Source organism: Salvia splendens, chromosome 9, assembly GCF_004379255.2.
Source record: "Salvia splendens isolate huo1 chromosome 9, SspV2, whole genome shotgun sequence".
Classification (NCBI taxonomy): domain Eukaryota; kingdom Viridiplantae; phylum Streptophyta; class Magnoliopsida; order Lamiales; family Lamiaceae; genus Salvia; species Salvia splendens.
The window spans coordinates 1,607,776-1,882,946 of record NC_056040.1 but is presented as its reverse complement, the minus strand read 5'-3'; the positions used below and the strand labels follow the sequence as shown (position 1 = coordinate 1,882,946).

The 275,171-nt window shown below is 37.8% G+C and overlaps 34 protein-coding genes, 5 non-coding genes and 1 pseudogene across 58 annotated transcripts; 19 read left to right on the top strand and 21 right to left on the bottom strand.

Annotated features, from left to right (window-relative positions):
- Positions 1-24,256: 24,256 nt before the first annotated feature.
- On the top strand, positions 24,257-33,475 carry LOC121748920 (actin-related protein 4-like). Of its 3 annotated transcripts, XM_042143496.1 has the most exons (21): positions 24,257-24,336; positions 24,418-24,481; positions 24,601-24,692; positions 25,544-25,690; positions 25,768-25,841; positions 26,030-26,110; positions 26,488-26,548; positions 26,641-26,690; positions 27,360-27,414; positions 28,232-28,309; positions 28,420-28,473; positions 29,180-29,233; positions 29,299-29,359; positions 30,178-30,229; positions 30,498-30,564; positions 30,845-30,907; positions 30,981-31,043; positions 31,660-31,722; positions 32,244-32,308; positions 33,017-33,085; positions 33,184-33,475. In XM_042143496.1, exons 2-21 carry the CDS (start codon positions 24,469-24,471, stop codon positions 33,227-33,229), a joined length of 1,308 nt encoding a protein of 435 aa, XP_041999430.1. In that variant the 5' UTR covers positions 24,257-24,336; positions 24,418-24,468; the 3' UTR covers positions 33,230-33,475. The 3 variants fall into 3 exon arrangements, 2 of the variants coding, with proteins under 2 accessions (XP_041999430.1, XP_041999429.1); XM_042143495.1 differs by lacking the exons at positions 24,257-24,336; positions 24,418-24,481 and having other exon boundaries at positions 24,585-24,692; XR_006039549.1 differs by lacking the exons at positions 24,257-24,336; positions 24,418-24,481; positions 31,660-31,722; ... (1 more) ...; positions 33,017-33,085; positions 33,184-33,475 and having other exon boundaries at positions 24,585-24,692; positions 30,498-30,759.
- A 10,610-nt stretch (positions 33,476-44,085) lies between these two features.
- LOC121748992 (telomeric repeat-binding factor 2-like) lies at positions 44,086-49,309 on the top strand. Of its 3 annotated transcripts, XM_042143595.1 has the most exons (8): positions 44,086-44,246; positions 44,740-44,911; positions 45,637-45,689; positions 46,713-46,800; positions 46,937-47,697; positions 48,244-48,783; positions 48,853-48,909; positions 48,989-49,309. In XM_042143595.1, the coding sequence occupies exons 2-8, from the start codon at positions 44,743-44,745 to the stop codon at positions 49,175-49,177; spliced, it is 1,857 nt and encodes a 618-aa protein (XP_041999529.1). In that variant the 5' UTR covers positions 44,086-44,246; positions 44,740-44,742; the 3' UTR covers positions 49,178-49,309. The 3 variants fall into 3 exon arrangements, with proteins under 3 accessions (XP_041999529.1, XP_041999531.1, XP_041999530.1); XM_042143597.1 differs by lacking the exon at positions 44,086-44,246 and having other exon boundaries at positions 44,815-44,911; positions 45,637-45,724; XM_042143596.1 differs by lacking the exons at positions 44,086-44,246; positions 44,740-44,911; positions 45,637-45,689 and adding an exon at positions 45,744-46,193.
- Positions 49,310-49,562: 253 nt separating this feature from the next.
- On the top strand, positions 49,563-49,634 carry TRNAH-GUG. The gene has a single exon. It is a non-coding gene; the product is annotated as a tRNA-His (tRNA).
- A 1,196-nt stretch (positions 49,635-50,830) lies between these two features.
- LOC121748833 lies at positions 50,831-52,722 on the bottom strand. Its single transcript, XM_042143369.1, has one exon. The coding sequence runs from the start codon at positions 52,607-52,609 to the stop codon at positions 51,230-51,232; it is 1,380 nt and encodes a 459-aa protein (XP_041999303.1). The 5' UTR covers positions 52,610-52,722; the 3' UTR covers positions 50,831-51,229.
- A 1,560-nt stretch (positions 52,723-54,282) lies between these two features.
- Positions 54,283-57,428, bottom strand: LOC121748469 (adenosine kinase 2-like). Its single transcript, XM_042142848.1, has 12 exons — positions 57,256-57,428; positions 56,915-56,968; positions 56,298-56,344; positions 56,172-56,203; positions 55,984-56,085; positions 55,597-55,661; positions 55,435-55,511; positions 55,259-55,356; positions 55,115-55,185; positions 54,961-55,027; positions 54,698-54,881; positions 54,283-54,603 (listed from the first exon to the last, which is right to left on the bottom strand). Exons 1-12 carry the CDS (start codon positions 57,336-57,338, stop codon positions 54,461-54,463), a joined length of 1,023 nt encoding a protein of 340 aa, XP_041998782.1. The 5' UTR covers positions 57,339-57,428; the 3' UTR covers positions 54,283-54,460.
- Positions 57,429-58,348: 920 nt separating this feature from the next.
- Positions 58,349-62,209, bottom strand: LOC121747099 (3-isopropylmalate dehydrogenase, chloroplastic). The gene is made up of 7 exons (XM_042141081.1): positions 61,863-62,209; positions 60,508-60,828; positions 60,262-60,423; positions 60,108-60,182; positions 59,270-59,379; positions 59,123-59,195; positions 58,349-58,826 (listed from the first exon to the last, which is right to left on the bottom strand). The coding sequence occupies exons 1-7, from the start codon at positions 62,043-62,045 to the stop codon at positions 58,635-58,637; spliced, it is 1,116 nt and encodes a 371-aa protein (XP_041997015.1). The 5' UTR covers positions 62,046-62,209; the 3' UTR covers positions 58,349-58,634.
- A 3,142-nt stretch (positions 62,210-65,351) lies between these two features.
- LOC121748231 (phenylalanine ammonia-lyase-like) lies at positions 65,352-68,169 on the bottom strand. Its single transcript, XM_042142461.1, has 2 exons — positions 67,700-68,169; positions 65,352-67,306 (listed from the first exon to the last, which is right to left on the bottom strand). The coding sequence occupies exons 1-2, from the start codon at positions 68,065-68,067 to the stop codon at positions 65,557-65,559; spliced, it is 2,118 nt and encodes a 705-aa protein (XP_041998395.1). The 5' UTR covers positions 68,068-68,169; the 3' UTR covers positions 65,352-65,556.
- A 14,672-nt stretch (positions 68,170-82,841) lies between these two features.
- LOC121747575 (valine--tRNA ligase, mitochondrial 1-like) lies at positions 82,842-89,193 on the top strand. Of its 4 annotated transcripts, none has more exons than XM_042141648.1 (20): positions 82,842-82,971; positions 83,338-83,400; positions 83,498-83,655; positions 83,725-83,797; positions 83,898-83,963; positions 84,044-84,127; positions 84,217-84,294; positions 84,402-84,485; positions 84,561-84,640; positions 85,052-85,300; positions 85,373-85,412; positions 85,499-85,669; positions 85,761-85,960; positions 86,120-86,522; positions 86,926-87,189; positions 87,273-87,773; positions 87,940-88,037; positions 88,418-88,517; positions 88,603-88,742; positions 88,826-89,193. In XM_042141648.1, the coding sequence occupies exons 1-20, from the start codon at positions 82,858-82,860 to the stop codon at positions 88,833-88,835; spliced, it is 2,976 nt and encodes a 991-aa protein (XP_041997582.1). In that variant the 5' UTR covers positions 82,842-82,857; the 3' UTR covers positions 88,836-89,193. The 4 variants fall into 4 exon arrangements, with proteins under 4 accessions (XP_041997582.1, XP_041997580.1, XP_041997579.1 ...); XM_042141646.1 differs by having other exon boundaries at positions 85,052-85,412; positions 86,120-86,188; positions 86,258-86,522; XM_042141645.1 differs by having other exon boundaries at positions 85,052-85,412.
- A 930-nt stretch (positions 89,194-90,123) lies between these two features.
- On the bottom strand, positions 90,124-92,576 carry LOC121748775 (probable E3 ubiquitin-protein ligase LOG2). Its single transcript, XM_042143285.1, has 3 exons — positions 91,955-92,576; positions 90,637-91,123; positions 90,124-90,531 (listed from the first exon to the last, which is right to left on the bottom strand). Exons 1-3 carry the CDS (start codon positions 92,437-92,439, stop codon positions 90,415-90,417), a joined length of 1,089 nt encoding a protein of 362 aa, XP_041999219.1. The 5' UTR covers positions 92,440-92,576; the 3' UTR covers positions 90,124-90,414.
- Positions 92,577-101,966: 9,390 nt separating this feature from the next.
- Positions 101,967-108,518, top strand: LOC121748402 (valine--tRNA ligase, mitochondrial 1-like). Its single transcript, XM_042142731.1, has 20 exons — positions 101,967-102,118; positions 102,707-102,769; positions 102,879-103,045; positions 103,124-103,196; positions 103,326-103,391; positions 103,472-103,555; positions 103,652-103,729; positions 103,837-103,920; positions 104,006-104,085; positions 104,446-104,503; positions 104,590-104,892; positions 104,982-105,152; positions 105,418-105,617; positions 105,768-106,170; positions 106,429-106,680; positions 106,758-107,258; positions 107,394-107,500; positions 107,743-107,842; positions 107,933-108,075; positions 108,158-108,518. Exons 1-20 carry the CDS (start codon positions 102,059-102,061, stop codon positions 108,312-108,314), a joined length of 3,150 nt encoding a protein of 1,049 aa, XP_041998665.1. The 5' UTR covers positions 101,967-102,058; the 3' UTR covers positions 108,315-108,518.
- Positions 108,519-114,541: 6,023 nt separating this feature from the next.
- Positions 114,542-117,910, bottom strand: LOC121747916 (valine--tRNA ligase, mitochondrial 1-like). 5 transcript variants are annotated; one of them, XM_042142073.1, is made up of 11 exons: positions 117,368-117,910; positions 117,208-117,270; positions 116,933-117,098; positions 116,732-116,852; positions 116,580-116,645; positions 116,416-116,499; positions 116,242-116,319; positions 116,051-116,134; positions 115,886-115,965; positions 115,461-115,518; positions 115,059-115,374 (listed from the first exon to the last, which is right to left on the bottom strand). In XM_042142073.1, exons 3-11 carry the CDS (start codon positions 116,968-116,970, stop codon positions 115,081-115,083), a joined length of 903 nt encoding a protein of 300 aa, XP_041998007.1. In that variant the 5' UTR covers positions 116,971-117,098; positions 117,208-117,270; positions 117,368-117,910; the 3' UTR covers positions 115,059-115,080. The 5 variants fall into 5 exon arrangements, with proteins under 5 accessions (XP_041998010.1, XP_041998007.1, XP_041998006.1 ...); XM_042142076.1 differs by having other exon boundaries at positions 114,542-115,271; positions 117,208-117,910; XM_042142072.1 differs by having other exon boundaries at positions 117,208-117,910.
- Positions 117,911-119,534: 1,624 nt separating this feature from the next.
- LOC121748038 (probable E3 ubiquitin-protein ligase RHG1A) lies at positions 119,535-125,717 on the top strand. Of its 8 annotated transcripts, none has more exons than XM_042142254.1 (10): positions 119,535-119,701; positions 121,111-121,305; positions 121,631-121,807; positions 121,933-122,369; positions 123,074-123,206; positions 123,689-124,447; positions 124,538-124,932; positions 125,088-125,186; positions 125,260-125,397; positions 125,466-125,717. In XM_042142254.1, exons 5-10 carry the CDS (start codon positions 123,122-123,124, stop codon positions 125,610-125,612), a joined length of 1,623 nt encoding a protein of 540 aa, XP_041998188.1. In that variant the 5' UTR covers positions 119,535-119,701; positions 121,111-121,305; positions 121,631-121,807; positions 121,933-122,369; positions 123,074-123,121; the 3' UTR covers positions 125,613-125,717. The 8 variants fall into 8 exon arrangements, with proteins under 8 accessions (XP_041998188.1, XP_041998187.1, XP_041998190.1 ...); XM_042142253.1 differs by adding an exon at positions 120,320-120,365 and having other exon boundaries at positions 121,631-122,369; XM_042142256.1 differs by lacking the exon at positions 121,933-122,369.
- A 2,437-nt stretch (positions 125,718-128,154) lies between these two features.
- LOC121748074 (ubiquitin-like) lies at positions 128,155-128,772 on the top strand. The gene is made up of 2 exons (XM_042142288.1): positions 128,155-128,166; positions 128,341-128,772. Exons 1-2 carry the CDS (start codon positions 128,155-128,157, stop codon positions 128,770-128,772), a joined length of 444 nt encoding a protein of 147 aa, XP_041998222.1.
- A 364-nt stretch (positions 128,773-129,136) lies between these two features.
- Positions 129,137-132,467, bottom strand: LOC121749831 (MLO-like protein 6). The gene is made up of 15 exons (XM_042144485.1): positions 132,175-132,467; positions 132,047-132,104; positions 131,728-131,969; positions 131,482-131,598; positions 131,350-131,410; positions 131,166-131,254; positions 130,911-130,985; positions 130,752-130,846; positions 130,630-130,679; positions 130,506-130,546; positions 130,252-130,425; positions 130,104-130,139; positions 129,966-130,033; positions 129,827-129,887; positions 129,137-129,745 (listed from the first exon to the last, which is right to left on the bottom strand). The coding sequence occupies exons 1-15, from the start codon at positions 132,289-132,291 to the stop codon at positions 129,242-129,244; spliced, it is 1,788 nt and encodes a 595-aa protein (XP_042000419.1). The 5' UTR covers positions 132,292-132,467; the 3' UTR covers positions 129,137-129,241.
- Positions 132,468-134,737: 2,270 nt separating this feature from the next.
- Positions 134,738-134,809, bottom strand: TRNAP-AGG. Its single transcript has one exon. It is a non-coding gene; the product is annotated as a tRNA-Pro (tRNA).
- Positions 134,810-135,667: 858 nt separating this feature from the next.
- LOC121747253 lies at positions 135,668-137,244 on the top strand. Its single transcript, XM_042141256.1, has 2 exons — positions 135,668-135,998; positions 136,522-137,244. The coding sequence occupies exons 1-2, from the start codon at positions 135,831-135,833 to the stop codon at positions 136,954-136,956; spliced, it is 603 nt and encodes a 200-aa protein (XP_041997190.1). The 5' UTR covers positions 135,668-135,830; the 3' UTR covers positions 136,957-137,244.
- A 4,152-nt stretch (positions 137,245-141,396) lies between these two features.
- Positions 141,397-143,912, top strand: LOC121746848 (L-type lectin-domain containing receptor kinase VIII.1-like). The gene has a single exon (XM_042140790.1). The coding sequence runs from the start codon at positions 141,587-141,589 to the stop codon at positions 143,714-143,716; it is 2,130 nt and encodes a 709-aa protein (XP_041996724.1). The 5' UTR covers positions 141,397-141,586; the 3' UTR covers positions 143,717-143,912.
- A 5,123-nt stretch (positions 143,913-149,035) lies between these two features.
- On the top strand, positions 149,036-150,927 carry LOC121746666 (DNA-binding protein S1FA-like). Its single transcript, XM_042140579.1, has 2 exons — positions 149,036-149,173; positions 150,521-150,927. The coding sequence occupies exons 1-2, from the start codon at positions 149,129-149,131 to the stop codon at positions 150,734-150,736; spliced, it is 261 nt and encodes an 86-aa protein (XP_041996513.1). The 5' UTR covers positions 149,036-149,128; the 3' UTR covers positions 150,737-150,927.
- A 20-nt stretch (positions 150,928-150,947) lies between these two features.
- Positions 150,948-151,961, bottom strand: LOC121746665 (cell number regulator 8-like). Its single transcript, XM_042140578.1, has 3 exons — positions 151,593-151,961; positions 151,282-151,490; positions 150,948-151,204 (listed from the first exon to the last, which is right to left on the bottom strand). Exons 1-3 carry the CDS (start codon positions 151,873-151,875, stop codon positions 150,971-150,973), a joined length of 726 nt encoding a protein of 241 aa, XP_041996512.1. The 5' UTR covers positions 151,876-151,961; the 3' UTR covers positions 150,948-150,970.
- A 1,632-nt stretch (positions 151,962-153,593) lies between these two features.
- On the top strand, positions 153,594-159,076 carry LOC121748073 (uncharacterized transmembrane protein DDB_G0289901-like). The gene is made up of 3 exons (XM_042142287.1): positions 153,594-153,840; positions 153,934-154,209; positions 159,072-159,076. Exons 1-3 carry the CDS (start codon positions 153,594-153,596, stop codon positions 159,074-159,076), a joined length of 528 nt encoding a protein of 175 aa, XP_041998221.1.
- A 2,268-nt stretch (positions 159,077-161,344) lies between these two features.
- Positions 161,345-162,919, top strand: LOC121749626 (protein OSB3, chloroplastic/mitochondrial-like). Its single transcript, XM_042144209.1, has one exon. The coding sequence runs from the start codon at positions 161,407-161,409 to the stop codon at positions 162,556-162,558; it is 1,152 nt and encodes a 383-aa protein (XP_042000143.1). The 5' UTR covers positions 161,345-161,406; the 3' UTR covers positions 162,559-162,919.
- A 1,357-nt stretch (positions 162,920-164,276) lies between these two features.
- LOC121749907 lies at positions 164,277-164,380 on the top strand. Its single transcript, XR_006039714.1, has one exon. It is a non-coding gene; the product is annotated as a U6 spliceosomal RNA (small nuclear RNA).
- A 2,518-nt stretch (positions 164,381-166,898) lies between these two features.
- On the top strand, positions 166,899-168,591 carry LOC121746655 (40S ribosomal protein S23). The gene is made up of 4 exons (XM_042140567.1): positions 166,899-166,956; positions 167,767-167,922; positions 168,023-168,149; positions 168,235-168,591. Exons 1-4 carry the CDS (start codon positions 166,952-166,954, stop codon positions 168,373-168,375), a joined length of 429 nt encoding a protein of 142 aa, XP_041996501.1. The 5' UTR covers positions 166,899-166,951; the 3' UTR covers positions 168,376-168,591.
- A 259-nt stretch (positions 168,592-168,850) lies between these two features.
- Positions 168,851-174,833, bottom strand: LOC121747309. Its single transcript, XM_042141325.1, has 8 exons — positions 174,476-174,833; positions 173,892-174,053; positions 173,543-173,812; positions 173,337-173,374; positions 173,127-173,252; positions 172,369-172,519; positions 171,621-172,288; positions 168,851-171,426 (listed from the first exon to the last, which is right to left on the bottom strand). The coding sequence occupies exons 1-8, from the start codon at positions 174,549-174,551 to the stop codon at positions 169,087-169,089; spliced, it is 3,831 nt and encodes a 1,276-aa protein (XP_041997259.1). The 5' UTR covers positions 174,552-174,833; the 3' UTR covers positions 168,851-169,086.
- Positions 174,834-177,713: 2,880 nt separating this feature from the next.
- LOC121747399 (AP2-like ethylene-responsive transcription factor TOE3) lies at positions 177,714-180,782 on the bottom strand. Of its 2 annotated transcripts, none has more exons than XM_042141432.1 (10): positions 179,973-180,782; positions 179,610-179,635; positions 179,502-179,532; positions 179,319-179,406; positions 179,092-179,237; positions 178,929-178,973; positions 178,744-178,847; positions 178,513-178,652; positions 178,288-178,398; positions 177,714-178,138 (listed from the first exon to the last, which is right to left on the bottom strand). In XM_042141432.1, the coding sequence occupies exons 1-10, from the start codon at positions 180,437-180,439 to the stop codon at positions 177,944-177,946; spliced, it is 1,353 nt and encodes a 450-aa protein (XP_041997366.1). In that variant the 5' UTR covers positions 180,440-180,782; the 3' UTR covers positions 177,714-177,943. The 2 variants fall into 2 exon arrangements, with proteins under 2 accessions (XP_041997366.1, XP_041997367.1); XM_042141433.1 differs by having other exon boundaries at positions 178,513-178,649.
- Positions 180,783-186,617: 5,835 nt separating this feature from the next.
- Positions 186,618-189,201, bottom strand: LOC121749533 (60S ribosomal protein L4-like). The gene is made up of 2 exons (XM_042144099.1): positions 188,050-189,201; positions 186,618-186,944 (listed from the first exon to the last, which is right to left on the bottom strand). Exons 1-2 carry the CDS (start codon positions 189,151-189,153, stop codon positions 186,831-186,833), a joined length of 1,218 nt encoding a protein of 405 aa, XP_042000033.1. The 5' UTR covers positions 189,154-189,201; the 3' UTR covers positions 186,618-186,830.
- Positions 189,202-189,754: 553 nt separating this feature from the next.
- On the bottom strand, positions 189,755-194,153 carry LOC121748800 (zinc finger CCCH domain-containing protein 11-like). Its single transcript, XM_042143325.1, has 8 exons — positions 193,816-194,153; positions 193,616-193,700; positions 193,287-193,427; positions 193,105-193,202; positions 192,548-192,736; positions 192,289-192,419; positions 191,120-191,219; positions 189,755-190,194 (listed from the first exon to the last, which is right to left on the bottom strand). The coding sequence occupies exons 1-8, from the start codon at positions 193,984-193,986 to the stop codon at positions 190,003-190,005; spliced, it is 1,107 nt and encodes a 368-aa protein (XP_041999259.1). The 5' UTR covers positions 193,987-194,153; the 3' UTR covers positions 189,755-190,002.
- Positions 191,546-191,619, top strand: TRNAH-GUG. The gene has a single exon. It is a non-coding gene; the product is annotated as a tRNA-His (tRNA).
- On the bottom strand, positions 191,906-191,979 carry TRNAH-GUG. Its single transcript has one exon. It is a non-coding gene; the product is annotated as a tRNA-His (tRNA).
- Positions 194,154-196,762: 2,609 nt separating the features above from the next.
- Positions 196,763-198,285, bottom strand: LOC121746803 (DNA topoisomerase 6 subunit A-like). Its single transcript, XM_042140732.1, has one exon. The coding sequence runs from the start codon at positions 198,238-198,240 to the stop codon at positions 196,975-196,977; it is 1,266 nt and encodes a 421-aa protein (XP_041996666.1). The 5' UTR covers positions 198,241-198,285; the 3' UTR covers positions 196,763-196,974.
- A 10,250-nt stretch (positions 198,286-208,535) lies between these two features.
- Positions 208,536-211,935, bottom strand: LOC121749708 (thioredoxin-like protein AAED1, chloroplastic). Its single transcript, XM_042144304.1, has 9 exons — positions 211,653-211,935; positions 211,182-211,323; positions 211,049-211,094; positions 210,699-210,758; positions 210,398-210,434; positions 209,728-209,807; positions 209,516-209,607; positions 208,971-209,031; positions 208,536-208,802 (listed from the first exon to the last, which is right to left on the bottom strand). Exons 1-9 carry the CDS (start codon positions 211,858-211,860, stop codon positions 208,734-208,736), a joined length of 795 nt encoding a protein of 264 aa, XP_042000238.1. The 5' UTR covers positions 211,861-211,935; the 3' UTR covers positions 208,536-208,733.
- Positions 211,936-214,176: 2,241 nt separating this feature from the next.
- LOC121746717 lies at positions 214,177-217,438 on the top strand (annotated as a pseudogene).
- A 414-nt stretch (positions 217,439-217,852) lies between these two features.
- On the bottom strand, positions 217,853-223,394 carry LOC121748070 (GTPase-activating protein gyp3-like; the record flags this gene model as incomplete). The annotated part of the gene is made up of 17 exons (XM_042142279.1): positions 217,853-218,036; positions 218,113-218,161; positions 218,297-218,418; positions 218,779-218,859; positions 218,965-219,045; positions 219,203-219,272; positions 219,625-219,686; positions 219,824-220,248; positions 220,318-220,401; positions 220,496-220,588; positions 220,677-220,728; positions 220,804-220,870; positions 221,052-221,110; positions 221,716-221,829; positions 222,099-222,266; positions 222,362-223,096; positions 223,314-223,394. Coding segments are annotated over 16 exons (2,325 nt in total), but the record flags the coding sequence as incomplete, so codon positions are not given.
- Positions 223,395-224,466: 1,072 nt separating this feature from the next.
- LOC121748069 (kinesin-like protein KIN-5D) lies at positions 224,467-230,234 on the bottom strand. Its single transcript, XM_042142278.1, has 22 exons — positions 229,321-230,234; positions 229,096-229,225; positions 228,522-228,687; positions 227,978-228,426; positions 227,802-227,899; positions 227,567-227,723; positions 227,422-227,491; positions 227,269-227,345; positions 227,116-227,196; positions 226,936-227,047; positions 226,781-226,867; positions 226,557-226,716; positions 226,497-226,509; positions 226,295-226,456; positions 226,105-226,212; positions 225,879-226,037; positions 225,723-225,806; positions 225,451-225,656; positions 225,267-225,368; positions 225,088-225,197; positions 224,866-225,017; positions 224,467-224,777 (listed from the first exon to the last, which is right to left on the bottom strand). Exons 1-22 carry the CDS (start codon positions 229,473-229,475, stop codon positions 224,664-224,666), a joined length of 2,952 nt encoding a protein of 983 aa, XP_041998212.1. The 5' UTR covers positions 229,476-230,234; the 3' UTR covers positions 224,467-224,663.
- Positions 230,235-230,758: 524 nt separating this feature from the next.
- Positions 230,759-232,849, bottom strand: LOC121746435. Its single transcript, XM_042140264.1, has 6 exons — positions 232,614-232,849; positions 232,026-232,161; positions 231,504-231,588; positions 231,372-231,419; positions 231,168-231,268; positions 230,759-231,062 (listed from the first exon to the last, which is right to left on the bottom strand). Exons 1-6 carry the CDS (start codon positions 232,771-232,773, stop codon positions 230,930-230,932), a joined length of 663 nt encoding a protein of 220 aa, XP_041996198.1. The 5' UTR covers positions 232,774-232,849; the 3' UTR covers positions 230,759-230,929.
- A 1,117-nt stretch (positions 232,850-233,966) lies between these two features.
- On the top strand, positions 233,967-236,498 carry LOC121749810. Its single transcript, XM_042144456.1, has 4 exons — positions 233,967-234,230; positions 234,757-234,932; positions 235,359-235,557; positions 235,894-236,498. The coding sequence occupies exons 1-4, from the start codon at positions 234,152-234,154 to the stop codon at positions 236,166-236,168; spliced, it is 729 nt and encodes a 242-aa protein (XP_042000390.1). The 5' UTR covers positions 233,967-234,151; the 3' UTR covers positions 236,169-236,498.
- Positions 236,499-243,181: 6,683 nt separating this feature from the next.
- Positions 243,182-245,313, top strand: LOC121748068 (50S ribosomal protein L15-like). Its single transcript, XM_042142277.1, has 4 exons — positions 243,182-243,376; positions 244,563-244,646; positions 244,749-244,838; positions 244,923-245,313. The coding sequence occupies exons 1-4, from the start codon at positions 243,182-243,184 to the stop codon at positions 245,181-245,183; spliced, it is 630 nt and encodes a 209-aa protein (XP_041998211.1). The 3' UTR covers positions 245,184-245,313.
- Positions 245,314-246,184: 871 nt separating this feature from the next.
- Positions 246,185-250,968, top strand: LOC121748475 (phosphatidate phosphatase PAH1-like). Its single transcript, XM_042142861.1, has 10 exons — positions 246,185-246,368; positions 246,692-248,247; positions 248,348-249,014; positions 249,212-249,296; positions 249,453-249,539; positions 249,779-249,851; positions 250,150-250,193; positions 250,273-250,401; positions 250,492-250,590; positions 250,658-250,968. Exons 2-10 carry the CDS (start codon positions 246,816-246,818, stop codon positions 250,715-250,717), a joined length of 2,676 nt encoding a protein of 891 aa, XP_041998795.1. The 5' UTR covers positions 246,185-246,368; positions 246,692-246,815; the 3' UTR covers positions 250,718-250,968.
- A 253-nt stretch (positions 250,969-251,221) lies between these two features.
- LOC121748067 (ankyrin repeat-containing protein ITN1-like) lies at positions 251,222-254,107 on the bottom strand. Its single transcript, XM_042142276.1, has 4 exons — positions 253,833-254,107; positions 253,423-253,700; positions 251,354-251,416; positions 251,222-251,254 (listed from the first exon to the last, which is right to left on the bottom strand). Exons 1-4 carry the CDS (start codon positions 253,873-253,875, stop codon positions 251,222-251,224), a joined length of 417 nt encoding a protein of 138 aa, XP_041998210.1. The 5' UTR covers positions 253,876-254,107.
- Positions 254,108-256,454: 2,347 nt separating this feature from the next.
- On the bottom strand, positions 256,455-258,761 carry LOC121749846 (exocyst complex component EXO70H1-like). Its single transcript, XM_042144498.1, has one exon. The coding sequence runs from the start codon at positions 258,565-258,567 to the stop codon at positions 256,690-256,692; it is 1,878 nt and encodes a 625-aa protein (XP_042000432.1). The 5' UTR covers positions 258,568-258,761; the 3' UTR covers positions 256,455-256,689.
- Positions 258,762-275,171: the final 16,410 nt, after the last annotated feature.

Genomic DNA, 275,171 nt, shown 5'->3' with positions numbered 1-275,171 from the left:
TTCCGAACGGAACCGGAACCGTGAGATTTAAATCAAACGGGTCACTTTTAGCACCGTGGTTCGATTCAGGTTCCAAAATTCCGGAACCAAAACCGTGCCGGAACCGCGAAAAACTGCCGGAAATCCGTGAAACCGAGTCGAAACCTCCAAAAACCGCCGGAAACCGGCGGTTCAGAACCGTGAAAAACTTAAAAAAAACAAAAACTGCCGGAAAACCGGCGGTTCCGAACCGTAACCGCCGGTTTTGGAATCGGAACCATAACCGCGAAACACCCTCGCGGTTCAGTTCCGGTTCAACAATTTCTAAAACTGGAACCGCCGGTTCCGGAACCGAGGGCATCTCTAATAGTGTATAATTTTAATTTTTTGGTGTAAAGGGCGAAGCTTCGGGTATAACTAATTAACGAACCTGAAATGTGTCAAATAAACTGGGACGGAGTAAAGATCGACAAACGACAGGGGTGTAGTAAGGAGTGGAAACATAGGTTCGAGTCATAAACATGATGAGATAATGCATCATTAACAAAGTTATCGTCTTGATGTGTGTCTCTTAGGAGATACTCTCAAAATTAAGTACTACTATGAGATTTCATATTTGAGTTATACTAAGGATGACACAACTAATTGATTGAGTAGCGATCATGTGAGTCAACCACAAGCATGTTAGTGTTCGGTTTACAAGATTGTATCCGAGATTAAATTTGAAGTGTGTTCGGTTTATGAGATTCAACCTCACAACTCAATCCTAGATGAATAATCACGGGATAATTAGTCATATCTAACCCCTATGACTAAAATAATCTCACAACTCAATCCTAGATTGTATCTTGGTATTATTTTATCTTAAAAACCGAACACCACCTAAGGGTGTGTCCACCTTTCTGGATAGAGCAAGATTTAGAGTGTCCACTATGGGCTGGACGCGGCGATAGCCGCGTGTGGGGCGGTGGGCGGGCGGGTTATAGTGGGAAAGTTGTCCGCCCCCGGGGTGGACGCGGATTGGGGGGCGAGGGACGACGGATAGGCGGGCTTGGGGCGAGGACGCGGCGGGGAGGAATTAGCTGCGCCTATAGGCGCGGCGACCATAGTGGCGGACATCCGCCGCGACGCTGCTGATTTTCGAAAAAAAAAATTTCCTCTATAAATACCACTCCCTACCACCTATTTTTCACCATTTTCACAAAATCCATCCACTCATTATCTACATAACCACTCTGTAAAAATACACCAAGGAGACGACGAATCATCCGACTCTCAGGAATCGGGCTATGGCAGCAATCCATCACATCCGTCGGGCTATCCTTCGTAGCCATCGGGATTTGGCTCCTATGCTTCTCAGCCGTCGGGCTTTGGCGTGACTCCGTCCCAGCATTGGAGTTGGAATCAATCTCCCCCACCATGGGCATCGAGTCCACCCCTTCCTCCATCTCAGTCGTGGAGGTCTTCTCCAACGCCCCCACCTTTACAGCGGAATATGAGTCGCACCGCATTTGGAGATTATAGACCCAACCTACACGCGCTTCACCAGTCGCGTCCGGGTTCCCCTTTCCAAGCCAGCCAATCTCCTTTAACCGAAGCAGATCAAGACGCATTTGATACTATGATGGGTCTGCTCAGTTCTGGCATCCCAGATACGCCGGCAGCACGGGTGGAAACGCCCGTTCCGACCCGAGGAGGTAGCGGCAGTCGGGGCGCGGGTGGCGGTAGGGGCGGAGGAGGAAGTCGTGGCACCGGCAACCACGGTGGACGCTCGGGCAGCGGCGCCGGCTTGCGGGTGGCGAGGGCAGTGGCGCTGGCGGTAGCGGTGGCTCTGGTTCGGGGTCCAACCGGGGCAAGCCATACACCAAAGAGGAGAGCATTGCCGTGGCGAGGGCGTGGGATGCTATCACTTCGGACCCCGTGGTGGGCACCGATCAGGCCGAGGGGAGCTTTTGGAGGCGCGTCATGTTTGCATACGAGGAGTTCAAACCCGACGGCGCCGAGAGGCGCGACCCAGAACAGCTTCAAAAAAAGTGGGATAGGATTCTCCGGGCTACCAAGCGGTTCGCCTCCATATACGAGAACAACCTTCGCCACGCTGAGAGTGGCCGAAGCGCAGCAGATGTGAAGAACCTGTCGGAGGGCCAATACCACACGGAGGGCTGGCCGAAGTTCACCTTGTGGGAGGAGTATCTTGTCCTCGCGGATTGTCTGAAATTCAGGTCCATCGTGGCGCAAGAGGTGGGCAGCTCCTCGGCCGAAGCGCACAAGGCACAACCTTGCCGGGGAATACAGCAGTGGAAGTGGCTCGCACGAGTTCGAGCAGTCCGACGAGCAAGTCGAAGAGCCAGCCGCTACTCACATTAGGCGACGACGGCCCCCGGGACAACATGCCTCTATCCGCAGCGCCAGAGGGGGTAGAAGTGCCTTCCGCCTATCGGCGGCCGCGTCCGGATCGTGCATCCCCCCGCCCGCCCCAATCTCACAGCACACGGTGCAACCCCACGAGGTTTTGTTCAATACCATAGACGTGCAGACGTGCAGTTGATGCAACAACTGCAAGACGTATGCAGCAAATACGCAGGGGAAACTGACCCGTACGTCAAGAACGTCTACAAGAGGCTCATCACTCAGATTGAGAGTCGACTGGGGTTGGTTGATAATGCTCCTGGGGAGACCGCGGCCGGCAGCATCGAGAGAGGAGGAGGAGAAGAAGAAGAAGACGAGGAAGCCGACTCCGACACCGAGTAGACGGTGGCGGAGTTTTTAGTTGTATTGTATTTTAGTTATTCGTTGTATAATTTTACCCGTTTGCAATACAACGAATATTCGGCCCTAATTACCTCGTTTTCTATGTATTTATACTGCGATTATTTTAATTATACCTGATTGAAACTAAAAATATTTTAAAATACAAATTGATTATAAAATTTGGGGGCTATTGCAAGTGTCCACCATAGTGGCGGACATAGAATTTTGGGGCTGTGGACAACAAAACTGGGGCGGGACTATTGGGGGTGTTCGCCTTATTGTGGACACCCTTAGGTTCAATTCTGAACATTAATGAGTGTTCAGTGTGTTTGATACAAATCTTGTTGGCCCTACAAATAGCCACGGCTCGCACTGTAACCTTAAGAAATCTCTATTTTTTATTTCTTCTGTAAAGGGTGATAATTGTAACAATATTGAAATTCGCATCAGAAAATTGAGAATGAAATACCATTTGGTTTAATTATATCCCATGTCACAATTCTAACTAGCTTTCATTCTAATAAAACCATCACTTTTATTCTAATTCTATATGATCAAGTACAAAGTTCTAACGACTAAGCATATTTTAGGCCATGTGATACATATAAGATCAAACAAATGCCAATACTGATCTACAGCTACAAGAATACAATAATGTGATTTAGATCAATTCATTACCATTTAGATCAAATTAAAATTAACACATGGGAAACAGAATTTCACCTTAATTAGCCAACCTATGTCAAATACTCCATATTAGTTTAGGTGTGACCAAATATCTAATTAATAGTGCAACACTTCAAATCAAATCACATGTTATTGTACATTAGGTCATCCCTTAACTATTATTTGACCACTATTTGAGGGCCCCACTGTCCTTTTTTCCTCCATCCCTTAACTAAGGGACGGAACCTGCAACGCTCCGTCTCTTAATCGTCCCTTCTTCCGTCTCTTAATTACTATTCATTCAATTTCATTTTTTTTTCCAACCTAATTTCATGCGCCCAGTGGTGTCTCCGATGTGGAGGTATTCGTCGAATATGTCGGCCGTTTGTCCAGCTGACAGATGGCTGCAGTACATTTCTGCAGCGTCGTGTGGCTGGGACGGCCGACCGCGTCGAACCCTTCTCGGAAGAACTCTTCCCGGGCCGCCATAGTATTCGCTATGTGGAGAAACAGCGGTTTACTCATGCGGAAACGGCGACGGAAGTAGGTATCTTCCCAAATCGGGTTATCGCAGAAGTAGTCGCGTACTAACCGTGCGGCGGCTTCCTCCCGATTCCGATTGATGTACTTCCGGGAGCGTCGTGGGGGTGGCGCGGCTTCCTCCACCTCTCGTCGTCGATCTTCTTCAAGTGATTGTTCCATTAATTGACGCATTTGCTCAAAAGGATCCATTTGTTTGAGTTGATTTAAGATGGAAATTGGAGTGATATAGAGGATTTGAGAGGAATAGATGTGTGTTTGTGTTTGAAATGAGTATGAAACATGATTATTTATAGAGTAAAAAAAATTTAAAAAAAGAAAATAAAAAATTAACGGTAATATTACCGTTTGAAAATTATTTTTTTTAAAATTAAAATTCTTTAAAAAAGCGAATTATTGCGTCATCCGTGACGACGCCCACTCGCGGGCCAGCGAGTGGGCGTCACGCAAGCATCGGGCGCGCGACACGTCTCCCGGGCGCGTGGCGGGACGGCGCGTCCCGTGTCTCGCGTCTACGGGCTACGGGACGAGACGGGTGCGGGCTCGGGACGGGATGATCGTTGCAACGGGTCCCGCGGAGGACCCGTCCCTCCGGGACGAAACGCGAGCCCGGCGCGGGACGCGTAGTGGATGGTCTTAGGGTGATCAGTGGTGTTTAGTTTATTATACTCTGTAATTGTATTACAGTATATTAGATTGAATCTTATAAATATTGATCAATTGGTTACATATAGCTTCATAACACATCATTGAAAAATATGGAATATGTCAGTATCAAATTTGTAGTTGGATCAAATAAATAAAAAATTACAATTGACCATTTTAAGCAATGCTAAGGTTCTTTTTTGCTAATTCAAAATTTATCATTTGAACTAGATCACATAAACAAAATTCAATATCATTCTAAAAAAATATAAATAGTTAATGCTTTGGAGTATTATACAGTAGTATATGATTGGAGGCCCCCCATTTTTAGAATAAAGTATCATGATGAATTGTGACAGAAATAAGATGCAAAATAATACTCCTTATTTATATGACTCGTACATAGTTAGGCAAGCTTTGAACATATAGCACAGGCTTGTCTTGGTAAAGAATTGGAGTTTGTCACCACCGACATTGAAATGAGATGACATTATCAAATATAATCAAATTTATCTTAAATTATTGCTCCCATCTTCGTAAATTTGTTATTTATGAACTTTAATGTACTTATAAAGTCGTATTTAATATTTCATAATGTAAAATGATTCGATTTAAACTGTTAGATTTAGAATAATTCATGTGGATATGTAGTTATACATAATTTAAACTACTTTACATAACTATAGAGCCACATTATTTAAAATAATTAAGTTATATATTATCCTACCTATATCTAATCTTCATAATTCTAAAAGAAACACAAAATGAAAATCATAGCATAGTTGAATAAATCATCGAGCCCCGTGACTCTTTTTTGTGCAATTATTATGAATGAATGGAAACACATTTCGATTTAATTTATATGGTTCCAAAACTTAGGGCATTAGCAATGGGGCGCCCTAAGGCGCGCCCTATGGCGCGCCACGTCAGCAGTTTTATCCTCCTACCTCCTCACCTGCAGTGGGGCGCCCTAAGACGCGCCCTAAGGCGCGCCCTATGGCGCGCCACATCATCATTTTTTTAATATTTATTACAAAACTCATACGAATTTAACAAAATTAATACATTAAAATACGAATTTCAAAAACTTCATTTCATTGAATAAAAATTAATACATTACAATGCGAATTAAAAAAACGCGAACTCAACAACGGCGGTTGCGAGCCCACACTTCTTCGATCATGTCGTTCATGAGCTGCGCATGATCCTGTTGGTTGCGCATTGAGGCCTGTCTAGATAGAACCTCGTTGAAGCCTAACGGTAACCCTCTATCGGGTGGCTCGGTCGACGCGCCGGCCAAACTAGATGCACGATCATCTTCATTCCAATCGGTGATGCTTCCGCCTTCATTCTCGACTATCATGTTGTGCATGATTATGCACGCATATATGACATCGGCGATGACATCCTTGAACCAGAAACGAGCCGGCCCTTTCACAATTGCCCACCGTGATTGGAGCACGCCGAATGTCCGCTCGACATCCTTCCTCGCCGACTCCTGCTTTTGCGCAAATAAAACCCTCTTCTCACCAATTGGGCAGCTAACCGTCTTCACAAAAACAGGCCACCGTGGATAGATGCCATCGGCCAAGTAGTACCCCATATGGTATTGGCGTCTGTTGGCAGTGAACTCGATGGCCGGGCCGTTGCCATTACATTGATCGGTGAAGAGGGTGGACGAGTTGAGGACGTTAATGTCGTTGTTCGACCCGGCTACGCCGAAGTAAGCATGCCAGATCCATAGCCGATGGTCAGCGACGGCTTCGAGGACCATCGTCGGGTGGCTGCCCTTGTATCCACTTGTGAACTGGCCTCTCCACGCCGTCGGACAATTCTTCCACTGCCAGTGCATACAGTCGATGCTCCCGAGCATCCCAGGAAACCCGTGCGCCGTCTCGTGCATCTGCATCAGACCCTGGCAATCAGTGGCAGTCGGCTTGCGCAAATATGTGTCGCCATAAGCCTCTACTATCCCCCGGCAAAAGCGCTTCAGACAATCGCGGCCTGTAGAATCCCCGCAGTGGAGGTACTCGTCGAAAAGGTCCGCCGTGGTGCCATAGGCCAACTGACGGAGTGCAACCGTGCACTTTTGCAATGGTGTAAGGCCGGGTTTGCCGATGCCGTCCTCCCGAAACGTGAAGAATTCATCACGTGAAGACAATGTCCGAACAATGCTGAGAAACAGGTACCGCGACATTCTAAATCGGCGCCGAAAAACAGCCGGGCCCCATCGCGGTTGATCGGCAAAGTAGTCTTCAACCAGACGTGTGTGAGCTTCCGCGTGGTCGCGTCGGATATACGACCTATGTCGAATAGGTCTATGGACTTGCTCAGAGGCCGCTGCCGCTGCCGCCTGGCGCTGCATCAACGCATAGCAATGCGTCATCGCCGTTTCAACGACTGCATTTAATGCTATATCTATGCTATTACTGGACTCATCAGAGGAACTAGAACTATTGGTGTCGTCGCCGGGATTCATATTGGTTGGATTTGTGAGAGAGAATATGTAGAGGTATGCACAAATGAATGACAAACGCTCTTTAAATAGAAAACCAAACCGCGTGCCATCGTCCGCGACCTATCGTCCGTGTACGCCACAATGGGGAGGACGATGGCGCGGACGATGCCTATCGTCCGCGGCCATCGTCCGTGTACGCCACAATGGGGAGGACGATGGCGCGGACGATAGGCATCGGGCGCGCCATCCTCCGCGCCCTTAGTATCGGCCGCGACGATCGTCCGCGACCTATCGTCCGTATCCGCAATGGGCGCGGACGATCGATGGCGCGGACGATGCGCGCCATCGGGCGTGCCATCGTCCGCCCATTGCGGATGGCCTTAGATCCAACTATTTTCTTGTAGAAAATAGGAGTAATTAATTGGGATTGGGAATGGGTGTGGCGCCCCCACACGTGTGGAAAGCATCAAATTTTCAAAGGGATTAGACACCACCTACACAATTCTATGACTACCAAACATTTGTTTCAACTATTGTCAGAATTGCACGTGTTACTATATATTTCATGCTTCACCTTAAATTACTCAAGTCTCAATGTCTTTGATCTATTTTGCCGATTTAAAATATTTACTATTTTCTCCGTCCATAGTAGTAATATAGTCATTTTTCCATTTTAAGCGTGTTTCATAGTAATAAAGTCATTTTTTAAATAAAAAGTAACATATTTTTCATTTTTACGTTTCGTCTCTTTTATTTTATTATCTCTATTTTTTTCCTCTCCAACTTTATTCTCTTTTTACACAAAATTTAAGAATATGTAGTTTAGTAAGTCAAGTGACAAGTAAATAGTGATAATGTACAAAATAAATTAAGAGACAGAATAGAGTAAAAAAGTTAAAAGAGAATTGTCTTGGTGTATCAGTGTTATGAATTTCCTTTCTCACTAGATTATGTTATCGGCAAACTACGTGAAGTTAGGAATTGGTTAGAAAAGCGGCCGATGCAGCGGGTAGGATCAGAGGAAGAAATTGTTGAAGTTGTACATGTTTTGTGGCTCTTGATTTCTTTGTGATCCTTTTGTGAGGATAGGATTTAGTTTTGGCTGCATTTGGTTAGTTTGTCTTCTTCGATGTGATAGGTTCGTAGGTAGTTGTCTTTGGTCTGATTTATTTTGCTTGTTTTTTGTGACTGTTTTGATGTTGTACATGTTCTTCTCTTTTGCACAACTCGCTCTTTTATTGCTTGAGTACTGTTTTATTTTATAAATAAAGGGATTGATTTGTGTATATCCTGAAAATGAATACAATTCAATTAATTTGGACATGTTAAATGACAAAGAAATAATGTGTTTGGGGATGAAAATGAAATGTGAAAATTGACAAAACATAATTAGAAAGGTTGTTGGAGCAAAAAGGGCAGAGGTTAGAAAAATGGTATTGTTTGGCAAATAGTAATAACAAACCTTTGACAAAACACAATTGCAATTTGCAATTTCGAATTGAACATGGACTGGCCTTCTTTAATAATAATACATGAGAAATTGCATAAGAATTTAGAGTATTTTTCTCAATTATGTCACAGTCTTTTTTTCTTTTACTGTGAATAACAAAAGTTAAGCAATCAATTTGAACACAAAACATCACGTGAAATTAGTCTGGATTTTCATTATTATGGCATCTAATCTATATGCTCGATTTGTATAATTGAATGTAAATTTCCGTTACACGTCCCATCTTAACCAGAATGTAGGGCCTACGTGGCTGAGTTCCTTTTTGGGATAGTAAATTTAAAAGAAAGTACTATAAGGCCATCCACAATATGAATAGCCCAGCAATAGCTCAGCCACTGCCACATCAGCAGCACTAAAAATCCTCCTGCCACATCATCAAAACAAGCAAATAGCCCAGCCATAGCCTAGCCACTAATATCCACATCACTATTAACAAATATATACAAAATGAAATAATTAACAATCACACAATATGCGAAATTTAATTTACGAGACATATACGGGAAAAGTTTAATAATACTATTAAAAATTAAAAAAGTACAATAATTTAAAAAGTACATTAATTAAAAAAAATACAATAATAAAAAAAAGTACATAAATTTTTAAAAAATACAATAATAAAAAGGAGTGACAATTCACTCCTCGTCTCCGTCGTCGCCGCCTCCGTCGCTGTCGCCTCCGTCGCCACCATCGCCGTCGCCACCACCGCCGCCGCTGCCGCCGTCCTCCCTCCGTATCGCCTCCAACTCATCCTGCAGGCTCATGAGCAAGGTTTGAAGCACGCTCTTCTCCACGGGATCCGTCGCCACCCGCCATTCGGCCACCGTCTTGATCAACTGAGCGCGCGTTTGGGCGCGAGCGAAGAATTTGAGTTCCCGGGTGGAGTGGCCAAGGGGGGATGCCGACTGGACCTCCTGGGAAGCCCCGGCGTTCCCCCTCGCCGCCTGCTGAGCGCGCTTGCGCCCAATCGGTCGAGGTCGGCCACCGACCGACCGCGACGTGGAGAACTCCTGCGTCGTCTCGGGGATGTCGTGGGAACCACCGCTGCTGCCGCTGTAATCGCCGGTGTAGTTCAGTCGTTGCTTCTTCGGCCAGCCAACGTCGATACCTACTCGAAACTTCTCGGACTCGCTCAGTACAATATAACAGTTCCAGTAGGTGAAGTCCTTGTATAGCCCCTTCACTGGGAAGGCTTTCTCCGCTATTCTCCTGCAGTCATCCTCCGTTTGGCCACTGCTCATCATGCGGAGTGCGTTGGTGTACAAACCCGAAAATCGGGAGACCGCCGCCCTGATTCGGTTCCAGCCCTTCCGGCAATCCTCCCCGTTGCGGGTCCTCCCCTCCGGGCAAAATCTCTTGTAGGCTGCTGCTATCTTGCCCCACATGTTGACGATCCTCTGCTCATTCGAAACAAGAGGATCATCGCAAACACTCACCCACGCCTTGCTGAGGGTGACGTTCTCGTCGTCCGTCCACCTCCTCCGTACCTCCTCCTCACCCGGCTGCGACGACTCGTCGACCTTCTTCTTGCCCTTCTTCTTTGGGGCGCCACGCCCCGGCCCTGCCCCCCCTTGACCTACAGTCACCGGAGCTCCGAGAGTATCAAACCCCAAGTCATCTAAGGAGAAACTTTCAAACCCCAAGGGCGTTTGGGTCGATGTGTGCGAAGACCCAGTCGAAAAATCAAAACTGGGGCGATAGACATCCCCCGCCGTCGCTGGGGACCCCCCAGGAGTCCACTGTGTAGCCGGTACGACCCCCGGAGTCCACTGTGTCGCCGGTGGCCCCCCGGGCATCATCTGCATCCCCGGTGCCCATCCCGTTGGGGTCGGAATACTTGGTGCCCAGCCCGGTATCGGCGGAAACCCCCCCGGCGGACTCCCCCCCGTTGGGGCCCTGGGCATCATCTGCTGCCACGGGTACATGTTGTAGTACCTGGGCACCTGTCCCCATCCACTTCCCACAGGGATCGCCGGAGTTTGTGACCCGCTACTTCCGGAACTAGGCTCGTTGTTGAGATCCATTTACCGTTGTTGATCTTGAACAGAAATTAAGATAGAGAGAATACTCGTTAAAACAAGTGGTGCGAATGAAAATGACCAACAAAGCGCGTATATATAGTGTTTCGAAAAAAAAATTTTATTTTTTCGCGCTAGGCGGTGCGCTGGGCGATCCGGGCGCTGCAATAGCGCCGAACGGACCGCCCAGCGCTGCGCGGTTTCTCTCTCCAATCGCCCGCTGGGCGGCTGCAATAGATCGCCCAGCGAACCGCCCAGCGCCGGCGCTCGGCTGGGCGGTCCCTGGGCGCCTATTGTGGATGGCCTTTAAACATATAGCATGATATATTTATATCAAGTTTGTCTATTAGAAATTAGTCTCATAAAAATGAAAAGAAAGTAACGTAGTTTAATTTATAAATAATGTATTGAAATTGAGTTCGTCTAATAGTATCGCAGAAATTTTTTAGTAAGGGCTATATATTGTGAATGTTGTGTTTAAAATTTGAATACAATAATTTTTGTATATTTCATTGTAAATTTGTAATGACAGAGTTTTTCCACAATGATCCATAACTTAATCAATCCTCGGAGGAATAAAAACAAAATAAATTAGATATATAGATCTCTCATCTTTTACATTGTTATAGTCTTATAGGTTAAATTATTCCCTTGATCTTTTACAAAATAACAATCATACTATCAATATTTCCAATAATTGGTGTTTTCAATCAACCGTCACCAAAAATCCAATGATTTGATTGCCTTGTTTGCTTGGTGACGACTGAATTCACTGTTGTTGCATTTGTATTGTTATTTAACGAGCTTAATCATGGACAAATTATATGTTTTTTTCATGTGTTATTGATTATTGATTGTTGATTAGAGGTCAATACAATTTTTTATTAAAGGTACAATAAATTTTTTATTTTACCATGATTATAAATCATTATAAAAATAAATTTTCCACATTAAATTTATTTATTGGTACTCTTATAAGTAAAATAGGTCAAGTCAAAGAAAAAAGTACAGAGTTGTGGGGGGCAAGGGCCCGAGAGTAAGAGCATCCGCAACGCGGTGCCGTCGCCGTTCCTATGCCGTTCCGGAGGAACGGTTTCGCGGCGGCACGCGTTGCAGCGTGCGTTCCGTCGCCATTCCGTGCCGCCACCGTTCCCATGCCGTGCCGCGTTTCGTTCCTCCGGAACGCGGAACGAAACGTTCCGCCACGCGCCGAGGCGACGTGGCGGACTCCCATTCGACGCGTGAAGCCCACTCGCTGCCCCGCGAGTGGGCTTCGTCCCGATGACGCAATAATTCATTTTTTTTTAAAAAAATTCGAATTTAATAAAAAAAAAATAAAATTTTTTTTTATTAACGGTAATGAGACCGTTAATTTTATAGCCGTTTTTTTTTTTTTTTTTTATTTACTCTATAAATACTCCTATTTCATACTCATTTCAATCACAAACACACATCTATTTCTCTCTATTTCCACCCCAATTTTCATCTCAAATCAACTCTATTTTCCTTCTCCCAAATTTAATCAAACTAATGGATCCTTATGAACAAATGCGTCAAATATTGGAACAATCACTTGAAGAAGATCGACGACGGGAGGCGGAAGAAGCCGCTCCGCCCCAACGTCGCTCCCGTACGTACATCCATCGTAACCGGGAGGAAGCCGCCGCAAGGTTAGTACGCGACTACTTCTGCGATAACCCGGTTTGGGGAGATACGTACTTCCGTCGCCGTTTCCGCATGGGGAAACCGTTATTTCTCCACATCGTGAATACTTTGGCAGCCCGGGAAGAGTTCTTCCAGGAAGGGTTCGACGCGGTCGGACGTCCCAGCCACACGACGCTGCAGAAATGTACTGCAGCAATCCGCCAGCTTGCGACTGGACAAACGGCCGACATGTTCGACGAATACCTCCACATCGGAGATAGCACTGGGCGAATGTGCTTGCTCAAATTCTGCAAAGGCATCCGGGCAGCCTTCACCGACGAATTTCTCCGGAGGCCAAGCACGGCCGATTGTCAGTTCCTTCTCGACCTTCACGAAACAGTGCACGGATTCCCAGGGATGCTCGGCAGCGTCGATTGCATGCACTGGCAATGGAAGAATTGCCCGGTGGCGTGGAAGGGGTCCTACACGAGCGGCCACAAAGGTACCCACCCAACCGTTATACTCGAGGCTGTTGCCGACTACCGCCTTTGGATCTGGCACGCGTACTTCGGGGTCCCCGGGTCGAACAACGACGTAAACGTGCTCAACCAGTCCGACCTCTTGACCGAAGTTTTGGATGGTAAAGCGCCGGCCATCAACTTCGTCGCCAACAATCGGCTTTATAAAATGGGGTACTATCTCGCCGATGGCATCTACCCGAAGTGGCCTACCTTCGTGAAGACGTGCAGTGGGTCTGCGAACCCAAAGCAGGCTCTTTTTGCGCAGAAGCAGGAGGCTGCTCGCAAGGATGTGGAGAGGGCGTTCGGGGTTCTCCAAGCGCGCTTCAACATCATCAAAGCCCCGGCTCGTACGTGGTTCATGGAGAACATGGTCGACATCATGTATACGTGCATAATCTTGCACAACATGATTGTCCAAGACGAAGGACCCGAGGCGGGAAATTGGTTCGACCCCGAATCCCCCGGAAGCTCAACCGCAAGTAGTCCGCCTCGAAGTGGAGCGCATCCGTCTATACAAGAACGGTTATCCATTCGTGCAAGGACACGCGACTCTAGCGCCCACACCCAACTCCAACATGATCTAATTGAGCACATTTGGGCAAACTTTGGCGGATGAAATTATTAAAATTGTGTACTTTTATTTTTTTATGATTTTAATTGTGTGCTTTTTATTTTTTTAAGTTTAAGTTGTAACTTTGTTTTAATGTTGTGTGTTTTTTAATAAAATGTGTTTGTTTTTTTAATTGAATTGAGTTGAAATTAAAAAAAAATGAAATTGAATGAATAGTAATTTAAGGAACGGTTAAGGAACGGTTAAGGAACGAGGGTTGCAGGTTCCGTTCCTTAGTTAAGGAATGGAGTAAAAAAGTACAGTGGGGCCCTCAAATAGTGGTTTAAGGAACGGTTTAGGAACGGTATAGGAACAGCGTTGTGGATGGCCTAATAACCGGGCCATGGGCCCGCACGTGTGCTGAAGTCAAGAATAGAACAGAAAATGCTTGAACGACCCCTGTTTTTTTACCACTATTTGTCAATCATTTGTGTAATAAAGTATCTTTTAATTGAAAAACATAATTAAATCCAATGATATAATTATGTAATCTTAATCATGATACATTCAGAATATTTAATACTCCATCCGTCCTATAATAGATGACATACTTGGAGAACGACACGTGATTTTAGGAGATGTTATTTTGTGTGTCATGTGGAAAGAGAAAATAATATATTTATATTAATGTGAGAGAGAACTTTTTCTAAAAAAGGAAATGTGACGTCTTTTGTGAGACAAACTAAAAAGGAAAGTGTGACATCTATTATTAGACGGAGGGAGTACTTAATTCGAAATTCGAAACTAAGAAGCCACAGAATGATTGCAAGTCATATATAATTACAGCTTGATCATCTAATAATTGTGTACAAAAAAAGAAAATCACTCTTTTGGCTGAAGTTAATAAATTCGTATTTCTTTTTGAGACGTTTTATGTTAAATACGTCATTTCTTTTTTTAACAAAAGTCAGTCATTTCAATATCTCTTTCATTTCATTATTTTGAGATAATCTATGTTTAGAATATGGAACATATTATATGAAACCTAACGATTTTATGATCACTCGAACAATAATTTCAAATTACAATTTATATGTTCAAAATTCATCAAATAATATAATCCATATACAAATTAATCGAAATTAGAGAAAGAAATAGACATAAATAATAGAGCACTTATTATTTATTAATCCTCACAAAAACAATCTCCACCAATTAATAACTTAAATTAATTTGCTTAACAAAAATATTACGTAAAAAAATGAAGCTCCTCCACTTACCCGTTTTGGAAGGGTTTAATTACCGACGGTGAACTTCCATTCTCCGCCGAGGCATCAGTTCTCGTCTTTGGCGTCGTTTTTCTCGCACCAGCAGACGAGGATGGCAATGCAGCGGCGGAGGATGTAGAATTTGGCGCGCTGCTTCTTTGCCAAATCGCTGCATTTCTCTCCGAATGACGATCTGCTTCTGCTTGCCGCAGACGAATATTCCCTCTCCATCGATATAGTATTATTTATTGCTAAATAAATATTTTTATTACCATATGTGTGTATAGTTTCCTTTTTAAATGGGGAAAATGTAGAGATGAATGATTGAGAGTGGAGCATTGCACTGGAGAAAAAGTGGTTGCTTTTTTTTGGTAACTTTTTTTCTTATGGTAAAAGAAAATAATTGAAAGCAGTGAGTCAAGTGTTTTTAACTCTATATATATATATTATTGGGTTTATAAATTGATGATTCGCGGACCTATACATGGCGAATACAATGGATAATGGATTGTCATGATTCGCGGACCAATCATCTTTGAGCAAAGTGTCAGCCATTCAAATATTAATTTTAAAAAATAATTATAGGTACAAAGAGTAAATTACCATAAAATTATCGAACCTTATCTCAGTTAATCACACTTCATCACACAATACAAAAACACAAATGAAAATTGTGAAAAAAAATAAATTAAAATGACACAAAAAAGATAAAAGAAAAGTGCTGAAACAATGAAATTATGGTATTTAAGAATTATAATTCCAAATACAAAAATGTGAAATTAGGGGAGGAATAAGCATAGAGAGAGTTGTCATAAAATGAAAAAATAAATCAACTATGTGTCTCAGAACCGTAATGAAAAAACAACTCAGCTATGATGTCGCTGAGGGAGTATAAACTTAAGGACTTAACATTAGAGTGTCCACAATGGTGGCCCTTGAAGGCCACCAAAGTTGGCCCGGCCACGAAATGTGGCTCTCCATGGCCCTCTGCAATGATAAATAAACAAAAACAACAAGGGTCACGAAATGTGGCCCTCTCCAAAAAAAAATTTAATTTGTTTACTTTTTTTAATTATATTTTTTAATTTAACTACAACAAATTTAATTAGCCTAATAATTTGAAAAATAAACATAATTTAATAAAAAAGCGAATTAAAGATAAATTTTCGTCGTATTATAGATAGAGGAAAATTATACAACAAATTTTTTTAAAAAAGACTACACAAAAAGACGCCACCCTTCCTACTGGGTGGCGTCATCGGAATCCGGCACATCTTCATCACCACCTTCGTTGCCGCCGCCACCGCCCCCACTGCCGGTAGCTCCGCCCGTCTCCGACCCATCGGCCCACCCCAACTTCTACCTCGATCTAAGAATGAGGTCGTAGCACATCTTCTTGGTGAGAGGGTCTGTCGACTTCTCATCAAGGACAAGTTATCCCCAAGTTGCTTCATCATCTGCACCTCCAGTGTTTGAGCCAACGCCGCGGTCGGTGATGGGCGCGGTGCTGACGCGCTCGCAGCAGAGACTTGGGATGCGGTTCTAGCTTCCCGGATGGCGGCTTGTTGGCCCTGCGGGCGTTGGCACCTCGACATTGTCGAGGGGGCTCCTCCAGCACATCGTCATTCAGGTCGAATGCACGTGAGTCGCTACCACTGCTGTAGGTGCCGTCGGCACAGAGTTTTGTCCGCTTCCCAGTAGGACCGATCTCATCATCGCAGATCGCCTTGAATTGAGGGGAGTCTTGGAGAAGCATATATTCATTCCAGTAGGTGAACTTGGGCCAGTCTTCAGTATTAAACAACTGATACGATAACGCCCGTACGTCGGCTTCGCTGCGGCTGCTTTCGGCATTCTGGAGTTGTCTCTCGTAAATGCTACTGAACCTCTTCACAGCTCTACTGATCCGGCCAAACTTCTTCCAGATCTGGCCTTCATCACGCTCGGCACTGTCTGCTGGTTTGAAGACGTGGTACACCGTCAGGATGCGCCTCCAGAAGCAAACGTCGGTCTGATCCGTACCGATGACCGGATTCGTTGTGACCGCCTCTCAGGCACGCGCAACAGCAAGGGATTCATCGTCGTTGCACGGGAGCACCACCGCTCCGCCCGCCGCCTCGGCTCCCACCGCCGCCGCTTCCACCGGGCCCTTGTTCCCTACCTCCGCCGCGGTCGCCGCCGGGCCCCTGCTCTCCGTCTCCGCCATTTCGCCGCCCAAGACCGCCGCCGCCGCCTCGCCTCCCACCGCCGCTGCCATTTCGGCCTCGGCCACCGCCTCGCCCCCCACCACCGCCGGTTCGGCCACCCCCGGTGGGGGCCTCCACCTCCACAGTACCGGATGTTGGGGTCTCCGGTGTACCCATCAACTGTTCCCATGTGAATCTATCAGATACGGACAGAGGAGACTGGGTGTATTGGAATTGGGAGGATTGGAAGTGCCGAGACGGGTTGTTGATCGCGTCCATATTCGGTCGGTAGTCACTGAACCCCGATTGTTGGCGAACCACGTTCCTCTGCTGATGGGAGGAGGACTGAACCCGGTATTGCGGCGATTGAGGACTCCACATCTGATTTGGAAAGTTGTCGTATCCCGAGTCTCCATACCCCGGGGAATCACCATCTCCACCTTGCATCTTTGGTAGGATTTTAATTAGGGTTTTGAAGTGGTGTAAAATGGAGTGGAAAAAATGGAAATGGAAATGGTAGGATTTATAAAAGAATTTTCGAAAATTAAAAAAAATTTAAAATTTCGCGGCCCAGCCGCCGTTTCGTGGCTACCTGCAGTGGTGGGCTGCGGCTCACACGGCTCAGCCGCGTGAAGGCAGCGGCCGCGGCTCTCTCGTGGCTCTCGGCCCTCAGCCGCGATTCGTGGCTCTTTGCAGTGGGGGCCGCGCACCCGAGCCCCGGGCCGCGGCTCCCCCACCGTGGACACTCTTATGAATCCTCATAGTTTTCGGAGTATACGACGTGGCAAAGGTGCCCCTTCTATGAGATTGGGCCATGATTCACAGACGCACTTGCACCTCGTAATGTTTTTAATCCGAAGTCTTCCTAGGATCTCTATCGTCATTTCTTGGGGTAGTTTTGTCAAAAAAATCCATCTTCGATAGTCTTTCCCTTAAATCTTTCTCCATCACTCTTTTGCTTCTTCTGAGTTCAGTCATCTTCATCAATAAAATATCAGATTAGATGAAAATTTCTTCTGATTTTATTTATAATGGTAAAAATGAAGGTGTAAATCTTGTTGATAAATATGCGGTTTTGGGATTAAATATTATAATAAGATTTGAAACGATTATACAACAAATAAATCTTATTAAACGTTGCAACTGTCCCTCAAAAATCTCTTCTCAGCTAATTAAAATAATGAAAATAATCATCAACCAAACCTAAATTGAGTTTTGGCCCAATATAAATAATAATAATAGTCCAGTATGTGACCCAAGCACCAGAAGAAAGTTTACACTATTAATTTAGTAAAAATGTCGGTTTGAATATATCGTTTTCATTTTTTATGTATTACGCAAATTAAATTTCTTCTACTAATCTGATAATTATTTTTATTCTATTTCTTGATTTGAACAGATATGAAAAGTTATATCTATGACTATCTATCGATTATCGATACATAACGTTAATATAATTACAGAGTCAAATGATCATCTATACTTACCAGATAGAAATTAAAAACACTTGACTCACACTCACTGCTTATTTTCTTTTACCATAAGAAAAAATTACCACGAAAACAAGAAGAAAAAAAAAGCAACCACTTTTTCTCCAGTGCAATGCTCCACTCTCAATCATTCATCTCTACATTCACTACATTTTTATCATTTAAAAGGGAACTACACACACATAAACTCAATATTTGGATCCAATTCGAAATTTGCTTCATGATTGAAATTCAAAAAGATGTATGCGATTATATCGATCCGATTTTTGCATATCACTAATAACTATGGCCATTATGGATTAATTAGGATTTCAATTAAGTTTAAACTGATAACTGATAATTGCAATTAACAATTTAATAGCATTATTAATTAATATATTATTACTCTATCTATTTTCTAAAAATAGGAACTTTTGGAATGTCATAAGTTTTAATGCAAAATTGGTAGAAATATAGAAAGAAAAAATGTGTTAGTGGAAAATGAGTCGAGAAATAACTTACCTAAAATGGAGTGTTTCTATTTTTAAGAAATAACTAAAAAAGGAAAGAATTTCTATTTTTAGGAAATTGAAGAAGTATTAAAATTTTAATTAACCTTTAATGAATCAGATATGTAGAGCAATCTTTACTCTATAATTACATACTCGGCCAAATTTCAGGATGATGAATATTAGAGAATTAGTATTATATGCGGAGAATATCATTAATACCTATACGTACAATATTTGATTTTCTATAAATTATACTAATCAAGAGGATACTGGGCCAAATAAAAACCTAAATCCGACTAAATATTTTGAGAAATCCATCAAAGATGGATAATGCTTCATTATATCACTACTGTCGTATTTGCATTAAAACTTAAAATAAAAGAAATTAATTTATTGTGTCTCCACTAACTTTGAGTCTTTGACACTTTCGTATTTGGTGCACTAAATTTGCGGTTTACAACACTAATTAATTAATTATTTAATAATTAATTTAATACAGCAAGTTTCAATGTTTTTAAACCGAGTACAATTTTGTCGGAAAATTAAACTTAATTAGGACCGTAGTTTGCTTATTCAGTAGCCCAATTAATTGTTTGGTTAATTATATATAGTTTTTTACTCGTTTACTAACATACCTCTATTTAACTTTTTAATTAACTATTTATCATAATTAATTTAATCATCAAATAAATATGGGTATTAAAAACTACTTGTAGGAGTATTGTCCTTCCAATGACTTTCATGTGAAAATTTAAATTAGCCTATATACAATTAATTAGAACTAACAGAGTACTGGAGGATATAGTATAATATAGTATAGTATAGTATAGTATAGTATAGTATAGTATAGTATAGTATAGTATAGTATAGTATAGTATAGTATAGTATAGTATAGTATAGTATAGTATTTTATTACTTCGTATATTTTCCATTTCATTTCAAACCTTAAAATTTAACAATGTTACTTGAAATAAAACAATTCCAAGTTGAAAGTCAAGGTGTGAAATCAAAGATTCTGCTTGAATACACAATTCATAGAATCCGAAATATGTCTAAAAAAGTTTGTGAAATTATGGTTTGTGGCATGTGATTATGTCTAGCTTAGCTGCAAAGAAATGCATTAGACTCTAATTAATGAAGCAAATCATGTGAGATTAAGTCTCATGTATTATAATTTTGTTGTCTTTACATGCACATGGATGTCATCTGGTCATTTTCCTAAGTTTATTTGTAATAATTTAGTTTGTTTTGAATCTTCCAAGAGATTAGTGCAGATAATTAAGTTATTAATTATGTAATTAAGATGAATATGTGTACATGTTATCAAGTTGCTTGTGATACTGTTGCTACGAACAATGGAACATATCTTTATGTTTAAACCAATGAGCCGATTGAATGCTTTTTATTCTGGTCGGGCATTCCTCTTAGTAGAGTCAATATAAAGGTTTGGATATCTTTGTTTTGTTTCGCCTTGTGGTCTATTTGGAATATTCAGAATAAAATGGTGTTTTAAGGATTAGAACCAAAATAGGTATTGAGAAGAAATTATAAGCGATAATGGATGAGATGGGTCAAGCAATGGCAAGTGGAGTTTCTAAGACAAAATTTGATGGGCTCGTCACTCTTCTCTCCGCCACAAGCCACCCATCGAGACGGGCCAGCTGCAACGCTGGCTCACCCTTGGCTCATCCCGCCGGGACTAGACCGAGACAGAGACAAGCAAGAGCCATGTTGCGGCTGCCCTAAAAAATTAAACCTCAATATATGGTTTAACTTTGGTGTAAGAGTTAATTGTGAGAAAATTCACAAGAGACATGTACGTTTTTTAATTATAAAAAAGGAATGTAATTTAATTAACTGAACCCTAATCAAAGTCCAACCATGTGCAAATTTTTGTGGAATGATTTAATAACACACAGAAGGTTATAAAGCAATCATTATCTTTTTTATATTTAGTTAAATAAAAGTGACCAATTATTGAATACGACTAGTATAATTTCATTGGTACAACTTTAGTTGTTAGTTAATACTCCCTACTTTATACTATTGTTGTTTTTGTTTCACTTAGCATATAACGTTTACATAAGAGATAAGACAAACTTCAATAAATTATACAATTTTTATTTCCAATTAGTTATTCTTTGATTCCTTTAAAACTAGGGAAAAAATATAATAACCAAGTATATATTTGCAATTCCACGACCGTAACAATCGATATGAAACAGTAATCGGACAGAAAGTCAGTGTTAGATTTTAAAATTCGCTATTCAGTATAGACATATCACGTTCACATAATTAAATTATCGAAGCTGTAAAAACATATCACGTTCAGATAATTAAATTATCGAAGCTACAAAGACTATTACGCGTGTATACCACTTAGCTTATCATATACGAATTTGAATTAACAAAATGAGTATTATGTCAATACTCTTTTTGTATCAAGTGGGATGCCAAAACCACCCAATGCAAACCATAAACCTAGTACTATAAAGTAAGATTGGGCATCTATCCATACCTTCACCTCTCTCTCTCTCTCACTCAACACACACACACACACACATCTCTCTCAACATAGTTTCTGTAGATTCATATCAATTCTATTTGATCTCGTTTATCGATTATGATTTGGAGTCACCTTCTGTCATGTTTGTGGGAAGAGAGAGAAAAGAGAGTTGGAACACAAATATGTGAAATTAGGGTTTGTTCAAGATTGGAAACAGCAAATAGTCGTTAATTTTGCAAATGCAGCGCCAACAGGATTCTCAATTTACACATTAATTGTGTATATATGTGAATCCTGATGATGCTGCATCAGCAATTATCGACTTTCTCTCTCTAGATCTATCCCTTCTCTTCTGATCGGGTATACTTTCTCATTTTTATGAATTTATGCACAGTAGATGAGTTTCTGCATTATATGCCACTATTTTCTTTATCTTTTTTTTTAATTATCTTTTTTTTTTCATTTTTTTGTAGTTTTATATTGTAGCAACAGGCCTTCTATTTTCCCCAATTAATTATGGATTAATCGAGATAGAATTTGTTGTTTTTATGATATTCTTATGGTATGTGTATTCTGATAGAAATCTGTGGGTTCCATCCTAAAACCAATTGGTGATAGGAGGAGGGGCCCATGAGACTTATATACTAGTTTCAGTTTTATCGTGACACCGATGTGAGACAGTTATATGTTATATTTTTAGTTTCAATTGCCAACACTCTCCCTCAAACCCTTCAAGGTGAACCTTGGAGGGGTTGGACTTTTTTCTAATCGATTGGACAATCGGCCTAATTTTTTTGTTCGATCGGTTGGACCACTTAGCCCAAATTTTTAAGTCCAGATATACTACTGGGTCAGTCATTTTTTCGGTTTCGGCCCAGATATATTGCTGGATCAGTTAAATTTGACCCACAGTCGGCGACCCGCTCTGATACTATGATATAAATCTGTGGGTTCCATCCTAAAACCAATTGGTGATAGGAGGAGGGGCCCATGAGACTTATATACTAGTTTCAGTTTTATCGTGACACCGACGTGAGACAGTTATATTTTTAGTTTCAATTGCCAACATATTCTTGTACTATATATAATCAATTCTAAAGTTAATCTATAAAAATCTTTTTATGGTACTTAATTTACCGAAATATAGGCAAATATGATTGGAATGTATGAGAAATATATAAACTCAATGGTATGGATTTGACAGAAGAAAGCTGGATCGAAATTTTTTAAGTGTATAATTAAGTTTCAAATAAATTTATGTTAATTATTTGAAACTTACATTTAAAGTTTAAAAATAAACAGACAAACAAACTTAAAATTAGTTCTGGTTAACTCTAAACTCAATCGTTTAATTTCCACAAAATAGCCTTTTCAAAATTGGATCAAACAAGAAACAAAACAAGTAAGGAGTAGTTGATTCTATTAGGTTTATTTCTCTATTTATTGTTGAAATTGGTTGATAACTTTTTAACATAACCTATACTACTTATTATAATGTTTATGAGTATAAAGTTGGTTAAATAGTATTGCACATCTAGCAACTAAATATATTGCTAACTTTAGCATAAATCGAGGAGGCAGTGGCAGACAACCTAGTACCAGACATTAAACGAGGATGCGCTGTAATTGTTTGGTACAAATATTAATAATTATATAAACAACCTTTTTTTAGAAAAGAAAAGAAAAAAGTTTGAACTTTCAGAAAGTATGATTAATGATATCCCACATTTAATGATTTATTAATTTTATTTAAAATATTTAAAATTAATTTTTCGTATTCATATCAATTTTATTGTGGGATTTTCATTTTTCCAAGTAATCTCAATCATTTCAACTATATTAATTTAATTAATCATTTTCAGATAATTATTTAAAAATCAAAATAATAAAATATTAATATTCTCATGTACAACTTATTTGGCAGAAAATGGATATCGTGTGGATAGAAAGAGAGAAAATAGTAGCAGTAATACAAAATAAAAATTAGATTAATATTGATGGACAAACTAAAATAAAAAAATAAGACTGTTTTTTTATAAGTTGAGGAAGGATATTATGTTGGGATAATGGTGTGTGATCAATGATGGCGCAAGAAAATTTAAAGTAGATGGTTACTTTTTTGTATTAGAAATAAAATTAGATGGTTGGAATTATAATTTAATATTTTAATTTTGGAAACCGATTTTAATATTTTTAAAGATAATCGGTTTTTCATCTAATTCTGTGACGATTTGAACCCTCGACCTATTAGATGGAGGAGATAATGAAGTTGTAGTTCATCATCAACTGATTTTAATATTTTTGATGTAAATTCAATTTCACTATTCAAATTACAAAGATTACGCTCACTCCTACTTGCCTGGTTGAAACGGGTATTCGCACCCTATTTTCTAGAAATTCGACGTTCAACTCAACGCAATTTGCACTTACACCCGATAGTTGATGAAGATACTAAGTTTCACAATTTCACATTCTCATATTCACATATCTACTCCAAACCGAAGTAAAAATATCAATACCTCTTGCTAGATAGTCCCAGCTGAGGATTGGACATGTAGGTTGGGCGTTATCGAGTAGTGTACATCAATAGAAGCAAAGGCAATTGGGCGAGGAGAGTTGTGACTAGGCAAAATGGTGGAACAAAGGTTGATGGTCTGGAACTAGTCAGCGGTGCCATATGCTTCGCCACATCAGCATTTCATCCTCATACCCTTCCACCTGCAGTGGGATGCCCTATAGTCCGCCCTAAGCATTTTATTTATTTAAAACACTACAAAATTGAAAAAAAAACTTCATTTCATTAGAATGGAAGAGAAATGAGGGTTTAAATAGATAAAAATTTCGAAAAAAAAGGAAAACGCGTTGCATCGTCCGCGTGACCCCCAGTGGGGCGGACGATACCATGGACGATGCGTGTTCCTACGCCATTTTCTGCGGGCGATGTATAGGGCGCGGACAATGCATCGGGCATCGTCCGCATTGTTACAGGCATCCAATATTTATTTTATTTAAAAGATTTAAATAAAAAAGAAACAAAACCCCTGAGCCCAAACTCCACTCTCTTCACTGGTCTTTCCTTCTCCCGCGCGAGGTGAAGTCGTTCAAAGGGAACGGTAATCCTCTTCATAAACCCTAATTTGCGCGCTAAATCATCAATAATTGTAACTGAGGAGGCTTTTTGTACCAAATTTCAGCTCCATACTCTCGAAATCGAACGTTGCTTTCCAAGCCCTCGTCGAATCATCATGTATGGAGGAGGTGCGTATACTATACTTGATAATTCTCTCAATTTAGTTTGGTAAATTGAATTGCGTATGTTCTGCTCCGGTTCACGCGTTTAATTGAGGACATTTGCTGCTTTATGTTATTTGATTCAGATGAAGTATCGGCAATAGTCGTCGACTTGGGTTCCCATACCTGCAAAGCTGGTTACGCTGGCGAAGATGCGCCGAAAGCTGTTTTCCCATCTGTGAGAGCTAACTCAACCTTTTAGCTAGCTGTCTCTTTATGAAGCATCTTCTGATTTGTTATCTTTTAGAGTTTTGTTTAGTTTAAATACAATGTGACTCTAGTTAGTAGCTAGAGAGTGAGTGTTGCTATTTGTGGTTCCAAATTTAGAAGTTCTGATGCATTTCCAGCAACTGCCAGTGTAAAAGGTTGAAATGGTTGCTTGAAGATTACGGGTTCTATGCACAGTTGACGTGATGCTTATAGTTAAATTAGTTAATTTGTAGAGGTTTGAAGCAAAATGAGAATTTTGGAGGCAGCAGATTACAGTAAGCATACAAGATGAGTATGAGTAGCTTGTTTACCTTGACAATCGGTTAATCATGGATAGTTCAAAAATATTTAAAGCATCTTTTAAGTACGTGGTCTGCATTGATATTTCATTTGCTATTTGATGTAGGGTTGATATGCTCATAGACCAAACTTTTTGTGAGGCTATGGCCACATAGCAATATGTATAAATTTCTGTTTAGCCTTTGTAATTTCACTTGCTATCTTTTCAATATTCATTCATTTCGATCAACTTAATAGTTTAATCATTATGGCATACTTACAAAGAGTTGATTACAATGTCCTTGACTCCTTTCTGACAGGGAAGCCAAAAGTTTAAATATAAGACGATGAATTATGGTGTGTTCTTTTTCTTGTGTATAAATCCTACAGTAGGAAGAAAGTCACCTTTTGTTCTTTGGAAATTTCAAGTTGGAAGCCTTCACTTCCTCAGTTATTATCATAATATTGTCATTGTATCTATTCCTCTCCTTGCGGAATTAACTGTATTCTGAAAGTAACACACAAAATGTGTCTACTCAGGTTGTCGGGTCAATTGATGGAATGGAAATTGATGATGCTGATAATGCAAACATGAACTCAGAATCCACCCGAGACTCTAAATCAAAGGGCAGGAGCAAATTTTATGTAGGATCACAAGACTTGGGCTATCGCAGGGATCATATGGAGGTGCAAATTTTCCATGCATTATTTTAAGCTACGTCTCCTCAATAATTTTGTTGACTGTAGCGGGAAATCAATTTCAGGTACTATCACCTATGAAGGATGGAGTAGTCGTTGACTGGGATATGGTTGAAAACATATGGGACCATGCTCTGAGGTAGCTAACTTGTTAACTTTATACTTTACACCTCAATGTCGTTAGGCCTTCTTGTAAACAAGAATCGTTTACTTTTTCTAGCAGACATTTTTTTCCTTATTTCATTATATTTTTTTATATTTCTATGTCTTATACATTCTTATTACTGCACATTAGAATTTTCACAATCTACATGATGTTTGTCACAGGAAATGCCTGTTGATTGATCCAAAGGAACATCCAATGCTCTTTGCTGAGTCATGTTCTAATTCTCAACAACAGAGGGAAAAGTGAGTTGAATGTCTATGTTTTTTAGCTGATGGTACATATATACATTTTCGGTGGCAACAATGCAGGCATTTTAATATACAATTTTGTCAAATGAGAAGAAGTTAATTATAAATTAGTTAGAGCATAATGGTGAAGATAGGTTTCTGAATTAGCGTCTGCAACTAATAATTATTTTAAATTGGCTAGCGTTTCTAGATTTAGTTGCAATTGACTTCCAAGTGTAGTTTCCACAAATAAGCAGCAAACCATGTTAACTGATAGGTCTTGATGTACTATATCTTCTTTGCTCTAGGGTAACATAGATTGTGATTGCTGTAGTGAGGCTTGTGGAGATTTATGGTTGGTTTTAAGCTGATTGAGTTTACTTGTCTAACAGGACTGCTGAGATTATGTTTGAAAAATATCAAGTTCCTGCATTATTTTTGGCCAAAAATGCTGTGAGCTCCTATTTCTGATTGCCTGGTTTGTTCTTTATTTCAGGGCCTTTTGTTCTGCCACTTGCTAACTGTAGGCTGTTTATACATTCCAGGTTCTTACTTCTTTTGCATCAGGACGTGCCACCTCTTTAGTTGTTGACTGGTAAGAGCTTATGTACTTTGTCATCAATATTTATTGTCCTTTGAACTTAAGTTGTACATGAATTTTAACTTTCATGACACTCAACATCCAAACTCGAACCTTTTCTTTTTAGTACTTCAAGCTCTTTCACTTGCCTTCACATGTATTGGGAATGAAAAAGTTCCCTTGTTATGGTGTAAGGCAATTGTTCTTCCTTCTCATATGAAATCATTTTGTCCAACAAACAGTCACTGTTATTTTTGGCAAATTTGTGAATTGGTCAATGCTACTGACTGAACAAGTCTTGTTAGTACTAGTATGTGATGTACTTCAGGTTACTGGTTTTGACTGAATTCTGCCTTTATATAGTAAAAACATCTATTTACGTAGTTGCACATCCCTCAAAATGATAAATTGCATAATGCAACAATTCATTGCTAAAATTATGGAAAATTTGCAATTTCTATAGAATTTCCTGAAATAGTAAATTGTGCAAAGGTTGAATTTGTTTTGCCATTAAACATTTGCCGTATGAATTTTTAAAGTTCTGTAAGATACTAAGCTAACACAAATACACAGTTAGTAACTTTAGCAGCTTGTAATACTTTCCTTTGCACTTGCTTTATGCTTATCTGATTGTTGAGAATGCATACTGTGAAGCTAAATTAGCTCATTGGCTCCTTGATTCAGTGGTGGAGGATCTACTACTGTGGCTCCAGTACAGGATGGTTATGTTCTTCAGAAGGTACTCTTGGTTTATTGTGGAAATTTGTTCTAGGATATTTTCAGTTCATCCACATGTATAGATGTATTATAATCGTATTTACTTCCACTTAAGTGCATGCACTTCTTTCTCTTTGCAAGATATCCTATCAAGTTTTTACAGTACTTTGTATATTTCTTTTACTATATGGTTACTTTTCTTCACATGCTAGATACTCTAGTGCATGTTGGTGTTTTAGTTCAGCCTTTCTTTGTGGTGTCTTTCTGTCCTTGTTACCATTCTGCTTCTTCGAAAATTGAGTCTTACCGAAAAAACAAAAAGAAAGTAAATGTAGGACACCGTTATCCTTGATTTTTACCTGTTTAAATAATGTTTGGAAACATTGTTCCTGGAATCTAGGATGACACTTTATACAGTAAGGCTTATAAGTATGCTGAATGGGCATCTACTAGGCCTGATTTTCAGGAATGGGATCTTAGATATAATATTGATTTTGGTTTGAAAAATCAAATTACATGGACGCTCTTTAGGTCTTTCCTGCCAAACACTATAAATAAATAATAATTGCAGAATGATCATCTTTAAATTTTAAGTAGACCTACCTATGCAACCTGTCATTGTTTGATATGTGGATTATGATTGTTCTCTTCCAGAATAAGAGATTTTTCTGAAAACCTATTATATATCTCTTTTTATGATGCAAATGTTAACGGTTGGCCAATGTCACGCCCTGTTACATTCATGCCATTGTCAAAGTCATGATTTCAATAGTAAATTATATAACCTATTATTTCGATTTGCTATCTTAATTGCAATTCAATTATCTCTGTGATTGTAGGCTGTATCAACATCTCCCATTGGAGGAGATTTCCTTAGTGATTGCTTGTTAAAAAGCCTGGAAAGCAAAGGACTTCCTGTGAGTTCATAATCTTCCTCAAGAATTTGCTTTCAGCAAAGTTCGAACTTGTATTCTGCATAAAGTTATAATATGGTTTCTTTCATTCTCATTTATATTCACAATTGCAGATAAAACCTCGTTATGCATTCAAAAGAAAGGAAGTTCATCCGGGAGAATTCCAGGTCATCAATCATTCATTTGATGTTTACTAACCAAGTATTTCCTCTATTGTGTAGAAAACGTGGCATGCTATTTGAGTTTTAGTGTATACTTGATACTTGATTAATACTCCCTCCGTCCCACAAGAATATGCACTATTTCCTTTTTAGTCCGTCCCACAAGAATATGCACTTTCTAATTTTGGAAACTCTTTTCTCTCTAGTAAGGTAGACCCATTATGCACTAACAATAATTTAGTTATTTTTTCTCTCTACCTCTCTCTTACTTTACCAATTTTGCATTAAAACCCGCACCGAACCCAAAGTGTATATTCTTTTGGACAGAGGGAGTAGTACTTTATGATGTATGAGTTATAGGAGAACCAATGGGAATCAGTAAAAAGTATAGTCTGCACTATCATTATGTTGCAATATGATTATATGAGGATGGTGTGGAACCTGTATTCGCTGTTTTGCAAATATAATCTTACTCCCATCGGTGAAATCAAATTCTTTGTTGCGTGGCTGGATGAACACATCGCACTTTCTTCTCAGGATGGCGCACATGAAATCATTTTTTAACTCAATGCTACATATGTACATACAATATTGACTTCTTTTGGCTGCTACTTCCTGATTTGTTTCTTAGCAAATTTAAGGTCTATATCTTGGTTCAAATTTGTGGTTTCTTTTCCTGATAATATCATAACTTTGATCTTGGTTCCAACAGATTGTGGATCTTGACCTCTCCAATACTACAGAAAGTTACAAACTTTATTCGCAGGTCATTCATCTTTTCATTTGTTGTTGGCTCCTATTCTGTTGCTAAGACCTCATTCTTTCTTGCAGCGGGTGATTGTTAGTGATATTAAAGAATGCGTGTGTCGAGCACCGGACACTCCATATGATGGTTTGCACACTTTATATACAACTTAAAGATGCCTTCATGATTATTTGACTAATTCTATGACTTTAATATAAAATATTAGATTGTTAAGTGTCGTCCTGGCTTTTGATGGTATACATGAAGTTAACTAAAGTGACTTACAAGGTTTCTCCCCACCCTATAAAGCCACTACTTACATAGTTACATGACTATTTCATGCAGATCTGAAGGCTTCTTTAAAGTTTGCTATCAGCATTGACCGATATTCCTGTATACTAGATTAAACTAAGTTGTTCACATGTTTGTTCTTGGTGATTAAATATGGAAGTATGAGTCAAAATAGGAGTGATAGACTGATAGGTATTTCTGGGACATCAAATATGATAAGAATGGGCCAGCCAATTGAATTTGATATGCCATAAGCTCAGAGGCATGAATAAATATTGCAATCTTTTTTGGTTTCAACAATAATACCTTTTATGTTTGTTAAGTTTGTGTTCTAATTCTAGATTATGTGCCAGTCGCTAAGTGTCTGCCATCAACTAAGTTATCTTGATTTACTAGATCAGTGAACTTTGTAGGATTGTTAGTCTATTTCCTCGAGTAACTTAGTAATTTTATTCAATCTATGGCTATGCTAAGATCTCTCTCTTTATTGTTTGCTTGTCTAGTGGAAGATAGAGATATGGCAAGGATTGGTTCCACTTACTTTTTTTTAACTGGGTGTCTTGCATGCTAGTTTTTTGTACTTCTATTGAAAAATGCTGTTTATTAATTTTATTGCCCAAATTGCTTGGGCTAATGCTATGGACCCATATGCTAACATTGTTTCCTCTGGTTAGATACATCGTACTCCAATATCCCAATGACACCTTATGAGCTTCCTGACGGACAGTAAGTTTATTGTTTAGCGTTCCTTTTCTTTCATCAATATTTTTAAAACTATCTTTTGGTACATCAAAAGTTTGTTCAACTTATGTGTCCCACGTGTTTGCCTCAGTATTTAACCTTTTTGAAGATGTACCTAATTGAATGTTACACAAGTAAACTCTAATTCATGTGTATATATTCTATGCTGGACGCTGTTTTTCATTGACCGTTGATTGAATTTATACCAAATGTGAGCTTTCTAATTGATTTCTTTTTCTAATGCACTGAGCAGAACAATTGAGATTGGTGCTGACAGATTCAAGATTCCTGATATATTGTTTAATCCATCTTTAGCTCTGGTGTGTGTAATTTCTGATCAATTTCAGTACTTTTCTTCTTTGATGCATCATATGCTATTCTGTAATGCTATATATTCTTGCTTGCTACTTCAGTTGTTAATTTTCAGCAGTCCGAGGTCTTCATTGCTATGTTTAGAGTGTATTTATAAACTCTAACATCGATAATGAAATAAAATTATGCACATTATTGATGTTGTAAGTGATATATACTGACTCTATGGTTAGTCCTAGATTTATTTGGACATTTGTCTCTAGCTGATTTAAACCACTTTCTGCGCAGACTATACCTGGTATGGAAAATTCTATAGAGACAACTTCATCTGCCCATGGTCTACCACATATGGTGAGTAGGTTACATTCAAATATGGCTCTGTGCTTAGCTGATTCTTTGGTTACACTTTGTTCAACCTCTCCAGGTTATTGAGAGCATAAGCAAGTGTGATGTTGACATCCGCAGAGAACTTTATAGCAGCATATTGGTAAGATGATTACTCCATCATCTTATATAACTTTACCAAATAAACATGCTTTCTCTCATAAGCACACTCTGCCATTGGTCTTATTCACCCCAGCCATGGGATTCATGGGATGTTATCCTGTCTATATTTTAAAAACTACATGGTCGTTCCAGGAGGTTGTGCAGTCAGTAATTGAACTAATTAACTTAGTTATTAGGTAATTTTGGGTTCCATCAATCATTTCAATGGTCTGATAAGGATTTGGTTTTGCTATCCCTTTTGCTTTTGTGTAGGTTTTTACCTCCCTTTTTTAGCAATTTTTTTCAAATAAAGCCAAGCCACCATAGTTCTTTCAGGTTTGAATAAGTTTATGGCACATTAACCATGTCATCCATTTGGTAATTTCTACGTAAACTTGTTTATTCTAGAAACATATTGTTTAGTGTTGTCATGGTGTCACCATATTTATAAAATTCACGTCCTTTCTAACGGTTGTGTCCTCTGAAATGTCCATATAAATTGAATATGAATAAGTATATGTATCAAGTATCAAATCCTATTCTTCTGTGTTTAAATAATTACATTTCATGGTACTTAAAGTTTTACAGTTCTCATACCATGATTGTCTATTTTTCAGCTTTCTGGTGGAACAGCATCAATGCAACAGCTGAAAGAACGTCTTGAGAAAGATTTACTGGAGGTTGTCTTTATGCTATATGCTTGTTGGCATGAAAAATATCATATTCATGTTATGTTGTCTTGCTCTAGTAGAATATGTTTGAACCCCCTGCCTTGTCAAAAACAGAACCGGGAAAAGAGAGGGAAATATAGCAAAAATTTTGGGAGATGTCCATTCCATCGTGGCTGAGATTACTTTCTTTCGCTGAGCAAGTTTAAGTAGTTTAGTCAACTGCACTTTTGTTTTCTCAGGCACATGCATCCACAGTTTTTAGTGTTATTGTAAAGAATTCAACACATCACTTGTATCAGCTCTTGTCCTTATCCTATCTGCCTGTGTCTGCTTACCTTGCTATTCTCGAACCATTTCTATATTCCTGTTAGATATTTGGTGAATTTTCCAGATTAGAGACGTTTTATTACTTTTCTACATTCCCGATTGATATTGCATGCCTGTTACAGTCATAACAATGATCATTTAAGTGAATTTGCTTATAGCTATTGATGAGCAATATCCTGACAATGACTGATATTGTTCTTTAGGAATCTCCTCAAGCGGCTAGGGTGAAAGTTCTAGCAAGTGGAAATGCAACAGAAAGGAGATTCAGGTTGGATTTTTTTACTTATTTCTACTTCAAATTGGTTTTGAATGTATGTGTAACTTCCCACATTTATTGATTTGTGCATATCCTAGAGTTCTACTTTCTGACCATCATATTTGGTGACAAGAAACGGCTATTTTTGGTTGTTTTCAATTTATAAATATTATTGAGTTTTTATCCCTCTAAATATGGATTTCAGACTACCTATCCGGATTTTTTATTACGTCAAAGCAAACGAGTTATAAGATGGTAAATGAAGTTTATCCCTTCTTATATCTCAAAGCAAACACACCCTAATGTGTTGCCTTTTATCCCTCTACATTGAACGATGATATAATGAGGTGGAGTATAAATTTATCACTTAAAATGGGGATTACATCTTTGATATGAAGCAGATAATTAAGTTCTTTAACTTGGTAAATTTTGTATCTGTGCCAATAGCATGGTCTTCAATGTTTCATGTGAGCATTATAGTTTTCCTGCTTTTATCATATTATCGTTCATACGCCTATAGGCCATAAATCTGTTATATATTTGACTGCTCCGATTTACGAAGGCCAGATGTTACCTTTTCTAGTGCTGAACTATTGGCCTGCCATGTAACATAAGCCATGATTTCTAGGCAATTGCTACTTTACTTGAATGACTATGTATAGAAACAAAACCCGTGCTAGCCAACGGCCCGGCATCATTTACTGACTATAGTCATTACAGTGTTTGGATAGGCGGCAGTATATTGGCATCACTTGGTTCCTTTCAGCAGATGTGGTTCTCCAAGTCCGAGTAAGCTCTCATTCTTCTCTGACGCACCAAACCTCGTGCGTCGTATTATTTCTATTATTGCTCTCATGTCAACTGCATCACCTCCTCTCTTTCAACAGGTTCGAAGAGCACGGAGCTTCATATATTCTGCGGAAATGCCCTTGAAATGCATTGCTTCTTAATCAATTAGCCTTTAGACAATTTGACTGGTAGCTTGGACCCTATCTCTGCATCATTTGCTAGTACTTTGTGCTTCAAGAATAGTACCCTGCTTAACCCAGAGATTTGTATGCATTTATTCTAGTTTCTGCATCATTCAGTTAGTTGTAGAGATGTGTACCTAACATCCCTAGTTGAACTTGCAATTCATGTTGATATTGGTATGGACTAATATTATACACTTGTTACGAACTCGAAGATCAATATCCTCGGGGTTGATACCGTGACCGAGCTAGAATTTTGATGCGTGGGGCTGCGAGAGAAAGATGGGTAATGAGACTATGAGAGGGAGGATGCGATGCGTGAAAGAAATTAGATGCTCTTGTTCTTATCTTAGTCATTTAATTCATATTAATTACTAAATTTTATACTCGCAAATTGCATATTATAGTAATTATTTGAAAAATGCATGGCATCTAATTTTATCTTTGAATTAAATGTGACTTACGCGAACAAGGGATTAATTTTGTTGATGACATCAGTTGACATTAATCATGATTAACATACCATCTTTCCTTAATAAATGTTACAGAGTGTTTAACTATTGTGTACACTAAGGTAAATTAATCATATATCCTAATTGGATTAATGAGTTTTACTTACTATCTTAACTTGAGCAATATAAATTGGAATTGAAGAAAAATATACAAATATTAGTAGCAAAATACTATGGACACAGAAAAATGGAATAGAAGATCCACCCATGTGAAAAATACTCTATTTTGTATCATCTTAGTTTTGTACGTGACTTTTAATTTCCAAAATGAATTATCCCAAGAAGAACTGAAATTTTGATTTCTTGAAATTTGAGAATTTCACACTGATTTATGAGTATCTGTCACTTTTCGTAACTGAAAAACAACATTGGAAAAAACAAAGGAGCTGGTGGCAAATACTGCAACATCTTTATCATCCATTTTCAGGTTGAATTGACGTTGTTGGTGAACTTAAAAAATGCAAAAAAAAATTGATTAGAGATAATGAATTCCTATCTGTATTAAATATTCCACCATCTGTCCTTTATCTAGAGTTAGAGACCCGTGAATATAATTAATGGAAAAAGTTTGTAGTATATGTCTTTCTTTTTATTATGGAATATGAATACAATGATTTAGTAGAGTGTATAGTCTATCTATCAAAATGAAAAAATAAATAAATGAGACTTGGGATGACCAATTAGAGACCCGTTGATATAATTAATGGAAAAAGTTTGGAGTATATGTCTCGCTTTTTATTATGGGATATGAATGTAATGATTTAGTGAAGTGTATAGTCTATCTATTAAAATGGAAAAATAAATAAATGAGACTTTGGATGACCAATTAGAGACCCGTGGATGTAATTAATGGAAAAAGTTTGGAGCATATGTCTCACTTTTTATTATGAGATATGAATGTAATGATTTAGTGGAGTGTATAGTCTATCTATCAAAATGGAAAAATAAATAAATAAGACTTTGGATGACCGTTGAAGTTCTGAAATGACAAAATGAGTCATTATTATGTGGACGGATGAAATAATTATTTCTTAACCGCTAATTTAGTTTCATAGGTGTACATCCCATTGCACATCAACCAATCACGACGCACCAACCTTCTTCAGTAAACGACAATGTTACATGGATGCATCTTATCCCATGACAGTCTGTTTCTTTTTGCATTCATGGCATGATCAGCAAGGGATAATGACTCGTCGCATATTTAAAGCTATAGTAATTCGTACTACACTTTAGTACGTTACAGTTCTGATCTTGATATTGTATAAACCGACCCACGTGGAGTAGTCTTTTTCATCATAAATACATTAATATATTAATCCCAGTATGGAGCATCATTGAAAGTCAACTATTACTCCATCTGTCCCATAGAAATAGGTCATATTTCCTTCTTCGCCAGTCCCATAGAAATAGTCCATATCCATTTATGACAACTTTTTTCTTCCTCTCTTTTACTTTTTTATTTATGGGCCCTACCATCCACTACACAATTTCAACTAATTTTCTCCTTCTCTCTTACTTTACCAATTCTACATTAAAACCAGTGTCAACTCTAAATGGCCTATTTCTATGGGACGGAGGGAGTACCAGTTAAGACTTACTCCCTCCGTCCCACAATAAGAGTCACACTTCACTTTTACCGTAAATGGTAAGTAGGTATCACATTCCACTAACTCATTTCACTCACATTTCTTTTATAAAATCAATATAAAAAAGTGAATCTCATATTCCACTAACTTTTACAACCCACTATTCTTTATATTTCTTCAGACTCGTGCCCACACTAAATTGACTCCTACTATGGGACGGAGGAAGTATAAAAAATTGAAGAAACTTTTGTAGACATTCCGAAATTACAAAATGAGATACTATTATTTTGTGGACGAATGAAATATTTGTTTCTTGACCGTTAATTTAGTTTCATAGGTGTACATGCCACCGCACCTCAACCAATCATGATGAGCCAACCTTCTTCAGCAAATGACAGGGTTACACGGATGAATCTTACCCCATGACAGTTTGTTTCTTTCAAATGTCACAACACGATCAACAAGGGATAACGACTCGCCGCGTATTTAAAGCTATAGTCGTTCGTAATACACTTTAACACGCCATAAACACCGTTCTGAATCTGATACTATATGGCCATGTTTGGTTGGCGGGAAAGTAAAGTTGGCAAGGAAAATGATTCCTGGGAAAATGAATCTCGGGAATATGATTCCTAATAACTTTACTTTCCCGTGTTTGGAAAATATCAAGACTTTAAAGTTTATATTTGATTTAAACACTAAACTAAAAATATACTTATCATTTTTATTTATAAAAAATAATAATACATATTATTTAATAAATTATTAATTACAAATGATAATAATTATATTATTATATTTATTATTACGATGGATAGTTTAAATATGGATTATACATCATAATATATAATAATATAATAATAAATAAGATTATTATTATTATATTTACTAAATTTTTAATTGAATAAATTTTTTAATTTAAAATTTTACTATAATTTTATTGTTAATTACTAATTTTATTATTATATAATTATAATCATTTTTAATTATTTAATAAATTTTTATTATTAAGATAATAAAAATTAAATATAAATATTAATAATATAGTTATAATTATGATAATTTGAATTATAGTTATTTATTATCCTGAAATTAGGTATGGTTTATACTTTTAAATTATTTTTAAAACATTGTAATAATAATAATAATAATAAAACTATACTATATTGCATTAAATATGTAAGAATCCTAAAACTGGGAAAAAGAATACCTAAGAAAAGTTAGGATTTAGAATCCAAGAAAGTTGTACTAAATTTCTTTGTTTCAGGATTTTGATTACTTTCTCAATTTGATTAAAAACCGAAACAACACATGAATTTAAAATTTAAGGAATCAGATTACTTTCTCAGACAGAATCCTAACAACCAAACATGACCTATATGTATACCGATCCACGGGAATAGTCTTTTTCATCATAATAAACACATTACTCATTTGATCTCAATATGAAAGAAAGGAAGTAGACATGACACTCCATTCATTCCCTTTTCTTCTTTATTTATTAAATATAGTTTGCTATAATAGTTTTTCGTGGAACCGTTAGAGACAAAGATCCTCACTGGCCCACTTAATGCCAGAATTTGCCCAAACACCTGTAAATCCGGCCCGAAAGCCCGCTCACACACCCCTCAAGGCCCGGCCCGTTTTCCCATTATAAAAATGTGGGGTCAGGTCAGTTCCCTTCCACTCAGTCCCAGTTCTCCTCCGCCGCGAGCCACCGCCCGCCACCGCCTTAAAAAACCTGATTATCAAATGTCCTCCTCCGACATGATCCTCGCCAAATTCACCGGCGGAGACGACGCCTCCGACCTCGCTCGGCCGCCGCCGCGGAAATTCCGGCGCTCAGCGCGGCGCGGATCTTCCAGCTGACGTGCGAGCTTGGGCTCCGTTCCGACGGCGAGACGATCAAGTGGCTCCTCCACCAAGCCGATCCGTCGACCGTCGCCACCACCGGCTCCGGCACCGTTCCAGCGGAGTCCGTCGTCTCGAGCTATCTATGATACTTGTTCCACGTGGCAGGCTAAGATTGAATTTGGTTCTCATTAGTGTACATTGTCATTTTAAAAATTGGTTCTCATTAGTGTACATTGTCATTTTAAAAATTGTTCTCATCTTAATACAATCCCATGAATATATAAGCAATATATATAAAAACAAATGACATTAGAAAATGGGAAATATATAAATTCTGACATATTACAAATTTTAAATGAAAATTAACTCTTTATTTATTTAACACGATTCAATGATTGAGGTCTCAATACTAGAGTTGGACCTGCTCAGTTGAAAATTGATCAAAGTTTAATCTTACATAAGTCAAAGTCAGCAATGGCTCTGATCAAAATGCTAGTAATAAAAAAAATAATACACCAAATACTGATTTTACTTTAAAAAGAGTATATAAATATGACGATTTTACACGACGGCATTTGATTAGCAAGTATTGACTCATTGGCTTCTTTTTGGACAATTCCTTTTAAACAAATATCTCTCTATGATGACCATAACGAACACCTCGTGTCTCAAGACAATGCTCCTCTTTAATGACAAATAATCAGAACTACATTTTTGTTCATAGAATTCTATCACTAGATGAGTTATCTATCCTATTAAACACGCGCTAAGTTTTCTCTCTTACTTTATTATTTCGTCACTTTAACTATTTATTACTATCATTTTTATAAAATAAGTGCACAAAAACAAATGTGACTCCTAATACGGGACGAAGATAGTAATTTTCAATAGTAAGTATATTTAGATTTGATGTTGATATTTACATTTCCATTTCAAGTAAGGTATATGATGCATGCATCTTTCTTTGAACAAAGATTTGTGTGAAAGTACCAAATTTATTGATTCTTGATTTGGTTAATTTATCATAAGTTCACTCAATAGAACGAATATAAGTGCATAGGAATAAATATAAATCAAATTTATACAATAATACGTGCATGCCAATTTCAAACCTCACGAATTTAAATAAATAAATTTATTTATAAAATAATACTCGAAACATTTCTCATTTTAAACAAGGGAAGCTCACAAAATAGCTGCTTCTCGAAAGGGATATTTTGTCACGAGGGAAAAACTGAAAAAATTAAAGTTGCTTTCTAACGTGATAATGAATGGATAATTAAAATTAGTTTTGTGTTATAATATTTGTAAGTTTGATATTTATATTGCGGCAGAGATTTGGAAATCATGGTCAGAATATTGAAATGTGGTTTAACGAATGTTGGAATAACACACGTGAACACACTGTATAATGTATATAATACCCCTATTTTGCAATAATTTTTATTTTAAATTTTATTTTTCTTTGAATATTGATCAGTGGCTGATCTAAAGGGAGGGGTGGACCGCCCCCTCCACACGACTAATTTTTCTTTATCCGGAAGTAAAATTTCCATATTCGTTCCCTCCGTTTGCCTCCGATGTCATCCCGAAGACCAAAAAAACAGTCATGTCCGCCCCTTCCATTTCCGAACCCTGGAGCCGCCACTGATATTGATTGTGAATTAATGATGTGCTTACTGTTATACTGAACTCGTGGGATCAGACACAATGAAGAAGGTTGTTGACAATGGAGGATAATCGAATGACAAAGATTCATTATCAACACTATGAAGTGGGTGACAACTCCATTTAATGAAGTTTTTCGATTATTATGAACTGATGTTGAAGTATGTATATATTATATATATTTTGATATTTAAAAGGGATAAAAATTAACTCCAACCACACTCCAAAAGTAAATTCAAGAACAAAGAGAAGGTTGATAAGTCATAAATATACTTATCCACGGTTAGAATAGTAGTTTTCCCCATTATATTGCTGAGAAAAATATTGCTAGCACTTAATTTTAGAAACAAATTATAAAAAATATTGCAAAAAGAAGGTAATGAGGTAGTCATATTTGAACGAATTTCAAGAGAGTGACGAAGTCCAAAACAACGTAAAGAAGTTACTATTGATTAGTAAATTCATCTCACGATATGAAAGGTCTATACTCAATTTGTAATCTCATTTTGACCTCTAATACAAGTACTTAATTTATAATCTAATTTTGGCTTTTAAAACAATTAATAATATCAACTTGTAATTGGAAATCTGAAAGAAATAATCATCAACTATAAATCCTAATATTCCCGCGTTTGTGACAAAAACTGACATAACTAATTCACTCCAAAGGAATTCATATCTAAAATATCTTGAAAAGTCCATCAAAATTTAATTTATGGTTGAGACTTATGTAGAGAAGACCTACATTTAAATATCTTAAAAAGACCTAAATAATTGCCTCATTTAACTTACCATCACCTAGAGACATTTTCATAATTTTTACCTAAATAATTTTTGCTTCTACATATGTTTCCATTTGTGGACAAGGACGGTGTGGCTAGAAATAAATATTTTTCTTCTCCTAATTATATGTATGTATGTTTCCTCATAAACATTGTTTTTTACAAAAGAAATATGTATACGGTTTAAAAACTAGGATCCATTTTCGAATCATAAAAGAAGCTCTATTTTTATATAGTCAGCCCATTTATAGTTTTGTGGTTTGGACATTTGATTTATTATTTTAATTAGGCCAATAGCCTATTTTTTCATAATATAATTAAACTTTGAAATAAAAGAGAGACATTAATTAAGAGAAATAATCAAAGAGAAGTGAAAAGTATGAAAATATAGAAAAATTTCATATGTCCAAATACTTTTTAAAAAATTTTGAGTGCAAGATTACCTAATTTCATATAGTCAGTCAAATAAAATCACATTTACTATAATTTATTAAAATATTAATTAAAATTACCTAAAAATTCTCTATTTTTCAATCGATCAAAGATTAATTTAAATACTATTTAAATGTAAAATTAATTGAAATCCTAATTAAATGAATCGAACTAATCTTACAAATCATATTGACCCAAGCCCAATAGTTAATTATGTTCATTTTCACTTATTTCAATATTAAAAAACATACTAAGAAATTTTATTGGTTTTACTTTTAAGTGAAATGTAAATTGTACAATTGAAAGTAGGCTAAATTCAGCTGAAATTCTCTATAATTCATTAAACTACGTTACACTATTCTTGTGACTTATTTAGTTCATAATAAAAAAATAAAAAACAAAAAGTGAAATTGACAATAGTTCATTGCCTCAGTTTTCACTAGGCACTTTGATTTAAAGATTTTTTTTTTTTTGGTTTATGAGCACAACTATAAGAGTATCATGAAAATTCGATTAAAAGAAATCAAAGTTCTTCATTAATTAAAAGGGGCAACATAACCGGATACATAAATTCACAAACCCTAACATGAAAGATAGGAAATTAAAAACACACACACAATCCTATTTTACATTCTTTATTTAATAGCACTAAGATTAAACTTAACCGGGTTGGAGGGTGAATCGAGCTTCTTCAGTCGGATGATCACATGCCATTTGGTGTTTCCGACCATGCTTAAGATGAACCACCCTCATGCAGTTGATGGTTTTAAGGGGAGATGGTTTTAGTTCATGATTGTGCGGATATTGGGTCGACCTGATACTGTTCCAACTCGTTAATGCCAAATCCGAACCAATTTTGTTAATGAAATGTTCGATATGAACACTAATCTGGCATGCTATATTCAAACTCGAGCCCAACCAATATGGCGTATGAATATGCTAGTGAAACGATCTTCTTTTGTATCAGTTGTATCTGTTCTTGCTTTCATGCATTGGTTAGAAACCAAGAGTCTTCTTTTGCATGGAGAAACTTGGGTGTATGTTCCTGTTACCTTGTGATTTTTAAACTAAAAGATAGGACTCAAAACTTTATTGAATGAGTATGATGTACTTTTCACATGCAACATTTGCCCCCTGTCTTTTTTTCCAAATTCAATCTTAGTGGTATCCATTTGGAGAGAATATGGGAGGAGTAGTGCTTTTTTATAAGTTACTTGAAGTGGTTTTGGATAATCAAGCAACATTAGCTTAACAATTTTTAGATGATTGTGGTTTGACATTGATGCTACCTTCACTTAGACTATTCATTCTAGATTGATTTTTTTTTTTCAGTTTTCCCACTTCACAACATCCAAATATATGTTCATCTCCATATGATAGACGAGGACTATACGGTAGAGGAGGAAATTGTGAAGAAAGCCAGTCTTTCTTACTAAAAACTCTCTCTTCATGTTCATTTGTCTCATTATGAGATTTTTGGTGAAGTTAGTGATCATGCATCACTTTTAATAACTGAAGTGGCAGTGAATTTTTTTGATTTTGCTGCTAAATTTCAGTCAGTCTTTAAGGTGGCATTATATTTGAGTCTATCTTCCATTAGCAACAAAATTGAGCTTATTTAATAACTTAAGCCTTTTCATGTGAAGATATGATATTCTTTAGGCCTAAAATATTTGTTGTTTTAAGTGTTGATATTCTTAGGACTTTCATGTATCTTTGTTTGGTCTGGAATTAATCAATCACCAATTCACTAACAAATGGAAATGAAAATAATGCAGGTTGATTACAAATTTGTTCTCGTATTAAGGTAGTTACTGTGGAAGTGCTCAAGATCATCAACTTGAATTGGTGATATTTACTCTTCTAAAAGACTATAACAATTAGTGATATATTTGTTTCTGCAATTGCTTAGTGATATTTTTAACTTTGCTTCAACACTTGAACTTGGCTTCTGTATATTTGAATCTTATATGTATTTCACAACTTTGTAAAGCTATCCCTTCCCTATTTCTGGGCTCAAGTTTATGTCTATATGACTATATATTGTAAGGCTTGTGGAATGGAATTGATAAAAACCCACGTGTTCAATTCCTATGTAAATTTAATTGAATTAAAAAATATAGTGAATTTAATTTGCATAATTTATTAAAATACAAAATAAGATGGCTAAAAATATGGAGATGAAAGTACTTAATAAATAATGGAAGGACGCGAGTCGTCACTGAAAATAGAGATACCAATCCATCACTCAGATTAGATATAATAGGCATTACTATATATTTTTGTTTTAGTTTGACTGCATTGATCCCATATCCATGATGTTTTTGGACTTGTTTAATATTTATGTGTACTCATTTTACTACACTACCTCGTTACCCGACACTAACTCTGTTGCTACCATTGGAATCAACGACCAAGAACTTAAGCATAAATACGAGTGATACAAAACCCACGTGTTCCATCCTAAAACCAATTGGTGATAGGAGAGGGGTCCATGAGACTTATATACTGGATTAAGCCCTTTGCGTACACCGATGTGAGATATTATTATATTCATTTTTATATTTTCAATTGCCAACAATGAGGAACACAAACTTCTAAGGGGAAGAAGTGGTTCATTCATACCAACTTATTTACTTTTCATGCCATGTTGTACATCGAGTTGTAGCCTTTTAAGCTTGCTAGATCATATACCAAATAGTAGTAACTTAGGCCACGAAACCGAGACTCGACTATATAGTTCAAGTGCCACAATAACTCGGACAAAAAATATAATCCATGTAATGAACTATATCTATAAGTTATTTATCCCAAAATAGTGAAAATGTAAAGAATTCAATATTTCTCGAGCGTCGGTCCATGTGACATTCCAGAATGATCAATTTCATGTTGTCTTGATCACTTTGTAGTCTGTGCAGACGACTCAATCCGCTGCTCGCTATCCCCCAATGGACGATCCTAGGGTTGGAACGGTACAATATACCGTGCTGAAATTGCCATACCGCATACCGTACCGAAAAGTGCGGTATGACCAAAAACCTTACCTTTACCGTACCGCTTTTGTCGGTATACCGCATACCGGTATACCGAAAAGTCGGTATACGAAAATTTAGATATCGTTACCTTACCGACATTTCGGTATACCGTACCGTGATTTCGGTATATCGCAATAAAATTATACTATAATAATATATTTTATAAATAATAAATATGTTAAATATGGTATATCTGCGGTATATACCGCCAATTACGGTATATACCGCCAATTACGGTATATACCGTATTTGCGGTGTACCGTGTTATACCAGTATATACCGTAAATTTACGGTATATACCGCAATTGCGGTATGACGCGGTATACCGCGGTATATACAAAATGCATACCTTTACCGTACCTAAAACTGTCGGTACGGTATACCGTACCGAAAAGTATGATATACCAAAAATTCGGTATTTTCGATATTTTTTCGGTGCGGTAAGTGCGGTATTTCGGTATATTTTCCCCGTCCTAGACGATCCACGCATCATGCCCAACCAAATGTTGTGAACGATTTTGAGTGGGCTTTACGGTCAATTTCATTAAAAAGTCATGGAATGAACTATCAAAAAGTCATCAAAAAATTAGTAAAGGAAAAAAAATCGAGAATTCAATATTTTGAAATGGTCGATATCATATGATGCTCCCAAATTGGCCGATTTCATGTGCAAACGGCTCAATCCGCAGTTCGCAGATTGCCTCGCTATCATGCAATGGACGATCCACACCCACAACTGAAGTCCAACCAAATAGGGTTAACTCAACTCCATTTAAAAAAACATTCTAGTCTTTATAAATAGAATCGCGACATATATACTCGGAATAAAGACGAAACACGACTTTAGCAATCAATCATTAATTAATGAAAAAACAGTTAAGCGAGAAAGTGCTAAACATCACTCTCTTTCTCTCTCAACAACAAATTCAATAACTGCGGACCCCAAACCCCACATTCCAATACAACTTTGAAGCACTGCTTTCGATTCCGTCAAATATATTGCGTCACTGTACTTACTCTTCACTCACTTTTCCCCATCTCTCTCTCTCCCTCTCTCATCTCCACCCGCTCCGAGGAGGAATCGCTCTGTGATTCAGGCGTTTCTCGGTCAGTCCTCTCTCCTTTTTTGGTTTATTTTTGGCGTTGATAGCATGTAATGCGGTTTCCGTCTGCTTCAATTCCTGCATTTTGTGTGTTTTTGCTGTTGCAATGTCTGGATCAACGATTTGTCGATGTGAATCGATTTTGATTCCAATTGCTGCGAGTGGATAAATTTAGGTTGAATTTTGTGTGTGCGCGCTCAAATTTGATCGATTCTCATTGCAATTATATGGTTTGGTGTTTATGATCCGGTAGAGAGGTAAAACTAATTCATAAAAGTTAGCTAGGGATTTGTTTTCATGGCTTGAAACGAATAATTGAAGCCACTTGATTATGTGATTGTGAATTTGTGGAATGTTTTGTATGAAGCAGCATTCATTACGAGATAAGGTGCGATTGCATTTGGGACTGCTTGCTGTTTTTATTCCCAATTTATCAGCTTTCTTGCATGCTGATCCGTGAGTATTACTTATTTTCTCATTATCGATGGTATTATCAGGCCATGGAGAATGGAGATCCGTCTCTGGGGCTGGAAGATGGGACAATTGATGTTGAGGATCTGCTTGTAGAACCCCCACAAGACGGGCATCTGTCGATGGATAATGTCATATGTTTCGATGAGAAGATCGCAAAGAATGCAATGGCCATAGTACCTGTTTCCTGCAGTTCTGGTACAGTTTAAGAACTAGCAGTGTGAAACTCCTCTTTGCTCATTCTATCGCTGATTAGTTAATTATTAAGTAATTAAATGCCATCCTTGTACTGATTTAAGATAACAGGACTGAATTGAAAAGACTGTTGTGAGGCATTTTAAGCTCGTTGAAATTGGGGAAGGGAGATGCTAAACAACCTTTTTTTAGGATACTGGTTTGATTTAGCAGTTAAATCAGAACTTGATTTATTAAGTAAGAAAACTATGTTTGTGTATGTTTAGAGGTATCCTCATGATGGTTTACTTGTATCGGATTCTTCTAAAAGTTGTCCTTCTGTCCTAATATTTTAAAAGTCATATGTATAGCAGCATAGGATACACTTACCCAAGTCTTAGCGACATGGCATGTACTAAAAATTGTAATGAGATGTTTTCCGTACTTTCTGATGTCAAGTAATTCTGTTTATGAAGTTTTATCATTAGTAATCACTAATGTAGTCGATTGCCATGCTTGCCTAGGATAAGATTATATGGCCCCAATTAATTCTTTCTGAGTAGATTCATTAATGAGCTATCTTGTATCCATCAGCAGTTAGAAGATAACCCTCTCTGTTTCCATAATAAAATATTGAAGCTATTTCTTCTGTTGTCTTCTAGATATTTATCTATTTGTCTTCTTACTGATTGCATGAGTATTCACTGGATGTCACATGCCATTGCATGTAACTGTGTGGCTTTATGCAGGTGGGTCGGATACTGGTATTGCTCGGGAAGGGGAAGATATTCTAAATGGAGAAGTATGTCATAATTGGTTATTCGTCCTTAACTAATGGTTGACCCAGATCCTTTAAAGAGTGCTATAATCTATTCATGACTTCTTGCTTGGTTTTTATAGATCCATGTATGATAATATGTGAAGCTAATGCTTGCTTTAGATAATTAAATTACATGTTTCTTAGTTATTTCCCATAACTTTGTTTATGTGTCTGACTCATCTTATGACATTGTCTTTAGCATAAGTTTTCCCCATGTCTTATTATATGGTTTAGGACCCTAGAGTGTCTTGCTCATGCTCATTGAATATCACACTTAAATGCGTTACGCGTATTTGGTTGATGGACAGTGCATGCATTATGTAGATGGGTTACAGGCCATGTATCATGAATTCGTGATTCATATCTTGAAAGAGCTCATCCTATCATCCAATTAGATGGAAGTCCCCGATGCGCAGCCATAAACTTTGGGTTGGAGTGACTGGGAAGCAAATTCAAGTTCTAAACGAATTAGTCTATAGAAGCCAAGTAAGAAAAAATAAATATTGCTACTTGAACAGCAAACGACGGAAGATTCTCACGTATAACATGCATAAATGGAAACTGAAACTAAGATATTCCACTACTGTACTTATTTAAGTTAGGTATAGTGAATGTTGGAGTACACCCATGGACAAAACAACTACACATTTGAGACCCTAACGTAATGAAATGGAGATAATTACAAATCAAATGAATAACAAACAAACCACAAAAAAATCCATTTGATAAGTTTATTGGATGTTATGCATATATATGTTCTTGCAGATAACTTATCAATGAAGATCAAATGATCAGTAAATATATAGCTCTAGTGGAAAGTTGAAAGAGAGAGGGTTGGTTGTCCAATTCTTGCCCATATGTCCCCTCTATCCGAGAGTATGATTTTAGCGAGTTTGTTGACCAACTAAGATATCTGAGTTTTGAAGTTGGAGAATAAATTGATTGTCTTCTAATGTATCTGCTTGTGTATAAATTTATTTGTTAATATATATGGTTCACATGTAGGTACTCAATGCAATGCCTATTGAAGCTGAAGATGGATACTTCCGACTAGAGAATGATTTTTGTAACATGGGTGATGAGTACCTTCTAGGTACACTCTCTTGTTTCTGTTCACTATTCTTACTTGATTGACCACAAGTGTTGTGTGATGTCCCTTTCTTGCAAGTTGCACCCCCATTTCAATTCTTAGCTATGCAGAATAATTAGAACTGTGTTACTGGATTCAGGTGTTGAGTTTGCAGAAAGTATTACAAATTTGGATTATGGTTCAAGTGAAGGTTTGCAGGCTTTTGCCTCAGACTGTCAAATTCAAGTGTCTACTGATGGTTCTGACACTGGCTGTAGATCGGATCTATATAGAACAGGTGATTTGCGGAAGTGCCAGACTACCCAGAAGGCTGAGAGCTCCAAATTTGGATGTACTCTTATTCGCCGTGGATGTGAAACATTGGATGAGGGCAACCCTACGGTTTCACCCAGATCATGTAGTTTGCAAAATTCTGGAAAGTCTCGGAACAGTTCAAGCTCTTCTTTTCTAGAAGTTCTGTCTGATGAGAATGACGGAACATTCTCCCTAGCTGATAAGATGTTTTACAGCTCAAAGACTATAAGAAATGATGAAATTGAGCTGACGGGCCAAAATGATGCTACTAATGCAATTGAGGGGCAGCAGATAGTAGCAACATCGTCAGTTCAAGAAAGTAGCAGTAATGTCCTTGCACAAAAAAGATCACGCAAGCCCACACAAAGGTACATTGATGGATTAGCTGACCCCATTCCAACATATTCTAAAAGAAAACGAGAGGCTTCTTCTTCTACCATCAAGGACAAATCTCTTGGAGGTAAAGAACGTAGGAAGTGTCATGTGGGACCTAAACCAATTAAAGTACCTCCTGAGGATCCAGAGGAGTTCTCTGTCATAGCAATTCAAGTTCCCTTTGGTTCTTTAGCTAACCAAGAACGTTCAGAGAGTCAATCATTTGATACGGTAAGTTCTTGAACCTACTAAACTTTGTTACATGTATGTTATGGTCACAAGACTCGGAACTGTTTTACTCCCTACAACTATACATGTGTTCTTTGTCAGGGTTCGAGTTACTTAAATTTTCTTTTTTCAATCTCTTTAAATTTTTTATTATCTGTTCTGTCCATGTACTTGTTCGTTCGTGGTTTTAATGACATATCCTGATCAAAAGTTTTTTCCTTTCGGAGTTGATGTTTGTAGGGATTCATTGCGAGTGTGGTTATTGAATAACTTTTAGTAGATTACCTATTACTATCAGTGAAATACATTAATGTTTTGGCACTCAATGTTAGACTTATGAGAGCTTCGTAGTTGGGTGAAAATTAATCACTCTTATGTTTATTCCCCGATAAAACGGGAAATCAAAATACTTTGCACATTCCTATTATCAGTTGCTTTTACCTAGTTTCATGTATTATTTTTATCTCAAAACCATCAAAACAACCACCTCCTGAGATTTAAATACTTATGTAGCTGACTAGCTGTTGAATTCTAATATTATGTGAGCAGGTGCAGCATGTGGATTGTAGAAATTCAGTGACCAAGTCGAAAGGGAAGTATGCTACCCCAAACAATAAATCCGACAACTGTGTCCCGGCACTTGAATATAAGAAAAGAGGTGATTGTGCAGAAGCTCCATCAAGAAAAAGAGGTGATTGTGGCATGGGTCAGAAAAAAACCGATGCTTTTGTTACAGAATCTCCATCAAAGAAAAAGAATGCCCGTGCAGCAGCCACAAATCAGAAGAAAAGAAACGACTTAGCCCTTGCTGTAATTCGGAAAAAAAGGGATGACTGTTTTACAACAGAGAGTCCAAAGAAGAGGGACGACCGCCGCCTAGCTGTGGTGCATCACAAGAAAAGAGACGAGACTTTAACAGATGAGAGCTCTGAGGAAGCTAGTGGCCGTAGGAAGCATCATAGGCTATGGACTATTTCTGAGGTCAGAAAATTAATCGAGGGTGTTTCCCAATACGGAGTTGGTAGATGGAGCCGAATAAAGAAGCTCTTCTTTGCAGCATCCGCTCATCGCACGTCCGTAGATCTCAAGGTCAGATTCCTCTCTCTTCCATCCCCTTATATGTCGTACGATACTATCGTTGCTTGTCAATTTGCGCAGGACAAATGGCGGAATCTGTTGAAAGCCAGCGGAATGCAGGAACAAGGGAGTCAGCAGGTTATGCATATTTCTATTTATCACATCTTCAACCGTTTATAACATTGCGTATTGAAACAAAATCGGGGTGTTTTAACAGGGAGAGAAGAAACGGAATGTGGCGTGGCGGCCTCTGCCAAAGCCCATCCTGCGCCGCGTCTGTGAACTGGCGACAATGCATCCGTATCCGAAAGGCGAGAGGGGGGCAACGAAGGCTGCTGCGCGCGATTCGACGGATATAACGCTGAGTGACTACAGAAGAATCCTTAGTAGTGTTAATGGGAATTGAGCCTTGCAATGAGAAAGGCATATGTTGTACATCCTTTACCTAACCAAGGATGATGTTTTATTGATTTTCAACTGTTTCGGAGTTTTTTGAATTGATTTTTAAACAATGTTGCAATGCTTGCTTCTTACCTAATATCTCTGTTATTTTCTACTCTCAGTTTTTGTTTTTTGTTATTATTATTATTATTATTATTATCCAACTAATAGATTGGAGGTTCAAATGACTGCATAAATAAAGATCCATTATTGATCCTTCCTGAGAAAATAGTCCAACTACGAAATGATCAAAAGTGGGAATATAATACATTATTGTCTATTTTATTTTCCATTTAGACTTAAAAGATATACGTTAAATAAGTTGTTATCACAAAATTACACAACAAGATGTGGCTGTAGTTTAGTGGTAAGAATTCCACGTTGTGGCCGTGGAGACCTGGGCTCGAATCCCAGCAGCCACAGATGTTATTATTTTTAGATTTTTTGCCTATTGAAATGTTATATTTATTCAATGAATAACGTAAGATTAAAACCTCAAAATAAACACCTATTGAAATGTTATATTTATTCAATGAATAACGTAAGATTAAAACCTCAAAATAAACACAAAATTTTATTTATTCAATGAATAACGTAAGATTAAAACCTCAAAATAAACACAAAATTTTGACTTGGAAGAAGGCGAGAGATGGAAATTGATCCCTATATAAAAAAATTCTAGTAAATCATATAGTAGTAACTACTTTCCCAATTCAGGAAAAATAGTCTTATTTTTCCATTTTAGGATGTCCACAAAAAATAATTTCAGTTCTAAAAATGGAAAGTGTATTTCTTATACTTTATCCAAATTTTCTCCATATCTCTCTTAATTTGCCTAATTTTTCTCCTTCCATTTTACTTACCAATTTCTCATTGGAACTGGTGTCATCCACAAATGAAACTATTTTTTTGTACGAAGGGAGTACTATGTAACACTTAATTGATGATTATATTTGATTTAACTACTAATTCATTAATAGGATAGCTAATGCATTATTCTCTGTTCATGGTGTCATTTAACTTGATTTCTTGCCTTTATAACATGAAGTTCATGGCTTATGATTTTGTCTACTTTATCATTGTATTTGTATCCGTGATTTGTTTGCTGTCTGAAACAGAGGTTTGAGAATATGCAAATGTCATTCCCAATTAAAAGATCAATTCAAATACTTGAGTCTATTCATGTGGTTTGTATGTATGGAACTTAATGGTGATTTCAATGAATCCAAGTATCCAACATTAGTATAGCCAAGCTCATATTCATTCAAGAATCAACACTATCCCTATGCACACTCTAGCTCTTCCCACAAAATTTATATCCTTCGTCCTTTAAAAATATAAACTATTTCCTTTTTAATTCATCCCTTAAAATTACGAACTTTCTAATTTAGATAACTTTTTCTCTATAATAAGGTGAGATTCATATTAAATTTTTTAGTTCATATTATTTTTTGGAACAAAGTGAGTCAACACTTTTAACATTCTATCTACAACTAACTAACTAACTACACCACTTTCTGAAAAAAAATCTCACTTAACCTTAACAAGGGAAAAGGGAAAGGCATCATTAACCGCAGAGAAGAAAACTCAGTAGAAGCAAAGAATGTAATCAATGAAAAAAGAAGAAATGAAATCCAAATTCCCTTTAAAGTTTTATACTAACATTCACAACTATATAGACCATGCTAAAGAAACAAAAAATTCTTCAAGACAAAAAGAACAAAGCCAGAGGCTGCAAAGGTGTATATACATGATGGAATTTATGTGAGAAGACTTACAACATATGACCTCATATATCATCGTACATACAAAAAGCATAATCACCAAAACCAATGGCAGTGCTCATTCAAATTTATCTTTTTCTGTTGCAAATTCAACAGCAAAAGCACCAAAGATTTCTTACCTCTATTTCAGCATATTGCAACTGAGCATGTTACAACTACTTTTTTTTCGCACGAGACACAGAATTTAACCCCTTTTTCTACCAAATTATCATCTGATCAGTATCAAATATCAATCACCTAGCAACCTCAAGAAAACCTTCCAATTCGCGCCGCCCGAACGTTCTCCCGAGTGAAGTATCATCCTTGTGTCTTGCTGCAAGGTAGAACACTAACCAAGCCACCATGAAATACACCTCCATGGATGATTGGAAAACGAGTGCCACGAAATCCCCAAACACTCGCCTCAACGCCCACTTCCCGACTGATCCACAAACAATGACTTCCATCCACCTCATCTCAAATGCAGGGTAGAATAAAGCAACCAGCATGTGACACCCTTCTCTCACTATCTCCCTCCCGCCCCTCCTCGAGTCGACAATGGCCACCCAAGAACCCACAGCAAACAGCAAGCCAAGCAACACGTCGCTCAAGAACCAAACCGCCATGAACCCTGCGCTCTCCCACTCGTGCCCGATCACCCACGGCGCTACATTGGCAAACGGCATAAACTTCATCCTCAAGAACACTTTGAAGAAAACATACTGATCCTCAATCTCCCCAAAGAAGAATATGCCCATTAGCTGAGCTAGAGCATCCCTCACAGCCCATTTCATCAGCACAAACCCTGAGAGCCGCTTCAATCCGATGTTCGATCCGTCCCAAACTGTTCGAAAAAAGGATCTCTGATTCCCCACCAAATGATCCACCACTTTGAGGAAGATGATCCCATTCCCCCATGTGTATGTAACAATGAAAGCAAGCACAACATAAGCATAAGCCGCCGACAACACACCAGCTAAGAAGAAAAGCGACGACACATCGCGATTCCCCAATTCGAAACCCTTGATCAGGAAATCCAAATCCAACACTGCCTTACCATCATCCAATCTGCTCTCCACGAATTTGGAATCATCCTCCTCCAATAGAGTGGCATTCTTCCTAAATTCAGGCTTAAAGCTAAAAACCCCAGGTTTAATCAATTTGGGGAAAGAAATACCGTTATCCGTGACCGAATCAGAGAATCCGTAGTTCGGATTGAAATCGGAGAGGACGACGGAGGTGGAATTGGCGACGTGCTTCCTCGCGGAAGGGTGGAATAACGAGCGATCGAAATCGGAATCGCCGGAGAAGAAGTCATCGTCGAGGGTTCCAACGCGGGAGAGGTGGAGGAAGGCGCGGCGGCGGCGGCGGAGCTGGGGGTGGTGGCGGTGGTGGAGATGGGAGGAGGCGGAGAAATCGAGGCGGGAGAGGAGGGATTTCAAGGAGGGGTCGCTGTCGATGAGGGAGGAGAGGTAATAGGAGGCGCTCTGGACATTGGAGCGGAAGGTGAGGAGGAGAGAAGAGAGGAAGACGAAGGTGAGGAGGTGGGAATAGAACAATGATGAGGTGTGGCGGAGGATTTGCGCGGTGGTGGTGTGGCGGAGGAGCGGCGGCGGATCGCGGTGGCCGTCCATGGCGGAGGAGGGTTTCTGGATTTGGGGATTTGGGGTTTGTGAATTTTTCGATCTTCAATTTGGGGATTTTGAAATTAAAAGAAAAAACAAAAGAAAATAGGAAGCTCACTTTCTCTCTCTCTATTCAAAAAGCTTGATTTGCTTTAATAGGAATTTTATACTCTTAATAAATGCTGATATAGTATTTTTCTTTTCTTTTTAGAAATAATATTACTATTAAATGTGACAATAATATGGTAGCTTATTTTTAATAATTTTATCTGTTGGTAGTTAATGGATTGACATTTGGGAATGTTGAGGTCTTAGTTTAGCTAAAAATATTAAAATAAGAATATTTGTAGGGTTTTTGACTGATAATTATTGTAGTAGAAGTATAAAATAATGACTCAATTTGTGTGAGAGGGCAAAGGCTTTGCTGGCAAATTTCGATACAGCAAGACAACAAATTCAAATTCAAGTCATTATTAACATCTAAATTCACGATTTTCATATTCAATGTACATAGGGAGGTATTTCAATAAGAATTTGTGTTAAATATTATAGTACTAGTAAGTGATTTGTATTATGGGACGTTTCAAATAAATGATATACGTTACCTATTTTGCTAAAATCAATTATTTAATCGTTTTTATTTTATTCTATGTTCATCTTTATTTCATGTTCTATTTTATTCATTTTTAACTTATATTGTGAAATACTTAAAGGAAGATGTGATACCTGATAAATAATGCTAGGCGTGAGTTCTAGTAATGTCAAGTTTATATAATGAGATTACCTTTTGATAAATATCATTTTGAGCTTAAAATATCTCAATTTTTTTTCCTATAAAAGGTATTCACTATTTTTAGATTCTTGTGACAGTAGTTCACTGTTTTTAATGTTCTGTTTTTTCTCTATTAATAACAATATTCAATATTCGACTTACTATCACAATATTCTAAAGTTTGTACACACTATATTACAGTAAAAAAATTACCTATGATATCATACGCCGTTACATTTGGAGGTATGTGTAATATAATTTGTATACTATTTGTTCCTTTCATTTCTTCAGTAAAATAATTGAAAAAAATGGAATACTTGGTGATAAAATAGCCTAATAGTTGAAAAACAAAACCCATCGTGTGAGACTATTTAGCAATCCTTTAGAAAATTACCAATTTAGCTATGACCATGATATGTTTGATTGAATGATAGACCAATCAAGGTCAAGTTAGGTGGCAGACACATCTATATGGTAGTGGTAGTGGTAGTATATTATAACTAAAATTCTGAATTTTAGATTTTTTTGGGAACTTTTTGGCATTTTCAATTTTTTATTTGGTTTGAATAAGATCGATTTTATGTTGGATTAGGTAAATATTTGATCTGAAATTCGAATGATCACCCTCTAATTGCATGTGCTAATTCTCACTCAATATCATCAAATCAACCAGTTTTGTATATCGTTGACTTAAGTCATGGTGAAATTTAGCCAAAATACAAACAATAGCAGTATTATCCAACAAATCAAACAATCTGTATGCAGATGCACTTGACCTAATTTATTTAACAGTACTAGCAATTGATAAATTTTAATTATACTGTATTTAAATTAAAATAGATGCTGTAATCCCAGATTTCACAAGAAAGATGAGTATTTAGCAATAGACATAAGCAATACAACAAAACACTTATTCAAAGATGGCAACATTTGATTTAGATAAAATATGATAATAAAGCAACAATACTCTTAATTGTCTCAAACAATAGGTTTCCCCATAAACAACTCAGATAGAATAAGAGTATAAGTTTGTCATCATTTCAAAATTCAATTAGGATTTAGGAAGAAGGAATAGAAATTAAGGAGACTTATTTAAAATCTGGCTTCTCTGGGTACGTGCAACCCGACCTCTGAATAATCACGTTAGCTGCGTAGCAACCCGCTCGTACGCACTCTTCAATCGGCTTCTCAAGAACCAATTGTGACAGAAATCCCCCAACAAACGCATCGCCTACAAGAATGCAAATGTCGAGGGGTTTCAAACGATGTAGCTCTTTACAATTTTTAAAATTTTCTAACCACATCAAAAGTAAGAAGTAACGCACCTGCACCATTGGTATCGATGAGTTTCTCTTTTGGCAACGGAATGACCGGGATCAGCGTCACCTTTCCATCCTCTGCGACCACAACAGGGTCCGCACCCTGTGTGATGACCGTAATTCTTTTGTGTGTTCCAGATGCCTTTGGCAATTGGGAGATCTTCAAGGCTATTTCTTGAATGTTTTCAGTCTGCGTAAAGAAAATATATAGTCATACACGAGGTCCATGTACTCTCATTTTACTGAATCAGGTGTAATGAAATCATTACCTCGTAGCCATGAACTCGGGAGAAAGTTAATGCTTCTGTTTCATTTCCAAAAACAAAGTCCGTGTACCTGAAATCCAAATAATAGCACGTCCTTAATCAATATCCACTTTTCAATTATCAACGTAACCAGAAAATGTGGAAAAATCATCCTTACGGTAATACTTTCTCTTGCGCATCCTTGAAGAACTCGCAGATGAATGGAGCAGACAGGTTTGTTGCAAAAATCTACATGTTCGTGAAGGTTTAGGAGAAAGCACAACAATGAAGTAGACAACAAACTGACAGTTACAAGTCTGACCTTGTTGTTAGCAGCTGCATGCTCAGCGACAAGCAAGATAGATTCTGGGGAAACGGTGAGGAAAAAACCAGCCATATAGTAGTATTTAGCCTTCTCCACTGTCAAAAGATTAAACGAGTTAGTTCTGGAGAATTATGTGATCTTTTGACAAAATAGTGCTATTATGAGAAATATACCCAAAGCCCAGTTTTCCGGTTTCTTCAAATGATCGGGTTTGTAGCAATTGGCAGCTGACAAGTTGGCAATTAGTGACCTGCAATATATTTTTCAATTAAATAAATTGTTTTTTTCAGAAAATAAAAGGTAAAAACATAGATAATTTCTAAACGTACACTTACCTTTCACCACCAAGCACGCATACAGCACAAGTGCCAGTAGGCAATTCATCTTCATAGTAATGAACCTGTTTGACCAAGTGACAATAAGATATTAAGATAGCAGTTATTTGTGCGCTAATCAGGAATCTCAATTATCTGGAAAAAATGTACAATAATAGTAACAATGATAAATTTCATGAGGAATATAAATGAATTTAAATTTTAGAACATATATGATGACAGGATTACAAAATTTAACAATTATTATGTGGAGGGAAGCTGATTACAAAAACATGATTTTTAACTTGACCGGCAGAAATCATAGATAGTACTAATAGCAATGCAAATTATGATCAAGAAGAGGATGATCATAATAGTTTAAGAGATTGAACTATTTAATATACTTACATTAACGCCAGCTTCCTTTGCATTTTTCTTCATTTCCTCCCCAAATTTGTCCTTTCCGATGGAACCCATGTAGCTGGTTGCACCAGGAATTTGAAGCATCCACTGTAGATGACAACTTGAAAGTTTAGATACTCGGAAACTAATAGAGTTAAAAAGCAATTATGAAGCCATAACAAATTATTATATACCTGGGCAACTCGGATTGAGTTCTGAGTAGCCCCTGCATCCCAACAGCCATTCAAGTCACATGTAAAAATTGATAATAATTTGAAAATAAATTAACAGAGAACCAAATGTTGCTCGTGCTATACTACCTCCAGCAATGAAGTCCACTTTGTACTTGGATGCCATTTCTTCGTACCTGAGAACCCATAAATGAATAGTTACACCCTGACCTGATGACATGAACCATTTTGAGAGGAAAAATTACTCATGTTACAATCAAATTCCTAATTCTTTCCCTTATCAATTGAATCGCTCCCAGGCATCAAACGAAGTACCAACTACCAAGTGAAGTCCCATTACCCAGTAGCTTTATATGCTTAGCATATAGAATTAGACAAGGTAATCATATTCGGATTCACGAAGCAAAATTGCAGGAACTTACTGAACCGACATAGTGTAGCTTAACATTTGATGTTCTCCTATGGTTTCAGATGAAGTTCATTCAAATTCAAATGACTTGGCTTATTAATAGGTATAATGCCTGATACGATAATCAGAAAAGTCTTTATTATTGTATACCGCTATATCAAATTCAGATTTTACTTTCTCGTAATCTCACAAGTCCTGAAAGTGCTCAAATACTAGTAAATCAACAAAAGACATCCAGATCAAAAACGTATGCAACAAATTCAATAACTCAACTGCATGTTTGCAATACCATACACAAAAATAACAAAAACAGAAAAACAAATAACGAACCACTCACATCGGCAAGTGCTTGTCCTCAGCCAGAATCGCATTGTTCAATTTCACATCGTACCTGTCGACCAAATGAAGCGGATTAGCTTCTTCATAAATCCAATTAATTATTCAAACCACTCCAACACCGATTCATACATCTACACATTCCAAATCCGAGATCTACTAAACCGAGCTGACAACACAACAAATTAACAAGCTAAACACCGAGAACTACTCAGATCTGTAAAAACAAACAACAAAATTAACAAAACACCAGATCTCAAGCTGAAAAAAGCACAAAAAGTTGAAACAACAAAGCAATGTGATATCAATATAACTAAGTGGAATAAGATCTGGGGAAATTACTTGTCTAAAAAATCTTGATCGACGACTGCGGAGATATCCAAGAGCGGATTCCCCATTCCGAGCAAAATTCCTTCCGACGCCATCGTAGCTCGCGAATTCGGATCAAAGATGCGCGTGGAGAAAATCTGGAGATTTGAGAGTGGAATGAATGAGCTTGAGTGTGAAGTGGGTGCGTAGGGTGAAGATATATATAGCTGTTAAATATAAAATATAAATTGGGGGAAAAGAGGGGGTTGGTGAAATACTACTACTATTTACTATTTATTTAATTTTATTGGGTGGAAAGTCGAGATTTTGTTGGTGGAAGTTTTTTGTTTTTTTACATTACTAAAAAGACTAAAATTATTAGGAGACTGAAGTGATTTATACCAAATCGAAAAATTATAGTTAAATTTATGTCGTCATATCGGCTAATAAATAAGTATTGCAAATAAAGAATAAACAAAATATCATTTTATTTTAGTATTAGATCTAATGTGACAAGTAATTTATCACGGCAAACATTTTAAATACTACTACTAGCAATTACAGTTTTTTTCCTTTTTTTTCATAAAAAATGGTAGATCCAGTTAGTTGGTTGGGTTGTACTTGTATCTAATGTCCACATAATCTACCTAATTTGCTGAGTTTTGCACTAAAATATTAGTGGAAATTCACTCAAACATAACCTTCTATAAACAAAATTAGTAGTCCAATTTAATGGTTGGAGTTAAGATGTACGTAAAATAGAGGAAGGGCAGACCACAAATTCGGGTCAAACAAATATCAATTCACCAAATTAAATTAACTGATTCACTATATAGATACCCGAGTAAATTCATAATAATTTCTACATCAACTCATAATTACCCTATTTTATAATCATAATGATTTCTACATTAACTCATAGTTCAATCTAATGGTTTGAGTTAACATATAAATAGAGGCAAGGCTTCATATTTTTTATAGATGCATATAGATAGAGGTAATGCTTCATATTAGTATTTGTTTATAGATACCTTATTTTATTATAATCATAATGAATTACTATAAACTAACTCATAGTTACAAATCCAAAATCATAATATCGTCTCGGCATTTCATTCACAAAAAGTAGGCATAATAAAGTTTAAGAGGTAGAATTATTTCTGCGTAAAAAACTTAAAACCCTCTGCAATGCTTACAATGTTGGGAGAAAACACACGATTAAGGTTAATATTTATCCCAGAAATTCACTTGAAGAGGGAAGGGGCATTGGTTTTATTTGCTTCTTACTAGCAAATTCAATGTGTTACGACTACTATATCTAAAATTGCTGAAACAAAACATATGTCAACAGGCTCATGTTGAACTGCTGCAGAAAAGAATAATCAAAATGTGCAGGCGCTGCCGGGGCTGGTTCAGAGGTGGTCGCAGATTGCGTTGGTGAACTCAGTTGTCGTTGATTTGCCACCGAGATCGCCAGTTCTGTACTTCCCTTCTGCTATTGTCTTCAGCACAGCATCCTGAATCCTATCAGCTTTGTCATGGAGCTCCAAATGCCGCAGCATAGACACGGAACTAAGGAGCAACGCTGTCGGATTTGCCAGATTCTGCATCAATAACAAGGCGTTAGGTAAGTGTTCAATAATAAGCTGCTTGATTCTAGCTGGTCCAAACATGAAAAAACAAGTATGAATATACATTTTTTATGTTTTCATGTGATATAGCTATACCTATTATAGTTGTAAAAATTATAGCTCAAATTAATTTTGTTACCTACAGATGGAATTATTTCGTGTTTATATAAGGAAGACCGAAAAGAGGACTTCTGCATGCTCAAAGAAGTAATTTTAACAAAATATGTGGATTAAATGAGCAGAAGAAAATGTGTTTAGTAGTTTCATACCTTTCCAGCGATATCAGGTGCAGAACCATGTACTGCTTCAGCGAGCGCAATGCCTCCCTCGCCAATATTACAGCTGTAAACAATAGCAGATAATGTGATTATGTGAGTAGGTTTACATATATAAGAAATGAGATAAAAAGGAAATACCTTGGAGTTAAGCCTAAACCTCCAATCAAGCCAGCACAGAGGTCACTGATAATGTCACCATAAAGATTAGGCATCACCAGCACATCGAAGAGAGCCGGATTCTTCACAAGCTGAGCATGGAAAAAAATGAAACTGTAAAGGGGACTGATGCAAAGGCTTCTCAAAAGTTTCCTAATAGCAGCTCCCATATGATGCTCAAACACTTCAAATGAAACTTATGTGCCCTTCAGATATAGGCATGGGTGAGGGCAGAGAAAATGCACCGAGAAATCCAGATATGTGTCCATTTTTTTCAAAGAGAAAAAGGGTTTCGGAGAGACAGATAAAGCAGCTTCTCTACAGGAAGTTCAGAAAGACAAATAGAAGCAGCTAGAATTCATGGTAGTGACAGATTGCTAGCAATTTCCATGTATTATATAGAGTATTGTCCATGGCCATGGTTTGGAAATTAGGATCTATAATGGTGAAGAATAATAATTTAATATTAATATATTTGCAAATTTCATTGATTTTCTGATTACACACATTCAATAGAAAATACTAGTAGTACTTATAACATGTCAGTGCAATGATTTGTCAAGACTTTCATTTCATTTCCAATTTATAACTTAAATTATAAAACTTTAGCATTGTCCAATGTTACATAAGTACTCATATTATTACATATAATTATACTTTTATACTGTACATACAGCTATATCCCAGTACTTGCATCCTCATTATGGATCCTTTTTCAGCTGCATCCACATTTATTAAATTTTGAAAACGAAAGGTCAAATTCCTGAGTGTGTACCACAGTCCACAGTTACGTATATGTACAGAAGGAAAAATCTCATACCATCATGCAGCAATTGTCAATGACAACTTCTTCATATGTGATCTCCGGGTACTTTTCGGCTACCTCTCGACAACACTGCAGTGCAAAAGATTAAACTGAACAGCTGAAGCAGCTAAAAAAACATTAATCCTCTAGTATATTAATGATGGAAGACCTTGAGGAAAAGGCCATCAGTTTTCTGCATGATGTTGGCCTTATGTATAGCAGATACTCTTTGTCGACCATGGGCCTTAGCATAGTGGAAAGCATACTCAGCAACTCTCAAACTTGCTTGACGGGTGATGATCTTTAGACTTTCAACAACACCCCTCACCACCTACATAGAATGAAAAGGGGACAAAATCAATTGACTAAATAAGAGTAGCTTTACAATACAGGTACATCCCATATGATAACATACCTGATGTTCAAGTCCACTATATTCTCCTTCTGTGTTTTCACGAATAGTAATGAGATCAACATCATCATATTTAGTCTTGTATCCAGGTAGGCTGTAACAAGGTCTCACGTTTGCATAGAGATTGAGCTCTTTCCTCAAGGTAAGGTTAAGAGACCGATGGCCTTTCCCAATTGGTGTGGCCATAGGGCCTTTCAGACCAACTTTGTTTCTTCTCAGTGATTCGAGACTTTCCCATGTTAGGAAGCTCTGGGTTCTAGGATCAACCTCTGTCCCCACAAAGTGTTCTTCCCACTCAATTGGACAATCAGCAACTTTGAATATCTGAGTTTCACCAAACATTGCATTTGATTTACATTAGCTCTTTTAAACAGGAAGACTCATTTTTTTATGAAATCCTTAGTACACAAAGATGGTATGACATACAACACAGCATCATGCCACAAATGCCATGGAAAAATCTAAAAGTAAGATGGCCTAACATATCATAGTTTATAAGTTCTCATGTGTTCCATAAACTGGTCGTATGTTCCACATGAAGATATAAATAGCAGACACCCTTGAAACTGAGGATTCTAAAACTGAGTTGAAATGATCTTATCAGTTATTATTAGCTGTTTCAAAACTAAGCACATACCATATAGCATCCCGAAGCTGTAGGACAATGACCCAAATCAACATACTTTAATGCTACCACATCACATGCCAATTGAAAAAAAACTAAAATAAAAAAACGGTAAACCATACAGCATGAGCATGGTCTATAATAATGCACCCCGACATTGAAAGAGACTGACGGATATTTCAACCAGTTGTAAGAGGTACAGTTGGTTTCACCATATCTGGGACCAATTTTAATAATTCACATGGGGCTGACACAGTATGCATGGAACTTGCAGAATCACAAATATTTTTCGATACAGTAGCATATGAGGAAATCAATAGGAGCAATTCATAACACATGGATAGCCTAATTAAGATATCATAAACTTCGTAATTAGGGAGACTTTTGCAAATCTCCTATTTCCTAGATTCTTCGCGTTTTGCCCGCCCTATTTTCTCTATGCCTATATCATGTCACCTTAAAACACAGCATCAACAATAACAGAAACAAAAATTCAAGGAGATAGGTTAAAAGTCATGATCATTTGCCTTCATCATCCTAAATAGCCATCAGATTCTAGCTAGAGACAAATTAAAACAACTTAATTTCCATCACTAAACCAATCAATAGCCAACGAATATAAAATCGCGCATAAACCATCGTATTTCCGCACAATTACACCAACACAACTCAATCACCACCAATCTAGCATTTCATACCAACACAAACACGCAGATAAAAATCGGCTGCGCACCTGTCTGACCGAATCGGCGATTTCCGGTCCGATTCCATCTCCAGGGAAAAGAGTGGCGCGGATCAGGCCGGATTCAGATCCCTCCGTCGAGGAAAAACTCCGATCCAAAAAAGTAGGTCTCGCGGAGGAGAAAATTCCAGAGGCTCGGCTCCGAGCAAGCCGTCTCACGATCTGCAACGCCATTGATTGCTAGGGATTTCTGGTTATCGAACTCGAATTTCCGAGCTGCTTCAATTAGCCAATTTCGATTTATTTCAGTGTTGTCGAATTTATATGATGAAATTATAGGAGCTTGAAAAAAAGAGGCGTCTTTTTGAACGAATGAGAGGTCGAGTCAGCGGCTGTAAAGCGCTTATAAACATAGCTATTAATTTGTTGGTTGAAATATCTTTTTGTAATATCCAATTGCTAAGAGCACCCACAACCATGCTCTTGCCAGCGAGCATGGTTGTGAGTTCGACCCCATTTTTTCTATCTGCTATCTGATAAGAGCACAACACCCACAGATGTGCTCTTCCGCAAGGACGAGCACAATTCAATTTAAAATTCAATTAAACAAAAACATTTCCATAATATTAAAATTCATTAAAAAACCACAATAAATATTATAAATTACAAATAAAATAAAAAAGACATAATTAAAATCCTAAAAATTAAAAATTACATAATTAAAATACTAAAAATTAAAAATTACATAATTAAACTCCTAAAAATATAAAACTACATAATTAAAAGCTAAAAATACCCCGTGGAAGGAAGACTACGAATCTGGCGGCACTATCCCCAATTGTTTTTGGAGGCTCAATATCATGGCCTCGTGCGATCGAAGTTGCGAGGGGATCATAGTGGACCTATCGGCCATATTGAGTTGGGCCAAAAGCTTCCACAACGAGTTGGTGGGGGTGGAGGTGGCGCATATGGAACGAGAACGGGAGCGGGAACTGGAGCATCGGCGGTTGCAGCCGCGGCTCGACGGCGGTTGGCCGCCGCCTTCTTCCTTCCTTGCGGTCGGCGTTAGGAACCGTTCGGGCCGGCGTAGGGGCTATCCAAGTTAGCTCCGGCGAGTTGGCTAGCCACTTCTTCGGAGCCGGCGTCGGATAGAGATACCGACCTTGACCGTTTGGAGGAGCCGCTAGAGGAGGATGTTACGCCTCACATATACTTCGGGTGCGTCCGCGTCTCCTGCCAAACGTTGAGGTACTTGAACGGCTTGAAGTTCATTGATTGGTAGGTGCTCATCGCGGCAGTGATGATGTCGACCTCGCTCCGGCCGCTCCCCGCATTTCGCTCTTCCTGGAGGAAATAGCCATTGAACTTGGCAATTTCATCGTTGGCTCGGAAGATGGCGTTGCGCACCATACTCTCGTTGCGCTCGATTGTTCCCGACGGCCGATTTTCATTGTATCGGCGAGCGATGCGCCACCAAAAGTAATCGCCGGATTGGTTCGTGCCAACCACCGGATCTTCGGAGATTTCCAAGTACGCCCTGAACAATTTATCCATCTCCGGCGGATTGTACGGTGTGCAGACACCGCAAGTAGGAGGAGTCGGAGTTTGGGAGGGAGCGGTCAGCCTAGGCTCCGGTGTCCACCCATATCGCCCTTCGGGGGCACCTTGGTCGTCGATTGGGTATGGCCGGTAGCCACCCGGAATGCACGAACTTTGGGTTTGAGGAGGGGCCGAATATTCCATTTCCGGACTAGGAAACGGTTGTGAACCGAACCATTCGGGGTTCCAACCATGGGAGGGGGGTCATCGCTTTGTCCGGACATTGTTATGATGTAGGAGCAGAAGAAAGATTGAGAATGGATTTGAGAGACTGGAGAATGAAATGAGAATGAGAATGAGAATGATTAGAGAGTGTAGATGAGAATTGTGTAGTGTGGGGTGAATTTTTTGGTGTGAAAGTGGGGTATTTATAGATGAAAATTTGTATTTTGGGGGGAAAAAAAATAATGGAAAACGGTAAAAAACGGATATATTTTTTTGGGAATTGGAAAATTTTTTATTTTAATCGGTTTTTAAATTAAAAACTGATTTTTTTATAAAAAATTATAATAATTCAAAGGCAACGGTCGCGTGCCGCCACATCAGCTGCTCGATGGCACGGACGTGCTCGATGCATCGTGCAACGCCGTGTCAGCGGCGGCGGAGCTCGTCCTTGCCAACGGCACGGACGGAAAAAATTAAAAAATGATGGAAAACGGTAAAAAACGGATATATTTTTTTGGGAAGTGGAATTTTTTTTATTTTAAATTTAATTAAAAACAGATTTTTTTAAAAATAATAATAATAATTCAAAGGCAACGGCTATGCCGTTGCCCAATCGCGTGCCGCCACGTCAGCTGCTCGCTGGCACGGACGTGCTCGATGCATCAAGCACGTGAGGGCAGCGGCGGCGGAGCTCGTCCTTGCCAGCGGCACGGATGGAAGGACGGCGTCCCTCCACCGTTGCAGATGCTCTAACGATTAGATTAGTTCAAGATTATTTTAAATTAATTTCGTTACATATAAATGTTAAAAATTGTAAACCAAAACTAACTATATGTGTAAACTGTCTAAAATTGAATAAAGGATTTATCTACCAAATTGAATCGACGATATTGCCTTAAGTTATCTAATCCACTAATGTGAAAAGAATAAATAGTACTACAGTAAATTATAGTGCTATAATTTTTTTGAGTCTGAGGATAGGATAATAGCGAATAATAATTTCTTTATTTATATAGAAAATAATGCTATTCTATTAATTTGGACCATAAAATTTATGAGAATCATTGTGGGAATGTACTAAAATTGGACTGAAAAATAAAGGCTTAGAAGGGTACTCATTGCATTTTAAGTGATTTCTACTAATAGAAAAAATATGTTTTGAAATTCAAACTATGAATAAAAATTTAGATAAATTTATAAAAACGAAAGCTCCAACTCAACTTGGTCCAATTTCGAATCTCAGCTCAATATGTTTGCTACAAAATAGTTGTAGTGCTTTTGTGGATGTTCGATTATTCGAGATTGAATTAATTCGAAATTCTTCTAGTTTGAATTATGTCGTTAGGGAAACCCAAAACTCTTAACTCATGACTAATTTTACACGACGTTGATCAAGATCATTTATTCGATTGAACCTACCCGATCACGTACTTCAATCTTATCTAGCATATTAAGTCGTGAACATGTGTTTTATAGTACTTCAAAATTAAAGCATATGCAACATTACAATTCTAGTGATATCAAATTTCCCACTATAATATTATTGTGTAGTATCTATCAACTGTGATTAATTTTTTTAAAAAAAAATTAACTCCTTTATAAGGGAGGAGTTCGAACTCGGCACCCCATGTAATAATGTCTAAACTCCTTGCCGCTAAGCTCTAACCTATCAATTGTGATTAATTGTTACTCCTATATAACTTAAAATATGGTTTCAACGTATGCGGTTAAATGTTGTAATAATTGTGAACAACCAAACCTAAAAAATAAGACAAGTAGGATCAATAACCGGAGTTAATTATTTCACCGATTCATACAATCGAGTGAACATACACTTAGATTGTAATACTAATACATTCTAAATACAATAGGAGCCCAGAAATTCCCAGAGCTTCTTACAAAATTACAATACAACAAATAATACATAGAAAAAAAAATACAAATAAAACAACACCTCAAAAAAAGACCTTCAACACCACACCTAGCAAATGGGCAAGGGCTCACCATTCCACGCCTCTAGGCATTTCAACAACGGATCCACAATCAAACCATTGCTCAACGCCGTGAACACCTTCTCCCCTTCCTCCCCGGGTGACACGGCCTTCTCTCCGGTCAGGAACACCGCCCCGAGCTCCTCCCTCACGAACTTGTACAACGGGTAAGACCGGCACTCCTTGATCTTGTTCGCAATGGTCGGGTTCCCTGCCTCGAGGGCGCTCCTGGCGCCCTCGACCTCCTTGGGGAGGAGGAGCTCCAGCTCAGCCTCGAACGCCTGGATCTTCTGGAAGATCGAGGTGTTGAGGTTCTTCTCCCCCTCCCCGTTCTTGAGGGCGTGGTCGACCAACACCTGCCTCAGCTTCTGCATCAGAGGGTAGGTGGCGAGGCAGGGGTCGTCCACGTAGGCGAAGACGTACTCGCGGTCGACCACCCGGAGGAGGTCCTTCTCGCAGAACCTCGACGGGTGGAGCTCCCCGTTGACGCCCATCGTCAGGGTCCGCTTCGCCACCTGGCTCACGGTGTTCTTCACCGCGAGGCGGAGATTCTCCTCCAGGTGGCGGAGGTCGATGGCCTGGCAGAGCGCCACGAGGAACGTGGACGACATGAGCTTGAGAATGTCGAGCGCCTCGACAGTCTTTCGTGACGAGATAAGGCCGAGCGAGTTCACGTCTTGGTTGTGCTGCTCGGCGCTCTGGACGTGGTTCGTGACCGGGTTGGCTAGGAACTGAAGCTCCGAGCAGTACGAGGCCATGGCGATCTCGGCGCCTTTGAAGCCGTAGTCCAAGCTAGGGTTACGGCCACCAGACAGGTTGGAGGGCAATCCATTGTTGTAGAAGTCATTCACGAGTTCCGAGAATTGAGCAAACATCAGTTTCCCAATTGATGCAATAGCCAACCTGGAATTGTCCATGGACACTCCAATCGGCGTGCCCTGGAAATTCCCGCCGTGCAGGGCTTTGTTTCTAGAAACATCGATCAACGGGTTATCGTTGACCGAGTTGATCTCGCGCTCGATCATCTTGGTTGCAGTGCGGATCACCTCGACCTGCGGGCCGAGCCACTGGGGCGAGGTCCGCAGGGCGTAGCGGTCCTGCTTTGGCTTCTGGAGCGGGTCCGTCTCATGCAGCTTCTCGGCCGCCTTGACGTACGCGCTCCCGTCGAGGATGTGCTCCATGATCGCAGCGGCCTCGATCTGGCCGGGGTGATGCTTGAGCCGGTGCGTCAGGTGGTCGGTGAACTCGGGCTTCCCGTTCATCACCTCGGCGAACACGGCCGACATCACCTCGGCCAAGAGGGCCAAAATGTTGGCCTCGTATAGGGCGATCGAGGCGAGGCCGGACCCCACTGCGGTGCCGTTTACGAGGGCGAGGCCCTCCTTCGGCTGGAGCTCGAAGAAGCCCCCGGCCACGCCGGCGAGCTTGAAGGCCTCCTCGGCGGAGAGAGGCTCGCTGGCGGGGCCGACGGCCTTGGAGTTGGGGCGGCCGGTGAGGAGGCCCGCGATGTAGGAGAGAGGGACGAGGTCGCCGGAGGCGGTGATGGTGCCGCGGAGGGGGAGGCAAGGGGTGACGTTGTGGTTGAGGAATTTGGCGAGGGCTTCCAAGATTTCGAATCTTATGCCGGAATATCCTTGCAAGAGAGTGTTGATTCTCACTAGCATCGCTGCTCTGGTTGCTGAGTGTGGGAGAGTGTGGTTAGATTCCGTTCCGTTGCCGAAGATTCCAGCATTCAGAAATCTGTTACAAAATCAAATCAAGCTCTGTTAAATCTTATTTGTATTAGTACTTAAGATAACTTAAAATCCCGTTTAATCTTCGGGAATTGTAATATGTATATAGGACTAAAAAAGGTTAATTGTACTTAAAATTACAAAATTTGAGTAAATTCTGTATGTTTCGCATCTTTCAAAATTCGACGTGAAATTGAATTCGATGTCATAGACATTTCAATGTGCCACATATGATTAAATTTAGGTGAAATTGAATTTTATGAGAAATTTACATATTTAAAGTTTGTGTTAAAAATCTAAATAGGCCATTTTTGGCTACTAGTCTTCTTCACAAAAATCCTATTTAGTTAGTTAGAATAATTGAGTAATTGAAGAAATCCAAAATGCATCACGGCCTCACCTAATGAGCTCCTTCTGCAGCGCGCCGCCCTGCTTGGTGCGGCGGTGCGAGGTGGCGCCGAAGCCGGTGGTGACGCCGTAGCTGTCCGTCCCCTTGTTCATGCTCTCCATCACCCAGTCGCTGCTGGCCATCACCCCGGCCCGCGCCGACTCCGCCAGCTCCACCGACACCGCATTGTCCCGCGCCGCGATCGCCGCCACCTGCGCGATCGTCAGCGTCTCCCCGCCGAGCCTCACCGCCCCCTTCCGGAACTCCTCCACCATCGCCTTCACCGCCTCCACGTGGCTCCCGCTCAGCCCCTCCGCCGCCGCCGCCCAGTTCAGCGGGTCGCTGCCCTGCTTCACGCAAAACCCGTTCTCCGCCGCCATTTGCTAAAAGTAGTAAAAGTGAAACGTGATCGGGGAAATTAGGGATTTTTTTCCCTAAATTTTATTTTAATTTAGGTGTTGTGTGCTTGTTTACTTGAAATGGTTGTGGGGAGAGTGGGGTTTAAATAGGGAGGGAAGAGTTGGTGTGGGGATAGATACATGGGAAAGTGTAAGTATATATTTTTTGGTAGGTTTGTATGAGTGGAGGGAGTGTTGGAGTTGGTTGAGGATTGATCTGGGCCGTTGGTTGTGATTGATCCGACGGCGGAGATTGGCGGATGTGGTTGATTTTTCTTTTTATTTTTTTGGTGAGAGGGGTTGGTGGGAATTGCTATTAAGATTGGCTGAAATGTTGAATGATGCATGTCATTTTTTTATATATTTTTTATTTATAAATTATTGTGTGCAACTGAATTGAAATCTATCTTTATGCAGCGTTGATAAGTCAAAGATCGAACCTTTTTCTGATAATTAGGCTATCCACAATGGCGCCTAGCGCACCGCCTAGCCGAGCGCCGGCGCTAGGCGAACCATTGCAGCTTCCGAAAACCGCCGAGCGGTTTTTCGGAATTAAAAATCGCCTAGCGCTAGGCGGTCGACGGGCGTTGGGCGATGCGCTGGGCGATCCGCTCGGCGCCATTGCAGCGTCGGGATCGCCCAGCACATCGCCCAACGGTTTTTTTGTTGTTTTTTTTAAATTTTCGAGACACTATATATACGCGATTTGCACTTCATTTTCATTCGCACCACTTGTATTAACGAGTACTCTCTCTATCTTAATTTCTATACAAGATCTTAATTTTTAAAATTTTAGTACTTTTTTAAATTTATTGTACTTTTTTAATTTATTGTACTTTTTTTAAAATTAAAATAGTATTATTAATGTTTCTCGTATATGTCTCGTAAATTAAATTATGTATATTGTGTTATTAGTGATGTGGCTATTGATGTGGCTGGGCTATTTATGATATGGCTAGGCTATGACTGGGCTATTTCTGATGTGGCAGGAGGATTTTTAGTATTGATGATGTGGCAGGAGGAGTTTATGGCTGGGCTATGGCTGGGCTATTGGTGGGCTATCACCACTGTGGATACCCTTATGGAAGAGGAAGAATTCTTGGATCTTGGAGTACATAATTTATAGGGAGTTATTACCTCTTCCCATGTAGTACTATATAGAATAAATGCTTGTAAGTAATGAATTAGTAATGATCAATAAATATATTCTTAATGCAGTGATAGAATCACATAAATGATCAGAGGTGAGGAATGGAGGAGTAGGCGGCGTCGGGGAGGAGGAGGAGAGCATCGGAAAATGATGGCGTGCACATTTGAGTTTTAATTTGTCTTTCTTAAAATCATAAACTTTGACGTGCAATTGAGAATTTAGTGAAAAGTTAAATTAGCTCATTAGATTCTTATCTAGAATATTCTTAATAAATTTATAACAAACTCATTTGTTATAGCAAACATATTTAACAAGAATATTTTTATGAAAAGAATCTGGCAAACTGATTCATCATACATTAATTGGGAAATTCTTTGTAAAATTCAAATTATTAAAAGTGAATGAAAATTCATGTCATTTTTCAAGAGTGATCTATGTTCCATGGGTGTTTTTTTAACAAACTATGCAATTTCACGTGTTTTACATATTTTTTAAAGAGTGCTCTATAATTCTTGGTTTTTTAATATACTATGCAAATTCATGTGTTTTATAGGAGTATTTTTTAAATAGTGGTCTATAATTCATGATTTTTTCATATACGAGTATGCAAATTCATGTGTTTTATATGTATACTATGCAAATATGTATGCTTATGATTGTAATTTTGTAGGGCTTTCGCAATCTTCTATTTATTTTTTATTTGAGGAGAAGGTAAGTGGTATTATAAAATATTCAACTAATATTATATTGGGTAGATGGATTAGTGCGAGTGACATGGTCTATATAGTTGTTATGTGTGTTAGGTGTGACTAAATTGAATATTTGATAGTTGTTTTTGACTGAATCCTTCGTTAATTCACAAATATGAAATGTATTGATCAAAACCATCTCAAACGCGGAACTTCAATTAATATTTTACTCAAATAGTATAACGCAACTCATTCATTCATTTTAATATTATAATAATATATTATTACTTCAAGAGTTAGGAACAGAAAAATTTACTTGGTATTCGATTAGATAATACTCCCTCCGTCTCATGTTAGATGTCACACTTTCCTTTTTAGTTTGTCCTACAAAAGATATCACATTTCCTCTTTTGAAAAAAATTTCCTCTCACATTAATTATAAAATTATATTTTCTCTCACCACTTAATACACAAAACAACATATCCTAAAATCCCGTGTCATCTCCCAAGTGTGACGTAGGGAGTAACTTAAATTAGGCAATTCGGTGGCCGGCCACATTTGGGGCACTGGGCACATCATTACTGTCGTTTTAAGTTAAACGGTGTCGTATTAATAAGTTCATGCCACTTAGACTATTTAGTGTGCCAAGTCAGTTTCAACTTTCAAATTCCTCAAATTTGGATGGATATAATAATTGCATATTTTTGAAACATTAATTGTGATTTATTATTTAAATTTTAATGTGCCAAGTCAGTCAAATTCCTCAAATTTGGATGGAATAATTGCATAATTTTTAAACTTTAATTGCGATTTATTATTTAAATTTTAATGATGCCAAGTCAGTTTCAAATTCCTCAAATTTGGATGGATATAATAATTGAATATTATTAAACTTTAATTGTGATTTATTATTTAAAATTTAAAAATTGATGAGTACCTTAAGTGCATATAATCATGATTTTAGTGGTCATTTTAATTTCTAATAATATATGACATTAAAACATTCTTTTCAATAATATGCAATATTAATACCAGCACTTTAATTATTTATACGACGTTGCATGCCACGTACGGCGCGCCAAGGCAGCTTAAATTTCCCTTAAATTTAGATGAATGGGACAATTGCAACTTTTTAAAACATTAATTGTGATTTACTATTTAAATTTTAAAAGATGGTGGATGTCCATGTATTGAACTAATTTTATGATTTTAGCTACCTCTTTTATTTTAATACTATACCACCTAAAAAAATTGCACTTTCTAGTAATATGCAGTATTAATATCAGTTCAATAATTATTAAATGTACTATAAAGTTTTGTACTATTAACTAGATAGATATATGTGGGGGTTCCTTTCATGAGCATCTGAAATATTTATACCACTTTTTCCATTGAGGGAAAACGTAATTCATAACTTTTGATTCAAAATTTATTTTGTAAAGTGATTTTTTTAAATACTAGTACTTCTGTTAGGTAAGAAAATCACATCGGCATTTGATTTATTTGTTTTTACGTCGATATTCGAAGCCCACATGAACCTGCATAAATTAATGAAATCACATGAAATTTATTAATTCCGACGCATTTGATTGAAATATTGTGTAACTTACGTCTGTCGTGAAAAAATAATGTACTTTATATAATAAATAAATCTCAAAATTGTTTTAAAAATTAATTAAATACGTTTGACCCCAGCTACATGCCAACCATATGATTGTTTGGGTTGGAAATTGGATCCAATCTGAAAAAGTAGATCTCCAGTCAGTATAGTAATTATATTAAATAAATGTTATTATTCAATATTATTATGAATAAAGCTATGCCGCCATATTATGACCAGTCATAAATTAATTAAATAACAAAAAAAATTGATTTTTTTTCAAATTTTTAATTTAATACTACTTGATTTTACTTTTATATCATCTTCATTATATGTTGCTCAACATGTTAGTGTTACTCTTTCGTAGTTTTTGCTCAACTTATTACTACTGTCATTTCTTGATTGTTGCTCAACGTATACAATAATTCGTGATATTAATGTGTTTTACGTAATGGAATTCAAAGATAAGTATCAACTCACAAATCCATTCACACACATATAAGTTTATATCGGTAATTCTAATTTTTTATACATGTAAATGAACTAAATTAACTCTTTATGGCCGGCCACATTATGACCATTTAGCATCACTCTATTATTATTATGGTAAGTATGTGATTCATATGTAGGATGATAAAATAATGTGAATCATAATCTAGATTTCATACACAAAGCAACCTATTGGATGTCACTCACGCGCAAATCACGTGTAGGAGTACCTTTTTAAGATCAAGGAAAATAAAATTAGGTAAAACATAAAAGCAAGTATAATTAGAAGACGCCTAGGTATATGAGATAGTTTCACAGTACACAAAATGTTTTACATTTGATTTATGTTGATACAAAGTGTTTAAAGTTTGCATAGATTATAAGAGTACTACGAAAAGTTCTATTCATATTTTAAATTAATGCATTTCATTATAGGGATGTAATCAAATGCAAACTTTAAATATCGTACAAACTCCAAACTATGATCTGGGCCGTTAGAAAATGTCAACAGATGACAAAATAACAACAACAAAAAATATCAATACAGTGGCAACGGTTGAGACCGTGTTGACATTGTATTGACATTGCGTTGTCATCAAAATCTTGAAATTTTACACTGTGTTGAAATGGAAACACAGTCCCAACTAAGATGACTCATTACTAAAAATGGAAAAAAAAATTATCTCTATTTTATTCCCTATCTCTTACTATGCTCTTTCCACTTAACAAACAAAATAAAATTGTATAAAGTCTCGTGTTGCTCAAAGAATGAGTCATCTTCCTTAGACCGCAGGGAGTCCTATAAAACAACATATAGTATAAGCAATTAAGCATTAAAGAAAAATGAAACATAGCAAAAGTATCTAAAACAAAATATGAAACCTCATTAAATAAAATCACTGAAACACAGAGATATTTGAACTTCCAATCTTGCATATGGAACTACCACCTCGAATTTTCAAATAATCAACTATGACAGTCGCATAAAAAGTGATGAATCGGGACAAATATTAAATAAACTTATTTAATTTTCACAAATAAGGTTGTCACAAAATCAAGCTCGACTTAATTAAAGTTCCTCTTAAAGTAGTACATTAAAAATTTAAAATTATGGGGTGTCAAGATACACCAAATATTGATTGACGGTCCTCAATTTATAATTATATATATTTTCCAATTTGATTTTATTAAAATGCATATTAATAACAAGAAATTTAGGAAAATGTCACCGTTATCATTAATAAATAATGGCCGCAAATGTTTCAGACCACTCGTCCCTAAAAAATGTCATTTTCACAACGAAATAGAATGTAGTGACAAATAACATCTCAAAATATATACTGGTACAATAGTATTTAGTATAATTTATGTAACACGTTTATATTAAATTTTGCACAGCTATATCTCTGACAATATTATACTACTACATCTCTTTATTATTTCCACTATTACTAGAACAAAAAGCAGCCATATATTTGAATTTTGAAGTCACACTTATTAATGATGTGTATGTAATGAAGTCCACTCATTTGTTATGCCTCAAATTATATGTATAAATACATTCTCCTAGGAGTATATTTCACACTTTCCAAATTTCAAATGCATAACAATATTGCAGAGTTTCGTATTTTCTTATCGTATATAGTCAAAATCGAAATTGGTATAACATGATAAAAAGTGATAATCAAATGGAACGACATTGTTTTGATTAGTCATTAAATAAAAGTAAATTCTCTAAATGAAACACGGTCCATTGCGTAGCTTTAAAAACCAATCGGAAAAATCACGAGGTTTGAATTTCTTTGCAACTATCCCACAACGGAAAAAATTCCGGTCGCCCGAGTAACATACTAGTAATACTTTTTAACCAAACAACGTCGTTTATTATATGAATATACAATATTGTTTAACTCATCGTGGTGACATCCACTTTACATCTGATTTCTGATTTGCCATATTAGTTGTAATTTCACCCAAAATTTTGGTGGTGAGATGATCGTGAATAGATACAAATTTTATAATTTTTAATTCTAGCTAGCTGAATTATAAGACGGACTATAGTTTGATTTATGCAATTTGCTCTATAAATTTATGATACTAGCATCAAATATGAGTAATTACCTTATCATGAATATATAATCATGAATTAAGTGAAATGAAACAATACAAAATAAGTTTAGCAATTAGCATATAATATACACCACTAACTTTTCATGGCAACTTCGCCTCATAGATATTAAAAATGAATGAGTGGCCAACATATATGGGCTGCTTTGACCCAAACGAGTGAAGACTTTCCACTTATTTTCTTCATGGACTTGACTCTATTTTCCTAATAATTTCCATTTCTTTTTCTTTGTAATTTCTTGAATCTTGAATTTGATAACTTTATTAATTAGTGAGAAATTGCTTCTTAAGTTCCCACCAAAAGCAGGAGAGAGCAATTGTTTTTTTATTCAATTATAATATTTTTTATTCTTATTTTAATGGTTCAATCACCCGTGTAAACTCAATCTCTACCTACCAAAAAACCACAAAGAAACTAGTGTTCACACATGGCTAATTAATAACTTTAGTTAATGGTCACTAAAAATTATCAACCTACTTAATCCCGCAATTATATAATGGCCAACTATATTAAGACATGTCTCTAACAATTACTCCCTCCGTCCGCCATTAAGAGTCCCATTTATGGGCGGCACGAGCTTTAAGAATTGTTAAGAAAAGTGGATGGAAAAAAGTTAGTGGGATAAGAGTCTCACTTGTATATATTAGTTTTAAATTAAATGTGAGTGGAATGAGTTAGTGGAAGTTGAGACCTTATTACCATTTATGGTAAAAGTGAACCGGGACTCCTATTCGCGAACGGACTAAAATGGAAAAATGAGACTCCTATTCGCAGACAGGAAGAGTAATTGATAATAGTAGTAGTAATAAATATCATAAAATATGCCCTCTGGGACTACAAAATACAAATCAGCAAATAGATTAGTCATTAGAAGTTGGAACCATTGGTTGATGCACATATCTTGAAATAAAAAATCTTAAATAATCTAAGACGAGCTTATTTCTATATAGTTTACCTAGATATTTTTATTAGTAGTATGTGGCACAAAATCAAATCATATTGAATTAGATTATTTCATATCAACATGTTGGTCACACTTATAAGACTTATGTGGTTTTTGTCCCTTTTTAAATTGATATAGACTATAGTCTGCATTGGAGGGTGAAGACTGAAGACTGAAGACTGAAGACTGAAGTCAATCAACTAGCCACGTGCGCACATGCTTTATTTCAATGACCTAATTTTTAAAGAAAATTACAAGAAATTGTTACGATTTTGCATGGCAATCGGCTAATAATTTCCTAACAACTTATTGTATAATTTTAGTTGGAAAATTGGTTGCCTGATTTTAGTTATTGATCGTTGTGCCAACTAAATTGTGGTTTATAAATATAACGACACGACATAAATTATCTTTATATCAACAATTTATTGCCTCGTACTAACCGTAATCTTTTGTCGCTGAACTTGTCTTAATTCTCTCATTTTTTTATGGTGCTCCAATTTTTCAGTATTTGTCCCAGCAAGAAGGGGAAATGTGGGTCCCAACCTTTAATTCATGTGTCAAGGAGCCAAAATATACGCCTCATTTCAAACTGATCAAAATTGGGTTGAAATCCTTGAAACTGATTAATTACATAAGAGATTGTGTGAAACTGCATAGAGTTTCAAATTTGGACAGCCTTTCTTGATTCTTGAATCTGGACAGCCTTTTGTGGTTGGTGATATTTATTTTGTAGTCTGATATGAACATTCTCCCCACATTCATATGACCAAGGTAAACACATGATGATAAGGAATACGTTTATTGTTTTATTATAAGATTTATAGATTATTTTTTATTGTAATTCATTTAATCTAACATAATAATGATAAATTATAGTACTTTTTTATAATTAAAATACTTCGTAGTATAAATCCGTGCATTGCACGGGTGGACAACCAGTTGGTTTTAATTTGTACTAACCCCATTCTACTGTTTTTATAATTGAAAATATTAAATGTTAAGAATAGCACCAAAGAACAACTCCAAAAAGATTAGGCGAGGCTCAGACCAAGCTTAATAACCAGCCCCAAAAAATAGTTCAACGACCACCACCCATTGGCAAGATCCAAAACAACTCAACGATCACCCAAAGACCAACTGCCAAGATCCAAGTTCAAGGCACATAGATGTGCGACTCGGCGAGTCGGCGCGTGCGTGTGGTCTCTATCGCACATCTTAGTCCATAATAATTATTACACGTAATAATTCATTATTAAATACCTCTTCAATGAGGTTATCATCCCCTATGTGAGATAATTAACATTTAATTAATTAATCTCTTAGCTTTTCTCATAGCTACTTCTAGTTTTATTGTGACAAAATTTAATCCATCAATTTTCATTTGTTGGGAATCGGATTTGAGAAAATGAATATAATAATGTTATCTACTCCGAACGTAGATTGACGTTACAATATTTAATTTCATAAATTAAATATCTCGTCACATTTATTATTGGTCAAAGTCTTTTTACCAACCACAATTCCAACGAAAACAATTCCTATAACTTTATAAATTATCACATATTGTATCTACCACTATTTTTATTAATCGAACCAAATAAACCTCTTATAAATTCTTGATTAGTGATTGACTTTGTAATTAATTTTAATTAGTTGGCTCAATTATTCAATTAAATATTTTAGACTATTAGTAATTGATATAAAAAAATTATAAATAAATTTATTTAAGATTAATTTATTTGTTTAATTTACTAAATAATGCTATTTAATTATATTATCTTATTATTGTATGGACCAATGGATATTAACTGGCCTAACTTATATTAATTGCATAATATATTATGAAATTTAATAAAATGTTAATTATAGTTATATTAATACTAAAAATATACATAAATTAAAAGATTAGACAATCACAAGCCAACTAATATGTTTAATGTATTTTAATTTGCAAACTGTGCAATTTATTGAATAAATTATATATTTTATATATGAATATATTAATAAGAATTTTATTATGTTATTTATTTATAAATTAATGATAAAGTGTTGTGAGGTTAATGTGATTGAAAAAAATATAGCACTTTAAACTAAGTGGATGTCGAATATTATTTTATCATTTCATTTAATTGTTTCAAAGAAAATAAATTGAAAATTGAACATTGATTAAGTTATATGGATACACCATCCATTATGTCCAGTTTATTTTCTCATTTAACACATTTCCTTAAATGGAAATATCATCTTCTCTAATTTATCTTCTTTTTACTTTATTGTTCATCACTCAGTTCATAAAATATATAAAATCTCGTGTTCAAAATAACAATAATATTCAGTGTTTTGATTTATAATTAGTTATTTTTATTCTTTTAGTTTTTTGGAGTTTTTGTGCACGTTTTATTAATTATATATCTGTACAATATGTCTATTGCAGAAAAAAAAATTATGTAATGTATATAGTTGTTATTACTATAATTTAGCTTATATAAAAAACATTAACTAATGTCAAATTTGAAAATTAGAGTTTATTGTTATAATAATAAATTAATCAAATCTAATGTGGGAGAGAAAGTGTAGGGAGAATAGATATTTAATGTAAGAGATATTTAAAAAAAAAAAGAGAGAGTGTCTTGGTTTTGTGTCGGCGGCGGCGATTTGGTGTAGTGTGGATGCATCGGTAGGGTTTCATGGAACGGCGCCAACAAGTGTGTTGGGAGAGAATAACTTTAATATGGTTGTATAAATTATGGTTTTAATCCCTAAGTGTATTAATTTAATTAGTTATAGTCTAATTAATTGAATTAATTTCGTACTAATCTAATGTAATATAATTGGGCTCATTATTTGTGCCTTTTTAATGTAGATGGGCCAATTTAATAAATCAGATTATTCTTATTGTTTTTTTGGGTATGTGTTTCTTAAATTTTATTTTTGTTTAATTCAATAACACTCATTCTTTATAATCATAATACTGCTCTATATATACGCATTGGGGCATAAGATATGGTGCCGCGTAGGATAATAATTAAAAATAAATATCATATATACAGAAGAAATACTTTAGATGAAATGCCATATTATTTAATTGCGTTATAAATAATTTACTAAGTATATTATGATTCAATGAAATACATTTTTTAAAATTGTTTATTTTGGTGACAAGATTTTGATATTCACATGTGGCATGCAAAATTGTTGAACTACTTATTTATTCAAATTATATGATGTTTTCCTCTTTACGTGTATATTAAAAAAACAATTTTAAAATCTGATCTTCAAGATTCAATGGATTTTCCTTCATATATTTTTAATTTGACGAATTTTGGGTAAAAAACATGGATTAACAATTTCTTAATTTTCCACTAGGTCTAATTTTAGTGAAACTATACTACATTCATCAAATTCTAGTTTTTTAAATTAGTTTTAAAATCTGTTTATAGATTATCAAACTAGATTTGTTTTGATTTTTCCATCAATCATGAATTTGGCTCTAATATGACTTAATATAAATCATACATAAACAACTGAAATTATTTAATTTAGTAGTGTAATAAAATGTTGTTTTGTTGTCCAAAATGTAAAGTTGTTTAGATTGATGTTCGATACTGTCACATAAGTAAGTCATTTAGTTATGTTCACGTTGAAATCTTTATTAGTTGCAAAATTAAAACAAATCAATAGTTTGATTGTAAAATCAACAAAAAAATAAAATAAAAACAATTTATAGATTTTAAAGCTGCTATACAAATTCAAAATTTAGCGAAAATATAGAAATTTATAGGCAAATTACTTATTTGTAGAAACAAGAGTATCCACCGAAAGGTTTTGCATAGCGAAAATGAATGAGGAATACTTTAAAATGTTATTCACAAAGCGAATATACTTTGAATATTTTAGAAAATTTGAGTGGATGTCATGATTAGGAATTCTTTAAAATGTTATTCACAAACCCTAAACCCTAAACTAAATGGAAAATCGATTGCTCGAATTTGACTAGGACTCGTAAAAAAACCGTTGATAAAATTATCTAAGGCCAGGGGACTCAATCGATCTTTTGTACTAGTATTAAATCGATGTTTTTATCGAAATCTCACTTAATTGAGAAATTTCTTTTGTAAATTTTTGTGTGGTAAAAACATTCAAACTAAAAATACGGTGAGTAACATGCATAGCACCAGTGGTAATCTTTTTTATATCTTTTGTAGCACTAGTGATAACACTAGTATGATAAAATGGGGAGTACTATTTTTCGTGAACGGAGCGAGTATTAAAACAGTAAGGTGGGACAATTTGTAGGCCGTCTCCTTATAAACTTTGATTGTCCGCTTAAAACATCGACATTATATATGTTGTTAAAACACAATATTGTGACAAAATAAAATAATTGTGTAATCGAGACAAATATAAGACAATTGTGTAATCGAAACAATTGTGTAATTCTTCAAGCTGTAGCTGACTACCGGCTGTGGATATGGCATGCGTATTTTGGAGTATCCGGGTCGAACAACGACATCAATGTCCTCCAGTCGTCGCCGCTGTTCAACGATCAGTGCAATGGCGTTGGTCCCGCCATCAGTTTCGTCGCCAACGACAACCAACACAATATGAGATACTATTTGGTGGATGGGATATACCCAAACTGGTCAGTCTTTGTGAAGGCGATCATATGCCCATCAGAAGATAAGCATATCTACTTTGCGGGTCGTCAGGAGGCAGCGCGCAAGGACGTGGAGCGGGCATTTGGTGTGCTCCAGAGTCGATGGGCGGCAGTGAAGGGTCCTTCACGGATGTGGTATATTGACAGCATCGCCGATGTCATGTACGCATGTATTATTATGCACAACATGATTGTCGAAAGTGAAGGTCCTAAACTGACTCAGTGGACCAATGAAGATGTTATGGGTGCCGGTCCAAGCCACGGCGTGGCCACCACGAATGTACGTATGAGGATACCCCATGGAGAGGCCGATCGGATCCGTGCATTTGCCGACATGCGTCAAACACAAGCCTATATACAACTTCAGAACGATATCGTTGAAGAGCTTTGCAATTTTCTTTTGTTTGCATCGTAATTTTTTTATATAATTATGTATGTTTTTTTAATGAAGTTGTTGCATTTTCCCCGTCCGTATTCGTGTCAAAAATTTAATTCTGTAACGTAAATTGCATATTTGTGAATTTGTGAATTTTTTTTTATTGCAAGAAGTCCGTGCGGGAAGTCCTTGGGGATGTCCGTTATTGTGCAGTGGGAAGTCCTTATGACGTGGCAGGAAGTGTTTTTGAGAAGTCCGTCGGGAAGGGCAATGGAAAGTCCGCAGCATTGCGATGCTCTAAGAGAGATTAACACAAACACTCAAGAAATGAAAATGTAGGAGGATATATAATTCGACTTGAGAATCATGTGGAGAAAGAAAAGTTTGAGAATGACGAAGAAAAAGAAAAGAGAAAATCGTTGAAGAAGAAAAAAAACGGTAGCTCTAATTCTAGGGAAAAAGAATACCTAGGTTATTGAGAGGAAAAAGAATCCGGGATTTTTAGTTAAATTTTCTTGATATTAGGAATCTGATTACTTTTTCTATTTGTTTAAAAATCAAATCAAACATAGAAATTTAAAAATTAGGAATCATTAACAATTAGGAATCAAATTTCTTTCCCATTGCACAATCCGTGCCAAACAAACACGACCTTGTTAACATGGTAGGAGGGAATGCTATATAAATTAATTCGCTCTTACTCAGCCTCGTGAAAGGCCTAGAGGCAGCTGCTATCTCACAACAATGGATCCGCGACATGATCTCTCTGATTCGGCGGTGGTTGAGCTCGAGAGGAAGTTGAAGACTTTTATATATTATAATAGAAAAGACTTTTATATATTACTCCCTCCATCCCACAAAAGATGTCACACTTGTGGGACGACACGGGATTTTATGAGCTTTTGTTTTGAGTGTTAGGTGGAAAGAGAAAATATAATATTTATATTATTGTGAGAGAGAACTTTTCCAAAAATGGAAATGTGACATCTTTAGTGGGACAAACTTAAAAGGAAAGTGTGACATCTTTTATGGGACGAAGGGAGAATGATTTAATTATATTTGAACTAGTAATATTTATTTCTTTTTTTATGAAATAGAAAAATATTTTATATGCTAATTAAGACACTCTTTTATCTCTCGAACATTCTCAACTTCTCAACTTATACAGAATAGTATATTTCTCCTATATTTGTAGGCATCCACTCATATTCTAGAATTTTCTACTTAAATAATATCTATGGAATTCTACACAATATCTAGATAAAACCATTACAAAAATCAAGTCTATATTTTAATGTTCCAACAGAATCTACCGTATAATCAAACTGAAAAACAATTCAAATCTTATATTAGGCAAATTATATTGGGTAAATTTGTTGTAGCCAATTATATTAGGCAAGTTTGTTTCCAATAATCTCGTATATTTGGCTGCTTCTTCTCTCTCTTCGATTTGCTGCGGCATGCATGTACAATTATATTAGGTAAATTAGTGTTATGTGATTGACTTAAGAGAAAATAATACGATGCAATTGAGTTATTTTATTCATTAAGTTTAATTATTTTCACGGAAGGCATCGAAGAGTAAAAGTTGTACGATTATATACAGGGTAGTGATAAATGTACATAAATTGTATAATTAACTTTTTTCGAGATTTTACATTTAGAATCAAGGTTTTATGTTGAAATACACCCCCTGTGACATGTAGTAATTCTTTCCATGCCTTAGCAAATTTAGTGTAAATTCTTGATAAATTGCATTTTTTTTTATAAGAAGTGTTGGTTCAAAAGTGTGTGTAAATTGGTCAAGCGGTAGAATGATAATGTGTTCTCTAAATATCTTAGATTCGAGTTCATCGTGGTGCAATCTTTAAATTTAAATTTATTTACCTATATATAAAAAGAGACCAATCTAAAACAGCCCTAATCACGACACACAATCTTAATTCGAAGTTAAATCGTAGATTAGCTTACTCACACTTATCATGCCCATGTTTGTACACCTAATGCAAATTAATTTGCATAATTCACAATAGATTAATATTCAACACCCGTTTTCAAACTACCATTACATAAAATCACAAAATTAGCAAAATAAACAATTGCCATGTCAAATTAAAATCCCCTAATGTCATGACCATACCAACTCCGATGCAAGTAAAACTTAATTTAAGGTAACTTTTAAAGTCACATCCTCAGCATTCTATATACTCCATTCGTCCATAAAAATAGTCTTATTTATAGATGCCTCAAATTTTAATGAGAAGTTAGTAAAGTAAGAGAGAAAAAAGAAAAAAATAGGTAAAATATGAGACTGAAATTTCCAACTTTTATAAATTGAATTATTTTTATTGGATACCCCAATATGATAAAATGGGGAGTACTATTTTTCATGGACGGAGTAAGTATCAAAATAGTAAGGTGAGACAATTTGCAGGGCGTCTCCTTATAAAACTTCGATCGTCCGCTTAGAACATCGACATTATGGAGTATATTGTTATTAAAACACAATGTTGTGATAAAATAGAACGAACTGTGTGATCGAGACATTCTAAAATGTCAAATGTGATTTATTTTTATGGAAATAAGGAAATATTATTATTTTTATTGTATAAATTAAAAAGAAAAATATATAATAGGTAAACAAAGAAATACTATAATATAATAAGGAAAGTTTTAGCTATTTATGTTAACATGGTAGGAGGGAGTGATATATAATTTGATTCGCTCTCATTCTGCATGCTAAAGCCCCAGCAGCACTGTCGCAGCGGCTATCTCACAACCATGGATCCGCGAGATCTCTCTGATCCGACGGTGGTTGAGCTCGACAGGAAGTTGAAGAAACTAGGGAAGGTTAGAGCATCGCTTGTTTTACTACTAATTGCAATATTATGTCGATTTTAGAATCGTTGTAGACTAGTGCAGCCTAGCCTCATAATTTCGAACTTAATTTGCTAGTTCTGACCTATGTATCTTCCTGGTTTTGTTTCGGTGCGATTGATTGTGAAATCTGAGCTGAAAATAGGAACGATTGCATTTTTGATTGAATTCTTAATTTCGATATGTCGAATTCATGAATCATAGGCTCAGAATTTCAAAAGCTCTGACCTATGTATATGTATCTTCCTGGTTCTGCTTTTTTGTTGAAAATAGGCATGATTGTATTTTTGTTTTTAGTTTAACTAATTATGAATGGCAACTTACTTTTTGTGAGTGTAGGCTAGAGAGAAGGAGTTGAAGAAACTTAAAGCTGCTCAAAAAGCAGCTGCGTCGAAGCATCAGGTGCTAATTCACTTCATTCTGCCCCAAACCAGTATAGCTATGTTACTTGATCATATACGTTTGTTAGAGATACTCATGCTTTGCGTGTTTGATATAGAAACAACAACCTTCAAAGTCAAAGATGGAGAAAAATGCAAAAAAAGAAGCAGAGAAGGTTAATCCCCTGGAAGTTGACCCAGAGACACCTCTGGGTGAAAAGAAAAAACTTTCTCACCAGATGCCACAGAATTACCATTCAAGCACCGTTGAAAAATCGTAAGCTATAGATTATTGTTACTAAATATGAGAGTCTTCCTTCTCATCATTGCCAAAATTTCTTACTAGGTGGTATGAATGGTGGGATAAGTCAAAATTCTTTCAGGCAGACTCCAAAAGCTCCAAACCACCTTTTGTCATCGTAAGTTTCACTGGATTTTAGCATGTTAGGCAGTAACATATTTTCAAAATTCAAATAGTACTTCAACTGTTCTTTTAATACACATTTTATCCTAATGCAGGTGCTCCCACCTCCTAATGTTACTGGGGCCCTTCACATTGGCCACGCTCTTACTGCTTCTCTGCAGGTTTTCAAGTGGCAATTGATTAATTACCATGTTATTAATTTATTTGAAATATTTGATTTCTAATCACATTTTTCCTCTAGGACGCCATTATTCGCTGGAAGCGGATGGCTGGTTTCAATGCATTGTGGGTGCCTGGTATGGATCATGCTGGAATAGCTACTCAGGTTATTCATTGGGATATATTTCAGCTTTTAATATATCCGTGGTCTACTTTGTCATAAACTTGCTGAGCCAATCACCGATTTCAATGCAGGTTGTTGTGGAAAAGAAACTTAAGGCGGAACAGGAATTGGAAAGGCATGATCTTGGTCGTGAAAGATTTGTAGATGAAGTAAGTTCTTTAATATATTCTCATTTTATGCAATTTTGGTAATTTGCAGCATCCTCTAACCAGGGATATCTCATTTATGCTCTTTTACTTGTTAAATGTGGTAATAGGTCTGGAAATGGAAGAATGAGTATGGGGGCACAATTTTAAAGCAACTCCGCCGCTTGGGTGCATCTCTTGATTGGTCACGTGAGGTGATAATTTGGATCATCATTGCATATTTGATTAGGCAGAGATTTAAAGTGGAACTAATATCTTGTTCTGTACAGTGTTTTACTCTTGACGAGAAGAGATCAAGGGCGGTCACGGAGTCTTTTATAAGACTTCACAAGGAAGGTCTCATATATAGGTATACTCATACTTAAATGCAATGTTTCAATGTTCTTGTGATCTGAGATAGTTTCTTTCCCTGTGTTCTTGGAAGCCTAATTTTGTGAAGACCAATATCCTCATATTTGAGATTTTTATTTATAATGGATGACTCATTCTTGATCAGCTAAATCATGCATTTGCATTTGATAACTGTGCAATGTGATGGATAATTGATTTTTGCTGTTATAGCATGAGGTTGGTTGACACTTTTATGGACAAGACACCCCATGATTAGTCGAATTTGTTGCATTTCGTCCTCCAACTACCACCTATTCGTCAATACTTTTATATCGTTCTTTTGTGTTTCTGTGTTGTTACTCAATTGTCTGGTATATGGTGGTTTGTTTGTTCCCCGTTCTTAAAGTTTCTCATCCAATTTTCTTTTTAGGGATAAACGTCTGGTAGCTTGGGACTGTCGTATGCAAACAACAATATCCAAGGTTGAGTTAAAAGACGAATATATCAAAGAGAGAACACTACGGCCGGTTCATGGGTATGAAACTGAAGTCGAATTTGGGGTTCTGACCTCATTTGCTTATCCTCTGGAAGGGGATTTGGGCGAGATTGTTGTGGCAACTACTCGAGTGGAAACAATGCTCGGAGATACGGCTGTGGCAATACATCCACATGATCCAAGGTACAAGCATCTTCATGGGAAATTCGCTGTTCATCCTTTCAATGGGAGGAAGCTAAAAATAATTTGTGATAGTTTCCTTGTCGATATGAAGTTCGGGACTGGTGCGGTTAAGGTGAGCAGAACATTTTCTGCTAATAATACTTCCTTTTCTATTTTCAGTTCATATTCTGAGAAGTACTTGGACATGATATTTTGCAGATAACTCCAGCCCATGATCCTGATGATTATGAAGTTGGCAAGCGCCATGATCTCGACTGCATCACTATCTTCACTGATGATGGGAAAATAAATAGTAATGGTGGTGAAGAATTTGAAGGAATGCCACGTTTCAAGGCACGTGTGGCTGTGATCCAAGCTTTAAAAGAAAAGGTACTCCTACACTTCACTTTTTATTAAGCATTACTTGATGTAGTTTCCCTTATTTTAATCATGCTGATTGTTAGCTCTATTTGCAATCAAGGGACTTCATAGAGGCGATAAAGATAATGAGATGTGCCTTAAAATTTGTTCAACAAGCAACGAAGTAGTGGAATACCTTGTAAAGCCCCAGTGGTTTGTGAGCTGCAAAGGCATGGCAGAGGATGGTCTGAACGCTGTCATTGGTTGTACAAATCCAAAGTTAGGGATCTTACCGAAACAATATGTTGCTGAATGGCAGAGGTAATTTTGAGAATTGATAATAGTCTTTGAAGCCTTAAGTTTTCTCACCGTTCCTTTATAGTTGATGTATTTCCTCCCTGCTTTGTGCTGCGCTAAAACTTTTGATTGACTAACATTTATGCAAAATTAACTTCTAATGATATATCCTGTATTCCATAGATGGCTTGAACACATCCGTGATTGGTGCATTTCAAGGCAGATTTGGTGGGGCCATCGTATCCCAGCGTGGTATGTGGAGTTGGAAGATGATCAGCTCAAGGGGCTTGGTGCATACGATGATCGGTGGGTTGTTTGCAGGACAGAGGAAGAAGCTCAGGAGGAGGCTAGCCGATTGTTTGCTGGGAAGAAGTTCCAGCTTATCCAAGATCCAGACGTGTTAGATACCTGGTTTTCTTCTGCTTTATTTCCATTATCTGCATTTGGGTGGCCAGATGAAACTGAAGATCTCAAAGCTTTTTATCCAACAAGCTTGCTTGAAACTGGTCATGATATTCTCTTTTTCTGGGTGGCACGTATGGTGATGATGTGTATGAAGCTAGGAGGTGATCTACCATTTACAAAGGTTTGTAGCATTCTTATTTTCCTGCATGTTTGAACTTTAAATTTTAAAATCATAATTCTGTATACGTTGCTAAGGCTGGTTCTTTTTGTGCCAGCCTAAACCTATTTTTTCAGCCTAGAAGGATTATGGTGCGATTTTGTTCATTTCATAATTATGAGTTTTGTATGTGATTAGTGTAGATACTGAAAGAGAAGAATTTATGTGTCGTAGTTGAATGTTCTATTAACCTGCTGGTCGTCTGATCTATGTACCAGTTTTATTGGCACTTTTGCTTTTGAGTTACTAAACGATATAATTATGTTGCAATCTGTGCTGTGTTGTGGCATTTTAGTTTATAGTATGTAAAACAAGTTGACCTCATTGCTAAAATGCAAATTCTTGAACATTCTTTACTTGCATTCAGGTTTACTTGCACCCAATGGTCCGTGACTCGCATGGATACAAGATGTCAAAAACCCTAGGAAATGGTATCGATCCACTAGACATTATTAATGGTGCAACTCTCGAAGAACTTCATGAAAAGCTGGATATAAGATTTAAACAAGGAAACTTGACAGAGGATGAAGTCAAAACTGCAAAAGAGCGTCAAAACAAAGATTTCCCTGATGGCATTAAAGAATGTGGCACTGATGCTCTGCGCTTCGCTCTTATTTCTTATACAGCTCAGGTGAATTCTTAAGTTTTACTTTATCTAAACTTGTTTTTTCTTCTTGTTCTTCAAAGTCTTATCTTCGCGTTCCTTTCTTTCAGTCGGACAAAATAAATCTGGACATTCAGAGGGTTGAGGGATATCGGGAGTGGTGCAATAAGCTGTGGAATGCAACTAGGTTTGCTATGACTAAACTTGGAGATGACTATACCCCTCCAATAGAGATTGATCCAGCTTCCATACCTTTTAGTTGCAAGTGGATACTGTCTGTATTGAACAAAGCTATATCAAAAACAGTTGCTTCGCTGGAGTCCTTTGAGTTTTCTGATGCTGCCACGGCTGTGTACTCGTGGTGGAAGTATCAGTTGTGTGATATTTTCGTTGAAGTAATTAAGCCGTATTTTGCTGGCAACGATCCTGCATTTGCATCAGCGAGAAGATCTGCACAAGATACCTTATGGCTGTGTCTAGATTATGGCCTACGGCTGCTCCATCCGTTCATGCCTTTTATCACAGAAGACCTTTGGCAGCGTCTTCCTTCTAGGATAGATTCTGTCAGAAAAGAATCCATTGTGATATCGGAATATCCATCCGTTGTTAAGGTAACATCCATAAACTCTTTTACTCGGGATTTATTTGATGTTAAGGAAGAAACACATCACTTCATCCAAGTATAGTTTTTAGCACTTTGCTTATTCTTGTCAATCTTTATGAAATAACTCATTTCTCAATTGCCATTCCCTTGAAATGTCATATCCCCTTTTGCAGAGTTGGACTAATGACGACGTGGAGTCGGAGATGGATATGATCAATTCTGTGATTAAATCACTAAGGTCTCTTAAATCACAGTTGCCACCAAAAGTGAGGTAAGTTTGAATTTGACTCTTAACTGTTTCAAACGACAGGAAGTGTAATTTACAAAGGGAAGGTATATTGCATTACCACCAACAAGGTAACATAATCTGCAATTTTGCGCTTCCATTTTTGGGGCACACTGCTGCATCCACCCAAATCAAATTTAGCCCGTGATTAATAAACCCCCATGGGATGGATGCACTGTACATCCGGACGACCCAACTTTTATATAATACGTCCTGCTAGCTTGTTATATGATGATATATTTTGCAAGGAAATTTTAACGTCGAATGCTTCGTTGAAGTCTTGTTTGTTGAGCCTTTCCAGTTTTGCCTTGCGGGGCTGTTCTGTCTAAACTTCATGTATCACTAACAACAACTTACCTTTTCAGGCCAGCAGCCATTGTTCATTGCCACACAAATTATGCACATGGTATCATCAAGGGACATGATATGGAGATTGTTACTCTTGCCAAATTATCATCTCTCACTGTATGCAATATTATTCTTTCTTACCACATTTTATCTATCTTTTTATTACCTTTTACTTTACCTAAGTTTACTATGCTAATTTTAGGTGTTGAGTGAGGATGATGATGTTCCAGTTGGTTACTTGGTGGAACTAGTCAATGAATCTCTCTCAGTCTTCCTCGAACAAGGAAGCATTAAATTCGAAGCTGAACTTGGAAAGCTGAAGAAAATGGAGGAGATGCATAAGTAAGAAGCCTCCCCAAACCCATATGCTTTCTTCTGGTTTGATATGTTTAAACCCGGAGATAATGAAATTGGATCTGTTGCAGGCAAAGATGACGATGTCCGCGAGAGGGATAGGGAAAAACTTGAATGCTTCCTTCAAGAAATCATATTGATCAAAGAAACAAGCGTGCTTCTGGAACAGGAACTATATGGTTCAAGACTTCAAGTATTGGACTAGATCATCATTTATATTATCATGTCATTATTAAGTTTTAAATTTACTGTGTAACATTGTGTAACTATATTGCTGGGGTAACATCATTTATGTCATTGTTATAATTTTAGGTTTTCTTTTTATATATTTATTGTGTATTGTTTTTTTATGGAGTACTTTATTTTATTCGTACTGTATTTGTTTAAATAAACCGTTTGTAATTTTCTCCCAAAAATTAAAGAACAGTATTCTTGGTAATTTCATCTATAGATATAAATATGTTAAATGGAAAGAGAAAATTATTTAATTAACACATACTTACAAAGCCAAATACTTCTAACCTGATCCGGAAACTTAATTTTGTTTAGTATATCCAATATGTAGTATTTGTTTAGTTGTTTAATTTTGGCTAATAACATAATTTTGTTTATACCAATCAATGCGTAAAATATTAGAAGAAATGTTAATTTTATTTATGATTCACTAAATATTACAGGAATATACACTTTTTAATTTTGAAAACTCTTTTATCTCTAATGTGGTGGGACACATTTTCCACTAACAATGCTTTAATTACTTTTTACTTTGAACTCTCTCTTACTTTACCAATTGTGCATTAAAATCCGGACTCAACCCACAGTTCATATTCTTTTGAGACGGAATGAGTATATTCCTTATACTTTCAAGATAGGGATACTTGCAAGAAGTAACTATAGTGAATAACAAAGAGATAATACTCCATCTGTTCCACTCTAAGTCAAACATTTCTTATTTGGCACGAGATTTTTTGTAGGGTTGTGTTTATGAGTTAGCTGGAGATAATAAAGTAAAAAAAAGAAAAAAGTAGATAGATTGGTGTTTCTATTTTAATAATTGTGTCATTTAGAGTGAGACATCCAAAAAAAAATATGTCACTTAGAGTGAAACAGGAAATACTACTTAAATTAATATATTATAAAATAATTACTTTGTCCTTGAAAAATAAAAACTTTCGAAGCGACACGAGCTTTAAACCACAATGTGTAAAGTAAGAAAAAAGAATTGATAAAGTATGAGAGAGGAAAATAAAAATTGGTAAAATAAGAGAGAAAACATCGTAAGACGACCATATAAAGCACACATCCGAACGCAAAGGAGGGCTCACCTTAAACGTCGTAAGATGGCCATATAAAGACATAATTTATTCAATTTCCAGAAAATAGCACAGCATTGAGCATTAAGCTAATCTTGATTGACATTATATACATTCTGAAAATGATTCTTGATAGAAAGGAATGTATATAGAATATCGATTTGCCTAGCTATGAGACAGCAATCTGATAAGTCTACAACTGCAGGGCATTGAGGGTGTCATGAGAAAAAGAAGACGAAGCGAAACAAACAAACAAGGGGAGAATATAGACGATAATTTTTTTATGATCAAACAAAAACTTTACAGAACCAGCAGAGGCATCACCTATTTTTCGATTCTTCTTTTAGTTATTCATCCGCTCCGTTGTTGACCTTGATCTCTAAAAGGCGCTCCACTGGCTGTCTGCATATCGGGCACCTGTTTGTTTGGAACCTAAGAACTTTCGCACACTCACTGCACATACACTGTCGCGGCCAAAAATGTAGGTTAGTTACGAAAAAGGATTAATCTTGATAGATTAGTCGGGTCACGAATTTCTGAATATGCTTAAACAGAGAGAGTCAATGTACCATGTGGCGGCAAGGGAGGACAGTTGTGTCTCGAGGTTCAGAGAGGCATATAACGCATTCCTTCCCAGGATCGTTCGCATCAACTTCACCCTCGACAGAATTTCCAATCCCGTATATCTCTTGTAACTCATACCTCATGCCGTTCACCCACAGTATCTGCTTCACAACTCTGACATGATATTCACCTTTATCCTTCTCAAACACCGCCTGAGTTATCTGGGAGTTTGAGGACCCGTTGTCAGAGTTTCCGTTTTGACCATCTGTCGATGCCTCTGCCTTGACTGCCAGTGGATAAATGTCCACGTCCCCATCTTTCAACAATTCTCCCTCCTCAAACATTGAGAGGTCTATCCCGGTTCCAGAGGGTTGCTTAAATTTCTGGGCTAAACCTTGTTCAAAATCCACCTTGATCGGCGGATGCAAGCTTTCATTGGTTGGAGTCAAGCAACAGTCTTCACACTCCTTCGCAAAGAAAACTATTGTGATGCTGCATATACAAGAAGCAATCACAATTCAGATTCATCGATAAAACATCAAGCTAATCCTCAAAAAATTGTAGTATTGAGATATCCACCATCTCCACATTCTAAATGAATCAGATAGAAACTCCATTTAGGCACCATATACTCGAAAATTATATAGTGAAATTCCCATCGCCTCCAGATGTACAGGGTAAACAACCCACCTGTTTTTTTCGTTTATGTCCGTGATTATCTATGCTATGCTTATTTCCCACTTTCCACAAGCTCTACCCCATTTTGCACTATTACACAAACTCTTGAAAGTTGGCAAATAATTATATAATTTACACATATTTCTTGCAATTGGAAATACATGATCTATAACACAAATTGGGGTATAGTTAGCGATTCAACACCAAAGACACAAACTTTAGCCAAATTCAACACAAATCCATCACTCTTTTAACCACTTAATTCAACTATCATCTAACAACCACTTCGGTTCCCACTATCGCTCAATGTTTATTCTCATCTCTTGTTCGATCTCCCTTTTTTTCAAGAACATAAGCCCGTCCAGTCACAGTATCTCATGATTATCCACCCCACCCCACCTCGATGACTAATTTAATCCTAGACGAAGCCTATTTTCGCATATCTCATATTGCATCTCAGTATTATCTCAAGTATCTATTGTAGTGCTACCAAACAAGCACAAAATTACTCAAATCAAAATCTCATAAATTACTACACAAAACCACAAAAAACCAACTCATTTCAAACAATTCAACATGATTCATCAATCATCAAACTAAAAATTCACAACAAAAGAAGAAAAAAATCAAAAACCGTTTCGATACCTTCCCGCCACCGTGGCGTCGTAGGTGAACGAAACAAGGTATTTCCCGGGATTCTCCTCGTCGGGATCGATCCTCAGCGTCTCCTTCTTCAAATTCACATCGTTCCGGATCGTCACCGCCTTCTGGTGCTCCACGTACGGCGGCGCCGCCGCCGCATGCATCATCGGCCCGTAGGGGTACCGCCCGTTCACCCAATTCGGGTGCAGGTGGTGGTGGTCGTACGGCGCCGGAAGCGGCATCGGCATCGCCGCCGCCCCCGGCGGCGGATAGTAGCCGGGATACTGATAATACGGCGGCGGCGGCGCGTTCGGATTGCTCCGATAGTGCGGCGGCGGGGGGAATGGCGTCGCCGCCGCGAAAACGTAGCGATTGGCGGTGATCTCCGCCTGCTGCTGCTGCGGCGGCGGCGGCGGCGGAGGGTGGGAGCGGCGGGAGGAGTTGCTCCTTCGCCGGCCGTGGACGCCGCTGCTGCTGATGTTGCCCATGGTTTGGGTTTATCTCGAATTGGGGAAGAGAGAAACCCAATTTGGGGGAAAGGTGGGATTGAATTGGGAAAGGGGGAAAGGTGATAGATACAAAAGGGGAATGTATGTATAGGTGGTGGGGGAAAAGAAAGAGTGTTAGTGGGAATCTAATGATGGGGATCACAATTGGGGTGGCGCCACCACCTCCAATGTCGATCGGGTCGATTTATTGTATTTTCGATCAATCTTTTATTCGATTAGGATCACTCAGGTGCGAGTTAATCGAGTTTAGGGTTGGAACGGTACGGTATACCGTGCCGAAATGGCCATACCGTACCGTACCGTACCGTGCGGTATGACAAAAAACCATACATTTACCGTACCGCTTTTGTCGGTATACCGTACCGTAATTTCGATATACCGCAATACGCAGTATACTGTGGTATACCGTGATTTCCGGTATATATCACAATTGCGGTATACCTTAAATTTGCGGTATGATGTAGTATAACGCGTTATACCGCGGTATATACAAAATGCATATCTTTACCGTACTTAAAACTGTCGGTACGGTATGATACTGTACCGAAAAGTACGGTATACCAAAAAAATCGGTATTTTTGGTACGGTAAGTGCGGTATTTCGGTATATTTTCCCAACCCTAATCGAGTTGGCATTTAACTAGTGCGGACTAATAAGACATAATGTGAGGCATGATTATAATCGTATTTATGATGTTGATTGATATTTCAATTTATTGGATTTCAGGTTAGGCTTGTTTGAATTGTTGAACATTCGGGTGGCTAGGGATGTCGATCGGGTTGATTTATTGTATTTTTGATCAATCTTTTACACGATTAGAATCACTCAGAGTGCGAGTTATCGATTTAACATTTAACCAGTGCAGACTAATAAGACATCATTATAATTGTGTTTAATCATGGTTATCCTTATAAGAAGTACTATTTAATTTAGGGATGTCGATTGAGACAAATTATTGTAGTTTTGATCAATTCTATTTAGATCGTGGATCATTTAGATGTGAATTAAACTACGTAAGTTGAAATATATCGGAACTAATAAGTTATGTTGTGGATTATGATTATTCTCGTATTAAGGATGTTAATAGTGACAGATTATTGGATTGATAGAGGAGAAATTTTTGTTGTCTGATCTAAAATTGCAATACTTATAAAAGAATCGAGATTAATTAGGAATTATATTTCTGTATTTGTTTTATTACAACTTTAGAAAAGTTCACATGATTCTTTTGGGGCAAAATTCCACACAATTGACGGCACTAAATATGATATATTATTAATATCAATCTCATTTTGTTACCCTTTTCATACAATAGTAAAATTTTGGGATATAAGGGATCGGTTTCAAAAATGGCATAACTAATAAAATATTTTCGATAAAATATTAAAGATTCTGATTTCTGGAGTATAATAATATTAATACTTTTTAGAATAATAAAAAAACGCGACCCTTCGTTAAATTATGAGAAGAAGTTATATATTAGTAATATATTTATATGGAAAATATATTAAATATTAATTAGGTGTAAAACAACCAAATCACCAATGAAATCATCAAAATTCGAACCAATCCATTCATAAACTACCACTAACATAATTGTAATAGCGACCAGTGGATAAGCATAAATTCAACACTTGCAAAAAAGAATAGCATCTTCCATAAAAAAGATCACATTTGTAATACAGGTGGGAGTGACATTATCTTCCTAAAAAAACGCCCTAGAAAAATATGTACAAAGTCTATCACAACATTTTTGTACTACTACTATAATTTATAAGATGCAAAGCTTAAAACCAAAGCTAATATGGAATACCTTTAGATATTCTAAAATAAAGCACCATATTTTGGGAGATAGTCATGATCTTAATATAGTACTTAAAATAAAAACTCATTATTAAATTTTTCGGCGAATCAAGAAAACTATGATTGGATACAATGAAAAATGTCATTGTTGGTGTCAGTAAGGAGAGACAATGTGGCAACTCCCGCTAACAATGATTGACAGCTGAAGACAAAAAAATGAACCACAACACTTAATTTAATGGAGTTTTCCGACCCTTGAAGTTAGCGCGCGGTGGGTTCGATAGACCCTAGTTGTCCCCTTTTTTAGATGAAACAGAAACGTTTTAGCGATTATTTGCAACAAGCACAAATCACACACTAAATAACAAGTGAACAATTTGAAACAGTGAGTAAAAAAATCACATAAAGACTATTTCTGAAAAAGAGCCATTACTACAAAGGTACATGGAGGCATACATATCCATCCAAACACCAAAGTTGAGAAGATAATAAGCAAAAGAGTAAAGAAGCAACGAAAAACATGTTCTTAGCCTTTAATTCATCCTTTGATGTCATTCAAATTTTTGAAAAATTAGTGCAACAACTTCTAATAAGATCCTTCTATTGCAAATACCAAATCAAAATTCGTGATAACATAAAACACTACTTTTATATACTTCATAAATATAATAAGAAATGACGACCTAAATATTTTCAAGTGTGCAGTAATTAAGTGGATAGTGGGGGGCCTTTCACTAGCAATGGCTATCCTTTAGCTAAATTCCACTAACTAACTTTAATCCTTCCCCAGCTATGCTCATTTATTAATCTTCTTCAATTAATTGAGGAGAAAACACTCTTTTATAAGAGTAACATTTTTTTGATAACAACTCCACTTTTTTGCAAGTTTATATATATACATATACTACTAATTTTATTAGTAATTTTACCATATCATTGGATTTTTTGATGGTTCAAAATGTTTCGTAATTTGTTTTCGTCGCACTCCATTGTTACAAAGTAATTTTCCCAAGTCTTTGCTCTAACCTTACTTCCTCCTTAACTTTATTTAAAATCATTGATCCCAATAATTATTAAAGAAAATGAGGTGTTCCCCACTCACTAAAAGGGTTTTCATTTTCTTATATATATAAAATTATTTAATTTTATTTAAACCAATGAATCCTTTTGGGCTTATGTACTATTATAAAATTCAATACTGATATTTCACGTACAACATATATAAATAAACGGTAAACCATTATTTTTTAAGATTTATTTTCTGACATAATTTGCAGTACAAAATAAAAATTGTTAGTTTTCAAATATCATAACAATAAGGTATTGGCAAATGGAATATTAATCCAAATTTTTAAAAATAGAAAAGTGGATCTTAGTTAACAAAACAATATCCTTTGTAAAACTAATTAAACTTTATTTTAATCGAAAATTAATAATCTGTAGAATCATGGAGTGATTGCATGTATATGCATTTACATTTCAACAACTAGAATAATTATAGTACTCCATCTTATCATTTATTTTATCAAGTAAACATGAAACAATCTATATTGCATTTTATCATAGAATAATACTAGTACTACTAAATATTTGCAATCTATCTCATCGCAGTCTGACTTCAACCATAAATCATGTGGAGAGCAGCTGTTGTTAGAGAAGGCAGCAAATTAGATATGTGTCAAATCATTCAATAACTTTTCCATCAAATAAATCAAGAATTATATGAACAAATCAATTTTGCATTTTAATGCATGGCAATGGGAGCTTTACAATGCCAAGAACCTTGTGATGCTGGCGTGGATGTTGACACGTACGAATCGGCCCGATAATAATCGAGTCGCTCTACTCGAGAAGACACAATAGAATTTGAACCGAACCCGATAGGCCCTAATCCTTCATTCGGCTTGGCCGGGCCGAAAACACCCATTTCAAATCGGAGGCCAGGTTCATTATCTTTTCATAAACCACCAAAATTTGAGCCTGGCCCGATCCGACCCAACCCAACATTTAATTTGACAAGCTGAACTAAACTTAATTTTAGGCTAAAACATAAGATCACATTATTGATCAATATATCACCACACGAATCTTTGCTTAATTCATTGCAATTTAAACATCTTGAAATGCATACAAGTTTATGTAATGAAAAATGTAAATCATTTACCTTACATTATGTAAATCATTTACCAACATAAATGCTTCTAATTAACAATTTGTCACTAATCAACCACCATATCACTTTCCCTCATTCTTGAAATTCAAATCAACACCTTCAAAGAACCTTATTACACACTTCTCCAACAAATTAACATAATGCACAGATACATACATATTGATCATAGAAAATGACAAATATAGTTCATGACTTTGTCACTATATATTCACAAAATAAAATCAAGACATGAGAGAAAAGCATGCATGGCTCCACGCACGCCATCCCCGACGGCCTTCCCCCACAGAGGGATGCCGCGAATGGCATACAAGGAGCCAGACACGCACTAAACAACATACATCGGAAAAAACCCACGAACAAACAAACGATCGCCCCACAACCCAACTTTTGCTAAAATAAATGAACCAACTCAAATTTCAAAAAGCATCACACTCACTCCAACCCATTTATAGAGAATCAAGAAATGGCATCTCAACCCCACCCCATGAGAAAGAAATAGGGTTTGTAGATGAAAAATGCACAATGTGTAAAATCAAAAACTAGTAAATAGAGCTTCATCTCACCTGAAAACGAAACATCATTTCGCTGTGTTTTTCTTCATTTCTTTAATATTCCCTTTTCCCTTTGTCAGAACATAGGGTTTGGAGAAGAATGAAGGTGATGATGCCAGGCATGAAGGGGGCCATATTCCTCTACACAATAAAGCAAAAATAAAAAATTGTGCTTTTTTATCTTTTTCTATTTGGAACTTGTTGAATGTGAGGGGATGCCCAGCTGCTATTTAAGCTCACACAACACGTACTATCTAGTTCATAATTGTGGGTTTTTAAAGGTGAGGGGAGATCAAATGTCATTAGGGTTTTGTGGAGTAGTAATGGAATAACCCTAGGGTTATTAATGTTCATAACTATTGGGAGTGATTAAGAGAGTACCAACCATTGACCATGGTTAGTTAACGTATGAATCGACGATAACGACAACAACAACATAATTCTAATATTAAGGATTAATTGGTTGTAAATCCATACGCTCTTGGTTTTTTTATTATCGAATATTACGAAGTTGGTGACAAAATACATAAACTATGATCATTTTCAAGATTTTCCAAAGGTTAAATTTGCTCCAACCGAAGCAATCTGATAGCCGGTTGCTAAACAAGTCACCGTGAAATAAGTCCGAAGAGAAGAATAAAAAAAGTGTTAATAGATTATCAACCTGGCTCAACCACTACAGTAAACTCATCTTATAAGGACATAAAATTGAAGACTGCATTACTTGTGTTGGAAAATTCTGAAAATGACTAAAATTTAGTGTGCAAAGAAAAACGTCCTTAAATTGAGGACAAATTTGTAACTACATCTTAATATTTTATTTTTCGAAAACACTTCCATTTGGGTCCTTTAATTAGTTGGAACACTAAGAATTGAGAAGTTTTTTGAAGGGTAGATGTACTTAGAAACACAAATTAGTGTCTATAATTGAATTAAAAAATTGTCCTTAAATCATTTTTTTATTTAAGAGTAGCTATTATGACTTGTGAGCATCATGTCTTTAATTTTCGAGCAACTATTTTGCGATATACTATAATTTTACGTTAGCATCCGAATATTTATATACATGAGAAAGATTCTATTAGAAAGCTAGATATAATTAGTGAGTTATTAGTTAGGGTTTTGGACAAATTAGCACCATCTATTACTAGTATGTAATTAAAGCAACCGTCTAATTTGAATCTTGTATTTTGAGATGAAAGCTATTACTTTTAGGTAGATCAGACTGAAATTTGTAGGTATAGGAGCCATGTACATTTATAGTGGCAGCTGCATTGGCCCCTCTAATTTATAGGTAACTATCATTCTATATATAAAATTTATAGGTAACTATCATATTTTAGTTATTAAGTACTATCTTTTTCTTTCAAGAATTTAGTGATCGAATATTGAATATTTAAGGCCGTGGGTGATATTAGAAATTTGAGATATTGGAAGTTTCACTTAAATTTTATGTGGTAATTTAAATAAGTGATGGATACTATTATTGCTAGTAAAGATTGTGAATTGCAGAAAATTATGTGTTGAATATGAATGCATATACAACTATAATTGTACATTTGTACCTTGTTTTTTACTATTTATTAATATTCGTAGTGTTGGTTATCACGTATTTTATTAGTATTCATTTTGTTGGTCATCATTTATCACAAATATTATGTGTGATATTTCCTCCATTTTATAAAAATAGCTTAATGCACAATTTGTAAAGTAAAAAAGAAATAGAACGAAAAACGATTGAAGTATTATTAATAGAAAATGAGCCCATGAAAGAAAAAGTTATCAAAAATAAAAATGTCTATTTTTATAGGATAAATCAAAATGACAAAAGTAGTCTATTTTTATGGGATGGAAGGACTAGTATATATGTGAGTTTATTTCAAATTGATATACACAAACAATAACAATATCGTATATTTAAGATCTATAAATGAATTGTCGCAAGGTCTTGTACTCTTTTGTTATGTCATCTCCTCAATAATTGATGGGATTTAATAGCATGTCAATAAGTTAAAATTAATACAATACAATATAGTCCTTTTTTGTATACGCTGTAATTATTTGCAAATGCTATACTTTAAGAAAAGGAAAGCTAAGTTTTGACCTATCAAATTAAAATAAACTATCTAGTTCTATTTTCAGAGTAAGTATCAATGAATTCAAATTTGTAAACCCTAAGTTTTCTAATACCGAAAAATAAAACTCCCATATTTATAACAAGTATTGGGCTTTTCAAATGGATAATTTTAGACAGGCCTAAAAAGGCCCAACTTAAAGCAACAGTCGGGCCTTTCTAGCTAAATGTAGCTGAGTTGCCAAATGTGAATTCAATCCTAATTTGAAAATTGAAATCTTTCACCTCAATTTCGTTTTATTTAAACAACAAATATTCAATATACAATTAACAATATACTTATTATACAAACATACGTTCTTCACAAAATTCACACCTTAGTTTGAGGATACCGCATTTACATTACGACAACATTATCACTTCGATACTCATGGCATCGAAGTGAAGAAATAAAAGAGGCCCGAAACCGAGCAAAAGGAAAAGAAAAGAGAAAGCACCATTCGAGCCAAAACACGGCCCATTTGCCAACACAACACTAATAAGCATTTAATTTACACTTGCTTCTTGAAGGATATAATCTTTATTCAAACTCCAAAAAAAATGAATTTCAATAAGAACTCTTGAAAGATCCAAAAGCGGCTCCGGCCAGAAGAACGAACTGATGATAGATTGCAGCGATGGCTGCTCCGACGAAGGGCCCGACCCAGAATATCCACTGCAAGAATTGATTGAAAATAATATATGATCAGTTTTTGTGTTCAATTAATTATTCAATTAATACAAATTAATATGGATAGATATACATACTTGATCATCCCAAGCTTTGTCTTTGCAGTAGATGACCGCGGCTCCGAAACTTCGGGCCGGGTTGATGCCAGTGCCCGTGATTGGGATGGTGGCTAAGTGAACCATGAACACCGCAGATCCAATTGGAAGTGGCGCCAAAACCTACAATCAAGATTCAAATAAGACCTTTGTTTTATTAAAAAAGTATTATTTATTTATACAGAGTAGTACATTTCCTTTATTTTGTGAAATAGTCGAATAGTATTAATTTGAACATCACCAAAAGACATGATTTCGTACAATCATTAAAAAAATAAGTTATAATTGGGGAGCCTATGTTATGGTCAACCTTTTCTCTTTAAATTTGTCACACATTATTATACTACTACTATTATTTAATTTAAACTTTATAGTAAAATGAATAGAAAATAATGAAGTTGTAAAAACTCTCACCGGAACATGGGAGTCTCTAGCGTTCCTCTTGGATCGGTGGCGGCGAAGACGGTGTAGACGAGAACAAAGGTGCCGATGATCTCGGCCGCGACTCCTGTGCCCGTGTTGTAGCCGTCTGCCAGCTCATTCGTGCCGCCCCCGTATCTCACGTAGTATGCCTTCTGGAACGCCTTCACAAGCCCGCACCCGCACACCGCGCCTAGGCACTGTGCCACCATGTACAGCACGGCACGAACCAACGACACCTTTCGGGCCAGAAAAAGCCCGAACGTCACCGCCAGATTAATGTGACCGGCCTACATACATATATTCATCCTCGTTAAGTCGCCCAAAAATAGTTCGTATTGGAACTTTAATAAAAATACTATACTAAATATAATTAATTTTTTTTTAAAAAATTATCGTCCCCCTTGAATCCGCACTACTGTGAAATGTACACACTATCTTAACAAGACAAGCAAATTAAACGAGTAGATACAACTTCATCCATTAATAAATAATACTATGTCCGTGTTTTTAAAAATAACAACTATTTCCATTTTGGGTCGTTATTTAAAAATAGAAACTTTAGAATCCTTCTATTTTAGGACATGAACCCCACTATTCACTAACTTTATTTTCACTACTTTTTCTCTTCCTATTTCTTACTTTACTCATTTTTTTTCTCTTACTTTACCAATTCTTCTCACTTACTTTACCAATTGTGCATTAAAACTCGTGTCATTTCAAATATATCTATTTTTTGAATACGAATGGAGTAATAGTAGTCTCCGAATTTTTGTCATGAATTTAAAAAAATATAATTAGAAAAAATAAGCGGAATTTAGTCTCATTTGATATACTCCCTCCTAGGGGTGGGAATACGGGTATCCGTGGATACCCGACCCAAAAAAACTGGGTATCCAAACCCGAAAATCATTGAAAAGTCTATCCAAAATCCGCTCCAATATATTTTCGGGTAGTCCAATACCCGCCCCGGGTATCCATACCCGACGTATCGGGTACCCAAATACCTTACTCTTTACATGTGTTAATAACTAATAAAAAAATCAAAGCTAGGTATTTAATAAACTATAAAAGCAACCAATAATATAATTCAAAAGTCAAAATAATTAACTAAAATATAAAACCACATGATTTGGCAATGCAATACGGAAAAGTCATTAAACAACTAAGCAAAATATAGAAGCAGTCATTGCTAAAACTAAAATGCAGAAAATCGCCATTCATGCCATTCAAAGATTCATCAGTTTCTTGGGGGTGACAAGCTATGATTTATTTACATGAGTTTTGAGAAAGTTAACCTAGTAAATTGTAATTAGTAAATAAATTAGCCCAGCTCTTGAAGCCCAAAATGGCTAAACCTAATTTACAATATGCTTTAAATAATAAATTGGATATTCGGGTAATATCCGATACCCATTCGGGTTATCCATTACACAATTTATCTTATATTTTAATACCCAATCCCATATCCAATCCCATAAAATAGGGAATTATGCCAAATTTATTGGCCATTCCCTATATATATTTATAACCTTCAAATATATAATTTGGATTGTTTTTCTTTTTCTTTATATAAATAAATACTAAAGTATGATCTTGTTGTCACTCAACAGTAAAAAACCAATTTATAGAAGTAAAATTTAAAACCGTTGACGTCATTTCCACTCACTCAAAACCCTACGCTCATTTCATTCTTTCTGCCACCTGCTGCATCACCTCACGCCGCCGAGAGCTTCAATATTCTCTCTGGCCATGGAGTCGCGGGAGCTGACGCCGGAGGAACTGGAGAAAAAGATGAAGAAAGAGGAGAAGGTGAGAGCATCGCGTGTTTTCCGATTGATTGAGAAACTTCAGATGGAATTAGGAATGCTTGTGCCTGCAATTGAATTAGTGGTTTTGATATGTCGATTTCTGAATTGCTGAAATGCTTTTAAAATATGAAACTAGTTTTGTCTAGGCTGACAATTTCAAATATAATTTGCGAGCTCTGACCAATCCGATTGATTACAAATTTGAGATGGAATTAGGAATGCTTGTATTTGCATTTGAATTGGTGATTTCGATATGTCGATTTTTTGAATTGCTGAAGTGCAGGAGCTCGCTGCTTTTGCCATTTGAAACTAGTTCAATTTGCGAGCTCTGATCAATGTAGCTTCCTGGTTTTGTTTTGGTGCATGTTTTCTGATTGATTTCAAATTTGAGATGGAAACAGGAATGCTTGTATTTGAATGTTTTGGCTGTACGAGTCTTATCTGATTTCGTTACCTATTCTTTTCCTATACTCCATGACATCAGTTTAGAATGTAGGTGCTTCTGTTTGCCTATTGTTCTCAGACTACCTCCTCTTTTTGTTTCTAGTTTAACTAATTGTTAATGGCAATTGACGCATTGTGAGTGTAGGCTAGAGATAAGGAGCTGAAGAAACTTAAAGCTGCTCAAAAAGCAGCTGCGGCGAAGCTTCAGGTGCTAATTCACCTCATTCTGCCCCAAACAAGTATAATTATGTTACTTGATCAGATACGTTTGTTAGATATATTCATGGTTTGAGTGTTTGGTTTCTGGGCAAATTTAGGCACAACAACCTGCTGCTGCTTCCAAGTCAGAGATGAAGAAAAATGCAAAAAAAGAAGCACAGAAGGTAAATCTCCTGGAAGTTGATCCAGAGACACCTCTTGGCGAAAAGAAAAAGCTCGCTACCGAAATGGCACAAAATTTCAACCCCAACACCGTAGAAAAATCGTATGCTATTGATTATTGATCTAGTGTTGTTACTAAAAGTGAGTCTTCCTTCTCATCATTGCTAAAATTTCTTACTAGGTGGTATGAATGGTGGGAGAAGTCAAACTTCTTTCAGGCAGACCCCAAAAGCTCCAAACCACCTTTTGTCATCGTAAGTTTCTGCACATCCTTATATCACCGGTTTTTAGCATGTTGGGTGGTAACATATTTTCAAAATTCAAATAAACTGTTCATGGTGTACTTCAACTGTTCTATTAATACACATTTATTCCTAATGCAGGTGCTCCCACCTCCTAACGTTACTGGGGCCCTTCACATCGGCCACGCCCTTACTACTGCTATTGAGGTTTTCAAGTGGCAATTGATTAATTATCATTTTATTAATTTATTTGAAATGTTTGATTTCTAATCACATTATTCCTCTAGGACACTATTATTCGCTGGAAGAGGATGTCTGGTTACAATACGTTATGGGTGCCGGGTATGGATCATGCTGGAATAGCTACTCAGGTTGTTCATTTGGATATATTTTAACTTTTAATATGTCCGTGGCCTTCTTTGTCATAACTATAAACTTGCTTAGCCAATCACCGATTTCTATGTCAGGTTGTTGTGGAAAAGAAAATTATGAGGGAACAGAAATTGACAAGGCATCAAGTTGGTCGTGAGAGATTTGTGGATGAAGTAAGCTCTTTAATATATTCTCATCTTATGCAGTTTTGGTAATTTGCAGCATCCTCTAACCAGAGCTATCTCATTTATTCTCTTTTACTTGTTAAATGTGGTAATAGGTCTGGAAATGGAAGAATGAGTATGGAGGCACGATTTTAAAGCAACTCCGGCGCTTGGGTGCATCTCTTGATTGGTCACGTGAGGTGATAATTTGGATCATCATTGCATATTTGATTAGGTAGAGATTTAAAGTGGAACTATTATCAGTCTTGTGCTTGTTATGGATAGTGCTTTACCATGGACGAGAAGAGATCAAGGGCTGTGACTGAGGCTTTTGTAAGACTTCACAAGCAAGGTCTTATATATCGGTATGCTCATGCTTAAAGGCACTGCTTCAATTTCTTGTGATATGAGCTAAGTACTTGGCCTTTGTTCTCAGGAAGCCTAATTTTAGGTGCTATGTAAGCATCTATATCCTCATTTTGAGACTTCAGTAGTATTGTTTATAACGGATGACTCATTCTCAATCTTTTAAATCATGCACTTGCATTTGATAACTTTGTAATCAGTAATTAGTCAAATTTGCTGCATTTCATTATTGAACTACTATATATTCATCAAGAGTTTTATATTGTTCTTTGGTGTTTATGTGTTGTTGCTCATTTGTCTGGTATATGATGGTTTGTTGGTTCCTTTTTTAAAGGTTTCTCATCTAATTCTCTTTTTAGGGATATTCGTCTGGTGAATTGGGACTGCGTCTTGAGAACAGCAATATCCGATATTGAGGTCATTCAGAGTTCCTACACTTCATCATTTGTTATGTACAGACAAAATTGTGTTGTTATTTTACACAAGTTCTTTGGTACTCTTAGGTAGACTATATAGATATCAAAGAAAGAACACCATTGCGTGTTCCTGGGTATGAAACTCCTGTCGAGTTTGGGGTGCTGACATCATTTGCTTATCCTCTGGAAGGGGATTTGGGCGAGATCGTTGTTGCAACGACTCGAGTGGAAACAATGCTCGGTGATACTGCAATTGCTATACACCCAGATGATCCCAGATACAAGCATCTTCATAGGAAATTTGCTATTCATCCTTTCAATGGAAGGAAGCTAAAAATAGTTTGTGATAGTGTGTTAGTTGATATGAAATTTGGGACTGGTGCTGTTAAGGTAAGCAGAACATTTGCTGCTCATAATACTTTTTTTCTACTATTTTTCAGTTCATAATCAGAGAAGTACTTGGACATGATATTTTGCAGATAACTCCAGCCCATGATCCTAATGATTTTGATGTTGGCAAGCGACATGATCTCAATTTCATCAATATCTTCACAGATGATGGAAAAATAAATACCAACGGTGGTGAACAATTTGCAGGAATGCCACGTTTTAAGGCACGCGAGGCTGTGACCCAAGCTTTAAAAGAAAAGGTACTTTTACACATTACTTTTATTAAGCATTACTTGATGTAGTTGCCCTAATTGAAGTGCAGTTACCTACAAATTGTGATTTGGGGGAAAGGTGTTCACTATATCCATAATAAGCCAGTTTTAGGACCATTTATGAACTCTGTTACTGGCAAAGTTAATGTAGTTCTTTTAGGCATGACTATGCTGATTGTTGGCTCTATTTCTAGTATGCTGATTGTTGGCTCTATTTCTAGTATGCTGATTGTTAGCTCTATTTACAATTAAGGGACTTTATAGAGGTGATAAAAATAATGAGATGCGCCTTGGCATTTGTTCAAGAAGCAACGATGTAGTGGAACCCCTCATAAAGCCCCAGTGGTATGTGAACTGCAAAGGCATGGCAGAAGATGGTTTGAATGCTGTCATTGATGATAAAAATCCAAAGTTGGGAATCGACCCAAAACAATATGTTGCTGAATGGCAGAGGTATTTTTGAGAAATGATATTAGTTTTTGTAGCCTGAAGTTTCTCATCTATCATTTACATTTGATATATTTCCTCCCTGCTTTGTGCTGCACTTTTGATTAACTAACATTTGTGCAAAATTAGGTTCTAATGATATCCTGTATTCTACAGATGGCTTGAAAACATCCGTGATTGGTGTATTTCAAGGCAGCTTTGGTGGGGCCATCGTATCCCCGCCTGGTATGTGGTGTTGGAAGTTGATCAGTTCAGGGAGCTTGGTGCTTACGATAATCGGTGGGTTGTCGGCAGGACCGAGGAAGAAGCTCTGGAGGAGGCTAGCAGATTGTTTGCTGGGAAGAAGTTCCAGCTTCTCCAAGATCCAGACGTCTTGGATACCTGGTTTTCTTCTGGTTTATTTCCACTATCTGTATTTGGGTGGCCAGATGATACTGATGATCTCAAAGCTTTTTATCCAACAAGCGTGCTTGAAACCGGGCATGATATTCTTTTCTTCTGGGTGGCACGTATGGTGATGATGGGTATGAAGCTAGGAGGTGATGTACCATTTTCAAAGGTTTGTAGCATTCTTATTTTCCTGCATATTTGAATTTAAAAATTAATATTTTGCATACCTTGCTAAGGTTGGTTGTTTGCGCCAGTTTAAACCTCTAGGAGGTGATGTACCGATTAAAAAGAATTTTACTAGTATTCCTGCTTCTGAGTTACTTTGCTATAAAATTATGTTTCAATCTGTGTTGTATACTTTATAATGTGAAAGAGGTTGATCTCATTGCTAAAATGCAAATTATTCAAATTCTTTACCTGTATTCAGGTTTACTTGCACCCAATGGTTCGCGATGCGCATGGTCGCAAGATGTCCAAGTCACTGGGAAATGTTATCGATCCCCTGGAAGTCATTCAAGGCGTGACCCTTGAAAATCTTCATAAAAGGCTAGAAGAAGGAAACTTGGATCCCAATGAACTCAAAACCGCAAAAGAGGGGCAGAAGAAAGATTTTCCGGATGGAATTAAAGAGTGTGGTGCTGATGCTTTGCGCTTTGCTCTTGTTTCTTATACGGCTCAGGTGAATACTTATCTTTTACTTTATCGGAACTTGCTTTTCTTTCTTCAAAGTCTTATCTTCACGTTCTGTTCTTTCAGTCGGACAAAATAAATCTGGACATTCAGAGGGTTGTTGGATATCGGGAGTGGTGCAATAAGCTGTGGAATGCTATTAGGTTTGCTATGACTAAACTTGGAGATGACTATACCCCTCCAATTGAGATTGATCCAGCTTCCATGCCTTTTAGCTGCAAATGGATACTGTCTGTGTTGAACAAAGCTATTTCTAAAACAGTTGCGTCGTTGGAATCTTATGAGTTTTCTGATGCCGCCACGGCTGTGTACTCGTGGTGGAAGTATCAGTTGTGCGATGTGTTTATTGAAGTAATTAAGCCATATTTTGCTGGCAACGATCCTGTATTTGCATCAGCGAGAAGATCTGCGCAGGATACCTTATGGCTGTGTCTAGATTATGGGTTACGATTACTTCATCCGTTCATGCCATTTGTCACAGAAGAACTGTGGCAGCGTCTTCCTTCTAAGATGGATTCTGTTAGGAAAGAGTCCATTGTGATTTCTGAATATCCATCTGTCGTAAAGGTAACATCCATACACTCTTCACGAGACTGTTTTTTTAGCTCTTAGGATGAGCTAAATGCTTATTCTTGTCAATATTTATGAATTAGTAACACATCTCAATAGTGAAGCCCTTGAAATGTCATCTCTTTTTTGCAGAGTTGGACTAATGATGATGTAGAGGCGGAGATGGATATGATCGAGTCTGTGGTTAAATCACTAAGGTCTCTTAAATCACAGTTGCCATCAAATGAGAGGCTTCAGCGGTAAGTTGGAATTTATCTCTATCTATGTAAAACATAACAGAAGGCATAATAAATTACCACCGTACATCTGGATGTACTGAAGTTTTTGTATAGTTTTCAACATACCGTTGTTGGAAATTTTGACGAAGAATGCACCTTGAAGTCGAGTTCATTGAACTTCACTTTTCAGTTTGCCCTGCTGGGCTGCTCTAACTAATAAATATATCTAATTATGTATCCTTAACAACGGCATACTTTTTCAGGCGAGCAGCTATTGTTCGTTGCCGCACAAATGATGCATGTGATATCATCAAGGGACATGATCTGGAGATCGCTACGCTTGCCCAACTATCATCTCTGACTGTACGCAAATTATTCGGTCTTACCACGTTTTAGCTATCATCCTATTACCTTTTACTTTGCCTAAGTTTGGACGAACTGTACTAATTTTAGGTCTTGAGTGAGAACGCCGATGTTCCAGTGGGCTGCTTGGTGGACATTGTCAATGAATCTCTCTCAGTCTTCCTCAATCAAGGAAGCGTCAATGTCGAAGCAGAACTTGGAAAGCTGAAGAAGAAAATGGAGGAGACGCAAAAGTAAGAAGCCTTCCAAACCCATACGCTTTCTTCTTCTTTGATCAAGTTAAAACCGGAGCTAATGTAATTGGATCTCTTGCAGGCAATACGACACCTTGAAGAAGAAGACGAGCGCTTCTGGCTACCAAGAGAAGGTCCCTGTCCGTATCCGCGAGGATAATGAGGAGAAACTGGCAAAGTTGCTGCAAGAAATCCTGTCGCTCAAGGAAACGAGCGATCATCTGGAACGGGAATCCTAAGAGTATTTCGATCTTTAGGTTTTCAGCTCTTAGCAAAAATATTGATGAACACAAGTTCTACCTTGCACTAGATCATCATCTTCTTTATTATGTCATGGTTGATTTTCACACTTTACTGTGTAACAATATTGCTGTGTTTTCGCCACATACTACTTGAAAACATAGCCTTTTTCAATATTGTATTTCTAAAGCCAATTTTGATTATTTTTTGTTTCATTTTGATTATAATTCTTGTACATTATTATGCTGGGGCTTTTTTTTCTGGAAAGATATAAAAGAAATAGGACAAAAGTAATTGAAAATATTTTCCTTCTCTTAAAACTAATTGTTACTCCTACTATGTTTTTACATATTGGTTGTCCATATCATCATTATTTAATTTCTAGTTTATCTAATTAGGTAGATATTATTCTCTATTACTAATATTTTAATTTTGCATTAGAAAATAAGAAATTACGGCTCAAATTTTTTTATACCTTTTCATTTATATAATTTTCTCAATATACTATGATTAAAGAGTGATCTATTTAAATATTGAATAATAGTAGTATTTATTTTTCTGAAGATACTATAATTAAAGTGTGATGGATGTTATAGTATAAAAAGTTGAATTAAATTGACGATTCTAGCTCAAGAACAAAGTCAACTAGATACAATATTTATAGAATAGTCTATAATGAAAAGGTGCAGTAAAATCACAAAGTTTGATTAATGTTGTTTGAATGATAAACCACAGAATCTCTAAAAATATTTAATTCTTATAACTTATTTTAGGTAAATTTGATGATAGATTAATGCACCCGTATTAATGTGGCGCCATTGATGATTAAATTTATATTACATATTTAAAAATAGTGTACGTATGTTATATGGAATCCTAATTACTAATTCTATTTAAAAAGTAGTACTACCTTCGTACTTAAATAAAAACATTAGAAGTGGCATGAGTGTTTATACACAATTGACAAAGTAATGACAAAAAAATTAGTAAAGTAAGGAGGATGAGAAAAATAAATAAAGTAAAAGAGAGGAAGAGAAAAAACTAGTGAAAATAGTGTTAGTGAATTGTGGGGTTCATGTCCTTAAATTAGAAATTTTGAAAGTTTATATTTATAAGGGCCGATCCAAAATGGAAATAGTTTCTATTTTTAAGAGATGGGTAGTAAAAATTAAACAAATTATACACCATAATTCTGGTATAATCAATTATAATGAGGAATTCAACACCTTATGAAATGCATGAATTCTATCTCTTCTATCTCTATATTAAAAATAAAATAAAATATTTATTTATTTATAAAAATTTCAAGTTCATATCAAGTCCCTATCTATGGTGGGAGGAGAGGTGGGTAAAGCTTTGTTCATTGCCTCAGTAGGCAATTAAGTGGAGTAACTCTTTTTCTTCTCTTAAAACTATAATTTCTATTTTTGTTTTCCAGCTTTCATTTCATTGCCTCACTTGGAGATGAACTCTTTTTCTTCTTTTAAACCCATTGTTTCTATACATGTTAATTTGCCAGCTTGTTCATTACCTCATTTGGCCATTCACTCTTTTAATTCTGCATCTTAAAAAACCACCCCTCAAAGTGTATATTATCAAATTATTTTGATATAAATGTGCATTTTCACAAATATAGAAATAAGGTTTTAAGAGATGAAAAAGAGTTGATTGCCTACTGAGGCAATGAAATGAAAGCTTTTCATCCCTGCATAGATAGGGCTTTTCATTTGCTTATAACCAAACCAACCAACCAACGCAATGGTCTCTCTCTCATCCCTTCTTCTCTTCATCTTTTTATTTATCAATGTTTTAATTTTTTTTCAGGACTCTTCTTCTTCATCTGCTGGTGACACTCTATAATAGAGTCTCTAAGCTTTCAATTGTGATATTATCAGACCATGAAAGATAGGACTCACTGAATTTCGTGTCCGAATGTCCTTGTTTGCTTGAAATCTTTTGCAGAACGTTGAACTCGGCGTGGTCTACAAGAATTGATTTTCCCGGTTGGAGTTTCTTTGTTCTATTCCAGATAACTGGACCATTTACCAAAGAAACTCCAACCGGGAAAATCAATTCTTGTAGACCACGCCGAGTTCAACGTTCTGCAAAAGATTTCAAGCAAGCAAGGACATTCGGACACGAAATTCAGTGAGTGTCATCTTTCATGGTCTGATAATATCAGAATTGAAAGCCAATGATACTTACGTAGCCGAAGTTGTGAGTGAGAAGAAAAAAGTTTGGAACAAAAAGCAGAGTTGCACAGATTGTTTAGTATTTCCCACCATTTTCAAGATGGAACACCTTGCGGCGGGTGGAAGCAGTACTAAGTTACGATGCGGAAAAGAAAGTGGTCGTTTAATTATGTTTAATATTAGTGTATTAAATAATTATTGTAAAAGTGTGCTTTTAATTTTCTTGTCTTTGATTCTGTCGGCCGTGTGTGTTTGTTAATTAAGTTTATGCACTAAGTTTATTTCACCATCAGTAATATCTACCGCCACTAATATTTCCCTTTTTTTACATTAGTTTTGAGACTATTTCTGTCATCCTTCAACTATATTACCACAACACATTTTTGTCTAATTCGAGAAACTTCAAATCAGGTTAATGAGTTGGGCAATTACCTCGTGTGTATTTGCTGCCATTGTTGCATAAAATAATTACATTATGTCCTTGTTTGTTTACCGGTAAGTGGTGATTAGATGTTGTTTAGACTTCTGGCTTTTGGGTTTTTTATGTTGGATTTTAATTCTTTGAATGCTGTCGTCTTCTGTTGTGAACTTATCACAATGTTTTGTCTTGATCTGCGCTAATCTATGATTCTAGAATTCCTATTATATTCTGATTCATGCAGTCCAGTTTTTGGAGGGATAATCATATTGCTGATTTGGAGAAATGTAATGTTTTGTACGGTCTTAATAATCTTAATGCAGTTTTTAAGGTTCTTTTTTTTCCAGTTATTTTATAGTTTGGTATAATACTATTATTTTTAGGATTGTATTCAATGTGGAACTAATTTTAAAGACCGAACCAAATCTTGTCCACCTATTTTGATAATCTTATGGTCATAATTAATTCAAGCAAATAATATCAAATAAACCTAAATCTGTTAAAATATTTCAAAAATAGTGGCTTGAGGATTGTTCTCATGTAATTTTATAATGCAGCGTTATTAAGTTTTCCATGATTCAAGCCACGTAAATAAGGCAAAGATTTCTTTTCGATCAAAATGCAATCTCTGTAATCTCTACTTCTCAATTAAATCTCCAAGACCATTCCATCGTTCAATGGAAGATTCAAGCAGCCCTACACCTAGAACAGATTTTACTGGTACATCAATGGACGCCTCGAGCAATCATTCTCCCAAAACTGATTTTACACATGAATCAGTGAACGTACGTGGAACTGCTTCTTCCGAAATTAATCAAGAAAATCAGGGTACAACTTTCGATGAGTTATAATCTCTAGTTGGCAGCTTGGTTGTTAATTCTGACATAATTCAAGTCAGTTATATCGAATTTTATTGTTTATGTTATGCTATCCGATACAGTTATATCGAATTTAGATTAATTTTTATTATCTACTTACTTTGATGAATATTAATATATTTGATAAATCCAATATGGTTTTGGTTGTGTTATGAATGTCAAATAATAATAGTAGCACTATGCTTTTAGGATGCTTGCTTTGAATATCGAATGATAACAGTATTATGTGCTTTGTTTCTGTAATGAAACTGATTTTTAGTTACGGTGAACAAATTTTCATTCTTAATGAACTGTTGTATTGTTATTTTTTTAAGAATTTTTAAGTATCGTGCTTAGTGCAACGACTCTATTTTGTGAATAATGTTATTATTCTTTTTGTGTTTTAATCTATTGACATCAATGGAACACTTTTTTTAATGAATCTTTTAGTGTATGGTGTATTGATGTATTCTATCCTTTATCGAAGAAATGAACTTTTGTTCATTCAGAATGCACTTTTATATTGTTGTAATGATCTATTTCCAATTTCTGATTTTTATTCTTTTTAGTGATTAGTGTTATATCTAATGTTTTTCCTTTCTTTTTATCTTAGTGTGATACATCCCTGATTGTCTGTCCCAGATGAAGCCATATATAGGCCCGACATTTTGAAGCCTTGATTCAGATTCAGAATCATCTCAAGAAGACGACATCCACCATTTTGTAGGTTAACAATTACTCCCTCCGTCCCCTAATAGGAGTCGTTGTTTGACCGGGCACGGGTTTTAAGAAATGTAAAGAAGAGTTGGTTGAAAAAGTTAGTGGAATGTTGGACCCACTTTTTTATATTAATTTTATAATAAAATGTGAGTGGAGTGAGTTAGTGGAATGTGGGACCTACTACCATTTATGGTAAAAATGAAGAGTGACTCTTAATGGGGGACGACCCAAAAAGGAAATTAGCGACTCTTATTCGGGGACGGAGGGAGTATATGTCATGTAAGCCATATCTCAATACTTTAATGATTTCGATAATGAAATCTAATTCTAGATTTGAATTAATTCAATCACAATATTTATACTATAAGTGGAGATAAAATCAACAACCTTCATCCATGATTTCTTCATCTGATGTAGAGGTTGAAATCCACCAATTGATGTTAGTCCTTTCGTTGACTGGATCCTTCATATTGATGTTACCCCCTCTTTAACCTCAATACTTTAATGATTCTTTCGAATACTTTAATGATTCTTTCGATGGACAAAGAATCAAGATCATTTATATATATATGGGTGTGTTAAGGTCCTTTGCAGCTTTTCAGTCCAATGTTCTTTTTAATCACAGCCCTTGGATCCTTGAATTGGATGGTTGTGATGCTCTGCATTATTTGATGAAAAATGTGCATTATTAGTCGGTGTGCATTATTCAACTGAAAATCTGCATTATTACACTATAATGGTGTATTATTAGTCGGTGTGCATTATTCAACTGAAAATCTGCATTATTAAATGACACGTGACATCAATCTAACCGTCGGATGAAAAAATCGTGGGGCTGAGATTAAAAAGAACAATAGAACAAAAGATACAAAAAGGAAATGAATACATCCCTATATATACCCTAGGAATGTGATCAAATGCAAACTCTAAATATTGTACAAACTTCAAACTATGATCTGAACCGTTAGAAAATATCAACAGATGATAAAATAATAGCAACAAGAAATGTCAGCACAATGTCAACGGTTGATGCTCTATTGAAATTGTGTTGACGTTGTATTGACATTGTGTTGACATCAAAATCTTAAAATTTTACACTGTGTTGTCATAGGGTGTGATCAATTGCTAACTTTTTAAAATTGCTAACTTGTCAACTCATCAATGCAGTGCATTAAAAATGTCAACACATAATTTTGTTGAACTTCAATATAATGTGTTGATATTATGTGTTGACATTTTGATGTCATTGTGTTGACATTTTTAATACACTTTATTGATGAGTTAGCAGAGTTAGCAACTTAACGCACCCCGTGTTGACATTGTATTGATACTGTGTTGAAAAGTTTGGAGTTTGTACAATATATGAGTTTGCATTTTATCACTACCCATATATATATATATATATATATATATATATATATATATAGGGGTGCGTTAAAATGACAACATATCTTAAAGTGACACTGTGACACCATGCTAGACTGCAATAGTATAAACGCTACACTGCAATCTATAGATTGCAGTCTAGCGTATTAGATATTGCAGACAGGAAAATTGCAGTCTGGCGTATTGGATATTGCAGGCCTTGAAAATTTACCATTGAGAATTTTTTATGATTGCCACATGGAACACATAATTTTTTGCCTTGTTTTTTTGGGAATTTTAATGTTCACGGTTATAATGTTTTATTCATTCAGTTCCAACCGATGGAAAAAGGGAAGAACGTGGTCAAAAGAGGGCGACCCTTCAAGACCAATGCAAACGCCGAAGATGGTAAACTTTGTCTCTCTGATAAGGATTTTGATCTTGAACTCTGAATAATGTAACATATTAAGGCTTTTGGTGGCGTTTTTGGCATGTTCTCTGTTACATTGTTTACAAATGACTGATACATTATGCAATAGGACAATCGAGTATAATGTATAGCAGATTTGTTAACATTGTTGACTTTTCGTACGAGGTTTGGATTGCAAAGTGTTTGCGCTATACGTTCCATTATAAAGCCCAAACAGTATGTTAAAATAGTTCGTAGACAGTAATGTATGATAACAAATACAGTAATGTAAACAAATGTGTCTTCAGTTTGCTGTGTATATACATCATGCAGTTGGTGTTGTTACATTATGCAGGGTCCAAGAGGTAGGTGATGCTACTGATGATTCTTGGGAAGATTTTATTCCCATAACATCAGCTAGACAATACCGAAAGGAAATGGAAGAGGAAGCGAAGATTGAGGAAGACGATGCAGGGGACAGCGTAAAACCAAAAAAGAGGGATGATATACTGTATTTCCAGAGAACATCAAAGGAATTCGTGGACATGTACCAAAGCTAAATCCCTGACAGGTTGAAGCTCTCCATGAGATCGGGTTTGGAGGTATTTTAGACTACAAAATACCCGAGATACCTGGAGAAATGGCCCTTTGGATACTTTCTGTATACAAAAGGGAGCGGCTTAGGTTACAATTTTCAGAAGATGAATTTCTTCGGGTCAAAGAGGATGATGTGCATCTTACGTTCGGCTTTCCAAAGGGCGATGGCTTTATGAACCAAAGAATTAAACAGACAGATTTGTCATTTCAGATAGAAATAGCGAGGCGGCTAAAAAGGATAAGTTTAAGTGTACACAAAATGAGATTGTGGCTGAGATGAATAGCAAATTTCCTATGAAGATGCTTGTATCTGGGATCATCTGGGTGTATAGCAATTGCAGTATCACCGAGCATTGTTTCCACTCGAGTCGTTGCAACAACGATCTCACCCAAATCCCATTCCAGAGGATAAGCAAATGATGTCAGCACCCCAAACTCGACAGGAGTTTCATACCCAAGAACACGCAATGGTGTTCTCCCTTTGATATCTATATAGTCTACCTAAGAGTACCAAAGAACTTGTGTAAAATTACAACACAATTTTGTCTGTACATAACAAATGATGAAGTGTAGGAACTCTGTATGACCTCAATATCGGATATTGCTGTTCTCAAGACGCAGTCCCAATTCACCAGACGAATATCCCTAAAAAGAGAATTAGATGAGAAACCTTAAAAAAGGAACCAACAAACCACCATATACCAGACAAATGAGCAACAACACATAAACACCAAAGAACAATATAAAACTCATGATGAATATATAGTAGTTCAAGGATGAAAACATGAAATGTAGCAAATTTGACTAATTACTGATTGCAGAGTTATCAAATGCAAATGCATGATTTAAAAGATTGAGAATGAGTCATCCGTTATAAACAATAATATTGAAGCCTCAAAATGAGGATATAGATGCTTACATAGCACCTCAAATTAGGCTTCCTGAGAACAAAGGCCAAGTACTTAGCTCATATCACAAGAAATTGAAGCAGTGCCTTTAAGCATGAGTATACCTATATATAAGACCTTGCTTGTGAAGTCTTACAAAAGCCTCAGTCACAGCCCTTGATCTCTTCTCATCCATGGTAAAGCACTATCCAGAACAAGCACAGGACTGATATTAGTTCCACTTTAAATCTCTGCCTAATCAAGTATGCAATGATGATCCATATTATCACCTCACGTGACCAATCAAGAGATGCACCCAAGCGCCGGAGTTGCTTTAAAATTGTGCCTCCATACTCATTCTTCCATTTCCAGACCTATTACCACATTTAACAAGTAAAAGAGCACAAATGAGATAGCACTTGTTAGAAGATGCTGCAAATTACCAAAACTGCATAAGATGAGAATATATTAAAGAGCTTACTTCATCCACAAATCTGTCACGACCAACTTGATGCCTTGTCAATTTCTGTTCCCTCATAATTTTCTTTTCCACAACAACCTGACATAGAAATCGGTGATTGGCTAAGCAAGTTTACAGTTATGACAAAGAAGGCCACGGACATATTAAAAGTTAAAATATATCCAAATGAACAACCTGAGTAGCTATTCCAGCATGATCCATACCCGGCACCCATAACGTATTGTAACCAGACATCCTCTTCCAGCGAATAATAGTGTCCTAGAGGAATAATGTGATTAGAAATCAAACATTTCAAATAAATTAATAAAATGATAATTAATCAATTGCCACTTGAAAACCTCAATAGCAGTAGTAAGGGCGTGGCCGATGTGAAGGGCCTCAGTAACGTTAGGAGGTGGGAGCACCTGCATTAGGAATAAATGTGTATTAATAGAACAGTTGAAGTACTATCCACCATGAACAGTTTATTTGAATTTTGAAAATATGTTACCACCCAACATGCTAAAACCCGGTGATATAAGGATGTGCAGAAACTTGCGATGACAAAAGGTGGTTTGGAGCTTTTGGGGTCTGCCTGAAAGAAGTTTGACTTCTCCCACCATTCATACCACCTAGTAAGAAATTTTAGCAGTGATGAGAAGGAAGACTCTCACTTTTAGTAACAACACTAGATCAATAATCAATAGCATACGATTTTTCTACGGTGTTGGGGTTGTAATTTTGTGCCATTTCGGTAGCGAGCTTTTTCTTTTCGCCAAGAGGTGTCTCTGGATCAACTTCCAGGGGATTTACCTTCTGTGCTTCTTTTTTGCATTTTTCTTCATCTCTGACTTGGAAGCAGCAGCAGGTTGTTGTGCCTAAATTTGCCCAGAAACCAAACACTCAAACCATGAATATATCTAACAAACGTATCTGATCAAGTAACATAATTATACTGGTTTGGGGCAGAATGAGGTGAATTAGCACCTGAAGCTTCGCCGCAGCTGCTTTTTGAGCAGCTTTAAGTTTCTTCAGCTCGTTATCTCCAGTCTACACTCACAATGCGTCAATTGCCATTAACAATTAGTTAAACTAAAAATAAAAAGAGGAGGTAGTCTGAGAACAACAGGCAAACAGAAGCACCTACATTCTAAACTGATGTCATGGAGTGTAGGGAAAGAATAGGCAACGAAATCAGATAAGACTCGTACAGCCAAAACATTCAAATACAAGCATTCCTGTTTCCATCTCAAATTTGAAATCAATCGGAAAACATGCACCAAAACAAAACCAGGAAGCTACATTGATCAGAGCTCGCAAATTAAATTTGAAATTATCAGCCTATACAAAACTAGTTTCGAATGGCAAAAGCAGCGAGCGCCTGCACTTCAGCAATTCAAAAAATAGACATATCGAAATCACCAATTCAATTGCAAATACAAGCATTCCTTATTCCATCTCAAATTTGTAATCAATCGGATTGGTCAGAGCTCGCAAATTATATTTGAAATCATCAGCCTAGACAGAACTAGTTTCATATTTCAAAAGCATCTGCACTTCAGCAATTCAGAAATGGGCATATCAAAACCACCAATTCAATTGCAGATACAAGCATTCCTAATTCCATCTAAAATTTCCCAATCAATCAGAAAACACGCGATGTTCATATATTGCCTTTTGAAATATTTTAAATTTAGGTGACCAAATATTCTTGTAGTTTAATTTTCGAATTTAGTCAAATTCTGATCAGTTCTGCAATTTTTATAAATAATCTATTGTATTATAATTTTGATATTTTTGTCAATTGTCCTACCAGAGATGTATGAGTCGTGCATGCGTCTTCTATATAGTTGGCATAGCCCATGCTAAACTGACAAGAGAATGATGGAAGATTGACTTGAATGGCGCGCGATCATGCGTTGGTGCCTGGTTATGCTTTACGTACGTACCTTTTTATAATTCTTTTGGAGTCCACCTCGACCTCATTCTGACTATGTTTTATAATTCTTTTGGAGTCCACCTCGACCTCATTCTGACTATGTTTTCATGCCCTAAGATGAGTTATAAAACCTTTGTGAGCCTTTCAAACACAAAAATTAAAATAAAATCAATGAGGAAAGTAATAGATATTCTATTTGTTCGACAAACCGTGAAGGGAGTTAAGTTAGTGGATCGAGAAATATATAAACGTCTTGCGGGTCAAACTAATCTATTTTTTTGACATCGTATGACTCCATCGGTAAGGCATTAGAGCCCCAGTCAAGTTTGACACGGGTTTTAAAAAACTATGAAGAAAAAACTTTTCTAAAATATTGTGTTTATATTTTTAATAACAACCCAAAAAAGAAAGAATTTCTATTTGTAGGAAATGAAATGATTATTAGTTATATAATAAGATGTGAGTGAAATGAAATAGTGAAATGTGAACCGAGACTCCTAATCGCTGTGATTGGAATATTTCTTGTATTATTGGAGTTGTAAGTCCATTCACGCATTAACTCCCGATTGGTAATCTCTGAGTTGCATTGAGAATAACTGACATATGAAGAAGACACACAACAGCAGAACAATATTTCAGGAGTGGACATATTGGGATCTGGGATACATGAATATATTGATGCAAACACGCAACATATTTTAAGGGCGCTTTGGTCCTGTCCAAAACACAGAGGTTATTTTAAGATCGTTTTAGTTCATTTCAAGTAAATCGTAAGTGACTATTACTGAAAAGATCATAAAGCGATATTGTGTCTTTAAAATCCGATTTTTATAAAAGAACTAAAAATGACATTTGTGTTTTAAAAATGTCAATTTTCTAAAATAAACTAAAGTATGAAACCTTCTTAAAATAACCATGCGTTTTCAAAATACGAAAATTCTAATACTGAATCATAAATTTTTAAACTCAGTCTCCTCCTTTCATTTTTTAATCTAATAGTAGTATATTATAATTTGCAACTATGCAAACTCTATAACACTACCCTACCATATATAATTCTAGTACTATTTTTTTTCGCTCATTCACGATTAATTGATACCCTTATTTTTTCGTAATTTTAGTAATGGATCTTATATGCAATATGCCAATAATTTTTTTAATCTACTTTCTCTTAAAACCCGAGCCAAGTCAAATCAATTCAATTAATTATATTTCAATCTGTATTTGTTTTCACCCTGTAAACAAGGGTACAATTATTATAGTATTGGTTATCATCAATAAATATCACCAAAATCCTCTCCTTTTACAAAAAGGTACTACAATTATAGAATTGGTTATAATTTGATAATCAGCAAATATAATAAAAAACCTTTCCACAAATTACAATATCAAGTTTTGCAGGTAATGCGTAAACGCAGAGAAACGTGAATATTTTATACACACCGTTTCTCTCCAATTCGTCTTATTCATCTCTCTCCTTTACCATACACGCAATCCGCCGCCGATCATTCATTGGAAGCGTCCGATCACCGAACAACACAGGTTCGTATTCTCTATTTCCCTTTTCCGGCAATCGAATTCAATCATCACCTTACTTTTTTTCCGTTTTTGATTATTTTGCTTCGTATTAATGTATAACTGTTGCTTGATGATTCGTTAACTGAAAAAATGATCTCACGAGCTTTTTTTCCGTTTCCTTTTTAATTCATGATGTTGTTTTGATGATCGCGGTCTGAATTCGGTGGGATTCCGTTCTTTGCGTGCTAGCATCTAAGTCCTTTTTTGCGTCATAGTTGGCTTTGTTTTAATTTTTCTGGCTTCTCAACTTGTTCATTTATACTTTTGATTTTGTTGTGTGGTGGTAATTTGATCACTAATTTTCCAGTAATAATTGCGGTAACTCTTTCGTTAAATTTGATCGAGTTAAGGTATGGATTATTTGGATTGTGTATAGTTTTTGAACAGTTGGGTTTTAGATTTTGTTCTGTGTGATTTGGAATCAGGATGTTGTTATTTTGCTTTTTTTTTTGTGTTTTAATATATCTGAGGATTTTGATTGATTTTAAAGGGAAGGATCCTAGTTGTTTGGAGAAAAAACATAGCCTGTTTTTCATTCTGCAGCTCTCTGTTTAGTTTCTAACTAAGTTCAGTTCCTTCTAGGCAGAATATGTTTTCCGGAACGAGGTTTCGTGATCAATATCCTTAGGTAATGCATATTTTTCGGTCAGATAATTGGGGCTTAAAAGGGCATTTCATTTTTATGTGGTTTCTCATAGTAAATAGTTTCATCTTTACGCAAACCGCGGTGAGTCTTGATTGAGAAATTTCTTTTGGTTTACTCCGGAAGTGAATAAAAAATTCCTAAACTTATGCGTAAATGAAAATATCTCTCCCAGTAGCTTATCTATAACATAATACTGGAAATCTGGAAAATGGTTATTTCTTACAAGTTATAGTAACAGAGGTATAAGAAGGGTTAACAAAGTGGTTATTGTGCAAACTTAATTATATAATGACCAAAATATTTCAGACTGTTAGGTGGTTACCTCACACTTGACGCCGAGCAAACATATGTCATCCAATGTGTAATGTACATAGAGGTTGTTGGTTTAAATTTATCGTGTCAGTAATACTACAATTGTTTGTTAAATTTCTTGTTGAATGGCACAGATTAACTGCAGTAATTTGAAGATGTTTATTTGATTTAATGTGAATCATATTTCTGTGTATGAAAAATTATACTATTACTTTTTTGTTTTTTGTTATCACATTATTATAAGTAATTCAATGTATGGGTCATTCATATTGATATTTCATGTCGTCTTCTGAGATGGTATCGTGATTTTGCAAATGTTTTTTGATGATTAATTTGTTTAAAACTTCAAAATGATTTCTCCTTCTATTTTGGATAATCTCCATAGCAAATAGTTTTAGATGTTTTCAAAATGCAGGGGCGGTTGCTGTCTGCATAAGTTAATCGAAGATCTTTGTAAGAATCTGTATATGAAGCCTAATAGTTCAAACTTAGGGCACTCCTGTTGCTTCTGCCTGTTTCGGGCGACGACTCACCATATTAAACTTGCTCATCTTCTTTTCTAAAAATTAACTTGAATGGGCACGGCTTATGAAGAGAGAACTATATACAGGTTACATGACTCTCCATCACTCTCTCTATCTCTAGTGTACAGAATCATACACCCACACACACATATTTCTTTGATAACTAACTTTCTCATCTTGCATCAGTTTGCTCTACACTTGGCTATGCGACAAGGCTTTATCCATATGTGGACAATGTAATTAGATTGTTAGTTTTTTCCATCTTATGCAGCAAAATCATCCATAAAATGTTAAAAGAGATAAAATAATAATAGCACATATTTCCTAGGTACATATATCACACACTAGTGGGTAGCTGCTTAGTGCTTAGCCTCTTTAACATAGAAATCTGAACTATGAATGCTATTGCAGGCACTTTTATGGTCCATTTGGATCATTGGTGAACAGATGTCATTTTGATTTATGGTGTTCCCTCCAAAGATTATTAGATTGACCTGCTGCAGTGGCAGTATTTAATGCATCAGCCTATGAATTGGGCAAGAAACACTCGAAAGTCGAATGTAGGGACATTATTACCTGGTTTTGAGAGTGAGGCTCCATTGCTCACCCACTGAGTTATATTGTATACTTCCAATAATCATTGAATATTACTAGTTGGCGTTTTGGGTGCTATATTTTTGGATGACAACCAGTATTATTTTCATTTCTTGAAGGCACAAAATATCATAAATGTCCCACTGGAATGCTAGATGTTCTAAATCTCGTTTATGGCATTTAGAATGTATAGCAATCTCCTACCTTTAGTGATGAGGAGTAGCTGGAATTGTCGTACATACTAAGTTGGGTTGCAGTTTTGGATGTGCTGATCATATCCTTGGTCAAGAAAGAGTTAGGATTCAGTGTCATCTTCTCTTACATTGACGTCAAGACTTATAGTGATTGGATACTTGCTATTCAATGACGTCCCTATATTGCTGCTTGTCTCACAGCAGGCATGACTTCCTTGAATTTCAGATGCTTACCGACAATTATATTTGTGATGTTTCTGTATGATCTACTGATGCTTAAGCCAATTTGGAAGTTATTTGTTATGATCTTATCATCTTACTCATGTGGTGGCTGAAAATTAGATAAGGTGGGTTGAACAAGGGTAAGTTCGAGGACTATGCCTATTAACCATGTTCAGTTCGTGGGATTTATCCTGTAGCACATCAGTATCACTGCTTTAGTTCTTAGATAGAGAGCTGGTCATGTACATCAGTAGCACAACTGCTGATTATCCCTGTTTTGCTTTAGCTCACTACGACTTGATAGTGAAAGACAAATCTCGCAGTCTCATGTATCGAGAAATCCTTAGTTTCTCTTTGAAAATTTGGAATTAGTTTCTTATTAACTTATTACACATGGTCCTTGATTAGATGACATTCATGTAATCTATCTTGGATGCATGAACCGAAAAATTACATTTTCGTTCTTTACTTTCTACTGTTTTGTTTGTAAAGCTTTCTCAAACACAATTTGGATGTACTTACCCATAATTTACCTTCTTTTGAGTGGATGGAAACAGATACTGTTACCGAGGTCTGTTTGGGATGTTTTCATTGTACTTTGCTAATAATTTTCAAATGCTTCCCTTTCTGTACCCTATTTAGTTCCCGTGCTCAACGTGATATTTTTGATATATGCCAGTTTTTCTTAAGATACAAGCACTTTTAAGTAGTTGTCAAAAGCTTTCTTGTTGCTGTATAATTATTAGCCCATATAACTGCACATGATTCTGTTCTGCTTAACCTCTTTTTTTTTTGGTCAGTGGGAAGAAGATCTTGTTAATGATGAAAATTCGTGCTTGTGCAGGTTTTCATCTGCTGCAAAAAAGTATATTTATCGACAGGTCCATAAGCTATGGGGCACAGAAACATGTTCCAAATTCTCGATACTGAGGGTCATCAGGGGCAGGATCTCACTGAGCAACCATTCTTGCTTATGGGTAAAAGATTCTAATATTTCACTTTCATGGGCTTTTCTCGTTTTCATTACTTCCTTTGTAACGGAAATGGCTACGGTGATTTCTTTTGGTGACTGATTTTCCTCATAATAGGAACTGTTTCACACTTAAAATAATATCCTTTTGGCTGCAGAAGATCCTTGCTTATAACTACAACAGTCAGCGTTATGCAAAATAAAATCATTGCATATCTAGAGGTCCATAGGCATCAATGAGATTTTGTATTGCAGCCCATTCTGTTTTACAATGAAATACTAGTATTTCCTTAAGCAGGAACATGAAGGGTAGAGAAGTCAAAGCCATATACTATGATGGATTTTATAGGTGGAAAAAAACTGATAAAATTAGTGACGAGATGTTAGATCTCTGTATAAGCAAGAATAAACTGATGATACCCGATAATAGTTTCCAACAGTTTTTTTAATTTCATATATCGCCTTGCTCACTTCTTGTTACGATTGTAGGAAGGGCCGTTGCTTCTGATAGCAATTCTCTTGTTGATCCAACTCATCCTGGGCGGAACTTAAGTATCAATGGCGGAACCTTTCCTCCCCAGTGGACTCCTGCTGCTCCTAGGGCACGAATAAACTCATCATCGATTTCCCCTGCTGAATTTCCAGGCCTTCAACAACAGGCTCCTGGTCCATCTCGTGATCCTTTTCTGCTCCAGCCTGCTGGTGGAAATTTCCACATGGTGCTGAATAATTATTCTCGCCCTCCACCTTCTTTGAGTCTCAGTGGGCAGACTGTCCCTGGAGTACACGGTGGTTTTGTTAATCCAGCAACAATGGGCAGCAGCAGAGGACCACATAAGCGGAAAAGTCCAAGCACCCCTCAGCTGCATGACAGAGGTTCTACTAGCAGATATTACGATGCTGGAAGCTCATCAAATTTGCTCTTACCTGCTGATCCATGGCAGGAAAAGCAGAACACAGGACCGTATCATATGCCTCGGGAGTATCATCCGGGCTACAGAGTTAACGGCCTCTCTATTGGTGGTGAAGGTACACATCAGAATGTGAGAAGTAGAACTGTAGTCGACCAGGAACCTGACCTGGCCCGAACACATATGCCAAGCAATTCTATGCATCGTTCCTTCTCTAACCGACCCGCTGACCGATCTACTACACTGGATTATTCGAGGCAGAGTTCAAACGTCTCCATAACGGATTGGAATCATTGTCTCGTATCGCCTTCTGGCCACGGGGGGGCACGTGGTGTAGGTTAGTTTTTCATGAATTTATACAATATCATATGCAGAAATCAGAAATGTAAATTATTATACTAAGATAATCTTCGAGCTGATATTGCAGATTCAAGTTCCTTTGGTCGCGGTCTGAACACCCTCAATGCACTAAACAGTCATGCTAATGGCTCGGTGGACAGCGGTGGTTACAACAATAATGCTCCTATCTCTCAAAATAGTTATGGTTATTTGAATCAACCTCGCGTAGAGGTCCAAACCAGTTACGACCAAAGTTCTACCCACACATATTGGGCTTCTTCATCAGGCAACTTTTACCAAAGGCAGGTTGCTGTTTCTGGCGAAGGGCCGGCAATGGCAGCAGACAGTTCCCCTCCTAGACATTCGCAGGCCTTTTCTACCCCAGGGTTTCATTATAGTGAAAGGAATGGTAGAACAAGTGACGGATATATACCCGTTTCTGGTGAGTCAAGTGCACCCAATCTAGCTGCACATGAGCATGAGGTATGGATCTAAGCCACTGCTTCGCATCCAAATTATGCGGATTCTCGTTTCCCCTTTTCAAACCTACATTTTGCTGCAACTTGCTGTATCTTAAACCAATTCTGGTTAAATGTGTATATCCATATGTTCCGTACTCTCATGGGGATGAATTTCAGGCTATTATGGCGGCGAGCTACTCTACGTATTATGGCTCGAGGGCCCCTTACGACCAGCACAGGGAGATGAGGCTTGACACAGACAACATGAGCTACGAGGTCACTTTAAATTAACACTTGTGTAACTCTGAATCTCAATTACTGAAACACGAGCAAATCGATATATGATCAGGAGCTGCTTGCACTGGGAGAGAGGATCGGAAGTGTCAGCACAGGTTTGTCTGACGGCTCGGTGTCAAAGTGTCTGACTCAATCCATCTATCGCTCGTCGAACCAATCTCAAGACGGCGCGACGTGTGTCATCTGTCTGGTGAGTCTCTCTCATTCATTCATCTTTCAAAAGTTTCAAGTGTGATTAAAAACCTGTGGTGGTGGCAGGAGGAATACATGGATATGGATGAAGTTGGGAGCTTGAAATGTGGGCATGATTTTCATGTGGGATGCATCAAGAAATGGCTGTCAATGAAGAACTTATGCCCAATCTGCAAGCAATCTGCAGTTGATGACAACAAACTATCTTCATGAATTTGTTACTATTTCAGGAAATGTAATTGGAAATTATTCCCCGCAATGAGGGAAATGGATTACTTTTGAAACTACAATGTGATTAATGTAATTATTGAACTAACATTTCTCTCTCGGTATAGCTTACTTTATTTTGAAAAGGTACGTTTATTAAGTTAAATAAAGAAGTACTATGATTCATAAGAGGAAAATTGAAAAAAGTATTAATTATTGTTTTCCCAAAAAGGAAAATGAGTGAATTTTTTCAACGTTCGGAAATATAAAATAGAGGAAACGTTTTTTAAAATTGCGAAAGTAAGCAACTTTTACCATGATTTATTAAATTTGTCATTTATTTGCAGATATTTATCTCCTAATAGAATAGACTGATCATTAAATTACAAATATATTCTCTTTAGTTTATAACCATAATGAAGACCAACAATAATGAGAATATTTTTATAATTCAATGCATAAAACAATGTAGTAATGCTAGAGAAAAGTATTTATGATCAGTATAATTTAAAATATTAAAAAAATAACATTTAATCACAAGTAAACACGGCAATAGACTCCTCTGTTTGCAAAATCTATTCATCTCAGCATTTTGCAATCTATCACAAATCACAATTTCCCCCAAATCTCATCGACGCATAATTAAAGAAGATGCAGATATTCGTGAAAACCTTAACCGGAAAGACCATCACTCTTGATGTCGAGAGCGATGATTCGATCGAAAACATCAAGGAGAAAATTCAAGACAAGGAAGGGATTCCACCGGATTAGCAAAGACTATACATTCTACTACTACTAGTCTACAATAGTAATATGCTGTCTATTGTTGCATGAATATATGAGATTGATTCATTGAGATTAATCAAAGACTTATTTTCTTTACATTGGTATTTTGCTTGACATAATTAGTATACGTATGAGATTGCTTCTTTTGGAAGACATTATTAGTTAGGGTTCTTTTGGCTTAAAACTTAAATTCTTATGCTGCCTTCATCTTAAAATAATTTGTTGGGCACATGAATTTTTAAAAATACTACTGTATAACTATTTTGTACTCCTATGTTAAATAAGTAGTACCAGAAAGACTATTGTATAAGAGAAAGAATAAAGTAAAAGAAAAAAAATATAATAAATAGAGTAAAGTATGAGAAAATCAATATAAAAATAAATGGAGTAGTACTATCAAGAGTTAAGCATCATTCCAAGTTAATTGATCTATATTCAGTTTGGAATGTCCTTTAAGCACGTCATTTATTTTTTCAGTAAAAATCAAACCTTTTAATTTCTCTTATTTCATTTTGTATCCATTCATCTAATTTACTTAAATTTTGTGTTGAATATATCAGTTAACTCTTTCGCCGCTTTTTTTACTTTATTTTCTCTCACGATATCAGAAAAAACACACCGTTTACTTTTGAGCGAGAAAGTATCATTAATCAACATTCAATAGAAGTACCATTCATTATTCGACTATCTTCGATCTTTGCATTCCCTATTCCTGCAATTTCTATGTAGATATCTCATGTCCAAAATATACATTAAGTGAACATTTCAAGACCAAATGAAGTGCTTACATTACACCTATCTTAACAAGAGATGAAGCTAAAAAGTTCAAAAATGCATAACATGTCATGATGTATTCGTGATGTTGGGCTCAAGAATTACTCAAAAGGATTATTGAAGATAATGGTTTAACTAGCTCAAAGTTCCAATAATTTAATTGTATGCATGGACCAAAATTTCTAAAGAAGATGCTATTTGATAAAAAATTTAAGCCCAAAAAAATTACAGCATCTTGAAAAACATAAATAATCTTATTGCTAACTTCCTCTCAAGTTTTATTCATATTTACTCCCTCCGTCCACCAATAAACTTTCTATTTATTATTTTTCATTATTTCTGGTAATGAACTCCACAATTTCATTACATTTATCTTACTCACATTTTATTATAAAACTAATACTTCACTATATAAAATAGGATCCACATTCCATTAACTTTTTTCAACTCATTTTCTGAGTACTATATTTTTAAAACCTGTGGCAGTCAAATGTGCCCTTGTATTGACGGACGGAGGGAGTAGTTTATTTCTTTCTAGTTTTATTTTTTTTTGTGTTTTAGGATTTCTTTGCCTATATAAACAACTTATGTTGGTCGAAAAAGTGGAACAAATTAAACCAATGTATATTTTTGTGAGTTTAGCTCTTTTTGAGTTTTCTCATAAAATTTTCAATTTAACGAGATTTTTACCTGACTTATTAAACAAACTTTCAAAATCGTTTGTAGTGTCAATCATTCAATCTATGACCTATTGAACTGTTCGTTCGTTTGTGGCGTTTTAACTAATTTTAATAATAGTATTGTTATACCAAATTATAAGTACTCCATATTGAAATCCAGCACAAATATTTCCACACACATTGCAAATCGAAATTAAGCAATTTTGACCATAAACTTTTTAATTTATCATTTATTTGCAAATATTTATCTTATAGAGTATAATAGACATTCATTAAATTATAAATATATCATAATAGGACCAGCAATAATGAGAATATATGTATAATTAATGAATTACACGTTATACTTAGATTTGTAGTAACGATAAATGTCTAAAAGGAAATTATATTTGAAATAGAAAAATATTTTGTGACGAGCATAATTAAATTCGAACTTTCCGAACGCGCCAATCTCCAATCTCCCGCGGCATATAAATAGACTCCTCCGTTTGCAGAGTCTATTCATCTCAGCATTTTGCAATCTCTCACAAATCACAATTTCCCCCAAATTGAAGAAGCAGATCTTCGTGAAAACCCTAACCGGGACGATCACTCTCGTCGTCGAGAGCTCCGATACAATCGACAGCGTCAAGGAGAAACTTCAGGATAAGGAAGGAGTTCCGCCGGATCAGCAGCGGTTGATCTTCGCCGGAAAGCAGCTCGAGGACGAAAAAACCCTAGCTGATTACAGCATTCAGAAGGAATCCACTCTGCACCTGGTGCTGAGGCTTCGGGGAGGTATGCAGATCTTCGTCAAAACACTGACGGGAAAGACGATCACTCTAGAGGTGGAGAGCGATTATATGATTGATAATGTGAAGGAGAAAATTCAGGATAAGGAGGGGATTCCGCCGGATCAGCAGAGGCTGATCTTCGCCGGCAAGTAGCTCGAATATGGGAAGACACTGTCGGATTACAATATGCAGAAGGAGTCGACTTTGCACCTTGTCCTTCGCCTCCGTGGTGGTGATGCTGTTTGAACTTTTAATTGATTGATGATCTGTTCAAACTTTAATGTGCATATAGATATATATGACTTTGATTTTTGTCTTACTATTATATATACTACTCACTTTAGTAATTTAGTTTCTTACTATGTCAGTTTTAATAGATATTTGCTGATGTATGAGATTGCTTCATTGAGCTTAATCAAAGAGTTATTTTCTTTATATTGCTGTTTTTCTAGACATAATTAGTGAGATTTGCTTCCTTTTTGCTGGACATAATCAGTATATATGTATAATATGATGATTGAGTTATAAAGATTTGATGAAAGCATGACTTTCAATTTGAATCAATGGGATACAGTGGAAAACTCACAAATAAATTGGCAAGAAAGAATAAGCAAGTAGCAATTCAAACTGCTGATCTTCCATCAAATGAAAAATCCTTTACATTGATTTTATGATCAAGGTTGTTCTGTGAGGTCATAGGGTCTGCATGATGTCTAGTCTCCATCTCCTTTTCGACCGGTTCATGAGCTGTTTTACCATGGGGAGACAATATGATTTCATCTTGTTCAGCCTGCCAGTTTTCAATTCTGTGATTGGGTGTTCTTGGAGTAGCAGGGTCGATGTTGAGCTGCTCATTGCTGTAATAAGGCAGCAGATGAACAGGGTTTTCAATTCTGTGATTGGGTGTTCTTGGAGTAGCAGGGTCGCTGTGGAGCTCATTGCTGTAATAACGCAGCAGATGAACAGGGGACGAGCCGTGGAGGGGAGTAGTTGGCCTGCTAGATACTGGTGTCACTGAACCAGAGTGATGGTTCTTCTTTAACTGCTTCTTTGCATTCTGGTGCCAGGAATGCAGTGCTTTAGCTATTCTTTCGTTGAAGATCGTTGGCTTCATGTTCGAGCCCATCTGTATGTTTGTCATAGCATGTTAACACTTATTGTCAAACTAATTTCTCTTGGACATACATGATCAAGCTCAAGAACTAACCTGTGTGACTAGGGCGTAGAGTGGGAGAGTAACATAGCTGCAGAGTATTTGTACCAGTACCCTTTTGCAATTGAAGTTATGACTAGTGTTAGTAGATATTTAACAAGAAGTTCTGATTTTCGAAATCGTTTTGACTCACCCTGTTGTTATTTTGATGACAATATCTTCTGTTTTCTGATGGAAGCAGGATCTCACCCCAAACTCATACTGCGGTGCATGAATTTTTGTTGGAGAAGACATCTTTTATATATAATTAACTTAATGTGCAGATACTTACCCAAGCCCAGGCAAAGAAAGCTAGCTGGAACGCATTCTAAAAGAGAAAGAATGAGGGGGTATGTTAGGTAAATCCTGCAACTCAGCTATGGTGGAAACTGTGATCAACAAATATGATAACTATATTTTGTGCATTGACATTGAAATACCTGAAAAAGAACAAAATGAACAAGGTAAAGTAGGAGGCGTGGGCGTTTGAACCAGAAGAGCTCATCCCCTGGTTGAACTAGTGGGGTCCCTTTTACAACCTCCCCTCTTTCTTGAATCCTTAGTCCCATTTTAGTGATGATAAACTGTAGTTTTGCTCCAACCAGCAAGATAATCTGTAGAGATGGGGTCATTAGGTTTCAGTTTTGATCAACCGGAGAAACTATGGATATGGGAGATGTAGAATTTGTCTTACAATGAGGGGGAGAAATGGTAGCCATAGATAGGCATGCCAGCCTGAGTTTATTATCAGAGAAGATATTAGAAACTTGAGATTCTGATGGATAAATATATGGTTTCGGAAGTGTTAGCTCGTTTACCGTGGGTGTTGAATAGCAGGAACAGAACTGCAAAGAACCAGATGGGAGGGCTGCAGAAATAGGGTGGAGCTGTTAGTGTTATGGTAACTTTGAATAATTGGAGGGGCAGTAGTAGCACGAACCTGATACCTACGACGATTTTGAAATCTTCCTCAAGCGACCTCTTAATGTAGTTCTGGAAATTGAATTTCGTTTGACTCCGTGGTGCTAGATGTGCCTGTTCATGCCGAGAGAGATTTAGAAATCGTCTCAATGGTCAAAATAAACGTTCAAGGACTTACAATAATGAAGCCGTTGCGCAGAGTCATGTAGTCCACCTTCGCGACTGACCTGACAAACTGCCGGAAGAAACATGCCTGAAGGTTTTGGGAAACAGAACTGATGATAAGTTTTCTACAACTGCACTACTTCATAAACATGTATTTCTATGTGCTTTGTTGGGAAATCATTTCTCATTAATCTATTCTTTTGAGAGTCAAAATAGTTAATTATTTCTTGATGATTTGTGTAGAAAAAGGGTTCAGATTTTATCTCACCACCCAAAGAAGGATGGTAGATTGACTCCAAAAGCTCAAATGCCTCCTCCCAAAAGAGGTCTCTCTAGTAAATCTGAATCTCTCTGGATCTGCAAGGTATGTCATAAATTCTTACATCTCAGTTTAGTAGTTTCAAATAGAAATAAAATCGAATGAAATCGTGTTGTGCAAGAGACTTAGATACCGTGTGAGTACTGATATTCGAACGTCCTTGTTTCGGTTTCCCATGCCTTCCATTTCCTCATCTATGTGAATGAAGTAGAAATATAACTATACAGCAAATGGCAAATAACTGTAAAAGAAGATCAATGTCTACCTTAGCTCTGCCTAAAGCCAAAGTGATTAGACTGCAAACAACATGAAAAATAGCCAGCACAAAGATGAATATGTGCAATTGGTGAATTCCGTCGTAGGAAATAAACGGAACTTTTCCCTGCAAGAGAAGTGAAAACACATTGGTCTATTTGTGCATGTGATAAAAAATCACAGAACCATAAGATAGGTTGGCCTAAATATGTTCTCATAACATGTTCTACTTAAGGAAATATCATAATCTACGTACTTTTTTCGAGCAGTTGTCATATCCCCCACCAGCCAGAATGCGTCTCTGAGTCTCACCATAGTCAGAATAAGCACTCAACCGCCTTCGCTGGTTTCCACCCAAACCAACCCCATACTTCCTAGTTTCTTGCTTCTTGTCGCATGGATGCCAAGAATTTGCAATGGTTTTCGATACGCAGATTTCTGCTATCTGCCCCTGCCCCACCGTTAGCAGTAGTGATATGAAACCTAGTAGCATGAGCTCTGAGTGAAGAAAAAACACATGTCATCAGATAAAACGCGACAAAAAACATACTATATTTTTGTTAGTTCTCACCGACCTGATTTAACCTTCTCAAGTGCTTCATATAAAGCATTCTTGTTTCTCTTTTTCAGTAGCTGCAGAGGGAAAATAATGTTACCTTCCCAAATTCAAGATTTCTGAACTAGTAAGAAAAAACAATGTTACCTTCCCAATTAGGTGGAAAATGCGCTCTATCACAATAGAAATTGCTAACAGCACAAAGCAGACGACCGCAACAGCCCATGTAGGTGTTTCTTCCAGCGACCGGCCACCCTTAGCCATCTCTCGTCTTACACAACGTGATAAAACACTCCCTATTTAGCATACAACAAAGTAGTGTAATAACATGTGCAATTTATAGAACTTCGTCACGGAAGAAGATGCAGAAGAGGAAAGTCTTAGGAAACCTGCTTAAAGGTGGACTTGTATGTAGTGTTTTGGTGGAAACATGCTTTAGAAATTAGGCTTAACAAGGAAATTTGAGCATGATTATGATAATTTGGAGTGTAGTTAGTGCAGAGGTTTTCTAAGTCATGCATTTGTGGATAATATGTGGTCTGTATTCTTGAAACACACACAAATACACATTCCCTTTGCTTGACTGACTTAGGAATTTGTTATTCCTTCGTTTGTTCTTTCCCCTTGTTTCCCTATTTGAGATGTCATTCCTTTTACATGGTCTAAAGAAAGACCTTCTTTATGGTTTTTCTAGATGCGCTTGCTTGAAATCTAGTGCAATGAACGATGAAATGTAATTTAGTTGGTAAAACGTTTTTAGTTTAAAAATAATTTAAAGAAAGACGTCCATTATCATTTTTCTAGATGCACTTGCTTGAAACCAAGTGCAATAGTCGATGAAATGTAACTTGGTTGATGTGACGTTTTTAGATTAAAGAATGATCCTACTGCAACAATATTGAAATATGTAGATTTGTAGTATAATAGAAATTTTAGGAGAGATAGTTTGTTGTAAAAGGGTATATGTTCCCAAATAAATGAGATGTGAAGTATTTGTTGTTTGTTGTCACCGTCCAAAAATATTATTCTCATTTTGATGACAATTTAACAATAATAAACTTTGTTGGATGTCTTATATATTTGTCACATACTTGGATAGTCGATTATTTCAAAATCGGCTGCATGATATCACTATGCCATTAACAAAAAGGGGTATGATCTTGGTATATACTATATGTACCCGGACCAATATCTTTTATTAATAAGAACAATACATTTAGTAAAATAAGTAGTAACTTTTAAATATAAGAATAATAGTTTTTGTGTAGAAGAATAGTAAGAGCATCCGTAATGAGAGTTTGAACAAAAGAAAAATCAGCAAAGACGGTTTGCCCCTTTTTTCATTTTATTATCTTATCTGGAGTGTGGTTCTTAAACCTAGATGTTGCGGGTTCGAAACTCACACCTTCATATAGTGAAGAGATGATGCATTTGTGGATGCCCTAACTCTTTCTTTGACTCACGGCGAAGGAAAGTTTACGTAATTATTTTATCACACAAAAGACACTCTGACTAAAGGGACTTAAAAACAATAAGAATTCACTTTATCCTATTGACTACTGTAGTTGAATATTTTTTTATAAAAATTAACATATTAAATCTCTATTACTTTATTATTTTTTCTATTTTATTTTCTTTTATATTTTACTTTATTTTTATTTAAGTCACTAAATACAAATTTTTTAAAAATATTGTGTCCAAATTATAATAACATTGACCAAGTCTTGATGATAAGAACTAGTGCTAACGTGCGATGAAGGTAGTGGTGGAGTCAATGATGAATTCCACACGTGAAGAAGTAATATTCTGCCTTATATAATGACTTGTTAGACTTCTGACTACAAAAATTATACTGTATTTCCTTTTGTCTATATAGCCACATCTTTTATTATTAGTAGTATATTATAACCAAGAAATATTCTTACATGAAATATGTCGACTAATCTTTACTATATTTTGTAATCTGATTCGAACAGTCTCCCCCACATTCATACAACTTGCATAAGTGACTTGGTAAACACATAAATGTTCTAATTTATACAAATTTTCCTACGTTTTTGCAATACTTTTATGATTTTTTCATGGTTCAACCAATTTCGAATGTATAACAATAAAATCAGTAATATGGAAAACAATCCTTTATACGTGTGTGTGACAATAAAATTAGTGGATAGAGAATATTTTTTAAATTTAAATTTGATTTAAATGATATCAGTAAAATCACTATTTAATTTAAAATAGGTTCGAGTCTAATATAAAATGGCTGGAGACGCTCTAACGTATACACCCTCCGTTCTATAATAAATATCACACTTTCCTTTTTAGTTTATCTCACAAAAGATGTCATAGTTTCTTTTTTAGAACAAAACTATTTCTCCCATTAATATAAATGTACTATTTTCTTTCTCCACCTAACACATAAAATAACATCTCCTAAAGTTCCGTGTCATTTCCCAAGCATGCAATCTCTTATGAGACGACGGAAGTATAAAACTATAAAAGTTTTTGTAAAATTCAATAAGTTGAATGAAACAATGAGCAAGGTTGAAGATGAGAGTTGATTGGCGATTTAGCTTTTGTAAAATCCAATAATAGCAATGGATCATAGAAATTGAAGCCTAAAAATGATTGCCCAATGTATACAATTAATTGGGCCATTTTTCTTAGATGAGGGCCCAATAGTGCAAATTGAAAAAAGAACTAAAAAATAGGGGCATTCCGAGAATTGAACTCGGGACCTCTCGCACCCTAAGCGAGAATCATACCACTAGACCAAATGCCCATTTTATATATTTATTTCTATTATTTTATCTACAAATGTTGACCAAATTACGATTCTTGCATCGATGCATAATATAATATGTGGTGAGGTGTAGTAGATTTGACTGTGATATCCTTTATTATACGATCTCTCTCTTGTAATTAATTACTCCTTGGTATGATGTATCGAAATTCAGTAGAGTATTTACATGCTTTTGATTCGAAAAGCGTTGCATACTTAGGTGTCGTGGATATATTATACACCTCAATCAGTAGTATTATAGAAAAAGAATAAATATAAATTTTTTTCAAATGAAAAAAAAAATTAGTTACAAATTATCAAAAAAATTATAAAGTTTAGTCAAATTCTGATTAATCTCGTAACTCTGAAAATCAGCCACTAAAACCATGAACTTTTTGGATTTATTCTTAATTCTCCGGTCTTTCTTGCTGACGAGACAAACCAGAATTATATGAAATTTGATGATACTTTTTTTAGTAATTTGCATTGTATTCAATTACTACTATATTGAGTATTCTTTAAAGTTTATCAACCAAGTTGCTACAAAATTTTCATGTAGCCAATAAGCTCACATGTAAAACAATTGGTTGATGATAATATAGATGTATCCATCACGGTGTAGAGAAATAGAAATGGCTCCGACCATGAATGCTGAATTAATTCTGACAAACCACAACCATGAAACTCTCCCTATCCCATACTATCTATCTGTCTTGATGAATGCCACACTCAATAAATTGGACACATCACACATACACAAAATGTCACACACAACCCTAAGTGTTTCACACCATAGATTGTTTTGTTCTTATCAACTCTTGAAACATGACCATGTCCAAAATAGTCATTCCACATGTTGGAAATATGTGGGGAAGAAAGGCTCCCTTACTCAATACCACATTCTCTTGATTCACCAAAACACATAGTTTCTCACCTCATACTTCCCCACTTGCATCACTCCTTTGTTAGGACACCATATATACAACTTGTCTTCATCTTCACCTTCATCGAACCGACTCCCATGGCTGCAGAGAAATGTGTAGTGTGCCCATTTGAGGCCATGGATCTACTTTGGTTTCACCAGATTGTTACTTCATCAAAATCACCAACAAAAAACATCTCCCAAATTTCAGTCATAGTGTCAAACCAAGAAATCTCTTCATCATCTCCTCCGGTAGCATCCTCAGAGGTAATTAACTAGTTTATGTCGATTGGCGCAGTTTAGGTCTTCATGTTTGAGGAGATTGTGTTGTCGGCTATATGTGCAAGTTCGATATATTTGTGATTTTTGTCTTTTGTTAAGCTTTTGTTGTTCTTCTGTCAAGCCATATAATCTATATAATTATTCTGTACTGTTTGGATTGTCACCATTTATGTTTCGCCAATTCCTCATCTTTCCTCATTGAAAAAACTAGCACTAAACACATCTTTACTTGTATCGGTGTCTGAGTAGCATGTGTTGCAAGATCGATATATTTGCTAAAGAAGATAGACGAACTGATTTTTTTGCAAATTTTGTCTTTTTGTTTAGCTTCTACTATGTCGTTCTTGTATTTATTGGTGCTGTTTAATTGGATTGTCACCGTTTTTATTGGTCTCGCTCGCTAGTTCTCGACTTTGAGCATTTTTACTCGGTCAAAAAAGCCAGCACTAAACAACTCTCTCTCTCTTTCTTTGTCTCTCATATATCTTTTTTTTTATGATATTTAAAGATGGAGAACAAGAGACAAGAAAGTGAAGAAACTACTACTACTTCTACTAAATCTCACTCATCTTCACCAACAACAATAACATCAATGAGGAAATCTCGAAGCTTAGTCGATCTCGAGCTTCAAGAAGTGAAAGGGTTCATGGATTTAGGGTTTGTTTTTAAAAAACACAACTTAAGCAGCCATGTCATTAGCTTGATCCCTGGATTGCAACGAATCAAATCTCAAGATGATCAAGATTTAGAGATTCTTGATGAAGAGAGAGAAGAAAAATTGATGATGCCATATTTGTCAGAATCATGGCTTGTGAAATTGCAAGATTCTCCATTGATACTAAGTTTAAGGATTTCGAGGGTTTGTAATGATTCGGACAAGGTGAAGAAGCACTTGAAGGATTGGGCTCGAACGGTCGCAGCAACCGTCCACCAAGAGTCTTGATGGTCGGAATATCCGACTAGGCTGGTCTTGTAGATTCTACATCTGATGAAATAGTATGGACGATGAGTACAAACCTATCACACATCGGGTGTTACTCAACAATGGAGACGCAAATCACACATTTATATAAGTATTTAGGAAAATGTTACATTAAAAAAATAAAAAAGTATGTGCTTTATTGTGTATAGAATGAGACTAAATGTTTTTTAAAAAAAACATGTGATGTTTAGAAAATGGTCCTCTTTTTTCATTTTGGTGATTTTTAATTAATTGTTGGTTATTGAATAACAGTTATTAATGGGTTTTGTAAGTTTAGTTACAACTTGTTTAGCACATTAGTCGAAAAGTACACTTATATTAATCAAAATTCGTAGAGAATGGAAATTTTAAAAAATCATTAATTTTTTTAAAATAATACTACAACCAAATTGGCATGTTAGAAATGTCTTATATAGATTGGACATACTTATTTATATACTTAAATTGAAAAGCGAGATAGACTATGGCAAATCGTTGATACTCTTAATCTTTGACTTCACTCATATATTCTAAAATTATGCCTTTTCCCATAATTGCCTATTAATTAAACTTTATTTCTTCATATTTTAACAACCAAAGAATATTAAAGTGGTCATAAATGTTTCCTCCCTTTTGTTAGTTGTTACTTGTTTTTTTTATTTTCTTCACATCTCTCTCAATTAATTTCCAAAATAAATTAAAGAATCAAAGGAACATTTTGAACTTTGGTCCCGTGTTGTAATTTTCTTAAACAACACTTTTAGTTAAAGTGCAAATAAAGCTTGTTACAAAAGGTGATTAGTAAATATACACCTAGTATTTTATTTGAAACTAAATCCTCTGCATTATTCGTTTACCCTGAAGTATATATGGCATATACTAAAAAAAAGATTCTTTCAATCCAAGTTCACTCTCTAGCAATTAGCAAAGCTTAAATTACGGATCTTAAATATCTTGGTTCCTATTTATTAGTATTATTATTACTAAACAAAGTCTCATTCACAAAATCTTGAAAGTTGATTATCTATAAATATGTAACGCTGGGCATACTTGTAGTATAGATAAGTTTTCCAAGCTACAGCAACATTACCACCCATAAATTGTTTACAAAAATAAATTGTTCCTTGCAAATTTTCAACTTTTAATTAATTTTATTAAGTATTTGTCATTGCAGTGATACACCACATGCTTATTAAAATTGTGTGGTTGCCATTAATATTGCCATTTAGCACTGCTAAGTAAGTATACTACTTTTGTACATATAGAATTGAAAGAATGAAATACATTGGAAAATGGCTGTACTGAAGTTAAAATTTATTTCTCTTTTACTTTTTATTGGTCACTCAATAAAAAGTAGTCATAAATATTGCATTAAAAATACTTAAATCAAATTAAGTAACCAGAAAAATAAGTATAGTTGTTGAGTGGGGCCCAACATCTGTGTGATTTACAGACAAAATCACAGAAGTAAAAAAAAAGTGCTTCCCATTTGCAAAAACCGAGGTCTGAAATTTGTAAAAATGACAAAAAAAACTTCACTTTTATTGATGTCTTAAATTCTGTCAAAAAATTCCCTCATTAATTATCACTCGTTTCATCATTTTTCTATAAAATAGAAGTATTTAATTTAATTCTCTATTATTCGATATATATTATGGAATCCTAAATCTTACTTCCTCCATTCCAAAAAAATATATATATTGCACTTGGCGGCAGCCATAGAGATTTTAAAAAATGTTACATTAAATAAAGAAAATATAATTAAATATATTAATGAAATGAGAAAGAGTACTTAGATTAATAGTACTATAAATAAGAGAAAAATAAAAGTATAAAATCTTTAATAAGATAAAAACAGAAAAATATGGAGTGATATTTTCTTAAGAGCATCCACAACGGTGGTTGGAGTGAAGTCCGCCGTTCGTGCCAACGGCGAGGACGAGGACCGCCGCCGCTGCGCTCGAGCCGCTGGCACGGCGACGTGGCGGCTTATGATTGGGCAACGGCATAGCCGTTGCCTTTGAATTATTTTTTTTATTTTAAAAATTGTTTTTAAATTATATATAATGATTAAAAAAAATTTCCAAATCCCAAAAATATGGCCGTTTTTTCCCATTTTTCTGAATTTTTTTGAGTTTTCCCCCCCCCCCCAAAATCATCTATAAATACACACATTCATCATCAATTTATCACATCAATTCATCTCTCATTCATCTCTCATTCTTAAAATTCTCATACAAATTATCAACACATTCATCCCTCATTCAAAACCTCAAATGGATTTCACCCATATTATGGCGGAAGCGGAACGCGAAGAACAAGAATACTACGAACAACATCGTGCCGCTTACGAAGCATATGTCGCGGCGAATACCCCCGCTCCTCCTCCTCAACGAACCAGATCAAATCGGTGCTACATCCATCGTGACCGGGAGGGAGCCCACGAAAGGCTCGTTGCCGACTACTTTGCCGACCAGCCGCGGTTTCCGGCAGAATACTTCAGGCGCCGTTTTCGCATGTCAAAGCGCTTGTTCAGGCGAAATTCGGCAACGAGTAGTGGTTTTTTTAATTTTTAGCATTTTAATTATGTAATTTTTAATTTTTAGGATTTTAATTATGTCGTTTTTTATTTTATTTGTCATTTGTAATATTATTTATGTTTTTAATGAATTTTAGTATTATGGAAATGTTTATGTTTAATTGAATATTAAATTAATTGTGCTCGTCCTTGCGGAAGAGCACAATTGTGGGTGTTGTGCTCTTGCCCGAGAGCAGGCATGAATAGTACCGCCCGGGCCCACAACCGTGCCGCTGGCAAGAGCACGGTTGTGGTTGCTCTTAATAGACAGTAGTAGTATATTTCATTTGTTTGTTACTATGTCTCATTTTATATTGTGTGATATCCATTTACATACTATTATTTCACTTTTAAGTATATTTGATTAAATAAATTTTATATTGTATTAATAAATTTCGCTCACATTTACTTATAAATCTAATACGGTGTAGTATAATAATGGTGCCCACGTTCTACTAACATTTTTCATCTATGTTTCTTCATATTTCATAAAATCAATACGAGAAAGAGTAAAACGTTTATCAGCAAAAAAAGAGAATAAAATATCAATGTTAAAACTCTATTAGTCCCAAAAATATCTTACTTTTCATTTTCTAATCTCATACTAAAAGATTTCAAATTTCTATCTTTGAAAAGGGTAAATTTGTCATTAATACATTTAACTGCATATTTTTTTTCTCTTCACATTACTCCCGGCGTGTGAGTCGTGACTCATTTCTATTTTTAAAAATGATAAAACAATTCTTTTTAGATAATTTATAGACTCAAATCAGTTTTTTTCAATTAAAAGAATATTCATTTCTCTTATTCTATTTTTAATAATTACCTTCACTTTTTCCCTCTCTAATTAAACACGTTAACCATTAACTACTAAATTCTATACCGATCAAGAAATGCACCATCTTAATTGGGGCATAAAAATAAGATGGGACATAAAAAGTACTCTCTTTATTCCGTCGAAGATGAGAAACTTTCTCGTTTGGTCACTTCCAACTAAGATGACTCAATAGTAAAAATAGAAATACATTTATCACTAACCATCTCTTTTACTTTATTTTTCCACTTAACACAAAATAAAACTATATAAAATCTCGTACTATCCAAAGAACAAGTCATCTTCCTTGGTCGAAGTATTAAACTTATTAAATCCCACACATAGAGTAATATTTTAAATTATATTTTTTTAACATATTCAAATTTCTTTTATACAGTCTCTTACCTTACTCTATTTTTAACTATTTATTCACTCTTTTACCTTATTATTTCTTCACTTTAAATATTTATTATCATTTTTTAAAAATAAGTGCTCAAAATAAAATATTTCTATTAGGACAAATAAAGTACTGTATTAATTAAATTATATTTGTAATACATTCAAATTTCTTCTATACTCTCAATGACTCAATACATCAAACATGAATTTCATTCCATGGCCCGCAGGGGGAACGCAGTTGTCAACGAATGGATATTTCTTGCTGCAATGAGTCTGGGTTCGAATCCCACCACTGCCATGTAGTTGTTTCCATCTCTCAGGCACAAGTATTGAGGCCTTGAGAGATGGTCTTCTGGCAGCCAGTAGGTTAAGGTCTCCCCTTAATGGGCTACTGTGTACTCTGATTGAACCCCTCACATGATGTTGGGCCGGAGGGTGGGGATGTGACGAAATCGCCTATTGCTGCAATGAAATTTCATTCCATCTACAAATCACGACACAAGATTATAATCCCACAAAATGACAAAATATTGAAACCTGATTTAGCATAATCTGACACAGCATTTACATGTTATTAAACTTATTAAACCCCACACATAGAGTTATATTTATTCATCAATTTGTGTTATAAAAAAATTGGGTGCGCTGTCTCCATCTTTCCACATAAACTGTGTAAGAAATTTAGACACGAGGCCTTCACCTTCAGTCTGCTACTTCTATCCTCACTCTCTCTTTCTCTCTCAAACTAGATTTAATCCTTCCCCTCTCTTCATCTCAAATCAATAAACCCAAAATACAATGCACCCTTCCAATTTCTAGTCATGACTTCACTTCCCGTCGAATTCCAATTCGCTTCCGTCATCCTTCTCCTCCTCTCCGCGGCGGCGGCGATCCAATTCGACTTCGGAACTCTCACATTCTCCAAAGTGAAGCTCCTCGGCGAGGCCCACTGGACCAACGCCACCGTCCGCCTCACCCGCGACCTCGGCGTCCCGAGCTCCGGCGCCGGCCGCCTCCTCTACTCCGACCCCATCCCCTTCCGCCGCCGCTCCTCCAACCTCACCGCCAGCTTCTCCACCTTCTTCTCCTTCTCCGTCCGCAACCTCAACCCCTCCTCCGTCGGCGGCGGCCTCGCCTTCGTCGTCTCCCCCGACGCCGCCGCCGTCGGCGACGCCGGCGAATTCCTCGGCTTCATCACCACCGCCGGCGACCCCTACGGCGTTGTCGCGGTGGAGTTCGACACCGCGATGGACGCCGGATTGGGCGACATCAACGGCAACCACGTCGGGCTGGATGTCGGCTCGGTCGTGTCGACTCAGTCGGTCGATCTCGAGTCCATCGGCGTCGAGCTGAGGAGCGGCGATTCGATCAACTCGTGGGTGGATTACACCGGGTCGACTCGGTCGATCCGGGTGTACGTCTCGCTGTCGAATCGGAAGCCGAAGGAGGCGGTGATTGCGGCGGAAATCGATCTCGGCGAGTCTATCCCGGGTGACTCGGTGTACGTCGGATTCTCCGGGTCGACTCAGGGGAGCACCGAGGCTCACACGATCGAGTGGTGGAGCTTCCGATCCTCGTTCGACGACGACGGGCCGAGTCTTGGCTCGCCGCCGGCGCCGGCCCCTGAGGATTCGCCGCCATCGTCACCGCTGGAATTTCCATTGACGCCGGAAACTTCCATCCCGCCGCCGCCGTCCCCCGCACCCGAGGCACACAATGTGACGGCAGCGCGCAAGGCGGCGAGAGGAGGCGGCAAATGCCACGGCTCAATGTGCCCCGGCGCGGTGGCCGGGGTCGCGACGGCGGGGGCGTTCTTCTTGGGATTATGCGCCGTTGGGTTCATATGGATCTATAAGAAGAAATTCAAGAAAGGGGAGAAAAGGGAATATTTTGCTTCGGATGTGATCAAAATGCCCAAGGAATTCAGCTATAGGGATCTGAAATTAGCTACTAAGGGTTTTGATTCGGATCAGATAATCGGTAACGGCGCATTCGGCACGGTTTATAAGGGGATTTTGCCCGAGACGGGCTGCGCTGTCGCGGTGAAGCGGTGCAGCCACACCGGGCAGGGGACGACCGAGTTCTTGTCCGAGTTATCGATAATCGGAACTCTTAGGCATAGGAACCTAGTTAGGCTACAAGGGTGGTGTCACGAGAAGGGTGAAATTTTACTAGTCTATGACTTTATGTCCAATGGGAGTTTGGATAAAGCCTTATTTGAGCCCGCCTTCGTGCTGACGTGGATGAACCGTCGCAAAATTTTGACCGGGGTTGCATCGGCCCTCGCGTACTTGCACCAAGAATGCGAGAATCAAGTTATCCATCGCGACGTGAAGAGTAGCAACATTATGCTCGACGATGCTTTCAACGCTAGGTTAGGTGATTTCGGGCTAGCCAGGCAAATCGAGCACGACAAGTCCCCGGACGCCACGACCGCGGCAGGGACAATGGGGTATCTCGCGCCCGAGTACCTCATAACCGGTCGGGCGACCGACAAAACCGACGTTTTCAGCTACGGCGCGGTGGTGTTAGAGGTGGCGACGGGGCGGAGGCCGATCGAGAAGGAATTTTTCGACGGGAGGGGCGTGAACTTGGTGGAGTGGGTGTGGAGCTTGCATCGGGACGGGCGGCTGATGGACGCGGCCGACCCGCGCCTCGGGAGGGAGTACGACGAAGAGGCAATGGGGCGAGTGCTGCAGGTGGGTCTCGCCTGCTCGCACCCGGACCCGATGTTCAGGCCGAGTGCGAGGGGCGTGGTGCAAATGCTACTAGGGGATGTTGAGGTCCCCATTGTGCCTAGTAACACTAGGCCAACAATGAGCTTTACTACATCACAATTGTTGTTGACATTGCAAGATAGTGTGTCGGATTTGAATGGGATGATCACAATCTCCACCACCTCGTCGGAATGTAGCTTCATCGGCGGCGGCGGCGGACTAGACTTGGTCTAGCTAGTAAAGTTTAGTCTTTTTTATCACTAATTGAATATATTCATTGATTTGTGATTTACAAAAGGGAAACAAAGTAGCACCAATAATTTATTGGCTTGTTGGTACTTGGTAGCATATAATTTTGCTGCAATTTATGTAATTTATCTTCAATTTTTGGCCTTTTTAGTAGTTGTTCTTGAAGAACAAGATTTGATTATTTCGTGTTTCATTATAATTTGATTACCATTAAGTAGAAAAAATAAAATTTACTTGTCATTCTTATCTAGTGGATGAGGTTGGTGGATCGATAATTCTAAAATATTTTTTGTTTATATGCTTATATTCTCTTTAACTCTAGTGATTTTTAATAGAATAAATGCTCCTGTAGCTATACATAAAAATTATCTATATTATCCTTAATTTCTTATTATAATTCCTTTATTTGGTGGAAAACTGTATTTTTGTTGATTTTAAATAAAGCGTTTGGTTTTATCTAAACGTAACATTGGTTGCATTCTCGTTGATATTCATATTTTTAGTTGTTTGTGCATTAATATTCTACTCCCTAGTTATCATTTTTTTTAACTTGGAGTGTTTCATGAACATACTAAAAATTATACTATGTGCGTGTGAAGTTGGATACCAAATCAAATAATCAAATCGGTTATGAAATTGGTGCTCAAATAATGATACTAGGGAAGAAAAATAGGTGCTCAATTAGTTATAAAAGTGCAAAGAAAATGGTGTTTGTCATTATCTTAGATTAGCCTTTTGTCACACCATTGTCGATTATATTCTTAATTTTAATTTTATTTTTTGATGTTCACATACCTTACCATCATTGCAAATTTTTAACATCTTCCATTATTATGCTTAATTAACAATTTACACACACATAATCATATAAGTACATATACTATATAAAATATATACGTATAAAAAATTACACAATCATTTATAATGTAACGTTAAATTACGACACAATAATAAATAGTATTGTATGGAAGTGGGGCATTTATTAATGGAGAAAGGTAGGAGGTTGCTTTCCAAAGAAACTAATAAGTCAAAAGCAAAATAAAAGAGTTTGAGTAGAGTTTTGGTAAAAGCGCAAACGATTCACAATAATTGGTTGAATAAAGGCATACATATAACTAATAATTAGATACTATAGCTATACATATATATATGGATTTTCAAGTATTTTTTTATGAGTCTAATAAAATTATTCTATTTTCTTCTATTGCACCATTGGATTTGCCATGCCTTCACTCGAAAGGTGTCTTTTATGTGGCCTTTTTCCACATGCTTTATGTCTAATCCAATATGGTATATATTGAATGAATTAATATAAGTGAGAGAATATACTATTCCCACTTATCAGTTGCCAAACTTTGTCTATTAAGTTCTAAAATTGTTATTTATAATATCAAGTTTTTGACTACCTATTTCCATTGCTGAATTTTTTTTATTATCTTTGGTATTTACTATTGCGATCGGTGAAAGAGATGATGATTTGACACTTATTCATAAGTTTAATAAAATTTGATTTGACACTTATTCATAAGATTAATAAAATTTATAAAAGCAACATTTATATTTCCAATTATTTTCTTTCTCTCTTTAGCAAGTACTAGTATTTATATTACTAACCATCAAGCTCAGTTGTCTAAATAACTTGACAATTTTATAAATTTTAATATTTATATTTGTTAAATTATCAGAGCCTATAAGTTATTAAAAATAATGTTTTAAATATCCTGAGAATACGAAGCCACCAGTTGCGGGCTGGTGATTGCTATCAATATTTAAATGTTGTGTCTAATGAAAAAGTGCACATATTGGAATCATGTTTGTTTCATTTACAAAAATATGAATATGTTTCTAGGACAATTTTATTATATTGGAAAAGACAAAAATTTTCCAACAATTCTATTTCTTTAACCAGCCAAACACGGCATTGATAAAGTTTGTCTTTTCCTAAAAAATAATAAGAGGTTAACCGACGGAATCTAGCCCCAATTTAAATAACTTTATTAATTTTAACCCTTTTTGATGGATTAATCCCAATCTAATTTATCAAATTGTGTTAATTTAATCAAACGATTTCAGTTGATTCTTTATGCAAATAAAATATTGGTATTTTTATATACGTGTGTATTTTTGGAGAAAAACATGATAGATCGAGTACGAATACCCAACATTGAATCGAGTTCAAATGGGGATGTTGTTGAATTTCGAAGCACGTACCCGCATACATCTGATTCGTCAACCCTTTCGTTTGCTTCCTCATCATACTCCCTCCATCCCATGTTTTCCGCACTTTTCATTTTAAACCGTAAATTTGAGATTGTTTTTTAGTGTAATTAAATTAGTATTCTAGATGTAATGATGGATCATTTAATAAAATAACACTTAATGTACTTTAATATAAAATACCCTAATACTTACTTAAAATAGAATAATGAAAGTAGTTTGGAACAAGTCAAAATAAAAAATGAGAATAACATGGGATAGAGGAAGTACAACAAATGCATTTAATTTAATTACTTCCTTTGCCCACAAACTTTTTTCCGAACTTAAGATTTCCATCCATTCATCAAAATTAGTCACATGCTAAAAATAGAAAGCTGCTCTCAATTTGTAGTATTAACCTTTTATTTCTCATACTTTAATCACATCTTCTCTTTCTATCTTCCATATTATCCACTTCGTCTTTTTCTCGTTCATATTTTACTAACTTTGCATTAAAACTTGTGTTCTATTCCAATATTACAATTTTTCTGTAAAAACAAATGCGTATATCCCAGCCTGATCCGACCACGTTTCAACATTTAGGCGATAACAAATTTCAACGACCCGACCATTTTCTAGACCGCCCAGGTTTGAAGGAAAAGATTGCAAGGTTCGACCCAACCCGATCCGACCCGATCCACCACTTTTTCAGCTTTAGGTACAACTAATAAAAAAATTAGGTAGAACCTACATCATTTAGGATGTCAGAGATCTAAACAATAGCTTGAAAATGAAGTTCGAATTTCCCATCTAATTACTGAAGTATTGAAATCAAGTACCCTTTTGAGTTTATGCGACTCTAGTTTGCATTACTCAATCATGTGAGTCTTGAATTTTGATCCTATTCACAATTCTAACCTACCAAATAGCTACATAGTACCACTGTATAAGTCACTTAAAAAATAGATTAACTCAATGAGTAAGAGTACTACTATATTTATGTAAAAAACCCAATAATTTCTTTCACCAACCACATTTATCTCTTACTATAAAAAGTTAGTAGTATTCTCTATACTTGTGTCAATTGCTTTTGCTAATAAGAAACATCCACTTAAGATTTCCTTAAGTAGTAGTAGTACCTAGCTCCCTCCAAAGACTACAAATCGAATTACTACAAATCATCTTTCATGTTGTACTTGGAGGGTTAATCGACCCCATCACCAACCCATGAGAATTATAAAATTTTACGTATTAAATTTTGTATTTAGAGTTGTTGCCGACCCTATAGTGCAGCAGCTCCGCCCCAAATTATTCGGGATTGAGGTTCACTTCAATTCTTTCCCATCATCTATTTTCATCGACAATCGCCATACTATCCCTGATTTCTGACACCAACTATAACCTTCTTAGCTCTATATCTGAGTCATCTCTATAAATTGTGGTACCAAAATGATGTGAAAGTTGAATAATGTAAAATACTAATAAGATTGCACATGCACACAAATTAAACGAAGAATCTTGTCCCATGAAGAGATATGGAGTAGTATATATATAAAGGACGTGAACATGCATCATTCTGACTTGACTAAGCATTTCACATGCTCCACTTGTTACTCAGTTCTTTCACAAGTCATAATCAACAAGCATAATAAATAAAAATTTTATTCTTTTCCTTTTCTCTTCGCAAGTTTATTGTTTTTGCACATTAACAAAAATCCACTATTTAAGATAGTTATAGTTTGACTTTGTTACAATGCTATATGAGACTACAGTTAATTCTTTTGAGTAATTACACCTTACCAGAAATAAAGATAACATAAACATTCCATGTATATATAATGGCAGATTCAGATAAGGTTGAGTCGGCCACGAGCATGACAAACTCCATTTAATTACGTAGTTTGAGATGTCGGCAATCCCCTGGTGCAGGGGTAGCTCCATCCCAACCATTTAGTATTGGAGTTCACTTCTGTTCTTTGACCGGTGCTAGCAATCGGCTGTTGCATTGCCTTTGCCCTCGAATACTAGCAACGGCCTTCTTCAATGTGTCAAACCTTACTAGTTTCATTTCTTAGATCTGTGACTGGATAGACATATGCACTATGTGAATATATAAAAAAATGACACTTGCCATATAGTAAAGGAACCTTTGCCCATCTATGCTTGGCCAACCCTTGCTCATCATCCTTGTATTTATTTGCTTATTATGTTAGTTTTCTCGTTTGTTAAATGGTTAGTACCCGGTCTGTGGGGATACCATTGTAGCTTTGTTAGCTCTTGTGATCTGTATCTCCTGTGTGGACCGAGTCACTTTTGGACTTGGTTGATGTATGTTTCCTTCGTGTTTTTTGATATAGACAGGTTGGGGGTCTGCCTTAACCCTCCACCGTGATGGTGTTTGAAAAAAAAATTGAAAAATACCCAACTTTAAGAAAAAAGAAATGATAACTAACATAGAGAAAAATGATATTCTTCTTATTATCAGAAATAAATTGTTTTGGATCCGTCCTCAAGGGGAAAAGTGAAACAAGAAGAGTGAGCCCAATGAACTTACTCTTAAAACATGCACACATACTCGAAAAATTTTAATTTTATCTATTCACACCTGACCCGATGTGCGATGTGGGTACCATAATTACCTCCATCGGGTATTCACATCCGCAAATATGGTTTCGAGTTTAGGGTTCAAGATTTAGAATAACGGGCAATAGAGCATAGGGTAAGCTCATTAAGAGAAAGCCCAGTAGACTTTTAGACCATAAATTAATTGGGCTTCATAAGAAATAAAAAAGCCCAATAGCTTTTTATCCTAAAATTAATAGGCTCAAATCTTCTAATGGGGCTTTTATTATTCTACCAATCTCAAAAACCTTCAATGTCACATCAAACAGATAGTACTATATTAAAATAATTATCAAATGAGTAGCTTATATTTTCATGCATTTATTTAATTTTTATGTAGACAATTATTATTAGTAGGTCCTACTATTATATGTCGAAGCTATTAATTGGGCCTTGATTTGTCTCTTTAGCTCCCCTTATCGAGCTGGGGTCAATTAATAAATAAAGAAAAGTAAAGCACCTAATTCGAAATTATGTCTTTGTTACTTCATCAGTCTTTCACCTACCTTTCCTATAATTCCAATTTTCATTCATTTCCAAAGGAAATTTTAGAAAAAAATTTAAATAAATAAAACGGCAATGGGGGCAGACGATTTCAAGGTTCCTCCGTCGTTCGATCGCGTGGTATTATCATTTTTCCCTCTTTTCGATTTGAATTCGATTTTGGCAGATCTGTGATTTTAATCAATTTTTTTTCCTTAAACAAATGCAGTTAGTTTTTATAGTAATATTTTCCGCAATTGATATGTGGTTTTATGTGAAGTCTGGCTGACTCCGATCTGGTGGCTGTTGATGCATTTTTTTTATTGCATGCACTTTGTTTTGAAGGAATTTATGTTTTACATTGTAATCAGCTGGAATTGTGTGGTGTTACTTTTTGGATTTTGATGGAAATTGTTTTTTTTTGCTGTTTTGGAATTTTCGAATTTTGATTATTTGTTTCTGCATGCGGGTTTGAAGTGAATTCTGATGTTTTTTCTTGAGCTATAATTTTGATGTTATTCAAAAAATAATTGTTACTGGTTATATTTTTGAGCTAATTGTTATTGATTAATTTGGTATAGGGGATAATGTTGTTATGCCTTGTGATATAGATTAAATTAATAACTTTTTTATGCTTGATTTGAGTTTTGAGATTGATCATTAGGTTGTTTTGACAAACATAAGTAATTGTACTATTTGATAGAAGATCTAAAAGCTTTTTTGAGCTTAATTGAATGATAGAATGTGTGCATTAAGAAACACATATTGATAAAAAAATCCTTTTTTTGTTTGATTAGCTTGAAGCTGGTTCATGGTATTGTATAATTGATGATCAAATATAGATTGAATGTAATTTTTAAAGCTCTTGTTTGGGGAGATAATATAATGTAATTGAATTTTGTTGATTTAACATATTTATGGGGACTTGTGACTCTATATGTGTTGCAACTTCACATTTTGTATATCATAATTTAATCATAGCTATGGAATTCCATTTTTGAAGATGAAGGGGAAATCCTTGTTCTACTTAAGTTGATGATCTCTTTATGCAGACATCTGGACCGATATTTAAGCCGTTTATTAGTGTTTGAGAAGAGTGGATTCGGTTTCAATAGTTACGTTTGTATGCTTGTTTATGTTCTTAAGCAGAACTTGCGCATTGTGAATTTCTCTATAGTTTCACATCAAGAGTTTTCTACCCGCATACATTTTTATTATTACTTGTTCACATTAAGATGGTGGAGGGAGTTTTTTTATCAACGATTCTTATGTTTCCACAAGTGCATTGGGATATTCTTTCGTAACAAAACAGGTGGATATGTTTTTCGTGTGATATAACCAGTTAATCCGTTCTGACCGTTCATCTTTAGCATATCTTGGATTAGACTATTATGTCACTGCTAGTTTCTGTGAAGCCTCTCTAATATTATCTTTGTTACACCTTACTTTCGGTCGGGATTCGTCTAACTCATATTTTTCATCTGCCAGAAAAATGCAGCCCGTGATGGTGCAGCTCAAGGGTTCAACCCAGGTTTGATCGTGTTACTTGTCATCGGAGGGCTGCTCTTGTCATTCCTTGTTGGAAATTACATGCTCTACACTTACGCCCAAAAGACCTTGCCACCGAAGAAAAAGAAGCCCGTCTCCAAGAAGAAGATGAAGAAAGAACGACTCAAGCAAGGTGTATCAGCTCCTGGAGAATAGACGTGATAACGGGTTGTATTCCTTTCAAACACCTCATGTTGTTGTTGAGATACTGTTGCACCATGTAGGCCTCTCGTTCGAATTTCCTAGCTGTTTCGTCGTTAGACTAAATTGCATTTTTGTTTAAGACTTTGTCTAAATATGAAGTTGAACTATTTATACAAATATCATGAGGTCTGTCTAATCCTAAACTTATATGTATATACACTAGATTTATGATCTAACCCTCTAGGCTCAGCGGCCCATCGATTGCTCTCCGGGTGGAAGCATCACGATCACAGGTTTGGCTGTGAACCCCGGGTGAGGTAGCCTGCGATGCAGCTCGCGAGCTTCCTGGCAAAGGGCGCAGGGATGGCATGAAATGTGCGTAGCTAAGTCGCAGGCGGCCTCACAGTGCTCGCGCTGTGTCTCATGCATCCTGATGTTTTCCAAGCAGCCTATGGATTTGGCCGTGGCCTCACCGTTGCCCTGGTGTGTGTAAAAATGGAGAATTAGAGAGGTGGTGTAAGGGAAGTTGAAGAAAAAGAGGGTGGAAAGTAACATACTTCTAAATTGAATCTATGGCGAATGGCCGTGTGGTTGGGATAGGCGAAGCACGGAGAGAAGCAATTCCAGCCGAAGAAGCAGTTACCGAGTAAGCAGAGCGCGGTGTAGGGCAAGCAGTTAGTAGTGAAGGTCGCAGCCCCCGGCTTTGATCCTAGCCTCTCGACGTTGCTCCCGTGAAGCACACAAGGCGCGTAACACCCAAGTACACCTGTTAAGATAAAAGGCAACTTAATTGCTAAGATATTTTTTTCTTCAACCAATAGGTCGGGGTTCGTGTCTAAATCGGTAAATGCAAAAATGAAATACTCACAAACTTCAACATCACTGCTGTAGAACTCATCATTCTTAACAAGACATGAGAAGATGCCGGATTCCCATTCATTCGTTTGCACCCTACTCACCGCTGCCGCGGACGGAGGAGCTCTGCCACTCTTGCCGGCAGCCCCGGTGGAGGGATTCCTTTCATGCTTCTTGCCGGCGGCCTCGGTGGAGGGCTTCCTTTCGTGCTTTTTCTCTCCGCCATAAGATTTCATTTCAACCTCAGTTTCTAATCCTACTTCTTCTTGAATCGGTACAAGATCATAATTGGCCATATTTTCAAATTATAATTACACAAAAATTTACACACATAAAAAAGAGAAAAGGGTTGTGTTTATAATTTGTAGTACAAAATTTTAGAGAAGAAATTTGAGAGGTGGGCTTGCTTGAGAAGCTCTATCTCTCATTTGAATCATTTACAATGATTTCTCTTTATATCTTTCCTGATTTAGTTCATTTTACTTTTTAACATTATTACACAATGAATGAACAACGGTTGTGTGCGGCAATCCGCAGGAATAGTTTATCAATATTGATGTTTTGTAATTCCTATATATATCTATGATCAACCCATGAATTTTGGAAGTCACATGTGTTAATCAATATTGGTGTTTATTAATATCTTGGATGTATGTATTTTGAGTTATATTTTGTGAGAAAAAAAGTCGCAAAGTATTCGAAATAAGTCTACTAATAAAATAGAATTTTTATTTCTTTAAAAATAAATATAGTCATGTTGGGTTTTAAATTTATTACAAATCAAAAAGATATTCTATCGTGAAAATTTATTTGGTTTATAATTGGAAAAGTCACACTTATTAATTGTTTGTCGAAATGTCACCGATTCAATGGAGATGATGCAATTTTGTTGTTGATCGTGCATCCTACTTATAATTGCATTTGACTATGATTTTATATAATAAACCTATATAGTATATCTGTTGAGAAAAGGGGAAGTATCAATAAGCATTAAAGAAGAATAGAGTTCCAAGAAGCATTGAAGATGTGCATGCATTGTTCCAATAGTAGTGTAGTTCCATGAATATATATTTATTGTAGGATCTCAAAAGTCACCAACATCCCTATAAATATATGGGTGTTGAGTACCATTTCATCATTCAATCAAAATACAATAATCTTCTCCCATTGCTTTCTTCTCTAAATATGTTGTCTATATCATTTAACTTGGTATCAGAGCGGGTTTGGACTCAGATAAGGTATCATCATCGTCCTTGATACCTTTCTCGGCCCCTTCCCGTTTTTTTTGTTTTTCCTTTTTCCGCTGTACCTATAACCATAAGCCAAAATGTCAAATGACAACTATATAGTAACCGAAACCTCAGATTCATCTATGGCAGATGAATTTGCCCGGCAATTTGCCAACTTTATGCGCAATAGTTTTGCGATGAACCAACCAAATCCACCAGAAACAGCTGCCATGCCATTCAGAATTGACACGCAGCCCCTCCACATTGGTGGGAATAAGTTGAATGGAGAAAATTACGCCCTTTGGTCTGTATTGATGAAGACGGCAATAAGCGGTCGGGGAATGGTATCTCACGTCACCGGAGTGCCTCATTCCCCACCGCGAACCGATCCAGCCTTCATACAATGGGAACAAGCCGATCACTGTGTGATCACTTGGTTAGTACAAAACATTGAGCCTCGACTGGTCAGTCGAGTTTCACAACATCCGACGGCAAAGCATATATGGGATGCGTTGGCCGTCACATATGGGAGCGGAAGAGATAAAATCCAGGTGTATGATCTTCAGTTCAAAGCAACCACACTGAGACAAGGAAGCAGTTCATTAGAAGAAATATGGAGCCGGTTGGGAGAGATCTGGATTTCAATCGACCAAAAACAGACGAACCCAATGAAATGTCCAGAGGATATGGAGATTCATAACAAATTCATACAAGATCAGAGAGTATGTCAGTTTCTCTATGCAATTGATAGCAAATATGAAACAACTAAGAGGGAGATACTGAAAATGGACCCGCTTCCCTCCGTCGACTATGCGTACAACCTGATTCAGCAGGAGGAGACACGACTCCGAGTGCTACAACAGGCAAACACCGGCGGAGCAGCTGCCATGGATGGAATTGGAACTGGCCTCGCCATCCGAGGGTGGCAGAACCCTACCGGCGGCTCTCGGGGTGGCGGTCGCGGCAGCAACGGTGGTGGTCGCGGCAGCAACAGTGGTGCTCGCGGCAGTGGCAATGATAGAAATCGGCGAAGTGATGAAGAAGACAAGTCAAAATTGGTGTGTTCCTACTGCAAACGGAAAAGACACACAAAAGATTCATGCTTTGAACTAGTTGGATATCCAGATTGGTGGGAAGAGAAGCACGGCAAGCCGCCGCAACCGCAAACACCCTGGAACCGTGGCGGGCACGCCGCCACAGCAGTTGGAGGCGACGGAGGCAACGCCGTGCAGGGGGTCGTGCAAACCGCCGGTGCTGTCCAGCCAGGAGGAAGGACCAGAAATGAAGCTGCTCAGCCGGCGAACACAACCGGGGCAGCAAACTTCGTTGCCAGCGGAAGTGGGAGTGTAATTCACGATTGGAGTGAAGAATTGATGAGGGGAGAGGCGGCGCCTGATTCAGGTAGATTAGGGTTAGGGGGCTCTTTTATTGGAAGCCCCCAAATCTTTGGGAAATTGCAGGTTTTACCCCACCAAAATTCTCAGTCACAATTAGCCCCCAAATCTCCTGAAAATTCCATAATTTCCCAAACCACTTGCCAAAATCGATTTCAGCCTCTCGAGAAGCTTGGAGTTGTGTGTGCAGTATCTAATGGCCATGAGAAAAATGATAAATGGATTTTTGACTGTGGGGCAACCGATACCATAACATATGATGCCTCAGACCTTACCAACCTTCAGAAACCTCTAAAATCTCATATCCAAACTGCCAATGGGGAATTTACGGTGGTTGAGGGGGCTGGAACCGTTAACATTTCCCCAACTTTGCAGTTATCAAATTGTCTATATATTCCTTCGATGTCTCATAAGTTATTATCCATTAGTCATGTCACAAAGGAATTGAATTGTACGTTACTAATGCAGCCACAATTTTGTCTGTTGCAGGATATCCGAACCGGAGAGATAATTGGACGTGGCACTGAACGTGATGGGCTTTACTATGTGGATGAGATAGCTCAAAAAGGGACTGCCATGTTAACTCACGGATCAGCTGACCGGAAAGCTTGGCTTTGGCATCGGCGCTTGGGTCATCCATCTATCGGTTACTTAAAATTGTTATTTCCTAGTATTATTCCTAAGCATGACATGTACTGTGAAACTTGTCTTTTATCCAAAAGTCATCGGAACTCTTACCCATTAAGTAATACTCGTGTTGAAACCCCATTTGCCTTAGTACACTCTGATGTTTGGGGGCCCGCACCAGTTATTGGGGGGCAAGGTTTTCGATATTTCTTAGTTTTTGTGGATGATTGCACTCGCATGACCTGGATATATTTCATGAAACAAAAATCTGAAGTTTTGTCACACTTTACCCATTTCTATAACCTTATCCAAACTCAGTTTCACAAAACCATTCAGGTCCTTCGGTCAGATAATGGGGGGGAGTTCGTTAATTCTACCATGAAACAACTCTTCCAAAACAAAGGTCTTATACACCAAACCACATGTGCTCATACTCCCGAACAAAACGGTGTGGCTGAAAGGACAAATCGATCTCTCCTCGAAATGACTCGTTCTATGCTTATAGAGTCAAAAGCCCCGAAACACTTCTGGCCAGAAGCCATTGCCACCTCAGCCTATCTCTTAAACCGATTGCCCACAAGTATTCTCAAACACAAAACTCCTCTACAAGTCTTGTCCACCTTCACAAAAATTCCTCCGCCCTTGACTCTTGAACCTCGCGTCTTCGGATGCTCCGTTTTTGTCCACATTCCTAAACATGAAAGAACTAAACTATCCCCTTGCGCTATCAAATGCGTTTTTGTAGGATATGGGGTAAATCAAAAGGGGTATAGGTGTTTCGATCCAAAGTCCAACCGGATGTTTGTTACAATGAACTGCAACTTTCTTGAAACTGAGTACTTCTTTACCCATCTTAGCGGTCAGGGGGAGAGTAATGTTAGGGATAACAATGATACGGACCCGCTAAGTTGGATCTCAATGCCACTGCCAACGCCAAGCAATCCTGATGCGGATCTATCAGAGAAAACAGTAAGCAATTCCGCTGAGCAAGTCTCTGATGTGGTAGAGTCCATCGTAGAAAGTGGCATCGCCTCAAATATTTCTCCGTTAAGGTTATCCAATGTAAGTAATCCTGTGGATACAGATAATTGTTTGGCTAACACTGTAAGTGCAGAAGAAAATTCAATTGAGGCCGAAGAAAGGGAAATTGAGGAAGTCGAGGTCGAAGGAGTTGACCCTGACACTGGGAGGTACATACTTCCACCAAGGTCAAACAGAGGAGTTCCACCCAAAAGGTATACGCCAGAGAGGATTGACAAGAAAAAGCGGTACTCTGTTGTGAACCTAGCCAAAGGCCATTTATCAGAGATGGCTCGGGCTTTCGAGAATGCACTATATGAGGAAGAAGAAATACCACAGACATGGGAAGAAGCTATGAAATTCAAGCATTGGAGGGAAGCAATGAAGAAAGAGATTGATGCACTGATTCGAAACCACACATGGGAGAAATGTGCTCTACCAGAAGGGAAACGACCAGTGGGTTGTCGATGGGTCTTCACTATCAAAAGAAGACCTGATGGCTCGATAGAAAGGTACAAGGCACGACTTGTCGCAAAAGGCTATACTCAGACATATGGAGTTGACTATTCTGAGACCTTCTCTCCAGTAGCTAAGATGAACACAATTCGGGTGTTGTTATCCATTGCTGCTAATAGGGACTGGCCATTACACCAGTTTGATGTGACGAATGCCTTCCTACATGGAGAGTTGAAGAAGGAAGAAGAAGTTTACATGGAGGCACCCCCAGGTTTTGCAACAGATTTTAAAGCAGGTGAAGAGTGCCGATTGAGGAAGACCTTGTATGGATTGAAGCAATCTCCAAGAGTATGGTTTGGGAAGTTTGCTGGGGCAATGATTAGCTATGGATATACACAGAGCAATTCAGACCATACGCTATTTTTTAAGAAGCAGGGTGACAAGATCACATGTTTAATCATATATGTTGATGACATGATTATTACAGGTGACGACCTAGAAGAGATTGAGGAATTAAAGAAAAATCTTTTTCAGGAATTTGAGATGAAGGACTTGGGGAATCTCAAGTACTTTCTTGGGATTGAAGTGCTAAGGTCAACCAAAGGAATTTTTCTGCGACAAAGGAAGTATATCTTGGACATCCTAGCAGAGACTGGCCTACTGGAATGTAAACCAGCAGACACTCCTCTGGCGGTTAATCACGGATTACAAATCAGAGAAGGAGCCAAGTTGGCTGACCGTAGTCGATATCAGCGACTAGTCGGAAAACTCATATATCTCTCGCACACTAGGCCAGATATTGCCTATGCAGTTGGGGTCGTAAGTCAGTTCATGCATAAGCCGCAGACAGATCACATGGAGGCAGCACTTAGGATTTGTCGGTATTTGAAGGGAACTCCAGGGCATGGAGTGTTGTTCGCTAAAAATGGGCATCTTGAGATTCATGGTTATACAGATGCTGACTGGGCAGGGAACCCAAACGATAGGAAGTCTACAGCAGGCTACTTTACCTTTGTTGGAGGTAATTTGGTAACATGGAGAAGTAAGAAGCAGAAGGTGGTGGCTCTTTCGAGTGCCGAAGCAGAATTTCGTGGGATTAAAAGTGGGTTGACCGAGATTTTATGGTTAAGGAGATTGATGAAAGAGATTAATCTCCCTCCAAGCAAGTGCCAGTTGTATTGTGATAACAAAGCCGCTATAAGCATCTCACAAAATCCAGTACAACATGATCGAACGAAGCATGTGGAGGTTGACAGACACTTCATCAAAGAAAACATTGAGAATGGGATTGTCGAACTCCCTTTTGTTCGCTCTGAGGATCAACTTGCCGACATCCTAACTAAAGCAGTCAACTCAAGGAGCTTTGAAGATGTGCTTTCCAAATTGAGTTTTGGAGATCCCACCACTCAATTTGAGGGGGAGTGTTGAGAAAAGGGGAAGTATCAATAAGCATTAAAGAAGAATAGAGTTCCAAGAAGCATTGAAGATGTGCATGCATTGTTCCAATAGTAGTGTAGTTCCATGAATATATATTTATTGTAGGATCTCAAAAGTCACCAACATCCCTATAAATATATGGGTGTTGAGTACCATTTCATCATTCAATCAAAATACAATAATCTTCTCTCATTGCTTTCTTCTCTAAATATGTTGTCTATACCATTTAACAATATCAACATTTGAAATTGTATTTACACAAATTTTTGGGCTTCCTATGACGCCATAGCATAATTAATTACTTCATTACTATTTTATTTCATCCATTCATCTTTAGTTATTGGGTGGAGATATTCGATGTACATATAAACTTCAAGAAACAAATAATTGATTTAATAAATCGATCAATTTGAGTAGACATATTTATATGACATTATAAGATGAAAGTCCGCACTAAAATCCAAACATTGTTTTCGATTTATGATCTGAAAATAAAACAAAGGGTCACTGTCAACTAGTCTCAACCGTTGAGTCTTTGTTCATGCATTTGGGTGCAACTAAACTGGATTAAATAATCTAAATTTTTGAGTTTATATGAAAAAATAATCCAATGAATAATTAACCCACACTTCATTCTTTATACATAAATTACCTTTTGGGTATGTGTATAGTAGTCTTTTCGTAGAAAAATGATTGGATACTTGTCACTTAAATATCGTTTATTATAAAAAATGATTGAATCCATCAACTGGTTGTAGCGCAACTGGCAGCGCGAAGTTATGATAACTTCGAGCAAGATTAGTCGGATTCCGCCAAAGGCAGAGTTCAGTACACCTGTAGTCAAATAAAAAAATGTAACAATCCATTTTTTTCACAAATTCAAATATGTTCAAAGCTATGAATTAACAAATATAGTTAACCATTATCCAAATAATAACAAAACCAAACAACATCATCAATGTTTGATGTTATTGTTGTATATGTACTCCTACCTCTTTTAGGTTATACTCCATTCATCCCTAAAAAATTATCACACTTATTTATTTTCGTCCATCCTACAAAATTTGTCACATTTCACTTTTTACCATTTTTTGTAATGGACCTCACATTCCACCAACTCATTCACACTCCCATTTTATTATAAATTAATATTTAAAAGTAGGACTCACCTTCAATTAACTTTTTCACTCACTTTTCATTACATTTTTTAAAACTCGTACCCGGTCAAAGTGTGTCAATATTTAAGGGACGGAGGGAGTAGTGCATCATAATAACATCAACAAACCAAATCAGACTTAAAAACTCTAAATAATGTGCTTACATTTTTAGGCTAAAAACGCAAATTATGTTGTATATCATCCACCACGAATAAAGCAAAAAACAAATAAAAAAAATTCACAATAAATACACATATTTTGCGTCATTCTAAATCACTCCTCTCCTCTCTCTAATTCCCGCTGGCTCCGATGTACACCTCGTCCGCATCAAAGATTCCACCTTGATTCCCTCCGAATCTCGAACACTACCACTCAGATTCCCTGATTCGAATATTCCCGATTCCGCCTCCACCGACATCCTCTCTCAAAAATATCTCCCCTAACGACAAAGCTCTACAAGTAGTAGAAGAAGAAGAAGAAGAATCCCCACCACACCCCGTCACCATCACCGCGATTCCCTCCGAATCTCCAACACTCGCATCATCAAGATTCCTCGGATTCCCCGAACCTTCCTCTCCGAATATTCCTGATTCCGCCGCAACCCCAAGAACATTCTCGAACTTTCCAGAACCTCCCACTTCCGCCACCGCATCAACTCTCTTACAGTAACCGCTCCTCAAAAACACAACCCATCTACGCAAAACCCTTCTCCCTCCCGCCAAAAAACTCCACCGCCGCCGCCGGGATTTCCTCGCCCGGACCTGGCCAATGCATGTCACTTTCGGAGAGCAAGGCTCTTGAGCGGCGCTGCTCTCCACTTCTCCGCCCCTGTAAAGAATGGGGGCGGAGCGCGACGATCTGCTTCTGCCCCGCGAGGGCGGCAGGAAGTTATCCGGCCGCCCCGGGCTCAGTATCGCCATTGATAAAGCTTTCATCTTCACTTACTATTTATATTGGTAGTATTTGGTAATCTATATTGTTAGTAAATTAATTTGAAGATTTAATTTTTTGATATGCATTTATATAATATATATGGGGTTGGGTGTAAATCGTGGGTGGCATGTTTGTTGCTTATTTATGAGGTACTTTCGGTTCTTTGGCAAGAACTTTTATTGAGAGATGAGAACAAGGAGACTTACATTCTTTATTTGGATATGGTATGCTTACCTAATGTTTATGGAGGACTAGTATTATTTAAGGTGTATGTATGTATGTATATAAATTAGAGGCAAAAATTGAGATAATCAATAAATATAATAAAAAAATAACTCAGATATCTTAAGAAATGGTGGGAATCGGGTCGCGGAAGTCGAGGAATCGTGGAGACATTGAGAGAACTTTCAAATTTGAATAGTGGGAAAATGAAATTAGAAATTTTCTTTTAGTCAATGCAATAACATGAAAATTTGACTTCAAATTAAGCTTTAATCCACTATCAAAATTTTCACTCCATTATACATAAATTATGGTTGTTGTAATATTATTGTGACATGTGATTTGGCAAATGGCAACCTGTACAAAGTTAGGCAGGTTATAATTCTTTGTTTGTTAGTTCTTTTTAGTACTCCATATATAAACATATCACTACGACTTGGTATAAGATATGGAATATTCTTCTTATAGTAGTATTATCATTCCCTGTTTATGTCTAGGATTAGGCTTGTACAAAATTTGGAGGTCGTTAATGTACTCACATTCTCACAATATATCTAGCTAGCTCATTGACAATCCAAAAAAGCTTATAGTATCAATTTTCAAGCTAAACGTTGCACTTCTTTTAAATAATACTCCCTCCGTCCCGCACTACTTGCACTTATTTTCTTCCTGGGCGTCCCAAGTTATTTGCACTCTTTCCATTTAATTTAGACATACAGCTGTAATTGTTGACTTTGTCTATTACTCATTCCTTAATCTCCATGCCCAAAAGGAAAGGTGCGAGTAGTGCGAGACGGATGGAGTAATATATTTTCAGTACGTAGTAGCGTATGTATTTACTTTTATTGGTTTTTTTTAGCATGACAAAGTTTCATGACCACCTTGGCTCATCAACAGATTTGTTTCTGTTTTCTAAGTGTTTCCTTCCCACCATGAAAACTTAAAACTCATCTCACTCTTTATTTGATCTTTACATTTGGATGCTTAAACGCAATAACATTGCAAAGCATTGATCATCTATATGTACCAATCAGCTTTTAGTTCGGATTCATTTATAATTTTAGAATATGTTTAGTATACATGTCAACCTATGATAAAAAATTTTAAAAAAAAAACTTAAAAAAAGACCATAATTAAGATTAATCATTATATTAATCGTTTGATAGATGAAATTGAAATCGAAATCGAAATAAATGAAATATTCCAAAGTTTCAAAATTTCGGAAATATGTTGAATTGATATTGGGGGTATATGATTTCTTTAAAATAATTGAATAAAAATTTTGTATAAATCCCCATTCTAACCATTGATAAACCCTAGTTCTTATCAGCCCCCAATTCTATTTGTGAACCATGAATTTACATTTCAGAGCAAAATTATTCGGCCGAATCCGCCTCTCCTCCATTTCTTCCCTCCTTCAATCGAATTCCTATGCCACCTCAAAACCCCCCAAACCCTTCAACCCTAAACCCCCAAATTTCTCCGACAGAATCGCGAAACCGACGGGCGACGTGATCGTCTGGCCCAAGCCGCTAGAGATTCCGTATCAAGCAAAAGTTGTTAATTTTGTGAAATTGGTCGGATACGTGAAGGCTCCTGTTCAATTCGACACTTTCCCCGGCGGGAAGCATTATGCCTCAACCGCCATTTCTCAGGAAATCGGCGGTGGAAATGTTCCTCTGTTGATCCCCGTTGTGTTCGAGGGCGATTTGGCCCACGTTGTGGCCGGTCACGTGAAGCAGAACGACTGCGTCCTCGTGTCGGGGCAGCTGAGCTCGGAGCCGCTGCTGCCGCGCTTTGCCAAGAGCGATGGTTGGGGAAAGCTTCATATTTTGGGGGAAAATCTCAATTTTGTCGAAGGGTTTGCGAAAGGGGGTTTTGTGAAGAATGTGGTGGAGGGAGTGGTTGATGAGAAGTTTGATCAGCAGTGGGAGAAGGCGGTGGAAGATGCCAAAGTGGAGAGATTTTCGGGTGAGGCGAATTGGGGGTCGGGTTCTGCGAAGGTGGAGTCGAATGTGGGAGCAATGCCGGGATCTGGTGAGGTGAAACTAGAGAAGAAGAGAGATGGGGATAGGGGTTTGGATTTGTGGAGGGATCTTGTGAAGAACTCCCTGCTTTGGTGGGATTATCGGGATCAGAAGGCGAAGGGGCTGGTTAAGGAGAAACATCCCGATTTTAAGCACAAGGAGACCGGTGATGGGCTGTGGGTCAACAGTGCTCCGAACTGGGTGCTGCCGGGAATTGGGAAGTTGGAATTTGATGTTCCGGTTGTGAAGGCGAAGTTCGTGCCGGGAGCAGGGTATGGTGGTGGTGAGAGGAAGGGTAGTGGTAAGGATGAGGATTCTTGGAAAGACTTGGTGGAGAATCCTAGTAAATGGTGGGATAATAGGGAAAATAAGCGAAACCCCAATGCGCCCGACTTTAAGCATAAAGAGACGCAGAAGGCACTGTGGCTTCGCGGTTCACCAGAATGGGTGTTGTCTAAGTTGCCACCATCAACATGATTAGTAGATATTTTGTGCTTGAGTGATGAAGTTGATGCTTAAGCTAGATGGATATTGGTGCATATTAAGCTTTCCTTACTGGTAATTGCTTAGTGTTGAGAATTTGATGCTATGAATTTTCAATGATTTGGTCTTTAGATAGCTGAGAAATCTAAATCTAAATCTAAATCCAAGAATGTGTCTTCTTCTCTTATTAGTTCTTGGTGGGAGTTGATCTTATCTGCCATGTTTTGATCTTGAATGATTGTGTAATGACTAATGAGTTGTCAGTAATCATCTTTTGCAGATGGTTGTCTTTTACTTTTTTAAAAATCTTGATTCATTGTGGTTTCTGGTTTTGTTCTTATGATATTTGTTTGTATTTTTGTGGTGTGGTTTAGCATATAAGAGAATATGTGATTTGTATTTCTGAAAGAATGGAGTAATCTTTTTAAATGATAAATAAACAATGGTCACTGTGAATTCGAACCCGTGACCTTTGGCCTCGCCATTTATCACACTTCCGAATAGATGGGGTTATCTTTTATAGTGATTTAGTTTCCATAAAGAATGACCTTGAATGTTGAGTTTAGAAACATAAGCTCTATATTTGTATATATTCATCCCTATTCATATAAACTCACATTTGATCTTATTAATTCTAGCTTTGATCACATTTATAAAATTTGTATACTTTTATGGCAAAGTCTCAAAAATCTATCCGTGTTAGATTGTGCGACTTTGTTATTCTCAACTTACTCCTTTTATAAGAGAACTCAAGAATATTGGAGTATTTGTTATATCCGAATATTCTAACACAAAATAAATTGCATACATTAGTTGTGAAACCTTTTCAGCTTTAAATTAGGTGATTTAAATTCTATTTTCCCAATTATTAACTTTTTTCTCAAAAAAATGACAAAAAAACAGAAAGTTCCGTTGTCGGGAATCGACCCGGGTCTCCTGGGTGAAAGCCAGATATCCTAACCGTTGGACAACAACGGATTGTTGAACAATTAAAAGCTTTAATTTGATTTAACCTATAATTGAAATTGATGTAAATATACTTGGATTATATGTTCTTTTTATATCACCACGATATAGCTCGATATATTTTCAATAATTTCTATAACAAAATAATTGATAAAGAAGGAAATCTAAGCAAAATAATAATACTCCCTCCGTATTAAAAAAAATAGAAACATTTGAAACGACACAAGTCTTAATGCACAATTGGTAAAGTAAGTGAGAAAAATTGGGAAAGTAAGAAAGATGAAAAGAAAAATGAGTAAAGTAAGAGAGAAGAAGAGAAAAAGTAGTAAAAGTAGAGTTAGTGAATTGTGGGGTCCATGTCCTAAAATAGAAAGATTCTAAAATTTCTATTTTTAAGGAACGGCTCAAAATGAAAATAGTTGATATTTTTAAAAAACGGAATGAGTAATAAGAAGTACTTAATAAATTTGGGCCATTAATCTTTGTTCCATTACAAGATATCACTGTGGTGAAGTATTAGTAAGCTACTAAACATTTCCAATCATAAACTACAACATGATTGAATTTACAACAACATACATTTATAGTTGTATATGATTTAAGTAGAGATTTAAGTATATGCAATAGCGTTCCTTTTTTTTTTACCGCAATACTATTAAATTTGAATAGTTTGCTACAGCCGACTCGAACTTCTAACTCCTGACAATAGATTATGCAGTTTATATGCAGCAGAGCAAGAGGATGCTGTGCCCTTCGGGGACATCTGATAAAATTGGAATGATACAGAGAAGATTAGCATGGCCCCTACGCAAGGATGACACGCATAAATCGAGAAATGGTCCAAATTTTTTTTTAATATTGATTATTCTCCTCTTTTCTTTTATACTCCATTAGTATGGTTATTTTATTTTTATTGAATACCTTTTAATTTTATAATATTAATTTAGGGACTAAAAACCTAATATTTTGGACTTCAACTCTAAAAACTAGTAAGTACTTGTATCTCAAATATTTTATTTGTACATGTATTCATATCTGTAGGTTGTATAGATATGAGTTTCCAAATTTTTATACATTAGATACTAGTAGTATTTTACTTAGGACTACTCCATTGTACTTATCATTTTGATTTCATTATTCTAACAGAGAGACAATGTTGTACTTAGTATTTTGATTTCATTATTCTAACAGAGAGACAATGTTGTACTTAGTAGTTTCCAATGTTATACTAGTAGTATTTTAGTTAGTACTACTCCATTGTACTTAGTATTTTATACATGTGCCTATCTATGCAGCGCCTTAGCTAGTAGCTTCGCCTGCAGACCACTAAACCGAGGTAATGTAGCTTATGTATGAACGCGTTTTTTGTATGAATATGGTGTGGTGAAAGCATTGGTGTAGCTTTTATGAATCCCATTTTGCTTGTTTTTTGATTTGTCTTGTGCTTCATGAAGTTGATTCTTATGTTTGAGACATTTTTTATGTGTTTTTTTGAGTGTAGGCCGGGCTCTCTCGACGTCTTTCCAAAGTGCCACACCTCGTGCAGCCCGGAAGCTCGTTTTCATCTCCAAAGAGCAAGACAGACACCCAGTCGTAAAGTTGTTGGGAAGTCTCCGGCAATGGAGGTGCGTATACCTTTTCGATTCAAGCATCCAAATTTCATCACATGTTTAGTTTGATGCATTTGTCGTGTGGTAGAAAAAGAGAGCACCGAGCAGGGTGTCCGAGTCGGCTGAAGGAGGAGCTGAGCTGGTCCGAGTCATTGAAGAAAAAGGCTCAGCAGGAGGCGGACGAAGCAGATATATATGTCGTCTAAGCTCGAGGAAACACACAACCTACTGAAGGAGCTCTCGGGTTGCGCTCAGGACCGAGACAAAGTCTGGCCGTCGGCAGCACTCGATGGAGATTCGGAGGCTGAGAGACGAGCTCACAGAGGCTCTTGAGTTGGTCGAGAAAGTTAGTAGAACGATAGCAGAGAATCGGAATGTGAGGCGATTGAGGAAGCTGGCAAGTCGTGTTGGAAGTCAGAATCCGAGCTGGAAGCGATGCAAACGAGCGTAATGGAAAAAGAGGCACACCTCCAAAGCGTCAATCAAGAAAACGAGGCTCTAAAATTCGAGATCTTGAAAAGGGAAAAGGCGAAAGGATGCTGCGAACGCGGAGATGAGGAGGCTGAAGGTGCAGTCGGAGCAGTGGAGGAAGGCGGCTGAGGCAGTTGGGCTACGACACAGTTAATGAGAAGGTAGGCTCAGAAGAGACAGATGGAGAGTCTCCTAAGAAGAAAAATGGGAATATGCTGAGGAAGATTGGTGTGTTGCTGAAGAAAGGGCAACATAAATCAAGTTGGTTAAGGTTTTGTTTCATTGTTTTGAATAATTCATGCAGTTCTTGATTTGATCACTTTGTGACTTTTTATAGACATATTCTTGTCTGAAATTTGTAGGAGAATTAGTGCAGATGGTTACTAGATGTAATAATCTTGTATAGTTGATATGCTCAACTGTTATGAACTCTCTCTCTCCCCCTGGAGAAAAATTCTGGCGTGTATATCTGAATTTATTGACGTGATATTTCCAAATCTAAGATTACGAGACAATTGTTAAAAATGTTAAAGTTATAATATATTCCGATAAATTTTTAAAGTTGGGAGATTAATAGGAAAATGGCCGAACTTCTAATATTCTCGTAATTTGCCTTTTTTATTATAACATGTGTCATATTTAAGTGCATTATATTATAGGCCAATGAGCGTATTATATAACCAAAAGTCTCCTACGAATTACTCAATTTGTCACGCCATGAGCGAGGCATTTCTATTGGGTAAGAGATTTAAGAAAATAATGTGTTAAGTGAAAGAGAGAAAAAAGTGAAGGGGAGAATAAAATAAAGAAGTGAAAAGATTATAAAGTACTACTACTGGAGTACTGGTAGTTATGTTATGTATTACTAACAAAATAAAATGTCCCAGTTTACGTGAGACGTCACAAAAAAGGAATACAGAATACAAATTATTATGATGGGACGAGGGGATATCAATCAAGAATCTTGAATTTTTTCCATAAATTAAAACTGATCAATAATTCTTTTCCACTTATTTGGCGATTATATAAACTCGATCCTTCGATTTATTGGTTGAAGGAAGACGTCTACTATCTACGAGGCACTCTTTCGTCAAATAAAAATTGTCTGAAAATATCAATAAGTACAAAATATTGCAAAAAATGAACATATAAAAAATCAAACTTAAAAAAGCCCAATGGTAGCAAGGCCCAACAAAGTCCCTCGTTATGGGCTTAAAAAGCCCAATATGAAAATTGAGCTCCTATTTATTATGTTGTCAAATTAGGGTTTTACGTCATTCGCTCAAGCTAAAAGTTTCAGGCGCTACCCTCCGTTCCTGCGTTTTCAAAAATCAGCAACAATGGGGTATGTTAATTCATCTTCTTTATCCAATTCTAGCTGAATTATCCTTATGTTGTCGTGTGATGTGTATCTTTTTCTCCTCCGACATCTTTGTTGGTTGAGGCTTTTCGCTCTTTGAAGAAGCTATTTTGCTCAGTTTTGACTATTTATGTTTGTGTGCAATGATTCGGTTATTGTTTTTTGGATAAGAGAAAGCTGAGAGTTCTAATCGCATGAAATTTTTGGATGGAAAAAGTGATTTAAGGAAGATTTTGGTTGATGTTGGTGTTCATTCAGATCTGTCGATGTATAGATTAAGTAATGTTTGTCTGCAAATTTATGTGATTGTGTTTAATTGCCTAGTAGTTTTAGATTTGTAATCTGATTCATAGCTGGTTGTGAAAATACTTTATGATCAGTGGATTTCTAAGGCTCTCTTTTGTCATAGTTGATTAACTCTTTAAATTGGAAAGTTATCGATGGGTTTCTCGTGAGATTGGAGCTTTTGGTCCAAAATTGTTAGATAATTATGTATGGTTTCAAGACAAGTACATGGAATCGACTGGTATGTACAATGATCATAGCTCGATACACTAAAAAAGGTTACCAATGATTAGCTTGTTAGGAATGTGTATTATTTTTGTCGAACCTTTCTAAGGATTAAAAAAGGGTTTTGATTGATGGCTGTGATTCACTTGTCGGCTTCGCGGTAGTTTCTGTCTCTTGTTGTTGTATATATTCCATGGAAAATGCAACTGAATTCATTGAACATTGGTTACCATACAATTTTGGTTTTTGTGACTGGGGTTCTCATTCTTACCAACCATTTTATAGAAAGACACGTGGAATGGGAGCCGGGCGCAAGCTCAAGTCCCACCGCAGAACGCAGAGGTGGGCTGACAAGTCATACAAGAAGTCTCACCTTGGAAACGAATGGAAAAAACCCTTCGCTGGATCGTCTCATGCTAAGGGCATCGTGCTGGAGAAGATGTTAGATTTCATATATGAAGTCAAATGATTTTATTCTACCTACACATATTCTGTTTGTGAATAATTGAAACTGACATAAAATCTTATTCTGTGTTCGCAGAGGCATTGAAGCTAAGCAGCCTAACTCTGCCATTCGTAAATGTGCTAGAGTTCAGCTTATTAAGAACGGAAAGAAGATTGCTGCCTTCGTACCTAACGATGGTTGCTTAAACTACATCGAAGAAAATGTGGGTACCCATAACTAGTTACTCTATCTTTTGGATTATCATTGTTTTTCATCTTCTCTGGCTAAACTTTATTTTATATGTGCAGGACGAAGTATTGATTGCCGGATTCGGACGGAAGGGTCATGCTGTGGGAGATATTCCCGGGGTTAGATTTAAGGTGGTGAAAGTATCTGGCGTTTCCCTCCTTGCCCTTTTCAAGGAGAAGAAGGAGAAGCCTAGATCTTAAGTGATTTTGCTGCTAATGTTTTTGATGAAATGCTGAATCTTGGTTTTTCTCTTTTTTTTTCTTTCTTCAGTTTATGTCAAACTTCTATTTCGTTACATGTAAGAGAGTTCATGAACAAGTATTCAGTGAATTTTGTTGGCTATTATTAGTTTTAAGTTCGATTGGATAATTCGGTGATCAGTATTTTAAGTAATTTAGATATATTCTTTTGTCTCATTTAGCTCATTTATACCTTTTGAGTTTTTACATTCTTTTCTATTAATTAAGTACAAAAAAACTTGGCTCTCCTTGTGTTTTATTATTCAATCTACAAAAGTTTTTAGGTGGAATAAAAGTTAAAAAAAATCAATTTCTAGCAAGGGTAGGAATTTGACAAACTAGAATTTCATGCAAGGATAAACACAGCTATGTCTTATGTACATGGATCGAAGTCTATTAGAAACATAAAGACTACAAAAACATTCACAGCCAAATCTACCAAATAACTGTTTTATAAATCCAATTGGTTTGTGTTGGAATTTTTATATGCAAATCAATCAACAGCAGTAAGATCAAATCTAAGACTTTTTTGAGTAGAGAGAAGAAGAAAAGAAAGTAAGAGAACAAGTATTGGCAACTCATAAATAGAAATAAATCCTTCTCTTTGTGCCAGTTCTTAAGGCGACTTCAAGCGAAAATGGCTTCATTTGCATCAAGAGCAACCTTCACTGATCAGCTGTTCTCTTTCTCCTCAGAAGAAGGCAATGCATTCTCTGCTACTGTAACCTGGATAGCCACCTCTGTAGACTTATCAACACATTCGTTACTGCAGGAGAAATTCTTTAAAGCAAACGGAGTTCTGTGTACTACAGCCTCGGAGGCAGCTGCAGTTGAATAGAGTGCACATTCTGATGTATCACTAACAAGTTGACAGTTCGGTTCCTGATATTTTTGATATACACCTTTGTTTTCCTCTGTTGATCCTCCTTCCCCTTCACATTTAGTAGGAGGATCATTTTCCTTCTCTGTTGCTCCAGATGTTGGAATCAAATTCTTCTTAGGCTCATCCTTGACTAGACCATCGTCAATTTGAACGATATATCCTGAACCAGAAGAAGGCAATGTAATGCTTATATTTTCTGCAACTGCAACTTGGATAGCCAGCTCTGTTGGGGTATCAACACATTCGCTACCACAGGAGACATTCTTGAGAGAAATAGGTGAACTGCAGCCTGCAGCCTCGGAGGCAGCTGCAGTAGAAGAGAGCGGGGTTCTGTTTACTGCAGCCTCAGGGGCAGCTGCTGTAGAATAAAGTGCACATTCTGATGAATCACTAACAAGTTGACAGTTAGGCTCCTGATCATTTTGATGTACGCCTTTGTTCTCCTCTGTTAATCCTCCTTCCCCTTCACACTTAGTAGGATTATTTTCCTTCTCTGTTGCTCCAGAGGTTGGAGTCAAATTCTTTTCAGGCTCGTCCATGATTAAACCATAGTCAGTTTGTACAATATCTTCTGAACCTGAAGAAGGAAATGCAACGCTTATATTTTCTGCAACTCCAACTGGGATAACCAGCTCTGTTGAGTTATCAACACATTCACTGCGATAGGAGAAATTCTTGAGAGAAGTAGGTGATCTGCAGGATGCAGCCTCGGATGCAGTTTCAGTAGAAGAGAGCACAGATTCTTTACTGCTGGAGAAATTCTTTAAAGCAAAGGGGCTTCTGTGTACTACAGCCTCGGAGGAAGCTGCAATTGAATAGAGTGCACATTCTGATGTATCACTATTGTTCTCTTCTGCTAATCCTCTTTCCCCTTGACATTTAGTAGGATCATTATCCTTCTTTGTTGCTCCAGAGTTTGGAATCAAATTCTTCTTAGGCTCGTCCTCGATTAGACCATCGTCAATTTGTACAAAATATTCTGAACCTGAAGAAGGCAAGGCAACGCTTATATTTTCTGCAACTGCTACCGGGATAACCAGCTCTGTTGGGTTATCAACACATTCACTACCACAGGAGAGATTGTTGAGAGAAGTAGGTGATCTGCAGGCTGCAGCCTCGGACGCAGCTGCAGTAGAATATAGTGCACATTCTGATGTATCACTAACAAGTTGACAGTTTGGCTCCTGATGTATGCCTTTGTTCCCTTCTGTTAATCCTATTTCCCTTTCACATTTAGTAGTTTCTTTTTCCTTTGCTCCAGAGGCTGGAATCAAATTCTTCTCAGGCTTGTCCTTGATTAGATCACTGTCAATTTGTTCAATACATTCTGAACCTGAAGAAGGAAATACAACACTTGTATCTTCTGCAACTGCAACCGGGATAACGAGTTTTGTTGGGCTATCACAGAAGAAATTGACAGAAATAGGTGATCTGCAGGCTGCAGCCTCGGAGGCATCTGTAGTAGAAGAGAGCGCACATTCTGATGTATCAGTAAGAAGCTGACCGTATGGCTCAATTTTTTCACATATGCCTGTCTCGTCTCCAGTGACCCCTTCATCAGGATACTTAGCAGGATCTTCATCTTTCTTTACTGCTTCATAAGTTGAAACTGAGTTCATCTTAAGCTCATCCAGCATAACCAGACCATCCCCAATTTGACTGATGGATTCTGAGGCTAAAGCATTGTTATCATCAGCAGTAGCAGTTGTAATATCCTCAATGGTCATGTTTTTAGTCAACCTCAATTTGCCTAAGTTGTCTGTGTCGTCAGCACCTGCATCTGTGACAACTTCGATATAAGCCTGAACTTCCACTGCTTCTTGATAAGTTTCTCCAATTACACTAGTTTTAACTCCAGCAGATAAGCTAGAAGAATTAGTCACATCCATTGAAACACTAGATGCTTTTACCAAAGCATGTGACTTTTCATGAGATGGGGCAGGAGATGCAGCCTTTGGAGACTTTAAGTTTGCCAAAGAAGTTGGCATTCTAGCCGTTGGAACCTTCACACTTTTCAGTTTCCCATTTGAGCTTCGAGTTGGTGTGGATGCAGCAGCACCATTCTTGGGAATCACAGGGTGCAATGTAGATTGAGAGGGCTGATTTCCATCAGGAGTGCGAGACGATGACTGCAGATGCAAGTCATAACATTTTAGCAATATAGCTAAGGAAGTGATCCATGAAAAGAAAAGCTAGAAGTGTTCCAGTTGCAAACATTTGTGAGCAAATGACATGACATACTGATTAAATGAAAACTAACTCATAAAATCATGCATAACTATGTCCATTAATGTTAAGAAATGTTAAAGAGGTGAGGACTAACCCCATCAAAATAGCCAAATTTCGTTGATGGCAATCGTAATCCTGATGGTATGACAGGAGCTTGAAGGGTACCAGATGTTGTTGTGGACTTTTTTGAAGTGTTACATGTTGAGATAGCTCCCTGGATTCCTTGTCTTTCAGCCTTTCGACCTGCTACCATATGCCTTGGATCTGAACGCAGGTTATCACCATCCCCTGACCTACAAGAACTGGTATCTATACTGCTCCTTGAGTTACTAGATCGTAGGTTGACCACAGAAGATGTTGTTGATGACACTGAAGACCAGTCACTAATTGAACTGGCTGGTGAGACACTTGAGGAAATCTTAGTGGACTTCAGATAAGCCGAAAGATTGGAAGCTGGCAGTTTGTTCTTTGGTAGAGCTCTTGATGGAGTATTAGGGATGGAACCAGAGGGGCCAGGACCACTGGTGGTGCTTTTTCCAAGATTTCGTCTTGCAACCATAAGTGTAGGTTTAGTAGCTTTGCCAGAGGATGTGTTAATAGAGCTGTCACTTGAAGTAGAGGACCTTGTCGAAGGCACATTACTTGTAGTTGAAGAGCCTACTGAAGAACACTTTGATGATACAGCAGGCTTTGGCTGCACCTTTCTAGTACCGCCTAATGCCGATACTTTGGGTGGCTGAGTGACTTTGCCAGGGACAGATCCTGTCAAGTTAACAATGGCAGAATCAGAAAATGCTTCATCATCAAAACATAATGTTCTTAACAGTTAACCCTTTTGTTACCTTGTCTAGAGTTTCCAAATTCTGGTTTGAGACGACTAGTCCCAACAGACTCTCGCGTTGCTGCAGTTGAGGAGGGAACAAAACTGCTAATGGTTTTGAGTCGTTTGGGAACGACTGAATTCATCTCTCCAGATTTACCAGTAGATCCAGCCTAATTGATATGGTTCGTGTCAATTATTTAAGTTACAGTACAATTCGGAGCATGCAAAGGCACAAATCTATCAAGTCTAAAGATCATGTAGAGCTCCCTTGTAATTCAATTAGCATAACTAGAACCAGTGCCCTTATCAAACATTTCATATGACTAGCAAAACAGTACGCGTAGTGCATGTAAAAGTTATGAGTTTAAAAAAAAGTAATCTAAATTAATTTTGTTACATTTCTTTTAAAAACTGATACAAAAGGATATATCTTATGGAGTATCAAATAAATTAAACCTACAAATAGCAAAATGTTTTTCAATATTATCCTCGTAAGTTGAAATATGCAAGGATGTTAAGTATACCGAATTTTGTAAGGATAGACACTTTCATAATAGTGATAGACTAGAATAGTAAAATGGCTAGTGATCTGAAAAGAAACAACAGAAATATAGCATATAGACAGCGAGTATATGTTCACAATGTTAAGCATTTAAGTTTGTCAGGATGTGAACGTAAGCAAGGTAAGTCAAATTTCCTTTTTGCAAATATAATAGATAGAAGTGGCTTCAAAGCAGTAATTTTTTCCACAGATATGCAATAACATGGTAACATCACCTGTGATTGAGCAGGATTCGGCTTGATTGGTCTTCCTGGTGCTAGCTTCCCAATTGGTTTTAGCTGAGGTTTTGACATTCGGACAGTCTGCAGGCCACTAGTTTTCTTGACACATGGTTTTGGGCACTGCACATTTGAAGTAGAGGGACCAAGTTTAAAACAATCAAGAAACTCAACTTCAATCAGTAACTTCTTGGTTACCAAGCTTACCTTATTTTGAGGAGAAACACAATCTTCCTTCTTGGGGGCTGCATTTGAATATAATATTAGTATTATATGCAAAATTTGGAGCCCAATACATGAACAAGTTAATCAAAATTCAAAAGACATGATCACAAACCAAGCTGAACAGATCTTTGTTGTATAAGAGGTGAAAAGAGACTGGAAAATCACAAATAGAAACATCTTTTGCTTACATGAAAGGGCAGTGCCATCTAGCACCATAGATGGTAGCTTACGGCTTGAATTAGTGAAGTTGGATGCTTTCTTACTGGATCTTTGGATGGAAGCTCTAATGTCCATAAACAAATCATCCTCATTGCTTTCTAGAGTCAAACAATCACTTTGAAGAGTGGAGATAGACTCAGTTGACCCTGTAAGGTCTTCTTGAATCCCTGGTAACAAATGCTTTTCCTTTTTATCTGGTTTGGTAATCATGCTCGATAATTCTTCTGCGTCTAGCACTCCTGAAAGTTCAGAAAAGTATACTATCAATCGAGTTCCAAAAAATTGAATTCTATAAAGGCCGGGAATTTGACAGATTACCTGCACTTGTAAAGAAGGCACTGTCCCAGGCTAGGCTTTTTCGCATGTTATACCTTCCATTTCTTTGCTTTCTTTCAGGTTCTGACGACTCATGCAGTTCGGGCAAACGATCATTCACATCAAAGCCAACACTATCACCTACTTTTATAGCATCCACAGTTTCTGCAATGTTTCAAAGTCAATGCTTATAGCAAACAAATTCAATCAAAAATAGTTACAAACAAATCCTTGCTAGCTAAACACAAAATGAAAACTCTATAGCAGACTATGAAATGAACACTGCTACTGTAAAATACCCTGATTTTACTCACAGTTTATGATCTTTGCCTGTTAATGTAAAAAAAATTCAAAATTCATTGGCATAAGTTAGAGTATTTCATTTGAATTAAATACTATTCAATCTCTTAATTGAAGTACTTATCGGCAAGCATGACTGGAAAGTAAAGTCTATTAATCCCCAAACCAAAACTGAATGAGGAAATTAACACCATCGCAGCTCCAGCACCTCAAAACTAGAATTTCTCTACGCATGAATAGATTCAAATACGATAATAATAAGAAGCCATAAAGTTAAAGACAAAAACCTGGGAGCTGAAAATCCCCAATGAGATCGTCGGCTTCAAGTTCGAGATCAATCTCCTGACACCCACCGTTCTCCATTTTTTCCGATGAATCGAAGAAACGGACTCCTATCTGCTCCGCGAGTTCCTTGTTTCGATCTAGATCTTGGATTTGAACTATCAACAATGATTGAGTGGGAGAATTTGGAGAGAGAGAAGAGCGCAAAACGAGCTAGTTTTTTGAATTGTTGAGAAGGCGGTTTTCTGAAAATGGAATATTTTTTTATTTTTAAAGAAAAGCACTTTGTTTACGTAATAGTCCTTTATGTTTCCGTAAATTGATTTAAGCCCCCTATTCACATCCAAATTCGAAGTCCAAACTCTTTTTACGCATGGCTTCATTATTGAAGGAAAATATCGAAGATCATTTATGTTCATTAAAATTAATAGAGAATTAAAAAATTAACATAGTCGTTGTGACTCGTATTATTTCATTTTGTTTATTTTGTATGGATCAATAACTCTAAATAGTTAATAACAGAAGAAATAGTAATACAGTGAAATTTCACACAAAAAATTACTACTACAAAGAGATGTTTATATAACAAAGATATGTTTTTATTACTACTTTATACATTTCTTTTATTTTTAAATTTTCTCCCAATATCTTCTATATTTGCACTCTTTTCCTTCTCATGTTTATTTCTTCATCGAAACCACGAGTAATAATAAAGTGTTTAGTACTAAATTATTTATCAATAACTCATATTCATATTCATATTCATATTCATATTCATATTCATATTCATATTCTAATGGCTCATTTCATATAAGTGATTAATATATTTTTAACTTAATAAAAAAAATTAATATTTAAAAAATGCATACTCTTATAGGATAGACTAAAAAGGAAAAAAAAATGCATACTCTTATGGGATGTAGAGAGTACCTTCTTTAATAAACTAAAAGTCTAGAAACATTTCACCCTCTTTAATAAACATTACACCTTCTTTATACTCCCTCCAGCCTCCGTCCCACAATAGTATGTGTTTTTAGTTGGGCATGAATTTTAATGCATAATTGGCAAAATAAGCAATGGATAGAAAGAAAAAGTAATTAAAGTATTGTAAGTGAAAAATGAACTCACCTTAACAAAGAGAAAAAAGTTTTCAAAATTAGAAAATACATACTCTTGTGGAGTAGTGGGATAGAGTAAAACAGAAAGAATGTTACTCTCATGAGATGTACGGAGTACCTTCTTTAATAAACTAAAAGTCTGGAAACATTACACCAACTTATGTGATCATACATACCATATGCACACCTATATAAACCTTTATTGTAACAAATATTAAGGTATATTTAATTTGTGTATATATCTTGCTAAACAATAAATTATATCTATTGGGCATAATAAATAAAATTGGGCTGAGATAGAGTTTTGCTATATTTAGGGTTTGGCCCATTATACAACAATCATATTTACTCTCTCCGTCCTTGAAAATTTATCACATATTTTCAATTCCACCCGTCCCATAAAAGTTATCATATTTCACTTTATACCATTTTTATTAGTGGACCATATATTCTATTAATTCATTCTCACTCATATTTTTATTTTAAAACTAATATTTAAAAATAGTATTCACATTCCACTAACTTTTTCAATTTACTTTCCATTATTATTTCTTAAAATTCGTGTTTGGTCAAAATGTGATAAAATTTAAGAAAAGGGATTAGTAGTTCCTATCTCAAGTCGACTTTCGTTGAAAATATTCAATATTAAGTACTAAATCAACATTGGACATGAAGTATTATTACATCACCATCGTCCTGCCTCCATCGTTAAAACAAAAATCAAATGCAACCTAAGAAAACATGATAGATAGTCAAGATTTAAGGGTAGTGAAAAAGTGAAAGAGACAAGAAAGTTAAAGAGCATTGTCAACATCAAATTAAATCAAGCATAGTGGCTAAGGCTAAAGCTAGGTCCCTTTTATATGGGGAGGGAGAATGACACCTCACCACATATACAGTATCCACATTTTTCACCTTCATTTTTACTGACTCCAATAATGCTCTCACTTGTCCAGTCCATTTTCACTCACTCGAAGTAATAATGAGATTACACATTGATGGTAGGCAATGACATTGTGGATAAAAACGGTTACAGTAATTTTCTAAATTTTCATCAAATTCCATATAAAAAAATTTATGCTACAAACTTTAACTTGAAAATCTACAAAATTCCAAAAAGTTATCACTTTTAAAATTACTTTTCAAAGCCAATGAGAAATACCAAATTTTTGTAAAAATTTATGATTTTTTATACTAATTCTCCCCTTTTTAAACTATCCAACTATAAATATGTTCTGTCCTTACAATTAAACAATTGATTCAGTCTGACATTGCAACAAATCAAGATTTTGACATAGGCATAGCTTGATGACTTATGTGGTGCTACCGGGCATCAAACAGAACGTGTCACATTTCAGACTGTGAAACAACGTTATTAAATTAAATAAATTCATTTGTTGAATTAGTTTTTATATTAAGAAAGAATTTAACAGAAGGAGGGAAACGAGAAACTAATAAGGAGACATAAAATGGAGTTAGTCAACAAATACAATTTTTTAGTTTAGTAGAATAAGACGTTTCACCATGTACAATGTGACGTTGTTTTGATTGACATACCATAGTGACATATAAATAAGTCATTAAATCATGTCATTGTCAAAATCTTGATTAATTGCAAAATCAGAACAAATCAATAGTGGGTGTCCAAAATCAAAATTACCGTAAGTTTGTCAATTCACCGAGAATTACCATAAAAACAATGATTCAAGAAAAAAAAACAAGAGTGAACAACAAGTCACCAACATAGTACATGAGTAAATGGAGGAACTTACCTACAATCCATTAAATTCTTGATGAATGGACAGGTCCATACTGATGCTACCACGTTGGAGCACAGCAAACATAAACACTAGTACTATGATTCACTCATTTTTAATGTTTCAGGTTAAAAAACAGCACATTACTCCATGACGAAATTACCAGTATTTTCTATTTCCTGATTAAACTCATACTATAAATATAGTAGTAGTAGTAGTAGTTTATTTCAAACATACTTTAAATTTAAAATTTTACCCTTTGCTGCAGCAGCAGCGCGCTTAATAATGTCTAAGCACGCAGATGTGGATACCCTAATAAACTCCATGACGAAATTACCAACGAATTTGTCAAAGTGATTATGTACGAGTATCATCAAGAAATAGGCCATCTAGATTTCATGCTAATCACAGTTCCATAAACATATCAGCAGAGCTCAATTGAGTTCGAAATCAAATGAACAATCAAGATCATCAAATATCGAAGCAGTGTAATGGCAAACAGTGGAAAGAAGAAGTGGTTGTCTCAGTTTATAAGAACCTAGATCGTTCGTGCTTACTGATCATCCTCCAGTTTTGGTGATGCCCTGTCACATACGGATCACCTCCAGTAGAGATGAGATCCATTGTTCAGAGTGGTGACAGGCGGGGGCGTAGGCAACTGATGATGATGGATGGCAGCCGACGAAGTAGCGAATCCTGATGATGCTGCAGTAGAGAAGAGCGGTGAGGGATGATGATCCTTTGTCCAATTTGCTGAAGGATCAACTTCAACAAGCTTCCCTATTGTTGTTCCCTGCAGATACCAAAAATAAAAAAAATGTAACAGCTTAAAATCATCAGGATCAACTTATCATGACGGAACTGCTGTTTTACTAGCATCACAAATGAAATAGTTTAAAATCATTGATGTCTGAATGGAGTCATTGTTTGAAGAACTAGTACCGTATAAACGGGACGAAAACAGGAATCAGCTCCCCTCCACATGAGAGGGTATTGGCATACATTTCCATATTCCTGGGGTAATTGAGCTGCAACAGAGGCTGAAGCAGAACCCTGCAAGTACAATGAAAGATTAACGCAGCAAGCGCTGTGCGTGTGTAATAAGAGAGAAACATCTCCGAAATATCCTAACCAGCAGATAATTCATAAATACTGCTGAACTACTACCTTTAGTCCGTTTTCCGGCAGATTGTTTGAGCCATAGTTGATCTGAAAGTTTTCCGTCTGCATATGATGAATATCCCAGTGGGCCCTTTCAGGGGGGGGAGCAATGCCCAAATTTAGATCCAGATTGTGCATATCGCCTGCTGGACAAGGTAGAAGAAAACGAGTAAATCAACAACTGAGACATAGGTCATATCACAAGGAAATGGTAGGCGTTGCATCAAATGTATTTACCTCCAACGGGTGCCTCAGAGCTCAACTCCTCTTCATATGTGCTCGGGTCAAAGTTGGTGACTGCTTCTCTTCCATTGCACTTGATAGCAGCCTTGTCGTATGCCCTGAAACACAATACCATAATAGCTTAAGAGAATTATGCTAGATAAATTGTCGAAAGCAAAACTTATGAAGCTAATGTCGACCTTGCAGCGTCTATCTCACTGTCAAACAATCCAAGATAGATATACCTGCACACAAAACATTGCTCATTATTGCTAAATACGAGATTTTCTGAAAATGACCACATAATGATCAATGAAAGATCCTTGAAATAACGAAATGCGAGTGGTTTTAGAGGCATCTGACTTCTTGCCAAGAAACTGCCCCATCCGAGCTTCCCATCGTCCACATTTGTGCAGAGTCACTCCCCTATACTTCGAACTCCCCCTGGCAAATCCTGTGCTCTGGCGGCGGAGTATGTGCACGAATTCCTCCTTAGTTAGGTTCCTCATCTGTTGATTACAGAAACAAAAGGGACCAACCATCAGAAGCCTTCCAGTTAGCAAAAGATACGCCGAGAAATCACAACAAACCTGCTTAAGATCTTCATCATAATCACTGACATTAAAATTGATGTCTGCATCTAATCCACGAAACTTAATTGCAGCACGGTCGTATGCCCTACAGTTAGAACCCGAGGGTTCACAAAATTCAATCAACTACAACTCCTTACACCTCAGATTTTTTGACCTCAAACTCAGAATGAACTCTCTTACCGAGCCGCAGCATGTGCAGTGTCAAATCCCCCTATTCCGAAATATCAGTACACGTTAAACAGTTGTTCAACACAATGAGGAAAAATTAAGTAAATTAAACCTTCTTACCTAGATAAACTTGTTTGCCACAGTCCCTGTACCAATCACATAGATAAACCTTCAGTTCATCAAACAAGTGAAACTACTACTACACAGAAAACAATTCTAAGTCATGAAAAGGATACACGATCATCAAGCAAGTGAAACCGATCAACAACAGAAGCATCGATTCAGATTTGGAAAATCATAAATTGTAGCGCTGGCGCATACAATCAGTTACCTAATCAGTCATGCTCTCAGATTTCATTTCAGATCCATCGATATGTACACTCATAACAAACTGTAACTGATCATCTGAACAATGTTTATCGAAATTGAAATTTTCATTTTCATAATTTTAAAACTGCCAAAACAAGTGTATCGAAACGATACCAAATGTGCGATTCCCAACGTCCGGTGCGGCGGTAGAACGTGACGCCGCGATACTGAGAGCTGCGCGACCTCGGTCCTCGCCGGCTCTTCTTCACCAGCTGCCGCTTCTGCTGCTGCTCCTGAGCGAGAATCCTCTGCTCCGTCAGTTCACAGCTCTTCTCGGGGAGATCCAAGCACTGCATCCGCCCCTCGCCGAATTTAACCGGAAAAAACTCCTTCGTCACGTAACCGCAGCTCGATTTCTCGCTCTCTTCACACTCGCCGCTGCTCTTCCATATATCGAAACCTACCGAGAGCGAGTTCTCATCGCCGGCGGTGCTCGACGTCTCCACATTAACAACGGAGGAGCTCGAGCTGCCGGAATACTCCACGTGATCGCCGGACTGAACGAAGTGCATATCCGACGCCGTTTCGGCTCGATCGGCGGTCGGCGACGGAGGATCAATGGCCAGATTGAGGTTGAACATCGCTGTATTTCAATCCACCGATGCGCAGGTGTTTTCGCGGCGAAAAATGCATGCGCGGAGCGAATGAGAGCGGATGAATGGTGGAGAAGGAATGAATAATTGCAGTCTATGGCATTTCTAGAGGCGTAGAGATACAGTAAACACTGTATCGATTGGTGATTGAATAGGAAAGCAGTGAACAGAGAATTTTGTGCGGTGCTTCTCTCTCTTCTTTTTCTGCCTTCTCTCTCTAGGGAGGTGGAGAGAAGAGGCTAAAGGTGGAGAAATGAACGAAAGAGCCAACTCCGGCTAAATAGTAAATTTCAGTCTAGAGAGAGAAAGGAGATATTTGGAGAAAAATTAGAATGCAAAACAACTAAGATAATCGAAATTAAGATAAATGTGTTTATTAATACTAATATTATAATGACAATTATTAGCATTTTGCTTAACTAAGTATCTGTATTGCGATTCGAGTTGATAGGAATTAAATTATTATTTTCTTTAATAGGAATGTTACTTTTTAAAATACTTTCTTATCTCTAGTGTTACTTTCTCATCTCCTATTGCTTTAATCTATCTCCATTTAATTCACTAATTACAATTTTCCTAAATTTTATATAGAAAGCAAGATAATAATGGATAAAATATTTCTTTATATCAATATATGTGCTAAAAAATGATTACTATATAATGTGCAGTACTTTGAATGTTAAATAAGTGAAGGGTAATTCAATTGGTTTATGAGATGTTGGGTGAAATAATTTTTTTCAATTAATAAGTTGAAATACGAGTTAATAAAAAGAATAATTATGGCTAAATACTGCTCCCTCCGTCCCAGCTCAAGTGATGGACTAATTTTCGACATGTGTTTTGAGAAAATGATATAGTTAAAGTAAATAGAAAATAAAGTATTCTTCTACATTATTCTCTTTCTTACTTTAATTTGTTTACATTTTAACTATTTATCATTTTTATAAAACAACGACGGAAAAAAATCAATCACATGAGTTGAGACGGAGCTATGGAAAAAGGTCATAAATGGCTCTATTCTGGGAAGTGGAAAAAAAATTAGTAGAATTTTTTTTATTTTTACTTATTTTCATGTTTTTTTTAAAAAAATATATAATAATAAAATGTATTAAATCGGCGTCCACTTATAGGAGGGCGAGTGGGCGTCACACCCAGCCCACGTGGGCTGGCGCGTGTATCCGCCGCAGAGGCATGACCGTGCCGACGGCACAAGCACAACGGTGAGCAGTCGCGATACCATGCTGCGTTGGAGATGTCCCAACTCACAAAACAACACTATATAAGATCTCACGCCCAAAAAACAAACATTTCATGTTTGTTGGGACAAATGAAGCATATAAAAACAATACTAATATTAAATACATTGTGATAATATCTTAACAATGAAAAATTGTTATACTCATCCGTATATTCCTTTTAATAGGTTGATTTTGAGGATATTTAGAAACATGGCGATACCTAAATTAAGATTATAAACGATTAATGTTTAGGACGTAGTACTCCGTAGCATTTATAATCTGCAATTGCCTTACATAATTACTTCCTTCATTCCTTAAATTTTGTCATATTTTTCATATTTCTGCTCGTCATACAAAATTTGTCACATTTCACTTTTTACCATTTTTTATAGTAGACCCCACGTTTCACTAATTTATTCTCACTCACATTTTATTATAAAACTAATACTTTAAAAGTATAGATAACTGCCCTAAAAGTCATACACTTTTGCCAAATTCCAGTTTTTCCTACGAACTATAAAATTGGCCTATAATGTCACGAACTTTACGATCGGTTGCTGTTTTCCCATGGCGGATTTTCCGGCTATGAATTCAGCTGATGTAGCTGCCAAGTGTGTGTTGAGTGGATGACGTGGATGCCAAATTTTAAGATGCTGTGTTTTATCATCCTCAACCACTCTTCATCCCTACATATACTCTCTTCCTCCTCATCCTTACCGTCACCGGCAATCGGCCCCGACTCCACCACCACCGCAATTAGTTGACCTACTCTCTCTCTCTCTCTCTGAAGCGAGGGAGCCGGTGGAGGAGGTGGCAACGGCGGCGGAATTCGAAAACTCAACGGCGGAGGAGCTTCTTGGAGGAGAGAATCCATATTCTCTACGCTTTTTGTCTCTGCTTCTCCTTCTTCTTTTTGCTGTAGAGAGAATTCAAGAAGACTTTGTTGAATACGCCGCCACGTCTTCTCTCACTCTTACTGCATTTCTGTGCCGGCGGTGGAGGTGGTGATGGTGGCGGTGGCGGCGGCGTCGCGATGAGATTTCTGTGTTTCACACGTTTATAAATCTATCTTCTACTCGTCTTCCTTTTTCCGCCCTCTTTCTCATCTCCATTTCCCACTTTCTTCGAATTCCGGTAGCGGAGCTTCCTCCGCCGGTGGCAGAGGCGGCTCGGGCGGTGAGACGGGATTCATCGAACCCAAATCTTTATAAAATCTCCTGCTCGATCTCCCCTCCCTCAAAGTTTCACCCTCTCTCACCACCCTCTTTGCAACCTCCTCCGGCGGCGGTGCCAACCATTCAGTCGGAAAATTTTTACCACCCGCAGTGGGTTTATACATAAAACTACGTCGTTTAACTGTAGAAAACGATGTCGTTTTACCACCCTCAGTGTCGTTTTTACCACCCAAAGTTTCACCCTCTCTCACCACCCGCAATGCGATCTCCATGTCAGCTTTCAGGCTTGTCACGCAAGCTAATTTTCATCCGGAAACCATAGGGTCGGGTCAAAATGGGAGATACCAGCAACCCGACAAAGTTCGTGACATTATACGCCAATTTTATAGTTCGTGGGAAAAGGCGGAATTTGATGAAAGTTTATGACTTTTAAGGCAGTTATGACCCATCCATACCAATTTTTTAATTCATTTTCCATTATAGTCCCTCCGTTTCTTCATAGTTGAGTCAAAACTTTTCGGCACGAAGTTTAAAAAAGGATGTTGAATGTGTTAAATAAATAGATAAAAAAGTAAGAGAGGGAAAAAAATAGAGATAATAAAGTAGAAAGTGAATAAAGTAGAGATAATAAAGTAAGAGAGAGCAAAGTAAGAAAGAGAAAAAAGTTAGTATATAGGAAAATGACTCAACTATGGAGAAACGGAGAGAGTATTTATTAAAATCTGTGTCCGGTCAAACTGCGACAAAATTTGGAGGACGGAGGGAGTACTTTCTTAAATAAAGTGGGTGAAAGACAGTGGCGCGTGGTGATCACAGTTTTGGGTGAAGATCGACTCAAATAAATGATCACTTCTATGAGGTGGCGCGTTAGATTTGTATCCTCACAAAGCAAATCTATGAGGTGGCGCGTGGTAGAACGGGAAGAGTAAGATGGTCCGCGTTTGGGGAGAAAGCAATGAGTGACACGTGGGCCCGGCACTGATAATCATTAAATTGTGAAGACCAATCAAATAATACCAATAAAAATAACTAAAAATAAAGCAAACAGTAAAATTAGAAAAAATGATTACTACTATAAATTTAATTACTAATAAATGTATGCAACTCTTCAATCGGCTGATTTTGGTCTAGAATCAAAAGTTTACAATAGATTTGAACTCGAAATATTATTTGAACAGATTATTTTGATTTTTCTATATTTTTTAATTTGAAAAGTGAAAAATAACCAACAAAGCTTATGAAATCAATACGTTAGAAAAGATCAGTTTTCCATCTCAGTTCGACAGGTAACGAAACTAAAATTGGCAAAGAAATTGAGAATTCGATTTTGATTTTCGACAAAATAAAGTTACTCCTATTATCATTTATTTTCCTTGACAATGATGTTTAAATATTCTAGTCATATGAAAAAGTAGAGGAGAATTATTTGACTACTTAATGGATCTTAGTACATACGGAGTACTATTTAATTGATTAATTCATGCATGAATGAGTTTTCATTAAACTTGACAAATTTTACAAAAAATAATAATGACATTAATTAGTTAGTACACTATTCTTATAAAAATCATATAGTACAAATGCCCAGTTAGGTACGAGTAATTAGAATGCATAAGAGAACAACATAATAAGTCTTACTTTGATACTACAAAAATATCGAGTCCTTTATAATTAAAAGCTCACAAATATTACATTGATTTATTAAATTCTTCATACTATACTAGGGGTGAGCAAAAAAACCGGAAACCGAATATCCGAACCGAACCAAACCGAAATTTTGAAATTCGGTTCGGTTATTTCAGTTTTTCGGTTCGGTTCGGTTTTGAAAAATACAAAAATTTCGGTTTTTCGGTTCGGTTCGGTTCGGGCGAAGAAAAAAACCGAAAAACCGAAAAACCGAATTATATATATATTCTATTAATTTAATATATTATATTATATATAATATATAGTATATTCTTTTAATAAATTCTACTATATTATATATATTATATGTATTATTAATTTTATATTATATATAAATATTCTATTAGTATATATAAAATAAAATAAATTACACACACATATATATATTAATATTATATTTATTTTTTCGGGTTTTTCGGTTTTTTCGGTTTTTTAAGTTCGGTTTTCGGTTTTTCGGTTTCGGTTTTTTGGTTTTTCGGATTCGGTTCGGTTTGGATTTTGAACTAAATTTGGTTTTTCGGTTTTGGTTCGGTCTTGACAAAAAACCGAACCGAAACCCGAATGCACACCCCTATACTATACAAATCTTAATTATACTAGTGACATGTATCGTGCATATTTGATTTTTAATACATCTTCCCAAATGGTGTGGTGCATATTACATGATATTGAATTTTTACATAATTAAGGATTTTTCAGTAAAATGTGTCACATATTATGAGAAAGATTATCATAAAAGTTTGTGGTCACCTAATAAATAGCACATTAATTTCAAAAGCGATTGTGAATCCTCGATATTCAAATAACAAAAATTGTTACAATTGAATAGTGTAGGACGTAGAGTCAGGTTAATAAAACGGTTAAAAGTTCTTAAAGTTCGAATTTCACATACTCATTTTATATTACGAATTAGGACTATAGGAGTTATAATCATTTTTACTTACTGAAATTTTTTGTTTAAATTAAATTCGTGATTGGAAGAGATAGGCTCCAAGGTTTGAGGGGTTGAGCAGATGACACATGTAAAGTGGAATAAAATATAAATACCGAGGAATAATTGAATAACCTTAACAAAAGCAACATTCCCAATCTTTTTTCAAACACCCCTAACTCAATTATTCTTGCATTTTTTTTACGTTTAAATTTGATATTATAAAGGACAAAATGAGATGATTGAAGTAACTATGTTGTCTCATATTGAATTGACATTGATAAAGTGCAGATCAATTTATGTAGGGGAGGGGGAGACTACTACTATGATTTTTTTTCCATTAATATAACAGTTTTACCTTAAGAGTGAAACACATAGAATATTCAATATTGTTAGTATTATTTTATAGCAGGAGTACTCATTATCTGTCTTACAATCAACTTTGTTGTCTCAAATTGAATTGCCAATGACAAAGTGCTGATAGAGAGGAGGAAGCTAGAAATATAGATATATATTTTTTCAATCAATATAACAGTTTTACCTAAAAATGAATAGAAAAATTGTGAAAATGTTAGTGGAATGTAAATTTCATTTTTATATTAATTTTATAATGAAATGTTAGTTAATGTGTTGTGAACTTTATTTACCAAAAGTAGAAAAAAACATATTTAGAGTCTTTAAATGTTGGACGTCCAAAAATGACAATGGATTGAAATTGGAGTAGTAATAGTAGTGTACACCAAAGCGAATTATTAAATACATTCAAAGATATAAGAGTAGTAGCATTAGTTTAGGGACCAAAATTAGGTAGAACTGTTGATTTAGTTGATGGAGTTTGAAATATTATAATAGGAGTATCAAATTAGATTTACCTTAGGAGTAAAAATTAAAGAATATTATTATTTCAGCATAGAATTTGGAAATCTTCCTATAAAATGAACTATTGAATATGTCTATCCATTAAGTATTATATTGAAACATTAAACTACATATAAATACAGACATTATAAGGATCTAATAAAACAGTTTCTCGAAATATTAAAACAGATACGAAATCATAAAATTCAATTCAATAGTAGTAGAAATAATATAAAATTCAGGATAAAAGGATGCAAATAATAGTAATCACACAACAATAATAAGGTAAAAATACTTGATATAGTGTCTAAACCAAAAATTTTCAAACTAACAAGGGAATAAAGAAATGAACCTGAGATAGAAAAGTTATTCCAGTAGTCATCTTTATCCCCACACAATCAAAACCATGCCTAACAAGAGCTCGAAAAACCCACAGTAACTGAGTTCAAGATTAATATAAAGACTATTACAGAAGAAAACCAAGATTTTGATCACTGAGACGCACCCAGCCACTTCGTGAAGTTCTCAAATTCGGTGTAGTCGCTGTCTGAAATCATGGTCTTATACCATGACTTGCTAGCTGAGTTGATCGCCGAAGCTTCCTCCTGCAAGACACAAATAACCGAATGAGCAAGATACACTGGGCAAGTAAGTTACCGGCCAGGTTGCATCAAGGATGCTCGGCTTTGAGATACAAGCAAGAATGAACCAATGAAATGCAAATGGACCCACAGAATCTCAGATATATACTCTCACAAACAAGAACAAAGCAATACAAAATAAATATTCAATCAGACACAAACAAATTACTGAAAGGGAACCCTATAGAGGATGATTTAGCAAAGAAATCAAAATTTAAAACCAGAGGCAACCAAATTCAGATGACGGGAGTGTTGATAAAAACACATGAGTGGAACTTACTATTATAAGGGGACCGTACGTTATTATTACATATTCCATAGCCAGTCTATCATAGAGCAGGTGATACCAAACTGATAACAAGCCAAAGCAGAAACACATCTCCAACTGCGGGATCATTATAAACGATCCAGATACAATTTGGTACAACTAAAAGTTTCAAATGAATAAAGTAAACAGAAATAATACCAAACGAATAGTAATGTTTCCTTCAAAGTGTTCCTACAATGTAATATCAATAACAAGATTAAGGTGAAACACATCTACAGATGACTGGTCATTATAAATGATCCGGATATAATTTGCTACAACTAAAACAAATATAGTAAACAGAAATAGTAATGTTACATTCAAGGTGCTTCTTCCAACTAAACTGATAACAAGCCTAAGGCAAAAACTAAAACGAATAAAGGCAGACCCAAAACAATACCAAACAGATAGTTATGTTACATTCAAGGTGATTCTTCCAACTACATATAACAAAAAATATAGTAGCATACAGATAATATAGCAGTGATTCAAACAAGACAATTAAACACCAAGAGTAAAAACAATCAGCACACCTTACACCAAATATGAAACCTCAACAGAAATAAGTAATTAGCATTACATATACCATCAATCATCTGCAATAGAGGCAAACACAGGTACAGAAACATGCTAAACCAACACAATTCCAAAATAACTACCAAATTTATAGGTAAAAACAACAACCCTAAGAGCACATATGTAAAATGAAATATTACTATGATAAACATAAATGAACAAATAGAAACAGAACATTTGAATTACCTTAGTGATTGGCTTCCTCTTCTTATCAAGTTTATCCTGCTTGGCCTTAACCCTCTGCGCCTCAGCCAAAAGAGCCATCCTCTTAGCAGCCTTAGCGTAAGGATTCAATTTAAGCATGACTTGAAGATTCTTCAGAGGATTCTTCTTAAGTGGCGCTCTCTTCACCTCCTTCTTAATCGGCTTCACAACCGACTGCACCTCATCAGAGTTGATAATCCTAGCCAGGTCAGCATTGATCATTTTTGCCCTCGGCAACACATATCCATTCTTCTTCTCAGAAACCTTGTCAAATGTGCCGTAAATCGAATCGAGTTTCTCGAACGCAGATTTCGTCCAGATAATAAATCTTCCGAGGTGGCCTCCTGGGGCGAGCTTCAGCAGATTAAGGCGGGAAACGTGAGCAATTTCAACTCCAGGAATGTTCCTGAAAGCTTTCACAAGCTTCGCCCCTTCGTTTCCGTAGACCACAAGTGGACCTTTCCTGGAAACGTATCTGCGGTTACGTGCTTTACCTTTTCCCGCCCTAATCGCCTGGCTGTGCTTCGCCTTCTCCGCATCCGGATGAGCTCCGATCTGCTTCAAAACCTTCAGCGCTGCGCTGGTTTTCTCCACAGCCTCAGCTGCGTCGGAAACAACCAGCGGCAGCTCCGGCACCTCCTCAATTTTATGACCGCGAGCTAGCACCAGCGACGGAACGGCGGAGGCAGCAATCGCGGAAACAACAGCGTGGCGCTTCTGCGTCACATTCACCTGCCTGTGCCAGCGACGCCAGATCTTGGTCGGCGCGAACATGCGCCCTCCGCGGCACATGTTCCCGAAGGCTCCCTGTCCGGCACGGTGCGTTCCGCCGCCGGCGACACGGGGGATACGCGAGACGGCACGACCAGTTCCCCACGATTCGGCGGAGGTCTGGTGGCCGGCGCGCTTGGAGACGGCGTAGGGTTGGCGAGCGTTCTTCGAGATCTGACCGTGGACGAATGTGACGATATCCGGTCGGATCGCTGCTCTCATGACATCGGGGAGGGGGACGGAGTTGGCGTCGGTGGCCATGTCGCTCTCCAGCGACTGCACGGTGACGAGGGGGCGGGCGGCGGCAGCTGACATTTCGTCGAGCTTTGAGGTCTAGGGTTTTGGGTGGAGTGAGAAATTAGGTTTTGGAATGAAATGGAGCGATGGCTAAATATCTGTATATTTATGTAGGGTTTCGGCCCATTTTGAGTTGGCCCATTTAATTGGGCCATCTTATTCATAATTGGGTCTAGGGTAATGAATATAGAAAAGAATTAATCTCTTATTTGGTTTGTTAATCTTGTTGATAATTGCATAATTACATTTATATTTATTCAATAATTGATAATTGATTTAGAATCAGCTATGCAACAAGAAAAACAAACTAAAATATAATCTAAGATTGAATTGTCAGATTATTTTTGAATTGTCAGATTATTTTAGTTGAAGGATTAGCTATGACTAACTATTTCATGATTATGAACCAAATTATTTTAGTTGAAGGGTTAGCTATAACTAACTATTTCATGATTATGAACCAAAGTCAGTCCTTCATATTTAATCCAAGATACAATCTTTCAAATCAAACGCCCCTTATGCTACTTATATTTATTTAAGCTTAATCACCAAATGCAAACGCAACCAATGAACTCCAAAATGACGCTAAGCATCTTTCAATAATATTAACATCAACTCCTAAATTGGAACCAGCTTATTATATATAACCAAACACCTCCAATAAGATTAAAATACACGAGATTTTTAGCAATATATAGACTATAACAAAGTGAGGCACAAGAAAATCATAGCTCCCATCTCTCTTTTCTCTCTCTCACACACGCAATGCAGCTTTCAGCAGAGGTGGCCGCTGCAAATGAGCAGCATTCTTCGACCGCCGAGGAGCTGAGTTAAAGACGGGCGTATACTTTACCGTCTAGCCAGGAATCACACATTGTCAGCTGGTTCTTTGATTTCTAACGTTGTTTTCGAAAGGCTAGCTTCCAGTTCGTTTAGTTCATCCATGTCCAGATCATCGTCGTCGTCAACATCACCGTTGTTGTCGTCATCGTGATCAGTTGCACTCCGCAGGGTCGATGTGGATGAACTAGGCCTGTCCGTAGGTGCATCCTTATTGACCTGAAATGAGTGAGCAATGCTAAGCATATTGCAATATTATTAACACCGAGCAGGAATTTGGATTTGAAGGAGTAGTATGCTCAATTGTAATTGATGCTCAATCATAGCAAGACAGGAACACAGGAGAAATAATCTTGAGAGATCATCATAGTATGATGCTCTTCGGCAAGGATTAGACCTGATAAGATTCTCAACCTTTAAAATTGGTCGATAAATTAGCTTTTTCACAAGTTCTGCTATATAGAATAAGTCCAATCCGTTTAATAATGGTTTATCATCTCTGTGGTTTCCTCAAAGAATGCATTACAAATCTATAAATTTGTAACGAGATAGCAGCAAGATGATATACTACCATTTTACCTTTAGTACTATAGGATGACATAAATACTTGCTGTTTTATGTAACAATTAGTTCTTTTGCATCAAGGCTGTATTTACAGCGAACTAATATTGGCTCACCTTTTTTAAATTCACTTATCCTTGATTCTACTGATTGGAATTCCCATCTCAAAAGAAACAATAACTAGAATTAAGAAAATATGAGGTTATATTATGGGCTATAAATGCCACAGACACAATCTTTACCCAAACTTTTTCTTTTTGCATGCCTTAAATGTAGCAATTACAACATCACTTTCAAATATTTTGGATTTTCAACATCCCCACTTTTCGCAGCAAAGTTTGTTTCACGTGTAAAGTTAAAAGTGATTAGATTCTGGTTGCGAAAATTAAAAGATGGTGTTGTAATTGCAACGTTTAAAACTTGTGCAAATATTGTAAAGACAGATAAAGGCTGTGTCTTTTGCACCAATTGACCCTAAAAATATTAATCTTTATCTTTGTAGTTCAAGTCAAACATTTACTAAATTCACCAACTTTGAGGTGCAATAAAGTTAAACATAAAAGCTGAAACAAGGAACGGTTACCTTTTGATCTACATCTGATTCATCCTCCCTTTGGTACTTGTCATATGCTTCAGCATCATCAACAAATATGCTGGCATCTAGGAGGAAGAGCTCACGGCCACTGGTAAACAAGGCAGCTCGGTTAAGTAAATACCCAGATTTAGGAAAAACGCATGACCCTCATGAGTTTTTTTCTTTTTTTGTTCTAGAATAGAGATATCATTCCTCAAGTGTACTGGACTTTTTTTTTGTTCCGGATTTAGGAAAAACGCATGACCCTCATGCGTCACCCATTAATGAAACGCATGACCGTGATGCGTTTTAGGGTAAGACGCATGAGCGTGATGCGTTTTTCAATTTTTTTTAATTTTAATTGAAAGACGCATGAGGGTCATGCGTCTTAGGGTAAAACGCACGACACTCATGCGTCTCTCTTCAAAACATCAAATGGCTTTGTAGTTCAGTGGTAAGAATGCCACATTGTGGCTGTGGAGATCTGGGTTCGAATCCCAGCTGCCACAATACAATTATTTTTTTATAAAATAAGTCTAATTTTGTTAAGATGTTTATAATTAGAGAGAATTGACAAAAGTTGAAGGACTAAATATGCATTTCTATTAAATTAGTAGCACTATAAATCATTAATAATGGCATGAAAAATAATAACAAAAATTTATAAAATAAGTCTAATTTTGTTAAGATGTTTATAATTAGAGAGAATTGACAAAAGTTGAAGGACTAAATATGCATTTCTATTAAATTAGTAGCACTATATATCATTAATAATGGCATGAAAAATAATTGTATTGTGGCAGCTGGGATTCGAACCCAGATCTCCACAGCCACAATGTGGCATTCTTACCACTGAACTACAAAGCCATTTGATGTTTTGAAGAGAGACGCATGAGTTTTATGCGTTTTACCCTAAGACGCATGACCCTCATGCGTCTTTCAATTAAAATTAAAAAAAATTGAAAAACGCATCACGCTCATGCGTCTTACCATAAAACGCATCACGCTCATGCGTTTCATTAATGGGTGACGCATGAGGGTCATGCGTTTTTCCTAAATCCGGAACAAAAAAAAAGTCCAGTACACTTGAGGAATGATATCTCTATTCTAGAACAAAAAAAGAAAAAGCCCAATGTTATTAGAGAATAGCAAACAAGTATTCACTTAGAAATACTTGCCTCATGCGATCATTCTTTGCTCGGTCTGCCCTCTCTGCAGCCAGGCTTGCTTCTCTAGCCTCTATCTTTTTCATCTTCCATTGCATGAATAACTCCGGAGTCATTGGAGTCGTAGTGGCTATTTTTGCACGCTGAAAAGAGAATAAAGAACTGTTCAAATCGATACTACATCTTGGTTTAAAGAAGGATGGGCAAAGCTAAAGAAATTGACATAAATTGATTTGAAAACCCAATATTTTAACTGCATTTGTAGACATACCTCATTTTCTATCTCCTCTTCTATGGACACTTTTTTACTTTCCTCCTCCAAAAGAGCCTTCATTTGAGATTTTAAAATATATCCGGGAGGGAGGGCGTGTCTGTAGTGGCATTCTTCACCACCATTTGGGCAAGCCCAAAACCAACCATACTGCTTCTTCTCCACTGCTTCCAGAAAGTATTTACATACCTGCAACGAAAACGAGAAAGAAGGTAATTAGAACTGGTATTTCCAATATTATTTATGCACAGAAGATAGAGCTTCCGAGTCTCTCTAGAATAAAAGCAAGATGAAAATTTTCTCAAAAAGAGTTAAAACTTCCTCTTTTTCACTTAAAAAAGAGGCTGTCTTGCAATTAATCAGATACTCAATACAAACCAAAACATTCTTAAGTGCTTCCAAATAGAACCATAAAAAAATATTCTAACCTCACCAATTGATATGCATATCTATATATACGATACAAATATATGATGCAACCTAGCGATACTCAGAAAGTAATATTCTCATGAAAAACATCAGGGATTTAATAGGGACCATAATGGAAGAGGGCTTACTATATCAGTAGGCTTATTCTTGTTGTACTCGTTGCTCTTGGAGGCAACAACCTTCTCCAGAGTCTCTTGATCCCAATCCTCCATTGTGCCATTTTCATCTGCTAACAGAAGTTAGAGATCAAAACCGAACAGAAAATATCCAAATTATTTAAAAGCTAAAAACTTTTTGTACAATTACAGACCTTCATCACGCTTGTCACTGTATATATCTATCTTCTCCCCTTTCCTCTGCACATTCAGGTCATGAGAGAACTTGCATTTAAACCCTTTGGCACACTGTCCCACCTTAAAATGCTCACACACAATAGACTTTGGATCAACGCCTGCAAACAACAATCATACGAGATTTGAAAAACATAAACAGTATTCTCCAGCTTCTCAAATGAATTTAGATTTATAAATCAAGCAAAACGTCTCCATTCTTCAATACGTATTAGTTAATAAAATAAATTTTTGTGAGCTTCAGAGATATAACATGATCAGAACGATTCTACAAATTAGGTAAACTTACCAACAGGAACTTTAGGTTGTTTGATGGCAACTTTGAACAGCTCCTGCAGCTCCTTCTCTCTAGCTTTCTCCTCATCCTTCTTCTTCTGTCAGATCACAAGATCGCCAACAAAACGCAATCAGCGATCGTCAATCATATAAAGCTAAAGGAAACAAACAAGGGTGAAGAAGATCAATAATCAAACTGAATCGCAGCTCGACCTGTGCGTTGAGTTTGCTGGCGTCGGGCTTGGGCTCAACCGATTGTTTGAGAGACTGCACGTATTTCTGGACGTTCTTCGACTTGTTCTTATTCTTCAATCCAAACGTCTTGTCCTCGATTATCTTCTGCTTCTTCGCCAAATCCGCTTTCGATTTCTGCTTCGGCGGCATCTCCGATCAATTGAGAATTATGTCGACGATAACCGATGAAATTGAGGCGATTCCAATCAGCGCCGGCGGCGGAATCTGGTGAAAATGGCGGGGGACGCGTGGCGCTGAGAGGATGAGGGGTGTTGTGACTATGAGGTTTTCTCTGTGAGAGAGTTAGGATTTGTCGAAGCTACGGAATGTTGTGAATTACATTACTACCCTTTTACAGTTTAACGGTTTTGTAACAATTTGGACTTTCTTAATTTTGTTGTAGGGCCTGATTTTGGAGATTTGGGCTCTGAGATTTGGGCTCTCATGGTTATATTCAAAGCCCATGATATATTAATAATTTGTGAAACTATATAGTCATAATAATTTGTGAAAATATGTAATCATGTTACATGTAGATAAATAAATTTATTAGCGTGAGAAAGAATATGGTTGAAACATTAAATTGATTACTCCATATTAAAGTTTGAAAAAAAATTTCCCCCCTTCATCGCATCAGGACTTCTAATTATGATATAAGAGCACCGGCGTTTATAACATGATTACAAAGGAAGTTGATTAATCCCGACAAATTCGACTTTTTGGGCTGTCGTAAAATTGTATTTTAGGCCCAATGCAAATCCTATCTAGACTAGCTATAATATGGAGTTGTTCACTTGCATAATTACATCTGATGGAATCAAATTATACTCCCTCCATCCCTGAAGAGTATGCACTATTTTCTTTTTAATCCATCCCAAAAAAAAGTATAAACATTTTAATTTTGGAAACTCTCTTCTATACAATGAGGTGGGACCCATTTTCCACTAAAAAACTTTCTCTCTCTTATTTTACCAATAATGCATTAAAACTCATGCTAAACCCAAAGTTCATACTCTTTGGGGACAGATAGAGTAGCACTTTATGGAATCAAATTATACTCCCTCGGTCCCTGAAGAGTATGCACTATTTCCTTTTTAGTCCGTCCCAAAAAAGTATAAACATTCTAATTTTGGAAACCCTCTTCCCTACACTGAGGTGAGACCCATTTTCCACAAAAAACTTTCTCTTTCTTACTATACCAATAAGAGCATCCACATCAGCGAGCATGCAGTTGTCCGTCCGTCCGTGCCAGCGGCACGGATATGCTGTCCGCAGCTACGCTCGCGCCGCTGGCACGGCGCTGCTCTGATTGGCCAACGGCATATCCGTTGGAAAATCATTTTTTTTAAATCGAAAATAATACCAAAAAAAAAATCACAATCCCAAAAAAATGGCCGTTTTTCCCGTTTTTCTGTATTTTTCTGTATTTTTTTTTTAATTTTTTCTCCAAAATCATCTATAAACACACACATTCACCATCCATTTTTCACATCAAATCATCTCTCATTCATCCCTCATTCATATTTTTCATACAACTTATCTACACCTTCATCTCTCACTCAAAACCTCAAATGGATTTCACCCATCTCATTGCGGAAGCGGAGCGCGAAGAACAAGAATACTACGAACAACATCGTGCCACTTATGAAGCATATGTCGCAGCGAATAGCCCCGCCGCCCCTCCTCCTCAACCAACTAGATCAACTCACGAGGTCTCCCCCACGCCGAGGTGTGCATACGACAATGGGTGAGAGGATCGAAACAAGACACGCAATGCGCGATACCCGAACCCACGTTGAGCTACAAGAAGATCTAATCAAACACATGTGGGCGAAATTCAGCCACGAATAGTGGGTTTTTTAATTTTATGAATTTAATTAGGTAATTTTTAATTTTTAGGAGTTTAATTATGTAATTTTTAATTTTTAAGATTTTAATTATGTAATTTTTATTTTTTAGGATTTTAATTATGTAATTTTTCATTTTTAATGTATTTTGTAATATTATTCCGGGTATTTTTAATGCATTTTAATTTTGTGGAAATATTTTTATTTAAATTAAATAATGGAATGGTGGGACCCTTGTGCTCGTCCTTGCGAAAGAGCACGGATGTGGGTGTTGTGCTCTTGCCTAAGAGCAGGCAGAAAAGTGGGGCCGGGCCCACATCCGTTCTCGTTGGCAAAAGCACTGATGTGAATGCTCTAATGCATTAAAACTCATGATAAACCCAAAGTTCATACTCTTTGGGAACGGATAGAGTAACACTTTATCACTTGCTATAAGTATAAAACTTATCATGCAAAGAGAGTAGAATATGAAAATTGCTAATGTGTTAGACGAAAGAAATCAAGTTGCAGAATTTACAGCAAATTTGGATATGAATTTGACAAAACATCGAGTGAGACGATGAATTTGTTACTGAATGATCGACTGGGGACAACCCATGGCCATTTGTGCCCAATGCAGGGGTGATGTTAGAATTATAGGACGATGCCCTCTTCTTGAACAAAAAAAAGGTTCATTATTGTTGTATATATATATACGTTCGCCTTGAGGAGCGTTATTCTCCTATCCATCCCTTAGATCATTTATTCTTCTTAATATGGGCCGTTAGATCTTATTCATCAACGGTCCAAATGATCTGCATTATTACACTATAATGGTGCATTATTAGTCGGTGTGCATTATTCAACTGAAAATATGCATTATTACACTATAATGGTGCATTATTAGTCGGTGTGCATTATTCAACTGAAAATCTGCATTATTAAATGACACGTGGCACCAATCCAACCGTCGGATGATAAAAATCGTGGGGTTAAGATTAAAAAGAATAAAGAACAAAAGATACAAAAAGGAAATGAATACATCCACGTTCGCCTTTGTATCTTGTATCCAAAAATTATAGCGAAATCTCAAGCTCGGCTACGTAGATAAACATCTTATTAAACTGGATAGACAATTCATGTGTTTACAACCAACTCCTCATCTCTTGAATTCCCCTAGAATTTGCATACCATCACTTCATAAACTAAATTTCCATTTTCATTTCCATTTCCATTTCCATTTCCATTTCCAATAACACAAACACACACAACACATTCCCTTTCCACCAAAAAAAAAAAACTCACCTGCACCTCAGAGCCAATCCTTCTGCTGCAGCTTCAACGGCAGATACACCTCGGTAAGATACTGAAACCCGAACGAGCTCAGCGCCTGAATCTCGGCCTTCTGCTTCGACTTCACCATCAAATTCAGCTCCTCCACCCACCCCGGATTCTTCTTCACGAAATCCTCCTCCAGCAAATCCTTCCCCGTCTTGATATCCGTCTCCGTCATCGGCAGCCTGCACTGCTCCGGAATCTTGTACTTATCCAGATCGCTAGGCCTCACCCCCAGCCACTTGATATCCGGCGTCGTCAAATTCGCACTATCATACGACATATTCTTCGATCCGCATCCGTAAACGGATAAGATCTTCAATCCGTATGGATCGCTGTCGACTAGGGCGAGCACAGGCAGCTTCAGCTCATTCTTCATCTTTCTTAAGAAGAGGCGAGTTGCTACATCGGGTTGCCCTTTCGCGGTGACAATTATGCAGGGGAATCGGTTGTAGAATCGGTCCTCAGCTAATCGCATGTATGCGGCGTCTTTTTCGACTAGGAGGATGAAGAGAGCGTCGCTCTGCATATCGGCGACGCGATCTATGTTTGGGGGAATGGCTTTACCTCCCATCCCCATTTTGGTGCAATCGATCATATCGCCGTTGTCGCTGAAGATTAATCGGCCTACAACAACGCCTTTCTCCGACGCGACGACGTTGAGGCTGGATCTGGTGCAGCCGAGGATGCAGGAGACGTCGTCGAGGATCGAATCGGACTGCGATTGGTCCTGGAAGAGCTTGACGTCGGTGTAGAAGAGATCTCGCTTGGTGACGTGGATGTTTTTGAGGCTCAATTGGTGGATGAGCTGGAGGATGCGGGCGGTAATGGTGGTTTTGCGGACGGAGGTGACAGAGGCGAAGGGGCGGGAGGAGGATTTGTCCTTGAGCACGATGCGGTCGAGCTCGGGGACGTAGAGCTGGTTGGCGGAGGCGCGGGAGGGGACGGAGAAGGAGAAGCCGGCTCCGGAGAGGATGGAGTGGGCGAGGGAGAGGGCGAGGGACTCGATGGTGGACTGGATGGAGGAAAGGGGGAGGTCGGAGACCTCGCGGAAGGCGGTGGGGAGGTTGAGGGAGGAGAGGGAGGCGGGGCGGGAGGAGGAGGAGGAGGCGGAGGCGGATTTGAGGGCGGTGAGGGTTTGGAGAATGGAGGAGTCGGGTTTGAGCTTGGATTTGAAGTGGAGGGGGTCGGATTCGGAGGAGGAGGAGGAGGCGGCGCGGCGTCGCTTCTTCTTGTCGGCCATTGTGGGAGTGAGGCGGGAAACAGGAGAGGGGAGTGAGAATTGGGATTTGGGGGTTTGGCCGTTAGGGTTTTCAATTGCTTTCTTCAATTTTAGATGACTAATATTTTTTTTATTTTTGTCCAAAACATTATTTTTTGAATTATTCGGTCTCTCACATTTGAAATCGGATCACATTTGGTCCATTTTGGACGGTTTCGTCAAATTTTGGACGGTTTTAATTAGCGGGCCACAAATCTGTCACTAATCCGTCACTAACTGGGAGAAACTAATCCGTCACAAAATGGATTTATGGTATATGCCAAAATAAAGGACCATTTTGAGACTCTAGTCGAGAAGAAACTGATTTTGATTTTGGTCCCAAAGCACAAAGGAGAGTGCATTTATTAGCAAGTAATCCAGCACCAAGATCAGTGATTCTAACACACCATTTCAAAGAAAGCAGCTTTAGCTTTTTACATCCAACAGCAATGCACCCAATCCCAATATCCGACACCAACCGGCACCTCCCCATCCACGGTGATGGAGTACGTACTAAACAAGCCCATCAGCCTAAAGCCCAAGAAAGAGTATCAGTTCGGCATGACTAAAGAGTTCAGTTCGGCACAACCAAAGAGTTCGGCCCCAGCCTACAGCTCGGTAAAAGCCAACCAACCAAACTCTGCTCTCAGGTCGGCATCAAGCTCTACTCTCAGATCGGCAAAAGCTACTCGGCAATAATTCAGCAGTTCGGTCTCAGTATTCGACCGAACTGGGAGATAGCGGACTCATGCATGACCTCCACGACATCCACGACATAATTACTGATGATGTAAGCCACTGCCTAGTTAGTGGCCACGCAGGATCTCATGACCTCCACGACATCCACGACATAATTACTGATGATGTAAGCCACTGCCTAGTTAGTGGCCACGCAGGATCTCATGACCTCCATGACCTCCACGACTTAGGGTGGTGATGCAAGCCCCAATCTCAGTTCAATATATAAATAGAACTTAGATCTGACAGAGGAGGACGCTCTCACTCTTTCGTTCCCTAGAGACAGAATAGATTATATAGCAAGTGTGTATTGTAAGCTGTAATCCCATATCAAGCAATACAACTCTGCCCTCTTTTCCTCCCGTGGACGTAGATTTACCTCAGTAAATCGAACCACGTAAATTCATTGTGTCGTGATCTGTATTTTCCTGCATTCACAAACATTAGAAATTCGTCGACTCATCACTGGCGCCGTCTGTGGGAAACAGAGAACCAAATCTGTGATAAAGCGAATTTTTGACCCTTTTTCCACCAAAAAAAAAAAAAAATGCATGCCAGATCACATAACTCCCGTGCCTCCGTCCGTGATGACCATGAGGAAGCTAATCCAGCAGCCCATAGGCCTGGAAAGCAGCCTCGTGAGAAGTCTGTCTCCAGTTCTCACGGTGAAGGAACAAGCCACTCCAGAAGTCGTCGCACCGAGTCTTCCCAGCAGCCCGATTTGAACGAGGCTGTCAAGTTGTTTTTGGCCGAGAAGCAGGATGAATTCTTAGCATTCCTGCAAACAGGCCAAAAACCGAAGACGAAAGCGGTGAATTCTCCTTCCTCATCCAGACATGAAAGTCACTACCGCAGTAGTGCCGTGTCTTCCAGGAAGAAGAATCCTCAACCCCGACATGTTCCTGTTTCTCCTCGGCACCGGAATCACAGGAGAACTCCTTCTCCTCCGTACCAAAGAGATGTCGGGTTCGCCATGTACGGAGCATTAAAGACTCCGTTCTCGGACGATATCATCCGAACTCCTTTGCCGCGGAACTACCGGACACCGTCAATGACTTATGACGGGCTAGTGGATCCTCATGACTTCTTGGGATGCTATCAATATAATATGGCGAACCAGGGTCTCAATGAGGTCCATATGTGCAAGCTGTTCCCCGAGCTGCTCATCGGGAACGCCAGAAGGTGGTTCGACAGCCTTCCTCAAGACAGCATTAGATCCTACCGAGATCTAATGGATGCTTTCCATAGGAGGTTCTTTCAGAAAGCGGAAGCCCGAATTACCTCGGCTCAGCTGCTTTCTATACGTCAAGGTCGCGACGAAAAGATCAGCGACTTCCTGACGAGATTTCATAAGGAATGCCTACAAGTAGATAATCTCAATGATCTACTTGTCATTTCGGCATTCCAAAATGGAATCCTGCCCGGAGCTCTCTACAGAAAGCTCGTGGAGTGCGGCCCGCAAACAGCTCAAGAAATGTGGGACATTGCGGACCAGTTTTCCCGTGCGGATGAGGCAGACCGTCGAAAACGGTCTTTAGACAGCTCATCCCAAGAAGAGAAAAAGAAGCCCGATCAAAGCGGCCAGGTGCTTCCTCGCCGAACTCCTTTTGAAAGAATTCAAAGGGCACCGGTACAAGGCAGATTGGGGCCACGGCTCAATCCTGAGAAGCCGCCCGCTCAGTTCGTACCATTAAACAAGTCAAGAACGGAAATTTTCGAACTACATTCCGATATGTTCGAAAAACCAAAGCGGATGACGAAATCAGCCGCGCAGCGACCTCAGGATCAATATTGCTCCTTCCATCAAGCCCACGGTCATGATACCGAGGAGTGCCGAAATTTGGCTGCAGGTATTGATGTTCTTGTGAAAACAGGAACGTTAAAAAAATACCAAAGCAAGCAGCCGAAAAAGAACAAAAAGCAGAGAAGTGCGAACTGCAATCCTCAGGATCCGAAAAGGCATGAAGATCCCGAAGACGACGACGAGCCGCAATATGATGGAGTAATCCAGACTATTGATGCTCTCCCTGCCGGGAAGACTAAGTCGTCCCTAAAAGCAGAACGCAGAGGTTCCAATCAAGAGGAGCCGACACATAAAAGGCTGAAGAAAGACGAAGTGATTACATTTTCAGATGCCGATCCCGTCCCAGCCATCTCTCCTCACCAAGACGCTATTGTCATTCAAGCCGGAGTGGCAAACAAATTGATCCACAGAGTATTTGTGGATACAGGAGCGTCAGTCAGCGTTCTTTTTAAAGAATGTTTCGATAAAATGGAAGTGGATCCAGCTCGGCTCAGTCCGGCTCCACTTCCTCTGAAAAGTTTCGCCCAGGAGGACACCCGCCCTGAAGGTATTATCAGCCTTCCGATCACGGTGGGAAAAGCACCTACAAGCTCCAATACGATGATCGAGTTCTTTGTGGTAAAAGCTCGGTCCCCGTACAACATCATCCTGGGGAGAGACTGGCTCAACACAGTTCGGGCCGTTTGCTCTACTTATCACCTCACCATCAAGATCCCCACTAAAGGTGGAATAGCGGTCATCCGAGGTGATCAAAAAAGAGCAAAAGAATGTCTGCAGATTGCGCTTAAAGGTGCCGAGCAATCAGTTCGGCACCATCAAGCATAGCAATCACAGCAACCGGAATCAGAGGCAAGCGAGATGACCGAAGTCACTTCAGAGCCGAACTCAATGACCGTTCGGTTATACGAAGATGATCCATCCAGAACGGTCAAGATCGGCTTCGCAGGAACGCCTCTACTCCGAGAAAAGACCATTCAGCTCCTCAAGGAGTACAAAGATGTCTTTGCATGGTCTTCGTTGGACATGACCGGAGTGCCCCCCGAGGTAATCACTCATCGGTTAAATATTGATCCTTCAATCCGGCCAGTAAAACAGAAGCAAAGACTCTTTGCGGCAGAAAGAAGCCAAGTCATCCATGACGAAGTCCGCCAACTACTAAAAGCGAATGTACTATTCGAGGTGAAATATCCTTCTTGGGTGGCCAATCCTGTGATGATCAAGAAAAAAGGAGGAGGATGGCGGATGTGCATAGATTTTACCGATCTAAACAAGCACTGTCCTAAAGATTGCTATCCCCTTCCGAGTATAGATAAAAAAGTAGAAGCTTTGATCGGCTTCGAAATTTTCTGTTTTCTTGATTTATACAAAGGATATCACCAAGTGTTGATGGATGAGAGTGACGCTCCGAAAACAGCTTTCATTACCGATTTCGGCATTTTCGCTTATAAAAAGATGCCATTCGGTTTAAAGAATGCCGGAGCCACTTATCAAAGGATGGTAGACAAGCTTTTTCGGCACCTAATCGGAAAACAGGTTGAAGTGTATGTCGACGACATAGTTGTCAAAAGCAAAAGCACTTCGGAGTACGAAGACAACCTCAAATCCACTCTCGACGTGCTCCGAAAAGCCAACCTCAAACTCAACCCCCAAAAATGTACCTTTTTGGTAGATTCGGGAAAATTTCTGGGTTGTTGGGTTTCAAAGGACGGACTCAAGGCAAACCCTTCAAAAGTTCAAGTTATTCAGAACATGGCGATGCCGAAGTCCATACACGATGTGCAAAGATTAACTGGATGTCTAGCCGCATTGAATAGATTCCTTTCCCAAGCAGCCGAAAAGCAACTGCCGTTCTTCAAAGTGTTAAAAAAGGCACCAAAGTTTGAGTGGGGAGCCGAGCAGAAAAAGGCCTTTGGCGAGCTCAAAAGTTATTTAGCCGAGCTTCCAATTCTCTCTGCTCCAACAGATGCCGAAGTGATTTTCTTATACTTAGCGGCATCCGATCAAACCATTAGTGCGGTGCTTGTACGAGAAGAAGGCCTAAAGCAGTTTCCCATCTACTTTACAAGTCGAGCATTAAGAGGTCCAGAAACAAGGTATCAACCTCTGGAAAAAATTGCTCTGGCGTTAGTAAATGCAGCAAGGAGACTGCGGCCATACTTCTATGCTCACAAGGTATGCGTCTTAACCGATCTGCCTCTTCGGCAAGTTTTGACCAAGCCAGAAGCATCAGGCAGAATCGCCAAATGGGCCATAGAGCTGGGAGAACACTCAATCGAGTACCTACCTCGGAAAGCCATCAAGGGACAAGCCTTGGCAGATTTTCTTGCAGAGGCCAAGTTCGATCAAGCAATCCCTGTCATTGCCGAACAGAAAAATTCTGCCAATGCCGAACTAGCACAGCCCTTGGAATCCGAAGAAGAGCCGCCGGACTGCTGGAGCGGATTCGTAGATGGAGCTTCGAATAAAACGGGAAGTGGAGCTGGTATTCTGCTTATCGCTCCCGATGGACACGAGGTAACCTATTCACTTCGGTTCTCATTCCCAACCACTAATAACGAAGCCGAATACGAAGCCCTCCTTGCCGGACTCCAGCTAGCGCAAAGTCTATGTATCAAGTCTCTCAAAATCCATTGTGATTCACAAATCATAGTGAATCACATGTTGGGTACAAGTGAAGCCCGTGATGAGAGGATGAGGAAATATTTAGACAAAGCGCAAAGCATTAGCCGAAGTTTCTCTTATTTTCGGATAGTCCGCATTCCCAGAGCAGGAAACAGCCGGGCAGATACTTTAAGTAAGTTAGCCGCATGTCCAAGTTCAAAGGTGGAGGAATTGATGCATCGAAGCATTGATGAAGCTGAGGTACATTCAGTAACCAGCTCGCCGAACTGGATGACGCCGATCTTACAGTATCTAAATCAAGGACAATTGCCCGAGGATAAGAGAGAAGCTCGGAAGATCACGTGCCGAGCACTTCGGTACGAACTTCATGAAGGAGTCCTCTTTAGAAAGTCTTACCTCCAGCCGTTATTGCGGTGCGTAGGACCAGAAGAGACGGACTACATCCTCAGAGAAGTTCATGAAGGATCGTGCGGTAGCCACATCGGAGCTAGAGCTTTAGCTAAAAAAGTTCTAAGATGGGGATATTATTGGCCAACCTTGGTACAAGAAGCAGTGCAGCTCGTCAAGACATGCCCGAAGTGCCAAATCCATGCAAATATCCCAAGGATGCCGCAGACCGATCTATCCACTATGCAAAGCCCTTGGCCTTTTATGCAATGGGGTATAGACATAGTAGGACCACTACCACAAGCTCCTCGGCAAATGAAATTCCTTATCGTTGCCGTGGACTACTTTACGAAGTGGGTGGAAGCTGAACCATTAGCTACGATAACGAGCTCGAAGGCATTGGATTTCGTCTGGAAGAACATAGTGTGCCGATTCGGCATACCCCACATCCTCATCTCGGATAACGGGACTCAGTTCACCGACAAGACGTTCAAGAATTGGTGCCAAGAGCTGAATATTCAACAACGGTTCACTTCGGTCTCTCATCCACAAGCAAACGGACAAACGGAGGTAACAAATCGTATCCTGGTGAAAGGGTTAAAAGCTCGGTTAGAACAAGCCAAAGGACAATGGGTAGAAAATCTTCCTCAAGTCCTATGGTCCTACCGAACTACACCCACAACCTCCAACGGTGAAACTCCGTACAGTCTTGTGTACGGCACTGAAGCCGTGATTCCGGTGGAGATCGGCGTACCCAGTCCCCGAACTCTAAATTTCTCAGCAGAAATGAATGATGACGGACTGAGAGCCGAGCTAGATCTTGCCGAAGAAAGAAGAGAATTGGCATGCATAAAAGCAGCCAAGTACAAGGAGCAAGTAGCCCGGTATTACAACCAAAGGGTGAAGAAGCTGCAATTTCAAGTGGGAGATCTCGTCTTGAGAAACAACGAAGTAAGCCGAGTAGAAAAGCTGGGCAAGCTCGAACCCACATGGGAAGGTCCGTATCGGGTGTCAGAAGTCCTCGGCAAAGGGTCTTACATATTGGCTCACATGTCAGGAGAACAGGTACCCCGAACATGGCACATTTCCAACCTCAAAAAGTTCCATTTGTAAGAGACAGTCCGGTCAGTCAGTCTTGAGTCCTGTTCGGTCAACGTGCTTTATTTGGTTTACTTGGTCTTTATTTGTCTCTGTGCGTTTTGTCTCTGTGCGTTTTGTCTCTGTGCGTTTTGTCTGTGCGTTTTGTCTGTCTATGTGCGTGTCGTCTCTTACAAATGTTACCGAGGTATCTTGTTCTTCGAAGGTTGATCCCCTTCTTAGAACATATACAAGCCAACGATTGTGAGTCAAAGCTTCTAAAGAGGATACAAGACCACAATTCAGCTTAAACAAGCACTTCGTCTGAAACGAACTGCAATAAGCCAACGATTGTGAGGTCAAAGCTTCTAAAGAGGATACAAGACCACAATTCGGCTTAAAAATCAAGCACTTCGTCTGAAACGAACTGCAACGACAGTCCGATTCTCGCGATAAAACTTGCCTGAATTAGGACAAGGAAAAGTCCGATCCACGCGATAAAACTCGCCGAATTAGGACAAGGGAAAGTCCGATCCCCAAATTAGGACAACGGAAAGTCCGATCCGAGCAATAAAATTCGCCAAATTAGGACACAAGACAAGTCCGGTCAAAAGAAAAGTTCACTTCATAAGACCGAGGACAAACATCAACTTACCCCGTACCTTTATCCAGAATGCCGAAGTAATTCACTTCGCTTTTCGGGGGGGGTGGTGATGGAGTACGTACTAAACAAGCCCATCAGCCTAAAGTCCAAGAAAGAGTATCAGTTCGGCATGACTAAAGAGTTCAGTTCGGCACAACCAAAGAGTTCGGCCCCAGCCTACAGCTCGGTAAAAGCCAACCAACCAAACTCTGCTCTCAGGTCGGCATCAAGCTCTACTCTCAGATCGGCAAAAGCTACTCGGCAATAATTCAGCAGTTCGGTCTCAGTATTCGACCGAACTGGGAGATAGCGGACTCATGCATGACCTCCACGACATCCACGACATAATTACTGATGATGTAAGCCACTGCCTAGTTAGTGGCCACGCAGGATCTCATGACCTCCACGACATCCACGACATAATTACTGATGATGTAAGCCACTGCCTAGTTAGTGGCCACGCAGGATCTCATGACCTCCATGACCTCCACGACTTAGGGTGGTGATGCAAGCCCCAATCTCAGTTCAATATATAAATAGAACTTAGATCTGACAGAGGAGGACGCTCTCACTCTTTCGTTCCCTAGAGACAGAATAGATTATATAGCAAGTGTGTATTGTAAGCTGTAATCCCAGATCAAGCAATACAACTCTGCCCTCTTTTCCTCCCGTGGACGTAGATTTACCTCAGTAAATCGAACCACGTAAATTCATTGTGTCGTGATCTGTATTTTCCTGCATTCACAAACATTAGAAATTCGTCGACTCATCACACAGCTTCTCCAAATTCCTGGCCTCCGCCACAGCCGCCGCCCCCTCATCCCTCAGCTCCGTCGCATTGCTCAAATCCAGCTCCACCAGCCCCCCGCATTTTGCGGCCAGCAGCGACAGCGCCGCGTGCGCGAAGAGCCTCGATCTCGACAGATCCACGGATCTCAGCGTCGCGTAGTAGGCCTCTGCGGCGGTGGAGATCACGTCGTCGTCAGCGCTGGGGCAGTTTGTGAAATCGAGGCGGCGGAAGCGACGAAGGGCAGCCGAGAGGGAGTATGGGTGGAGGAGCTTGAGGGTTTTGCGGTGGCGGGATTCGAGGGAGTGGAAGGATCTGGAGGTGGCGGAGAAGGATTTGGAGGAGGCGGATCAATTTCTCCCAATTAGTGACGGATTTGTGACGGATTTGTGAGCCAGTAATTAAAAGCGTCAAAAATTTGACGGAACCGTCCAAAATGGACCAAATGTGATCCGATTTCAAATGTGAGAGACCGAATAATTCAAAAGATAATGTTTTGGACCAAAATAAAAAAAATGCAATATGTTAAGGACTATTTTGAGACTTTAGTCATTTTAGAATCTCATATTCTCATCTCAATCTCGAATCTCAATACAAATGAAATACTCATATGTACTCTCTTTATAAGAGCATCTCCAATTGTAAATATGTCAGCCATAGCCTAGCCACAACTCCTCCTGTCACATCATCAGCATTTAAAAACTCCTCATGCTACATCATCAGGACAAACAACTGGACAAGCAATAGGCTAGCCATAGGCTAGCCACAATAAACAAAATTATAAAAACAAATAATTAACAATCACACGAAATACGGAATTAAATTTACGACACAGATACGGGAAAATTCAATAATATATTAAAATTAAAAGAGTACATTAATTCAAAAAAAATCTAACGACGTGCAGTCCTCTGCGCCCACAACTCTTCAATTAAAACAAGTGGTGCGAATAAAAATGACGTGCAAATTGTTGGATATTTTAGTGTAATTGGATTAACTTGATTGATCAATATGATCATAATGAGACATAAAATAAGTTGGAAGTGCGGAGTGTACACTTATTTGAATTCGTTATGATTAGACGGGGTTCGGGGTCAGCGCCCCTAGCTGGGGTCGAGCTGACCTAGTCAGCTTGAGAATTTTTTATTTCCATTAAAGTTGTTGTACAGAAAATTCATCCGGAAACGTAATTTCCGAAAGTTGAAGGACTAATTTGTAATAATTTGAAAACGAAGAGACACGACTCTTCGTCTTCAGCTTCTTCTTATGATCGATTTCTGGTTCAAAGTTGAGATCGAAATATAGACATACATATCGCGTATATATAGTGTTTCGAAAAATTTTAAAAAAAATTGAGCTAGCCGATCGCTCGCCGATCGGGAGCTTGCAATGGCAGCCAGCCGATCGGCGAGCGCATCGGCGTGCGCTCGTCGATTTTCTCTCCGATTTGCCGCTCGCCGCCTGCAATGGTTCGGCGAGCGGACCGGCCATCGCCGGGAATCGGCTAGCCGGTCCGCTAGCCGCCATCGTGGATGCTCTAAGTGCTTAGTAATTTTAGTACAATATCAAGTGATACATCTCTAAGAAATTAATTCCTTTAATCTCTTCTACTATCTTCCTCTTTTTGCTTTATTCTTTATTTAGTTATTTACCATATTTTCTTTCTATTATCCTCACTGAATATATCATTTTGGTAGTGATTTTACGAATAATTAAATCAAAATAGTACTACATACTAGACAATAAAGCTCAATCATTAGATAAAAAATAGATGGATCATATTTTATTTTAGAATTTTCTAATTTTAAAAACATTAAAATCATTTTAGATTGTTTTAGTTAATTTGAGGGTCATAAAATCATTTTATTAATATAGTAGTATAATGCAATTTGAGAGAATTAAGTTTATTTCGTAGCCGTTTTAGGTTATTACAGGGGTATAACCAAGTCATTCTATAGCCATTTCAAATCAAATTCAAACGATTTACATATTTTAGACAATGCAGATCATTTCAAAAGGAAAAAAAAGTGCATTCCAATTTTTTTAAAAAAAGACAATTTCACAATTAGAATGAACTAATCGAACTAATTCAATTTTTCTGAGTCTACGAAATATATAGTCCAACCCTTCTGTTTTCCAGGCCTAGTGATGTCCCATTGGAATGTGCTAACCACAAGTCAGAGCCCGAGCCCGAGCCCGAGTCAATCGGACTAAATAAATGAGGAACCACATTGATCTTCTATTATATTAGATTAAAAGAACAAGCTTCAATAACATAACTTGATTCCATAGACAACTGAGACAACAATAGATTATAGATGTACTCCTAGTATTTTAACTTCGGATGTGTGTATATACAGATATATTTTTTACTAGACATCTATATAATACTGTGAAAAGGACTCACGGTATGCTTCTCAATTGTCTTGAACACAGCAGGCCTTCAAGATCTCTTGTATCTCTGGGTCATCTCCTGCTTCTTTGTCCTGCGTAAACCCAACATTCTGCATAGCATAAGCGACTAGTCGAGGGTGTAGTTTGTGTAGAAACAGTCAATAACGAAAATTCAAATGTTTTAAAATCAAATTCCGAGCCATGGAAAGTTTCATTTTCAGCTACAAATTTCGTAGATAGAGGATGAAAAGGGGTTTAACCTTGTGGATATATGAGATGTTATGTTTGCCGGGGCCTGCAACGATGATTCCACCTTGCCTCCTACAAAATTAACAACAAATAATTCAAAATTTCCAAGAACAGAACCTCAAAAGTATTAAATTTCTATAAGATAAATAATGAGATGCATGAAAATAGTTTTTGGACTAACTTCCATTCAGTAATCATTTCACAATCACATAGAGGGATTGTACAAGAAACAGAAATTAAAAATACAAATCAAAAGAAGAATAATTAATGGCAGTCACTTGTATTACTTCCCACCAAGAAAATACACAGCCACAATACATCTACAGTTTATCGGACAAAGTGATCAAAGCAATCGCTTTCTTGCTAAACTTGTCGTGTTGCCCTTTTGTTTTGGTAAAACTTTACAATTAAGAGACACTGTCAAAGTTCTAGAGTTCAATTCACATGCATTAATTCAGAATGTGAAATAGAAACGTTATGCCCATGAAATTTGCACACTAAATAAACGAAGTAAGTTAGATGCAACTTTTACGCATTTTCCAGGTGGGCAACTTACCAGCCACCTCTTGTCCGGGTATCCTTCTCAAACGAAAGCTCCCAGTCTTGTCGATATCCGTCAAGGTACGCTTGTATTATTTTTAAACCAGCCTGAGAACAAAAGATGTATATAGACCTCACATGCAGGCTGCAATGAACTAACTCATGCAGCTGTTAACTACTTGTGTAGAAATAGAAGTCATAATCACAGGGATTAAAGTGTCACCATACCCGGGGAGTAAATGTGGTGGTAACACCAGAGACAAAATTCAGTGCGTCGTACGATGCATGACTAGGGTCTGCATATACCTCTATAAACAAAAAAAGAGAAACATGTTTTATGTGGAAATATTCTGATCAGTCGAGGGAAATGGAATGACATGTTTTGCAGATTAATCTGGATTCTGAAATCTTATTGGGACTAATCAGATCAAAGATATAAGAATTGAAACTGAATTGTTCACTAATTTTCATTGATGGTTCTTTACAATTTACATAGTACAGTCTACTTTATTTATAATAAACAAGAGTATGATATATTCCTAGAATAATTAAATAGAAGCATCTACTAAACCAGGAATTCACAAGACAGAGCAATCATCATTTATCTTAATATGTGGGACACTATTTTAAAATGCTTCTAAACCTTCTTTTTCCATAATGCTTATTTGTATGGTTGACGTTATGAGCCAATGCATGAGGTTTGCAACAAGTGAAGATATCTACCAGTATAATATATTGATAGCTAATTAACTCCATTAATAAACATAAATACTTTTCCCCAAAATATCAATCATACTAATTTGTTCATTCAACTTTATATTCTAGATTGACACACACTAAAATGAAAAGAGAAAAGTCCTATAGCACGATTCAATGTAAAATAAATTTCGAAACACACCTCCTTTGAAATTTGTTTGCTCTGAGAAAACTTTTGCCTGCCACCACAGTGCTAATCAGTACAACAATATACTGTATTAACTATTTAAGCCAACCAACAAACTCTCAGAAGGAGAACAGAGAGTCAAAAGACATCGGGAGGGTAAATAGCGTTGCAAGAGAAATCACATCGTGGATGGAAATTAAATTCTCATTCACAAAAGAAAAAATGAAAGGGCTTGCTGAATAGGATCTGAAGTGCGAACACTAGGAGCCTTTTACCGCGTGTGCCTGTAGGGAAAGGTCCGAGAAAGGATACATACCTGATCAACACTGCCAGGCCCAATAATAACAAGCGCCACACCAGCAGCGTCCATGGTATCCTGTCAAACAAGCACAAAATTCTGCCAAATGAAAAAGGTGACACTCAGTTCTAATCATGCAAAAACTAAATTTCTCAACTATATTAGAAACTCAAAATGCTCTCAGTCTAATTAAATGAATCATGACAACTTGAAATGAAAAATTAGGGAAAATAAATTGAAGATGAAGAAAGAGTATGTTATACAGTGACTCCAACAAATAGTTCCATGACAAGGGCTTGAGGTACTAAAGAATACTCCTACAACACAAGCAAGCAGGGAATCAACAAGCCAGTCGAGACGCAATTCACCTTTCCAGAAGCCAGGTAGGCTGCCCTTGTTCGACAGAGAACACATCTGCAACAGCCAAATATAAAAAGAAAAAGTAACTCGTGTCTGCAAAATATAGCAGAAAATCGGAGCGCAAAGATTCACAAAAATCACCCGAAATGACGAGCAAATGCTACCACAGCCTTCCTATCTTTCCACAAGTCAGAAATGGGGATTCCATTTCCATTCAAGTCGTAGACTATCACGCTTTCCAGCAAGTCGGTGGTAGCATCAGTCACAGCCGAAGTCCCAGCCCCTGCTTTTCATTATCATTCACAACCACCACAATTTCAGTTCAACTTTGAGATAAATTGGCTCAAATTCTTATTCCTCAACTGAACCTCTACAGAGATAGACCTACTTTAGGCAAATACTTCTATGATTGATGATAAAGCACACATTCAATTGATTGATTCCTACTTCCTATTTTAAATTAGCGATTGATTACATCTCCAACGTAGTGAATCTTCTACGTCTGCTATAACAAAATTCTAACCAAGCTCCAAATTCCTAAAACCGAACACTGCACGAGCCCATTGATAACAAAATGGAAGCGTCGAGCTATGATTTCGGAGTGAAGCTTACCTGTAGAATTGGAGACGGCGGAGGGACTGATACAACACCGTGGGTGCGAGTTGTGGGAGGCTAATTTGGCGCGAAGGAGAGGGAATTCACGGCAGAGACGGCGCGACGGATTCGTGAGAACGTTGTTAGGCGAGTAATGGGGCGTAAAAGCTTTACAAGATGCGGCGGCGACGCCGTGCGCGGTGGTTGTGCCGAGAGATGCAGCCATGGGTAAATAACCTTAGCTGACACGTGGCCTTTCTGTAACGATATCAGTATATATGGTTTTTATATTGCCGCCGTTGCAGATACTTTGAAAACTTCATTTTCACATATATATTTAAAATTTGTTGCTATTTTTTTTGGTTTGTTTTAAAATTTGATACTCTCATTATTATTAGTAGTACATTTTGTTTCTCCTAATTTTTTGAGGAGACCTAGAACTTCGCAATCGAAAGGGAATACGAATCGAACATCCAAAAAAATGGAAAACTAAGTACATACTCCCAATTGAGCTTATTTTAAGAAATGTAAATAAAAGTTGGTTGAAAAAAAATGGTGGAATATGAGTCCTATTTTTTTATATTAATTTTATAATAAAATGTGAATAGAAAAAAAAGGTTAGAGCATCTCCAATGGCGGCGTCGGCACCGGCACGCCGATTTTTTGCGGACGCCGGTGCTGACGCCAACCATTGCGAGCGGCGTCGTCGAAATCGGCGTGCCCACGCCGATTCTTGGGCTGACGCCGATCCTCACGGCGTCATTGTAGGCCCCGGATCAGCGTCAGATTTTTAATTTTTTTTTAAAATTTTCCGAAACACTATATATACGCGCTTTGTGCTCAACAAGTCGGAGAAATTCCGGGCAGGTGTCGACGCTGGCTGGCCGAAGAAACAGAAACTGAACTATACCGGTGAGTATAGCGGCAGCAGCGGTGGTTCCCACGACCTCCCCGAGACGGCCCAGGTGGTCCCGACCCCTCGTTCGTTCGGTCGCCGACCTCGCCCGATTGGCCAAAGGAGGGCGCAACGGGATGCGGGGGGCACTTTGAGGTCCCAGGAGGTCCAGTCGGCATCCCCCCTCGGCAGGTCCACCGAGGAGCTCAAATTCTTCGCGCGTCAACAAACGCGCGCTCAAATGGTGAAGACGTTAGCCGACTTCCGGACGGCGGTGGACCCCGAGGAGAAGGCTTATCTTCGCGTATTGCTCCGGAGCATGCGTGAAGAATTGGAGGGGTTTCAGAGGGATACCGGCAGGAGTAGCCGCGACGTTGGTGGCGACGGAGGCGGCGGCGGCGACGACGAAGGGCTGGGCGACGACGGAGGCGAGGACAGAGGCGAGGAGTGATTTTTTATGTAATTTTTTTATTGTACTTTTTAATTTTTGTAATTTTTTTTAAATTAATGTACTTTTTTAAAAATTATTGTACTTTTTTAAATTTTAATAGTATTATTCAATTTTCCCGTATTTGTCTCGTAAATTAAATTCCGTATGTTGCTACGATTGTAAATTAAATTATATAATTGTTATTAGTGATGTGGATAGGCTATGGGAATGCTATGTGAGGGCTATTGGATGTCCAGTTGCATGTCCAGATGATGTGGCAGGAGGATTTTAGTGCTGATGATGTGGCAGTGGGAAGGCTATGTGAGGGCTATTGGATGTCCTCCACCATTGGAGATGCTCTTAATGGAATGTGAGACTTAATATCATTTTATGGAATATTTCAACCGAAACTCCTAAAGTGGGACACCCAAAAATGATAAACCGATACTCCTAAAGTGAGACGGAAGAAGTAAATGCTAATGTTAGAAAAGCTATGCATGATTTAAAAATTATATATCCACCGAACCCAGTCGAGCAAAGCAATTCAAATCTGGTCGAGCAGGATTAGTCGCATTTCGAATTCGGTACACCTTTGCTCAAAACAAAAAATACTAAAATAAAAAAAATATATATATATCCGAATCTAATGGGAATCACGAAAAGATTCTCCGCCGCATTACCCACTTCGTAAAACGCAAAGCCTAAGAGCATCTCCAATGGCGGACGTCCGGTCGGACATCCGGTCGGACGTGCCGACGGGCGACCGGGACGTCCGCCATTGTGGCGTCGATGATCGGATACGGACGTCCCGTGAGGACGTCGGGTGTCCTCGGACATGCGGGCGACGGGCGGGCGGACGTCCGCCACTGTGGCGAGGGTAGGACGTCCGGGTCGGACGTCCCGTAATTAATTTTTTTATTTATTTTTTTATGTAATTAAATTCAGTTTTTATGTAATTAAAATTATAATTCAGTTTTTATTCTGTGTCAAAATTATAATTTCGTTTTTATGTAATTAAATTATTGTGATTTTTTTTTATTGCGGGATGTCCTAGTGGGAAGGGCGATGGGAAGGGCGGATTGTGCAGGGGATGTCCTAGTGACGTGACAGTGGGATGGGAAGTCCTAGTGACGTGGCAGGAGGTGTTTTTGGGATGTCCTAGTGGATGTCCTAGTGGACATCCGCCCACTGGAGATGCTCTAACACTTCACATTTATTTCTCTTCTCCAACGCTTCGCTTTCGATTTATCCTTCTCGATTCAGCTCGGAGCGCACCGCCGTCTCCACCACCGCTAAATGGCGGCCATTACCCGCCTCTTCCGATCCTCCTCCGCGGCATTTTCGATCCGGAGGTCCCTCTCCTCTGCCGCCGCGACCGAATTCAAACCCCAGCCGCCCCCTCCCCGCTTGGATCCCAAGGGCAGGAACGTCCAGTGGTGTTCCTCGGGTGCCCCGGCGTCGGGAAAGGCACGTACGCCAGCCGCCTCTCGGTTCTCCTCGGCGTCCCGCACATCGCCACCGGCGATCTCGTCCGCGAAGAGCTCAATTCCTCCGGTCCTATGTCGAAGCAGGTCTGTTGTGTTTTTGATGTGGTTAGGTTCTGGTCTTTGCGTGATTGGATTGAGTGAGATCGTGGAATTCAAATGCGTGTTGTGTTGTGTTGTGTTGTGTTGTGTTGTGTTCAATTACAGAAATTGTGAATTGGGATAATTGAAGTTATTGTGGAATTTGTGGAATTTGCAGTTGAAGAGGTGACATTTCAGTGAATAGTAGTGAATAAATTGTGGATTCATTGATATTTTATGGTAAATGTGTAGTGATTTGAGTTATGTAGTGTATGATATTTGGGATACTCCTTTGGAGTATCACAAAAATGAAAATTGGGATATTTGAATTTTATTTGTGTATATGTATAATTAGAGATGTGTTGAAAATGTAGTTGAAAAAATTAGTGAATAGTAATGACTGAAATGTGGATTTATCTGGAGTATTTATTTGTGGTTAAAGTGTGAAGCTTAATGATAAAGTTTACAGCTTGCTGCGATTCTCAGACAATGTGTTGTTTCTGTTTTAGTGAGACGTGAGAAATTTTGTTGTATTTTGGTTAGGATATTTGAATATATTGTGAATATGTGAAGTTTGAGATGTGTTAAAAATAGTTGAAAAATGACATTTTGATGAATAGTAATGACTGGATTGTGGATTCATTAATTTTTTGTGGTAAGTGTGTGATGCTCATTGCTCAATGATAAAGTTTACGACTTGCTGCAAAATAGAATCTTTCATGCTGTGTTTTTTTGGTTTATGTTTTGTTAATTGTTAGTGAGATGAGAATTTATGCTGTGTTTTGGTTCGTAGTTGCGTGTCTGAACTATCAGATGTATTGTTGAAACTCTAGGAGATTGTGAACCAGTGAAAACTGGTAACCAATGAGTTCATTATTGGTTTGTTGTCGAAGAGGCTTGAGTCGTAGAGTCGAAGGGAGAATCAGGATTCATATGATTGAATTGAGAAGACCATAGAATTCAGATGCTTGTGTTTTGTTATTTGAGTTATGTATGATATTTGAGTCTTAAAGTTTACAGCTTGCTGCAAAACCGAATCTCCCATGTTGTGTTGTTTCTGTGTATGTTTCTTTAGTGAGATGAGTTTGTGCTGTGTTTTGGTTCGTAGCTGAACTATTGGATGTATTGTTACAGCTCAAGGAGATTGTGAACCAGGGCAAACTGGTATCCGATGAGATCATCATCAATTTATTGTCGAAGAGGCTTGAGTCAGGAGAATCGAAGGGAGAATCAGGATTCATACTCGATGATTTTCCCCGAACAGTAAGACAAGCGGTGAGTGATTCTTCTTTTCACAGTTTTATGGGGTATATTAAATCAGAGATGTGCTAAATAGAGAAAGGTTTGGGCTGAATGAATGAACGATAGGGGTACTAACACCCGAAGCATTGTCCTTCAACACTCGAAATTTAGTTCAGAAATTGCTTCACCGCGTGATTCTTGTGCGATTCGCACGTTTCTTCAAGTGATTTCTTAACTGTGATCAAATAGGAGAAAGTAGGAAATTCATCAGTCGTCTCTTGAAATGCTGAGTAACTTGATCCTTCCCTAATATGCAGGAAATACTAAATGATGTAACCGACATTGATCTGGTCGTAAATCTGAAGCTCCCCGAACAAGTACTAATAGATAAATGCATCGGACGAAGGATTTGCAGTGAATGTGGGAAGAACTTCAACGTGGCCACAATTGATGTCAAGGGAGAGAACGGGAATCCGGACATATATATGGACCCCCTTCGCCTGCCTTCACACTGTGCTTCAAAGCTCGTAACTCGTTCTGATGATACCGAAACTGTTGTGAAGCAAAGGCTAGCCGTCTACACTGAAAAGGTACTTGTTTCCCCTTTTGAATTTGCAAGTAACTGTGTGGGTCAAAAGCCGAGAATATCCGATAAACAAATAAGTTAGGGAGCCATAATTTAACCCAAAACCATGATCGAAGGTGAATGGTTGACTCACACTAATATGCTATTCCATACTTTCATGTGAAGTGAAACCCATGTGTTATTCCATATCCACGGATGGCACGCCATCCATTTGTTGCCCCTTGGGCCCACATCTTCAGTAGCACCCCTCACACCTTCAGCCCTTTTCGTAGGCCGTTTGGATATGGGATTCGTATCAATCCATCCCCTTTTGAACCAGAAGGTGCACACGCCCGGTGGAAAACCCCAAAGTTGTAGGCCCAACATCCATTTGTTTCCCTTTGGACCAACTTCTTGGCACCCCTTTGGTCGCACCTTCGGGTAGTTCGCACCTTTGGGTAGTGCCTTTCTGTAGGCCGTTTGGATCCACATTCACCGCACCAAATTGACAAACATATAAAATAGGGAGCACTAACTTATCTCAAAATCATGGTCGACAGTAAAAGGTTGACTCCCACTTATACGTCATTCCACACTTTCATATGGAACCGATGTCCGGTCTTACCTTGTGATCTTGCTCATTGTGATTCTTAGAATTGTGAATTTCATTCTACTTCATCTTTTACACAATTGATTTCCATCTGGGCAAATGCAGAGCCAGCCAGTGGAGGACTTCTACCGTCGCCAAGGAAACTGGTCGAGTTTGTCATACCCGGTGGGATCCCGGAGTCGTTGCCAAAACTGCTCGAAGCTCTGAACCTCAACGAAAACGAGGAGAAACAGTCGGCTGCAGTGTAGGTTTCCTTGGGATGTGGAGTTCAAATTTTGCAGACAGCATAACTTTTGATATTTTTACAGAATACCTTATTATTTCATGGGGAAAATAAGAAAACTAAGAGTGTAGTGATGCTGAACAATCCCTTTTTAGATTTCCAACTTTGTTGTAAGATTATTTAACAAGTTTGTTCATTTTTTTCCCACTTGTTCAAGTGTAAATGTGTAATAATAAAACAATGATATACTTACTATTGGATATCCATTCTTTCATCATAGTGTTACATGCTTGGGTGTTTCTCTATTTCCGGATGTATGTATTCATGTTACATATATGTAAATTTAATCCAAGTAATATGGTTAAAAGATTATTGCTCCGGGTAGACCGAGCCCAGAGAAGGTTGGTTTGTTCATCATCCTCGTAAAAAAGATTATTCAAACATGTCGTATTATTGTTGTTGTTGGTGTGGTTGATCTCAGGTACAAAATATAAGCGCCCGAGTTGGGGATATCTTTGGAGTCGGATGCTATTACACGCAGGATCTCTGCTCGAGATACTTTGTAAGAAAACACTCAGTTTGTTCGTTTTTTTACCCTTCTGTTGATACTCAATTTGTAACAAGACTAGTTTTGCGATGCACGGTGTTGGCCTATTTTCGATCAAATTAAAGTTGAAAGAGAACATGGTTGCCGAAAGAGTACAAACTATTGTTTATTACCTCATCGTACACATACAAACTTAAAAACGATGATGTTAAAAAACTACTGTAGTGTATGAGCATTGTATATTGTTTCTGTAACTTTCTTGTCATCTATCTTGCTGGTGGCCATCAGCATCGTCGGGGACGTTATTGCCAGTGTCGTCTTTCCCCTGTCAGCATAGTTCGATCGTTTACACCTACACCCACGCATAGATATGTATTTGACAAAGAAGATTTAAGACTTACCTTCCTCCAACCAAGGCCTCACGAGAGTAGACTAGTCTTGTTGGTAGAACTGGCACATATATAAATTATGATGTAAGAAAATGGGATTAGATAACAAGGATACACTTCCTCCGTCACAAGGAAGACGACCCTTTTCTTAGATGGTAAAAGATTTTATGCACTGTGGATCAGGGTGCTTACTCACTTAGGTGAAGAGGCTTTACTTTGCCCAGATTCATATTGCAATGTTGCTTCTAGCATAGTCTCTGCCATAACAACCCGCTTCTCCTTAGCGTCTAGGGCACCCATGGCTTTGTCATATTTTTCCTGTGCATACATAGATATATTAGTATTTGATTTTGTCTTGAAGAACAGAGCAAAATAAACAATCCTAAGGCCTTGTTTACTTTGGTAATGTATGTGGATCACGGAAGGTTTTTCGTTTTTGCCCTAACATTAACTTTTCTCCATATCACTTGGGATAACCAAGTCCCTTGATTATATTGAGATTATAAGTGACTAAATGGATGGCAAATTAATATATATCCCAGTTAAAGAGATGAGATGTGATATGATTTATGCATCTTTCTCTTGTTAATGCATCAAAATAAACTATCTAACCACCAGATAACAAATCCTCAAAGTAAGCCTACTGTTAAAACGGAGGACGTGAACGTTGTATAGAACCTGAAGTGCGCGCAGCTGTTGTTCTGCAGAACGTCGAGCTTCATCGGCTATCCTCTGTTCTTGCTCAACATTCATTAGAACCTAAAAAATCCATATAAAAGGAAAATCCCTCATAACTATGACCTCTGACAAGAAGAGTATCAGCCTCTGTAGCTGAATGTTTGAAAGAAAGGAGGGAATAATGACCTCAAGCATTGCTTTCTCCCCTTCTTTCTTATCAGACAGAACCTGCCGTAGGTCAGCAACCTCCTTCTCCAATTTCTCAACCTGCAGAAAAATATGAGGAATCATACGCGTACTTAGAAAACGCATCTCTGTTAAATGGTAATAATTGAATTGAACTAGATATACAGCGTGATTGATTGAATGCCTCTTGATTTCTTTGAAGTAAGTACTATTTAACAGACGAATAATTGTAAAATACCTTTGCAGCTAGTTCCATTCGATTATCTTCTTGAACCATTTCTATAAACGCAGATTCTAATTCTTCAGACCTACAAAAGACGAAGCACATTTTTCTGTGATTTCAAAATAAGGGAACGATCAACATTTTTTATTGTCATTGAAAATGACCAGCAAATGATTGGAATATAAGTGATTGATCATTGATTTTTGGAAGATCAATATAACTCTTTAAGTATAAAAAAAGCACCAAGGCTTGCTGGAAAAACATGGGGCCAACATGCAACGACTGTGGCCAGTTAACAACGAAATAATTTTTCCAATTGAACGCTTTAGCATCCAAGCTTCAGCTCTGATCGAATAGTATAAACTAGTACTAGTAAAATAGAATACATTACACATGAATAGTAAAACTGAATTCCAAACTCTCTCTCTTCAACTAACCTGAGCATAGCCGATCTCTTTTCCTCTAGCAACCTGCAGAGCTCAACCTTTAACCAAATCACCTGAAGAAAATATACTGAAAAGGTGAATTTCTTACTGAGAGGTGATATTAATGGTAAATTCCAGTAAACACACACAAACATTTGAGTTCTCTAAAACAGAAGAAAAGTAGGTGCTACTCAAATAGATAACAAACTACCTGTTCCTGAAGATCTGGAAGTGAATCTACTTCGGAATCAATGGTCATGCCTTTAAGATACTCATCCAGGCTGGCAGAATGAGATTCCAAACATGGGATTTCACCTAAATCCATATTATCATTCAAGCCTGCTTCTATCTCATTTTCTTTTGCTATTTGTCCACGATCATGCTTGAAGCTGTATAACTTAGTTGCGAGACCTTTAGGATCTTTGAAGCTTTTGCACCCTTTGGCTCTTTCGTTGAATGTCGAAACTACAGATGGCCTATGCTTCTGTCTCCGTTCCTGCAGTCGATCTTCAGTGATGGTCAAGAAACCCATACAAGCAGTTAAGACAAGTTGGCTGCTATCAAATGTGGAACCAGTAAGTGTTTGCAATAAAGTTATAACATCTCCAGCATCCTTTGTTGTAACTAGAGCAGGTCCTGTAGATCAAAAGCTAATATAATTCAATATGTCTCACTTAAATTATTCAGGAAACATGACACGTGTACCATATAAATCCATCAAAGCAAGCGCAGTTCGAAAGAGCATGACGCGGTTCCCTTCAAACAGGATCACATCCCACACTCGAAGAACTGAAATTAGGGCAAGATGGAGTAGAGTTTGAGCTATGTTGTGAAATAAATAATGTATTTCAGCCTGTTATGCAAAACAATCAAAAGCACACACCACTTTCCCATGGAAGCGTGTTTACAAAGATTGAGAGGAACCAGGGCCCGGACATCCATGCCACTTCAACTCCCAAGTAATCAAGATGGTTTACTGCAGCGAACTGGAATTGATGACGGACTTTGTATATCTAATATGAGTGACGAAGCCATATGATAAAAGCTTTTTATAGAGGACAAACCTAGTTTAGGAAACCTTTCACGCATCAAGTCCTCAAAAACAAGTTGGTCAACCTATGAAGTAACAAAAATTTAAGGCTTCTATTAACATGAGCACATTCCTGAAATAATAATTCTTAAGACACAAACCTGGGATTCTGTCATTTCTTGTGAGAAATAACCTTCAAAATAATCATCGATTATACCCACCAGTGTCCTGAAAGGTTATGAGAGACTATTAGGTAAAAACTAACTCATTCAGTACTATTTTCTGCATGATCATATGTTGTTTTAAATAAAAAGATCTCTACACGATGATGCTCTAATGTTTTTCCCTTCCTAAGTTATAAAAGTTCATATAGTTCCAAAACAGGATGATGTAAAAGCTTGAAAGTTACCAGAAAGCATTTTCCTCAGGCATCATCAGAAGTAATAAGCCAGCAAAGAAATTCATTGCCTGGAGTAACAAAGAGCAAGGAATGAAAATTTATTTTTAAAATAAAAACAAGAAAAATTTCTAAGTGAAGTTTGACTTAAATGATGCAGACACAAGATCAAGATTTTCATCTTATTATTCATGCAAACTGAAGAATCTTACTACAACTTGCATTCTCCCATATTTTTACAGGTCTTGTAATCTTTTTCATCTATGCTTTTGTAGCACTAAATTTCTTTATGCAACATTTCTGACAGTATCCAGATAACAGAAATCATCTGAAGTATCCATTGTAAATAACATTTGTCTCCCAGTTTCCTAATTTGTGACTTTACCATCTTAAATATATATAGATAGCATCCTCTTGTCTGTATGTGCTTATAATAGTCATATTTTTGTTTATTATAATAGACAATATTTTCCACTCTCTTCAGCTCATAAACTTATCTTCTAACATGCACATTTTGTAAATCATATGGCTAAATAAATAAATTACAATCTTGCTTCTAATTTCCTCCCCAGTGTTCAAGCTTCACCTCATATCATATCTCTGTCAAGATTACTTTTTATCTTTTTTTCTTAGTCATTTGATGCCAAATACGATAACACCTAAACCAGGAAGTCACCTGGCAATACCCAACTGAGGGGTTATGCAGAGCATATGCTGAGAGCACACGCCGTAATGAGTTCCTGCCAGTTTCATTTAATGCCGGATGGCCTGGAAATGTTCGCGGCAGATCCTGCAGCAAGCGAACAAGAAAATCAGTCTTTACACATAATGACAAGGCATGATAGAAATAAGTTTTAGTAATAGATGTTGACAAGAATTTGAAGAGAGAACTAAGATGTTCAACAATGGACAAAATTCTATTCCAAAGTTAATAAAGTTCAAGCATCCATCCGGCGGGGTATTGCTATTGAAGACCATCCTAGATGAACCCTAAAAGAAGCAGCACCTACGAATCAAAAAGATTGAACGATAAAGTCCAGGAGCCATGCAGCTAACGACCTTCTCAATCTGCTTCTTCAACTTTTCTGACAAATTGCCTTTCTTCTCTTCAGATGCTGATTTATCATGCTCTTTGCCATCACTACCAGCATCACATTCTACAGCCAGCAAATCTTGGTAATATCTGTCCACTCGGCGGGTTCTAACACCAACGAATGCTTGCCACACCTGCCCAATTAAGTAAGTGCAAAAATATGAAGAAGCTTTAGAGCTGGAAAAGTGATGTCAATAATCTCACATTTGATGCAACGGTGTAACTGTACCTCCCCCCTAAGTTCCCTGGGTACTCCTAATTGAACAAGGGATGCTAGTTCTTGTTTCCAAGGAAAACTGGATTCTGCGGGTAGTAGTATATCACTGGAACTAGTTTCTACTGTAGGAGCTTCTGCACTATCAGTTCTCTCACTATCGTCTTCAGACCCTCCACCATCTGCTCTTCCCTCGTCTATTGATGGAAGGTCATTATTTTCGCACCTTATCTTTTCATGCTTCGTGTTCGCATTCTTCTTTATTCGTAAACTCATCAAATGGTCAATGGTATTTAGTGATGAACTAATATCAGCCCATGTCTTCACCTCACGGGGCTTACTATGTTGGTTACTTGGAGCTTCCTTGGGAGGTATACTTCCCTCAGACCTCTTTTCACTTGAATTTCCATCTTCTCCGCTCACCTTTTCAACAGCAGTGACTTCAGAAATGGCAGCGGACTGTTCAGCCGAATCTTCCCTTTCCTCACTTGCTGTTTGAATGAGATCACGTAGCTCCTCTGTAACCTCGGAAACCACATTTTCACTTGCTGTTTGACTGAGAGCAGGTGGATCCTTTGTAACCTCGGAAACCAGAGGTTCACTTGCTGTTTGACTGAGATCATGTTGCTCCTCAGTAACCTCGGAGACCACAGGTTCAGTGTCATCTTCCTTAGCATGACTAGCCCTTGTAGACTCTTCTTGCTGCACAAGAAATCCCCTCCATTTTGCCAATCTCTCCCCTTCTTCCTCCTGGAATTTCACATGGAGACTTTTAGTGGAACACAAGTGACCGCACTATACTTTTCTTGACAGAATTTTCTTAAGTTTATCAAACACATGCGATAAATAACAAATCAAATCCACACAGGTTCTCTAATAAGAAAATATTAGTATAACTTAACTACTACAAGCCACCAAAAACAAAACGGAAACTGAATCATATTGCCATTTCACCAAAAAAGGTCACCTTGTAGATATTGGAGTACTCTCGATACCTATGGGCATGTTGAGGCCTCACAGTAAATCCATATGAATCCCTGCCAACAATTCAATTGTTTCATCTCCCATGCGTATGTTTGCATATCATACATACATCCTCATTAATTGTATTTGTAAAGCTATAGCAGAAATTAAATTAATCAGCACGCACTAGAATACGCCAATCATAAATTTACCTAGAATCATCATATAATGTACGCTTGCTCAACAACGACAACAACATACTTCACAATAATTCTAATAGCACCGCCCATATCGCTCTCCTGTTCAATCAATCAACCCACCCCCAATGAAAACATTGTCCACCATTCCCTCATCCGACTCCGGATCTATATCTACATAATAAACTCACTAATTATTTCACCAAATCCTACCCTATAAATTTGAACTTGGATGACGATAAACAAATTTTCACTCTCACACTTCAAAATCAAACGCGATTAAGGATTCAACATCAACGACTATCTCACCTCTCTCAGGAAAACTTAAAAATTTCCTGAAATTTCGAATCCGGAACTCCGCGGAAACGCAGGTAATAGCCACACGTGTCGAGCTCAAATCTTCGCTGACATTGCTGAAAATTTCCCACGTATACAGCTGAAGCATATTGCATTTCCGTAGTGATCGATTGGTTCATCTCTTCCAACAGTTAACTGATTTTCCCTCTCTTCCGCTCTCTCTCTCTCTCTCTTCTTTTTGCTACAGCGCCACGTGTCATATCATATGCTGAAAATGGAAGTGGGTTTATATAGATGGGCCATAATTTATGGAAAGCCCGAAGTTTTGGGCTTCCAAAACTGAATTGGGCCATGATGTATATCATTATATGCTCACCTGATTTTATATTTTAAATTTTGAAATTTGTATTATCCTCAATTCTAATAATTGGATTAATTTTATTTTAGGATTTTGAAGTTCCTAATTATAACTTGATTTTTTCAATTTGTATCAATTTAAAAAATTATTTCCATATAACTCTATCAATATAAATGTTTTTGTAGATAACTTATTTTGTAGATTACAATAAAATTGCAATCCAATTAGCCCACAATATAAATAGAGTTATAGGGATGACTCAAAACTTGAAGGGCAATACATAAAAATAGTATTGCATGCTAAAAGGTGTAAAAATTAGCTTGTCATAAAAATCAAGTCTAAAACAATAGATAATGAAATGATTTTTTCATAAATTTCTTGAAATTGAAGAGGCAAATCTGAAGACTATTGTGAGAATGAGTTGTATGAGTTTTTTTGGTTATATAGACTAGACCCCAAATTTCCTATGGATAGTATATGTGAAAAAAATGGTTATATTCACTTAAGTTGCAACTGCATTATCTGCTTTGGGCGTTTCTAAACTGATCAAACTCTCAGCCTCTTCTCTACTTTGCAACACCATGTTTCTCTTCCTCAGAATTGGACTTGAATCCACCTGCACAGAGAGAGAGGCATTTAAACTCCATGACACGACCTTTAAAATTTATGTTTATTTAATTACAAAAAAATGAAGAGATTCTTACCAAGTAATCATCAACAAGGCATTTTCTTGCACTTGTTGAAATCTCAGCCACTTGTCCTGAGTGGCTGTAGCTGGCTTGCTTCGTGGTGACGACGCAACGAGCACTCAGCAGCTCGGCCCTCTCTGACGCTTTGCGGTCTAGCCTGAGATCCTCTGCATAAGAAAATGTGATATGAGACAGAGATAAGCAAGTTATGGCTTATGACAGTAGGTGGCTTCTTACTTTCTGCAGACAACGTTAGATTCCTCGTAGCATCGTCCGTCTCCTCAAGAAACGAGGCAGCAATGGACGAATATCGGGCGTGGATCTTCTCATTCGCTGCTGTTTCATTCCTGCAAACAAAAATGAAAGAATTTGTGTGTTGTTCCTCAAAACAAATGACAGAAAGTGAGAGGGCTTACTTGATGAGAGAATCTTGAGAGTCGAATTTCGCCTTGATCTCACCCAACAGAGATTCTTCGGACAATCTCTGCTGTTTCGAAACCTCTGCCAACTCTCTCATGCTGCATAGCATCGAAGATTGCAATAAAACTACAACACTTGTACATAAAGAAAGCGAAAGAGTGTGATATTTTGTCGCGTTACCAGCATTGAAGGCCGTCTTCAAGGGCGCATTTGCCGGCTTCCACAGCAACAGAATCTTCAACATAGTTGCTTTCTGTTGTCTGAATGAAAACATTCCACTTTTCCTCAGTGTCAACGGTAAGGCTTTGCATCTCCGATATTTCTTGATTCAGCTTCAGTCCGTTGCTTGAGGCGCTCTCTAGCACGTCATCTACTGCTGCTTGTATCTGAAAAACAGAATCACGCATAACATTCAGATTTGGAGATGAGGTTTCATTATAATAAATACTAACCGTTTTTTTATTTCTAGAACTCGAATTCGCCAAAAGTTTGGACATTTGCTCCAACAGAAGCTTTTCTTCAGCAGCAGAATACTCCTACCAAAGAGTAAGTAACAGAATTAGTGACTTTAGGAAAAATACGTGTAAAGGAAAATGATCGAAGACTACCTCAAACTTTGTCGTGAACGCGTGCAGCTTCTGTTTGGCGATAGTTTGGGAATCCTCTTCGATGAGTGTCAATTTGGACGTATAAATCTTCAAAGTCTTGAAAAAACTAACAAGGCTACTGGAAATGGACTTGGATGTATGGTGGGAACGCACATGATTCTGATGGAAAAAAGGCCGATTCTCACAAAGTATCGCGTAAAAACAATTGAGAGGTTTCTGTTCTTACCTCCTTCTGCTGCTTCACGAATTCGTCTAATTTCAGTCCAAGATTGTTCATGTTGCTTTTCAGACCGTTGTTAATGGCATCAGCAGCTGATGCGTTTTTAGACACGAGCTGCATTGGATTAGTGGTTAGTTATAGTAACGTAGGGGAAGCAAAAAAGCGCGTATATCTAACTGCAAAGATCGATTCTCACATCCATAATGCACGAAGAATGATCTGATAGCGTGGAGCTCAATCTACTTAAGGCCAGCTGAGAGTTCTGATACAGTTCTTCAGCTGAACCGTCTATTTTATTGACACCAGATGCGTTTAGCTCCTTGAGATTTTCGATCTGTTTGAAAAGCTCGTCTATCGCCTACGTTGTGAAAAAAAGTAGTACATGATTTATACCCCACATGAGGGAATAGGCTTTACTCGGAGAGATTCTGAGCTACCTTAGCTTTTGAAGTTAGGACTTAGGAATACTCGTGTATCGTCTTGAATCGCCTTCCAGTTCTGTTCTTGGCTCGTTGCTGAGGCCGAGATCCCTTCGTCTAGCTCCTGAAGCTGCTGAACTAACTGAGTAAAAATTCTCTACATTTTGCCTGCTTGTTTCTTCTAAATCTGTCTTGTGTTCTGTTGGACACAAAAACCAATTTTAGAAAAAACGTGATGATACATTTGAATAAGATACACGAACCAATTTTGGCGGACAAGGTAGACACGTCCAACACAGCGCCCTCAAGGTCTGATTGAAGCTCGAGAGTTTTCTTTGTCAGTTCTTTTCCTGTACATTGATGCAGAATGAGACTGCATTAGAGGCAAAAATAGTGCAAAAACGCGACATCCTCGTACCAGAAGAAATGAGATTGAATATCACTGCCTCCTTATCTCTACACATGTCTTCGGCTTGTTGACATTGATTTTTGAGATTAAGCAAAGACTGTCGAGCCGTTGTCAGTTCTCTCTGGATTAAAAAACAACGTTGCACGAGTTTTACTTGTTTCGTGCAAGAAAAAGCAGTGTTATATATACCTCAGTGCTCAGTAGTTTATCTTTCAAATCTACTGTTAGCTGTTGCTGATAAAGATACAGTTCTTGCAGCTCCATCAGTTGCTGCTAACAACAAAAAACACGACGTCTCAACAAAAACACGTAAAACAAAGTAATACAAGGGCTACTACGCACCTTCCTCAACGCGTCTGAACTGTGTCGATCACCCTGATCACCATAACAACCATTCACTTGCCTCGAAACACGAAGTTCTGAGCGAGAGAATCAAAACGTAATGAACTCAGCTAACGTGTGAATCTATTCTACGGATACATGAGATAGATCTACCTTGCTTCAGACTATCTATCTGAGTGTAGAGATCTTTGATCACTGTAGATTTCATCAACTTCTGGTTCACCTGAGAATCAAACCGAACTCGTCTCATTTCTCGTCCAAACCTATTCAAGACGAAAAAAAACAAGAATCCACCAACCTTGGGTCTGTTCTTGATGCATTTTGCACGAAACGCGTAGTCAAGAGTGCTGAGCGTCTCTTCTTGACAGAGAACGGATGGTGAGATCGTTGCGATGATACACGTTTTCGTCTTTCCTCCCAAAGAATCCCTCAACAACCTTGTTAACTTGCTATCCCTAACATTCAAAAAAGGGCTAATCTTACTAAAACTCTTTCAAACAACACAACTGCAGCATTAGACAGAAACGACGTACCTATATGGAACGTGCGTAGAGTTGTCAGCCAACGCGTTGATAACACGCCCGAGCGTGAGCAAACTCTTGTTGATCTCACCAGCCTCCCTTGCTCTCCCCTGCATCACCAAAACAAGAAGTTAAACTCGAACAAACTTCAAGAACCGACATAGCAAGCGCATTTCGTTCCCAAAGACCTCTCGTGCACCATAGCGCAGCACGTTCTCCGAGCCAGCGAGGTCCACGAGGTTCAACCTGCCACATCGGATCATCTCAGATCCATGATCAGTGGTGCTAGTGTCAGGCTCCTTGATCTGGACTGTGATGGTGAAAATCGAGTGAGACCGGTTGCTTTGCTTGTTCACGAGCGTCTCAGCCGTGCGCTTCCTAGACGAGCCTTTTTCCAAAATCGCGCAAATCTCATCCACGCTGCACACGACCTCTTCCTCCAGCCCCCGGACAGCACCCTTCCCATCCTCCATTAGTACTAACGGCCTCTTGGCCTCGTCGGGTGCCAAGAGATCCGTTATCTCCTCGTTGTAGAGCTCAAGAAATGTCGCCTTCATGCTGTAGTCGGCCCTCTCCCTCTCCAACACTTCGAATATCTGCTGCACGGCTCTTGGGATCACACCGGCATTTTCGTGAACTCGCCATTCTACAACAGAAACCAATATCAAACATAAGAAAGACATAGCATTCTTTTTATGATTGAAAACACATCTTTTTCAGATAATAGAAAGCAAGAAACCTTGTATTTTCGCCCTTCGCCTTCCATGGTGTAGGTCTTGCCCGTCCCCGTCTGGCCGTAGGCGAAGATGGTCCAGCTGTAGCCTTCGAGAACTTCAGCAATGGCCGGAGCAATGACATCATCGTAAACCTCTATCTGCTTCGAATTCGGACCAAACACCTAATCAAACACAAAACAAAATTTGCTCAAAAATCATCAACAATCAAGTCCGAAACAACCAGGGTGGGTCAGTACGTTATACACTACTGAAATTGTCATACTATATAAACTTTGCCGAAAATACTAATATGAGTAAATATCAATTGTTACCTTATCGAACTTTTCGGTATACTAAATTTCGATATGACCAATTTCAGTATTGGTACCATAATGAAAAACTAGTACGGTGCACCAGTCTTGTTTCATACCGTTGGCGTTATATATACCATATCGCAAATCACCGTATATCTTTGATATTTATGATATTTTTCCGATTCAATAAGTACTGTATATTTTTCCACCCCTAAAATCAACCAATCAGTTCAAAACTACATTGCCATGTGATTGCAACAAAAAAAAAAATAAAACCTTATCAAACACAAACACTTTATCTGTTTGCTTGTTGCCTGTATTTTGAGTAGCAATCACTTGTTGTTTGATCTCATCACAAGAAATCATGGATGATGCTTTTCCTCTGCTCTCCTCTTCAGGCAGAGGCCTAATGCGAACACAACACAACATAAAGACTGCCTAATAAAACACATGTCCAAAACAAAACACCATTTTTGAAGATGAAGACGACAAAAAGATCACCTGCATCGCGCAACAACTTGCACATTCACCCGCTTTTGTTCGTCGTTGGATCGAAAAAAATCCTTGGTGGGGCTTTCATTGCTACTCCACAGTGTTCTACTCATGAATGAAGGAGTCCAACTCCTTCTCTGATTGTTTGCTCTTGAATTTTCCATGGTGTTCTGAAATCAAGAACCTGTGTTTTCAAGAAGAGGGGAGAGGAGAGAGGGGGGAAGAATGAACATGGAGGAATGTGAAAACTTTTTCAGACACTTGGAAAATCAGACAAGAAAAATGCAACATGAATCGTGGATTTAGGACATCCAATGAAGTGAACATGGCACATACAGAAATCCCTTTTACATTTTGAGAATATTATTGAGTTGAATATCATAACAGTGTGACTTTTGCATCACCAATTATTAGAGATTTTGGATATATTTTTTATTTGGAGGATCAAGAACAGTGAATTTGCTATTTTTACTGCAAAATCTTTGATAATCCAATCTTGTAAATATGCAATTTGACCAATAACACTTTGCCATTTCCAAGAAAAAGTAAAGAAACAAGAATTGGAATAATCTTTTCTAACCTTTACACACATTGACACACACACAAAAATAAAGAATTGCATACTCTGAGTTTACATTGTTACTAAATTATTTCGGTTACAATTTGCTGCCTTAAATCAAATGAAGCGTTTGCTTTCATTTGCCTGACGTCATTATTTCAATTTAAAAAAATAATGAAACTTGTTAATTCAATATTCTTTTTCCATTTGTTGTGTTAGTGAAATTCTTGGGAAAAAAATTATTCGTTGATTTGAAAATTGGATTAAGATTATCAAAATGCAGACCGAAAATTTATATCTCAATCTTATTGTAAAAATCGGAAGCTTTTATTGTTAGCAAATTAATTCATCAGTTTGCACAAAATTAACCGACATTAAATTAAATCGAGATTACCCGAGATTAATTGCCACATGAGGACAGTCAAGACTTGTAGCCAAGACTACTCGCTGCATCATCTCGAAATAGAGATAAAGTATAAGCCATATTCCCGAACAACGTCTATAAAACTCGATCGTATATAATCCATCAAATCAAACACCACCCTACCAAAAATCTAAAAATGTAGTACTTAATATACTATACAAATCCTACACTACTTTCCCACGATCTGCATATCGAGAAAAAACATTGCATGAAACAAGTCTAAAGAGCATTTTATTATTTTAATCAATCATCATCTAAGAATTATTGACTAAACATTGAATGAGACGTGCAAGACAGCATCAACCCACAAAATAGTAATTGGCAACATTACATGAATATTGCAGGCAACTAAATCCAATACAAAAGATTATGGAAACATCATAGTAGAGATTATGGAAAACTATATACTACTACTTTTGTTCATATGCTGACAAGAATATTTATGGTTCGAAGAAGATTAGCAGTTTCCAAGAATCTCTACTAACATTATGCTCAAACAAGAAACACATTGTTTTCCTGAACAAGATAGCATAACAATTTCATAAATGGCAGAAATAACTTAGCCGAGTCGAGCACACTTCCGTGTGCATCAGAACAAAACTACAAAACTGAATCCATTGCCAAGAAAGAAAGAGCTAATGGAGAACTTGCACCGTGATTTGATTATTGAGACAGAAGCCTCTGTTCTTGGTGATATAAGCGTGCATAGCCAGAGCTTGGGATGGGAAATGAACAAGTGCCATTCTGATGGGGCCTTCGTTTGTAAATCTGCATCGTTAACCAAATATGAACTACATTTCAGTGAAGTACAACACACAGAAGAGCGCTGTCCTCCTTCATATGCTAATTGTGAGTATGAGGACATCATTTAACCTGACAGATATCTGGATTGAAGACGAATTATACTGGCAACCAGAAAGGAAACGCTCAACATCATCAAAAGATGCATTTCGGGGGAGCCCAAGTAGTATGATCTGATATAAACAGATGAAAATTAAATGAATAATCAAACTTTTCCGAAGCATAAACATTATAGCCAATGAGATAGTATGTGCGAAATCACGACTAAGTACTCACAGCTTTTCCATCATAAGGTGCGCCAGCATCCCAATCAGATCTATCAGCCTGCAATCAGGCAAAAAATGAATGAAAAAATATAGAGGAAAATGAAAAATCGTATGAAAATTACAGAAGCAAAGAAGAAAGTACCCTTCTGATATTATAGATGCGGCCCTTCCTACCAATTGACCTCAAGGCAGCATCATAAGATGATGCAGAGGGGAATTCAACCAGCCTATAAAATTTAGACAAATGGTAAACAAGTTCTCCGTGAAACAGTCAAGAGACAATGTAACTAATCAATCCTGTTTAATAAATGATGGTCATTCAGTCATTCACTACATCAGCAACCACAGTTTGAAATCTTTCTTACCCGTCTACTTTTATTCATTTATTTTCTTCCATTTTTTGTGTGTGGGTGGATGGCTGGTGGGGTTGGAGACTGAATGACAACTATTGTAACAAATGAGAAAAAAACATTCAGAAGATCACAAAAAAACTCAATAGACCATTCACCGGCATAGTTGAGTTTCATCATTTGAATGATAAAACCAACGTCAAAATACTTAACCAGACTACGGTCAAAGAAGCAAGAAAGCATAGATATTGATCTCATCACTACTTTTTTCTTTTTCACAAGATCGAGACAATGAATTAAGCGGAGAGCCTTACATTGACAAAGGAAGAAATCCTCGATTGTACTCAACTTTGATCTTCTCCGGACTCAAATTACTGGCATCCAGTAGATTGATTACATCAGCCTTGGATGTATGCTTTGTGATATCAAGAAGTCTCCCATAAACTACACCTAAAACGGATAGAGAAAAAATAGCTGATCAACATTGAGCCACCATACATGTTCAGGATCAGACAATCAATCTTTAGATCAACGGTAAGCAAATATTACCAAAAACGACGAACTACTTTCAAGAAACCAGATTTCATTTTCACAGAAGATAGTTTCTCTTTCACAATCAAAGCATCAGTTAAATGCTAATATCTGCTTATCATAGAAGTCAAAATATTACAGAATCATTTTTCTCAGCGATCAGTTTCAAGCATTGCGAATAACGTTAACATAGAATAATTTAAATTAACTGAATCGTTTTCAACAAAAAAATCCTAAGAACAGTATCCAAAAATCAACAATAAACGCAATTAATCCCAAAACCCAAAACCCTGGCTCCTAACTGTAGGAAAATAGTCTAGGATAATGACATTCAAATAAAAGCTGAAATTCGAGAAAAGGTAAAAGAGAACCAGCTGAAGGAGTTCGAAAAAACTGATCCCCGGAGTCGGCTCGGCTCGGCCCAGATGCTTCAGTGGAGAAACGCCTCGGCGCGACGGCGGCGGCGGAAGGCTGCCGGATACGGCCAACTAGGCGGCTCCATTTCATCGAAGCTCGACTCAGTTGATTCATAGCTGTTGCTGATTTCGAGATCTTCGCAGTAGGAGAAATGGTGAATTTGTTGAAGCAGTGAGTACTGAGGTTTTGCTAGATTCTAGAATTGGGGGAATGTGTTTACCGCTGATGCGTCGTCGTTTTAGAAAGCAAAAATTACAGTGGGACCCCTAACATTTGGTGAATTACATTTGGACCCCTTACATTTAGTATAAAATTCACGGGGAAGCATCTATGGAGACGAAGACTATTTGGGCCTTTGATCGATGTCGGCCCAATACCATCGGTTTCTTTTTAATTTCGTACTAATAATATTGTTTTGGGCTTTATCCCTCATTTTTTTATTTTAATTACATTCATTTTCAATAAATAGGACTCTAGAAATGTTAAATGATATCGAGAATCTTCAACTCCTCAAACAGTTTGAGTAAGCGAGCTCGTGAGGAGTTTTTCAATAATGTAATTTGATTTATACTTAAATCATAAGTATTATTTTAGGTATATAATTATTCAACTTGTTAGTACTCCGAAGTTATGAGTGGTGCTTAAAAATAAGTGAATGATATAGGTGTTCAATTTCGTAGTGCTCGGTGAGATGTATGTTTTGAAATTGTTTCTGTACTTTATTTTATAAGTATACTAAAATATTTTTTATGTTCATTTTTTTATATTTTTTAAATTGTGTAAATTATGTTATCTATAAATGAGACTAGAAAATGAAAGTACTATATTAATAAACTGTTATTCAATTTTTTCGTAAAATGCAAAGTACAAACTACTCTAATTCAATAATGCAATTTTATTTTATTTGATGAAGAATGCGATTAAATTTTCTAGCAATATGTTCTCGAAAATTATATATTACTTCATCCGTCCCACAAAGATTGTCCAATTTTTCTATTTCGCTCCGTCCCAAAAAATTTGTTTCATTCCATTTTTTACCATTTTTGGTAGCAGACCTCATATTCAACTAACTCATTCCTACTCACATTTTATTATAAAATTAATATATAAAAGTAAGATCCACGTTCCATTAATTTTTTCAACTCATTTTTCATTACATTTCTTAAAACTCGTGTCCGGTCAGAGTGAGACAATATTTGTGGGACGGAGGGAGTAGTAAATAATAACCGCCTCCAACCGAACCTAACCAGGCACAACCTCGTATGCACAGCGTACAACATCAACGACCTTAAATAGCCGTCACCGTTTAAGGCGTTTTTCGTCCCCTTCAGTTGTCTCCTTCACACGCCAAGGTTTTCTATTCAAAAGAAAAAAAAAATAATAATAATAAAGAAAAGTTCTGCTCAAGCCCTAAATTCGATCGAGCAATACTCCGGCGATTTTCGATACATCTATTGATTTGAATACCTAGGCGGCGAGGATTGGCGGCTCGATGAATCGTCGTCGATTTATATCGAGGCTTCCCCTTTTGTTGATTTATGCAAGCACGATTCTAATCATCTATTCCCCAGGTAAAAATTGTTTTCCTTGTGATGATCTTCGTTTGATTGAGTTTATAATTTTGATGATTAAATATGTTTTGTGATCGTATGAGAATTCGGTTTTGGGATTATCGATCGTTAGATATCTTCGTTATGTTATTGATATTGGCGCCTTCATGAGCTGAACTGACATCATTGATGACAGAAATGGATTTAATGGATAATTTTTGAAGTTGCGTTTGGGGTTTTTTTTCGATGAGCTAAAACCTTAATTGGAATAGAAAACAAGTGAATATGCTTTGAGGACCTCTTGTTGTTAAGCTTAAGTTAATATTTGCATATCAAAGTTAAAAAAAAGGCAATTATTGTGTAAGCTTTACTTTGAGAGAGAATGATTTGGTGGGGATTTTGAAATTGATGAGAAGGTTTTCTTTCATTTTACTTAACTGTATTTATAATGAGTGTGGAAAAGGTAGTGATGTTGTTGATGCATTTGAGTTTTTGCTGCTGAATTGATGGTATTGTTTATATTGTGGTTTATCTCTCCTGCCTCCAGCATTGATATCAGCAGCAGTTGTCACACTTGATAACATCGAGATCTTCAAAACTCATGAATGGATTCCGACTAAACCCAAAGTCTACTTTCACTGTAAAGGAGAGAGTGAGATAATTCTACCAGATGTTACAGACAAGCATGTATTGTATTCCTTCAGGGGTGAAGAATCGTGGCAGGTAATTTCCTGATGATTTTCGAGTGATTTTAACATATTCTTAAACTTCTTAGTTGTTTCTGTGAAGACTCTTATGATTTTAAGTTTGTGAAAATTGAAGCATTTATAAATTTGTGCTCGTATATTATTTTCTATGTTTTGTTGTTGAAGAAGAATATCAGTACTACGATATTCTTTATAAGAAATTCCTTCTAAATTCACAAATCGCAATAACTGTGTCCCACTTGTTCTATTTGTCTACTGTTGCCTGTAATCACAAACTTTTGAAAGTTGGTGTAGTTACTTGGCTGTCGACGATTCCTGTTATCCTTAACATGCTTACTTGTTACGGCCCGTTGTTGTCTGATTATTGGTTATTCCTGTCATTTAGATTATTTACACCTTGAAACCTTAGAGGTGATTCTGAATTACCTCTTGTTTGTCCCAGCCCCTAACAGAACTTTCTGATACGAAATGCAAACGTTGTGGACTCTATGAGAAGGATGCCGTTAGACCAAATTACGTATTTGATGAATGGGAACTTTGTCCATCTGATTTCACACGGTCCGATGGCAAGTATATTCATGTGAGGGAGAAAGAGTTCAATGCCACATTTCTATGTAAAGAATGTGTTGCTCAGGAAAAAGGTGAGAGCCCTCATATAATATTTCCTTTCATCTTCTAATTGTATTTATGTGATGCAAAACTCTCACAGCATCTCAGGTTGCATAAATTGTCGTGTTAAAAAGTTGCATAGTTCGTACACCCTCTTTTCTTGGCGAGCATATGAAAGAGTCACTCTGTCATTGCATTTCTAGTATCTATGTAGAGCCAGTGGATGTGATTTGTATACACTCTGAATGTTCGTGCGTGCTATTTTTCTCTCAGATGACTGCTCAGATACCTTTGAAATATGCATTAATATTCCAGTGAAGCATACACTCATTTTAGCTAACTGATGAATTTTATGATTGTTTTTTCAGCTTCATCTTCATCCTCATCCTCACTTTCGGATAAGGATAAAACTAATTCCACTAACGCAAAGCAAGAGGATTCAAGCAAAATGCTACCTTGGCCTTTGATCGTAGTTATCAGTTGTGCATCCCTGATCTTGTTTACAGGTGGCCTTGTAGCTGGTTGCAAGTGGTGGCAGAGACGAAAGAGGATGCAACAGCAGGCTCAGTTCCTCAAACTTTTTGAAGATGCTGATGATATCGAGGATGAATTGGGTATAGGCCCTCTCAGCCATACAGTTTGAATCACACATCCTGATCTTCTCACTCTTTGTCTGTACACTATGGGATAGCTGCAACGGGACGAGCTCTATTGTATAGGTGTGTATACTCGATGTTCATACACAGACAAAACATTGCACAATCATGCCCGCATTTGAGGTTTTGGGGTAGTTCAGGCCTTTGCTATGTGCATTTCTTTTTTTTAGGACCTGACAAAGACGGCATCACCAATATATGTACTACCATAAATAAAACACGAGATGAGTGGTTATTTACCAGGAAATAGTGAACTGTCTATGTAAAGATCAAGAAACAAAAACCCAGCAAGAAAATGGACCCTTTTTATTGCATCATATTCTGCCTTCAATTCCTCATCTCGTTACACATTGCGCAACACTTGCATGACTTTGCGTCTCTTTTGCTCGCTGTATGGTAGGAACGAGCAACACTTGCGTCTCTGTTGCTCGTTTGAAGAACACGAGAATGTGAATTGATGCAAGTGTTCATCAACTCGTAGTTGATCAGATTTCCGACTAGCATGGATACGCAGTCTCATAAGCAAATTGTCCTATGAAACTGGTTTTCGTTCAAAATCGGAAACCTCAACTTCTAGAGTCGAGAGATTCAAGTGGGGTTTGAAAACAAGTTCGAATAATACAAACCCTTTTCAATAAAAATTGGAAACACTTTTTTCTTGTTTCCTAAAATATCCCTCATGCCGACAGCTAGAGGGCTAACCCTCGTTCCGACGATCAGTGCACTAAGTGGTAGGAGTTTAGCCAAATGATTTACTTCATTTACATGGACATGAATCGTAACCTCATGCTTAAGCATTATCTAATTGTCGACAAAAATGACTTAAAAAGACTATTCCAAAGTAATACTAGTAATTATCCCAACCAATTAATATGAACAAAAACAAAATTAAAAATTTAGTAGTAAAAAATATACCAACACTTCAAATTAAAATCAGAAAAAATCCCTAAATTCGGAACAGAACCGCCGCTTTCTTCATCACCAGATTTCTCCTCCATGATTCTTCGCCACACTGAATTTTTGCGTGTTGCAGCGCCATTGTTATGTTGAGAAAATGCTGAGAAGAAGATTCACTTCAGTGTTTCCCAGCTTGATCCGAGCTGCATCAACACCAAGGTTTCCTCCTCAGCTACACTATGCATCGCCGTATGCTGCTAGCTTCAATCACCGGTGCGATTCAGCGAGCGTGAGGGCTTACAACAGCCTTTTGGCGCTGAACGATCTGAGGGATAATCCAGGGTCGCTGTTACGATCTTACTCCGCGGTCGACCTATTTTAGCTCGTCACGGCCGAACTCAGTAACTGCCGAGCTAAAATGACTTCTTCTCGGTCTTCTTCTCTTAGTCGTCACTGCCGAGCTCAATGACTTCTTCTCGGTCTTCTTCTCTTAGTCGTCACTGCCGAGCTCAATGACTTCTTCTCGGTCTTCCTCTATTAGTTCGGCGTTGCCGAACTCAGCGATAAAACGCAAAGCTCAACACTTGAATGATCAATGAAAGGATGATTGTATTGATATGAATTGATAAAAGTGTCTACAATTGTAACGATTACACAAAGAGGAGCTCCAGATCCACGATCTGAGCTGATTAACTCTCAACTAAGCAACTTCAACGATAGCTCAAAACAAAGTAACTATGGCTATTTATAGTTCACATCTTAGCTCGCATCTTAGCTCGCCTCGATCATCTTCCACGTCGGATTGTTATACACATCATAGCTCTGCTCCTATTGGTTGATCACACGTGTTCCCGCTCTCTCATTGGTCGATCAATTGTTCTTAACTAACTCAACTAACTCCTGCCACGTCACTGAGATCACATGTATGTTAATACACATGCCCACGTTGCATGCATGTATGTTGTTGATGTTAATCTTGTGCATGCAACAATACTCCCCCCTTAAGGTTCCTTGTCCGCAAGGAACCAAGGAAATCTTGCCTTAATGACGTCCGCGAACTCCCAAGAAGCATCAGCTGGTGATCTCCCTTCCCAATGAATAAGCCACTTAGTAGCCGCTTGGTTCTGCCGTTTAACCATCTTCCTATCGAGCACAGCCTGTGGAATAGCATCATTAATATGAGAAATATTAGGTAGATCAATAATAGGACCTGTTGGTGGAGAAGCCGGCTTCAATAAGGACACATGAAACACATTGTGGATCGTAGCTGAAGCGGGCAGATTAAGCTTATAAGCTACTGCTCCAATTCTGTCTGCAATTTGATAAGGACCGAAATATTTAGGCTCAAACTTATGGTGTTTCCCTCGCACTGATCTCTGCCGATACTCCCTTAATTTCAACCAAACCCATTCCCCCACATCAAACTCTCTATCAACTCGATGCTGATCAGCTTGTTTTTTCATTCTATCAGCAGCTTTTTGCACATTTCTTTTAAGTATGCTCAGCATTTCTTCTCGGTCCCTTAACGCCAGATCTACTGCTTCAACATTAGAGTCACCCGGCAGATAAGGAACATGTAAAGGAGGTTCAAAACCATATAGAGCTTCAAAAGGAGTCATTTGGATACTAGAATGATATGTAGTGTTGTACCAATACTCAGCCAATCCTAACCAATGGACCCAAGTATGTGGTTTCTCACCCATAGCACATCTCAAATAGCATTGTAAACTCCTATTGACTATCTCAGTCTGTCCATCAGTCTCTGGATGGTAAGCAGTAGAATATAGCAACTCCACTCCAAGTAAGTTCATGAATTCTTTCCAGAAATTTCCCACAAAGATGGCTCCCCTGTCACTTACAATTTTAATGGGCATCCCATGTAATTTAAAAACAGAATCAAGGAATACCTCAGCCACCTTTTTTGCTGTAAAAGGATGTGAGAGAGCCATAAAGTGTGCATACTTACTCAATCGATCCACCACCACAAATATAGTATCAAAACCCTGTGAACTTGGCAATGCTTCAATGAAATCCATAGAGAGATCTGTGAAAAGTGCAGTAGGAACTGGAAGAGGTTGTAATAGTCCGGATGGAGCTGAGTTACTTGGCTTGTATCTCTGGCAAGTAACACATAATCGAACAAATTCCCTGACATCCTTTCTCAATTTTGGCCAATATAAGAGAGCAGATACCCTCTTGTAAGTACCCAATACTCCTGAGTGACCAGCTAAGGTAGTTCCATGAAAAGTAGACAAGATTTGAGCCTTTAAAATCACATCATTTCCCACCACTAACCTGCCTTTCCTTCTTAGTTCATCTTTATTCCAACTGAACTTTGGGTGAGAATCCTTGTCTTGTTGTTTTTCATGAAGAATCTTTTGTATCAAAGGATCTTGTTTCCATGACTCCTTGATTTTTGCAATCAACTCAAGGGGAATCACAAAAGAAGTCAAGGTATAAGTCATTATTTCTGGAACTCTGGAAAGAGCATCAGCTACTGAATTATCACAGCCTTTCTTGTATCTGATTTCATAGTCAAAGTGCATTAGCTTAGTCATCCAAGCTTGCTGCGTAGGAGTAGTTAATTTCTGATCCATCAGGTACTTCAAACTCTGATGATCAGTTAGAATGATGAATTTTTTACTCTGCAAATAGTGATACCATTTCTTCACAGCCATCAAAATAGCTAGCAGCTCTTTTTCATACACTGATAGAGCCTGATATTTGGGAGAGAGGGATTTACTGATGAAGGCTAAGGGATGCTTATCTTGCATTAGCACAGCTCCAATTCCAAACCCTGAAGCATCAGTTTCCACTACAAACTCCTTGCTAAAATCTGGTAGGGCCAACACAGGGGCTGTAGTCATAGCTGCTTTGAGTTTATCAAAAGCTTCCTGTGCTTCTCCAGTCCATTTGAACACATTGCCCTTAATCACTTCTATCAGAGGCCTTGCTATCACCCCATAATTTTGCACAAACCTCCTGTAATAACCAGTCAAGCCCAAGAAACTTCTCACTTGTTTCACAGATTTAGGCTGAGGCCAATTTCTTACTGCTTCTATTTTTCCCTCATCAGTTGAGACTCCAGCTTCAGAGATAACATGGCCAAGATATTCTACTTTTTTACACCCAAAAGTACACTTACTTCTTTTTGCCAATAAGCTGTGCTCCCTCATTAATTCCATAACAACTCTCAAATGTTGCTCATGAGCTGCTTGACTACTACTATATATCAAGATGTCATCAAAAAACACCAATATAAATTTCCTCAAATGATTTCTGAAGATAGTGTTCATCAGATTCTGAAATGTTGCAGGTGCATTTGTTAAGCCAAATGGCATAACTAGGAACTCATAATGCCCTGAATGAGTCTTAAAAGCAGTCTTATGAATATCCTCTGGCTTCATCCTCACTTGCCAATAGCCAGATCTCAAATCAATTTTGGAAAACCAAGCTGCCTCTCCTAGCTCATCCAACAGTTCCTCAATCACAGGTATGGGGTATTTATCTTTGACAGTGATGGCATTTAAGGCTCTATAGTCCACACACATTCTCCACGTAGAGTCTTTTTTCTTTACCAACACAATTGAGCTTGCAAAAGAACTCTCACTATGCCTAATAACCCCATCCTTAAGCATCTCCTCAATCATTGTCTCAATGACATTTTTCTGATGTGCTGCATATTTATAGGGTCTCATATTCACTGATTCAGCTCCCTCTTTCAGTACAATCTTGTGATCTTGCTCTCTTTGTGGTGGTAGTGTTTTTGGCTCCTCAAATACTTCAGCAAATTCTCCCAGAATCAACTTAAGATTAGGCCAGATTTCCTCAACACTGATTTCATAACAGTAGTCTGTTTCAACTTCCACAGCAGGCATGCACTGATTCAATTTCCTCTGATTTACATCCTCTTCTTCTGGATTCATGATGTGTAGAAAGTTCAACTGCTCAGCCTTTGGTATCCACCTCTCACCTTGCAATTTCACTTCTTCTCCATGGAAATTGAAGATCATACTGAGATTATTAAAGTTCCATTTGATTTCACCCAAGGTAGACAACCATTCTCCACCCAAGATAAGATCATAAGTTTCCAGAGGAATAAGATAAACCTCTGCACGAAATCTGGACCCTTGCATTTCCCACTCTAATTTGCTACACTTTTGAGTACATTGCAAAATTTGTCCATTGGCTACTTCCACAGCCTTTGAGTTAACAGGAAGTAACTTACAGCTAATTCTTTTAGCCACTTTAGCACTCAGAAAATTATGAGTACTGCCAGTATCTATTAGAATCCTTAAGATCCTCTTCTGACAATTCCCTCTAATCCTCATTATTTGAGGTCCATCCTTACCCCAAACCGCATGTAATGAAAGCTGTAATTCAGACTTTTCATCCTCAATTTCTTCATCTGCTTCCTCTTGTTCTTCATTACGTTCCACTTCACCCACATCCAATAGCTGCACAACATATGATTTCCTTTTGCTACACTGATGATTTGGAGTAAACTTTTCAGTGCACCAAAAACATTCCTTCCTTGCTCTTTTTTCATCCATTTCTTTAGGAGTTAAGTTGGTACTAGCTCTAACCCCTCCAATTCTGTTACTCTCCTTGTTTCCTCCATTCCAATTATTCATAGTTCCCACTTTATTATTAGTAGCAGTCACTGACATTGGTCTGCTACTCGAATAATAGCTGCTACTAGTCTGTAGAGTGTTCTGATTTCCTTTAGCCTTAACTCCTAAGGCTCTAACAGTAAGTTCTTGCAGCTTAGCTAAGGAGTAAGCTTCAGCTAAGGTCTTAGGTCGAAACATACGTACAGGCATTTGTAATTCATCAATCAATCCGGACAAAAAGAAACTTAAAGCTTGATCTTCTCTAATTCCAGCTCTAGGATATAATTCATCAAAAATGTCCATATAGTCTTGTAGCGTACCTTTTTGTTTGAGGTTCCTGAGATCAGCCAAAGGATCCTCGTACGCATGAGCACCAAAACGAGCTGCTAGAGATGAGCTATAACACGGCCAATCAGCATAGGCCATATCTCCATGTAAGCTCTCAAAGCCTCTATGCCACTGCAATGCTTTCCCTTCTAGATGAATCGCAGCCACTCTAACCCTCTCCTCATCCGGTACCTTAGCCACTTGGAAAAAATACTCAGCTCTCATCATCCATCCTTCAAAACCGTCACCATCAAACTTAGGAAACTCATATCGCGTCGATCTTCCCCAATCGGATCCATTTTCATACCGATTTCCCTTGCTACTGCCTTCACCGGTTTCCATTTCATGATTCTTCTGATTTTGCAGGTTAATTGCTGCCATTGATTGCATCAACTCTCTAATGTCGTTTTTATGCTCCTCTCGCATCTCCTGCATTTTCTGCTCCATCATCTCTAGCATTTTCTTCTCCATTTCTGCGCCTCGAGTCACCGTTCCTACGTCCGGAGATCGATTGCTCTGAATACCACTTGTTACGATCTTACTCCGCGGTCGACCTATTTTAGCTCGTCACGGCCGAACTCAGTAACTGCCGAGCTAAAATGACTTCTTCTCGGTCTTCTTCTCTTAGTCGTCACTGCCGAGCTCAATGACTTCTTCTCGGTCTTCTTCTCTTAGTCGTCACTGCCGAGCTCAATGACTTCTTCTCGGTCTTCCTCTATTAGTTCGGCGTTGCCGAACTCAGCGATAAAACGCAAAGCTCAACACTTGAATGATCAATGAAAGGATGATTGTATTGATATGAATTGATAAAAGTGTCTACAATTGTAACGATTACACAAAGAGGAGCTCCAGATCCACGATCTGAGCTGATTAACTCTCAACTAAGCAACTTCAACGATAGCTCAAAACAAAGTAACTATGGCTATTTATAGTTCACATCTTAGCTCGCATCTTAGCTCGCCTCGATCATCTTCCACGTCGGATTGTTATACACATCATAGCTCTGCTCCTATTGGTTGATCACACGTGTTCCCGCTCTCTCATTGGTCGATCAATTGTTCTTAACTAACTCAACTAACTCCTGCCACGTCACTGAGATCACATGTATGTTAATACACATGCCCACGTTGCATGCATGTATGTTGTTGATGTTAATCTTGTGCATGCAACAGTCGCGGCAGCAGAAGACGAGGAAGGGGCGTGGTATCGGGTCGGGTAAGGGGAAGACGGCCGGGCGGGGACACAAGGGCCAGAAGGCTCGTGGCACCTATAAATTCGGATTTGAAGGCGGACAGACGCCGCTCCGCCGCCGCCTTCCGAAACGAGGCTTCAAGAATTCCTTCAGTCTCACATTTCAGGTATCCTCATTTTGATTCAGCTCATTTTAATTCGATTGCTGATGTTATGTTAGGTTAAATTCATCTTTGTGAGCTTCAATTGTACTGCAATTGCTCATTTGGAAAAACCTAGAGGAGTTTCTACTTGTAGCGATTATGTGGTGTTAATTCTAGTGTTTGCATAGGTTTTCCACCATTGATTTAGCTTATAAATATCATTACATAGAATAGAAAGAGTTTAAAGATGAATCAAATGATTTATAGAGCTCATGTGGAGATTATTGAACATACAGTGAAGTTGTGAATCAAGCAAAATTAGCTCAATGATAGGAGTTATCAAGATTGACTTGCATTGGGATATCCCGTAATTCCGATCTAAGTAAACATGGGACTATAAGTGGAGTACTATTTTTATCTATCTAGGTCAATCTTTAAAAGTAAGTGCTCCTGATTGGTTTGGCTTCTACAAGTATACCATTTTAGATTTGATATTACACGAGTGTTTCTTAACCCTGTATTTCTTTGTATCACTAAAGAACTACAAATGTAATGTTCGTGTACAAGGTAAACTTAGCTCAATGATAGGAGTTATCAAACACCTTGGGATATCCAAAATTCGAATTTTCAATCCATCCAAGTAAACAAGAAGGGATTATACTATTTTTATCTATCTGGGTCAATCTTCAAAATTAAATGCCCCTGATGGATTGGACTTCTCGACATACACCATTTTGGATTTGATATTACACGAGTGCTACGCTATTTTTCTTTGTATCATTAAAGAACTACAAATATATTGTTTACAAGGTAAAATGAAGCTTTGAGGTGTTGTACAGACCAGAAGTTGTAACTTTTACCTTTTAATTTGCTGATATCTGCAACAGCCACTTGTTATTTGGTCCTGAAAATGATCGTGAATGGAGAAATGCATTCTGAGAGTTTTATTTACTTGGTAAAAGTAGAAATTCAGTGCGGATCTCTTACGTTTTTGTGTGACTGGATTTGAGTTAAACCACTGCTGATTCATCTCGATGGGGATTCCAATTAGGACAGGGCCTAAAACATTTTCATCCTCTCCGTCTGTTTTTTGCATATTAGTCATGTCTCTTTCTCTCTTACTCTCTTGTGTTTGGCATACATAATAAGGTTTTAAAGATGCTTTTGACTAGCTTTCTGATAAATTTGGTTAACTGTTGGTCACCTGCAGCCTGTTGGTTTAGGAAAAATCGCAAAGCTGATAAATGCTGGGAAAATTGATTCTTCAGAATTGATAACGATGAAAACTCTCAAGGTGTGTAATGTGTATATTAGCTTCTTATGATACTCTCTCTCTCTCTCTCTCTCTCTCTCAAGCCTTATCTGAAAACTTGCACTATGTTTTTCCCAACTAAAGGACCGTGGAGCTATAGGCAAGCAAATAGAAGACGGTGTTAGACTAATGGGACGCGGAGCTGAACAGATTGAATGGCCCATCCATCTAGAGGTAACCTTTCCTTAACAAGTTTCACATTCTCAAACTATGTTTAGCATCCATTTTTTGCAATTTCAATAACCTCGAGCCACACAGGTTTCAAGGGTGACAGTAAGGGCGAAAGCAGCAGTAGAGGCTGCTGGGGGGACGGTGAGACGTGTGTATTACAACAAACTGGGGCTCCGGGCCCTGCTGAAACCGGAGTGGTTCGAAAAGAAGGGCAGGCTACTTCCAAAAGCAGCAAGGCCGCCTCCGAAATTGAAAGAGAAAGTAGATAGCATCGGCCGATTGCCTGCCCCAAGGAAGCCGATACCTTTCACTGCTGAAGAAAAAGAGGCTATGCCTGCTGCTGCCTAAACTGCTTAATGACTACTTTGGAGGCAAGGCAAAATGCTGAATTTATTATAGAATTTGCTTTAGTTTTGTTTTGTTGTTAGTTGAGATGATGTTCTTGCTCCAAGAAAAATAAAATTTTGTTGTTTCTTGAGATGATTTTCTATGTTGTTAACATGTCTGAATAACCCCACACACACACACACACACTTTAATAAGACATGATTTATTTTATAACAAATGTTTGTTCATTTTGGGACAATAATTAGTGCGACTAGGCAAGGCATGTGGAAAGAGGGAGGTAGTTGGGGTTCAATTATTTTAAATGGACCATATTAATTAATTCTAATGTCTTTTATTAAAATTGCTTAACTGGCAGAATAATTGTTTTTTTATCTGCTTTTGATATCTAAAATAAAAGTTTAGCAAATTGGCTTTACTAGAAATCCCCCATAACACCAAATTTTACTTTATTTAGGAATTACTGTTTCTTATAGTTAAATAAAATACTAATCACAACCAATTTTTTTTTCTGTCTCCGCCTTAATAGTTAAATAATTCAACATAAAAATATCCCACTATTATAATTACAAAAACTTATTCACACATTCTTACTTTTTTCTTAAATTTATTTTGGAGCAATACTTTGGTCGGTATTGAAATAATACTTTTGCTTCATTGTAAGTTATCATTTAATTTTTAATGAGATAAATTATAATGTTTAAAATAAATTAAAAACTACATCACGCTACAAACAACCAATATTCCATTTTTTTTTCATTTTTAGTCATCCACAAATATTAATTATCTTCTATTGTTAATAAGTTTCTCTATATAATAAAATAACCCCAATTATCTTTTTATCTATATATATCTCATACTTCTATAATCTATTTGATCCAAATATAATTTAATAACAATTTATAAAATTAATTTCATTAATTCTTGTCTCATTTCCAAGAAAATATAACATAATAAATGTGCATTCATTTACATTTTTAGATGTAAGAAAATTCAAGGCAGATGTTTTGTACACAATCACCTACCATTCGGTGAGAAAAAAAAAATGGACGACTCTTAAAAATATATTCTTGGAATCTTCTCTCTACAAAAAAAAAATCAACCGATTTCACTTCTTCTCGTGGCTAAACACTTCAATCTTCGCAGCATGGATTCGTTTCTGGAAAATCAGCAAATTATTGAATTTGTGTAAGTATCGTTTATGCTCTTTCTCTTCAATCACTACTTCCGATTTCAAAGCATTTGATTCAAGCTTCAGCTTTTGCATTTGCTATCGCACTGTTGTTGACTTACTAAAAAAATTTATGTGAAATTATGTTGTTAGGGCTATGTTTGACTAGAAATTGAACTGGAGTTGATTTTGAATTGGGATTTACTACATCATAGACTTTGTCAAAATTTTTTTTTACAATTTTCCTCTTTGGATGTGATTTAGTTTTGCAGTAGAGCTAAAAGGGATAGAATTATTGCATGATCATTTGATCTTAGTGTGTTCATTTTGTTGCATGCAGATGTCGGAAATTCCGAGGATTGGAACAATTTTGAGGATTTTGTTGTATGGATTTATGTTGATTTAGGGTTTAGAGGATTGTAAATTTGACATTTTTTGGGGGTGAATATTTGTGAGTGAGCCAAATGAATGTGGTGGGTAGAGTTGGCAGCATCATAACACAAGGAGTGTACTCGGTTGCCACACCGTTTCATCCGTTTGGTGGGGCGGTGGACATAATCGTTGTTAAGCAGCACGATGGGACGTTTAGGAGCACGCCTTGGTATGTTCGGTTTGGGAAATTTCAAGGTGTTCTCAAAGGGGCGGAGAAGCTTGTCCGAATAGAAGTCAATGGTGTCGAAGCCGATTTTCATATGCATCTTGATAACTCGGGTGAAGCTTATTTCGTCAGGGAGGTTGACGCGGAGAAGGATGATCGGGAGGGTGTTAAGGACCCGGAGAGTCTTGAAGGCGGGAGGGAGGACAATAGCAGTGTTTATAGTAATGCAGAGAGCGGTTCTAAAGAGAACGATTTTTTGGGACAAGAGATCGATGAGTTTAATGGTGGTGATGCGGAGATGCAAGATTTACGCACGACTCTTGGTATGAAGAGGTTAGAGAGAGCCGAGTCTGACAATGAGCGGATTTTCTATGAGTTTCAAGATGAACAATCTTCTTTGGATGGTTCAGTTGAGTTCTCTGAGTACGATAATTTAGATAGTGTGGAACATGCATTGGAGGAATCGCAAAATTCGAATTCGGAGGTGGTTTTAGTGAGTGTGGACGGGCATATACTAATGGCACCTATATCATCATCCGTGACGGATGCTGCGAGTGTGCAACTGAGCACGCCTCAGTTTCACCTCGGACCGGGCGAAAGAACTCAACAGTTTAACAGGGGTGATGATATGTGGACGACTAATTGTATGGCCGAGCTTGATTCTCCTATACATGAAAACACCCCTAGAAAAAATTGCAATGGAGACGAGAATCCTCAATCTTCTGAACACTTCGAGCCTAGACAAAGTGACAAAGATCGTCTATACCATGTCCAAGAAAGTCTGGATTCATCTATTCACGACAAGGAGTTCAGTGTAGAAAGTGGCTCTGAAAGTGCATCAGGCCGTTTTATTACGTGCGATGTTTTCAAGAGTTGCCATGAGTTCATGGAATTGTCGCAGCAGTCTGCAAACGGGGATCGGGAGGATATCAGTTGTTCAGGAGACCAGAAATCGCCTTTGAGTCCTTTGACGAATGACGAACATGTAGAACAGAATCTTGAAATATCAAGAGACAATGGTGAATCAGATTGCGACGAGTCTGGAATGCCTAGCCGTGTCTCGTTGCTTGAGTCACAGGTTGAAGCTGCAGCTCAGGAAAGATCTACTTCCAATACAGATCACGATGATTCTGATCGCATGGCTGTTCGGTTTGCTACCGTTGATCAGGATTCAGGGAAACAAGTGGAAGATGATCGAACTATCCGAACAATGAATGATGGCAGGGAGTCTCCTTCTGATGTATGTCAAGAAAGGGACCACGTTGAACCTCATACAGCTGCTCCAACTGAACCGTTCGGTAAAAAATTTCATTTAGTAACAGCAAGATTACCACTACACTACATTCCTAGTTTCCTTCATTTTCCAAATCTGATAATATCATAATTTTTTAATTGCAGGGCTGGAAATATCTCTTTGCGCAAAGTTGCTTCATGCTGGAATGGGTTCGAGTGCAGCACAAGATGCCTTCGACGAGAAGCGCATATCATTGGAGGAATTTAAACTTTCACCTGCATCAGTTGTGAAGAGTGAAGACCTGATTGTTAGAATTCAGGGGAAGTACGTACCATGGCATAAAGCTGCACACATTGTTCTCAGCATGGCTGCTTTTGGCGAGGATCTACCGGTCGAGGCAGAAGACGCAATCCCGGTGGAACAGGAGAAGCCAGAAAAAAAAGAAGACGATCCACAGCTGGTTTCTACTCCATCTCGCAGATGGAGACTCTGGCCAAATCCGTTTAGGAGGGCCAAGACACTCGAACATGCCACTAGCTACTCATCTAATGAAGACGTCTATGTTGGTTCCGAATCCGGCTCACAGAGTCAACAGGCCGTTTCGACCCCCACAGCACGTGCAGCCAGTGAGTCTCCTCGCAAGCAGTTTATTAGAACCAATGCACCCACCACCGAACAGATTGCATCTTTGAATCTCAAGGAGGGGCAAAATATGGTGAGTTTCAAATTCTCTACCAGAGTTCTTGGATCCCAGAAGGTTGAAGCTCATATGTATTTGTGGAAGTGGAATACACGAATCGTGATATCAGACGTGGACGGGACTATTACCAAGTAAGTTTGTTTCACATTTCATTTCCTAATGTGTTATTGCTGACTGTAATTGGCTGAACACTAAAGTGTTTTTCCTTTCTCGCTCCTTGCTTTGAGCGGGTTAATGATAACAAAACAAAGATGGAGACCTGATAACCAATCCCAATTCCCACACAGCTTTGGTTTTGCCTAAAAAAATCGTGTCTGCTTGTTTCTAGGTCTGATGTTCTTGGCCAGGTCATGCCGTTGGTAGGAAAAGACTGGAGTCATTCTGGGATCGCTCATCTTTTTTGTGCAATAAAGGTAGTATCTTTAAATTCCGCGTTTTTGGTCAAGCTGATTCATACCATGCATTCTGAGTTTCAAACCGAAACTCATTTGATTTATGAATTTGATTATTGGAAATATGAAGAACTGCATTTCTGTAGTTTTGTCTTATTATTAATGTTTCTGCTACAGGAGAACGGATACCAGCTCTTATTTCTAAGTGCACGAGCTATTGTTCAAGCATATTTAACGAAAAGCTTCCTATCCAATCTCAAGCAGGTATAATTCTGAAGACCGTGAGTCTAAATGGCGTTTCTAATCACAATATGTTTGTAGCATATAAATTTTCCTAGTTGATAAGATGGCCCGAATTTGTTGTAATGTTTGGTCCACATAAATCCGTGCTACTCTAACTGTTAACTTCTGCGTACGTTCTTGTGTTTCTTGAGCCAGCGGAAACTTTATCCTCGTATTATTTTGAGACTTATGTGGTTATTGTTTTGTTTCAATACGGGCAGGATGGTAAAAGCTTGCCAACTGGACCTGTTGTCATTTCCCCTGATGGATTATTTCCCTCGTTGTACCGAGAAGGTGACATCCTTCTCCTTGGCATATCTTTTTACTTGATACATGAGAGCCATCATCGGAGATTAAGTGTCTACATACAGATGAAACCTGTTTTACGAATTTTGAAATCTAATCGCAAAATTCTGTCGCTCAAACTTAGTGGCATTACAAGACTTAAATATATGGTTGTTCCATTCTTGATTAGTTTGATTCGTTCGAACGTTATTTCTCTTCATATATGGTTGTGAATTATGATAAACCCATTTTCATTTTCTCCAATCTTTTCACTAATGCATCTGACAGAAATGTTGTGTTGTGCCAGTTATACGACGAGCTCCACACGAATTCAAGATTGCCTGTTTGGAGGTAAATGTCAAAATCCATTTGCTATGCGAGATTTGTCAGCCAAGAACCTTTACATGGTTATGCAATCTTTGTGTTACAGGATATTAAGGCGCTCTTTCCACCCGATTACAATCCATTTTATGCGGGTTTTGGAAACAGAGACACCGACGAGCTCAGCTACCGGAAAATTGGGATTCCGAAGGGCAAAATCTTCATAATCAACCCCAAGGTGAAGTCTTTGAGGATTTAGTCTAAAAAGAATGCAAGAAAAAAGAAAAGAAACACTCCAACATTCCTTTGAATGTTTTTTTTCTTGCAGGGGGAGGTGGCCATTAATCATCGTATTGATGTGAAATCATACAGGTCGTTGCACACGCTGGTGCATGACATGTTCCCGCCAACGTCATTGATCGAACAGGTAACCCCAAGCCATACGGGAAATCACGTTTTTCATGTTTCTTGATGCTGAATTTGCATCCGCACAGGAGGATTATAACTCGTGGAACTACTGGAAAGTGCCTTTGCCCGATGTCGATAACTTGTAGAAGCCAAGTTCGAGCCCAGCTCGGCCCGAATGCAGAGAGCTGTATCAGTGGCTGTAGATGCTGGGACATAATTTTTTTGGTAGCTAGTATTCTTGTTTCCATCACTTTTTCTTTCTCTGCCTCAGCATATGATTTAGTTAAAAACTCCATTTATAGATATATGTATCCATATATAGACCATTCATGTTGTACTAAGTTGATGCACATATTCATCTTTAATCAATAAATATATTCTTCCCATTTTACTTTTATTTTCTTTGTTTCTGAATCCTATTTTTTTCTTTTCTTTTTCTGGATATGTGATGATTTTGCATGTATTTTATGGTACTAGTAATATTTTCCATCATGATTGTGAAATTGTTGGTTGTAATTTATTGAACACTAAAATATTCAAAAATTGCTCAAATGTTGTGACATAAATTGACATCCATCCATCTGTATTTGCTAATCTTTCAACTTCTTCAAAGCCTTCATAATGTGTTACACTTTGCTGAGATAAAATCCTCACGGGGCATACGCAACTTGAACAGGAGCTTCCTGAGCTCCTTTGCAATGCCATTCACATTCTCAGATGATCAATCTATTTAGTTAACTTACTATTCGACAGATAGATCGTTCGTGCACTAACAAACTCACATTGTAAGACATTTTGTCACCAAAAATCAGAGGTCTTAGCACGCAACCATCATTCGAAGATGCCTATTCACATCAAAATATTGAATCGAGTAATGAAACAAGTCGGATTACCATGATGGCCTCGACTGGCAGCGATGTGCAAAGGATCGAATCCCGACCTATTCTTTGTCCTTATCCCCTCCCTCGTCGAATAAGGCAACAACTCCTTCATCACATCAATGAACCCCTTCTCAGCTGCGATGAAGAGAGCGGTTTCCCCCAATTCATTCACCTCATTCACTACAGCCTCCCCGATCTCCGCCACCCCGGCGTCAAACTCAGCCCCCCCAGCGTCTTAAGAGCATCCACAACCGTGCTCTTGCCAGCGGCACGGTTGTGGGCCCGGGCGGTACTATTCATGCCTGCTCTCTGGCAAGAGCACAACACCCACAACTGTGCTCTTCCGCAAGGACGAGCACAATTAATATAAAATTCAATTACACAAAAACATTTTCATAATACTAAAATTCATTAAAAAAACCACAATAAAAATAACAAATTACAAATAAAATAAAAAGACATAATTAAAATCCTAAAAATTAAAAATTACATAATTATTGGCTAATATAACCCGAGGAAGACTACGCATCCGGCGGCACCAACCCCAATTGTTTTTGGAGACCCAATATCATGGACTCGTGCGTTTGAAGTTGCGTGGGGGTCATAGTTGACCTATCGGCCAAATTGAGTTGGGCCAAAAGGGCCCACAACGAGTTGTTCGGGGGTGGAGGTGGAACATAGGGTGCGGGTTCGGGAGCAGGGGCAGATGGAGTCGCGGCGCGACGTCGTTCGGCCGCCGCCTTCTTCCTACCTTGCGGTCGGCGTCGGGAACCGCTTGGTTGGGCATCGGGGCTACCCAAGTTAGCTTCGGCGAGTTGGCTAGCCACTTCTTCGCCGGCGTCGGATAGGGATGCCGACCGTGAGCGTTTGGAGGAGCCGCTAGAGGAGGATGTTATGCCTCCCTTATACTTCGGGTGCGTCCGCGTCTCCTGCCAAACGTTAAGATATTTGAACGACTTACCGTTCATGGATTGGTAGGTGCTCAGCGAGGCGGTGATGATGTCGACCTCGCTTCGGCCGCTCCCGGCATTCCGGGACTCCTGGATGAAATAGCCGTTGAACTTGCCAATTTCTTCGTTGGCTCGGCCGATGCAGTTGCGCACCATACTCTCGTTGCGCTCGATCGTTCCCGGCGGCCGGTGTGCATTGTACCGGCTAGAGACGCGCCACCAAAAGTGATCGCCGGATTGGTTCGTTCCAACCACCGCATCTTCGGAGATTTCCAAGTACGCCTTGAACAATCTTTCCATCTCCGCCGGTGAGTACGGTGTGCGGACACCGGCGCGAGATGGAGGATTCGGCATTTGGGAAGGGGCGCGAGGCCTAGGCTCCGGTGTCCACCCGTAGCGCCCATCGGAGGCACCTTGATCGTCGATTGGGTATGGCCGGTAGCCACTCGGAACGCCCGAATCTTGGGTGAGAGGAGGGGCCGAATATTCCGTTTCCGGACTATGAAACGGTTGCGAACCGAACCATTCGGGGTTCCAACCGTGAGAGCCGCTTGGGTTGTCGTCGTTACCGGACATAGTGGTGTTGTAGGGTGTGAGAGGAAGATGAAAATGGATATGAGAGATTGATGATGAGAATTGTGTAGTGAAAGTGTGAATTTTTTGGAGTGAAATTGGGGGTATTTATAGATGAAAGTGTGTATTTTTGGGGTAAAAAAAATAAAAAAAAAATTAAAAAGTGTGGAAAAACGGTTATAAACGGATATAATTTTTTGGGGAAGTGAAATTTTTTTTTTTATTTTTTATCGATTTTTTTAATAAAAATCCGATTTTTAAAAAAAAAAAATAAAAAAAATTTGAAACCAACGGCTATGCCGTTGGCGAATGGGAGACCGCCACGTGTGCGTCCGCTGGCACGGACGTGCTCGATACATCGAGCAGCGCCGTGCCAGCGGCGCGGTTGCAGCGGTGGCGGTCCTTCGCCTTGCCGCTGGCACGGACGGCGGTGGCGCCAACCGCCACCGCTGCGGATGCTCTAAGCATCTGCTCGTCGATTTCTCCCAAAATCCCAATCACCGCCGTCACATCACCCTTCTGCGCAGCCAAATGGAGCTCCGTATCGTTGTGGCGGCCAGTCACCTGCCTCACGTACTTCTTCTTCCCCGATTGATCGAACCGTTTGCCTGAATTCGACACGATTAGGGCTTTGCTGGAGTTGGAGACCACCAGCGCCGGCGCTCGCGGCGACGGCGACGGCCAGAAGTGCTCCGCTCTGAATCCTTTCTCGAGATCTCTCTCGCCTGTTTACACATTCAGAATCCACGAACATTGAGGTGAAAATGATACTATCCTCGATTTTTCTATAATTTTATTTTCAATTTCACACAATTAATGCTCTAATATACAAAATTCCGACTGCGAAATTGATTCACCTGACATTTGGGGAGGAGCGCCTCTTTCATTGGGGGAATCCATGGCGATCGAGGAAAATGTAGCTTATTTTGTGTGTGTTTCCGCTAATCAAACAAGCTCTCGTTGCTGTGGATGATGAGTTTGATCGGAAAGTAGGTGTGGATTTGATGGAGTATTGGCGTGCGGATGTGGAAGAGAGATCGGCCCGGCGGTGGTGCAGCGGCGGAGGCGGTGGTGGCGGCGGAGGAAATTGAGTAATGTTTACGCCGCTGGGCCCACCGTATTAACATTTCCAATTGCGCCTTTTCTTAACGACATTTCAAGTTAGTTAGTTTGTTAGTTTACCTCTATTTTTTATATTTATCAAATAGTGTCTATTTTTTAATGCAAAATACATCTCATTTTTCTAAATAAATTGAAAAAAATACATTTGTTCTATTAAATTTGCAATTTTGTTCAATCATATAGTATTAGGCCTACTAAGTTGCTAAAATATTTTGTCGAGACATATTGATGCGATAGCAAATATGGCAAAATGATGTTTTTAACTAAGAGTATCTCCAAGGGAAAAAGGTAAATTGAGAAGGTATATTTTTTATTTACCTTATCAAAAAAGGTAATTATACCATCTTAAAAAGTAATATATTCCAATGAGAGAAGATAAATAAAAAAGACAAATAAAAATAACTAGCATTATACCATTTCTACCAAGAAGAGGTAAAGATACATTCTCAAAATAAAAGAAGGTATAATACCTCCTCATATACCCTTTCCATTGGAGCATGAATTTTTCTAAAGAAAATGTAAATATGATAGTTATTTCCCTTTACCTTTCCATCTACCCTTTCCCTTGGACAAAATTGAGTTACAATTATAAAATCGACAAAATAAGTTTCGCCAAATTGGACAAAATTCAGTTACAAATCAGACTACATACTGAAATTTTAACCGACCCAACAATGCATCTCATTAATGAAATGCTAATATGAACACTGATCTCACTATCTCATTTATCTCGAAGTATGTCTTCTCATTATTGCAATGCTAATATGAACACTAATCTCACTATCTCATTTTGCCATAGAATTTTGGAAGTCTTGGTTTGTTATTGACTTGTGAAGTAAACTGAGTAGTTGGATTTGCATAATGCATACACACACATCTATCCCAACCATAAATACAGTATTCTCACTGAAATGTGACTTCTCTAGGTAGTAAATTAAATAAGGCAATTATTTAGGTGTTTTAAAGATATTTAAATGTAGGTCTTCTCTTCATAAATTAAATTTGGATGGACTTTTCAAGATATTTTAGATATGACTTCCTTTGGAGTGATTTAGTTATGTCAGTTTTTGTCACAAACGCGTGAATATTGATGATTTACAGTTGATGATTATTTCTTTCTGCTTTCCAATTGCAAGTTGATATTATTAATTGTTTTACATCGTAAGATGAATTTACTAATCAATAGAAACTTCTTTACATTGTTTTGGACTTTGTCACTCTTTTGAAAATCGTTCAAATATGACTACCTCATTACCTTCTTTTTGCAATCTTTTTTATAATTTGTTTCTAAAATTCAATACTAGCAATATAATGGGAAAACAACTATTCTAACCGTGGATAAGTATATTTATAACTTATCAACCTTCTCTCTGTTCTTGAATTTACTTTTGGAGTATGGTTGAATGTTTCTATCCCTTTGAAATATCAAATTATATTATATACACACACTGCAACACTCGTTCATAAGAATTATAAAACTTTATTAAGTTGAGTTATCACCCACTTCATAGTGTTGATAATGAACCTTTGTCATTCGATTATCCTCCATTATTAATAGCCTTCTTCATTGTGTCTGATCCTACGAGTTCAGTACAACAGTAATTATATCATTAATTCACCAGCAATATCAGTGGCGAATCCAGGATTCAGAAATAGAAGGGGGCGCACATGGCTGTTATTTTTGTCTTCGGGGTGACATCGGAGGAAACATAGGGAACGAACATGAAAATTTTACTCCAGGATAAGGAAAAATTAGTCACGTGGAGGAGGCGGTCCTCGGTGACCCCTCCCCCTATATCAGCCACTGATCAATATTCAAAGAAAATAAAATTTAAAATAAAAATAAAAAATATTGCAAAATAGGGTAATTATATACAGTGGATGTTAGAACCCGTAGTTTTAGTTGGACCGGCAACCATACGTGTGAAGGAGAAGAAACATCACGTGAATTATTCCAACATTCGTTAAACCACATTTCAATATTCTGACCATGATTCCAAATATTATCCATTCAATTATCACGTGAGAAAGCAACCTTTTATTTTTTCAAATTTTCCCTCGTGACAAAATATCCCTCTCGAGAAGCAGCTATTTTGTGAGCTTCCCTTCAATGAGAAATATTTCGACTATTATTTTATAAATAATTTTATTTAAATTCGTTAGGTTTGAAAATGGCATGCACGTATTATTATATAAATTATATATATTTATTCCTATTCATTTATATTCGTTCTATTGAGTGAACTTATGCTCAATTAACCAAATCTAGAATCAATAAATTTGCTACTATCACACAACTATATTTGATTCGATAAAGATGCATGCATCATATACTTTACTTAAAACGGCAATGTGAATATCAACATCAAATCAAATCTAAATATATTCACTAGTGAAAATCACTTGATAATTTAGGCTTCATTTATCAACACAATTATCAATTTTATATACTCATATTGTCATGGAAAATGTGTCCAGACAATCACGGTTGCAGAAAATATTTTCCTCGCCCCCATTTTTCCTATTTTAATCATCGTGATTATATCAACACATAACGTGACAACGTCTTTTAAAAATCTAATCTATCTTCACTCAACGAGATCTTGGGCGCCGAGAATCTGAAGACGATGACTCAGACGATGACGAAGCACCCGACTCAAGGTGACCAAAAAACAAATCCGAAAGACGATGTCCGACATCCTCAGGGGCATATCTGACCACAACCGCCAAATTCCTCTCCCCCGCCATTTTCTCGCGGTTCGCGTTGTAAAACTGGCGATACAATCTAAAAATCTTCCTCGCAATCGAAACCTTAATATGGTCGCGTAGCTTCCGATCGTCTACAACGCAGTGCGCCTGCTTCTTGTGCGCCTGATCGAACGCCGAGTTGAAATTTCTAAAGATCTCGGCAGCCCTCGCCGGAGCCACCGAGGCCGTCGGATCCGCCGGGAGCGCGTCAATGACGTGGCCCCATCCCAGCCGCTCGTAGTTTGCTGCGAACTGCTTCACGATTCCTTCGTGCTTCGTCACCCATTCTTCGCCGAGGAGATATTTCAGATTGGAGGTTTGCACCTTTACGACGACGTATTGAAGGTTGTTAGCGAGGAATAAATACGCTAACGAAACGTCTTTGTAGTATTTCGCTTTGGTGTCGAGCTTGCAGAGAAGGACGAGGATCAGCCACGCCATTTTCAGAGAGATCGCCGGCGCCGGCGATTCCTCTGAATCGGAGAAGCCGAAGTAGGTTTCCGGCAGTTTTTTCTTCGCCGACGGCGGTGAATCGGCGAGGATGTCGGCGAGGATGTTGCTGTAATCGGCTAGATTCGATAAGTAATCCATCGCCTCGATCGTGAGGAAGTGAGTTCCGGCGCCGGCGACCGGAGATTTCGACGAATCCTTCTGGATCGCCGCCTCGAACTCGTTAATCGCGGCGCGGGTGAAATCACCGAGCTTCATGAGCGACGTCACCGCCTGCGATTTGATGATTGCGGTCGATTCCGAGGAGAAGATCGATTCGATTTCTGGCCAGTGGTTGGCGATTCCGGTGTACATATCGAGTGCTCGGAAGATTTTCTCTGGCGATTTTTTGCTGTGCTTCGCTACGATTTCCGGAAATTGAAACAGAAGCATTGCGCCTTCCTTCGTGATTTCGGTGAAGCACGATTCTCTGATGGAATCCGCGGCGGCGAAGACCTGATCGCAGAGGATCCTCTCGCCGTGGAAGAGCGTCGCAACGGCGGTGCGGATCGCACTCAGCCAGCTCTTAATTTTCAGATCTAGAACCTCCCAGTCCAATTTATGAATCTGAGAGGGGCTCAATTTCTCCACTCCGAGCTTGTAGATTCCTTCGTCGACGATCGATTTCCGGATAATTTTATAGATCTTCAAGCACTCCTTCGCGTAACCAGACGAGATCATACATTCGGAAATCAATCTCAAATCCGCCATCGCCGCCATGGAAGCATCCTCCACCTCCGAAATCGACTCATCCGCCGCCTCAGCGTCTTCATCTTCATCATCATAGGAGGAATAACTCGAAGCAACGGAGGTTCGCGATGACCGAGTCGAGACCGATTCGGGGTCGAGTTGAGCCCGATTCATCGATAGAATCTGGTAGAACTCCTTCTGCAACCGCTTCATCGCGATCTGCATCAGATTCTGCGCGCGAATCAGCTTCTCGGAGCTCGAATTCTCCGCGGCGAGGAAGTGCATCGCCTTCTGCAGATTGTTGACGGTCTTGATGAATTCCTTGGCCTCGCGGCGGTTCTCGTAGAAAAGAGAGGTGACTCGGGCGATTGCTGTGGTGTCAGGGCTCCATTTCGTGATGATCGGCTCGGCCAGCTCGAGCGTCCGGTCCATCACGGAGTCGTAGAAGCTCGGCCGCGACGGAGTAGAGGAGGGCGGAGAGAATGTGGAAGAGGGTGAGTGTTTTGGGGAAAAGCACAAGCTTCTCATTCCTTTTCTCGGCATTTTCGATTTTTGGAGAAGTTCTTTTAGAAAGTTATGAGATTTTGGAGGGGGTTTGGAATTTGTTTGCTAGAGATGTGTTGGGCTAAAATTTGGAAGTGAAAAAATGAAGCATCGCATGTTGATGGGGTGCGTACTAAACAAGCCCGACAGCAATGACGGCCCATCAGCCCAAAGCCCAAGGAAGAGTATGAGTTCGGCATTACCAAAGAGTTCGGCCTCAGCCTACAGCTCGGTAAAAGCCGACCAATCAAGCTCTGCGAGTTCGGTATTACCAAAGAGTTCGGCCTCAGCCTACAGCTCGGTAAAAGCCAACCAAGCTCTACTCTCAGATCGGCAACCAAAGCAGTTCGGTCTCAGTTTTCGACCGAACAAGGAGTTAGTGGACCCATGCAGGATTTCCACAACTTCCAACACACCCACTACCACGTGGCGTCAACTCAGGCCACGATCTTAGGCCATGACCTACACGACCTCCACGACCTAGAGTGATGATGTAAGCCACGATCTTAGTTCAATGTATAAATAGAACTTAGATCTGGTAGAAAGGGGTTAGAAGCTCTCTAGAGAAAAAAACCATATAGCAAGTCTGTGTTGTAAGCTGTAATTCCAGATCAAGCAATACAAACCTGCCCCCATTTCTCCCCGTGGACGTAGATTTACCTCAGTAAATCGAACCACGTAAAATTCTCTGTGTCGTAATTTATTTTTACGAGCATTTATCATCATCAAAAATTCGCGGAATCATCACTGGCGCCGTCTGTGGGAAACAGAGAACCAAATTTGTGATAAAGCGAATTTTTGACCATTTTTTCAACCCAAAAAATGCATACCAGATCGCAGAGTACCCGTATTCCTGCCCGTGAGAACCAGGAGGAAGCCAATCCATCCCATAGGTCTGGAAAACAGCCTAGGGATAAATCCACCACCAGTTCTCATGGCGGAGGAACAAGCCGCTCCAAAAGCCGTCACACCGAGTCTTCCCAGCAGCCCGATTTGAACGAGGCTGTCAAGCTGTTTTTGGCTGAAAAGCAGGAGGAATTCTTAACCTTCCTGCAGAGAAGCCAAAAGCAGCCGGAGGCGAGAACGGCGGATTCTCCCTCTCCCTCCATACGAGACAGTCACTACCGCAGTAGTGTCATGTCTTCCAGAAGAAAGAATCCTCGGTACCGGAATCACAGGAGAACTCCATCTCCTCCATACCGAAGAAATGTCGGGTTCGCCATGTACGGAGCATTGAGGACTCCGTTCTCGGACGATATTACCCGAACTTCCCTACCACCGAACTACCGAACTCCGTCGATAACCTATGACGGACTCGTGGATCCTCATGATTTCTTGGGACGCTATCAATATAACATGGCGAACCAGGGCCTCAACGAGGTTCACATGTGCAAGCTGTTTCCCGAGCTGCTTATCGGGAACGCAAGAAGGTGGTTCGATAGCCTCCCCCAAGGCAGCATTAGATCTTACCGAGATCTAATGGATGCTTTCCACAGGAGGTTCTTTCAGAAAGCGGAAGCCCGGATTACTTCGGCTCAGCTGCTTTCTATACGTCAAGGTCGCGACGAAAAGATCAGCGACTTCCTGACGAGATTCCATAAGGAATGCCTACAAGTAGATAATCTCAATGATCTACTTGTCATTTCGGCATTCCAAAATGGAATCCTGCCCGGAGCTCTCTACAGAAAGCTCGTGGAATGCAGTCCGCAAACAGCTCAAGAGATGTGGGACATTGCGGACCAGTTCTCCCGAGCCGATGAGGCAGACCGTCGAAAACGGTCTTTAGACAGCTCATCTAGAGGAGACGAAAAGAAGCCCGATCATAGCGATCAGAGGCATCCTCGCCGAACACCTTCCCCCCTAAAGGAGGGATAGCGGTCATCCGAGGTGATCGAAAAAGGGCAAGTGTGTTCGTAGATTGCGCTTAAAAGTGCCGAGCAATCAGTTCGGCACCATCAAGCATAGCAATCACAGCAGCCGGAATCAGAGGCAGGCGAAATGACCGAAGTCACACCGGAGCCGAACTCGATGGTGTACGGCACTGAAGCCGTGATTCCGGTTTAGATCGGCATACCCAGTCCCCGAGCTCAATTTCTCCTCAGAAATGAATGATGACGGACTGAGAGCCGAACTAGATCTTGCCGAAGAAATAAGAGAATTGGCCTGCATAAAAGCAGCCAAGTACAAGGAGCAAGTAGCCCGGTATTACAACCAAAGGGTGAAGAAGCTGCAATTTCAAGTGGGAGATCTCGTCTTGAGAAACAACGAAGTAAGCCGAGCAGAAAAGCTGGGCGAACTCGAACCCACATGGGAAAGTCCATATCGGGTGTCAGAAGTCCTCGGCAAAGGGTCTTACAAATTGACTCACGTGTCAAGAGCACAAGTACCCCGAACATGGTACGTTTCCAACCTCAAAAAGCTCCATTTGTAAGAGACAGTCCGGTCAATGTGCTTTCTTTGGTTTGCTTGGTCTTTATTTGTCTATATGCGTTTTGTCTGTCTATGTGCGTGTCGTCTCTTACAAATGTTACTGAGGTATCTTGTTCTTCGAAGGCTGATCCCCTTCTTAGAACATAAACAAGCCAAAGATTGTGCGTCAAAGCTTCTAAAGAGGATACAAGACCACAATTCAGCTTAAACAAGCAGTTCGTCCGAAACGAGCTGCGACAAGCCAACGATTGTGCGTCAAAGCTTCTAAAGAGGATACAAGACCACAATTCAGCTTAAACAAGCAGTTCGTCCGAAACGAGCTGCGACAAGCCAACGATTGTGCGTCAAAGCTTCTAAAGAGGATACAAGACCACAATTCAGCTTAAACAAGCAGTTCGTCCGAAACGAGCTGCAACAAGCCAAAGATTGTGTGTCAAAGCTTCTAAAGAGGATACAAGACCACAATTCTGCTTAAAAATCAAGCACTTCGTCTGAAACGAACTGCAACAAAAGTCCGATTCTCGCGATAAAACTTGCCTGAATTAGGACAAGGGAAAGTCCAATCCATGCGATAAAACTCGCCGAATTAGGACGAGCAAGTTCGGTCAAAGCAGTTTACCTCATAAGACCGAGGACGACCATGTCTAGTCAAAGAGGTTTACTGCATAAGACCACTTCGGTTAACTGGGAAAGTCCGATCCACGCGATAAAACTCGCCGAATTAGGACAAGGGAAAGTTCGATCCCGGCGACAAAAATCGCCAAATTAGAACACAGACCAAAGACGAGTCCGGTCAAAAGATGTTTATTTCATCAGACCAAAGACGAGTCCGGTCAAAGATGTTTATTTCATCAGACCAAAGACGAGTCCGGTCAAAGATGTTTATTTCATCAGACCAAAGACGAGTCCGGTCAAAGATGTTTATTTCATCAGACTAAAGACGAGTCCGGTCAAAGATGTTTATTTCATCAGACCAAAGACGAGTCCGGTCAAAGATGTTTATTTCATCAGACCAAAGACGAGTCCGGTCAAAGATGTTTATTTCATCAGACCAAAGACGAGTCCGGTCAAAGATGTTTATTTCATCAGACCAAAGACGAGTCCGGTCAAAGATGTTTATTTCATCAGACCAAAGACGAGTCCGGTCAAAGATGTTTATTTCATCAGACCAAAGACGAGTCCGGTCAAAGATGTTTATTTCATCAGACCAAAGACGAGTCCGGTCAAAGATGTTTATTTCATCAGACCAAAGACGAGTCCGGTCAAAGATGTTTATTTCATCAGACCAAAGACGAGTCCGGTCAAAGATGTTTATTTCATCAGACCAAAGACAAGTCCGGTCAAAGAAGTTTACTTCATAAGACCGAGGACAAGTACGATGAAATTTTTCGCTAAGCTGTAAATACAGAGTGTTAGAAGCGAAAACAAAATTTCATTTTTCAAATCTTGTTCGGCACACAACTCCGCTACCCTACGAGATGGCGTTACGCTATTACAAAGGACTATTCTACTGTCCAGGGTTGCTAAAGTTGAGCCATCTATTCACAAAATCCTCGTGAAGCTGAGTTCGGGCGTTCCAGGCAGCCGCAGAATAAGCAGGTCGACGAGATGCTCTAATCGACCTGCCACCTCTTCTCTGAGCCCGGGAAGCCCTAGCACCTCGGCGGCGAAGAGTCTCTTCACGAAGCATTTGCCGATCTTGCTCACTCATAACCACAGCTCCTCTGCGAACTTCAGTCCGTCCTCGACTTGACGTCTCCGGTTGTCCCTGAGTTCGTTGCTGACTTGGAGTAGGGTTTTGAGCAAGTGAATCAGAGGTTTGAGCTGGAGTACTAGCATCTGTTGGCGGGAAATGCCGGAGGAATCTCTCAATTGAGGGACGCCGGGCAAGAACTATGTCGTACCGAGAGGCCCAGCGCCGCAATGATGTCACGACTTGTTGGCAAGCCGAGCTCTCCAGCGCATTGTTCCTCCGGAGTACATTATATTCCTCCCACAGTTCGTCAACTCGACTCTGAACATCTGATATGGTCATTCCCCCGCGCACACGGATGTAATCCTCGTACGCAGTCCTCTCAGCAATGGTCGTATTCAGCTCGGCCTCCAGATCATTCTTATCGGACTCTAAGTCCTTATTATCGGCATCCAGCTTCACTAAACGAGCCAGAAGCTCGTCATTCTTCGTCTGATCGGCTATAGCTCTTTTCTCAGCTTCGTCTAAAGCCGAAGAGTACAGCCGTTTCCAGTGAAGTATCTCCATCTCCTTGAGTACAAAGCAGCTATATTAGTTCGGCAGCTGTACCGAGCAGATAGTAAAATACAACAGGAATAAAGGCGAGTACGAAAAGCTATACGAAGACAAGTGTAGAGAATTTTTCATTCACAAGGAAAATTTTTTTACACTAGGGCTTCAAGGCCATTTTACAAGGAAGAAACTAGACTAAGAGAAGGGAGACGAAATCATACTCCGCCAGCTTCGTCTCCGGCTCCTCGGTCTGGTACAGCTTCTTTCTCCTGGGCTACCTCAGCCTCGGCCTCGCCTCCTGCCGGCCTCGCCTCCGCCTCCTGATCGGCCTCCTTCTCCGGATGCCCGGCCCGCTCGACTTCGGCCTCCAGCTCCAGCGGCTCGGCCTCACCCTCTCCGTTGTAAGTCGAAGCGGGTGAAACGGGTCCCACAGAGGCAAAGATAGCCTCCAGGTTCTCGTCCCGATCAGCTCGACAACTCCGGACTCGGTCTGCAGAAAGCAGGACCGAGGATGAAGCGAGCTCCTCAAGGAGCGGCAGATTCTGAAGCCGAGCTGCTATCTCTCGGCTGTACAGAGGCAGCACGACGTCGGCCCCCTGCTCGCCCTTATCGGCAATTAGCCTTACCAGACTACCGACAAAGGCCGAGAACTGGCTGCTCAAAAAGAGTTTCTCCGTGTAAACACGGAGACCCTCTCCTTGGGCAACCACGGCGGCAGCATCACTCCGTTTCGTCTGCTCTCGCTGGATGACGAGCTGGTTTTTGGCAAACTGAGCTTCATCCTGGGCCGAAATCCTAGCAGCTCTGGCTTTCTCAAAGTTTGCCTCAGCCTGCTCGGCCCGGTGACAAGCAGCCGCCAATTTCCTCTGCATCTCAGCATAGTCGTTGGACGCTTTGGAGAGTTCGACTGCGACGAGCTTGGAGAGCATATCGTTCCTCTGAAAATGGATAAGGAAAAAAGTCAACAGAGGGCACCAAAAATACAGGACAGAAGCCAAGCCAAAGAATCAAGAAGACAATTCACCTCGGCGAAGTCCGTGGGCCATAAAAATGGCTCACAGATATGCTCCGAAGGAGGCGCCAAGACCACGTCTTTCTCTGGCGCTCTCGGGGGCTTCTGGGTCTTCCCCTTCCTACTTGCCGAAATCGACTCCGGCTTCTTTGGACCCGAAGAGGTCTTTTGCCTCTTCGGATTCTTCTCGGCATCAGGCGCCGAGCTGGTAGCCTTCTCTCTCTCCGGCTCCTTGGACTCCGAAGATTTTCGGGTAGCCTTGTTCAGCATGTACACTGCCAAAAAGCAAGAAAGCAAGGTTAGTTTTCTTCGTTAAAGCAGTAGAGCATAAAGATAAAGAGAAATCCTCACCCTCGGCCTCTTCGTCCGAAGACGAGATGTCGAACACGACGTCGCCCTTGACGAGCTCAGACTCCGTGTATTGTTTCCTAACTATGGGAATCTTGTTGAGCTCGCCATCGAGCTCGTCCAACGGTTCAGGCCGAGGATGACGGATAACGGACTTCGGCCCTCTCCAGGGAAAACTAGGAGCCGCGGTCCTATTATAAAAAAAGAAGCGATTTTGCCATTTCGGCCATTTGGTTTTACAAAAGGCCCTAAAAGGCTGTAAAGGGACCAAGTAAAACCAAGATCCCTTCCTTTTAAACTGGAAAAAATTAAGGATTGCCCTCAGAGACAGATCCTTATCTAGCCTACGCAGTTCGGCAGCAAAAGCCGATAAGTGCCTCCAAGAGTTCGGAGTCACCTGACCTAAAGGGAGTTGAAAAAAATCTAGCAACTCTACAAAGGCAAGGGGAAGGGGGAAACGAAGCCCGCATTCTAAGCTGGCTTCGTAGACGGTGGCGTAACCTTCCGGCGGCGAGTCCGCCCTATAAAGGTCGTCGGGAATCGCAACCTTCCCCCCAGGAAAAGAGTATTTTTCGTGAAGGGATATCACAGTATCCTTACTCAAGATACTGTGAAAATACTCTACGGTCTTCTCCCCGGATTCTTTCCGGCTAGAAGACCCCTTACCCCCTTCACCACCGCTACCAGACTCAGACGAAGAAGAAGCAGACATGGTCCTTACTCTTTGCAAAATCTGAGGAAATTTTTTGAAAGCGGAAGAAAATCTTTTTCGCAAAGGAGATAGAGTGCAGAAGAAGCAGTCGCAAAAGTGCTTCAATGATGAAGAAGGGAGGTATTTATCAGATTCGGCGAAGATTTCAAAATCGTCGCACCGTTTCGAATCCCACCTTTTCAGGATTCAACGGCCGGATTTTACTGTCGCATTTAATGCAGCCACATGCAAGGCACGTCCCCTGACGTCAGCCTCCCCCGTACCTTTATCCAGAATGCCGAAGTGACTCGCTTCGCCGAAGTGATTCACTTCGTCTTTCGGGGGGGGTAGTGATGGGGTGCGTACTAAACAAGCCCGACAGCAATGACGGCCCATCAGCCCAAAGCCCAAGGAAGAGTATGAGTTCGGCATTACCAAAGAGTTCGGCCTCAGCCTACAGCTCGGTAAAAGCCGACCAATCAAGCTCTGCGAGTTCGGTATTACCAAAGAGTTCGGCCTCAGCCTACAGCTCGGTAAAAGCCAACCAAGCTCTACTCTCAGATCGGCAACCAAAGCAGTTCGGTCTCAGTTTTCGACCGAACAAGGAGTTAGTGGACCCATGCAGGATTTCCACAACTTCCAACACACCCACTACCACGTGGCGTCAACTCAGGCCACGATCTTAGGCCATGACCTACACGACCTCCACGACCTAGAGTGATGATGTAAGCCACGATCTTAGTTCAATGTATAAATAGAACTTAGATCTGGTAGAAAGGGGTTAGAAGCTCTCTAGAGAAAAAAACCATATAGCAAGTCTGTGTTGTAAGCTGTAATTCCAGATCAAGCAATACAAACCTGCCCCCATTTCTCCCCGTGGACGTAGATTTACCTCAGTAAATCGAACCACGTAAAATTCTCTGTGTCGTAATTTATTTTTACGAGCATTTATCATCATCAAAAATTCGCGGAATCATCACATGTGACATATATATAGGCGAGATAGTGGGGTGGGTGGTGGGGGGTGGTGTTGAAAAATATTTGGACTTTTGGAGAAGTAAAGAGTGAACAATCGAACAACAGATACAGGTTTGTGTTGACGTTGAAGGGAGACACGTGTTGGAAAGATAACGGCTCTGATGATAACGCGATTTTGCTTAGTCGGGTTTGACTTTGAGCTATCGGCTTTTAAATTTATGTCTATTTGCTTATAAATAAAATGAGGCGTAACATAGTTTGTGCAATCAATAAAATAATACTAGTAGTAAATGGAGAACTGTTATTAAACTTACTTAAAAAATGCGATGTTGCATATATGGGTAAACGCGTGTTTCAGGGTAAACGTGTGTTTTTTTTATCTCTGTCTCAGTTAAGTTGAATCAAAACTTTTAGGCACGGAGATTAAGATTTTGTGTTGAAAAGTAGGAGAAATGAATAAAGTACTATATATGAAGAATAAAGAAAGAGTAAAGAAAGTGATTGAATAAACTAAAAATGATTGGATGTTTTGTTTTTAGTAAAAAAAAATGAAATGACTCAACTTAATTGGATATCTCAAAAAACAGTACGAATCAACTTAGTTGGGACGCAGAGAGTAATTATTACTCTTGTTTTAGCTTCGTTTTAAAGTTGTTGTAAATATGGATAGACACACAATACGAAAGCGGATGGGTTTTATCTTTTTAAATAGTTAAAAATCATAAAATTTATCTCCGGATCTTACTTATTAATCTGATCATCTAAAGATAAAAAATATGGAAGTTAAAGAATAAGGACTTGTAAGTTATTCAATATATGAATTTGCATGCAAGGAAAATATAATTAAGTGAAGTCTCCGTCGATATTTTTTTGTGTCCAACATTGGTGTGAAATCACTCATTTCCGGCGAAAGAGAATGATGGATAATATTAGTTGATTGGAAAGTAACATGATATCGTTTTAGAATATTAATTTCTAGTTAATATCCTGGAAAATATTGTGGGTGAAGGAGCTCGAAGAAATTCGTAAATTGCATAACAAATTAACTAATGATGAAAGTCCATCGACTTTGAAACTAAACACGTTTTGGCGTTTTGCTATACTGAATTGGACATATAAAACATAAAATTATTGAAATTGTGCGTGTATTTAATAAACGTGTTGAAAGTAAAATAAATTGTGCTTGGCTGCAAATAGTAAAAATTTCTTTCGAGTCAAGAAAATGCATATATGAACACTTCTCCTACGAGTATAAAACAGTATATACGTCTCCTACTATTATAATTTAGTAAACGATGTTGAAAAGTATAATTAATTAGTGATCAATTAATTGTACTACTTTTCCAAAAAAAAAATTACTTGGTTGATAAGCTATGAATGATTAAGTTGTCGAATTAAAATTTTAAATTCCGGCTTAGTCAAATAACTAAATTTCTTCTTCAATTCGAAGTTGGAAGAAACCAACAGATAGTGGTATTCGATATTATAAAGATTATAGTATTACGTAAGCATATATCTATTTAGGTAAAAAAAAAAACTTTATTTAACAACTGGGATATGATCAGCTGTGACGATAGCTTTTTCGTCTCCAATCTCACCCTCAAAATAGGACCCATTTTGTTGTCATTATTAAAAAGTGTATCTTATAATAAGTTCATTGGTTTATTTAAAGTTGATAGATAACTTAATAGTAATATGTACGTTACCTAAAAAAACTCTGGTTTACATATAATGACGAATTCATAATAAATTCTCATAACAATAAGCGAAAATAACTTTCAGCTTAATATGAACAAACGGGATAATTTGATTTACTTTAATAAAAGTTAAAACTGAAATCCTAAAAAATGCAGATATTAAAAATCTCAAAACAATGAACTCTTAGAAAACAAAATTATGCAAGTCTACAACATAGCGTTTTAAGTCGATCTTAAAGAAAAATTAGGCTATGTTGGCGGGCTAGGTCAATTATCACTAAATATTAATCAGAATGTTAATGAGATATCTATTAGAATTTAATTGATATTTTATTACTAAACTTATTGATTCATAATTAAGAGCTACTATTGAAATTTTAAAAAATTATATAATTAGAACTTATTAATCACAAACAAAATTTAATATTATATGCTAACTACAGTAATTAGGAACGCGGTTGAAGTTCAACGTAAACAGAAATAATCCATTAGTGCGGCAGCAAAATTATATGTCTGCCATTACGTAATCTGATTTGGATTATTGACCTTTTATTTTCCACATTTATAAGAGTATGAAAATGATGTTCGAAATCATTATTGTTGCTAATTTTCCAACCTTTTGCTTATAGAGTAAATGTCTAGTTCGTTACTAGATTAATTTTACATTTGTTTTTCATTATAGTATAAATTAAGCTGTTGATAATATTTAATTAATTAAGAGTGGTAGAAATTAACTCTATGGATTATTATTTGGGAGATGCATTCAACAACAACACTTCACCAATTCAATCTAATAGTATTTGAATATCGTTTTTCTCATCAAATCAAATAAAGTTTAAATGCAAATTCTTCATGCAGCCTTTCAAAATTTCCAAGAAAATTTATTAAACATTTTAAAATCCCCTTTAATTTGTTAAAAGTCAAGCTCTTGAAAAAAATCCTCCAGCAATCCACAAGCACTGGGACTGTTAAATTAACAAATTAAAGTTAAATTATTTTTCAATTGATTGGTCGTATAGAAAAATCACATTATTCCATGATTTGTATGTATACCCTCTTTTTCTTAAAAATATTATAGTAAAATAATAGAAGAATTAGCTCGTCTTGATAATATATATAATTATTTTGTCAATATGTTCAACTGTATAGGGAGAGATAACTCAGATAAGGGGGCATAAACCGAATATTAAGGCATTTATATGAATACTTTCCAATATCATTAGGAGTTTTAGGTTTTTTTTACTTGTTTTTTGTTTTCTTTTGTAGACATCACTCTTTGACATTTCTTGATTTTTAAAATACTTTAATTGTAAGGATCTTGAAAATAATAAACATATCAGGGAAAAAATCGATTAAGCAATTTAGTTATGATAAGTTGTTTTGGCTTACCGTACAACGTTTTTTTAGACCGTACAACAATTTTGACTAAAATTAATTTAGGTGAATTCTAGTGTTATCTATCTATCTGATGGTTGGGCGAATTTTTGATGGTGATGAATGCAGGAAAATATAGATCACTACACAGAGATTTACGTGGTTCGATTTACTGAGGTAAATCTACGTCCACGGGAAGAAAGGAGGGCAAGATTGTATTGCTTGATCTGGTTTTCCAGCTTACAAATACAGACTTGCTATATGATATTTTGTGTCTCGAGAGCCCCCTTTCCTTCTGATCTAAGTTCTATTTATACATTGAACTAAGATCGTGGCTTGTATCACCAATAACTAGGTCGTGGCTTACATCACCACTAACTAGGTCGTGGCTTACATCACCACTAACTAGGTCGTGGCTTACATCACCACTAAGTATGTCGTGGATGTCGTGGAGGTCATGAGATCCTGCGTGGGTCCACCACTAAATAGATCGTGTAGTGGAGGTCGTGGAGGTTCTGCATGGGTCCACTATCTCCCAGTTCGGTCGAATACTGAGACCGAACTGCTGAACTATTGCCGAGCAGCTTTTGCCGATCTGAGAGTAGAGCTTGATTGGTCGGCTTTTACCGAGCCGTAGGCTGGGGCCGAACTCTTTGGTAATGCCGAACTGATTGGTCGGCTTTTACCGAGCTGTAGGCTAGGGCCGAACTCTTTGGTAATGCCGAACTGATACTCTTCCTTGGGCTTTGGGTTGATGGGCCGTCGCTGCTATTGGGCTTGTTTAGTACGTACCCCATCACTATCCATATATAGTCGTCAAATATAGGAGGATACAAAAGTCAATACCAAGTAAAAGTATTCACAAAAATATTTATTACTGTATATTTATACTCTTACACAATCAGCCATAATAATAGATTAACACATATTTAAAGGTGGAGACATTTTCATTTTTGTACATATGAATTTAAGATGTAAATTAGATGCAGAATTATACTTGCCGTGTTTTTTTTTTTATATAATCTCACTCATAGATGATAAGTTTTTTTTTCAAACCCATTTTCTTAAATCTTACTATAAATAGTTCCACATATAAATTATTGGGTATTGATAGGTTGTGATTTGAAACATAATGTCTCCACTATGATGGAATTTAATTAGTATTGTTAAATCTAATTTATTCAATTCTTAGTCCAACTAATCAACATAATTATGTAAATCTTTTAAGTAGTGGAGTATATCATTTAAATTTTGTGGTGGTGCAATTAAGGGTAGTGGAGTGTATCTTTTAAAATTTGTGGAGGTGCGATTAGGGGTGTGTAGGTACGGTATACCTTATCGAATCCATCATAATTCATATCGTATACCTTACCGAAAATTTGGTATAAAAAAAATCATACATTTACCTTACCAAAATTTTTGTTATGAGAAAACACAATACATTTACCTTACCAAAATTTTCGATATACCTTATTTTCGATATGGCGAATTTCAATGCCAATACTGAACCTTATTTTCGATATGTTATACTGAAATTCGGTATACCATATTTTTGCAGTATACCGGACTTTCAACATCATCGAAAATGGAGTATTTGGGGTTCTAAAATATTTTTTATATTTTATAATTTAAAAATATATAATTATATTTACATTTCATAATATTTTAATTTTAAAATATACAGTACATAAAATATATTTTATATATAATTATATTTATATTTTGTGATATATACTGCAAATTCGATATATATATATATATATATGTATGCAGTATATACCGTAATCACGGTATATACCAAATTTCGATATGCCGCGGTATATGAAAATTCATACTGTTACCATATTTCCGTAAGGTATCATACTGTACGTCTATACCGAATAATCACGATATTTTTTTAAGTATGAGTATTTCGGTATTTCGATATTTTTCTCCATCCCTAGGTACAATAATAGTACATGCACATTGTGTTTGAATAAAATGAGAATACATTACCTTGAAAATAACGAACATTAATGGCTGGCCTATTAGCTCAGTTGGTTAGAGCGTCGTGCTAATAACGCGAAGGTCGCAGGTTGGAAACCTGCATGGGCCATTTTTTAATTATTTTTATATTTTGGTCATATTTTGATTCACTGTTTTTCGTTTGGTTTTAAATCGGCTGTTTTCTAACTGGCTATTATATGGAGTACTAAATTATTGGGTTACTAGTTACCTCAAATATTTTATTTTTTCTATTTAGATAATCTATGTTTTGTGGGTTTCTGTTTAACTTATATTCCATATAAATTTTGACTTCCATGATAATATGGACTTATTGTTGATTGATTTATCCCCATCTCAATAAAATACATTAGTTAAGATATGAAATATAATTATGAGAAAAGTCATAAAATCGTATATAAAAAATATTTAGAAATAGAATATTATGACATTGAAACACTATATATATGAGCAAAAACATTTTCCTAATTAAATTCATATCCAACCATTGAAATCCAGTCTGTAAGGGCTCGTTTGGTAGTAGGTTAGGATTAACATGGTTAAATAAAAATCATGTTCAAAGTTAGGATAATATAATATAAAAAAAATGACAACTTTCATTAGAATAATTAAATAAGTAAGTAACAATTAATTATCAACACTAGTAAATTATCAAACATTAATCATGCCAGTAATATTACTGTCACATTATCTGACATGTCGCGTAACATGTATTCGTTCCGATGAGTATATTTGATCATACCAAAATATTTTACAACATTATTTTGTTTATGATCATTTTTTTATTCAATATTTTCTATCATATGTGTAAACGTGAAAAAATCTTCAAACGACTACAGTGTGAAACTTATTATCCAACTCACAGTCAATATTTTTGTCTAATTAGCTATTATAAATTAGTATTTATTTACACACATACATTAATAATTTAGTTATCCCATTATTTTAGAGTTTCTTCCATGATTCTCGATTAATTGTTGGGGCAAGTCTAAATGAAATGCATAAAACTTTGAAAACATGCTAGAATTATATAACATCTATATAAATTAAATGAAGAAGAGGGGGATTAGGGATATATGTAAAAAGTCAACATGCATAATACTATTATCTCCCATTAAATATGAAACGTTTGCTTTTTGGCACGAGATTTTCTATAGTGTCATTTTATTAGTTAATGAAAAGAGAATAAAATAACGGAGAAGAAAAAAATAAAAATGATAGTATTTTCATTTTAATGGGATAATTCAAAAAAAAATAATTTATTTTAATAGGACAGAAACGTAATAAAGTATGCATGTGATATGTTTGTGTGGTAAATTACTTAGATAGAAATTAAAAGTGATATATTTTCAAAACCTCACGTTGTCATATCCGCGTCAGTTCACGTGTACAGTAAGAATTGACCACCAATATTTTTTTGTTAGTTTTATTAGTCTTCGTAAATTTGGACCCGTTTTATAGGTGATAAACCAAGGTTAAGGTTGGTGGGACCCACCACAATCCAATGTTTGATACAATTTTTCAGCCTGGATAAATGCAATCCAAGGCCCGAAAAAAATTGCGGCGGCCCGCCAGGCCCGCGTGAATAGTGCCCGTTTTCACTATTGGGCTTAGTTAATGTGACCCACAAAATTTGTGGGTTTATTTTATCCTCTTGTGGGTTTATTTTATCCTACATAAATCCTACATTTGGCCCGAAAATTTTATCCTATGTTAATCCTCTTGCTATAACCCACTCACTCTATAAAACGGGTCCGGTAGTTAGATATTTTTATAAGACGTCAATAGTTTAATATTAAAAAAACTAATTTGATGTAAAGTTAATTATAGTAGTTAGATATTTTTATAAGACGTGAATAGTTTAATATTCAAAAAACCTATTTTGATTATTAGAAAATATGCAAAGAATGAGAAAATTTGTGTTCTCATATAGTATTTGGGATCGTAGCCAATAAGGTCTATTTCGGGGACAAAACTACGCCACCACGATATATACTTTTCTTAGCCAGAGTCTTGAGCTACAAGGTCTATTTCAGGGGGCAAAACTACGCCACCACGATACTTTTCTTAGCCGGAGTCTTGAGTTCAATCTCCCGTGCATGTAGCGTTTACTTTCACAACCCGAGGCACCATATATCAATAGATCCAAAGTTTTGTATATTTCTATTTGATAATAAATTGATAATTATTATATTTCCAAAATTCTGTAATTATATTTCCAAAATTATGCTCTCTCTTTCCAAGAAATAATATTTTATTTATTGTTTCGGTACATAAACAAATTAAACTATCGGGACTTCTCACTCTAGTAAATTAGTATAAACACATATTTTTATTATAAAATCAATATATTATTTCATTTAGTTTTCTTTATAAAATCAAATATAATACGTATTTTAAAACACGCGTCGAATCAAAATAAATTTATATGAGCCTCACGTATATTCGAAGTAGTATCAATCGATTGCAACTTCTCAACGACTTCCCCATCTAATTCTTTGCATCTTAATCAATTTTAATTTTCTTGAATAAATTTTAGTCCCACACGCATATATAGGTCTATATTTTTCGAATATGTGGTACATATTGTTGAAGTTGAAAAATCAATTATTGGGGTGAATATCACATCCTAATAATTAAGTTAATTATGGAATGTGTGTGATTTATATTCGAAAGAAATTTAATAAGATGGGATTTCAACATTAAACATACACTTGGCATACGTACATACATTCTATATTTCTAACCTCTTATTTAAAGAGATATTATTTCGTTGGTATATGGTCCCTTAAGAAATTGAATTTTTGGATTTTCAACTTTCATTTAATTTAGATTGACTAATTGATGTTGATTCTGATTTTGTTTTTCGTCGTTGGTGAATTATGTAGAATAAATTTAATATACTTCAAAATATCTATATGATTGTGAATTGTTTGTTAATACTAGCACGTTTGTCAATATCAGACTTATTCGATGTGAGTTTTACTTAAATTAATGTGAGAAACTCATGGATTTCAGTTTTATCTTGACACCGATGTGGGACAGTTATATGTTATATTTTTAGTTTCAATTGCCAACAGTCCTTACATTTGTAGTACTTGAAATTTCCCATTCAAGTTGCAATAAACAATATTATTATTTTAATTGTTTCTAATCAACTAGCAATTTTAGTCTCTAATGACGTGAATTAAATTAAGAAGGATAATTACGAGGGAAATATGTGAGTCCTTATCAAATTAGCTGGATTACTTATACGTTCTTTTATCAACTCATTAATCAATATACATATGTTATCACAGCTATACATAATATGACCAAGCAAATTTTAAATATATTTATGCTAATCGGAATAAGTCAACCGTAGTAAGTAGTAAGATAAAACTAAACACAAGGTTTGACAAAAAAAGATCAAATTTTGAAAAATAATTTTTAAAGAGTATTAATTTTCAAAATTTGATCTTTTGTCACAAGTACAACAAGAGGTCAATAGAGGATCTCATATTATTTTATTTTATAATTTGAGGTCATAAGATCTTGTTTGATGGAGTACATAATTAACCAAGTAAAATCTATTTAATGACAACGCAAGTTTTCAACTCCCACCTACATATCTGCAGTCATATTCGATGAGGTGTCAAATAATATACTATATTTTTAGTTTTGTATAAGCCACATAACATATGTTAATTAATGCATGATATTGCCATGTTAAAAAATAAATCAAATGGTGTGAGGTGTATTCAAATTTATTTGAGTCGAGTCTTAAGATATATTTTATCGATACGAACTTATTCGAGCTCAAATAAGCTTTCTGGTTGTAACATA

Bases quoted from the DNA above. Each gene is read 5' to 3' on its own strand.
- LOC121748920 (XM_042143495.1), top strand. From the start codon at position 24,585: ATGTTATTTGATTCAGATGAAGTATCGGCAATAGTCGTCGACTTGGGT. The intron at 24,693-25,543 runs GTGAGAGCTAAC...GTGTCTACTCAG, and splicing joins CGAAAGCTGTTTTCCCATCT to GTTGTCGGGTCAATTGATGG. The intron at 26,111-26,487 runs GTGAGTTGAATG...CTTGTCTAACAG, and splicing joins TCTCAACAACAGAGGGAAAA to GACTGCTGAGATTATGTTTG.
- LOC121748992 (XM_042143595.1), top strand. From the start codon at position 44,743: ATGGAGAATGGAGATCCGTCTCTGGGGCTGGAAGATGGGACAATTGAT. The intron at 45,690-46,712 runs GTATGTCATAAT...GTTCACATGTAG, and splicing joins AAGATATTCTAAATGGAGAA to GTACTCAATGCAATGCCTAT. The intron at 47,698-48,243 runs GTAAGTTCTTGA...TTATGTGAGCAG, and splicing joins AGAGTCAATCATTTGATACG to GTGCAGCATGTGGATTGTAG.
- LOC121748833 (XM_042143369.1), bottom strand. From the start codon at position 52,609: ATGGACGGCCACCGCGATCCGCCGCCGCTCCTCCGCCACACCACCACC.
- LOC121748469 (XM_042142848.1), bottom strand. From the start codon at position 57,338: ATGGCGTCGGAAGGAATTTTGCTCGGAATGGGGAATCCGCTCTTGGAT. The intron at 55,186-55,258 runs GTCAGACTTGTA...ACGAACATGTAG, and splicing joins ATGCAGCTGCTAACAACAAG to ATTTTTGCAACAAACCTGTC. The intron at 54,882-54,960 runs GTAATGATTTCA...TTCTTTACGCAG, and splicing joins CCCGAGTTCATGGCTACGAG to ACTGAAAACATTCAAGAAAT.
- LOC121747099 (XM_042141081.1), bottom strand. From the start codon at position 62,045: ATGGCGTTGCAGATCGTGAGACGGCTTGCTCGGAGCCGAGCCTCTGGA. The intron at 60,829-61,862 runs GTGCGCAGCCGA...GGTGAAACTCAG, and splicing joins TCGCCGATTCGGTCAGACAG to ATATTCAAAGTTGCTGATTG. The intron at 58,827-59,122 runs GTATGAAACTAC...TTATTGATGCAG, and splicing joins CACCTGATATCGCTGGAAAG to AATCTGGCAAATCCGACAGC.
- LOC121748231 (XM_042142461.1), bottom strand. From the start codon at position 68,067: ATGGCGGCGGAGAACGGGTTTTGCGTGAAGCAGGGCAGCGACCCGCTG. The intron at 67,307-67,699 runs GTGAGGCCGTGA...ATTTTGTAACAG, and splicing joins CTGCAGAAGGAGCTCATTAG to ATTTCTGAATGCTGGAATCT.
- LOC121747575 (XM_042141645.1), top strand. From the start codon at position 82,858: ATGCTAAAGCCCCAGCAGCACTGTCGCAGCGGCTATCTCACAACCATG. The intron at 83,401-83,497 runs GTGCTAATTCAC...TGTTTGATATAG, and splicing joins CAGCTGCGTCGAAGCATCAG to AAACAACAACCTTCAAAGTC. The intron at 85,670-85,760 runs GTACTCCTACAC...TTTGCAATCAAG, and splicing joins TCCAAGCTTTAAAAGAAAAG to GGACTTCATAGAGGCGATAA.
- LOC121748775 (XM_042143285.1), bottom strand. From the start codon at position 92,439: ATGGGCAACATCAGCAGCAGCGGCGTCCACGGCCGGCGAAGGAGCAAC. The intron at 91,124-91,954 runs GTATCGAAACGG...TTGTATATGCAG, and splicing joins GACGCCACGGTGGCGGGAAG to CATCACAATAGTTTTCTTTG. The intron at 90,532-90,636 runs GTACATTGACTC...TGGCCGCGACAG, and splicing joins TCCTCCCTTGCCGCCACATG to TGTATGTGCAGTGAGTGTGC.
- LOC121748402 (XM_042142731.1), top strand. From the start codon at position 102,059: ATGGAGTCGCGGGAGCTGACGCCGGAGGAACTGGAGAAAAAGATGAAG. The intron at 104,086-104,445 runs GTATGCTCATGC...TTCTCTTTTTAG, and splicing joins AAGCAAGGTCTTATATATCG to GGATATTCGTCTGGTGAATT. The intron at 106,681-106,757 runs GTGAATACTTAT...CTGTTCTTTCAG, and splicing joins TTGTTTCTTATACGGCTCAG to TCGGACAAAATAAATCTGGA.
- LOC121747916 (XM_042142072.1), bottom strand. From the start codon at position 116,970: ATGGCACAAAATTACAACCCCAACACCGTAGAAAAATC. The intron at 116,135-116,241 runs GTAAGCTCTTTA...ATGTGGTAATAG, and splicing joins GTGACAGATTTGTGGATGAA to GTCTGGAAATGGAAGAATGA. The intron at 115,966-116,050 runs GTGATAATATGG...TGTTCTGGATAG, and splicing joins CTCTTGATTGGTCACGTGAG to TGCTTTACCATGGATGAGAA.
- LOC121748038 (XM_042142259.1), top strand. From the start codon at position 123,122: ATGGGGCACAGAAACATGTTCCAAATTCTCGATACTGAGGGTCATCAG. The intron at 123,207-123,688 runs GTAAAAGATTCT...TTACGATTGTAG, and splicing joins GCAACCATTCTTGCTTATGG to GAAGGGCCGTTGCTTCTGAT. The intron at 124,448-124,537 runs GTTAGTTTTTCA...CTGATATTGCAG, and splicing joins CGGGGGGGCACGTGGTGTAG to ATTCAAGTTCCTTTGGTCGC.
- LOC121749831 (XM_042144485.1), bottom strand. From the start codon at position 132,291: ATGGCTAAGGGTGGCCGGTCGCTGGAAGAAACACCTACATGGGCTGTT. The intron at 131,970-132,046 runs GTCGGTGAGAAC...TTCTTCACTCAG, and splicing joins ACTTGAGAAGGTTAAATCAG to AGCTCATGCTACTAGGTTTC. The intron at 130,426-130,505 runs GTAAGACAAATT...CCATCTCTACAG, and splicing joins TACCATTTCTCCCCCTCATT to ATTATCTTGCTGGTTGGAGC.
- LOC121747253 (XM_042141256.1), top strand. From the start codon at position 135,831: ATGGCTGCAGAGAAATGTGTAGTGTGCCCATTTGAGGCCATGGATCTA. The intron at 135,999-136,521 runs GTAATTAACTAG...TGATATTTAAAG, and splicing joins CTCCGGTAGCATCCTCAGAG to ATGGAGAACAAGAGACAAGA.
- LOC121746848 (XM_042140790.1), top strand. From the start codon at position 141,587: ATGACTTCACTTCCCGTCGAATTCCAATTCGCTTCCGTCATCCTTCTC.
- LOC121746666 (XM_042140579.1), top strand. From the start codon at position 149,129: ATGGGGGCAGACGATTTCAAGGTTCCTCCGTCGTTCGATCGCGTG. The intron at 149,174-150,520 runs GTATTATCATTT...TTCATCTGCCAG, and splicing joins CTCCGTCGTTCGATCGCGTG to AAAAATGCAGCCCGTGATGG.
- LOC121746665 (XM_042140578.1), bottom strand. From the start codon at position 151,875: ATGGCCAATTATGATCTTGTACCGATTCAAGAAGAAGTAGGATTAGAA. The intron at 151,491-151,592 runs GTGAGTATTTCA...TTATCTTAACAG, and splicing joins CAGCAGTGATGTTGAAGTTT to GTGTACTTGGGTGTTACGCG. The intron at 151,205-151,281 runs GTATGTTACTTT...TACACACACCAG, and splicing joins GCCATAGATTCAATTTAGAA to GGCAACGGTGAGGCCACGGC.
- LOC121748073 (XM_042142287.1), top strand. From the start codon at position 153,594: ATGGACCCGCTTCCCTCCGTCGACTATGCGTACAACCTGATTCAGCAG. The intron at 153,841-153,933 runs GTGATGAAGAAG...TTGGATATCCAG, and splicing joins CAATGATAGAAATCGGCGAA to ATTGGTGGGAAGAGAAGCAC.
- LOC121749626 (XM_042144209.1), top strand. From the start codon at position 161,407: ATGAATTTACATTTCAGAGCAAAATTATTCGGCCGAATCCGCCTCTCC.
- LOC121746655 (XM_042140567.1), top strand. The intron at 167,923-168,022 runs GTTAGATTTCAT...CTGTGTTCGCAG, and splicing joins GGCATCGTGCTGGAGAAGAT to AGGCATTGAAGCTAAGCAGC. The intron at 168,150-168,234 runs GTGGGTACCCAT...TTATATGTGCAG, and splicing joins TAAACTACATCGAAGAAAAT to GACGAAGTATTGATTGCCGG.
- LOC121747309 (XM_042141325.1), bottom strand. From the start codon at position 174,551: ATGGAGAACGGTGGGTGTCAGGAGATTGATCTCGAACTTGAAGCCGAC. The intron at 173,375-173,542 runs GTAAGCAAAAGA...ATTCAAATGCAG, and splicing joins AGATGGCACTGCCCTTTCAT to CCCCCAAGAAGGAAGATTGT. The intron at 172,520-173,126 runs GTGATGTTACCA...CATATCAATTAG, and splicing joins CGAATCCTGCTCAATCACAG to GCTGGATCTACTGGTAAATC.
- LOC121747399 (XM_042141432.1), bottom strand. From the start codon at position 180,439: ATGTTCAACCTCAATCTGGCCATTGATCCTCCGTCGCCGACCGCCGAT. The intron at 179,407-179,501 runs GTAAGAGAGTTC...TTCTAACTGTAG, and splicing joins ACTGCACATGCTGCGGCTCG to GGCATACGACCGTGCTGCAA. The intron at 178,974-179,091 runs GTCAGATGCCTC...TTTTGTGTGCAG, and splicing joins GGGCAGTTTCTTGGCAAGAA to GTATATCTATCTTGGATTGT.
- LOC121749533 (XM_042144099.1), bottom strand. From the start codon at position 189,153: ATGTCAGCTGCCGCCGCCCGCCCCCTCGTCACCGTGCAGTCGCTGGAG. The intron at 186,945-188,049 runs GTAATTCAAATG...TGTGTCTTGCAG, and splicing joins AGAGGAAGCCAATCACTAAG to GAGGAAGCTTCGGCGATCAA.
- LOC121748800 (XM_042143325.1), bottom strand. From the start codon at position 193,986: ATGCCGCCGAAGCAGAAATCGAAAGCGGATTTGGCGAAGAAGCAGAAG. The intron at 193,203-193,286 runs GTCTGTAATTGT...TTCTGTTAGCAG, and splicing joins CAGTGACAAGCGTGATGAAG to ATGAAAATGGCACAATGGAG. The intron at 190,195-191,119 runs GTAACCGTTCCT...CACTCATTTCAG, and splicing joins AATCAGATGTAGATCAAAAG to GTCAATAAGGATGCACCTAC.
- LOC121746803 (XM_042140732.1), bottom strand. From the start codon at position 198,240: ATGGCCGACAAGAAGAAGCGACGCCGCGCCGCCTCCTCCTCCTCCTCC.
- LOC121749708 (XM_042144304.1), bottom strand. From the start codon at position 211,860: ATGGCTGCATCTCTCGGCACAACCACCGCGCACGGCGTCGCCGCCGCA. The intron at 210,759-211,048 runs GTGAATTGCGTC...CTTGTTTGACAG, and splicing joins CCTACCTGGCTTCTGGAAAG to GATACCATGGACGCTGCTGG. The intron at 210,435-210,698 runs GTATGTATCCTT...CTGTGGTGGCAG, and splicing joins GGCCTGGCAGTGTTGATCAG to GCAAAAGTTTTCTCAGAGCA.
- LOC121748069 (XM_042142278.1), bottom strand. From the start codon at position 229,475: ATGGAAAATTCAAGAGCAAACAATCAGAGAAGGAGTTGGACTCCTTCA. The intron at 227,346-227,421 runs GTAGATCTATCT...TCTCTCGCTCAG, and splicing joins GATAGATAGTCTGAAGCAAG to AACTTCGTGTTTCGAGGCAA. The intron at 226,868-226,935 runs GTACGAGGATGT...ATCAATGTACAG, and splicing joins ATTCAATCTCATTTCTTCTG to GAAAAGAACTGACAAAGAAA.
- LOC121746435 (XM_042140264.1), bottom strand. From the start codon at position 232,773: ATGAATCAACTGAGTCGAGCTTCGATGAAATGGAGCCGCCTAGTTGGC. The intron at 231,420-231,503 runs GTACTTTCTTCT...GCCTGATTGCAG, and splicing joins GCATCTATAATATCAGAAGG to GCTGATAGATCTGATTGGGA. The intron at 231,269-231,371 runs GTGAGTACTTAG...TGTTTATATCAG, and splicing joins CACCTTATGATGGAAAAGCT to ATCATACTACTTGGGCTCCC.
- LOC121749810 (XM_042144456.1), top strand. From the start codon at position 234,152: ATGAATCGTCGTCGATTTATATCGAGGCTTCCCCTTTTGTTGATTTAT. The intron at 234,231-234,756 runs GTAAAAATTGTT...TCCTGCCTCCAG, and splicing joins TCTAATCATCTATTCCCCAG to CATTGATATCAGCAGCAGTT. The intron at 235,558-235,893 runs GTGAGAGCCCTC...TTGTTTTTTCAG, and splicing joins ATGTGTTGCTCAGGAAAAAG to CTTCATCTTCATCCTCATCC.
- LOC121748068 (XM_042142277.1), top strand. From the start codon at position 243,182: ATGCAACAGTCGCGGCAGCAGAAGACGAGGAAGGGGCGTGGTATCGGG. The intron at 244,647-244,748 runs GTGTGTAATGTG...TCCCAACTAAAG, and splicing joins TAACGATGAAAACTCTCAAG to GACCGTGGAGCTATAGGCAA. The intron at 244,839-244,922 runs GTAACCTTTCCT...CGAGCCACACAG, and splicing joins AATGGCCCATCCATCTAGAG to GTTTCAAGGGTGACAGTAAG.
- LOC121748475 (XM_042142861.1), top strand. From the start codon at position 246,816: ATGAATGTGGTGGGTAGAGTTGGCAGCATCATAACACAAGGAGTGTAC. The intron at 248,248-248,347 runs GTAAAAAATTTC...TTTTAATTGCAG, and splicing joins TGCTCCAACTGAACCGTTCG to GGCTGGAAATATCTCTTTGC. The intron at 250,402-250,491 runs GTGAAGTCTTTG...TTTTTCTTGCAG, and splicing joins TCTTCATAATCAACCCCAAG to GGGGAGGTGGCCATTAATCA.
- LOC121748067 (XM_042142276.1), bottom strand. From the start codon at position 253,875: ATGGATTCCCCCAATGAAAGAGGCGCTCCTCCCCAAATGTCAG. The intron at 253,701-253,832 runs GTGAATCAATTT...ATGTGTAAACAG, and splicing joins CGCTCCTCCCCAAATGTCAG to GCGAGAGAGATCTCGAGAAA. The intron at 251,417-253,422 runs GTGGCGGTTGGC...TGATGTGAATAG, and splicing joins TGCTTAGAGCATCCGCAGCG to GCATCTTCGAATGATGGTTG.
- LOC121749846 (XM_042144498.1), bottom strand. From the start codon at position 258,567: ATGCCGAGAAAAGGAATGAGAAGCTTGTGCTTTTCCCCAAAACACTCA.